The following is a 245,752-nucleotide window of genomic DNA, read 5'->3' as shown; positions in this document are numbered from 1 at the left end:
CATTGGCATGAATGTTCGGTTTTCCTGAAGAAAGTTTGTTTTACATCATTCTATAAGGTAAGAAGATTAAGATAAAGGTTAGTAATAGTAGGAAGTAAATATGTGTTAGTGTTTAACATTAATATTATTTATGAACACAGATACGAAATTACATAAGTGCGTAATTGGGTGGGCAATGTTTTGTTAGGATAAGTTTTATTGTGTGCCGTGTGCATTAGTGTTGATGGATGAGACGAGGGATAGACAATAACTCGGTTCTATGAATGTTAAGCAGGGTCTATGTTCTAGTATGTTATGTTTGAGATGGTGAGAATATTATTGGCTTTGAGATGTAAGTATTAGCACTCGGAAGGGATATGAAAGAACGAGTGGTGCTTGATGCAAGGAGCTTAATAAACAGGAGAGGTATTATCAGTACATTATATTTTGCCATATTTCCATATTTCACTGCATATTTTTGTAACGAAAGCTAAAGCAAACACGGGCGTATTATGGAACACCAGAGAAAACCGGCAATTACTTACAATATTTTCTATAATAAACAATAAATGTTTATAAAGGTTTCGACGGATGATAATATATACTGTGTCCTGGATGGGTTATCTCTGGTGAAAGCGAAGGAAAGCAAGACTCTGCGCAAGTAGTGACGCGAGACGGCTCCACCAATGAACACGTGAGATAGAACGGAACTGCAGTTACCAGCCTTCCCAGGAGCATGTACAGTTGGGAGCAGAGAAGACTGCGAGGCTAAGGAATGCGAAACTGACCTGCCTGTTGTCGCGGTGTGCAGCCAGCTCGTCTTCCTTTCAGGGTGGCAGCGGCATAAATAGAAAAGGCATGGTACGAAAACGCATTGCAAATGAATGGAACATGTTACATAGTAACAAGTGAAGGCAATACTAATAATAGAGTAAAACTTCACAAATCAAAGCAATCTGCTTCCAACGTGACTAAGAAAGTAAGAGTGTGTGCGTGCTTTTTGTGTATTTCCTAGCATCTTGTTAATGCTTCTTTCCTGGACATGGATCAATTAATTTTAACTTATGCAGGGTAGTACATTTTCTCTCTCGTTTGTATTTACATTTTGGTATGTAGCATCGCTTTTCTGCAACTTTCGGATTATGGAACATGAAGTTGTAATGTCTCGGCCCCAGTGATTTATCCACCAACTACACCCTAACACCCCACACAATTTTTAAAAAAGGACAAATTTATGGTCATTTTGGCTCTAAGTATACCTTTTCAAACACATAAACACAAACTTACACCCCTCAAATAAAAAAAAAATCTGAATAAACCTTTGCTCAACCCCCGAGCCGGCTTTCCCGCTTTTCGTTGCATGTTAATTCTATTGATAGTTAACCTTCAGCGACCCAGTTTACTAGATATAGTATGCTCTATACATATACATTTACTTATACACGCACGCCAGAACATTCATTCGATTTTTAAAACAAATTTATTTCCGAAAACACGGAAGAAGTGTGAATTCCTATGCCGTTGCTGGTCTTTGAGGTGTCCCGCGGCTGACGTCATCCGTGGAGGTTCACGAATGGTTCAGAACTTTTCCGAACGCCAGACTGGACCTCACACTGTAAGTCCCGATTCCATTATCAGATTCTCACCCTTTCCTACAGGGACTTCTGCATGTCTGGCAACACTGAAAAATTGAACACCAAGTCGAAGCTCCCCTTCCCACACTTCCTCCCCGTTCACCCCGAACCTCACCCCGCACTCGCAGTCTTCTCAGCTCTCATGTGTACTGCCCACTCAATCCCCCCTTTTGGTGGCGCTATGCGCGGCCTTCCTCCAGAGATAGCCTGGGCAGGGTATACTTATGTCGTCTGATTGCCACGCGTGATACTTGGGTTCGATTCCCGGGATTGGTGTTCTGAGGTGGGAATTTTCCTACGACATTTATTTATTTATTTAAAGACATGACACTACAGGCAATTGCCCACTTACAGTGTCTTGTATTATAACACTGTTTGGTACACAAAATATGCAATCAGCAGAATTCATAAGGTACAATACAATGATAATATGTGTTACAGTATATAAAAATTAATATAAGATTAGATATGAAAAAGAAGTATAAAGTAGTAACCTGACAGATGAGGTTAGAACTTACACATGATAACCAAGAAAATAACCATGGAAAAACATATGAGCTTCACTTTACATATACACGATGATATATAGATGTAATGATAGTAATTATTAAATAACACAAAAAGAAAAAAATAGGATGGACTCTTTCGCCTGTACATAAAGAGACTGAACTACTAAACAAAGTTAAGTCTAGTGTTGGAAGTAAGTTTCAGTTTCCCTTTTGAACCTTCGAAAACTTTGGAAGATGTCTATCTTATCATATAACTTTGCAATTTCGTTATATAACCTACACATTCTCCGAGTGGGTGCCGCATTGGCTGACTTTGTTTGAGCTCTCGGTACTTGAAACAGCTCTTTCCGTGGTCTTATCTTATTATACGGTACATAAAAAAGGATTTCTGAGAACAGCTGAGAGAAGTCTAATGAGTTGTTTAAAAGTTTATGTAAGAATAGTAACTGATGTATGTTTCTTCTATCGCCTACCGAGATATTTATAACTTGAACTCTGTCTAACGTGTGGCCACTCATTGTGTAAGTGTGCGTGTAGGGTTGTTTCTTTCGAGTGAAAGTCATAATTTTGCATTTGTTGAATTGAGTTTTAGTTTGTTTTTAGCGCACCATTCTACAAGATTTTAAAGCCTTTTTGCAGTTCCAAGGTATCATTATCGTTCGTTATAGACTTAAATATTTTCAGGTCATCCGCGTACAAGAGTTTCTTGGAATGTAGCAGGCATTCTTGGAGATGGTTAACAATCACAAGAAATAGCAGTGGTCCAAGGTTCGATCCTTGCGGGACACCCGAGGAGTTCTGAAATACAGTAGACATGCTATTATCATATCTAACATACTGTTTTCGGTCTTTCAGGTAGGAGGAGATAAGTTTAAAACGCGGGCTGAGAGGTTAAGATGGTGAAGCTTTTGGAGAAGTGTATCTTGGTCAACAAGATCGAACGCTTTTGAAAAATAAGTATAAATTACATCAACTTGCCCTTTCCTGTCCAGCATCAAGGTTATAAAGTCGGAGATTTCCAATAAATTTGTTACAATGGACCGTTTAGGTATGGTGAGGGGACAGTATCGGATGAAGGTTCCTGGAAATGTATTTACATAAGATTTGTTCGAAGAGTTTTGCAGTAGTTGAAAAAGAGCGACTGGCCTATAGTTGTTGATATCAGCTTTGTCGGAGGTCTTTGGTACGGGACACACCTCAGAAAGCTTCCATATTTCCGGGAAAACGCAGGTGGAGAGTGAAAGGTTTAATAAGATGTGTAGCGGGTACTTAAGGCTTTCCGAGCGTCCCTTTATTACGTGGGTCGTTCAATATATAAGTTTCCGTATGCTGTAAAATATTTTATTTTTAAGATACATTAGAAAACTATACATACATGTGTAGGAGGATCCTTCCTCACTTCTCCACATAATCCCCATAGAGATTCAGGCATTTGTCCCACCGTTGCACCAATTTGTCCATCCCCTTTGCAAGAAAATCAGGGCTCTGGCTATTGAGCACTATTCTCACATTACGCTTCACTTCTTCATCTGTTTCGAAACGGTAACCTTGCAATTCAGACTTTAACACCGGAAAAAGATGGAAATCACTCGGCGCTAAATCGGGGCTGTATGGAGGGTGGGGCAGCCGTTCCAACCCCAATTCTTCAATTTTGTGTTGTGTTTGCACTGCTGAGTGAAAGGGGGGGGGAGCGTTATCGTCAAGAAGAATGACACCAGCTGGCAGGAGACCTGGTCGCTTATGTCGAATTGCGTTATTCAGTTTATCCAATGTTTGACAATAACGGTCAGCATTAATTGTTCTTCCTCGTTCCAAAGAGTCCATAAGCAGAACGCCCTTAGCATCCATGCTTCTGAATTCCTTATGACGCGAGCCCGCGTTTTCCGAAGAAGCATTTACTTTTCGCCCTTGAGTGCATGCGCCTTCACGTCTGATAACGAATCGATTGTTGTTCCTTGTAGACGAAGGATGGCGCTTGTCAACCATGTGCTTCTTTTTAACGGCATTGCTTGATACAATATTTTATAGCACAGGGAAACTTATATATTGAACGTCCCTAGTACGTACGAGGGGACCATATCGGAACCAACAGATCTTTTCGGTTTTAGTGATTTTATTGCATCTTCCACGTCATTTAGGGAAATTTCACCAATATGGAGCATGTCCAATAGTTCGTTAGTGTTATCCAGGGGGAATGTTGTTTCGTAGCTTGATTTGTCATCGCTATAGACTGACTTGAAATGATGAGCAAATGCATCCATAATCTCTATTCCGCTTCGTAGAGATTTATTTTGGTAGGTGGTGGGGTGGGTAGGAGTTTTCTTTCTTTTGTTTTTTAGCAAAGGACCAAAATCTTTTGGGACCGTATTATATAACTAATTCACAGTTTAGCAGATATTCATCGTACGCCTTGGAGATGAATTTTTTAACATTTTTCCGCAATTCTTTAAATTTACCGGTAGCTTCATGAAAGGCGGCATCTCCGATCTGTCTTTTCCATTTCCGATGATGCATAGCTTTAAGAGCTATATCCTTTTTTATTTCCAAGGTGAACCAGCATGGATATAGTTGCGACTTGAGGTTCGTGTAGGGGACGCATTTATCAAATGCCGAGTTTAAAATGCCATAGAATGTACGGACCGCATCATTTATATCTTTATAATTTCTTAATCGTCGCAATTAGCCAAAAGTGGAAGAAAAGCGACGTAAAATAACTAAATCAATAGAGCTTATTTATTTTCAGTAACTTGTGGAACACTATTGTTAGGGACATTGAATTTTCGCGATGAGCGAAATCGCGAAATGTGAAAAAAAAGATGCAATTTTGAACATTCTGGACGTAACTACACCCCCAATGATGAAATATGCATGAGTTTTATTCGCGAAGTAATGTAAAATGTGTGCTTTTCCACGAAATGAACGCTTTTTCGCGAAATAACCGTGAAATATCATCAAATTAAGTAGAAAACACTCAAAACCGGCAATCGAGGTTGAGCGCGCAAGCTGTCGATTTGTAACGAAACGTTTGCCTAAAGTTTCCTACCACTTCCAGCTGAAGAACGTTTTATCTTCGATCACATCAGGAAGACGCTGCAAATTGGGATTTCCCATGCACAAAATCTCAGTTCGAAAACTTCGCTCCCTGTCAAGCTGCATTCCTTTCTTCCCCCGAATGTCTACTCAACTTCCAGTTTCATTGAACTTGCTAGCTGTAGCAGCGATAAGATTAGTCTGTTATTTTTTTACACCGTTGGTGTATATACCGCTGATCTAACATTTTATTTACCGGTCTCCTCAGTTTTTATTTACCATAAATTTGTCTCCCTAACTATTGTGCATAAAGTGAGCATCCTCCCACTCCACATCGAACAGGGGTACCAATACGTTAACCACGGTTTTCAAATTGTTTCTTGAAACACTTGTTACGTGAATAATCGTAACGACAAGCCGAGCAGGAAGAAGTCCACTAAAAGTCGTCGAGTCCAGCACTTGAATTATGCAATGAGGAAACGTTCATGAAGTGAGAAAAAGGAGAATGAGCTAACAAGTCCATCACAATACGACAAAACCAGCTTGCAAATTTCTGTTACAAGAGACACGTATTTAGTGACCGATTCGGTTGAGAGACGCGAGCTTCCGTGGCGGAGTGGTTAGCACAGCGCGCTACAACGACGGGAGTCCTGGGTTCGAATCCCGGTAAGACATGGATGTTTGTGTAGGTCCGTAAAATGAGAAAATAGAGAAAAACTATAATGACAGGGGAAACTACCATTTAGGAGTTTTCCTTTAGAATAAAAAAAGAGGCGGTAGGTAAGGCGTCTTAATGCCACGCGGAAGACTTGGGTTCGATTCCCATGGTGAGAGATCCAAGGTTGGAATTTTTCCGGTCTTGTCTCCACATAAAGCGGCCCTAGTCTTAAATCAATGGGAGCTAACCTGGGGCGTATATAGCCGGCCGGAGCGTGGTGGTGATCACATCACATCCAAAATGGCCCAGATCGAGAATGTGTGGGACCCTATCCCGACATCCCCTTAACGTGCCTTCATGGCACGGTGCTATATGCACGTGGAACTTGCAAGTAATCAAGAGGTCCCGGGTTCGATACCCGGTGGAGGCACATAATGGTTCGGATCCCACTTTAAACTGTACGTTCAGTCCCGATTAACCTTACTGTGCATAAAGTCGACTTTAAAAAACTCGAACCAATTAATTTAACAACCCTGGGATTGTGAAATATCCAGGAACCAATATATTCTAATAGGTTCTATTGGGTTCTGTAACAGGACCGGATCATTTTTTCTCTCGCATAATTTAAATTCGGTACAAGTTGCGTATTGTTTCATTTCAATACGGGACTTGGTCACTATTTAAACTGATCCGGTAATAAAGGTTCCTGGATCGTATGTAAATTGATCCGGAAAAAAGGTTCGTGGACCGAATCGAAATACTTTACAGACAAAAAGGTTTTTTACGGTCCAGAAGCCATTTACGCTTGCTGATTTTCTCTCCTGGACCGGAATTGAACTTATTTAAAATTCCATACTCATGCATTTCTGCTGGTATTTTTCTATTCTTACTTCAACTGCTTTTTTGTTTTGTTCACAAATCTCCGCCACCGCTTCTATTTTTTCTTCTAAACTTCTATTATTTTCTTTCATTTCTCCTAATTTTCTATTGGTTTCTTTCATCTCTCTGCTGTTATCTTCCAACTTTCTCCTGTTATCTTCCATCTCTATCATCATTTCTCTGTTGCTATCTTCTACCTTATCTTCCATCCGTCTGCTCTTATCTTCCATCTTTATCATCATCTTTTGCAACATCTCCATCATGTTACTTTCTACTTTCTTTGCTTCCTTTTCCTTTGATTTTGCTTTCCTGCATTCATATCCTTCTCCCCTTTCACATATTTTCTCGTATTTCTCCCTTCTGATTTCTTCGCATGCCCAGTGTTTCGTTCCTTCACATACTCTGCATTGTATAATCTCCTCTTTATTTACTTCCTCTTCACAACATTTATATTTTCCTTCTTCCATTTTGGTTTCCTTTCGACCTTCAAATTCTCAATGTTATCTCAGATTTTAGCTTTTGTCGAGCCACACACGTTGGTCGCCATATATTAATGCCACGTCCCTGAGAGGGTGACACCAGTTAGGCTTAGGCCAGGTTAAGGCATGAGATTCTCAGGGCAACTAAAACTGATTGATAACTTATTTTAGAAGGAGAAAAGAACACAATGGAAACACTTGTTTAACCTACTACGGAAGGTACAAAGCACCGTATATTCTTAATTTTCATATTACATTAAATGTATATACAGGATTGTATTTAAAGCTGTCTCTTTGTTTCTTGGTCACATATATCTCTACTAAACATACATGTAATGGACAAAATAATATGAACACCTTGGTTTGCAAAGGCCTATATACGCCATCGTGGAAAAGGAACAACACCCAGCAGAGATTTCAACCATCTAGTGGCGATGAAAGCAAACATATCAGTCTATCAGAAGCTGATGTAAGAGTCGCATGCGAGCAGTCAGCTATCCGTCAAATGCAGGTATGTCCGACCTTTCAGACTTCAAAAGAGGCATGATCATAGGAGCCCGCCTGGCTGGAGCATCTGTGACAAAAACAGCTACACTTGTTGGTGTAGCACGGAGCACAGTGTCAACTGTTCTGACAGCCTACAGACAACATGGAAAGACAACGTCTGCAAAGGAGAATAGTGGGCGAAAAACAAAGTTATCCAACAGGGATCGACGTGTGTTGAAGCGAATAGTGACTCGAAAGCACAAGACAACACTGTCCCAGATAACCGCAGAGATGAACAATCACCTCCAGGACCCTGTATCAACGAAAACCATTCAAAGGGAGCTGCATTCTGTGAACATTCATGGCAGAGTTGCCATCCCCAAACCGTTGGTGACTCCACGTAATGCAGTGACACGAAGAAGGTGGTGCCAAGAGCACAAGAATTGGACACAGCAGCAATGGGAACATGTGATATGGTCAGACGAATCGTCTTTCACGTTATTTCAGACCACAGGACGTGTTTATGTGTGGAGAACTCCTGCTGAAGCATTTGATATTGACTGTTTAGTGCCTTCCGTGAAACATGGTGGGGGTCTGTGATGGTTTTGGGGGCTATATCTTGGAATGGTGTTGGTCCACTTGTCGTCCTGCGTGGGAGAATCAACGCAGAGAAGTACTGCACCATCCTGGGTGACCACCTCCATCCCATGGTTCAGACTTTAGTAGATTTCTTCTTCTACTAGTCGGTAGTCTTCTTCTTCTACTAATCAATATACTTATTCTTCTATAAACTTCTTATTCAATTATTTAATACACTTCTTCTATTTGTTAATAGGCTTCTTCTTCCATTAATTAATATAATTCTTCTTATACTTCTTCAATATAATTACTATCGCCTTGATTACTAGACTTCTTCTTCTACAAGTCGATAATCTTCTTCTTCTGCTAATCAATATACGTATTCTTCTATTCGTTAGTATACTTCTTCTTCTACCAATCAATATACTTATTCTTCTATTCGTTAGTAGACTTCTTCTTCTACTAATCAATATACTTATTCTTCTATTCGTTAGTATACTTCTTCTTCTACCAATCAATATACTTATTCTTCTATTCGTTAGTAGACTTCTATAAACTTCTTCTTCTATTATTTAATATACAGTAGAGCGTCGATTATCCGAAGTAATTGGGGGACATGGGTGTTCGGAAAACTGGTTTGTTCGGATAATCGAACTGTACATGTTTATTTGCCAAAAAGAAGTACTGTACAGTAAATTTATTCATAAAAACAGGCATCTCTTTAAGTATGTATTACAAAGTAACGTACAAAGGCAACTTTGCTAGGAATATATAGTATGTGGTATAGTTTATTAAACAAAAATATGTACATATTACATACGCATGGATGATGGACGGTAGGGTGGGAGAGTAACAGGTGCGAGCGAGTACACAGTTCGGTTAAGCGGTCGTTCGGTTGACCGACGCTCTACTGTACTTCTTCTTATATCGATGAAATCATATGCCTTTCATATATTTATTCTTCTATTAAATATATCCTTTATTTACAAAAGCTCCTATATCCAAATTCCTTCATTTATTAAACATTGGATTGACTCCCGTATCTTCCCAGCTATATTTCCCTTCTTTTTGGGCATTGTCAAAGATACAACAATAATTCAAATCAACATTTTTCTGTACGATGGCCTAATGGAACAGGGCCTAATGGAACAGGAGAAAAAGGGAGATAGAAAATTGTAATAGCTTTTTAACTTCATTAATCTTTACATACAATCACATATGCTGCACGTGTCGATCATTTCTTTATCTCGGCTTTATCCGTCTCCATTGTTTATCTCAGTTCATAAATTTATGTAAGCACAATTAATTTCATTTCTCCCAAACACTTTCATTCAATTCACGTACGCATTGTTACTATAATCTGCGATCCTAATATTTCTTCCGCGTGCTGCCATCTATGATTCCTTATTTCAGTCATTGGCCATATGGTTTGCATGTGCGGGTACGTAACATCAATCAAACGATACGATCCCCCTCATTTTTGCGTGAAGATATATAGAATTGGTACAAAATTTTGTCTCCCCAAAAAATTCCCATGACGCAGGCGCGTCAAGAAACCCCCTTGTGGGCATCCCTACATCTCATTACGTCACGGACGTGACTAGAATATGCTGACTGTTCTCACCAGAGCATACGGAAGTAGCTTCCACACGTGAGCAACGCTCGGGGAGGGGATTATCACGTGTGTCTCTGTTCACGTGATCAACTTTCGATTTCGACCCGGGCCTGGCCGAAACCTTTGTCAAGGTCCTAGTGCGTTGGCAAGAAGAATTTTACCTGGTATAAACAGGAAGGTGTAAATGGTTTTAGCGCTACGTGGATATGCTGGGAATAAAACATTGGCATCACGACTGTCTAAAACTCGTGTCGTAAAAACCAAGGTCCTACTTATTTGTCAATGAGCTAAGTACTCTGTGGTCCTGCTTTCGAATTTCTGACTGTGATCGTCAATGTTTGAAAGTAATGGGTAAGTAACCGTTACTTTTCTCAGGCATGGGCGTCGCCAGAAATTATTGTAGGGGGTTCTGGCCTTTAATAAATCTTGAATAGTTGAAATAATAATTATATCCATTAATAATCTATCTTTATATCTAATATGGATGTATGTACGTGTGTGTGTGTGTGTGTGTGTGTATGTTTGTTCCGGCATAACTCTCAAATGCCTGAAGCAATTTCAACCAAACTTGGTACACGTATCACTTGCAATCTGGAAAGAAATACTGTTGGTGTAAGACACCCCTGGCACCACTAGGGGTGGGGGTGGGATGGGGTGACATGTAAAAATAATCGAAAACGACCGATGTTAGTGTGGAATCCATAGTTTTCGGGGTTGCTAAGATGAATAGTAACACTCCCAATGCCGTTCAACTCCAAGGCACCCCTGGCAGACCTAGGGGTGGGGTGGGAAGGGGGTAAGATGTAAAAATATTCGAAAACGACCGATGTCAATATGGAATCCATAGTTTTCGGGGTCGCTAAGATGAATAGTAACACTGCCAATGCCGTTCAAATTCCAAGACACCCCTGGCACACCTAGGGGGGGGGAAGGGGGTGACATGTAAAAATATTCTAAAACGACCGATGTTAGTATGGAATCCATAGTTTTCGGGGTCGCTAAGATGAATAGTGACACTCCCAATGCCCTTCAACTCCAAGACACCTCAAGCACACCTATGGGTGGTGGTGGGTAAGGGGTGATATGTAAAACGACCGTTATTAGTGTGGAATCCATAGTTTTCGGGGTCGCTAAGATGAATAGTGACACTCCCAATGTAGTTCAACTCAAAGTTCATTTTACACTATAGTTAGAATTCATTATTTGCCTGTCTTATAGAAGATTAGGATAAATAAATCCCCGGGCAACGCCAGGGCAATCAGCTAGTAACTATTATAAATAAGACTCAGAAGTTGATGAAACAATGCTAAACCTGGTGTCAGTTCATTTCACTTCAGTTAGAACCAGAAAATATTTTCATATCTTGCATTTTTACGGTCTTTTTTGGATTTTACGAAATTTTGCAGTATTTTTTTGCAGTTCTCATACCATATTTCATAATTTTTTAGCTATATTTTCATTCTTCCCTGTTGTTTCGTAAATTTTAAATGCGTTTGTTAGCCTAACTTACGTATTTAAAATTCCTGAGATGGCCAGTTTAGCAAATTCGCCATTATTCCAAAATAAGGTCAATGAAAAAGCACAATGTTATTTTTAACTGGAATCTTTGGCAATGGATTACATAATTAATTGTGGTAAATGTATTTTTTCTCCAGCAAACTTAAAATACTTCGAGTGAAGTTTACTGTGATGTTCCCTCGCTGGCCACAATTGTCGCTTTAATTAGTTACAATATAAAGAAATATAACCTGATGTATGCGAAACACAACTGTATTTTCAGATGCCGGCCGACTAAACTCCGTACCAGCTAACTGTAGACCAGGCGAACGAGAACAAGTCGACGCAAGTAGTGACGCGAGACGGCTGAACAGTGAGAGAAACGGGATTGCGTAATGGGCGACGGGAGTTACCCGATTTCATCCTTTGCACTGTAAGCGTTGCAATCTTTTGAAAACGTTAGATACAGAACGCACATGGGAAACGGACCGTATATTTATCTCCAGGTCCGTACGATTGATTTAAGAATTTCTTAGGGAGAATTCACACCGAAGAAACACGCGACACGCAACACGTGTCGCTTGGAAGCCAACACTCAGTAATCAATGCAACCTTTCGAACCGAAGAGACACGGCAAGATGCACGTGTCGCGTGTCGCTTACCTGCCTCTCGGACTGTGCCGTTTTCTCAATACCGTGCATCGTGTTGCTTCAGTTTGTTGTTCGCGCATGCGCAGCGAATGCTTCATTCCAACGAGCTGTATTTAGACTCTAGAAGAGAGCCCAACCTACATTATGTTCGATCCTCTAATTGGTTGATATAATAAAGTATCGGTATGTACAATGTTATCGAACCCGGGATCACTTAATTACAAGGAGGCGACGTTACCACTTTGTCTTCCATATTTTTATATTTGTCAACAATCCTACACACGTAATCAAACTATTATTACTCTTATGATTATGCTAGAATTTATTTATCAATATTTAATTTCATAGGTACTTGTTAATTCATGCATAAAATCTTAAATACTGCAAAGATTTACGAGGAAAATTCTTCGGCTAAGGGCATTGACTTAAAAAAAATACCGTGACATGGTTTCACGAAGGTTGAGAGCCATTTCTCTAGTGTTTAGGTATTCGCTTTATTCAGGCTGAAAAGTGTAGCGTATACAGTTTGAGGTCAGTGCATATTATTTCTCAGTTTTCTCATGCACAACATGCCTCTCCCAAGTTTCAATAACTTGCACAAATTTTACAACGCAGTTTACATGTAACAATGTCTCTTGTTACGTTATTTTCGGGTGACTAATAAACTGATTAATGCAATTATAAACTGAGCAAAGAAACCAGTGTCGCTTGCCGCGTGCATCTTGTCTCTTCGGTGTGAAACACTCGTGTCGTGTGTTGCATGTCGCATGTCGCGTGTTGCGTGTTTCTTCGGTGTGAATTCTCCCTTAGGGAAATATTAGGGATAAAACTGCAAGAGTAAATGTTGACAAGCCGTTCATTTAGCGTACGGACTAAGGTGTGGACCGTACGGTTGGCAACACTGCGCTTTCACCACTCGATTTTCCTCCTCCTCCTCTGCCGATATGCGCGGCCCTGCTCTACAGTTAGCTGGGACAGCGTATACAGTATCGTCGAAGGAACACTCTGAAAGGAGGTGAATGGCTTTACAGAAAAACTTTGTGGTGCATTTTATGTAACCTTGAAGTCAAAATAAGCAAAACTACAGTAGCCCTTAATTGATTTTCCCTTCAGTAGTCTTAACACCAAACAGCAGTTTTATCAAATGATTCAACTACTCACTTGAAATTTATGAAAAAAGTCAAGTTTTCATTCTCAGAGAGAAATTTACTTTTAGGTCATTTTAAAATAATTTTAAGGTCATTCTGTAGGTCATTTTTTTCAATATTTTTTAGCTCATGAACTTCCGATCCCCAATTATAAACTACCCTAATTCACCGCATAATTGTCGCACCCTTTTTTGTTCAGCCTAAAAATTGGTTTAATTGGCCAATGATATTGGCGCAGAATCTTGGCACACAAAAATATTGTGTAAGTCCGTGCACTGTAGGATATTTTCGGAAGTGTAATATTTCGACTGTAATTCACAAATAAAAAACAATTAAAGTGTTATTTTTTTTCTCAGACCGCTAAACTGTTTCGAAGGATTTATGTGCGTCGATTTGGACTATTCACTTTTAACGTATATTCACTGGTATTCCGTGCATCCTAATCTTGCACCAAAGGCAAGTAATAGTAATAGGTGATTTTTAAGTACCGGTAATAAAAAAAAGTAAAGTAAAGTGTTCCCCTGTGCTTAGCACCACGCCATGAAGGCGTATAGGGGGTGTGGGGGTAACGCCCAACACTTTCTTGATCCGGTCGTGAGTGGGGGTGATGTGATCAACATCATGCCCCTGACCGACTTTAGCCCCCAAGGTTTCCCCCAGGTACCCATGTTATTCGACACTGGGTGGGCGCCGGGGCAGCTTCCAACGTTAGAAAAGTTCCCGGATTTGAACCGGCCGGGGATCGAACCCGGGACCTTTAGTATGGTAGTCAGACGCGTTACCGACTGAGCCATCGCGGCCACTTAAGTACCGGTAATACCGGCAATTTTTTTTTTTTTTTAAAAAAAAAAGCACTTCACATAATGGTTGGAACCCACTTTTTTCAAACAAATTTGGCATAAAATCTGCGACCATTATGCGGTGAAAGACGGTAATAAAAACAAAACAATTTTAATCCAAATATAATAATAATTATACTGTGCGACAATGAAAATTGCCGCAGAACAAAAACATGTGATTCCTATGGAGTTGAGTGCCCTGTTGACGATAATGAAAATCGTTTTTCGCTATCACCTAAACTTTTTTCTGGGAACGCAATTTTATCAGCGCACGACTGCATGTTATTGTTGTCACTTATCAGCACAGCCTGTTACTAGGACTCGACAGTGCATAGGGGGGGGGGGGTGGAGAGGGAAGGGATAGATAGCAACTTGGTTGAGGTATAGTAAGGAATCATGAGTTGCAGTTATTGGCATCAGTCAGTTACTAGTGGGATCACGCAGTGTTTGTTCCTGCAGTGTGTGCCATGCAAAACTCCTAGCGTGAAGAATACTGTTTGTGTGTGTTGGCGTGTCTTTTGTGTTCAGCGATGGCTAGGAAGTGTGTTAATTTATCAAACCTTTTCTGTTATGTGTGTGGTGAGTTTACGACGAAGTCCCAAAGACATCCCATTTCCCCGCTTTTCAAAAAGGCGTACGAGTTGTATTTTGAACCAAAGGTAGATGAGGGTAAGTGTTGGGCACCACAGAACTGTTGCTCACGTTGCTCCCGCTATTTAAGGCTGGTTGCATGGATCCAACCCATCTATGTCATTTGCCGTACTACAGTTGTAGAGGGATCCTAGAGACCACATAACAGATTACTTTTGTTTAACGAAAGAAACTGGAATCTCAAGTAAATCAAAACACACAGTTTCATATCCAAATTTGGAATCTGTAATGCCCCCAGTTCCGCATTCTGATTCTCTCCCAGTTCCAAAACCAGCAACGGAACGGACACTATGGACACTGGAAGATGAAACAGACGATGGTAGTGACCAACCAATAGATCACGAAGATCTTTATTACACGCCATCTACATCACAGCCCCAATCACAGCCATTGTCACAGGCAGAATTGGAATTAATCCCTTGTTGACAAAAACAGTGTGCTGTTACCAGCGCTTCATCTGAAATTGGACTTCATGAAGAATTTTGTGAAAGCAATGGACAAAGATGGCGGTTTTTTTTAATTTTTACTGTCCAATTTTTTTGCGATTAGTACTGCAAAAATTAAAGAAGGTATTTTCATTGGGCTTCAGATTCGTGACTTGATGAATGACATAACTTTTGAAGAGTTGCTGACAGCTTGGCTTGCCTTCAAAGATGCATGCAACAATTTCTTGGGTAACGTCAGGTCTGACAACTACAGGGAACTGACGAAATATATGCTGGCCTGTTACAAGGCTATGGAGTGCAACATGTCCTTGAAAATACATTTCCTGCATTCTCGGAGATATGAGTGAAGAACAAGGTGAGCGATTTCACCAAGATATCGCTGCCATGGAAAGACGATATAAGGGAAGACTGTCACCAAACCTTTTGGCAGATTACTGCTGGACACTTCTATATGAAGTTTCACCGTCCACCAACAAACGGAACGTTTCCAGGATATGTTTCTAATGTAAGTACATTTCAAGCTTATTGCAGCTTTCTTTTACCTTTTTTTTATATATTTTGTAATACAAACAATTAATTTTGTTCCGTGATCTCTATTTTATCCAGCTACAGGTTCCTCCTGTGCTGTAATGGAGTCGTTTCCAAGTGTCGCGAAAGTTACTACTTTGTTTCTCCATGTATTACAATATATTGCTTACTATACGAAATATAGGCTAAGTGGTACATGAAGCATATCTTTTCCAGAAAAATTGGTACGTGATGGAACATTTCTGATTTCATTTTCGTAATCAGCGTATTTGATTTAGTAAACAACACCTTGTTTCATCTCGCGGCAAGACACAAAGTTCAAATTTGTTGCACTGTGTTATTATATCGTTGGGGATATTTTTATACCTGATCCACCAGATGAGTAAATATCCAGCCAACTGTTTTTCATAATATTCTTTCATTTCATACAGTTCGTGTACTGAGATGCGCAGTTATTATATTGTCTTATATAACTTTTATACTCCTCGTTCAAGGAAAAACGTCAAAAGTTGGGGGATATTTTAGTCATGAAGTTTATGTTGTTTGACATTTCTAAAAAAACTCTAATTTTAGGAATTTGAAAACTTGACTAAGTGATGGGATATGAAAAAAATATGACCTGGTTCTTGTATTTTTTTTCGATCTAACACAGTGTTTACTTTGGTTATTCTCGAGCTAACTCAACATTATTTCTGTCATTAACAATAAAAAAAAGTTTCGGACCGGTTCGACAACCTTCCCCTTCCCCAACCTCCCTACTACGCCCATGTTCTGAGGTAACGAGTACATTCCTGCACTACACACGCGATCATAGATTGGTGCCCTTAACGTTGCTTCAACATGCTCTAAAATAAATCACCCAATAGCAACAATTTTCATCTCTTATTTATTACAGACATTAAGACTTTTTCCAAGAAAAATTTTGCATTTGTAAGTTCAATGACACAACACGCATGTGTCATATTATGTCATAACTGGCATTGCTATGCAATTTCTTCGGTTGATTTCAAACAACATAAGGAAATGAACTATTAAACTGCCCAAAGATGCTTTACATAAACAGTAAAATGAAATTGGTGCCTTACATTATGTCATAGGCGTATTTAAGGGGGGGGGTCAATGGATCCAAACCCCTCACCTTATGGTTCAGTAAAATTACCAGATTACCTGTTCTATCCGCTTGTTCATAAAAATGTCTTCCTACTTACTTTATTTCTAAATTCGAGACGTATAGGACGGGATACAGATGGGAAGGAAATGATGTAATTCCGCACATCAGATGGGACTGCAGACCAAATCTCTCCAATTTCCTGATAGTTTTGGAATTTCTGTGATAAAAACTGCATTGGGACTGTTGGATCAGTTATAATTTTCCCCCTCGATTCTTCTTAAAGGAATTTGGTTTCTGTGAACGCAGTGCAGGAAAATAGGGGAAACACCGTAACATTCTCAAGTTGTTTGAACAGAAAAGCATCAATACTAAGTAGCGTGACTTGTGGAAATGTATTCACTAATTGTAGATTCCGGGACAATTTCAGTTGCAAATCTCCTCCCTTGCATAGTAAGCTCTTTACCGTAAACAGTCAATGCTTGGGTGCCCGCACTGTTCAGTCCGCAGTTCTCAAATAAAGTTTCGACATTGTGAGGTAGCAGGTTAATTCATTATGGCACGGAAAAGGAATTTCAAGATTAGTGATGTACTTCGAAGTAGATTTCTGTTTCTTTTTAAGAAGTGTAAAGAATATGATAAAGGATATGTAATTACACACAACTTTGTCGGGTCCACCCCCTCCCGCTCCCCAACAAGCTTCCGGTAAGCAGTGTCCAGGATATTCACTTATGAAATATAGCAACCCTAATCATACCAAAAGTTGCCCCCCCCCCCTCCTTACGTGAACTATATATACGCCCTTGCATTATGCGGACGTTAATTTTTACATGAAATATAATTTACGAACTGCAGAACTACCACAAGGTATTTCGGTAAAACCCAACATCCATTAAAACAAACTAGTGTAACAACACTTACTATAACCAACGGTTCTAGAGCAGTTACTTAATATGGGTATAAAGGAAGTTTTCGACAATTCTTCAAAAGTAAGAAATGTCAGGCCAATTAGTTAAGCAAGTTTTGGGACGAAATATTGTGATACAAATGCATACGTTGCACTTCACATGAAATGCACATAAAATTAATCTAAAAGAGTTGACTTTCTACTGAAATGAGATGGTAAAGGTTTGCCTCCAACCAAGTTTGTTTCGATAATAATTAGGATTCTTGTATGCAATTCAATTGTATGCATTCAATTCCATTTTACGAGTATTTGGGAACAGGGATTAAAAGCATTTTCTTCTGCCGGGGATAAATATTTTTGTGGGGAAAATTCCTCGCATCCACCCGTTAATTCGCACACTGCCTAATAATTACAATGTAAGCAATATTACAATTAATTTACTACATATTTCGTATTATTACCTAAGAACAATAAGCAATGGTTAATGGTTAAAACCAAGAATTCTGAGAGTCTAATAAAAGTTTCTAAATAGTGTTCCTCTTCATTTTCGATGAGCTACATGTGCGAGGTTCATTATATTTAATTATAAAACTATGGGTGTCCAATTACAAACTACCATTTTACCTATTAAAATGGCAATTTTTAATCATATCGAATAACATTCTCTGACATAGTTCTTTTTTGTTTACTTTTCATTGAAGTTACATTGTCTCGCATAAAATAATATTTCCACGTCATGATTTCATTCTATAATTAAACGACTAGTGCATATTAACTAACTTCAAATATTTGAACACAATTTTTATGACTTCATATTAGTGTTGCCCACGGGACGAGACGGGACAGGCTTTTAAAAATTCGAGACGAGACGAGATTGACCATGTGTGATAAGACAAACGAATATTTTCGAGACGAGACAGCATTTCCACGACACTCCACGAGACGAGACAGGCCAAAGTCTCATCTCGTGGGCAACACTACTTCATATTATTCTGGTTTATTTTTACTTCGTTTTTCTGCCTTTTAACAATTTGCGAGGTTGAATGATGATATGATGCAAGTGATGAACGGACACTCACAACGAACACCTATACCCAGGACACCTGGCGTCGTAGCGCGCTGTGCAAGATAATTATGTAGTATTTTGTTTATAGTATGATTTCAGTAATTTTGGATATTTTTAAGTGCGTCAAAAGAATATACACTCCTCACAAAAAGTTTGAAATATTGTTTTATTAGGTACGTGATAGGTAAGGCCTTACAATTCAACAACACATGGTATCTGTCTGTCTGCTGGACGTTCTCGTGTTTTCGTCGACATGTGCCAACGTTCCTATCACCTATTGCTTAACACAATATTCCAAACTTTTTGTGCCTAATATAACAATATTTCAATTTTTTTTGTCTAATATAACAATATTCCAAACTTTTGTGTCTAATATAACAATATTCCAAACTTTTTGTGTCTAATATAACAATATTCCAAACTTTTTGTGTCTAATATAACAATATTCCAAACTTTTTGTGTCTAATATAACAATATTCCAAACTTTTTGTGTCTAATATAACAATATTCCAAACTTTTTGTGTCTAATTTAACAATATTCCAAACTTTCGTGCCAAATATAATAATATTCCAAACTGTTTGTGTCTAATATAACAATATTCCAAACTTTTGTGCCAAATATAATAATATTCCAAACTTTTGTGCCTAATATAACAATATTCAAAACTTTTTGTGTCCAATTTAACAATATTCCAAACTTATGTGTCTAATATAATAATATTCCAAACTTTTTGTGTCTAATATAACAATATTCCAAACTTTTTGTGTCTAATTTAACAATATTCCAAACTTTTGTGCCAAATATAATAATATTCCAAACTTTTTGTGTCTAATATAATAATATTCAAAACTTTTTGTGTCTAATATCACAATATGCCAAACTTTTTGTGTCTAATATAACAATATTCCAAACTTTTTGTGTCTAATATAACAATATTCCAAACTTTTTGTGTCTAATTTAACAATATTCCAAACTTTTGTGCCAAATATAATAATATTCCAAACTGTTTGTGTCTAATATAACAATATCCCAAACTTTTGTGCCAAATATAATAATATTCCAAACTTTTGTGCCTAATATAACAATATTCCAAACTTTTGTGTCTAATATAACAATATTCCAAACTTTTTGTGTCTAATATAACAATATTCCAAACTTTATATGTCTAATATAACAATATTCCAAACTTTTTGTGTCTAATATAAAAATATTCCAAACTTTTGTGTCTAATATAACAATATTCCAAACTTTTGTGTCTAATGTAACAACATTCCAATCTTTTTGTGAGGAGTGTATGTTGTGAAAGAAGAAATCACATTAGCTGCTTCATTGGAAGCACCATCCTCCTATAAACTCATAATATACCGTGCACTAACAATTCTTTTTACCTGGCGAGTGGCAGAGTTGCCCTTCGTATGACCGGCTTTGATCTGGCAACAACCCCATTCGTCACAAGGACATCCACATTCTACAGGAAAAGGATATTATTTTACCATATCCCACACTCAAGAAAAGAAAAGAAAGCAAATATTATGTCACAGATGTAACCCATAAGCCTCGCTTGGGCAAGGCCTATGCCCACACCACCTGACAGACACGGACCTCATTCAGGGAAAAACTTCCGGTGTACCAGCGGTCCCATTGTACCAGGAAGCTGCGTTTTCTCCTTCGCTTCCGGCCGTCTTGATGAAAAAGAGAAGAAAAAGAAGAGCCAGACTGTGGTACTTTTACCGGCAACCAGCAGGAGAAAGTTGTTCTAAGTGCTTCGTAATGATATTACACAAACTAGGGGAGTGTATCTTGGAGATATTTTTCCACTGCATCAGTCCTGATCTTGTGGTGTACGCAGACGGTATCGGATACGATGTCGCGGATACTGGTAAGTAAAGGAAAAATCAAAAAACGCGGTTCTTTCATGGAACTAACTTTTGAGAGTTGTCAAGTCATCAGGATCACTTTCATTCCCTCACAACACAACGTAACAAATGGGCACGAAAAACATTTCAACAGATTCCTAATAAAATACGTGCAAACTGGTTAAAGTAACAGCCAGTGGCGGCTCGTGAGAAATATATGTAGTGGTTCTGCACAAAAAAAACAACTTAACGTACGAATTTTGGTTGTAAAGTATATGCATATCCATGGACGTCCGCAGATTTTTTTCCAGCGAGGGGCAAGGAAGGTACTTTTTCCTGGGGGGGGGGCAAACAAGGTACATTTTCCCCATTAATAGTGTTGTTCCCTCAAATAAACATTGCTTAATTTTAATTTATCATGTTCGTGCATTAATTAACACATATTATTGTGGCTGAAATGAAATTATATGTGTGATATATATAATTTTTGGTTGACTTTCATTTTCAAAAGGGGCACAGCCCCCCTTGGTCCCTTCTAGACGCCCATGTGCACATCAGAAGTACGTGATCATGCAGTCAGAGGAAGAAAGAAGCCATTTTGATTAAGACAAAATATTATTTTTAAAAAAGTATCATACAAACATACCTTATCGTTTGTAAATGAACTCCATTCATTAAATATTATCCAAATATTCGCACAGAAAATACACGAAATTCGTAAACACGTTTCACTACCCTCGGCTTCAGACTCACACTCGTGAATACTGTGATAAACGAAAGGATAGTTTTAACTTTTCACAATGAATGACCTTCTACTCAGCAGGAGGAAAGAGGAGCGGGCAGAGGGTTGTAATGGCTCTCGAATCAGTAGTGCCAACCCTAGAATGATATCGTTCTTTCTGTAATTAGTATTGCGTCGCCTGGACAATGACAGAATAAAATGAACAAATCGGCGGTACGTCTAATTTCTAGTTTCGTAATTTTAACTCGCTTTTCTACCTATTGAGTTTATCACGACGATGAATGTGGATAGTAAAAGTAGATGGTAGAAATTATATTATTTCGCACTTAAAATAGAAATTTTCCTTTCTCGGTGTTTGGCAACCCTACTTCGTTCTGCAAACCATGCAGCTCAACGCCTCTCTATGCAAAGCAATGGGAACAGACTATACTGCAAGAGGTTTAACCTGGCACGGCTCCCGCCAAAACCTTCTCCGTCGTCTGCAGGACGTTGTTGCCACTGATTTCGGCGCAAGCGAGCAAACATGGCCGGACTGCGAGCTGTCATTTGCTGGTGCAAGCACAGATGTCTCCGCCACCAGAACATTAACGTCCTTGACAACGTGGCAACAAAGGACACGCGAAGGCAGCGGCGACCCCTGGTAGGCAGAGAACAGAGCACGTGCTGTCTCCAAGGCTTATGCCAATGGTTGAAAACACTCACGTGACGCCCGGGAAAGTCGGCTAGCAGAAGGAAATCTACGATTTGGCGCGAACTGTCCCAGGTTAAACCTTGTGCAGTATAAAGCGCGGGAAGAAAACCTCATATAGGATAGCGACCTGGCGGATCCAGCACACAAAGACGAAAACAAAGCAAGGAAGGCAGCTGGGTAGCGAGGTGCGTACAACCAATGATCGAATATCTAAAGAGCAAAATCTGTTGCTTTGTAAAATACAAAATAACTAATTTCCTAAGTAAATTATTTTGATAAAAAATATGGTGGTTCTGCAGCTCTGCAGTTCTTACTGCAGAGCCGTCCCTGGTAACAGCAACCATTGAGGCCACTGTCAACCAGTCTGCGAATTACAGTCGGGACGCGCTAACAACCGGCGTGGAACCACCCACTCTGGTAGCGACGCACTGTTGCCGGATTGACCTACTTCAGATTATCGCGAGTCCACAGAAACACGTGTAGGTTTAAACATCTGGTTAAACAGTCAACAACGGGACACATCCATTGTTCTCATTCTCAGCAAAAACAACTGATTCTTTAACTACTACTTCTGTTCTTTCATTCATTGTTTATGTTTTTACATACAGGTAGATCGGAGCATTAACTACACATGTACCAAATGTATTATTAATGTTTAGGAAATCGAGCAATTGCCAAGCGTTTCGTTGTAATTCATTGAACTCTGTATTGCCAGAGCCTGTATTATCCTGTATCTTCAGAAAATAATCTCACATCACACACCCACACGTGCCTCCCCGATGGTACAGTGGGAGGGTAAGAGTCGTCGCCTTGTAATCAAGTAGTGCTGGGTTCGATACCCTGTCGATGCACATAGTGGTTCGGATCCCACTTCCAACTGTAGGGCCATTTCATATTAGCCGTAGTGTGCATAAAGTGGACTTTAAAACTCCAACTCAATCAATCAATTGATTTGTTCTTAATAAATTCTTGACCGTAATACAGTAACTCAGTTCTGTGAAATTCTGTATAAGAGGTAAATTTTTGTAGGTTCCGAAAAATATAATTTAAAAACGTGTGAACGAAACCAAGTTTTACGTAATTTGATTATACGTAATTCGCCATAATGTTCAATAAAATGTTTCATGCTTGCCAGAATGTAAAATTCACACGGGAAGTTAACGTTAACCTACAAGAAACTTCAGATTCAAACTTCTAGATTCGTTAATTTATCACTTTACGACGGAAATAACATATATTAGTATACTGATACGTACGTGCTTAATTTCGCGTGACGTTTTATTTTTTCCCAAGCTTGCCAACAGCTGATTAGCCTGTCCGTGTGTTTGTGCGAACGTGGCAACGTAGAAACCCCCCAGCCACATGGCAGCCAACAAGGAGACAGAATTTGGTCACGTTCTGCGTTCTGATTGCACACCGCTTCTTATCGCGGCCAGACTGTAATGGAGGGGGGGGGGGTCCCGGGACATCCTGCCCCACAAAAAATTGTATCCTCGGCAAAGTAAAATTATTTTTATCCCTGCTATGGATGATTTTATTACCCTCAAAGAAAATGGATTTGAAAGCATCATTTTTTAACTGTGTAACAAGCACAATTGAATAATCATTCGTCTCCATTAAGGATCCAGTCATCAAACATTTCTCTATCGAAATGTATGCAGTCTTGTGGATTAAAGAATGGCATCATTTTGCAACTGACCAACCTCACCAAGCCCAGACAGCAAGCAGCAGGCTCTTTTCCACTTAAGTTTTCATCGCATAGTGTTGATATTTTTTTACATGTATTAAAGTGTTCGCAAGAAATTGTTGGCAGGTTAGATGGACTGTAAGTTTGAACTTCGTAATGGAAATTAGGTCAATTGAATTGATTGATTGATTTGTTGTTTTTTAGTCCACTTTATGCACAGAAAGGCTAATCAGGACTGGACTTCAGTTTAAAGTGGGATCCGAACCACTATGTGCCTCCACCAGGTATCGAACCCGGTACTCCTTGATTACAAGGCGATGATGCTCCCAGTGCGGCATCGTTTTCGGTGTTATAAGTTCGAGAGCTCTTGTGTACGAGTTTGGGTATTTTTAGAATGGAAATATACTGTTTCCAAATTACTTCTAAATATGATCATGAGGTTTAATCACCTAGGTTAGAACCGATGTTCTAAGCTATGTGGGTTATTCCTGAGTAAACAAAAAATGATCGATCAGACAATTCGATTATTGATGGTGGGGAAATAACTTCCGGTTTGGCGAATTTTCCAATGTAAACAAGTGAAATATCGATTGTCACCAAGCTTTTTTTTTCTTATAAATGATCGGAAACAAAATGGATCACTTGAAATTTTTAGTGATATAAAGAAACAAAGGTACCTACAAAAGATTAGCAATTTCCCGGATCCTTTGGATGCAGATAAAAGAGACAATATTTATATTTTCCAAGGCAACGTTGATCTTCTACCAACAGTTTCGTTTTTGAAAATACTTCTCCAAGTTGAAATGAAGCTTACATTAATTACAAACATTGAAAAACTTCGATTACAACAGTAAAAGAAATAATAATTACTACGGTTAAAATTATTGTTATACACTAATAATATATACCGAATTAAAAAAAAATTATTCGAATTTTATTATTATCATGCTATTCGATCCACAAGCCGAGTGAATATCCAGCACAAAATTTTCCATTAAAACTTTTACATTTCATAGTTACTATCTGAAATGCACAGTTATTGTATATTGTTATTAAGTTTTGCAAGTTTTGTTCAAGAAAGGACTTTAGAAGTTTGAAAAAAATACTCACAAATTTTATTTTGTGTGACTTCATCTAAAATTATAATTTTTCGAATTCTGAAAACTGTGGAACCATTTATTCTTTGGATTAAATGGTAGAATATGAAACTATAACCTGGTTCCTGTATTTTTCACTCATTTTTTCGCTCTAATGCATAATTTACATTGATTATTCTCTTCGAATACTAACCAACTTTATTTATGTTATTAACAATAAAAATAACAAACTTTCTGCTTTTTTTGCAACTTGAAGGATGGCAATTTCCAGGGGGGAGGGGTCGACTGTCCTACTGACGCCCATGGAGAGAGCGCTTATCAACAACCAAAAGGCAAATGCGTTATAATATGATTATAAATAGTTCAAACTTTTGAATGTAGTCAACACATGTGCGTTAGACAATTATAATTTTCGAAACACGTAAAATATTTTCATTTGATTTGATGAAGTGCCGACTGTAGAGCCTAATACCTCGTGTTTGTGTCCAATCTTTTCGCTTTGCTGCCAAAATCCACTGATTTTTCCGTATCGGGTCTGTCTCAAAACGACGCATAGATACCTGAGAACAATTGCTTGTTCCCTGTCTCATGTTGAAACCAAAAGAAAGACACAAATATTGTCGCCTTTTCCGAAAACACTGCCTTCACACCTTTGAATTCTATGTTATTCTTTTCAAAACCGGAAGTGCAGTCCCCGCCAGTGCCAAGGAAGCACAGAAATGTAAACATCTGGTGAATAGCGCCAATTTAGAACAGCAAGGCAATTGCTTAGTTTACTGACTGGTAACACACATACAAATTTCCATACTAAAAAAAAAAAAAAAACTTCCTCCCAAAATTAAATCACAAATACGCCACTGAGTGGGTGGGTATTCGCCCCAAAGCATGAGGCTTCATCCGCACAGTGCTGTCAACAATGGTAAGCATTTTATGTGTTTAGTGTGTAAAAATATGTCAACAATGGAGTTTCTAAGTGTTGCATGTCTTTGATTGATGGATTTGCATTTTTTTAATACTCTTTTCTGCCACCTTTTATCTAACGACGAAGATGAAGATGAGTAATGATATGAAATTGATGAAGGGATACTTACAAGGAGTCCAGGTGGGGACTCGAACCTGAAACCCCTGACGTCGTAGCGAGCTGTGTTTATCACTCCTCCACAGAGGTTAGCTTTACATGTCTAAAGGCGATCCTAACTTTAAAGAGCTCAGTATGGGGCCTTCTAGGCTTTTACATTTGAGATCACTACCCCCAAATAAAAATGTTTTTGTCAACATTTGAAGAGTAAAGAATGAATATGCACTGATGTAATGAAATGTTCTACCCTTTCTCTTACAATGAATATAATCTTATAAATATATATTCATTTGTTATGTTTTTTCGCGATTTAGGGAGCTAAAAATAACAGTCTTCTAGCCTTCGCTTCAAACATGTGTTGCGAAGAGGGAAGGGGGCGGAAAATATGTAGACAAAAGTTCGTTTACAGCAGTGATTCTCAATTTTCGTGATCTCCCGGTGCGGTAAATTCGTTTGTTAAAAGTAGACGCTCCGATTCCAACAATTTTACTCTTGAATAGCTTTCTAATTTCTTTAAACTTAATTCGTTAATGAAAATATGCAATGAGGCAATGGATTATTCGTCTCCTTTGGAATGAGAATTTAGTAGTATCCTACGCAGGCATATCTTATGATTACTTGTTCCACTAAATTGCTTTTAAAATTAGTGTTTCTTAACGCCATTCACTTGTTATGACATTTTAGCCCTTGTATGAAACAGTAAGAGTGGCTTATTGACTTTTGTTTAGGAGAGTACTACAGCACGATGTAGTACACCATGCACATCATACGTTAACATTGCCTCTAAGGGAGCCGTGTACCCACTGTAACCCCTCGATAATTGTTATTTTTTTCAATCGATAGATTTTGATGTTTTATGTAATATAAAATTGATTCCAGCGCGCGGAAAACACAAATAACGGAGATATTTTATCCCAAATTATGGCCCGCGTAAGTATAAACCTGCCATTTCGGAGTATTTTTGCAGCTTTTTATTAGTAAAAACCGTTTGAATGCACACTCAAATAGTGAATGAAGCCATCGAAAATTTAACAATCCTAATCTAACGACGTAAAATTGTAGCTGCTGTTGTGGAATGTCGTTTTGGGTGCTATATTCACTTGCTTTTTATTAGTAAAAACCGTTTGAATGCACACTCAAATAGTGAAAGAAGGCATCGAAAATTTAACAATCCTAATCTAACGACGTAAAATTGTAGCTGCTGTTGTGGAATGTCGTTTTGGGTGCTATATTCACTTGCGCGAAGTGTCTTCGGGCTGTTCTGCTTCACAGTAAGGTTACACGCTAAGCAAGAGATGTACTTTTCTTCATAATAACACATTTCATCGAGATGAAAAACAACTGAAACTTTCATAAACAACAAAATCTTCATAAACAATGAACGTTTAGAGGAAGTAGATGGTCAAGGGTTGGCGAGTAGTAATGTAAGCTTTAAATCCAGCCCTCGCTTTAACCATAATGAAATTCTACTTTCATTAGTTCATTAGCATTAAAGAAAGTACAGGTTTTATACACAGTAGTTGGTTCTTGATTCAATTTTCGAGACATTGGTTGAATGGTAAACGGCTTTTTTGGTAACTGAAAGTTAGAGGTGAGGTATTACATGAGACCACAAAATGACGCCCTCGGGCGCGTCAAGTACCTGAGCGATGCTCGCTGAACAAGATTTTCGCTCGTTGAGCAGACAGGTCATTTACTTGACGCTGCGTGCTCATTGATTAAAATATCAGTGCATTTGAATAATCTGTGATCAATGTAGCTGCGTCGAGTGGACAAGATTTCAGTTTGAAATGCTGTTAATTATGAAATACTTGATGTGGATATGAACGCACAAAACTGTCGAAATTTTCATTTTCACAACCTTGCACAACTTTGCAAAACTACGGTGTGTATTTGAAATAAACAACACTTTCATTTAAATACAATTACAAAAACTGGAATATTATGTTACATTCTGTTACTTGAACTTCCTCTGTAATTACACTATTACGCAAGCAGTTCATCATAAATATTTCCTCATTGGCCGGCAGCCAACTAACGAGATCGAAATACAAAAACGATATATTCTGTGGCTCAAACCTGTGGCGAGCAAGGTTCAAGTTCGCTCAGTAATCAAGCGAGCAGCGCTCGCCGAGCAAAGCCGTCAAGTACTTGAGCGATCGATCAAGTGTTGCTTGCTGAACGCTCAGATAAAAAAAAAGTACCTGACTCATCCCCGTTATTCCCTGATGGTGAACATTATTATACACATTACAAACCCACGATCTACTAATTGTACTGTAGGATTTAACTGTATGTAGTTCTAGTTTCGTTGAACGACTAAAATTATCACAAAATTCAGGTGATTGTAAGTTTTCATATAAGTAGTGATAAAAAACAGTAAGTCTTATAAAATAATTTCCGAATTATGTATAGGCAATAAAATTGTAGATGGAAATCCGCTATGTCACCATCGTATATAAGTTTTACGTATGAACGCAGTACATTCAGAATCAAAATACAGATTTAGCAAAAACAAAATTAGTATTTCCGGAGTAAATCTTTTGGTATGATTGCACAATAGCTATAGAGAATGTCTACAATTCCTTCCATACTTCTCATACTCACTAAATATGCAGTCCTGGTAACGTATCTAAAGTTCACATGTGGGGGTCACGTGTAAAAATTGCAGACTTAAGTCTATATACGTATGTTGGAAAATTACGACTTTCATTACCGCTATCATTATCCATACATACACATAACGACCATGTTTGATGATATGAACAAGTGACGTTCGGCATTCGTTGCGCTGTATACAGCGTTGCCACGCTGTTCCTTCGTTACTTGCAGAGCTACAAAACTTATATTTTGTGAAAATATGTGCTCATTGGGAAAAGATTTAACTGATATCCCCACGAAACTATTTCCGGTAAGGTTAGGGTAAGAAAGTATCTTGATTTTCGTTAATATTTGGTACATTAACTAATTCTGGTCTTCTGATCGGTACATTATGAACAAGTAGTTGCACGAACCATGCACGGGTGGCTCCACAAACCATTGACGAATAGCCCCACGAACCATTTCCGGTAAGGTTAGGTTAGGTTGGGCAAGCTTAGTTAAAATTTTGTTCGTAAAACAATGCGATTCAGCTTTAAAAAAAAAGGTAAATGTCTGTTATATCGGAGACACATTTCTACAGAAGAAACTACTTACGGAAAAGAGTTTCTGTAGCATTTTGAAAGTTTGTGGAGGCATTTTCTGACCGTAGAATGCTACACAACAAGAAATAAGCACTCTGGATATAATAAAATTGCATTTTGTGCAAAGCGACAACATTATGCCGTTATTTCCATTATGTACCTGCAGATGGAGCGAGCGTCGAAAGTCACGCGGTCTCGCCAGTGTTTCCAAACGTGCCTTTTTTTTACGAGATTTTTTTTTAACTATGCTTACCTAACCTAACCCGACCTAACCTAACCTTGCCGGAAATGGTCTGTGGGGCTATCGTGAATGGTTTTTGGGGCTATCCGTCAATGGTTCGTGGGGCTATCGTGAATAGTTTTTGGGGCTATCCGTCAATGGTTCGTGGGGCTATCGTGAATAGGTTTTGGGGCTATCCGTCAATTGTTTGTGGGGCTATCCGTTAATGGTTTGTGATTTCTTCGGTTAAGAAGGTTGAAACACTGCATACCCCACTCAAAATCGACAAAACACAAGCACGACGCGCGATGATCCACAGCTGTGCACCATATTGTAGCTATGTTCCGCAACGGAAGAAAGAAACCAAATGAATTACTCGTAACGTGAAAAATCGAAGTTATTTTCGTGTAAAAAGCATAATGGCACCTTCAACTATGTTCCGCAATACACAATTGTTAAGTACGAACCATCCGAAACACAAAATATCCGATTTTAATGTGTCTCCGATATTACAGACATTTACCAAAAAAAAATCTCAACTTATATCAGCTTTTTTCGCGATTTCCAGGCGTGATCCCCGAATTTTAACAACAGATTCGTGATTAGAAGGCCATATTTAGTTAGGATACCAAATATTAACGAAATTGGAGACGTTCTCTTTATTCTGCATTCGCTCCAATCTTTGGTAAATGTCTGTTATATCGGAGACACTTTTCTTCAAATTTACAGGAGAAACTACTTACGGAAATGAGTTTCTGTTGCATTTATGTAACTTCGTGGAGGTATTTTGTCACTATGGAATGCTGCACAAAAGAAAATAAGCACTTTTGATGTAATAAAGTAGCCTTTTGTGCGAAGCGACAACATTATGCCGTTGTTTTCATTATGAACCTGCAGATGGCGCTAGTGTCGAAAGTCACGCGGTCTCGCGAGAGGAAGAAGTGTTTCCAAACGTGCCTTTTTTACCAGAATTTTTATTTTTTATTTTTTTAACTATGCTTACCTAACCTAACCCAACCTAACCTAACCTTGCCGGAAATGGTTCGTGGGGCTAACGTGAATGGTTTTTGGGGCTAACGTGAATGGTTTTTGGGGCTATCGTGAATGGTTTTTGGGGCTATCGGGAATGGTTTTTGGAGCTATCCGTCAATGGTTTGCGATGACATAATGAACACGAAAGTAGGTGTTTTTCGGTTAAGAAGGTTGCAACACTGCATGCCCACTCCAAATCGACAAAACACAAGCACAACGCGTGATGATCCACAGCTGTGCGCGAAATATTCTATGTTCCGCAACGGAAGAAAGGACCCAAAAGAATTACTCGTAATGTGAAAAATCGAAGTTATTTTCGTGTAAAAAGCATAATGGCACCTTGAAATAGGTTCCGCAATACACAATTGGTAAGTACGAACCATTTGAAACTGAAAATATCCGTTAGAAATGTGTCTCCGATATAACAGACATTTACCCAATCTTTTGATCGTACTACAATTAATGGGCGATATACTTTTCAAAGCCTGCCGATAGAATCTCAAAATTGTAATGAAATATGAAAATAATATTCTCTCTGCTGTGTTTTCGATTTTTCAAAAAACTTCTGCAAGTCTTGTTGCATAAAAAACAATATTTTAGGCTGATAAAACTTTACATTAAAACTGTAGGTCGAAACCCGACTACTCCCAAACCATACGTTAGGCTCTATATCGTTATCAAAAAATGAATGAGTTTAAACAATATTTTCTTACCCATCATACGAGTGGAAATCCTTAAAATGTTCTCTCTCATTCTTAAACAATCACTTCACGTTCGTTAGATATGGATTCGAACTGTTAGTTCAAAACTCTTCCAACGTGCACAGATTTGCTCCTTATCAATGGATAAAATCACAAGGGGTTTGGTCTGAACCGTTTTTCGATTACAAGCATAAATACCAGTGAATTTTCGTCGAAATCTTTGTTTAACTTGATCTGTTGAATATGTTAGCACAGACGGAAACATACAACAAAGGAAAAAAACATTCTCTGCTAATTGAACTATCTAACCGTAACCATTTTGCACTATTAAACACTGTCACACACTACAAAACACGCGAATGCATGTTCAAACACATCCTTATTCTTGCTGCTATTGCCGTGCTGAGCAGTCAGTGTTGCCAAGCCGGATCCGCATAAAAGAGTTAAGTTTCGCCTTAAATGGAACTAAAATAACTTTCAAGGAGTTAGATTTTCGAAGTTGCGATAAACTGTCTCCTAACAAGAGCGCCAATGGGTGTGTGTGTGGGGGGGGGGCACTTGCCCTCCTCCGAGATATCTTCAAAATATTCATGAATTCGAATGGTGAAATTGTAGCAAAATTCCATTACAAATAATATTGTTTTCTGCTATTTATAGGCTCAGTTACAGTAATGAACTGCCATTTCCAACAAAATAACGAGAGAACGTTTTCACAAGAGACATTAGAATCATCTTGATTGCCGTAACTAGGAGTGTACAGGACGGAAGACTTTTTGGTCGGGACAAGATTGGGAAGGAAATATTAATAATCCTGATGTTCGGGACTGAAAATATTCTCTACTTACCGACCAGGTCGGAAAATTTTTGAAATTTCCTTATGTGGTGAAAATCTCGAATTGTAGACACTATTACCCCTTCAAGTGATATAGTTTTTGCACTTCTGGAATAAAAACTGTTAAATTTCAAGAAATGTCAGATACTTGTAGTGCAGAAAATATCAAGAATTAACCTCTTTCAAATAAGTTCCTTTGAAATTTCTCGGCTGTTCAGGATTACGAAAAGTCGGGAAATCATTTTTCGGGATCTGACCTTGATAATTCACATGCTCATTAAATATTATTATTATTACTATCTTTTTACAGTACCCATCGGCAAGTAAAAACATGGACCAGAGGTACCATGAAAGGCAGTTGATTATGTGGTGTCTGATTCTGATTTATATCTGTGTCCCATCATTGTGAAAATGTAAAAAAAAGGCAAAGAACTGTTCAAATACAAATTGATAGATATTGATAGGAAGCAAGGCGAATCCAGTTTCTATCTAAATAGAAGACTCGAGTCTCAACTTGTATACAACCCCAAGTAAAGTAAAGTAATAATAATAATAATTATTATAATTATAATAATAATAATTATTATTATAACAATTATTATAAGTATAATAATAATAATAATTATTATTATAGTAATAATAATAATAATAATAATAATTGTAATAGAAGTTTCTATGATTTTGCCCCACCTGAGAAAAAATCCCGCTGGCAGCCTTGCCTCCTAACTAACTAACTAACTCCCTAGCCTTCTTAAACCCGAAGGTTCATGGCTGCAGCAACACAGGCCTTCCATCTTTCCCTATCTTGAGCAAGCTCTAGGGTAATTTTAGGTATCGAAGGGGGCGGGGGGGGCTACAATTACAAATCGCTTTTAAGTGCTGACAACTTATTCTTAGTTTTCAATGTATAGATCGGGCAATACCCTCCCCTCAATAATCCACATGGTCGTATGAAATGGAAAATAAAGAATTCTCAGGGATTAATATTATATTATCTTCACATCAACCACGGTCAGTGGCGTTCTAAAATTTGGGGCAAGGTGCCAAAACTTGGGGAGCAAGGACAGTTTACTTTGCCTTGGTATATAAGGTTCAGCATAGTGCGATGCCAAAAGTGGAAAAAAGTGGGGGGGCATCTGCCCCCCTCTAATCACCGCCATTGGCCAAGGTGCTAGAAAATAAATAGCTGGCGAGGCAGAAGGGGAGCCGATAATGTACCTCTGAATACGACGTGTAATATGCACATTCAAGGCAAAAGCTCATCGAATGACCAATTCTTTCTTGGTCTATGGGGGCCGGAGCCAATAATGATGCCATAAGGGGGGCCAGGGGGCGGGCGCCCCAGTTCACAGCTTAATTTTGAAAACCTGCATTTGTGTCGACACGTTCTAAAACTAATAACATGCGTAAATGTCATTAGGAGTGTCGTGGAAAGTTACCCAAGAGGTAGATGAGCGATGTAAAATGACTAAAGTGCCATTATAGTCGAGTAGATGGGAGGGTCGTAGGCTCGCCAAAGCCCTCTCCGCGCCTTTTGTCCATAGCCAAAGTCTGTTACTTAAATACCTTCTCAATAAGCAACATCTTTGTTAGAGCTTACTTCCCTACAACAAAAAGCTACCTCTCTGACGCATAATATGTATGATCCTTATTCGTGAGCTTGCATCTCTGAACGAAGGATGTTAGATGTAATGAAGAACATACTGTCGATAGTTTATAGCCGCTGTAGTGGCGGAGTGGTTAGCACAGCGCGCTCCGAAAATTGTAAAAATCCGAGGAATCTAAAAATTGAGGAAAAAGTGGAAAACGGATAATACTATCGCTTAGGAGTGTTTCTTATATATACGTATATATAAATCGTTTGGGAGTTTGACTGCCATGCTAGAGACCCGGGTTCGATCCCTGCCGGGCGAGAACCGAATTGTTCCCCACCTGTTCAAGCGGCTCCTGTGTCCACCCATCGTTGTATAATGTGGGTACCTGAAGAAAACTCTGGGTGGTAAAGGCGGCTAGGGGCGGGGTGCTGATCACATCACCCCCACCTTCGGCCGTGATCAAGAAAGTGTGGGGCCATAACTCCACCGCCCTATACGCCTTCATGGCGTGGCGCAAAGCACATGGCTGTTGATACGAATTTATTGACAGTATAATAATAAAAGGGTTAGATTTGGAGATAAATTTACCCTCGTGGAGCTAAAAAGCTCCTTGGAGAATTTCGAAATTTTAGGTGCAAGAAGAGCTGAGTTGGCAACAGTGTACGCAATGCAGTCCTAGCATTTCCGAGCGAACAAGAGCTTGAGGGTTCACGATCAACACAACTAAGAAGAGGGAGATATACATTCAGGGTTATGTCCTGGTGCCTTTTAACAATAAACCAGGACGTAGTTTTCTTAGAATCACGGTTTCCCCGTTTTCTGTTCCATTCTATTAGTTTTCTTTACATTTTTAATAACGTTTTACATTATGCTATTTGGTATTTATGACTACACGAATTGTAGTTTATACTTAAGTGCCCAGATTGTTCTGGTTTCCAGAAGAATCAAGGTTTACGTATTTCCAGATAGCACAGTAAGCTTACCTCAAGTTTGAAACAAACTTGCTGCAAGTTGGCAAACTGTAAGTTTGCATCAGGCTTAAATCAAGCCAACTTGTTAGCACATGTCAAACTTACAGCAGAGCTTGACATGACATGACAGCAAGCTTGTCACATAAAGTTGCATACTTGATACAAACTTGGCAAGGCCAACTGTCAGCTTGATTCAAGTTTGGCGTATGAAACTGGTTTTGACAGCTACAAGCAAGCTACCGCAAGCTTGCCAAAGGCTTTTATAATATCTGTGTATAAGTTGTTGGTAACAAAGGTGAGTTAATGTTAGTAACATTAGTACATAACAAGCTACTTATGTTGACCAGAACAAAGATTGGTTTACAGGTTATCGTTTAGTTACTTCGTGTAAATTTGCCGCCCCCCGTGGTGTAGTGGTTAGGACATCACGCTACGACGCCAGGGGTCCCGGATTCAAATCCCGGCCTAGGCATGGATGTTTGTGAGTGTCCATTCATCAATTTCATCATATCATCACTCATCCCTCAGCTTCGGAAATTAGCCAAAAGTGGCATAAAAAGCGAAGTTAAACAAAGCAAATCAATTTTAGTGTAAAGTTTTGACAATGATTATTGGCTGATAAAGGAATTGGTTAGTAAAGGATGGCCAGAGGGTTTTTTCTCAGGGGGGCAGCAGTGTTCAAGGGCGGGCGGAACGTTGGGGGATGCTATCCCCCAGTTAAGAACATTATCAAAGCATCTTCCCACTAGGATAATTTGCATAGGCATTCCCCATCTTTCCTCAAACTGGGGAAAGCAAGCTGCCCCCCGCCCGCGAGGAATTAATCTTTGAGCACTGGGCGTGGGGGTAGAGTAAAATTGTACATCAGCCCTTCAGTCATAAAAAAACTCATATTTAACCATTAATTATTTAGCTATTTTACAAGTCATAAAATTGAAATTAAATTTAAAATACCTTAGCTTTGTTGTCAAGTTCAGACAAGTCAAATGAAGTTATTCCTGATATCTCAGGGGGAAGCGCCCCCTCTGCCTCCCTCTGCGAGCGCCCTTGAAGGTATGTATTGCATAAAGGGCTAGGGAGAGTAGGGACTGGAAAGGGACTTTGATTGGTTTGGTTTATTTTACTAGGCTTTTCTGTTACTTTTGGCTAATTGCGACTATATGGATGAGTGATGAGCGACACTCACAAAGGACATCCATGCCCAGGTCGAGATTCGAACCCGTGTCCCCTGGAGTCGTAGCGTGATGTGCTAATCACTCCGCCACTAAGGTTACCTGGAAAGGGAATTGTCAGCCCTTAAATAGAGGTCTTATGAAAATTGGAAGTAAAAAGATTGGAAAATTTGTTAGGCTCTAGGTGTGAGATAAAACATCATGTCTGAAGGATTTTTTTTCTCGATTCTAGGGAAACATGCTCGCCATATCGTCCACCGCTTGGTTAGCGGGAGTGGCAATCACTGCTTTCCTCCTGTTCTACCTCAAGAGATCGTGGATAAGAAAGATGTGGTTGTTATCCAAGATTCCTGGTCCGTTTCCTCTTCCTATCCTTGGAAACATGTTGCTGTTCCTTGACATAGAAGGTAAGTCTATTGTGGTGCAATCTTAAGTCCATACATAGTCTATGACTTGTTTGAAAAGGTTTCATCAAAGTGTTTGTAAAATGGCAAGGTGAACAGCTAGCACAAGTTGACAAATTTGAATATTTGGGAACTACAATAACAAATAACGGAAAAGTAGAAGTACATAACAGAGATGTAAAAGCAAATGCTTAGAAAAATATTTGGTTATATAATTTAGAACACACACACAAATTATATATATATATATATATATATATATATATATATATATATATTTACATATGTGAAAATTATGATACACCTGTATAATGTTATTAAAAATTAAAGTAAATTACAAAATTAGTTCAATATAATTTTATTATGTACAAGTTGTTAACTTTTACTTTCTATTAATATAAATCAATTGAATTTCATAGTTATATTTGTATTACATTCTCGCTTCACTTTTATTGTGCGTATATTGTTATTGGTATAGATCTGTTAATAATTTCTTGAAAGAGAGAGAAGAAGAAAGTATTCACACTCACAACCACACTACTTTGAGTGTGTTTTCGATATTATCCTTAGTAAGGTATCATGTATTTGAAGACAAAACAAATTGTGTATATTTTGTCTGTATTGTATTGTGTTGTTATTACAAACACTCCCCCTCAGGAAATTGTTGGTGTGTGGGATTTTTAACGCCAAGATTGTTGGTTGGAAAATCCCCCTGTCCCCCCAGGATTTCGCAGCCTGTCATAAACTCTCAATGATATAATTATTTTCCGCTCCAACACGGGCGCGCACTTGAGGGAATTTTTCAGTCGATCTTGTTGCATAAGCGACTCTGGAGCTCTGCATATTGCATCCACTGGCGTACGCAGGGAGGGGCAGAAATTTCGAGAAAATCAAAATTTTCAAATCAAGACAGTAAATTTCGGGAAAACCTAAAGTTGTAAATGCAACGTCCCCTTAAAGTAACCCCGGTTACAATTTTTGTCTTTGTACAACATTTAAAACGAAGGTTACAACAATAATTACGAAATATCTAATTGTGTATCCCCCAACGCAATTATGTAATATCCACCTTTACAATTCCACGCCCCCTCTGAAAAATTCCTTCAGGCTTTTCGTAACCTTGAAATTTATTGGAGCTTGTAGATAGCTTAGTAGAAAACTCTGTTGTACAGGATCCCAGTTCGATTCTCTCTGGAAGCACGTTTGACCAGTGGTAAGGATCCCACTGTAAACTCTATGTAGGACAAGCATTGACTCTTACAGTCTGAGAATTAAGTAACTTGCCCGAAAGATTTTGTCGTCGTAATTGGTGATTATGAGCTCCATGGTATATCGAGGAGGATTTATTTAACGCCCTCATTCTGAACTTGCAAGCAAGTATCCATGAAGTATATATAATTTTTGATAAATGTCCAAAAGATTATAGTTCTGTTTGGTTCACTTAGTTTACAATTATTCCCAGAAGATGGCACTTTCATTTCGAAAAATGCTACTTGATGATATCGTCTGTTATTTGAGATTCTGTGGTAAAATTTGGAATAGAAAAGAGAAATAAAACTCGACCGACAATTTGACTTTCTTTTATCCAGTTAACTGAGCTTATGTTGCACGTGTTAGTGTGTATTATAATTAGTATGTAATTGCATATTACTTTCTAGATACATACCTTGAACACGAAACTGTCTACGAATTATATGTATGACATGATTTTCCATAAGTTTTACATTACATATTTTTACATATTTGCCAAGATGTTGCATGTTTTTCATGTTTGCTAATTTACTTTACATAAAACAACATGTTTCAGAAATCTTTTCCTGTCTTAATCCTTTTTCTTATATATTCGATCTCTGAAACATGATGAAGAAAAGTTGTAGCTCACGTGATGTCATATTTTCTAATCAATGAGATGCATAGTGCTAACGGTCACCTAAAATTGACTGCCAAGTAGAAATACAGGCTGAAGCGGGAATTGTTATATATCGAAAGGTGTTGGAGTCCCCCCTCCTCCCTGACAACGACAGCAGTGTATGATAGCTGAAAACATACTGGTTCACTCTGTAACAAAACATAAATGAGTCCTATATGCATTAATTCTTCTTGAATCTGCCTCTACATTTACTTATTCTAAATAATTTGCGATGTGAAAAGTAGTAAATAGTTGCCAAAATTGGTTTCTTAAATATGTACACATTCCTGTGCTTTTTTGAGTTTATAAATTTGATACACATTTTAATTTGAACGACTTATGTCCTTAAAATTATGTTCAAATAATATAAATATCCAGCAAAATTCTTGAAATTTATTGGATACTTGATCATTATTAATATTACATATTCTTTCATACTAAATATTTAGCTATATATCCTTTTGATAATACATATTTAGGTACATATTTTATCAATTATTGTTACATATTTATGTACATATTTTGTACTTCGATATTACATAAAAATCCTGGGTCTAATTATAATATATAATATCTTTTTCCTACAACGCAAGTATGGCATTATGGGTAGTTGGGTAGTAATGCATTTTCTTTATTTGCAGGCGTTGTCGATCAGATAAAAGCAATGCATAAAAAGTACAAATGGTACTGCAGAGTTTGGTTCTCATTTCATCCAATAGTTGTCATTCAACATCCTGATGATGTTAGGGTAAGTTAAAACTTATTACAAAACGAAATTTACTAATATACAATAGTAGAGGAGAAGGTCTAAATATGGGCGAAGGTTTAAATATGGGTTTTTGGAGTTATCAGCGCTCCCGGGTGCTGCAGCCTGGCAGAGGCTAAGGGAACTGGTTATCTGTCAAGGACAAAGGTTGCGGCGCCAATTCGCAAGAGAAAGTGGTGGTTATAAATGCAGAAGGCCTTAGAAAGTTCGCTTCGCGGGCTTACAGCAGACAACAATATGGGGGTGTGTCTGCGAGAACCAATCAGGTCCGCGAATGAGCGAGCCCGGTTGCCACAGCTAACTCGCTGCACCCTTCTGGAAGGGTGAATGACCTCTGCCTCTTGCTACCTCGGCCTGTTTGTTCGGCTGAGGAGCAGACGACATGAGAGTATCGGCAATAGTGTGCGAGCGACGTCTGCTGTTAGCCCGCGAAACCCTCTTTCTAAGGCCTTCTGCATTATAGTTTCGGCCTTGGACGCTGTTATAGAATTGCGACCTCCGAAAACTTTTTGCAGGAATGTTTTAACTCAGCGTTTTCTGAATTCTCATCTGCTTTGTATAGGTTATGATATTAGCGGTACATAAAACAAATGTGGGCTTTTATAATGCCATGATTTGTTTGTGAAATATATACCACAGAGAGCAAAAATAAATTGAAGAAGAAAAATAGCGTGATGGTCTAAATATGAGCTATGACATGAGGTCTAATGCTGAGATCACATTTCCAACAAATATTTGGATGTTTGTCTTAATTTCGATTTTTCCCATTCCGCGTGATTTTCAAAACAACAGATTATTCATAAATATGAATTTTATAATGTTTTAGCGATAAATGACTGTTTTTTTAAAATTTTAATTGCTTTTTGTGATATTGCCACTAGTAGCCCATATTTAGACCACGATTTTGAAATACATCATTTTACCATTTTTTTGGAAATTGATTTTTTTTTTTAAAAAAAATTGAGACCTTTTATACTTTAGCATGCTATTACATTTAAGTATATATTTCATAGATATGCATTTTAAAGGTAGGTGGTTGATATAATATTTTTTCCCTCCGGAAATTACTACATAAAAGGGTGGGGCCATATTTAGACCTTTTCCTCTAGTAATGTCAGATAATAGTAAGTTTTAAGAAAACTATCATCAATTACATACTCTATATACAAGATGAAGATTCAGTTCTTTAACTTTAATTTACTCTCTCAGTGGTAATTTTTAGAGTTATGCACACACATTCATTTCAAATTAAGCTAGAACAGGATGTCTAGATCTATTTTCCGGCATATGAAACGCTCTTGTAACGAACAGTACAGATATTCACACATGAAAACATTAGCATACACAATAGAGTGGTCTGAATTATTATTGTAAATATCGAAGTCTTTCAAAATTTTGTCTTTAATCGACAACTTCCTTGTGAGTAAAATTTTTAACTCAGTAGGTGTCCGTCGTTCAGATACATAAATTAAGTTTAAGTTTTGCTTTAATTTCACTCTATCCTCATATAGATTAATAGGGACTGATCCTGCAGTTTGAAGTGGAATCTGAACCAGTATGTGTGGTAAAGTCGCCGCCTTGTAATCAAGGGGTCCAGGGTTCGAAACCCGGTGGAGGAACATTGCACAGTGGTTCACATCCCACCGTATACACTGTAGGTCCAGTCCCGATTCGCTTATCTGTGCATAAAGTGGACTTAGAACTAAACTCTACTTTGCGTCGAACCCAAGACCCCTTGATTAGATTCATTGACTTGGTGTTTAAAGTCCACTTTGTGCACAGTAAGGCTAATCGGGACTGGATCTACAGTTTAAAGTGGGATCCGAACCACTATATGTGCCTCCACCGGGTATTGAACCCGGGAACCCTTGATTAGAAGGCGATGACATTACCACTACGCCATGCGAGAAGCGTAGATACATAAGGTAGGTCAATATACCTTGACGTCATCATGAGAATGGTAAATGTACAAATTGTAGAAGTACATACGGGGCGGGGGGTGGCGTGTTGAAGCGGAAAAAGATAAGACGGATGATTTTGCAAATAAATAATTTGGAAGTTTTTAAAATATTAAAGTAATTTTTTTCTCTATGACACGGAAAATTGTGGAGGCTAATGGAAGTTTTCGAAGGGCTCCCCCGGGCTCCTGCTGCATATAATTATTATTTAATTAAATTCAGGCCTTTTTATATATTGCAGGATCTTCTAACTAGCAACATTCATATGGATAAGAGTCTTATGTACAACACGATGCACCCTTTTCTTGGAGATGGACTACTCACAAGTCCAGGTAAGATCTTGTACTTGCATGTGTTTATAAAATAGCTGCATCTAACCGTGATTATCAAAGTATTTTCACTAACCTTATTGAATACTTGCACTGTGACGTCATTGAATTCAGAGGAGTCGCGTTAATTTCTGTCTTCCAATCAAACGAAAGCGCGGGCTCACTGAACGAACTTCTAGCATTAAATTCGTATCACTGACAACGAATTAATCACTGGTAATCGAATAGGGATATTCGAGGAACATTAACGCCAGCAGATTTTTCAAACAGAATCAAAAGCGACAAGCTATCCTAGGATGCATTAACGTTGTGGTTACGTGACGTCAGAGGAAATAATAGTTTAAAATAACTGGAGAAAATGAGTGTATAAGATGCTGTAAAGAATGAGAGAAAGAAAGGGAATTAGAGGTCCAAGCTCCACACACAAAGAGAGGGTGAGAGAGGGGGAGGGGAAGGAAAAGAGAAATAGAATGCAAGAGACAGGACGAAGTGAAAATAGACAAACGAGAGAGGAAAGAAGAGAATTTAAGCAACAGGAAAAAGAGAAAGAGAGATAAAGAAAGAATGAGAAATAAAAACTCAAGAGACAGAGAAAGAAAGGGGAAAAAAAGCAAGTGAGAGAGAAGGAAGAAGAGAAATATAAAGCAATAAGAGAGAGAGAGAGAGAGAGAGAGAGAGAAGAAGAAGAAGAAGAAGAAGTGAAATATAAAGCGACAGAAAAGGGAAGAGATGGAAGCGAGAGACAAACACACAGCAAGAGAGCTAGGTAAAGACGCAAGAAACAGAAAACTAAAGAGGAATAAACAAGCGAAGAGGGGAAGATAAGAAGCATAAAGCGACAAAGAGAGGGAGAGAAACAGAGAAAGAAAGAATGATAGAGAAAAAGACGCAAATGACAGAGAAAGAGAAATGAAGAAGCAAAAGAAGGGAAGAACAGAAGTATAAAGAGACAGAAAAAAGAGGGAGAGAGAGAGAGAGAGAGAGAGAGAGAGAAAAGGGAAGAGCAATAGAAAAACGAGACAAAGATGGAAAGCGAATTACAGGTATACCAGAATAGAAATAACAAGAAGCAGTGTTAGAGAAGGAAAGAAAAGAGATATGGAAGCGAGACATAGAGGAAGAGAAAGAAGAGATAACTGAACACACCCACAGAGAGAGAACGAATAAAGAATACTGGACGTAAAACACAGGAAAAGAAATGATCAAGTATAGAGGAAAGTAGTGACAAACAAAGAGATGCTGTCACGTGCTGCTAATTTAATAAATAACTAATTAACTCAACTAACTCAACTGAGCTGAGCTTAGCAACGCAACAACGAAGAATCTCTCGCCTCACCTGCTGGGCGAATTAAACATTACATGAAATATAATACGGTCAGGATAAGTGCCTAACAGTCGGAGTTACCGAGAATAAACCTAGGAGGATTTGATTTTAAATACCTGAAATGACGTTACATAATACTACGGTGTTTCTGAATATACTCATATATTAAAGCACAGATAAATACACATTACATCTTGCCCTCTTTCACTCGATCTCACATTCATACTCTCATTCCATGGCATATGGCGACAATATGACAATTACAAAGGTTAGATTAATTACTACTTTGACCATACTCTTGCTATGTCTTGGCTACATTGCCTTTTACAATTTATCGTTTAGGATTTTAAGCATAAAGTGAATAATTGTTCCTTGTGCGAACCCCTTCTATCTTTTCTGAAGGTATAAATATATTCAATGAACTATTGTTTGCTGTTAACATAAACTCTCATCTTTAAATTGATTATTCCGCCGGAATACCGATGCCTAGGGAAGCCATAGCACTGATTTAAGTTATGAAATGATTTGATTTACGCAGATTCGCGGTAGATAGTCGTCATCTCTCTCACACACGCACATGGTTGGATCTTACCTTCGCTGCATTCCCTCTGACCTGGGTTGGGTGAAAGTGGTCCTACAGTTCTGGAAGGCCTCCACACTCCCGTGTTGCACTTCACGGTTATCCTGGTTTCACTCGTTCACTTCGCAGGGACGTCCAGGACGGTACACGTACACTGTCGACTCCATACGACAACTTGCACAATAATAGGTCAGTTCTTCGCGGTCACTCGTAAGTACCGATACGCGACTTGGGCGATGAGACGAACATACGCGATGAGCCATTCGCGGTTTCACATGAATATCAAATGTTATTAACTTTCACTACTTTGGACGTTGTTTCGGACGATTGACACAGGTGGACGTGTCTGGCGTTATTCTCACATAACCACACGTATGTGCACGGATGCGTTGACGGCGAGGGGGAGAAGGATCCCCTGGTTCTATTCTGCTCTACTCCATGGCTCTGAAACACTCACTCGAGGAAAACAAATCCAGACCTCGAGTCTGCTTGCAACTCGCAGCTCGGTCGCGCGTAGCTCACACTCCGGTGGCGATTGTAGGCAAAACTGTGCAAAACTGTTTCAAATCATCCCTTTTATTCCAGATTTGAACGTAGTGACGCGCTACCCTCTATGATCAGGTGCTTGTTTATTGTTTCTGGTGCTTTGACCGTTGTCCTCCTATCCTGGTCAATGCTCACTCCGGTCCTTAACCTTTGGTAGCAGCCCCTCGCGCAGAGATTAGGCTAACTCTTTCTCCATTGTAGTCAGTCACGAAAAGCAAGGACCTCTCAGTAGGGTAGCTTCTCCCTTTCAATTCAGCGATGAATCTTTAATAATTCATAACTCCCGTAGTTCTGTTCTGATTAGGCTCAAATCTTGGAATCAGTACTTTCATGATGTGTTCTTCCGCTGGTTAAAATCTCATCCAATTCGGTCCATTGGTTTAGAAGTTGCATTTTTCTTGTTATTCCCATAAGAATGCATGTAAATCCGAATTCGGGCGAAAAACGGTGGTTGAGCAAGCTAGTGTTGGCTAAGGCAGTTCGCTAGACACCTGTATTCGCGACGGATATTAATAATACCAATTGCAATTAATTCCTACTAACGGGCAATTAGATTAATTACTTGTCACTCAATATTTGACCGTTATAACATTCCCCTCCTTTTAATTATGAATTTTTTTCAGAGCGAACTTGCGAGTGACAGGAAAAAATTCATACCACATATTAATGATATTTGTTAGTGACCGCACACTTAGGCGTCTGAATAGGGACTCGAACCCTGGACTGTATAACTTTTAACTCAACATTAGAATGAAGTTATACTTTCTGCAATTGTACTATAATTATGAGAATATAAACAAATATGATAAAGTATACAAGAATACAATATAAAGTACATTTTGACATCGAAATCCCAACGTATTACTACATACATACTAACTTTGGATACACCCTGTAGTTTTATACATATTAATGTGAATACTGAATAATAAGCTAAATAAGATATAAGTAAATATTTGATTTGCAATTTGTTCCCTCTCACACATATGTTTGCATACTTCTTGCATTAATTATAAGAACTGTTTACATTTTTTGCCTTTTAATATATAAAAAATAATCTCTAATTTTCCTATTGTTTACTTTACAATCGGGGTGGCTCTAGTGCAATATATTCTTCAGTGTCTCCTTTGACATGAGCCGGACTGACAAAGGAGTCTTCTAGTCTCCCGTCGGGCCTTGAATATCGGTTATCTGCTCCAGAGATCGCTGTTCTTGCCTCAGTCCACTTCGTCTAGGTTGGTAATCTGGGGAGAGTGGGTCCAAGTTACGGCTAGTAGACGGTCCATTCCAGTTGGGTAAATTAGCAGTAGTCTGTGGGGACACGACTGTTCTAACCGCATTCACAGCACGATTCCTCTCAACTTGACTCGGGTTGTTTTGACCCCGGCAGTGTTGCCATCTCGCGTTTTCTCCATCTCTATCATCTCTGAAGTGTTGTTGTTGTGGGCGGTGATTGCTGTACTGGCCTCGCTGGGGATAAGCTTCTCTATTGTTCCTCCCAGAGTTCTGTCTCCGACTATTGTTTGTCGCCAAGTTTACTTTCGGGAATCCCCCTTGCCTTCCTTCATCAAAATCTCCAAACTTTCTTCTCTGATTCTTGTTTTCCCAGGATGCTCGTTTCTCTTGCTCCAGCGCGTCCAAATCGCAAAGAATCATCGACATCGTGTCCAGGTTGGAAAGTGCGTCTCCGGTTAGCTGACGTTGCACATAATGCGGAAACATTGCGCGTATTGCGGCTAACATTTCAACTGGCTCAATTCCGGGCTTCAGGGCGTGGAAATCACTCACTCGCTGCCAAAAGAACTGTTTATAGGTGATTTTCTGGCTCTCATCAAACCTGCGATTTCTAAGCAAAGTGATTTTGCGTTCTACTAGCTGGCGACCTTGAAATTGTTGCAGAAATGCTTGTTCAAACTCTTCAAAGCTATTAAATAGTGGATTCCGCTGCTCGAGCCAGATCCTTGCACTCCCTTTGAGTAATTTTTGCATTAGCCTCAAGCAGTCTGGGCTATCGACACCGTACAACAAACAATCTCTCTTGAAGTCCCCTATGAAGATTGACGGTAAAGTCTCGTCGTGATCGGGGTTGTACGTTTGAAAATTATCCATGCCGACTTTTGAGAAGATTCCGCGAGTATTCGACTCCGGGTTGGACACACTGCGTGTCTCCTGCTGGGCGAAAGCGTTCAAGCTCGGCGAGCTCCCGCTCCGGCCGATGACGTCACGCGCTGCTTGGCGATCCAAGGAAGTTGGTGCTGATTGACAGGTCAGCTGGTTGGTCACGTCTGCTGCGACGAGCAAAGGAGTTGGGTTCACATCCCTGAACGTTGCCTCCAATCGGCGAATCTCTTCGTCCTCATTTCTTCTCCGTTGCGTGATTTGGAAATCCTTCAATTCACGTGTCTCCGCTTCCAGTCGTTCTAATCGGCTGGTTATGCCCGTCTGATTCTCGGTCGTTCTTGCGTCCAGCGCTCCAATAGTTTCTTGAACCTGACGTAACTCTACACGCAGATCTTTCTCCATTGTGACTACATTAATGTTTGTCTCTTCATGTCTCCTTTCGCATTCCTTCTCCGACTGAAGTACTTTCTCCTTCATTCGGTCATTTTCGGATAGCAGTACTTGGAAACGGCGATCCCATCTTTCTTCCCACTCTTTTCTTCTTCTTTCTTCCATTTCTTCCTTCTGTTTTCGGCGTTCTTCCTTCCTTTCTTCCTGCTCTCTCCTTTCGGCAGCCTCTATCTTCCGCCTTTCTTCTTCTTCTCTCTTCCTCTTCTGTTCTCTTTCTTCATCTCTGGCTTGGATATAGCTGATTAGCTGAGAGAACATGGCCTGCACGTCCATCTTCTCTGGAACTGGCAACCCTGTTACCGACTGATCTTTCCCTAGATCCTTATCAACGTTGCCGGCTGACGAAACGCCTGCATCTGTAGAATTCTCAGCCCCTGGGCGGTCCATGGTATTGTTCGTTAATCTCTGGCGGAGACGAGTAGTTCTTTGCATGCCAATCTTCTTCTTCTTCTTCTCGTGGCTGGCTATCGCCGAAGGAAAAAGATATCGAAATTCTTTTCCTGGTTTCTGGTTTCAGATCCCGGGGATCGCACCCCTCACCTGCTTCCGTGTGTCATAACGCGTGTCCTTTTGTCCTTTATCGTCCGAAGTTAATAACGCCCATTGTTAATAAAATAATAAAATCCTCTAATAATTCTGCTATGGAAAATATGCTATAGTCGCGACAAAGTATTTTCACTATTACACCATAAAAAACACACAAAATGGTTCTAGCTACACATCGATTGTATATTCAGTTAATTAAAATCACCGTACAAATTACACATTAATACTTTAAATGAACACGTCTTTATAGATTCTTATCAGGATTTTCAGTTACAGGTTGCAATTATTTAATTTTCAACAAAAAAATCTTAGTTCCCCCTTAGCGTTAAATTCTGGTACCCTGTCGTAGACATTCGTAGGCTGAAAACTCTCTTTAACAACAAGTATTAAATTCCCTTGGGTAATAGACATAACTGATTGTTAACCATTACAATCAAACTTAATAAAATTCACATTGAGTAGATAAGCAACTAATTAGAATACTCGTGACCTCCAGGTTCCTTACTAGCCTGCCTGTAACATCGTTCTACGAGCCTAATTCCTATTTGCTTCCTATTTGCCTACTCTTCTATTTGCCTATTCGTCGATTATTCGGGCCTACTTTTTACACCCCTACTTGTCTATTCACATACTCGTCGATTATTCGGCGTACTTTTTTACTTGCCTACTTATTTTCCTACTCGTCGAATGTTCGGGCAACCTTTTATATGCCTACATATCTTATTTGCCTACTCGTCGAATGTTCGGGCACCTTTTTATATGCCTACATATCTTATTTGCCTACTCGTCGAATGTTCGGGCAACATTTTATATGCCTACATGTTTATTTGCCTACTCGTCGCTTGTTCGGGCGCCATATTTTGTCACGTGCTGCTAATTTAATAAATAACTAATTAACTCAACTAACTCAACTGAGCTGAGCTTAGCAACGCAACAACGAAGAATCTCTCGCCTCACCTGCTGGGCGAATTAAACATTACATGAAATATAATACGGTCAGGATAAGTGCCTAACAGTCGGAGTTACCGAGAATAAACCTAGGAGGATTTGATTTTAAATACCTGAAATGACGTTACATAATACTACGGTGTTTCTGAATATACTCATATATTAAAGCACAGATAAATACACATTACATCTTGCCCTCTTTCACTCGATCTCACATTCATACTCTCATTCCATGGCATATGGCGACAATATGACAATTACAAAGGTTAGATTAATTACTACTTTGACCATACTCTTGCTATGTCTTGGCTACATTGCCTTTTACAATTTATCGTTTAGGATTTTAAGCATAAAGTGAATAATTGTTCCTTGTGCGAACCCCTTCTATCTTTTCTGAAGGTATAAATATATTCAATGAACTATTGTTTGCTGTTAACATAAACTCTCATCTTTAAATTGATTATTCCGCCGGAATACCGATGCCTAGGGAAGCCATAGCACTGATTTAAGTTATGAAATGATTTGATTTACGCAGATTCGCGGTAGATAGTCGTCATCTCTCTCACACACGCACATGGTTGGATCTTACCTTCGCTGCATTCCCTCTGACCTGGGTTGGGTGAAAGTGGTCCTACAGTTCTGGAAGGCCTCCACACTCCCGTGTTGCACTTCACGGTTATCCTGGTTTCACTCGTTCACTTCGCAGGGACGTCCAGGACGGTACACGTACACTGTCGACTCCATACGACAACTTGCACAATAATAGGTCAGTTCTTCGCGGTCACTCGTAAGTACCGATACGCGACTTGGGCGATGAGACGAACATACGCGATGAGCCATTCGCGGTTTCACATGAATATCAAATGTTATTAACTTTCACTACTTTGGACGTTGTTTCGGACGATTGACACAGGTGGACGTGTCTGGCGTTATTCTCACATAACCACACGTATGTGCACGGATGCGTTGACGGCGAGGGGGAGAAGGATCCCCTGGTTCTATTCTGCTCTACTCCATGGCTCTGAAACACTCACTCGAGGAAAACAAATCCAGACCTCGAGTCTGCTTGCAACTCGCAGCTCGGTCGCGCGTAGCTCACACTCCGGTGGCGATTGTAGGCAAAACTGTGCAAAACTGTTTCAAATCATCCCTTTTATTCCAGATTTGAACGTAGTGACGCGCTACCCTCTATGATCAGGTGCTTGTTTATTGTTTCTGGTGCTTTGACCGTTGTCCTCCTATCCTGGTCAATGCTCACTCCGGTCCTTAACCTTTGGTAGCAGCCCCTCGCGCAGAGATTAGGCTAACTCTTTCTCCATTGTAGTCAGTCACGAAAAGCAAGGACCTCTCAGTAGGGTAGCTTCTCCCTTTCAATTCAGCGATGAATCTTTAATAATTCATAACTCCCGTAGTTCTGTTCTGATTAGGCTCAAATCTTGGAATCAGTACTTTCATGATGTGTTCTTCCGCTGGTTAAAATCTCATCCAATTCGGTCCATTGGTTTAGAAGTTGCATTTTTCTTGTTATTCCCATAAGAATGCATGTAAATCCGAATTCGGGCGAAAAACGGTGGTTGAGCAAGCTAGTGTTGGCTAAGGCAGTTCGCTAGACACCTGTATTCGCGACGGATATTAATAATACCAATTGCAATTAATTCCTACTAACGGGCAATTAGATTAATTACTTGTCACTCAATATTTGACCGTTATAATGCTACCTAACTGAGAAAACAGACAAAGTTACAAACAAAAGAGGGAAGGCAGCATAAGTAGACAATTTTCCCTCATTTCAGGGGCAAGTGCCCCCTTTTCACCCTCCCTGCGGGGGCACATAACAAGGAATTGAGTTCCGTCAACATTTCCACATTACAGACGGGTGTCAGTCGCAATATTTTATCCCATATCGATCTTCGTTCCTGCAAGAGTCTCTAGCGCTAAATATTATCAAATCAGATCCGATCAGGCGATACTGTGACGTAATACCTGCCGGGAAATCTTCCTGTTCCTTGTTGGGCCAGTTTAGGGATCAACGTGGTATTTTTTCATCGAAAACTGCTCCAGTGCCAAGGACGTATTTAAGTGGAGAGACCATGGGGTTCGGACTCCTTGCGCGAAAAACAAGTACTAAAATTAACTAATTAAAATAAACTTTTAATATAATTTGTTGTACATTCGGGGGTTATTTATTTTCGCCGAACTTTCTGGAAGGCCAGGATTATATTGGGATCATATGCTTTGAATGACAGGCTCAAAGAAGATATATGCACACTACTACTGATAATAATATTATGCATAATATATTAATCAGGAACAACTTGATCTAACGTCCTTTTTTGTTATACCATGAAGATTCATTTTTTTTTCATTAATTTCCTTACCAGGACAGTTGTTTTTACAAAATAATTGGCGAACTTCAATACTCGCAAGCTAGACAATGAATAAATGTTGTTACATCACTATTCTTACACCGTTCTTTTACTTGTACATCTAATTATAACAATACAACATTTTTATACATTTGTGTAATAATAATATTATTATTACTAGTATTTCTGAGACGCTTGGTTCGGACCCCCCCCCGAACCAGGGCGCCCGCAAGGGAGGGCAAAGGGGTCTTCCCCCTTAGATTTCTTGAAAGAGTAAATGTAATTCGAATGGTGAATATTGTTTTCTGTGACTTACAGGCCGTAAGTTACAGCAACTATTATTATTATTATTATTATTATTATTATCATTATATCAAAAGTATAGTCGACGCGCTAGCTACGTTAACGACCGGCTGGCTTTGAAGTCCACGGAGCGCGCCCACCAGCTGCAACAATCAAATTCAACGCACAGTGTTGCCACACATCTACTCCCCACATCTACTCTACGCCACCTTGTCCCTCCGCGCACAAGCACCTTCTCACGGTCTCCACATTGAAGTTGCAAAGTACGGCAACAGCGTATCCGCAGTCATGTGACTGAGACTCCACGTGGAGTAGACGAGCAGAATGACAGCTGCGCCCATTGGCTGTAGGTTGAGTGTGATTGGACGAAAACAAGTCGTCCGCTATTTATACCCACCCACGTTCGTGGCGGCGGCATTCTTAAGTTAGCGAAGTAAACGCGTGGACCATAACAGAGTTACAGTTACAATTATTCATTTTAAAAAGTAACTCAGTTACAGTTAGAGTTACTTTTACAGTTACTTTCTACTGGAAATTTTGTTGCAAACAAATTACACAAATCGATCATTAATTGTAATAAAATAATTTGTGAAGACTGGTACATAATATAAGTACATATATTTATATTTATTGTCGTTGCAACAAAGGATGGACATTTTTATCGCAGCAGAAACTAGTAGTTTATCGATGGTTCCGATTCACTTTAAGTCCTAAATCACCAATAATTTACGACACTTATATAACAACTTAAGTGTCATGAAGTAATTCTAAATGTAACTGTTGAAACGTTACTTCTATTGGAAAAAAGTAACTCTGTTACAGTTACAGGTACTTGATTTTAAAAGTAACTAGTTACAGGTATCATTCGTGAAAAAAGTAACTGTTACTTGTAACTGAGTTACTTATAACTAGTTACTTCCAAACACTGGCTACATGCTTATTGGAAGATAGAAAGGTGAATCCGGTATCTATCTAAACAGTAGACTCGAGTCTGAACTTCTGTACAACGTCAAAGTATTTTCAATCCAATTGGAATTTTATGATTTATAAAGTAGTAGTAGTAGTAACTAATAATAATAATAGTAGTAATAATTAAGGCTAGGATTTTTATGACTTAGCATATGTTTTTGGTAAGGGTGATTGTTCTCTAAATATATAGAAATTCATATTGTGAACAAACTAATTGAATTAAGGTGCTTCTTAAGGGCATATTTGGCCATTTCTGCGTGTTAGAGCATATGTTGATTGATTTTCGGTCATATTCAGCATATTTTCGTATCTTCAAAGAAATATACAGTTATTTTCGAAGTGGATTCGTTCTTACTACGATGTTGTTTTTTTTTGACTGCACAAAGATCTTTTTCATTTTTATTTGAAAATTTACAGAAAGTGTTCATTGTGCATTGCATTTCAGGGCCTATTTAGTGAACTAAAAATAGTAGCTAAGTATGTGAAAATAGCATATGTTAGATTTTGATGTTTGAAACAGTCCAGTTATAAGGGCATATTTTTCAGATTATAGTGCATATTTTGTAAAATTTTAGGTCTTTAGAGCATATTTTATTTGGCATATTTTGGTAATTTTTTGGTCATAAAAATCCTAGCACTAGTAATAGTAATAATAATAATAATAATAATAATGATGATGATGATGATGATGATAATAAACGTTTTTGTGACTTTGCCCCCCCCCCCCCCCCGAGAAAAATCCTGCGGGCTTCATTGTTCCCGAATATATTTCTGAATACGTGCCTGCTTAGTGGGGCTTTGAGGGGTAGGGAAAAGGTCTGAGAAATTCCTCAAATGTCACCGCAAGCCCATGCACGATAGTGAATGCGACTGCAGCTTTAACATTCAGCATGTAGTCATTAGCACCCCATAGTGACTCTTCTCTCCTTGCAGGTGATAAGTGGAACAGCCATAGGAAGCTGATCAACCCAACAATGAGTTACAACATCCTGGAGAACTATATGCCTGTGTTCGTAAGCAAGAGCAATGCCCTGGTACAGAAACTGAAGGAGAAAGCCAACGGAGAAACTTTTGACATTTGCCCGTACACGAACATCGCCGCTTTGGACATTATATGCGGTAAGTACTACAGAATGTGCCAAAGAAAAATATACCGAACCTGAATTTGTGCCTTCGATCTTGGTATACTTTTATTTCGGACACCCTGTATAATCTAATTCCCCTGCACGGTAGTGTGACGTCACTGAGCAAGATTGAGTCCAAACAAACTCTTTACTTGGTTTAACCCTATGCGATAGCATTGGAAAATCTTTTAAAATTGTGGCAGCGGACATGAAACAAATTGTGATGTGTGTCTTACATCATGTAAGTAGTTAATATTAAAATATTAACATAAATATCAATCAAATACATTTGACGCGAGTCTTCTGGAATTTTCTTCCCTTTTCAAAATTTAAGCAGACATAAATCGTGGTAGTCAGCTCGCCCAAATGGGGAGTAAAGTAAAGTAAAGTAAAGTGCTCCCCTGTGCATAGCACCACGCCATGAAGGCGTATAGGGGGTGTGGGGGTAACGCCCCACACTTTCTTGATCCGGTCGTGAGTGGGGGTGATGTGATCAGCACCACACCCCTGACCGCCTTTACCCTCTAGGGTTTCCCCCAGGTACCCACCCATGTTATTCGACGCTGGGTGGGCGCCGGGGCCGCTTCCATCGTTAGAAAAGTTCCCGGATTTGAACCGGCAGGGGATCGAACCCGGGACCTTTAGCATGGTAGTCAGACGCGTTACCGACTGAGCCACCGCGGCCACAGCCCAAATTTGGGGGGGGGGGGAATTGAATTAAATGTACAGTCAACGGCAATAAAAATGGGACACGTAGATCCTGAAATCCTCGCTCCCCTGCAAGGCGTTATGCGTGTTGCCTAACTCTACGGCGGTGGTAGACGTTGCCATTGAAACTTTGCTATTAAAATCCACTTGTAGCCGTATAGTTAGACAACACACATGACGCCTTGCAGGAAAGGGAGTATTTCAGGATCTGGGTGTCCCACTTTTATTGCCGATGAGTGTACATATCCTGAATGCTCTGTCTTAATATTAAAGTGGGAAGTAGATGGGAGGAGAGAGAGAGAGAGAGACGCAAGTAAACAGACAGAAAGGGAGAAAGAAAATGGGATAGGGAAGTGGAAACCGACAGAGAGAGAGAGAGAGAGAGAGAGAGAGACGCAAGCAAACTTACAGAAAGGAATAGAAAGCGAGTGAGATAGAGTAGGTGGGGAAAGTTGACAAAGGAATAGAGCACGTTCATCGTTCCAGCCCACCCAATTAACTAGATGAGGATCAGAATAATTTGAAATAAAGCACGAGACACGCTGAGAGGAATAAAAGACAGAACGAAAGACAAGCAAAATATAGCGGCACTGTTCCTTGCGTGTACTACTCGTACCCCAACGGCGAAAGAAACAGTAGGCGAATTGTCCACCACCATTTTTATTCGGTCTGTATTACACATTGTGTTGACAATGAATTGAAATTATGACGTCTATAAGCAGACAACAATGCCTACTTCGAACCAACACAGTTTCATTCCTTAAAACAACACAGGATGTAGAATAAAAATGTAATTAAAACAACGGTGGACAATTTGCCTACCATTATTTTTGCCGTTGACTGTACGCTACAGTACTGCATTGGACCACTTTCGCTCGCTCGAATTCGATCGAATGTGCCACGCTCGAATATATAGAATAACAAATATAATTTCAATATGACAATAATCGTACAAACTCTATATGAGTCATTCCATGCGAAATCAACACAGCCTTTGACCTGACCATCTCCGATTTTCATGAAATTTGGGGAATTGAAACTATGCATGGAACTTAGTAACTATGAAAATTTTTAGTTTCGTGCGTCTTGTAATTGTTAAATTATTCAAGGTCAAAGTTAGCATAAATTGCCCTTTTTGAGCCCGCTTAGCTATACTAAATCTGCTGTAACTCCGCCCCTATTTTGCCTAAAAAGCTCAAATAAAGCTTATTGTACAGGGAATTGAACAAGCTTTCCAGTGATATATAACAAGCCTACCTTTGGATAAAAATATAATTTTGTCACGTGACCTTGACTTTTGACCTTGAATATCTCAAAACATGTCATCACCAAAAATCGTGAAAAAAATATATTTGGTCCCTCATACCATACTCTAAAACATATCAAAAAATCATTCTGGGACTGCAATGGGATCAGAAGATACAAAATAATATGTGTAACTATGTGACTGATAAAAGCCTCATTACATGAACTATGACGAGTCAAAAGTCCTTTAACACCCCATACAAAATGTAAAGGAGTTATCCTGGTCATGAAAGAAATAGGTTAGGCACAGGGAGATCCCTAGCTGTGTGTGTCAAGCGCAAGTCTGGCACATTGTTGACCGCCATATTGAATTCAACGCAAAAATTTCAAAGGAAAGGGGGTGATGTGATATATCAAATGAGGCTAGAATTTCACGAGAAATGAAGTGACGAAGGATTTTCCAACGTATCTTACGCCAGCAAAAAGTTATACACATATCTTTCACTTACGATATATGCACATTATAATGTTGTCAATGTTCCTGTGAGCACACTCGTTGACGTCTCTCACACTCGCATAGAACATTTGGTAATGTAGCATGTGCAACAACATCGCAAGCAGCAACTATGCCTTCTCTCAGATGGTCAATATCAGGGACTTTTAGTGCACGCACCATTCTCTTCAAATGTTTCTGAAGGTAAAAGTCCTCCTAAGATGTTAGATCTGGGGAATGTGCAGGCCTTTTAATAGATCCCCGTGTGCCCATCAATCTACCTAGAAAATTACCATGAAGAAATTGCGAAAATATCTACATAGTGTGGTCACACTCTGTCCTGTTTCAAAACTCTCGAAAAGTGCCAAATTCCGTAAGCAAGGGTGAAAAAACCTGTTCACTTAACAAATCCAAGAAGCCCTCACCATTTAAGGTTCCGTTGTTGAATATGGAAAAACCATTTCCGTTCGCCATACATTATACCACATAATTAGCTTACCAGCAACAACCATTCGACTGAGCAAATCACAGGTATTGCATATTATTTTTATTAACTTCACCGTGAACATAAAAATTTGCCTCGTCACTCAAGAATTTTTCATTCCAAAGGAAGTGTCACGTAATTGTTTGAGATACTTTTCCCAATATTCTTCACTATTCAACTATTTGGTGAATGTAGCTGATTAAAATCATATGCAATGGTGCGTATACTTCTTTCTCTCCAAAGATGTCAGCGTGATCTCGATGAGTTCCTAACACGTTAGGAGCATTCCAATGCTTTGTTTTTAACACCTCGAAAAGGAGAAAATGGTTACAAGCATGCAGTAATAAATTTTTGCTGGTTAAATATATGTTGGATAAACCTTCGTCACTTCATTTCTCGTGAAATTCTAGCCTGATTTGATATATCACATAACCCCCTTTCCTTTGAAATTTTTGCGTTGAATTCAATATGGCGGTCAACAATATGCCGGATCTGCGCTTGACACACATGGCTAGGGATCTCCCTGTGCCTAACCTATTTCTTTTATGACCAATTATACCCAGGATAACTCCTTCACATTTTGTAGGGGGTGTTAAGGGACATTTGACTCTTCATAGTTCATGTAATGGGCTTTTATCAGTCACATAGTTACACATATTATTTTGTATCTTCTGATCCCATTGCAGTCCCAGAATGATTTTTTGATATGTTTTAGAATATGGTATGAGGGACCAAATATATTTTTTTCACGATTTTTGGTGAAGACATGTTTTGAGATATTCAAGGTCAAAAGTCAAGGTCACGTGACAAAATTATATTTTTATCCAAAGGTAGGCTTGTTATATATCACTGGAAAGCTTGTTCAATTCCCTGTACAATAAGCTTTATTTGAGCTTTTTAGGCGAAATAGGGGCGAAGTTACAGCACATTTAGTATAGCTAAGCGGGCTCAAAAAAGGCAATTTCTGCTAACTTTGACCTTGAATAATTTAACAATTACAAGACGCACGAGACTAAAAATTTTCATAGTTACTAAGTTCTATGCATAGTTTCAACTCCCCAAATTTCATGAAAATCGGAGATGGTCAGGTTAAAAATTGCACATATCTGTGTTGATTTGGCATGGAATGACTCATATATGTAAAATTCGTGTTGGTAGTTTCAGCCCATAATCATCTATTCATTTTCATATATTGCTACGTATATGTTCACTTTAGCTTCTATTTCAATGCGTCTTTCACTTCACGGAGCATATTAAAGGACTCACTACTACAGACAAATTACGGTTGTACGTTTAACTATTGGGCTTAGAGCGTTATTAGCTCGATCGAAGAAACTGTCGATTCCGTAAGCCATCTACCGACATCCGTGCGAACTATTAGACGATCGAGCAAAAAAGTCTCGGTGCAGCACACTACTGTACACCAAAATGTTTCATGTGATTTACTCAACCACATGTTTGACAACATACGAGCAACATAACCTGTTAAAATGTACTTAAACCTATATGCATTATTATTATTATTATGGTGGGTAATGTAACAGAATTTAGAATAGTTTTATTGCAGATTATAAATTATATATATATATATATTATTATATATACTGCTGGACAAAAAAAACCGGACACTTGCATTTTTTGTGATAACGCAATGGGTCGATAAAAGCTCTGGTACAAGGGCTAACTAAATGTTGCAGAAACTGAATTAAGTACGAATGCATAAACAAAGTCCGAGCCTATGAATGGTGCATATGGTACACACAAATTCGAAAGAAACGCCCTCCCTTACGGTTATGCAACCCGTAATTTTATATCATCTAGTTTCGCCTGGTAGAGTAGTTCCCGAGAAGAGCAGTGTTTCCAAACCTATAACTGTAGTGTTTCCAACCCTGTATTGCTTGGTTGGTTGTTGATTTGGTGTTTTAAGTCCACAATACACAGTATGACTAATCGGGACTGGACCTACAGTTTAAAGTGGGATCCGAACCCCTTTATGCCTCCACCGGGACTCCTTGATTACAAGGCGACGACGATACCATTGCGCCATCCAAGCCTGTATTGCTTCGTAGAAGACGAAACCTTAACGTAAACTTCTTCATTCGTGAGTTACATTTAGTTTACAGACTCACATTACAGGACACTCTTTTCCTGTATTGCATGTGTTCTGGAGCATTTATTTTTCCTTCTGCGGAGAAAATTCTGTTATTATTTTACATCTTATTTTTCGCAGCTTCTCTACCATTTATTGGCTAATCGCAACAATGAGGATGAATGATGACTCGATGAAATTGATAAGAGGACAGTCATAAAGAAACCATGGGGGCTAGATTCATATTATTATTATTACTAGTATTATCTTTCTTTTTTTACTTTACTTTTGGCTAATCGCAACGATGAGGATTAGTGTATGATAAAATGCATGAAGGAACACTCATAAACAATCATACCCAGGCCGGCACTCCAACCCGAGAATTTTGGCAGCGAGATCAAAAGCCGACGGCTTACCACGCTCGGGCACTGAGGCGGCCAATTATTATTAGTGATATTGTCTTAAGTAGTGTATTTTTCCACCATATTCTTTCATACAATCATGCAACTGATGAAAATTAAAATGTTAAAATACCTGCCTACGTTTTTTTTTTTAAGCTTGCAATATAAAGCCCTACTGCACAAAGCCAAATTGTGGGAATACGAAACAGAACCAAGTTAACATATCTTAATACAAAATCTAGAAAAGAGCCATTTAACAGTTGCCTGATTGCTTTTCCATTTGTTGTATGGGAAGAATTGTCTGAAATGTGTGTGTAGTGGCAGGCAAAGGAGAATACAAAGATCGAATAGAGAGGCAACACTGTCACTGTTCTGCACTGCACAGACAACGCGTCTCGTCGAGTGGGCGGGGCACTGTGGGTGCGAGCGAGCTGCTGTTGCTTCTGCAAAAAAGAACACTGACAGACAACTGAATGACGCTCCGCTTAAAATCTAGTCAATCGAGAAAGGATTTGTTGAGGAAGTGAATTGAAATATAAACGCCAGAATTTGGTCTAAGCCTATAATGGTTACTCGCAATAAGAGCTGATCAATTTTTACATGTGGAATTCCGTAATGAAGGAGGCAACAGGCCGCACTCCACACCTTTAGTCTGGTAACACTAATAAATCATCTCATTATATGCGTTCGGTTATGCTGATAGTCATGTTTAATATATTACCTTCAAACATAAACAATATCATGGACTCACTCAGAGGCAGAATTCAATTTTACGCTTTACTTTCCTGAAGATATTTTAGCAATATAATCATTCCGCTCCATTTTCGTATTCTCAATTGAACTCGCACTATTTTTTCCAGAAGTTGAGTCCCACCTCCCTTCTCCCACCTTAAAAATTCTTGGGTGAGAGGCTACAAACTATACTAAAACTGAATTACAGACAATACTTTACGACTCAAAGTGACGTGACCTAGAACGTAGTGAAAAATCACTGGTGCAAAATTCAACGTAATGATGATAAAATGAAGGTAGGAAAATGGATGTGCTAGAAAGTTTTACATACATACATACACACACATAATTAGTTCCGTGTAGAAGACATTTCTTCACATTTTTCTCACCTTGGTTTCCTTCAATTCACGAAACTGTAAAGCCATGAACTCGTTAACCCCCTATAATCACGGAGTCCCAGGTTCGATTCCTGGTGGAGACACAACTGCCTAGTGGTTCGGATCTCACTTTCAACTGTAGGTCCCACTTCGGGTAGCCTTTCTGAGCATGAAATGGAATTAAAACACGGTAACCCATCACAACACACGCGCAGAGGGCGTTGAACGTCATGACTGACAATTATTACATACATCGAACTTTCAGCGAAGCTGGAATAAGGTCTATTTGCCATGCCAAATAGTGTGAATTTTCAGTCTTCTATACGAAGTGCATGCAAGTTATCTAAAAAAATGCAAATGTGAGGGTGAGTCGAGCTATGTTTCATTCAATAAGATCTTCACTTCAAACATATTTTGCTTTATAGCTGTCGATTTCGAATGGACATCTAAGACTGGTTGCTTAGCGGACCGGATTTGGAGCAAAATCATGGACTGTCATAGTTCCAATCACACTACAGACATAGCAAAAATTGTTCGCCTGAAGATGAGAGAAGAGGTGATCTCTTGAAATGTCTCGAAATATATAGATAGAATATATGTTCAATCAAGAGGAAAAACAATGGATAATGTCCAATTAAGTAGAAACGTTGTTAGAACCGGTGTTCATTCACAGAGCAAAAGGGTTATTGTGACAAAATCCTGTTTCCCTGCTGGCTGCTTCGGAGAAGAGGGCTTTGTGAAGTTATCGTTTCTTGCCAGAGCGGTAGGCCTAATTGGTTGATTGACCACGAGTTCCTTCGTAGGTAAACGCGGCAACAGAGGATCACTGCCATAAAGGTGGTTCCCGCGTCGGCTGAAAGAGCTACAGGAATTTAAAGAACCATTGTCACTAACTTCAGACAAACATCTAATAATTTCCTTAGGTTTCGAAGCTGATCCGAAGGGACAACAAATACCAAAAAAACGTCATGAATTAAATGATCGATTGGTCCGTCCTTCTGTTGATGGATGGCAATTTATATTAACAATAATAATCGTAAGCGTATCATTCAAGAGTCAACAATCAAAGCTAATACGCATCTATAGATCAGAAATTACTAGAGTGATAAAGTTGTTTTTGTACCTTTTGTTATTTTAAGTCGCTCTTCTGCCACTTTCGGCTAATGAGGATGAGTGACGATTAGATTAAATTGATGCCATGATACCAATACTGAAGCCGTGGCTCAAACCCGGAAATTTCGTGGTATCGGAAGTGGACCACTTAACGCGCTTGGCCACCAAAGAGAACCGGCTCTGCGGCCAAGCGGGGTTAGTGGTGGACTAACGATCCAGACACCGAATGTTTCGGGTTCGAGTCCCGCCCGGATCTTTGTCAATTTCTTAATCGTCAGAAATCCCTTCACAATCTAAGACATACCACTTTATCAAAACTTCATTCCCCTCCCCGCCACCTCAAATTTAATACTCAATCTTCCCAACAAAATTTCCATGCCAATTTTAGACTTCCTGCTGATATTGCTCCCTCCAAAAAAGCAATCTAAGACGTAATAGTAATACACAAGACTTGGGATTCCCTGCCCCCCCAAATAATTATCAATCCCGCTACCTTAAAATCTCACTAACTTCATTAATCGCCCACCATAATTTCCCTATCAATCTAAGGCCTAATATGTAAGAGTTGGATATCGCCCCCCCCAACCAATATTACTTATTACCCGTAACAATTCCCCTGACAATTTACAAATGACTATTTGTATAACAGCAATGGCTAATTGATGACGTAATTCAACTTGTGCCCTGTTTACTCAGTCAAATTTCCATCACAGTCTGCGCCATAATGCCCCTCCCCCTGGACACCCCTGATTTAGAACTGTGGCAACGTGATAGGTGTAATGTAACTAACAGTTAAGTGTTAGGAATGGGTGCATGTGTGCTGCGCATTTGAATTTCATGTGAATCAAATCTGTCAATAATGTGAATATTAATATTATAGAATATAATATAATGGTTCAGGTGTGCGAAAAAGTAACCAAGAACACCAAGGTATCAATAAGAAAGAATTGGAAAGATAAGTTGCATATGGAGATGTGTGTAATTATTAGTTTTGTTCTGGGATGTAGCAAAGAACATCGGTTAAACAGTGCGGAGTTTCAATACTGTGTTCACCCGCCGTTGGATTCAAGCACATCATCTAGTCGACGAGGCAAGGATTCCACGAGCAGATGTTTGGTCTTCTCCTTAAACTCTCCCAAACATCAAACACGTGAGCCAGTAGAGCTTCCGTTGTTCTCAGTTGTCTAGGTTCCCACTCTCTCACCATCAACGCCCAAATGTTTTCGATTGGAAGACTTCGCTGGCCAATCTACTCTTGAAAGCAGATCCGCCGCACAAGAACATGCGGACTATCTCCTCTCTTGGAAATTCCGAAGTGTAAGGCATGATGAAATGATACCGTAAAGGAACATTCGGACCGAAGGGACATGCTGCACGTGGCACATGCCTCTTGAAAACAGCTTATCATTGGTGCATGTAGAGTTTCACGCCCATTCCGGTGCAGAAAGTTTCATTTTATTGGTTCCGTTGCAAGTGACATGCTCAAGGCATAGATACGAGTAAAACTGCTGCAGGATCTCGAACGAAGCACCTACCGGGGCTCGAATTAAAGCCAAAGCGTGGTGGCAAAGGCAACCGTGAAGTTACTGCATCTGAGATTTACGTCAAGCAGGGCCTGTGTGGTGTGTGCAAAGAAACTCACGCTTACTTTAGGAAATAAGGATGCTATTTAATCAATGCAATATAAAAGAGTATATACCGTAAAATATACATTATTATTGACTCATGCATTCCATTAAAAAAATGCATTGTTTTCTCGCACATTTCTGCCCGCAATGAATATAAATGTATAATCTATTAAATTAAGCAGGTGCATGCAGATTTAAAAATATTGATAAGATGATTCAATTGAATTGAATTGTTGTTTTTTAAGTCCACTTGTGCACAGAAAGGCTAATTGGGACTGGACCTACAGTTTATAGTGGGTTCCGAACTACTATGTGCCTCCACCGGGTATCGAACTCGGGACCCCTTGATTAAAATGTGACGACTCTACGATTGCGCCATAGGGGAGGCCCTAGTCCTCTTACGGAGATAATTCGTTCGGAGCAATAGAAATGCCCTATCAAAACAATTGGGGAATATTATTTTCAATGTGGATATTCTTCGGAAAATATGTTTCTAACAACAGTTTACCTAAATAGTGGGGACTTGGGGTGAGAGAGAGGGACGGAGTTGGAAGAGAGAGAGAGAGGAAAAGCACACAATTTTCTGTTCAGTGCGAACCTTTGGCATTGCTTTTTCCTAGCGCACCAAAAACAAAATACGTATAACCCAAATACAACCCAAACCTTCAATGGCAAAATTGTGAGTCAATCACTCAACTGGAATAAAAAGTACGGATTTAAATCTAGGCCAGAAGATAGTTATTGCGCTACCATGTGCCAAAAAAATCCACTTTGCCCGCGAGAATTGTCATGCCTGAGTGATATGTAGTTTACGTTAGTTGTGAGAGTTGCTTCAATTCCATTGCCTGCCAAGAATAATGATAGCGCTGAAAGCATAAAATACAGAAATGTGCATGTTTGGCGAGCTATGAGAAAAGCAGATCCTTGTGTTTTCTTTTCAAAATTTACTAATTTTATGTCAACTTTTACATATAGCCAATGGCGACAGAGGATGAATGATGCTTCAGGGAAATTGATGAAGATTGAAGAAACAACGAAAAAGAATGTAATGAATGAACCCCCGCCCCCGCTACGAGAAAAAGAAAGACTATAGGATGTGAAACATTCACAATGTAATTGCATTGCTTTACATCGCTCTTGGCTGTATTCCAAATGTAGTAAGAGATCAGCGATAAGTTAGATTTTTTTTTTGTGCCAAGGTATAAGTGTATTTGAGCGCAAGGGCTACCTATTTCATCATTTATAAAGAGTTAACTTCGTCATTACACTAGCACCAGGCACAAATGCATCAATTTCTATTTCGGTTATTTTACATCACTCTTCTGCGTCTTGAGTTAATCGCGATAATACGGATGAATTATCAATTTATAAAATTGTGACGGGACAAACTCAGTGATACATTCATGCCTGACCAGAGTTCGAATCTGGAACATATGACCTCGCTTCGCTAGAAAGGCTGGCAGAAATGTATCGGAAAAGTGTAGGAGCACCAAGAACCGGTTTCACCCAGCACAGACGATGAAATCATTTACAGCGACTCGCTGTGGCAGTGTGGCTCGTCACCCCCTCCCCCTCACTCGCAGATAGCATAACCTTCTCAGCACCCACCTGCTCCTGGAAGAGTAGAACCACAAGCAAAACAACCTGCGCAGACCCACGACTCCTGTGCACCGTACTCCCGCGAGGAGGGGCGGGGGAGAGTGGACCATGCTTCCTTATGGCCCGAACTGAAGGGAAGAAGGGAGATCTGCGCGGGTACTTTTCGTCCCAAGGATTTTTTTCGTTCTGGTCGATCTGTACTTTTCGTTTCAGGCATATTCCGACTGGAAGGTTTCTGGCACCCCTCCGCCCCCCCCCCCTTCCCACCATGGTTAATAAATGAGACCCTTGCACTTTCAAAACCCTTATCGCAAGAAAAAGCTGGCATCAATTTTACACCACCATACAATAAGATTTACACGGGAAACATTTCCTAACTTATTTTCTTGATTCGGACTAAGGGCAAATTAAAAATAGTCAAAGAATTAAATTACTGAAAATATGGAAAAGCGCGATACCGAAATCTGTAATGAGTGCGAAGGGAAAATCGAGAAAAGGAAAAAAAAAAAGTATAAAAGTATTCGAATAACCAGATTAAGAGAGAAAGTTATCACGGCTCGAACAAATGAAAAAAAAACGGGAATACGAATTGAAATATACGAACGACAATCGGAAGTAGGCTGAAGGAAGCAAATTTTAATAAACGTGGAAAGAAAACATAATGAAAGGAGCGCTGGTTCGATTCGCGACGGAAGCTCATATTTGTTGTTCGAATCCCACTCTACACTGTATGTCCAGATGCATTTACACTTAAAACAAACTTCGTGGAACGTTTTCCAAATCAGATGTCGCCAAAAATTTAAAAAACAAAAAGAATAACTCTGAAGGAAAAATGCCGAAAGCGTTATTGCAAAATGAAAAAAAAAAATCTTCACATATTCGTTCGGAAGTGGTAAAAGAATAATAAAAAACTCAAGCATAAATGTTAATAACACTTGTTATTATTACCAGAGACATTCTCAAAATAAACTTCTTGTCCGTTAAAATCAAATCAAGAGGAAAGCAAGATCTCCACCCGGTCGCGTGAATCTGTGGCTAGATTCAAAAGTTGGAAACACTACGCTTCTCGCGAGCTGCTATTCCTGGCGAAACTAGATGATATAAAATTCCGGGTTGCATAACCGTAAGGGGGGGGGCGTTTCATTCGATTTCGAGTGTACTACATGATCTGCCGAACATTCTGTAATATACCTGCGAGCTGTTATTGCAATTCAGATGTCAAATATTAAAGTGTCCGGTTTTCATTGTCCAGCAGTATATTATAGCCTAGTCATACATCACATTTATATCTTCAAAAAACTCCTGACATAACACTTACTATTATGAAGAATTACTTACTCATCGTTGCTATTAAATGTTAAAGACAGACACTGCCATCTCTTGGTAATATATTGCAACTCCTACTGACAAGCCTGCTGTGCACAGAACGAGATACAAAGCAGTAATTTTATCCGACGCGGAAGCAGCAGATCGTATGATAGTGAAAGTAAAGAAAGTTTGGCCGTGATCTGGTGTCTATGGAGTCACGTATGCACTGGAAAAAGCCGGCTGGAATCTAGGGCAGTGGGACTGGAGCTTTCCAGCAACTTATGCCCTCTAGCGACGGAGAATGCAAGTAAACCACGGTGATGTTTTCTTTGCACGACAGACCTGAACTTGCTTTGTCGTTGCATGATTGCCGTCACCACTGGCGTACGCAGAGGGGAGGGGGGCTAAAGGGGCTACAGCCATCTTCGAAATTTTGAGAAAATGAACACTTTTCAAACAAAAGCAGTCAGTGAAGAACTTGAGAAAAACCAGTGTCAAGTGCAAATTCGCCTTAGAATGACCCCCCATTGCCATTTCTGAGAGTGGAAACTTCTTAATACACGAAATATCTTATTGTGCATGCTCCTTCCCCAACCAGAAAACAGCTACGCACTTTCCACCTTTACAATTCCAGCTCCCCAAGAAAAAAATCCTGTGTACACCGGTCGCTGTCACGATATTAAAATGTAAGTAGAAAAGCGTGGTGATAGTGTATTATTTTGCATGTGCAGGGGCGATGCTAAGAGGGTACGGGGGACCGCAAACTCGTCAGAAATCCGGCTGCCCCTGCCGTCTCACTTAAGTTATTTTGAAAAGTATAAAATGACTTTTTGTTTCAGAAACTGCCATGGGGATTACAGCGGAGAACCAAGATGCCGACAAAATTAAGTTCCTGAAAGCATTTCACGAGTAAGTGTCCATGTTTCTTATTTACTAAGTATAGCATCAAAAGCAACAAACAAAACACACACTGTATCATAAAAAATAAGAAACTCCTAATCAGGCCCGTAGCCAGGCAGGGGCGAGGGGGGCTCAGCCCCCTGGCACTGCCACCAGCCCCCTTGGCATTAGGTAAAACTATTTTGTATTGTAATCTCTTTGAGGTGAAGAGTGAAAATGTAGACAGCATATATAATTTTGTTCAGCTATTAGATTTTTTCATCTTGTTTTTGAGTAGAAATCTAAGTACCGGCAAGTGTTTAGAAGATTATCTAGACTTTAGAAAGTTATTTCATAGGAAAGCTTCTTAATCTGCAACTTCTTTGCCCCTGTTGCAGCTTCTCATTTGACAAATATCTGGGACTTTAACGTCATCATCCACATTCCTTCCACAGCTGCTTCAAATGCCAACAGATCTATAGTTTTGGGAACGAAGAGGAGTTTTACGGTAGGCACTATGATTGAAGCGATATGATATAAATATACGTATATACCTATGATATAAATATCTGTATCATCAAAAATAGTATAGAGTGTGTAGCAGTCAGTTAGCACATTATTTTGGAATATATATATAAACTGTATTATTTGCATGATATTTCTAAATTTTATGTTTTATAATAACATAATGCACTCTCCCATGGGCATGGGTGTTGTTTATGAGTGTACCTTGTTCAATTTCATCACATCATCACTTCTCCTCATCATCGTGATTAGACAAAAGTGGCAGAAAAGTGACTGTAAATATCATTTTTTTTTAAAAAAAAAATAATAAATCATGAAATTGCAAGATCACAAAGCAAATTTTATTGTATGGACACACCTTAACACGATGGGTATAGTTATCAACTTTCAAACCTAATTAGAATAACCTGATATGATAAAAACAAGATACATAGCTTATTTAAAATCAATTTCATTTTTGATTTCTCTTGCTTTCAGTCAAGAAGTGATTGCTTGGTACAGGATACTTCGTCCATGGTATGTTCTTGACTGGACATTTAATTTTTCATCAAAAAAGAAGGAAATGCTAAAAAGTCTTGTTGTTTTAAAGGATTTTACTAATAAGGTAAGATTTGTTATAATGTGTTGCAATGGAAAATAGGATTTCCTGTTTCCGAAATGGTGCCCTAGCTTATATAATGAAATATAAGTACAAATAAGAACCTCATATATAGTTCATCACACTCAAGGGGAGGGAGAACAATGTGTCAGAGATTTAGAAAGGAAGAACTGAAAGATGTTATTAATACAGTATATTTAACTGAATATTTGTCAATTTTTGTTATAGTTGGGTGTAAATAATTTTTCATTTGTCCTGCATGATTACTCAGTTGATAATGTGATAAATATATTTACTGCACGTTTTTTGTAGTACTGCAAATTGAATGTATTTTGATGAACAGGCAATATTAAATAAAAAAATGTAATGATTTATATGGCATCTTTAAGTTAACTGAGTCTATATTCTGACGTAAATGTTTTGCTAGAGTAGATGTTCTATAAAAGGATTCACTATTTCACCATTCTGCACAAAATTTATCTTTATGCAATTATAAAGTCTATTTACATTTTTGATGATCATAAATAATAATCATTCTTAGCAATTTGTTATTACACTTGGCCATGGTGAGTTAAACTGAGGACAACCTACTTCAGGGGTCTTCAACCCATGGCCCGCAAGCTAGAGGTGGCCTGCAGAGCCCTTTGCCATGGCCCATGCCCGTTTGAAAAATTAAGTACTTAACATAAATATGGGATTAAGTAAATGGTAGATGGCAGCCAGTGGCGTGCCAAGGGGGGATTGGTGGGGGTTATAACCCCCCCCCTTTTGGTCCAGTATTCCTAAAAAAAAGAACATCAAAGGTAGGAAAAGGTGGCAAAATGAGAGCTGACTACCAGAAATATTGTATGTAACCCCTCCCTTTCGAAAATCCTGGGCACGCCACTGATGGCAGCATCTTACAGTTTTCAATACCATCATGTAGCTTCGTGGCCCGCGAGTGACATTGAACTTGTTAACGTGACCCGTCTGACCTACTTGTAGTGGCAATCCTCTAAGACAATGCAGTCTTCAAAGAAACCAAAGGGTTAAAACATGTACAAAATCTGTTTGTTACCTTCCGCCCCTTTCCTCCCTTTAACCTGTTATACTTGTTTAATAATTTCTTTTTGACTGTTAACCAAATTTGGTCCTGTAAACCCTGACAGTGATTTATTCTCACATACCCCTACCATCAATAAAAAAATGTTCAGAACCCCTCAATAAAGTGAGACACAAAAGTGTAATTTAATGTTATTTTGGGGCTATATTTATCTTCATATCTACTACAACTTACTTTAGCCAAGTAAAGAGAACCACAACTGTTGTTGCCAACACTTGTCCAACCATGGAAAAGTGAGCCAAATCAGTTTTAAAAAATACTTTCTCCTGTTAAGACCATGAAGTAGTATGAAGTATATGCTGTAAATTCTAGACTGTAAAATAAATAATATATAACAGTGTTTCCTTCCGAATATTTCAGTCGCAGTACATACTGAAAATATAATATTTTTGTTCATGAAAGATATTTCTGTGTTGTTTCTTTTTATTTTATGTTACTTTGTTTTACTTCGCTTTTTGTGCCACTTTTGGCTAATTTGCGAAAATGGAGATGAGTGATGGCATGATGAAATTGATGAATGGACACTCACAGACATCCACGCCCAGGCAGGGATTCGAACCTGGGACCCCTGGCGTTGTGAAAATGAGAATTGCTTATGGTTTGCCTCTTTAGCTGTAGCAGAACAAGAACATTCTTACAGAAATTCTTGTGAAAGCGGTTTATTATTTCTCTCTCTCTCTCTCTCTCTCTCTCTCTATATATATATATATATATATATATATATATATATATATATTACAGTGGCGAAGCGTCCTATGAGGCCCGGAGGCCGGGCCTACCCTAATATATTTGTCTATAACGGATTATTTTATTACTTATAAATTTCATTAAACGACGCTTAATAAAAGAAAACTGAAATTCTTGGTCTTCCGATAATTACCGCAAGTTTGCAACCCTGCCTGGAACCGTATCTGAGCATTCAGCGAGGCCCGCCCGAGAGTGCCTCAGCTGGTCCCATAACAACCTATGTGATTCGTGCGGGAAAGCATAATTTCAGGGGTGCGTTCGCCTGTAATGTAACCTGAGAGGCCGGCCTCTTTTCTCTCTCTCACCCCCTCTCCCTGACTTCCGAAGAGTGCCGATCGTGTACGAGCGCGTGACGAAGCAGGCAGTGGACGTACAGAGCTTGTTGAAGCAGTGTTTCCATGGAAGATTCAGAGCTGTGCCGGGAGCGGAGCACACCCGGCTGCTAACATGTAGCGAAAATGTGTTGCTAACACCTCTAAGCCTGGCCTCCTAACCTATCAAAGTAGGCATTATTAGAATTCTAACTGCAAATAATGCATGCAAGTTGGTTGGTTACCAGTGTTAAGTTTGGTGCTTTCAGCTCTTTTGAGGAACCGCTTTTCGCGAAGTGTTAGCTGCTGGATGTGCCCCACACCAATCTCGATTCAGAGAGGGAAAGTATTTTATTTCTTTGAGGAAAGGGATATTGAGACGAAATTTCCTTTCATGATTAGTGACATAACTGATAAAGCGCTACTTTTAAAATGGGGCAAAGTACGTACAATGCAAACGTATAGAGAAAATCCATGTTACTGAAATTTTCTGGTCGGTGTGTTACACAGTCCGTGTTCTCATTTAGCATTTCATCATTTTCTAAATCATATTATATTTTTTTAAAAAAAAGTCGCCTGTTGAAGAAGAATTATATGCATAAAAAAGTTAAAAAGAAATAATTGATTGATAGATTTAGTTTATTTTACTTGGCTTTCTGCCATTTTTGGCTAATTAGGAAGATGAGAATGAGCGATAATATGATGACATTGACGAAGGGACACTCACGAAGAACACCTATGCCCAGGTGGGAATTCGAACCTGAGGCCCTTGTCGTAGCACGCTGTTATAACCAATCTGCCGCGGAGGTCAGCATTAAAAAGAAATAAACGCTAAGTGACGATCAAGTGAACCAACCATTTCTGTAATGCGAGAAACATTTACAATACTGTTATTGAAGTAGCAAATAATTGTTACGAGCAGCTTTAATCTAACAAATGTAAGATGGCTAGGGCCTGACAGAACGGCTTTTTCATTGGGTGACGCGTGGTCAGAACATCGAGTCTCATTGTCACTGTTTTCTGACCTTCGAGACAGAAGCGCCTTTATTCTCAGATATCTAATCGAGACTAGATTAAAGTAGAATCTGAACCAATGCCTCCAGGAGGAATCGAACCTTCTACTTCTTGATTATAAGGCGAGATTGTTAATCACTACATTATCCTTTACAATCACTATCCCGACTTAAGTAGACGAGATTCAGGCAATAGGTTATCTTTTATTTTCTAGGGGCTATATTTTAACATACTACTGTTAAAAAAAATCACATCTTCCCCTCCCCCAAACCCTGCTCCGTCTTGTGCCTACCCTTCCAGAGACAGCACGCTTCGCCACTGTATATATATATATATATATATATATATATATATATATATATATATATGTGTGTGTGTGTGTGTGTGTGTGTGTGTGTGTGTGTGTGTGTGTGTGTGTATATATATAGAATGAACAATGTTATATGCAGACTAAATTCCTTGAAATGTGCGAAACCAAGTAAACTAGAAACTGTTTGGTGCCACCACTTGAAGGTACCTTGAAAACAATGATACCATGTGAATGAGAAAGTGTTGTATAAAATTTCAATTTTACTCAAATCATTTGTACTATAGTTTATATTTGGCCTTGCAATAAATTATATATATATCACAACACAAACCTATATATATATATATACTTTAGTTTTCAGTATGTTGGCCCAACATAAAAAACACCCGTTGGCCCAACTTTGGAACCATGGCCAAAACCACCATTGCTCAATGGTATGTTCTTACATTTGGCCAACCATTTTTAGTATTGTTGGCCCAACAGCTATTGGTTATTTGGGTACACCCTGCCTCCCCAAGGAAAAAAAAATCTCGATTAGGTACTGAGATTCTGGTCTCATCAGAGGAATGAAATATTGATGTCTGTTAGAAGTTTACCACTACAGGTAACTTCAGTTTTATTCACCACAAAATAACACAACTTGTACACAATACAAACAGGAAATTGACAGTAATAAAATCATATCTGTGTTTTAGTAGCACACAAATGTATTTTATTGAAGAATGACACGTTTATCACAATACATGCCAATGTTTTACCAAATGTTGTTATAATTTCAGTTGGTAAGTGATTTCTCCACATACCCCATCACACCCCTGCGAAATTACATAAACACACCCCTAAAATTTTTCACAAAGGTCCAATTTATGTTAATTTGGCTCTAAGTACGAGTATATACTTTCATCCCTCTAATCATGAACTTACAGCCTCAAGATAGAAAATTCTGGATAAACCTATGCAGTAGGTGTGAGCCATTTATCACAATGTAATTAATATCAATTCCTATGTTGGTTACTATTATTCTGAATATAAACTTCATTAAAACAAACCTTTTCAGGTGATACATGACAGGAGACTACTGAACAGAAAGCGGAAGGAATTGAAATTGCTTAGCAATAACAACGAGCCTGAAGATGGAGATACAGGTGAAAATTAATTATATTAAGTCAAAGAATAGTGAATTTAAAAAGATGCAAAGTATATATCGGTTCATTTAAAATGTATACTGTAATATATTTTTCCAAATATGATAATGACATGTAGTGTATATATATACATTCAAATACATATACATATGCATATGTATATATATACATATGCAGATTATGTATGATGTATAACACAACTTTTAAGGGATGAGGAGACAGGTGAGTGGAGAAGGTTACATAATTTAGAACTGCATAATTTGTATTGATGTTAAGATATTATTAGAATAATTAAATCAAGAAGGAAGAGTAAAGAAGAATTTACAGAATTCTTGTTGGGAAACCTGATGGTAAGAGACCTGTAGGAAGGCAAGGATGAAGATGGAGGGATAACGTTGAGATGGCTGTAAAGGATGGAAAAGATTGGATTGATCTTGCCCAGGATAGGGACAGATGGAAGGCTTGTGTTGCTGCAGTCATCAACCTTCGGGTTCAAGAATGCTAGAGAGTTAGTTAGTAACATAATACAACTGTATCTGTGTATTAGTGTATTATATTTGGTGAATGGCTTTGGTCAGCACAAAAATATGTAAATAAATACAAATAAGATTGATTATAATCAATCCATAATTATCATTATGAGTTATGAAAGCATAGTAATCTAAAAATTCATTTAGGGTGGGGTCTGAACCAAGTATATTGTATACAATAGCAATACAAATAAATGACTCTGGCATGAGGATAATAACATATATATTAATAGTGTTTGTTATTAAAATACATTAACTAATAATAATAAAAATTATTATTACGTGATATGACAAGAATAAAGATACACTTATTTGAATGCAGTTTCTCTTAATCTGAATCAGTTGATAAGTGCTGTTCAAAATTTTAGAAGTTAATTCTCCTCTTAAAATTCATTGTGCAGTTGTTGCGGTTACATGAAAAAATAAATGCAATATGTTGTCTGTATATTTCAGGTATAAAAGATAAATTTTGTTTCCTGGATTTGCTGATTGAAGCTTCTGAACAGAATCCCGGATGGACTGATAAAGACCTGAGGGATGAGGTTTCTACTTTCATGCTAGGGGTTAGTATATTAACTTGACACAATAAGTAATTAGGTTAGTACGGCTATTGTGACATGGAACTTAGTTTAGTTTATGTAAGCCAACCTTTGTGACAGATTGGTAGCACAGTACATGATACAGGGTCCCTGATTTAAATCCCACACTGGGTATGGGTGGGATTTAAATTTATGTGAGTATCGCTTTATCAATTTCATCATATCATCACTCATTCTCATCTTCACATTTAGCAAATCAAGTTTACATAAGTTTCTATATAAGGAACAGTAAAGTTGATATATAGGAGAAATCATTACCAGACTCAGTGTGCTAACCATAGGTTACACAGACCTCACCCTAAGTGCATTTGCACATGCACCGATAAAATCGATGGCATCTTCTACCTCCATATTGTCAGCACCAAAAACCAACAGGAGTTAATTGCACACCCGCACACGTGGTCCTACATGACAAATTTCCTGGAAGGACCACGGAAGGGTCGGTATGCAGCCGGAGCTTCACTAGACAAATCGATTGTTGGACCCACCGCTTCTGTGCCGCAGGTACTGAAAAAGAGGACACAGACCCAAGCCATATATTTTAGCTGGAAGTTGCTTCGAAGCAGGAGCCATCTGCACTTTCAGGCTTTGTCCATCACTCTGTGCGCTCCCCCTCCAAGGTATTGGCGACAATCCCTATTTTGTTGATGCGACTGCAAAACTCATTGCCAGCATTGGTGTTGTCCTGAAAAACTACCCCGACAAAAGAACAGCACGTGCAAAAGTGCACTCATCCTCCGAAGACTTGTGAGGTTGGTTGAATGAAAATGATCACCTCTGGTGCTAACTACATGCCAGCCAGATCTTGGTCGTCAAAGGGCTTCATTTGGTTTACATATATTTCTATATGCATGTATCTTATAAGGAACAGCAGATCAGTATATAAAATTTCCTTCAAGAAAACTACCAGACCGTGAGTGCTGACCATGTGTTCCCAAACTGAGAGTATTTGGCAGGCCTTGGCTCTTAGTGGGCTACTGTGAAATGGAGCTTAGTTTGTTTCTATATAAGGAACAGTAGGTAAAATTTGATATACAGGTAAAATCCTTCAAGAAAAGTACCGGAGATGATTTAAAAGGAGCAACTTTTGAATTTATTGTATTTCTCTAAATCAAGCAATCTGTACTCAAAATAAAGCATGCAATGATGTAGATTCTCTTAAGACCACAAGGATAAGATTATATTATATTTTTCCATCAATGCATAGAGAATGGAGTAATTACTACAGAATGATAAAATATGATGACTAGATCAACGGCTCTTACTACTATACATTTAATTTTCCACATGCTTTTTCTCTCTCAATAACATGTTAACATCCACGAGCCATGTCATGAATACAACTGAGCTCTCTATACATATAGTTAATTTATGTTACTTACTTTTACAATTTATATATTTTGAATGACATATAGGACACAATTTGTCAGTAATTACAAACCTTCTTGAAAAACTGAGTAAGGGTTTCATATTTTTAATAAAAATGTATCTACAGCTAACAATTTTAATCTATTTTCAGGGTCAAAGTACCACTGCAACTGCCATTAACTTTTGTCTTTTCTTGCTCGGAGTTCACCAGGATATACAGGTAATGTAATTGTATTTTCCAGTTTTAAGCCAGGATAGAAATTTTTGACATGGTATAAACTGTGTGATTGTTAGCAAATTTGATTGTGGAGAACTGTCTTATTTAATATTTTTGTTGAATAATGTAGCAGATTAAATTATTCACAGGAATAAAATCTCTGATAAGAATATAAGTAAATAGAACTAAAATGTAAAACAATTTTAAATGCTTATGTTATTTATGAAAAAATAAATAAACTGGTGTGTTCACCTGTTACTTTGTATACCACAAGTAAACTAACTTTTTCATACATATGTAGAAATTGCTAGAAAATTTGAAGTTGTTTGATTTCTGTTTTTGTTTTATTTGCATGCCTGCACAGATGTTTTATTTATATTATATCTAATTAATATATAATAAATATATGCAATAAATAAAAATTGTTGTGGTAAACAAGGTTAGAATATGCCACTGGAAAACAATATCCAAAAAAGAGATATATTATGACTGGCATACATAAATATATATTTAATACTTTATATAATGAACATTAGCACAAAATAAAGGTAGAAAAATACAGGGCACCTGGTCACCATGATGCCTGAATATTGAAATCCAGTTCTAAATTTCTTTTAATAATTAAAGTTTGCTTACAGAAAATTACATTAGCTACTTATTTCTTTTTAGGTTGTTTGATTGAGTTGATGTTTTAAATCCACTTTATGCACAGAAAGGCTAATCGGGACTAGATCTGCAGTTTAAAGTGGGATCCGAACCACTATGTGCCTCCAATGGATACCAAACATTTTTTAAAAAATAACGAGTACCCCCTTTTTTTCATGTTTGTGTGCTTTTTGTATCACGAGTATCATTCAGAATAATAAATATGCCATTATAAATTTTTGCACTATTGGTATACGAATTTTAAAATCTGCAGAAATATGGTAATTCAGCCATATATTGAAATAATATTAAATAGTTATTTTTGCTGTTGTAGACTCTTCTGTAAGGGCACATTTCAAAATGTGCAACTTTATCTTAGTTGAATTTTTGGCTTTCATAGTCCTCATTTGAAACAAAAAGCAGACTCCTGAATTATTTTTAGGTCTGTCTATCCCTGGCATAAAATATGACACAATACGTTTCTTTAGGCATTTTGTAGAATGAAAACTTTGTGAGCTAACTTTTCTTATTTGCAGGACAAAGTAATGGAGGAGCTTGACAGCATATTTGAAGATGAAAATACTCCAATCACAGTAGAGCACCTAAGAGACATGAAATACCTTGAAATGTGCATAAAGGAATCGTTGAGAATGTATCCAAGCATCTACATGATTGGAAGACATATTAAAGCAGACATGCAGTTGAGTAAGTTTTCAGCACTTCTAAAATCTATGAGTACATAATTTGAATTGACAGAACTACCATTTCAGAATAATAATAAAGTATTGAGAGAAAAAGTGTTAAATCATATGAACATTGTGCCAATTCTCCTCTTCGGATTTTTTCAGTCAGTGACGATTTTGATCCAAAGGAGAAATTTTTAAATTATTTTCATTAATTATTTCTATATTATGTATTCAAAATATGTTTCAGTAACTTTTATTACAGTGTTTAACTATTCTTTCAAAAAAAATGTTACACAAAAACATTCATAAATGTGAGAACATGTAAATAAATTGTAAATTGAAAAAATTAAGTTTTGTGGATTTCAGAAACATTTTGAAAATAATAACAAACTTTGCCAACATATTTTCTATGATTTTCAGAAATACAGCAAAAACAGTGTCTGGGGAAAAACATGGTATTTTCAGGCTCATCCGCAAAGGGCTAAATGTGAAAAATTGCTTTAAAAATTAATACTAAAGAGGATTCTTTTGTGCAACTGTTCTAGACTAATTATAATTAAAGATAATGTCAATGGAATTTACATAAACTTCTTTCATTTCTAGGAGACTATCTCGTTCCTGCTGGTTGTGACATTGTTCTTTTGCCATTCATGGTCCACAGAAATGAAGAAGTGTTTCCACAGCCTGAAAAATTTGATCCAGACAATTTTCTACCTGAGAATACCAGGGATCGCCATCCTTATGCATATATTCCCTTCAGTGCAGGTCGTAGAAACTGCATAGGTAAGAATTATTTTTCAAATGCAATAGCATTGTAGCATGTGAAGCTTAGATTTATAATTTTCTTGTTGGTATCAGCCTAAGATGGCAAGATCTTTAATGAACTGTTTAAATACAGTAGTGTGCCCAGAATTTTCTAAAGGGGCGTTACGTATATTCTTGTTAGTAGTAATTCCTTATTTTGACACCTTTTCCTGCCTTTGAATGTTTTGTATAGGAATGCTGGACCAAAGGGTAGGGACAAGAACATATTTAGGGTGGGTTCAAGGAGTCTAGACCTGCCCAAAAAACTTAGTACTAAAATAAAATAAAGAAGATTTATGCACATCTACTTATGAAAATATGAATCGGGAACATCCTTTATTTTGATATTCAATAAATAGTCAATTCTTTAATCATCTGACATTAATTTCCTTGTTTTTATATAAATTTGGCGATCTTAAGTACATGCAAAGTAGATAATACATATATGCCGTTATATTTATATTCTTATACGTACCATCTCTTTAGGTATTCATGTAATAATTAAAATGCAATATTAATAAATTTACTTGTTTTAATTTAAACATTATTATTATTCTGGAACACTTGGTTCAGACCCTCCCCCCCACCCCAAATATATTTCTAGATACGTGCCTGGGAAGGGGGTGTTATGACCCCACCAACTCATCTTTGGACATGCCATTGTTGATATATGACTTCTACATTGTGTAAAAATAACCATGGTTTCAGTGGTGCATCACCAATAAAGACCTGATAGGGTTCAAGTAAATATGTGCAGTTAATGCATCTTCTTCTCTAAAGTTTCTCTAATTTCCTCTTGCCCACACAGCACATTATTTTCTTCCATAACATTATGTTTCTTATCAGTAAGGCTAGGTTTTTGATGCAAACGCATCTTGTTTGGTAAGGCAGAAACATTGCATAAGTAGATAGGAACGTGTTTTATATGTAAGTGAATAAATTGGGATGCTTTTGTTAGGACATTTTTTTTTTTTGCATTTTTTGACCCTTTTTGGAGTAAAGGTCATTTTTTAAACTGTTTAAGTCATTTTTTGGCCTTTTAAAAGTCATATTATGCATTTTTCTACATTTTGGTGAAAGAAGGGGAATTTTACATGCAAATGTAACCCTTTGAAGGAGAGAGGTTCCCGACTCTCATCTCATTGCCTTCACCGCAGTTCTGAATGACTGTGTTTGAGGAAACAAAGAAATTCTGTGCAGTATTGTTGATATAAGCTGTTGTGTAAAAATTCAGCCCAAACAATGTGATTCCTCCCTCTGTCAGTAAATATATTGTCACCAGATGGATTATTGTTAAAAAAAACAAGGGGCACAAAGTTTTGTGCTCTGTATTGGACATGTTGTCAGGGAAATAATTTGCACTCCATGGAATTGAAAGTGACTTAACAGCAAGTGATATTGTTCATTTCAAGTACGCTCCTCTTGTGTCGGTGGAAGTCGAGATAATTTTTTCCATGTACAAGGCTCTCTTGTCCGGCAACCGACATTCACTTTTGAAAATTTGCATATGATTTTCGTTGTGTACTGCAACTCAGTACTTAAAGTGTAAAAGATGACAAAAAGTGAACTTTCTTACTTGTACTACCATACGCAATTAACATGTGATAGATACTGTAACGTTAATTTGTAATTTGAATTTCTCTTGGTAGTTTATAAATTTGTTTTACAAATCTTTTAGAATTTTTAGGTAATTTTTCTAAGTTTATAGGGCATTTTCCTGCATGTATTAGGTCATAAATGCATTTTTTAAAGGTCATTTTTTGGCAATTTTAAGGTCATCAAAATCCTAGCCCTACTTATCAGATAATCTTCTTTTCATTTCCAGGACAGAAATTTGCATACATGGAAGAAAAAGTTATAATTTCCACGGTATTAAGAAATTTCAAGATAACTTCTGTGGACAAACCAGAAGATCTGAAACTTCAGCCAAATCTTGTACTAATGTCCAAACACGGCATCCGGGTGAAGCTCACAGAAAGACAAAGAAGAAGAAGGGAAAGCTGTACAACATAATACAGATCAGGGACTTGTTGTTTTAAATTTAAATTGTTACATATAGTTATTTCAGCTTATTCTTGCAAAGTATGTAGTTGTGAAAAATCTCACTCAGAATACTTCTTTTGCCTGTATTAAGTTCTAGTTTTGTGACAAAACTACTTTTGTAATTTGTGAACTGCACATAGCACATGACAGCAGTGAGACTAGAGTTATGTTTTTGTCATCCAGAACTAACTGGCGTAACTTGTGGGCACGGAATCGAACCTGGGGCAAGAATCAAAAAGTTTCCATCCTAGCTAGGACTATCTTGCTGTATATAATTATTACATTTGCAACGTCATAAAAATTAATTTTTATTTCTTTGCTTCTCAGGCCCCAGGTTAACTTAAGTATCCTTAACTTGTAAAGTTTGTAAAACTTTAAATTTGTGGGGGGAGTGGCCCCTTGCCCTACCAAGTTACGCCTATGTCCAGAAGAAAGACTCAGCCTGGTATTTCCCTCGCTTTTATGTGAACATCACTCAAAGAAAAATATTGTTCTGGCCCCTCAAGAGACCACGTGAGAGGGAAAATTTACCAACAACCCTCTTCTGATTTTGCCACTGCACATGATCATTTTTTTTGTTACTTAAGAAACTACTAAAGAAAACTACTGTTATTATTTAATAAAGTTTATATTAAGGACATGATATTCTGCATAAGTTTCTGGCTTTGTAAAGTTAAAACAATATAAGTAAACACCTTTGCTGCTAAAGTCGCTAATATTTACTTTTATTTCATTTACTGGAATACATATAATGTGCCAATATGGCAATTTTTTTTAATAAAATCTGATTACATGTGTACACAATCAATTCAAAAGACAGGGTTGCAGAAATTAGTCTGTTTCTTATTTATATGTATGTACTTCTTCACGATAACTTTTGTGTTTTCTAGAGAAGAAATTCCTAAAAATCTTACAATTTTTATTCAGAATGAATGTGTAAATGACATTATGATCTACCAATAATAGACGTAGCATTTTTCTTACGTTAACTTATCAATTTTTACATACCATGTTTTTATATTGTTCAAATGTAGTGCATATGTTCAATGTAGCAAAGCAGTATATTTGCCAACTAGTGTCTGTAGTTGACAAACAGTCAAATAGGTTTACATCTGTAAATAACATACTGCCTATGCATATGTAATCATACCTCCAGATATATACTGTATGTATTACTTATTAAAAGTGATGAGATATTTCTATAGGTATATATATAATGGTAATAGTAAAAGTGATTTTATGACCACATACGAGCAAGGTGAAGTTAATATGTTGATTTGTGATCTTGACTTATTAAAGTTTTATGATTAATTACAGTGTTAATTATTTGATCCCTGAGAATGCACTAGATTTATGGAGGGTTAATTGGACTTTATTATATGGTGTAACGGACAAGTTTTTGCATGTTCCTGTCTTCATTTCTACATTGACTTTTGAGTGCGATTTTCAACGGGGAGCACTCGATGAGATGTCTTCACTATCTTCGAGTCATTTAAATCCCTTATTTGGAATAAGAGCAAAACGATTAAGGAACTGTGGATTGTTTACTTCTTAACCATGACCATAAGAAGCATCCCCATATATGGGACTTCCTGTGTTTGACACGAGACAACAAGAATAGTTCTGTCGAAGGCTACCCCCTAAGTATAAAAACCCCAGAAAATGGGTAAAAAGTGTGGCAGATTTGAGATGCAGCCGGAGGCACTGACCATCCTCCGATCCAAGATGACCATCCGCCCATCCGAGTCCAGGCTGTCTCCAGGCACTTAGAAGACGGACAAGAATCTACTCTTGCAGCTTGCTAAGTATCGCTAATCTAACCTTCTTTCCAAGCAGCTCCCTTACCTTAACACTTAGGCTGAGATATACTTCATATATCAAAACCACAATTCATCATAATAAATCTTATTATTGTTAATCATTACTTATGTGCTTGATTGTATCTATTCCCTACAGGTTCTCCCACTCAGTATTAAGACTCTATCAAGATAATAATCATTCTCTTTCAGCTCTAAGCCCAGCCATCCGAGTTACATACCCCTGGCGGTAATACGGGGTCCTTCGACCTCTACCACTACAATGGTGGTAATTATCATTTGTCTAAATGTTAGTGATAATGACTCATTATTATTAGCATGAAGATTTGATTACATGATGATAGCTAAGCGAGTTACTCTTTATACCATTCAGCAGATGTTCCAATGTCTGTCTGTTTCCAATTCTTATCATTATGTTCGGAAGGGAAATACCCATCCCAGGACTCAAAACAATTTCATTCATTCTTTACAAATCAATTGGAGCTGTGGTGGCCTAGTCGGTAGGGTATCTGAGTGCCACGTGTCAGATCCGGATTCAATTCCCAGGGTGGGTGATTTAAGGTTGGAATTTTTACGGTATTGTCCCCACTTAAAGTGGCTCTGGGGCTAATCCAGCCTCAAATAAATGGGTACCTGGGGGCAAAGGTAGATGGAAAATGGTGCTGATCACATCACCTCTAAAATGGCCGAGATCGTAGAATGTGTGGGACTCTACCTCTACATATACCTCAAGGTATGGTGCAAAGTAACATTTTTTATTATAAATCATCATGATTATCCAAAAGTGGCATAAAAGTGACTTACAATAACAAAAATACCAATACAAACCCTTGAATCTGTCCTGTGTGTGTATCCTGTACCCCTGTCCGACATCTATAAAGGCCATTGCATCCACCTGTCACATCTAAAATTAAGCCATCACTGAACCCAAGTCATCTAATGCTAACAACTGAAACAAGTAAAACAGGCATGGGGTTTGTCATGTAATAGTTAACCATGTTAGTGATAATGGCTCACTATTATAAGCATGAACAACTTGAGTATGGTGACATACATGAAAAGCATTCACAAAAATGTTGCAAGGTTTGACTTACTCGTAATTTGTCTGCGAAGCATATAGGCTACAGATGATAGTATGCCTTGTTGGAGAAATATGCAAAGTATATGCATTCACAAACATTTAAACCTTAATGCAATTAAAAACAATAAAATCTTTCAGATAGATTCATTCTGTTATTTGCATGGAGTAGAATGGCGTTTCATGGAAAGTCCCTAATAATAAATTGTCAATTACCATAAGAGCAGAGAGATAGCAGGTAAGATTGGTCATAGCTCATAAGAGCAGTGAATCCTCAGAAGTGTATGGTATTCACTCAGAATATGTAAAATAAACAATATCTTGCTGAGAAAGGGAAACCATGATTGAGCCACAATGGTGCAGATTCACTGTGGGATCTCCCATGGTGAAAGTATTGGTTAGCAGACATTAGATCGGAGTGGACATATTGTCGACTGAGAATGTAAATTTTCTATATCCAGTTTTTTAAATTTTCTCAGGAGAGACCTTTAAAGTTTGACACAATACATTTATTGGACTTTTGTCACCATTGTGCTGGTGATTTTTGTATCATTGAAGCCTATTTAAAAAGAAGTAGTTGTTTGGTTAGGTATTTATGCTGTAATTATTGAAATTTCAGATAGAACAATTGCACACAACAATTGCACACAACACTAACTTTGATTTGAGAGTGCCAGTGTTCTATCTATCAGATAGAACACTGCATTTTAGAAATTAGAAATAATTTGAAAATTTGCCATTTGGTAGCAAAGTAAAATACCGTAATTACTCATGTATGATGCACACTTTTTTCCAAAATTTTTGCCCTCAAAAACTGTGGTGCGTATTATGCACAGAATAATTCAGATAGCCAGGGTCATTCCACGATTTTGTGACACTTGCATTGCACACTTTTTCATGTTTACGGAACCCTATCATGTTATATATCGTTGTACAGCTTAAATTCTGCAGTTTCTGAATATATCAACAGTATTACATTCAAGGTGGCGACACTAATGTTCAGTGCTATTGAAATAAGCTCATTACGAAATGAAGGAACATTCTGATTTTTTTATGGTACTTTGGATGAAAGAAAAGATAAGGAATAAGAAAACAATAATTAAAGATATAAAATGTATTACTGGCCAAACAATATGACATATATGGAGTGTGTAAATGTCTTAATGGGAGAAATCGTGTGCTGCTAACTGTTAGTTTGAGGGTCCTGAATGTGCCTCGTATAGTTGTTACATTAGTCACGGAAAAAAACATATTTTCAAGTTTTTATTAGAAAAAGTGAAGAAGGGATGAGCAAAAGTCTTACACCAAAGTTATTCTAAATATAACCAATAAATGACCTCATAAACTATATTTTGAAATATAGCTCCCAAGCACCAATAAAAGCTGTGACTAACATAACCACATCAATGTGGCTAACATGTAGGCCCTACAACATTGTTATATTACACACATTTGCTGGCCTCTTGATCGGCATAAAATGCAGCTTTAAGATCTACAACCAAGAAAGCCATTTCTTGGACCTGAATTGTACTGCGCATTATGTATGAAATATAATTGCTAGTCAATTTTCCCCATCGAAAACCAGGGTGCGCATTACACATACGTAAATATGATAAATAATTCATATTTTGGGAAATCAATCGAATCTGATTCCACTTATTCAAAATTTTTATCTGTTACCAACAAAAGTAAGAACCGAAGACAACTACTACTTCTAAGCAGCTCCCACAAGTGACTGAGGTTAGAATGCAAGTTGTTTATTTCATACTCAGATGACACTTGTAGTTGCTCGAGAATAAAGTTTCAGTGGCTGTTGGAGTTTGCATTCTTGTGGGTGCTTCCACTTTCTGTAGATGAACCAAAAACACTATAAATATATCAATATTAGTTGTATGTAGGCATCAGAACATAGGCCTCCCCGATGGAGCAGTGGTAGCATCGTTACCTTGTAATCAGGGGGTCCCAGGTTCAATACCCAGTAGAGGAACATGGCACAGTGGTTCGGATCCCACTTTAAACTGTAGGTCCAGTCCCGATTAGTCTTACTGTGCATAAAGTGGACTTAAAGAAACACCAACTCGACCCAACGCATCAGAAGATAGCACAGATGAAACAATTGCACCCTCAATAGACCACAGCTAAAATATCTCTATTTGTTTCAATTTGGAGATAGCATATTTACATCTGAATGGACGATATGGCAAAATACAAACCAACAGATTACAAGTAAATGTGACCTGTTATTTAATTATGAGTAATTCTTTAAGTGACCTCGAGTAAGTAGCATTCTAGCATTGACCCCCTGGTTTCTGGGTGCTGCAGGTTCATTATGAGGATACAATAATACTTTCTACATTTGTAAGTTTGTTAATGTATATTTTTCTTGTAAGACAAATGAATCAACAAATCATAAGCTAAAGTGAACCCAGAAGTTAAACATTAAACTTCATGTAAAATATTTGTTCATGTATGTAAGTAATTTATATTTGCGTAACATTTCAGCTCAAAGAATAAGAATCAAGTTCACAAAATTATGTTCACTTTCAATTATTCAAATATATTGATTTCTTTTTTACACAATGATCTTTTCATTATGATGGCTTCAAGTTGACACAAATCTTGCGATACATAAGTGCATAGGGAATTTCATGAATTCAACACCAGACAAATTTTACACACACACACACACACACACCTTATATTACCTGCCTACGAGATTATGGAGATGCATGGATTAATAAACATATATATTTTCTTTAAGCTTTGACAAGGTTCTGAGATCATCGTTGTGAATTACCATTTTCGCATTAGGTTTTAGCTTACCTTGTTTTGCAAGAAAATACCTTCCTCGGAAAAAATAACATGATGAGATGTTGAAAGCATTTAGAGAAATTATTGTAATGCTAAAAGTGATATACCTGGCCCATTTAACCTAACCATGAAAGCATTTAGACATATTCTTTGAATACGAAGAGCCCGAAACCTAACTTGCCTAACCTAAGTATGAAATCCCATTATACCACACACATGATCTAGATGGCAGCAGCAGTCGGATCTCACTTTTCACACGAAACGCAATCACCTTTTTGTTCAAGCCCCACCCTTCGATTTGTGATGTCCCAAAAATTGCAGCATGTTAATACTGAGAGTCCTAAGCCTATCATGACTAACCTAACAACGAATGCATTTTATCCTGACATGAGAACATGAAGGGTGGGGTTGACCGAAATGGTGATTGTGTTTCATGCGATCAGTTATAACCCCGTAACCAAGACGACAGTAAACAAATGGCTGGTTGTAAGAGAATCATATAGGAGTAAATGGAAGTGAAAAACTACTCTCTAGCAGTAAGTAATCACGTAAACCCCGAAGTATGTGTTAACAGACATAAATAGAAATCGAACCATAAAAAATGCCTGCATACCATGATGAATTCGGAATTATAATCACAAAAATCAGCGAAATTGAATATGCTCGAAATGCAACATGCAAGAGATACAGCAGAGGATAATAACATTATCCCATGATGTCATAACATCTTACCAAGGATAATATGTAATAGATTATCCTTCCTGCCCGCTGTCGGTGTTGAATTCATGTGGGTATTGCACGATAGCATGTGTTTCTTTCATTTTAGTTCTATGAAGATGTGCGCTGTGTGTTTGACATATACTTTTTGAATTTTATGATTAACCATAAAATGATGGCAGTGGCCACAGAAATTAATAGAACAGCAGGAAAAGAAACCTGCTTCTCGGCAAAGTGAGTACATAAATTTCTCTAAGTTTTAATCGACACTAAACATTCCTGAATCAGGATTCCAAAATGCCTTGAGGATTACATCAATCCATGATTTCGTGAATTACATATTGCAACAATAGAGTACATTGCTGAGTGTTACACAGCTTTTGATCCATTTAAAGTTAAAAATATATCTGAACATTACATAAATATTAACTACATATATTCATAACAATGTCAGAAAGGTGCTTTTTAATATCATTCACATAAACTGAGTGAAAGGGTTCATCTCAGGGTTTCATCCTGTTAGCTGACGTCAGTTATCTAACGATAAATTATTATCAGTTCAACAATGAATCTCTAATGCATGGCTACATACAAACATGATAAAATATGTCTTTCGAGCACTTGTAGCACCAAAACAAGCAAAAAAGCAGTATCAACCTTGATGTTCTCTGCATGGTGTCAAGTTTCGTTGGTGGTTAACTGCAAAAACCACAAACAATATGTAATAATTATGCAAGTTGAAATTTTCTATTTTTTTACTTTTCAAAATGTATCCTTGGGGATATAGTTTGCACAGGGTCTCATGTTTTCTAATGGCAGTACATACACACACACATTGATGTAGATATTTGGGGAAAAATAACTCTCTCTCTCTCTCACAAAGGAATAATCATCATGTTAAAATGCTTATTGGTACTTTGAAAAAAGTTTTCGTTACTACTATTTACATTGGCTATAGCTATTTTCTTCCGCCTGGTGATCTACAAGTAGGAATGTACAAAACTTTATTAAATCTAATTGCTTAATATACATGAGAACGATTAAATTGTTGACTATGCTTTCACAATTGATCCAAATGGTGGCATTTCTACATCTTAAAGACTTCACAAAATGTATGATTTCTTCAGTAGATTTGTGACCAAGTAGTAAAATCTAAATTTTTACATGATTTACAGGATTTCTACAAGATATATTCAATTCTTCTTTGTAGCTAATCAGTGCTGATTGATTCATTCTAGTTTTTGGACTTTTAACCACTGTTATTTTTTAAAGATATTTACCTACGTTTCGGAGGCTGAATCTGCCTCCGTCTTCAGGGTAACATGTAGTCTGATAGATCACATAAATGCAATCCGGGGTGGTCCAGCCCCCGGAGATCAAGGTGGAAACCTAACGGTGCCACACGAAGCCTTGATCGTGACCTTGACGTGGTCATCTGACAAAGTGGAGCCTGGGGCACTGATATCTTACCTGGCAATTTTTTGTATATAGAGGTCCTTGTGGCCGACAGACGCAGTGGAGCCTAGGCCACCAAGAATAATCCTCCTAGGCAACCATTTATGTGATCTATCAGACTGCACGCTACCCTGAAGACGGAGGCAGATTCAGCCTCCGAAACGTAGGTAAATATCTTTAAAAAATAACAGTGGTTAAAAGTTCAAAAACTAGAAAGATATATTCATTGCCCAGTCGAAAATAATTTAGCCACATTTTTCAAAAGCAAGCACATCATTCTAAAAGTTTTTACAGTACTGAGTATTCAACGGTAGATTAGAATTTCTATAAATATCACAACCATCATCTATTCATGCAAATAAGGCAAACAGAATGTCCAATTGAATTTAACATTACAATCTTCAATTCCGTAATCCCGCATGGAAATCTGCCCTGGAAAGTTCTTTTTGTAATTTCTTGATGAAAACACTGCTTAGGTAATCAATGTAATAGGTGAAATTTGTCATGTGGGAATGTTAAGACCTCCATTTTGTGACTCAATTCCATGTAATTCTGCAGTCATAATTGTTGAGCCAATGTTAACCTCTGTTTGAAGTTTCTTATTTCTTGGTTCCTTACATCCTGAAAAAAAGCGCATATTTCTCAACAATAATCACTGAGAATGTAGTGTGACAATATGTTAAACAATTGAAAGGCATGCATTGGAAACAAATATAACTAACATGTTATTTGTTTGAACAAAACATAATCAACATCTTGAATAAACCACGAAATTTACTTTATGAGCAACTTTACAAACTAGTCTAAATATAAATAACATTAAAGTTGTATTTAGGTTTCTAGCATGTAGTAATATCTCCCAAGGTCTTATAAAAAGCAGGTTTAATTCAGGAAATGCATGGTACTTTTCTCTTCATAAACTTATGTCTTCTCGTTTAAAATTACTTACGTGAAATTTAAAAGATTTCGTAATTCCGCGTTGCACAATTTAATGGTTCAATCCTATTAATTTCGAAGATCCACTGTCTTCATTCACAAAAGGGTACGGCGTTTGAAGCAACCACCGCCGCCCGGGAACAAGCAATGTACTGACGCGGTACCATCTCCGCTTCAAACGCCGTACCCTTTTGTGAATGAAGACAGTGGATCTTCGAAATTAATAGGATTGAACCATTAAATTGTGCAACGCGGAATTACGAAATCTTTTAAATTTCACGTAAGTAATTTTAAACCGCGTTTACCGCAACCACCATGAATTCTCGTTTAATATCTAAGAAACTAAAAGTTAAAATATACAAAACAGTAAGTTTGCCTGTAGTATTATATGGATGATGTGAAACTTAGTCCCTTACATTGAAAGAGGAACATAAATTGAGAGTATTTGAAAAATAAGATCCTTAAGAAAATATTTGGGCCTAAAAGTGACGAGGAGACAGGTGAGTGAAGAAGGTTACATAATTTAGAACTACTTAATTTGTATTCATGTCCAGATATTATTAGAATAATTAAATTTGAATTTGAATTTGAATTTTATTTTTCTTCCGTTGACCCTTGTTTAAAAGGGCATGGAAAACTAAGAAGACTTAGGTGAGCAGGCCATGTGGCACGAATGGGAGAGGAAAGAAGAGTTTACAGGATTCTTGTTGGGAAACCTGATGGTAAGAGACCTGTTGGAAGGCCAAAATGAAGATAGAGGGATAACGTTGAGATGGACCTAAAGGAAATCGGTAGGGATGGAAAAGAGTATATAGATCTTGCTCAGGTCAGGATAGGGACAGATTGAAGGCCTGTGTTGCTACAGTCATGGACCTTTTGGGCTAGAGAGTTAGTTAGTTAGTTAAGGTCTAAACTACAAACTAAAGAAAAATACAGAATTATTGTGTATGTTTCATATTTAACCTAAAATGAAGAGAACATGTATCCCAGTATTTAAATAAAACAAAGACAAATTCTTGTGGCTAAACACCAACAACAGAAGAAAATACTTAACACTCACCTTGGTGCACAAAATTCTTAAGAACGGCACCCTAAAATACTTATTTGAAAGAATTTATTCTCATAGAACATTGATTGAACACGAAATAAAAAAATACAAGCCTCCACTTACAACAAGTCATTCATTGTTAGAGGGATTAGAGAATGGAACAAACTGCCTGCATCATTGACTAACAGTATTTGCCATCATAGTTTTAAGAAAAATTAAAGAACTTACTATATTCCCAACAACAGCATTAAATCTACATCAATCTTAATAATTGCTTATGCATCATATAACACATACAGATCACCTCCCCCCCAACAAAACACTACTGATGACATCTTTATTTCATAGTATAAATATTATTCAATTCAAGGTACTATATTATCATTGTATGTACTATATTATCATTGTATGTGTGGGTGTCACCAGAAATATTTGGAGGGGGCCTAGGTCTTCGATAAAACTTGAATAGTAGAAATATTAACAATAATTATAATTATGCTTATAATTATTGTTATAATAACTCATAAACTAATAAAAATAAACCAATTTCATTACATCTCATAATAATAATAAAAATTATTATTACATGCTTGGGGAAAGATTTCTACTCGATCCACCAGACAAGTGAATATTCAGTACAAGTGGTTCTTTTTCATTTCATATGGTTAATGTACTGAAATGCAGTTATTCTATTTTGTTATTAACTTTTGCACACCTAGGTTCAATAGTTAGCTTTCACTCTAACTAGCTTAAATGTTAGGGGAAATTTTACTCGTAAAGTTTATGTTGTGTGATCTCTCATGTAAAGAAACTAATCTTTGAAATTTTGAAAATTGAGGAACTATTTATTCTTTGCACTAAATGGTAGAATATTGAATCATAACATAGATGCTGTATTTTACACTCAATGTTTTTGATCTATCGCAATTGTATCTTTGGCTGTTCTGTTTAAATATGATCATTATCCAGTGCACCCTTCTGAAAACCGGGTTTCCTCCCCAATTGTGTATGTTGAGAGGGTGAGTGAGTGGCTATTTAAAATCACGTGGCCTGCCAAGTCAGTTTCACTGCTGCAAATAGTGTTCGCAGGAGAAAACAACTTCTTCCATCCTGCTTCCTGTGCTGTGCTTGGCAGAGGCAGTGTTGATGCAATCTGCATGAAGGGAAATCTAGGTTCAATTATAGTTTCTTTAAAAAAAAAGAAAAAAAAAGGACAAGGAAGGATTTTACGAAAAATATAGAAATTGCCGGAAAGTTTGAAGTTGTCGGACTTCTAGTTTTGTTTTACTTGCATGCCTACTCGCTACGCTACTTCACTACTTTTGTCCTACTTTTGCATTATAGAATAAAGAACTACATGGATGTTCAAAAGAAGCTCCTAGTAGTTGTACTTACTAGAAAACAGATAACAATATTTATTATCATGATTCCCATCATTCAATAATTTGCATAGCAATGCTACCTCTGTTACTAATTTTACTATAGTGTTTGAGAATGATAAGGTACCTATGTAAGTGGCATATCAGTTCAAATTTGATATCTAGGTATTGCAATTAGGGTGGTACCAAAATTATCAAGTATAATGTAAGATTATTAATGTTTATTTATCAATATATTTTCCTTGGAATAAATATTTCATTTTTAATATACGAATATGAATATAACGAAAAATATATGAATGGCAATTTTTTTTTATCACTGACTCTTTCAAGGATGATAATTGTCATGAACATGATGTATATGTAGATTTTCTGAATATGTAGATAACTATTAACTCATATTAGAAAATTATTAACTGATAATTGTAACTAATATCCGAATTGTTAAATATCCGTCATTATATAAAATAATTCTTTATGACATTTTCACTAAAAAATCATGTGCAACAATTAAAAACTACACCATTGGAACATGACTCCTACGCATTCTCATGTTTCAGTGCATTCAATTTAAGGTAAAAAGTGAAACATTCAAAATTGCGAGGCCAGTGGGGCACTCAAAACACAATCCATACTGCTGATACGTCACTGTTTCCTGTCTGTTTTGTCGTCTGCTCTTCCAATGTCCATTTCACTATGCCTACGGAGAGACGACGTGTAGGATAGATGGAAGAAGTAGCAATAGTGGGAGGGTAAACTATCCTTTGTGATGATCATTCTTCTATTAAATATTCCTGCTGCCTGCATCAAACAGAGTCTTACATGTGTGCATGTTCTCATTAAGTCATATGAAAAATATTTTTGTTACTAATTTATCATCTGCATCAGAATTAACTATAATGTGTTGTGTAAAACAGGAACGATAAAAATGTGATATTTAACAATTTTCCCTTGAAGGAAATGTTAGCTCAAATTTTAGAGATGGCTGGGGGATGCTTCTATGGTGTAAATGAGAGACAGGTGGGATGATGCTTTACGTAAGTTTCTCTACTTGAGAATGCATCGCCGATAACATAGTGGAAACTTTCACCATGTGATCAAGGGGTTACAGGTTCAACACCCTGCGGAGACACATAGTTGTTCGCATCCAGTCTCGATTAACTTATCTATGCATAAAGTGGACTTAAAACAAAAAACAAAACACTTAAAACTAAAACCTACTTTGGAAGGGGGCATCCTCTCGCAACCCCATTGCCCACACTGCTCATCCCCATTAATTCTTCTTCATTCTCATGATTAGCTAAAAGTGGCAGAAAGCGACTCTAGATGAGAGAATTACTAAATAAACTTTTCATCGTAATTGTCATGATTAACGAAAGTGTCACTTTTTTACACAAATTAATGACATTTTGCTGTCGCTTAGGCATTGAGCATCTGCTGGCCCAATTAAGGTATGTTTTTCCCATAAAGTGATGCCAAAAAAAACGTAGCTGTTGGCCGGATCATATTGATACATATGTCATTGCATTATCTGGCTATTAGAATTATTCATATACCAACGAAATAAATTACACGGATATTTATAATCTAGATTATCCGTATGTCCATTATCTTGTATTAGCCTTGGTCTTTATAAACCTCCTGCATAGGTAAGTGATATTGTTGAAATTTTTTTGACATTGTTGGCATATACAAAATTTATCTCAAAATGCTGGGAAGAAATGTAGCTGTATGAATTTTGTAGCTTCGCTACAGCTACAGCTACAATTTTTTTAGCTCGATACAGTAGAGCCACTGCAAGTAGCATGCTACTTCTGACCACTGGTGTTTTATTTCTATTACATCTAATTAATATAGATGAGCTGTGTAATAAATATATATGATAAATAAGAATTGTGGTAAACCAGGTCTAATTTTCAGACTACACCACTGCTGACTCCATCAGAAAAACAGATAAGAAAACAAGCAAGGCATATCTGTTCTATTTTCATTATTCACCTTGAACTAGGCAGAAATTTGGAACATAGCAATTAAAAAAATATACGGAAAATGTGTACAATAAATCAAATACATAAGGAAGAACTATAGATAAAACTTACCACCATTCTTGAGAACCTTTTCTAGAGAAGCTATTGGGTACTCAAAAAGAAGGCACAGTGGTATAGCCAAACCAAAGCTTGCAACAATGTCAGCTAAAATGACCCACAACTGAAAAAGGAAAAATACATAAATGTTTCGTTTTGACTGCTGCAGTTTTTCAAAATATTTTTCCAATTCGAAATATACACTTAACTTTGATAAAATAAATGTTAATTAGGGTGATTTAATGAGTTTTCATACTGTATATTTTGTGTGTGTATTTGCATTTGGAGATTAAGAATGCCTTTCAGCAATGAATTATGTGCAGCACAGAGCACTATGATTCCAGCGATCCTGGGTTCAAATCCCAGCCTGTGTATGGGTGTTCTTTGTGAGTGTACCTTCATCAAATTCATCATCATTCATCCTCATCACTGCAATTTGCTAAAAGTGGCAGAAAACTGACGCTAATTAAAAAAAACAACAAATCAATGAATTATGTGTAGAACAGTTAGTTTGATAAGATTACAATTAGCACCACTGTTCATAATTAGACGTCGGATTTTAGGTTTTTAACCTATTTTTTCCTTTAAAGGTATGTAAGGAATAATAAGTTATGTCAGCGTTTCGTTAAAAAATGCAACAACTGATGAAGTTTTATAGAACCTATTTCAGGTTTATGCACCTAAATTAAGCCTTTTTTTAGGTTTTTATATATTTTTAAAGGTTTGACAGGATTTTATGTCACACAGAGGCATTTGCTTTGTTTATTCACGAAAAATTCAATGACGAACGTGTTTGAAACGTACTCTCTGTCGATTTCCCTTTCCTCCAAGTCCTTGGTGATTTTTCAAAGCTCTAAACAAAGCAAAATGTCTGGTGTCACTGTTACCTGTACAATCCAAAGTGGTCTGATCTGTGTGGTTTTGCTCACTTTCACGTCACTTCGGTGCTTTGTGGCATTCACACCTTGCAAACTAACATTTCAGCATTGAAGTTTGCACCACTGACTGTGTTTTTGTTGAAAGTTTATTTTCAGCACAGACAAAATTGCGGAGTTTGACTGTGGATAACACGAAAAAAAAATTGTTGCCTAACCATACGGCGAAGAGTGGATTTTAATAGTAAATAGTAAAATAGTAAGTTCTGCCATCACAGTAGGATTAGGCAACACACATAACATTATGCAAGCAAGTGCGTGTTTCAGGATATAGGTGTTCCATTTCCATAGCTGGTGAGTATACCTAATCAGCATTTTTCAGGAATTTTGAATTATTTTAAGTTTTTTGAACATTTTACAGGTTTTTTCGAGCCTAACTTAAGATTTTTAGGACCTATTTTAGGATTGTTTAGAACCTACTTTAGGGTTTTTCTAACCATTTTTAAGATTTTTTAGAGCCTATTATAGGAACCTAAAAGCACACTTTTTAGAATCTAAAAATCCGAGATCTATTCATAACAAACACGAGTAAAAGCTGCTTCATGTTTTTAATTGCATTACTATATTTTTTGGGATCAATCAATCAAATGATTCAGAGAAATTTTCTTTGGCTTGAGAATAAGTTTCTATTTAAACACACAAGAACAGGCGTGTCAGTAATGATGAGTGTTGTTATTGAGAAAATTATTTTAGTGCTTCCATTACTTTCAATCAGGAAAACATAAAAACTTTATTTATTTCACATCTCTAATGATCAATGTGATTTGAAGTTAAGACTAAAAGTCACAACAACAAGTATCTGAATTTAGGTGTTCAAATTCTCAGATTAAAATTTAGATATTATTTTTAAAATTATATGAAAGTAAATATTTAACCTGTTATAATGTAGTGTTTATTTACTTTCCCTGTTCATAGAGTCTATCCCAGATCAACACAAAAATTGAAATACCTAATGCTACCTATCATGATAATTTTTCTTGTATGTACACATTGCTTGCATTGAAGAATTATTTCTCTTGTAGTCTATGGTTATTACGAGCACAAAAACACAGTTTTTACGCCACAATAAAGAACTGTGTTTTTATGCTTGTAGGACTACAAGAGAAATAATTACCTATCATGAGTTACGAAAATAATACTAAGTTTACAATTGACTAAATTTTTTTGCTTCCTTTTAGACACACATGTGATTTACAAGAGAACATGTTTATTGTTCCATGGCTATGTAGAGTGTAACAAAAATGTACAGCAATGGATTCCTGATCATGTGTAAAAAAAATAGTTTGTATCAACTTGGGTCTGGAAATCTGAGTGATGGAGACCCGCAAGTAACAGGTGGTTATAATTAAAGTTTCCTTATTCAGAGTCTCCTGAAGCTTGTTGGAAGCGTCGATTGTGGTGAAACTTCATATAGAGATTATGGAAATCATTGGGAAGTAAATGCTGATGGGAAAAATATATCAAATTTTCACCACAACGTGGAAATGTGGCAAACAACCACCAAAATTCGAACATGCAGAACTTTAGTTTTAGTTTATATTAGTACAGAAGTGTTCAATATGTGTGCCCTAAACGCAAATGGCCCTTCCCTGCTGGAAATTTCTACTGCTTTCAGTAGACAGAATCTACTGTTATCAACTGTACTCTACTGTGTGTCTCAGAAATCTACAGAAACTCAATGGTTTCCTACTGAACAAGTGCAGTAGGTGTTCAGTAGGCCTACTGTACATGTACAGAAGAAGAAATACAAGTGAAATATTTACAGTGCATGTAACTCAACATGTGGGCTGTAAAGATAACTTTTCATTCCTCCTGATTTACAATTTCTTATTATATCTATTTGAAAATCTAAACACAGTAGATGTTTCAAAACACCTATAGATCTAACACCTATAGATCTACTGAAAACAGTAGACAAAATTTTCAGCAGGCTTTGTAAGCATAAGACAGCATAATCAATTATTAAACAGCAGGACATTGTCCCCTGTGCACCTGATTTTAGTACCACATTTCCACCTGCTGGTGAAAATTTGAACCTTTTTCTTTGTCAACATTCTCTTGCTTCCAACAGGCTCCAGAGAATTCTGAACTTTAATTATAAGCACTTTTTACTTTCAGGTATTATTATTGAAAAATACACATTTCCGGACCCATGTGGATATAAACTTTTATCTTCTCTATGCATGAGGAATCCATTTCTGAAGTATTACTGCATATTTTTGTTACACCCTGTATATGTGGCTATGTAGATGTTCTCAAAGCATTTAAATCTTTACATCTTATAAAGTTAGTAGTCATTCAAAATTTTAAGTTCTCAGAGTTAAAACTATTACCCATAATTAAAAATTGTGTATTGTATTCTCAGTTCTTAAAGTGACATATTATTTTGTAGGAAATATTATACTTGCCAATTTATATACATCCACTATATCAAGAATTCTCATTGATCCAACACTATAAATGTGCAGAGCTCCATGAACCAAGTAGGCAGAATACACCAAGCAACTGATGGGTTTGAAAACTCTCCATGAAAATATAGGCCCAAATGGTCCTGAAATAGTGCACATTTGTACCATAAATATTGTGGTAAAAAAATACAACCAATTCATACTTGCACTTAAAAAAATCTACTTCTTTGATAAGCAAAAGGGGGATTTCTGAAATGGTTAATTTAATAAATTAATGTATTTCTAAGGAGCACGTTTTTCTTGGGTGTTGGAGTTAAATTTAGGTGAGCCTTGAATTCAGGTAGATGTGTGTGTAAATATACCACTGCATTAGTGTAATGTAGAATCAATTATTTGCCAATTTCCTCGACATTTTACTGAAATACTGGTATACTAATACTAATATACGTGATAAAAACACCCTTAATAAAAGTTTCATATGGTAGTATTGTTAATGGTAAATAATAATAATAAAAATATTTATTAAAGCAGGCTCTTACAATTAGCCCTTGTCTGTAAGAAACTGACAAAAAGAACAAAAAAATATGTGAGGAATGATAATACATAAGAAATTATAAAATTAATAAGAGTGACAATGACATAAACGCAAAGAAAGTTACATATAGTGCTAATAGTGACATTATTTTATGGTAAAGAGAAAATACAATGTGAATTAGTAGGTAACATATAATAATTATAATAATAGTGATACTAGTAAAGAGAGGAAAATAATAAAAATGAGTTCAACTCTTTGAAGGCCAAGATTTCTTTCTATCCTCTCGAGTTCCTCAGTCATGGCAAGCAGTGACGTCACAGTTGTCATGGCAAAAAATGTAACCCAGCTACCTTGGGGTGCAAGGATATGGCTTTCCCAGGTAGAGCTCTGCACTTCCAGATGGTTCTGTGAGGTAAAAGCTTTTGTTGAGGGTGCACATCTAACAGACTACAAAGCACAAATACGTTTCTTTTAAGGGGGAGAGGGATAATTTCCTCTAGGTACTTCTCCTTCAGCAGCTGCCAATCACTGTTGCCAGCCTCTTTCTTTTGGAGCTACTCTTTTGTGCAGTCGTTTGGCTGTGAACTGTGGCACCCACACTCTGCTCCACTATGATGCCATCACTGGCTCCAGCATACATAGACAACTTCTGTCATAAGTATACATTTTGCACGTGACGTGATATTGTTATATTGGCTGTGTTGCCCCACCCCCTCTTACATCCCTAGCTACTTTTCTTTATAGCGCCTTGGCTGACGTGAAGAGGACGTAATATTGTTATCCGGGAATACTTTAGTTTCGATTTCATGCGACCATCGGTGGATCATTGAGATGGGTGATGTCGCCGGATGTAGACGGTGAAAACTAAGAATAAATTGCCATCGCTTTAAAGCTAACGGTAATAACAGCACCCCTCACCCACATCCCCACTCATTTGACACCTAAAATTACCCTAGGAGGCACTTTATCCAGTTTCGTAAATCTAGCTCCTTGAAAGTTTTTACTCCTTTTACAATGAAATTTAGCTCTTTTATGTGCATCAGGTATGGCAACACTGCCAGGATGGCCATAGGAGGCACGGAGAAATACATTGCTCTTATGGAAGTATTATTTTATTTGTTCTTTTGGAAATATCAAACTTCCGATGACATAAAAAAATATATCAACGGAAAAAGGACAGACTGAAGTAGTAATTGACAGGCGGAAAAGTCGAAACTTCCATTTGATTAGCCATACCTTTAAGTTGAAGTTGATTCTCCATAAGGAATACATGGGTTTCTGAAAATTCTTATTCATCATATTTTTCAAACATCGTATCTAGCTTAATAATAAACTTCAAAAAACACTTTTACTTGCAACATGTGGAGAAATTCATACTCTATTGATCACCAGCTTATTTCCTCAGTAGCATTGCCCATTCGGACGATATTAAAATATATGCACACCTGGTGCGAAATTGTCCCTCATCCCCTTAATACTAATATACATGATAAGGATAATTTAATAACATATTGCACATGAATATGTGGCACAGGTGCTTGGGGGGTCTCGAGCCACCCCAATGTTATCGATGTGGTGCAGAGCCTTCCAAATAATTTTGCTTAAGAGGATCTAATATATCATTTTGCTTCTTTTGTAAAGTTTACTCTGAATTGTGCCACATGAACTTAACTTTAAATACACATTTGAAATGTTCTAGACCATCAACTTTGGGGGGCTGAGACCGCTAAACCATCAACTTGGGGGGGGGGCTATGACCAGAGACAGCAAAACACATGACTTATTACTATATACTAAGTATATAATTATGAGTATTGTTAACATTTTTACTAAAAAGAGTTTCAAAATAAGATGTGCATGAACTAGGAGAGTGGTTGGGACGTTCGGGCTACAAGTGGCTCTCACATGACATTCAGAATGAGATCATTCATCTATTAGGGAGATCTGTTTTGCTTCCCGTGGTAGAAGATATTAAAAGTAGGGAATATTTTGCTATTATGGTTAACGAAACTTGTGACATATTCATCTGTGAACAATTGACATTTTGCATTCGAACTGTAAATGAAAATTTTAATATTTTTGAGGAATTCATGGGCTTTCACGAGATTCCTAACACTGCGGCCAAAACTTAAAAAAAGGAGGGAGCGAGTCATTCATTAATTTATTTCAGTGATCAGAGCCCCCCCCCAATAATTTTGACAAGTCGGCACCCCTGATATCTGGTGAAGTGCCACTGAACCAACTTCAGCTGAATAGTCAGCCCCCACTAGTTGGAAGTATCAGTTGTCCTTTCTATTTTATTTTTTTTAGTAAAGTTTTTCTTTTCATCTTGTTTTTCCTGGAATTTTAAATTATTGAAAATTTTCTTTCACACTTACCACTTTGCTTTATCACACAGGCAAACACAATCCAAGCAATTCCTAGCGCCCAAACTATTCTGTGCAAGGAAGCGAAAAGGGCAGCATCAAATGCACTGTATTCATAACCAGGTTGATAGAAAACATATGCTGAAAACACACTTGAATTGATGGCTACAGCACACAATATCCACCCCAAGCTGATCCATTTCTGTAAGGAAAAATTAGTTACTTCATTTAATATTTATGAGTACCTTTTGTATAACAAATAATGTGTAATGTACCAAAGTTTGTTTTAAGTTCACTTATGCTCAGATCCCACATGAACTCCTACTGACTGCACATACTCCTAGTAACCAAAACTGGTTGGACAAACACGTTGGGCCAACTGTGCTAAAGTAGTTGAACGAATGTTGGGCCAACTGTACGAAAAGTGGTTGGCTAAATGTAAGAACATACGGTTGGGCAATGGTGATTTTGACCATGGTTCCAAGGTAGGGTAAACAGGTGTTTTCTATGTTGGGCCAGCATACTGAAATCTAAAGTAGAGATGGGTTTGTGTTGTCACATATATATAATTTACTAGCTGATTGGCCAGCGTTGCCCGGGTATTTATTTATCCCAATCTTCTTTTAGACAGGAAAATAATGAATTCTAACTATAGTATAAAATGAACTTGGAGTTGAACGGCATTGGGAGTGTCACTATTCATCTTAGCAACACCGAAAACTATGGATTCCACACTAATATCGGTCGTTTTCGATTATTTTTACATGTCACCCCTTCCCACCCCCACCTGGGGTCCCAGGGGTGTCTTGGAGTTGAATGGGATTGGGAGTGTCACTATTCATCTTAGCGATCCCCAAAACTATGGATTCCACACTAATATCGGTCGTTTTCGATTATTTCTACATGCCACCCCCTTTGCCACCCCCACCTGGGGTGCCAGGGGTGTCTTGGAGTTGAACGGCATTGGAAGTGTCACTATTCATCTTAGCGATCCCGAAAACTATGGATTCCACACTAATATCGGTCGTTTTCGATTATTTCTACATGCCACCCCCTTTCCCAACCCCACCACTAGGGGTGCCAGGGATGTCTTATTCCCACAGAATGTCTTTCCAGATTGCAAGTCATATGTGTACCAAGTTTGGTTGAAATAGCTCCAGGCGTTTGAGAGTTATGCCAGAACAAACATACACACACACACACACACACACATACATCCATTTTTATATATGTATATATATAGATAGATTGTGAAGTAAAATATAAACCTTAGTACAAATTATTTCTGTGTAATAAAAATTTCTGCAACACTTTCTTCATCATATGATATCACTATTTTCAAGGTATCTTCACATGGTAGAACAATACACTTTCTAGGTTTCCTTAGTTTTACACTTTTCAGAGAATTTAGTCTGCACATAGCATTGTTTTCATCCATGCGGCTGACAACTGTCTGGTGAGTGACTCCAAGTGACAAATAGCTTCTACTTTCATTAACAAAAGAATATATTTTCATTATGTGCTCTCACACGTAATTTATTTTGCACTCTAGAATTTACAGCATACTCTTGAATGTGGCCTTCACAGGAGAAAGTATTTTTTAAAACTGATTTTCACTCCATCTTCCATTGTTGAGCAAGCATTGGCAACAACAGTTGGCACAATGTAAAACCAACTTCAATTTGCCAACTTCCGTAAACCAACCTTTCTCACATAAAGACTGTAGTTGGCCCAATGGTTCTTGTTACTTTGAACTGACCCTCTTCCCTGATTTTGTAGAGGTCTGGGATGATACTATAACATTAAAAGTTGTATTCAGCTTAAGAATGAGCTTGCCTGCTTTTGTTCAAGCTACGAACAGAATTTTCAGCTTTTCACAAAACCTAATTTACTGTGAAAGCAAAGATGAAAAATAACCTTTTACAAAATTTTATTTCTGAATTTCTAATTAACAAACAATTATGAGGAGGTCCTTGGTAAGTCTCCTTCACCTGATTTACGTGGAAAGGTCCAGATACAGGGATTCACAGAGAATGCCCTGACTGTCTCGGTGAAGATTCAAAAATGTAACCATACTTAAAAACTAACACAAGATAGATGCTAATATAACACATTGAGAAATATTACTCACGGTTGTATAGTTCAGCGCTGTACTTTTAACTTTGTAATGATCGATGCTAATATGGTCATATATTTGAGAGCTCTCAATACTTAAAAAGACTCACTATCAAAATCACTGAGCACTTATATTCTTCAACTTCTGGTTAGCATTCCTCTTCATTCCTCCTGTCTGTATCCTTAAAAAGTTGCGGTAGAAGCCACCTCTCGCCTATCCATCACGCTACAAGTCCTTTTATCTTTCAAACTATGAGTTCACCATTCATGTTCTCTTTTGGGCTTGAACTATCCACGCCCTTTTGTGTTTCGTGGTGACGACATCTAAAAAATGTCAACAGCTCGAACGACTGCAAACTTTTCGCATTTTTCCAGCAACGTGCATGCGGACATCAACTGCAAAGATGAGATGCTGTAACTCTCTTTCGCCAACTGTTGCAACTTAGCACGCTGAAATTCACAAGCACTTATTTTCCATTGTCTTTGGAACTCAGTCTAATATTTAAGAGGGGAGTGAAGCCTTTTTCATCCTTATTCATTCCGAAGCATAAGTTCTACAACAATCGGTTTTAATACCTGGACATGAAGCACCCTCAACCCCCTCCTTTGTCAAGACATTACACGCATTTGAGCAATGCTGAAATACCTTTTTTTTAAAAAAATTAGAATGTATGATTTTCTTCCATAACATTTTCATTATTATAAATAATTTTGTGCAAGCATAGTTGACAAATGTTTTAACTTCCTGACTTGGTGATATGTAATTTTGTAAATATGCTCACACATTTTCCATTTCCCATTTAATGTACCATACACATTGAGGTAATTTTGCCAAAGATACTGTGTATTATCTTCACCTAATGGGGAAAGAAATCATTTGACAAGATATGAAAATATTACTAACCTGTGAAATTTTTATGGCTTTGTTCTTAATTTTGTGCAATACATAACCCAATAAAATGCCAATGAAATAGGGTCCAGCTCTCCCATAACTTGCTATATACATTTTAAGAAATGTTTCATCTTGCATTACATCATCAAGAACACTGCAAAAAAAAAATATAGGACCTAAGGAAAATACTTTTAAAGCCTAGATTTTATGTTAAAATATCCATTGTGTCATTTACAAAATTATATTACTGTATATGAGTAAGGATGGATTATCTCATAGCATAGCAACGTTTTGAGAAAGTAAATATGACAGTAACAACCATCCCACAATACACTAGAACAAATCTTAATCTCATGCGAAACTAAAGCATGACAAGCATGGAGAAATAAAATTATTAAAGATGGAGCAATAAAATTAAAGAGGTTTTAAAATTGTTAACATGCAGCTTCAAAAGGACATGCAGTTGGGTAAAGTTTTACATCTGCCTCAGTGGCTAGGTTATATCATGGTAGTATCTATGGCATAATTAATTGCCCCTCAACCTATGTGTGACAGGGGGACCTTCATGATACCAGAAAAAATAAAAGGATAAAGGAAAAAAAACAATTCTACAATATTTTTCCAACATTGCTATGAATTTTGAGTGGCAGCATCAATATGATGAGTTGTGATTCAGTTTTTCTAGTTTCTATTGCACTATATATGTTCAGTTTTATCACAGCTGTGACTTCTAAAAGTACCAGAAATTGGCGAGGTGAAGGACAAACTAAACAACAACAACAACAAAATTTAAGTTGTAGAAATTGAAGAGGGAAAAACCCCTTATGCCTGTTTGCGACATCATTGCTAGGGCTGAGCCGATACCGGTGGTATCAGCATCGGTGAGTATCGGTTGATTTTCACTTACCGATACCATCCGATACCAAAGATTTTCAGTGGCTAAAAATGCGGGCAAAGGCAACAGCTCGTCTCGTCTGTCCTTTTTAAAAGTTTGTTCACCCTTCCTTGTGACAGATTGGGAGACCAGCACAGGAAGTTCCATAGATTTTCCTAGAAACACTGGATCATAAACCCCCACCCTCCTGAGAAGTAAATGGCAAGATCAAAGACATGAGTAAGTGAAAGCTGAACCCAAACGTGACCAGGAAGGCATGTATCTGCTTAGTTAATGCTCTGAGATATTCATTGCCAATACTTGCTCGAAGCTCGTGGTGGTAAGATAGGTGGATGTTTTTAACCCCCCACCATGCTATGACTGTTGTTTTTACACACGTTTTAGAGGTCTTAAGTTAATGTAAGCTAGATGATGAATATTTGCTGTTTTATCTCTGATTTTATAGCGTATTTTTACTACTTATGTAATAACAATATTTTTTGTCAAGATAGAAAGAACAAAATAGTAACGTTGTCTTTCCTCCATTTCTTAGTCTGTGGTTACATACAACAATACTACATACGCATCAGAGAAATTAAGTACTAATTAATTAATTTTCATATTATTACAAATAATTATATTAACGTATTAAATAGAAACAATTTTATTATTATATTTCAGACACACTTGGCTCTGACTGGCTCCCCAAATTATATATTTCTAAATACGTGTCTAGTGATGTGTCGAGTTAGTATGACTCGGTAACTAGCCTTTGTTATTTTGTACTGAAATTATACAAGTATCGGTATCGGTGGGTATCGGCCATGGTATCGGTATCGGCATCGGTATCGGCAAATGGTGGTATCGGCTCAGCTCTAATCATTGCATAAACTCACAAGTTTGAAAATTCATGGGTCAGGATAACCCTCGAGTTACAAAACTCCGGCTTTACTCTGGGATAGTTGCTAGCCTCAAAGCAAATGCTTAAATGTCATTCAGATGGAAGCACGTGATTGGTTACCTGTTTCAAGAAGGTGTGGTTCTACTTGTGGTGTGGCTGAATGACAGAAAAAAGGCAAGATGGAGGGAACAGGACATTGGTATCTGTAAACAGCGAAAAAGTAATTGGCATCAAAAAAATTCAAGCACGTGATAAAGATGTGAAGAAATATTTACGTGAATAAGTTGTGATATATTATTGCAGTTTGCAATCATAGTAAGTAGTTTTACAGTGATGTTTGTAGTAGGTTTTGATAATGCATATACCTTCATGCAGTATTCACGATCCTTTCATGACTATACTGTTCCACTTTCTCCAGTTACTGGGTGTATGTTTATGTTTGAACTAGCTGATTACCTGGCATTGCCCAGGTACTTATTTATCCCAATCTTCTATTAGACAGGAAAATAATGAATTGTAACTATAGTGTAAAATGTAACTAATTTTATTTACAGGTATTTAAAAGTATAAGTTATAAGTAAAGTATACAAATTATAAAGTAAAATTTCTTACAAATTCACTATAATATTAACTGAACTCAAGAACTTGATTATAAACAACATTTTTTCCACAACCTCCAGGAGCAAGAATTAATAAATTGAACAGCATTTGGAGTGTCACTATTGATCTCCGACCCCGAAAACTATGGATTCCACACTAATATCGGTCGTTTCCCATTATATTTACATGTCACCCCCTTCCCACCCCCACTCCTAGGGATGCCAGGGGTGTCTTACTCCCACAGTATTTATTTCCAGATTGTAAGTCATATGTGTACCACGTTTGGTTGAAATTGCTCCAGGCGTCCGAGAGTTACGTCATTTTTGACATTTTACTTTTCACCCCCTCTCCCCCCTATGCCGAATAGATGAACTTGGAGTTGAACGGTATTGGGAATGTCACTATTCATCTTAGTGACCCCGAAAACTATGATTCCACACTAATATCGGTTGTTTTTGATGATTTTTACATGTCAACCCCTTCCCAACCCCACCCCTATGGGTGTCAGGGGTGTCTTATGCACACAGTATTTCTTTCCAGATTGTAAGTCATATGTGTACCAAGTTTGGTTGAAGTTGATCCACGCATTCGAGAGTTATGCCGGAACAAACATGCATACATACACACATACATCCATTTTTAGATTGCACCAGCAATTTTACAAAATCTGTCTGCAGAACGTGCACAGTACACATCTATCAAAGTAAATATATTTAATAACAGACGATATATTTTTCACTATTTATACACATAGTTTGAGTCCATTACTTCCCATTTCACATTTATTTAGTTTAAAAATTCTGGAGTGATACATTGCATATGGCCGTCATTTCTCCATTGCACGTGGGTTAACTCCACTTTTACTTGCCATTCTTAGAGGGTCAAGTTGACTCTCCTTTTACTCCCAGGTTAGATTAGATATTTCTGTTGGTCCAACAGATATTCAGCCAATTCTTGGGTTAACTGTGAGTTTATTTTTACTTGCGAGTATATCAACGTTGGTGTAAACAGTACAAACTAAAGGTTAAAAGATTAAAAATCAGCAACTTACGTGTGTGAGTATGAGATTTTTCGTACTACGTTTCGGAGGTTACACTACCTCCTTCTTCAGGTTGAAACGATGTTTTTCAGACACCTGACATGGTGTCTCGTCGTGAAAGTGATGGTTAAGGATTAAGGTTAAAATGTTGCAGGAAGGACACTTTCTAAAAAAGAATGTAAACTCACATCTAAAACCGCGCAATATTCATAAAAAACACAAAGGAACGTCCAAGGTTGACGTCGGCAAACTGCCGACCAGTGCTCGGGGTAGGCGAATGCACGGTGTCAGCCCATGTCTGGAGAAAGAAAACTCCTCCTCCTCGATCCTTCCGAACTGGGGCTCGGGAGTTACCAATCCAAGGTGAAATCGACTTCCACCTCGGCGGCTTTCCTAACCTCGGGAGTAACACGGAAGCCTATCTCGTCCCTATTCTCTGCGGCTTTTTCCCATTTTTTAAAGAAGTTAACCCAGCCGTCTTCTAAATTCCCATCGTCCCTATTAAGTTTGTTCCAATTTTTCGCGCATATATAGGCAGCTTCATATACATTTCTATCCAATTTATTGTTAACCTCCCTAATAACCTCCCTTTTAACAATCTTATGCCGGTTGGCCAATATGTGTTCAGATAATCCAGTTTTGGGTATGCCCTCCTTTACATCCTTATCATGCTCTCCCCACCTAATTAGCATACTCCTCCCGGTCTGTCCCACATATTCCTTTCCGCATTCACACACTATCCTGTATACTCCCTTCTGCTCTTCAGGGTTCTTACGCCTATCCCCCCTCCCTTTCTTATAGGACGTAAACAGGCATTAAAGGTCTCTCTTGGAAGCCTACCCTGAAACATTATTTCACCACTGAGTGATATTGATGCAAACCTTGCAATACGAGATGTATAAAGAATAAAAGTATTTTCAAACTTAAATTGAATTCCACATTAATCTTGGTGCATCAAATAAATTAAGTAGAAAGGCAGAATATATTTATAACTTTGAACTGTATCATTACCATTCTACTATCAGAGCTAACATTATTCGTGTAACAAGGCACTTACTCTCTATGTAGAATCAACACTGTTGGAGATAGCTTCAGTGCATAAGTCACAATAAAAGGTACCATGACTGACAAGATAAATACTGCAGACAAAACCATTCTCCCAACTCTTGGCCACTTCCAGAGGGGATATAAGACTAGAGGAGCAACTGCATACAACTGCATATCACTTGCAACGTACCATGTTTGTATTCCACACTGCATAGAGAGAATATATTTGTTAAAAACAGCTCTAAAGGCAAATTTACATTACATTTAATTTTAATAAAGGTAACTAACTATTCATCATAATTTAGAAGTACATAATTTGTATTCAGGTCCGGATATTATTAGAATGAATAAATCAAGAAGACTTAGGTGGGCAGGCCATGTGGCATGAATGGGAGAGGAAAGAGGAGTTTACAGGGTTCTTGTTGGGAAACCTGATGGTAAGAGACCAGTAGGAAGACGAAGATGGAGGGAAAATGTTGAGATGGACCTAAAGGAAATTGGTAAGGATGGAAAAGAATATATAGATCTTGCTCAGGATAGGGACAGATGGAAGGCCTGTGTTGCTGCAGCCATGAACCTTCGGGTTCGGGAAGGCTAGAGAGTTATTAGTTAGTTAGTTTAATTATTCATCTCATTTAAATGATATTAGGGTCTCCCCTATGTCGCATTGTAATCAAGGAGTTCCAGGTTTGATTCCTGGTGGAGGCACATAGTGAAAGTATTGAAATAAAATGGGATATTTGTTTTTATAAAAGGAAGTCTTAATAGTGGTTGGGATACCACTTTAAACTGTAGGCTCAGTCCCGATTAGCCTATGTGAACTTAAAGCGAACTTAAACAAACAACCATTGCTTTAAGTGATATTTTGCCCATTTAAATTTGTTATCAACACACCTTGCCACCTTGGTGAGCACCCCAATGGCATAGTGGTAACGTTGTCGCCTTGTAATCAAGGGATCTCGGGTTCGATACCTGGTGGTTCCGATCCCACTTTAAACTGTGGGTCCAGTCCCAATTAGCCTATCTGTGCATGAAGTGGACTTAAAACAAATAAAATAAAAACCACTTGAAATAACCATATATTATTTTGCATGTATAAAAAGTGGTTATGCGAACCTTTAAGAAGAATGTAGGTAAAAATGATTAATTTAAGGAAACCACTTACCATATTCTTTAGATCCACATAATTACTTATGTATAATATATTTGTCCACCAACTGTGTGAACATTTTTCTTCAACTTTCCCCACTTCCTTCATCCAAAGTGGACCATCTCCAATCTTAGATAGAAGAGTTACATAGAAGAGAATGACTATAATATAAGGAGGTGTTAACCTAATGTGAGAAGTGAAAAAGGTGAAATTAATATGATACATCCCACACATTGTCACATCATAATTGAATCTGTCACAAGAACAATGTTTTAACAAACATTTTTGACAATGGAGAAGTAAAATATTTTGTTCTTATTGAAAATTGCTCAATTCAAGCCACATGAACCATGGTCTCTTGATGTTGGTGGTAGAAGAAATGTAATTATGTTAATAAACAGACTGAGATCGGGACATTTATGTACTTAACAACATTTATTCAGAATTGAAGTAACGAATAACGAGAGATGTGAATTTGGCAGGGAAAGTGCAGACGTGCACCATATAATACTGGAATGTCCAAAATATAATAGGGAAAGGAATACATTATACAAAACTTAATATAATTTAAAAGTTCAACTTCCAATAAATGTAACAAGTTTGATGGTCAATCCAGATGTTTAACTGGGATATAGTTTATTAACATTCTTAAGAAAATGTAACAATTGTAAAGGGCAATGGTTTCATTTTTGTTCCAAATAGTCTTAAAGTATCTTCTGTGAAACAACGATAGGGTGGGGGGGAGATAAAACAATAATTTAAATGTAAAGCAATTTTGTATATTCTAGAAAGAACTCATGCACAAACAATGACTTAAAAACTGTTACGTCAAAAAATAAAAGATTGATTAACTTTGGGAATATGGTAGTGATATTAGCTGTATACTAGAGTGCTGCACCAAGGATTTTTTGCTCGATCATCTAATACTTCACACGGATGATGCTAGATGGCTTACGGAATGGACAGTTTCTTCACTTGAGTGAATAACGCTCAAAAATTCAAACGACCGGTATATCCTCAAAGCCCAGTAGTTCACGTATAATCGCAGTTTGTCTGTAGCAGTGGGCCCTCAAATATGTATTGTGAAGGGATAGAAGCAGTGAAATTGAAACTAAAGTGAATATAGTCATCATCTACATGTAAAAATGTGATTTTACCTTATCAATACATAGTAATATATGAGGGGCATTCAAATGAAACCCGGACACTAGTGTAATCAGTGTATTAAGTGAAAAATGTAGTTATACACATTACACGTACTCAAAAATGTAGATACATACAGTACACATACTCAAAAATAATCGCCAAAACTGTTTGCACATTTATCCCATTGCGACACAAGCCGGTCGATACCATCCTTGAAGAAGCTAGTAGGCTGCTCTCGGATCCAGGCCTGGACCCATTCACACACTTCGTCGTCTGATGCGAATCGATGTCCGCGAATAACTTGTTTGAGAGGTCCAAAAACCTGGAAATCACACGGAGAAAGGTCTGGACTGTAAAGTGGATGTTCCAGCATTTCCCACCGAAACTGCTGCACTGTCGTCTTCACCGCATTGGCCGTGTGTGGGCGGGCATTATCATGCAGGAGGATAATGCCGTTGGACAACATGCCTGGGCGTTTCGACTTGATGGCTCGTCGAAGGTTCTGTAACGTGGCTTGATAACGCTGGGCATTGATGGTGGTTCCCCGTTCCAGGAACTCGACAAGCAGTAGGCCCTTGTGGTAAAAAAAAAGGACATCATGACCTTACCAGAACTGGTGTGCACGGCCTTTGCTTTCTTTGGAGGTGGTGAATTCGAATTTTTCCACTGCTTGCTCTGACGCTTGCTTTCTGGTTCAAAATGGTGACACCATGTTTCGTCACCTGTGACAATACGTGACAGAAAGCCGTATTCCTCCTCATGATAATGTTGCAGATGACTCAAAGACAGGCCCATTCGATTTTTCTGCTGTTCGGCGGTCAGGTGGTGGGGAACCCACTGCGCACAAATTTTGCGAAAGTTCAGGTGTTGATGCATGATGCTGTGGGCGGTGCCCACGCTAATACCCAGTAACCGATGGATGTCGTCTATGGTGATTCTGCGGTTGTCCAAGACTAAAGCATTCACTTCCGCAATCATTTCCGGTGTGATGACACGATGAGCCTGTCCAGGACGAGCATCGTCTTCCAGTGACTCGTGCCCCTCAAGGTATCGTTTGAGCCATTCCACAACACTTGAATGACTCAGACTGTACTCACCGTACACAGCCTTCATCCATCGATACATTTCACGGCCTCCAACTCCTTCCGCCGCCAAAAAACGAATCACTCCTCGTTGTTCCTGCTTACTCGCCTGCATGTTCTGTACTTGACGATAACTTGTGTGACCACCTTCTCTTCGACATGATACCACACTGGCGCTATGCAACGTCAAATGGTGCGCACGCCTCAGTCTCTCGACCAATAGCTGGTGCTACCATACCCGCAGTTACGTGGTGGCACCGTACATGTACGGCACATTTAGACGCACTGACCGGGTTTTATTTGAATGTCCCTCATATGAAAATGAATAGATGATTATGAGCTGAAACTACCAGGATGGATTTTTACACATATATTTGTACGGTTATTGTCCCATTGAAATGATATTTTAAATTCTATATATTTGAGCGAATTATGCTCGAGCATGGGAGATTCGATCGAGTATTTTCGAGCGAAAGTGGTCCAATGCATTACTCTACTGTATACCTTTTATGGACATATGGAATTAATTTTTAACCACGAAACTTCTGTTTTGAAAAAGCCACATGTATGAGGAGGCAATATGGAAGATTATTTCTGTAAAATCTCATGTTTGTTGGTTACAACATTGTTCATGGGACCACTCACGAAAAGGAGAGGTTTTACATGTAAAATGTTTTTGACATGGCACCAACATAAACCTAAATTCTAATAATAAATCTATCATTTGGGGTTGCCAGGTATAAATATTTTTTAAAAATAAATTTTGCATATAAATGTGCTTATATTGTACTGTATTACATTCATAGGAATAGGAATGACATCAGTTTTGCGAACACAATTTGAAAAGAAGTGAAGAAACATTTCTCTGTTTCTACAAATAATATAGTTTGAAAAGTCTTATGAGTGATAAATCATTTCCCATTTTATTGATTGCATTGGTTTTAGGTACTCCTGGGTAGACACACTACATGAATGAAATAACAAAATAATAATAAAAAAACAACTTATGAATAAACTACTACTACTACTACACAAAGAAATAATAACAGATAAAATACATGCAGTGGGTGTGTGCAAAAAAATGACAGAAATAATAATAATATTATAAATATAATTTACGTCTAGTTTAAAATAATATATTTTCTAATAATTCACAGGAATTTTCAGTTTTAATTGAATGTAGTCTTACTTTGCCTCTGATCATAATCAGTGAATCATGTAGTGTCTTAAGAAAGTGTTTGTACTTCTGTAGTGTTACCTCCTTTGCGTTCATTCTAGATTTTAAGCACCATATAACTAAATTAAGATTGGCAAGCAGAGTGGTATATTAATATCATTGGCATTTCTGGTGGAATATGAATGTGTTTCACTCCTAGATTTAAGCTTTGCTTTATGGGTTGTTATTCATGACATTATGTATCAGTGGCATGGTTATAACCCCTCCCCCTGGGGCCAATATTCCTAAAAAAAAAAGAACATCAATGGCAGAAAAAGATGGCAAAATGAGGACTCACTATTAAAGCAGTACACATAACCCTCAGTCTCAAAAATCCTGGGCACGCCACTGTTACATATAGTGAAGGTCGTTTATAGTTCCTTCCTTATTGCCATGTTGAGAATTTTGTGATGATTAAGTACAGGGAGAACATGTTCGTGATTTTTAAATACATAACACACACACACACCTCATACATGCATATTAGACTTTCTGTATTTTGATTCAAAGCCTTGGTGATTATTGATTCATGTATCAGTTTTACTGTGTGAATGACAGAAATTACAGTTGGGAGGGGGAATGCATAAAAAGTATGTCGAACTAAATAACTCTTGAAGATTTCATGGCGGTGAATGATGAAGAGGTTTTCTCTCATCAAATCAATGAATCTCAAGTAAACCTCTTCAATATATCGTATTGCACACAGGAATCAAGCTGGCTTCGATGTTCTAGAGATTAGAGTATACATATTTTTCAAGAATAGAGTCCAGGGCTGGGATAGATGGTTTATTATTGTATGTCATTACCATAATTCATCCCATTACCACAGTAAACTGAACGATCGTATATGAGGAGTAAAGTAAATAAGAAGGAGACAAAAAACATTCTCTCAAGGGGTCTCCGGTTCGATCCCCTTTTGAGGTTTGGATACAAATTTAAACTGTAGGTCTAATTCCCATCAGAATATCATGAGCATGACTTGGACTTAAATCAAACTTTAAAAAATATTCTCGAGCCTGTTAAACTTGGGAATAAAAACAGAATATTTGAGTATCAGCCATAATAATACATATATCCAAAAGCCTGTCAGTTGGGAGCAGCAATCAACCCTATTGCCCTTCATGATCTTCCTGCATGAAACAGTATAAAGTTTTAATGTATTTTATATTCATTTTACTCCATGTTTTAACATTGCCAGTGTACACATTTTTCTTATTCTAAATTCATAAATATATTTGTTAACTCACCTCAAAATCCTATGAAGATAATATTCAATGACATTGAATTTCCTTGTCTTATCCATACCCTTAAAAAACAAATATGCAAGTAACGTTCCACTCAGGACAAAAAATGTGTCCACAATCACACTTCCATTTGCCAGAGTCATTCTATCAATCCCTCGATGAGACTGAAATGCATTTTTAGTGATTAGTACAGCATAGTATGTATAATTCATTATGAAACATAATAAATAATCTAGACAAGTTAGTTGTACGGACGTCTGTCCATCTGGACACTGAGACACATTTTTTCCCCATAATATTAAGGCTGGGACATAAGTCAAGGCGACTATTATTTTTCGCCAGAATGCGGGACCAGCATCAAAATCCAAAATACAAATGGAAGGAAACAGTGTTTAGTACTGTGAAATGTATGAAGAATGCAGATCATGTGTACCAGGTGTAGGAAATTGGGGAGCTTCGAATGAATAAGCGTAATCCGGTCGCGTAGACCTAGTACAACGGCTGGGGATACGTTGGGCTGACCCCCGACTATTCCAATCCTGGTTGAAGATTTCCATGCTTAGAAGTGATGAAGAAAGCGTGGGAGGGAGACCGGCAGTCGGTAGGTAAGCCAAGGCCCTTCATGGCCTGTTACGCATAGGATTATTATTGATGGTGAATATTTCCTTTAAAATAGTTAATTATATCTATTACCAATCCATACATCTGCACGATGTTGAAGAATTACCATTACACAGCTATGCAAAATTACCACACAAAGTAAAACATATGAACACATAAGATTTTATTTAGTGTATATTTAAGTGCATACTTACATCTTCTACAAATTTTGCATTGGCTAATGGAGAGCTAAAGGATACCAAGCATCTGTGGCCAATGATAACACAGAACATAGTGCAAACTCTTATTCCATGAATACAATCTATGGATCCCGGAACAGGCTTGACATCCAGTATGGTTCGTCCATTACTGATGGCAGAAAAGCAAAGTATGGCCCTATCTCGTGTTGCTGAAATTAAAAAAAAAGGAATTAGAATTGTTATTGATTGATTATGAATAAATATTCACAGATTGTTCAGAAAGTAATTCCCCTCTTTTTTTTTCTCACTCACTCACTCACTCACTCCCGAAGTAAGATATCAAGGGAGGAATTTGTATCCATAAAGTTGGACATCTTGTGCATGTATGTGCATAATTTCATGGTTGTCTGACAGGGGTGCCATTGTAGCAGTCAGCTAAAATGCTAGAAGTAAGATACACATGTCACAGGTAGCTAGCCATCATTGACTTTTTAATTGTGGGAAATGAAAGTGTGGTAAACATTCACAATCAATTGTGTTCTGTTTAGGAAAGTGATGCACTAGATAGGAGTACAGTTGGATGCTGGGCTTAGCAAATCAAATGTCAAAATGGGGAGAAGCAAAGCTGGATGATCTGCTGCGATTGGAGCAACCATATTTGGGAATATCCTTGGAGTTGTTCTTGTGGACAAGCCTCAACAAACTCCAGAAGCAATTTCGACGAGTGCAGCTTAATAGAAATCCAGAAGACATCTTGCTTCTCCACGATAACACTCGATCTCACACAAACCTGAGGACAATGGAGGCAATCGCTAAACTTGATTGGTTTGTGCTTCCCAATCTACCCTACAGCCTGAATCTTGCACCATCAGATTTCTTGTTCAGGCCCAATGAAGGATGCAATGCACAGAACAAGGTTTGAAGATGAAAGTATTGTTGTGGAGATATGGTTATGGGGGATGGCATACATGCCCTCATTCCGCAATGGCTCAAGGAATTGAATGGAGAGTTTGTACAATAGAAAAATAACACATATACCTTTGCTGAGTTTCATTCATGTTGAATAAATAATTCTCAATAAAAAAAGTGTGGGGCATTACTTTTTGAACTTATAGTTTATTCCAACAATTAGAAACACATGAAATGTTTATAATTTCAAGTGGTAAGAATGAATTATCTTTCCTATCATTATCGGCAACCTGCTTCAGGAGGAGAATACAAGCAGGTCACAGGGAGACCACGACAAGTTCTCTGAAGTGGAAGCTCAGAGAGGGGCTGATTTCGCTGCAGGACCACCAGAAGCCATGGGGTCCAAGCCAGAGTCTATCAAGAGGAATAATACTCTGACGAGTCAGCAGGACCGGCACTCACCTGCTCGACCCAACACTGAGGTTGGACCTGAAATAATAGCCTGCTCCCTCCCATTAGTTTGTTCATCCACCCACCCTTACTTACCTCTTCTCATAAATTGCATCATAAGCAGGGTACTTACTGTAATCGGAACTCGTCATAATTTGCTCTAGCACTGACTCATTGTCCATTGGTTAATGAAACCTACCCTCCAGGACAGAGGGCGGAATCTGGTATGTATAAGGTGCCCATTTAGGTCTCTGAGGACCACCCTGGAACAACAAATTGGTGGAGATGCCAGTTAGAACGTGCATTGTAGAATGTATGGCAGATATGTGAAGGCTGTAGGAAAAGTTAGAATGTATATGGAATTCTATGTTGTCCACATGACAAGAGTTTGAAAGTAGCAGAATACATCAAACTAGTATGTAACAAAGTGAATGTATTTTTAAACATACTATCTGATAATTTTTGCCCTAGAATAAAATACTTGTTTAGAACACGTTACTTACAAGGTGACAGCTTCTCATTGGCCGGTCGTTTGCTAAAGAAGTATACATCGTATAATGAGGCCAGTCCTACTATAATGCCAACAAAACACATGACACATCTAGAAAAAAAATAATAATGTAAATGTAGAATTATTTATACAAAACACAATGATAGCTTTTGGTATATCTAAAACTGTAGAATGCAGTTGAAATGTTGATGGTTTTAAGAAGCTATCCAGAATTAAAGCACAATATTGATTTGTCTACACCTTTAACATAATTACTGCCCAGCTGGAATTTTCTATTGGTTCCAATTGAAATTTCAATTGGGTTGAATTGGTTTAAATTGGAATGTATTGGTTTCAATTTGAATCTCAACTGAAACCAATTGGAAAATCAAGACAATTTCCAATTGGTGAATTGTATCCAATTATAAGTTTGTATGTATTGGAGAATCAATATGTTATAAATTCATTTATTGACTCAAAGCATAGGTAGTTTAATTCTTGACACCACATTTCCTGTCATTTAGAAGTTCATTGGAAAAAACAGCACATTTGAACTGAATTTCTTCTGAATTCTAATGCATACTACTGGAGTCAGATTTATCTTAATAAATATCTAAGAACTATTTCTTAAGAACCAACTCAATCTTAAAGCAGCTAGTAGTTGGAATAAATGTTCATATTAATTCTTGATTATTTGCAATATGGAATGTCCATGGTACACCAATGAATCAATATATTCAATATGTTATTCATTGCATCAGTACCTGAACAATTGCAAAGTAATAAATCTTCTTGCCATCCTGATGACTGAATATGTTGAGTACTGAGCTCAGAAACGTAGGCCTATCATCAAATGTTTTGAGTTTGTCATCAAGCTTCATCTAATCATCATTTTTTCATTATTCTGATTAATCTAAGAAGTTAGAAAGCGATATTACATAATCTAATACTATCAGAGAATAGAGAAATGGGTGCAACTCTTCAATCCCTTCCTATTTCACTTATTCAACACTACAACCAGCAGTAAATGTTAATGATATTTTTATTTTATTTTGAATTTTATTATTTGACATCACTTTTCTGCCACTTTTGGCTAATTATGATGATTAGATCAGATTTATTTCATCCATGTTTGAATTTACATGCTGTGATATCGAACATGTCAATTTGTGTTCACATTACAATATACTAATACAATGGAATACAGTAGTGAGTTGATACAATGAAATGATACTTTAGGCTATTACAGTTTTATACTGGATGGAGTGTACTTGCATTAGTGGTACAGTCTATTATGTAAAAGTAACACCAGTAAAGCATGTTGAAGTTACAATATATAAATAACATTTGTGTTCTGTAATGGATTAAAGAATTAAAGATTAAATATTGTGAGATAATACCTAGGTATAAAGGTAAGACTCATAACATCATACAATAATACTGAAAATTGCACTCGCGAGATGGCATCCAGCATATTGTAGGTCTATGTTGGAACTATTGATTACATTTTCAATTGGACTCTTGTGGATGGATCCATGAACCTCTAATCCATCAACCCACAAGTGGTTGATGATGAGGACGAGTGATGATATGATGAATTGATGAAGGGACACACACAAAGAACACCCATGTCCAGGCTAGAATTGGAACCTGGAACCCATGGCATTGTAGTATGCTGCCATGGATGTCAACCTCGTGTATTTTTAAAAGGAAGGAAATGTACTGATCTTGGAACAAGTGTAGTTCTGCTAAGTTTATGTTTTTCTTCAGTTCTAGAACCTTTATAGCATAAACAAAGTGAATATATTTGTATTTTTCTTAAATAAATAACAGCCCGTGACGACCAGTGCCTGTCTACTGACTGCTGGCCTCACTCCCACATGTCTCAGCAAAGGTGGGCAACCATCCAAACAGTTATGAGGTGCAGTCATTGTTGTACCTTTTCCATGACCAGGTTACGTTACTCATTCGTAGCTCTCCAATTTCATCATGATGATGGGTGGTCACCAGTCCCATACACTGACCGAAATCTCAGGAAAAGTTGTTTCATTTCCCCCAGGATACTCGGAGCTGCGCATATCCTGTAGCCTGGGCCCAAAGCCTTAGACCGTAAGGCCATGGTGTGTAACTCTTCACCAGATATACCATAACTTATAAATATATAAGTACTTCCACATCATATCCTTAAATGCTTAATAACTTAATAAAAGATTATCTCACATCAAGGCTATTCCTCCTGTAGTGAATGTTGTTTCTTTCTTCACCTGGCACATTTTGTCCTGGACATCTGCCTTCAGGTGAAGACCAAATGCAGAACCAAGTGGCTTCAGTGCCTCATTCAGAGACACATTGAAGTCTTCTGTTGTGCAAGAAGAGGGTATGCAAAAGGCCCAATGTAAAACGTCTCTTCGTAGTTTCAATTTATTGTTGGCAAACTGTAAGGATATAGAGAAGCAATAGTTAATATGCAAGGCACAATTTACACTGCATAAATATATTTTTCAATTTGTAGAAAACTTTATTTAGTGAAGAAACTAAACAGCACAGCATACTAAAATTTGCCTATCCAGGCATGAATTCTCCATCTCCATTGGTTGAGATGACCACAGTCTCCGCCTAGTTCCTCTGTATGTCTGAGCTTAGTAGGCTGTTTGTATCTGTGAGATAGAGGGGGCCACGGGGCCGATTGTGTAAAACAGTTCATCCTCGATTAGCCAGTGAAATTGACCTGAAGTCATGCTGAACTCTGATTTTGCATACAAAAGTTGACCTGAGATTAAGTCCCAGTGATCTGAGGTCAAAGTTAACCTGCAAATTTTCTCTGATCAGCAGATTTTGATCATAGTTCAGCTGTTGTACTATGGTTGTACTAACAAATATTTGCTTAAAAAATGGGTTGCAAGTGAACGTATGAGGCAAGATTCAAAGACGGGAGGAAATCAATTCATAAATCCTGTTTCCATAATAAGAGTAAAGAAGCAGTAAGAATGCACAACGATGTGAAAGACGATAAATATTTCTTTCCATATTTATCGTGTGTCATTGCTATTTACTGTTTGGAATGTTGTGTAACTTTTTTCCTTGAAATTTACCTTAAATGACTGCTAGAGTATATTGTTTAATTCAGCGAGAGGTAAATTGAGAGCAATCAAGTGTTGATGCAAACAGAAAATATGACCCGCTTAGTTTTTCTTTTGTCGATATTATTGTGAAACTTGCGTTGGGATGGGGAGTATAAAAATATTACCACTTTGCTTTACTCCATCCAGCCTAATGCCACTGCAATTCAATTTTGTCCGCAGAATGGAACAGAGCATATAACTTGGGGGCGGTAATGTATATTAACTACTGCTTTATGAACTAAGCACATTGCATTTTAGTTGGTAAAGCTTCCTCTCCTCCTGATATGCAAACTACATAAATTCTTGGTAAGAGTCTATATTAGATGCTTTTCCTAAGAAATACGCGTCGTTGGAAAGCTTATTGTATAAGGAATTTAAAAAACGTCAGTCCTGATGCGAGGAAAAACAACGTGTAGGAGGAAATCGAGGAAAACCGTTGTTATCCGGATATGCGGAATTGAACGTACGGAGGGAATTTTTCGATGAATAGAGTGCTAATGGAACCTAACCTAACCTCGTAGGCATACCTCTCGTTTCCATGAATGGTTCGTGCGGCTATCGTGAATGGTTCGTGGGGCTACCCGTGCATAGTTTTTTGGGGCTAACGTGAGTGGTTCGTGGGGCCATCGTGAACACAAACCGGAAAGAAGGGGGGAAAGAAAAAGTACTTGTCCTTCTTCAACAATCCCTTTTCCTCGCACCATGCCAAACACTTGCCTTTGGTCCCGAAAGTAATTGCCAAGCTCTTCCTGATGTTCCTGACAACCGATGTTGTCCGTATATGCTAAATTGAACGAAATGAGTGCTAATGGAACCTAACCTCGTAGGCATACCTCGTCCCCGTGATGGTTCGTGGGACTATCGTGAATTTTTGGGGCTAACGTCAATGATTTTGGGGAATACACGTGGATGGTTTTTGGTACTAACGTCAATGGTTTGTGGGGCTACCCGTGGATGGTTTTTGGGGCTAACGTCAATGGTTTGTGGGGCTAACGTCAATGGTTTTTGGAGCTAACGTCAATGGTTTAATAATTACTCTTTATGTCAAAAATTGAACTTTTTTTCGTGAAAAAAGCAAAATAGCACCTTGAAGAATCTTTCGCAATGCAGAATAGGTAAGTACGAATGTTAAAAATTACGAAATAAACGAGTGAGAGGTGTTGGGACGCTATCGAAGTTTTACCTTCCGTGGGTAAAAATGTCATAGCTGGGAAATGGATTTCTTCAAATTTACAGGAGAAAGTACTTACGGAATTGAGTTTCTGTGTAATTTCGGAAGGTCGTAGAAGTGTTTTTCTCGCATTTTTCAATGTATTTGGCCTCTAAATCATGTATTTTTCTATAATAATGTCCGTCCGATGCACGAAAGCTGTTGCTTGCATTTCCATCCATGTACTTGAACTGGATGTTGCGAGCATCTGATGACGTAATCCCCGGTAACTGTTTCCAAACACACAGTTTTTTCACTATATTGCCCAACCTAAAGCAGCCTAACCTAACCTTACCGTGATGGTGCGTGGGGCTATCATGAATGGTTTTTGGGGCTATTCGTGGATGGTTATACGATCCAGAATGGTTTTTGGGGCTATGCGGGAATTTTTCTGTTAAGAAGGTTGAAACACTGCTTTGCCGTTTGAAACACAACGCTAGTCAAGATTTGCCCGCCATTTTGCGTCTTCAGGAAGCGAGAAAAGAACGAACAATAATTACTCGATATGTCGACAATAGATACTAATTTCGTTTAAACAATCTTTCGCAATGCAGAATAGGTAACTACGAATGTCAACAATTACAGAATAAACGAGTTACAGACGTTTCCCGGCTTTGACAGTTTTACCCTTTTTTGAGCATTAAAAAGAAACACAGTTCAAAAAAATATATTTGTGTTAGCATATTTTATCCCTTTGGATAGCGATAGTTGCTTTCGTCACTAATGACAAATCATCCACGTGGAACTCGTACCAGCAATAAATGAAAGTATGATATCTAATTTACGTGATTTTATTAAATTTCCAGTATGCGTGAATATTTACTACATCCAGCACCTCAGATTTTATTCTTTATTCAAATATTAAATATATGTATTTTTCTGAAACCGACTTCAAAGCATTTGCTGTTCAGTTTTGGACAATTGGTAACATCAATGGCGTACTAGCGAATCGCTAGTAGCGATCAAGATTTAAAGATGTTTATGAATATTGATGGCAAAAATTTGAGTGGGAATGAGATTACGAGGAGGAATATATATATATATATACCTAGGTGTAGAATATTGTGATCTACATATTTTCTAATTATACGTTTTTTAAAGCGAAATATTCTTTCTCTTAAGTTTAGGAAAGTTTGAAATAAATTTCTTTAGTCCGGCATTGAAATGAAATAACAAATAAATGGATAAAATACATTCAAGGCCTGGGATTATTTTCCCGGAAGTATGCCCCCCCCCTCCGGTCTCCTAACTCAGTGTGCCGCGGCACACTAGTGTGCCGTCACAAGGTGAAAGGTGTGACGCGAACTTTTACCTACTATTGTAATATTGTAAGAAATTAATTATCGCTTTTAAGTAAGAAGGTGCTTGTTTATTCTTGCTGATAACTGTCACATTTTCATAGAAATTAAATGTAATTTATTTACTCAATATTGTTATAGTTTGCTCATCTTATATGTATTCTCGCCTGTAATATTGGGCCGGTTTGATGGGTTACAGGCGGCAAGCTTTGTGTTCACCGCAAAGAAAGCCGCGTAAGACTTTTAGCAAGTCTTTTAGCGGCCCGCACCAATCATACAATAGAGCTATTCAAGTGAGTTATTTGTTTGTAACACTGCATCTTTTGTGTACGTCTGGCTCTTTTGTGCCTGTTTGTTGGCGCTTCTTAAACTTTGTTGCTCTTTTCCTTCGCCGAAGGACCCACACATTGTCAGACAACAATTACAGTATTTCAGATCAGTTCTATCACATCTGTGCTCTGCAGTAGTGCGAGTATTGGATTGCTACACCAGTCTTACTATTTTCTTTCTTCGATATGGATAAGTTCCTTGTACGGAGTGGTTCGTCCTCGAGTGCAAGTAGTGAAACCATCGAGCCCGAAAAAAAGAAACAGAAAGTAGTTCACCGGAAAATATAGTGATAACTATTTATCTTACGGGTTTTTTTGGTGTGGTGACAAAACATGCCCAATCCCTGAGTGTGTTGTGTGTGGTGAAAAACTCAGTAATGCTGCTATGGTTCCCAGTAAATTAAAACGACAATTGTCAACAAAACATTCCTCTCTGTTAAGTAAAGATGTGAATTATTTTCGTCGGTTGTTGGAACAAAATAAAAAAACAAGTGACGCTCGTGACTACGTCGGTACGTGATTCGCAAAAAGTACAGGAAGCTAGCTATAAGGTAGCCTAACTTATCGTAAAGGCCAAAAAAACACACACAATAGCAGAAACGTTGTTAATGCCCGCGTGTAAAGAAATGGTAAAAATAGTCCTGGGTTCAGAAGCTGCTACTGAAATTTAAAAAAAATCCTCTCTGCTGACACAATCAGCCTCCGAGTTAGTGACATGTCCAGTGACATCGAAGACATTGTGAAGGAGAAAATAAAGAGCAGTCGAAAGTTCTCACTTCAGATCGACGAGTCCACCGATATTGGAGGTCACGCACAACTTCTTTCCTACATAAGGTATGTTGATGGGGATGTAATTGCAAGTAATTTCTTTTTTTTTTTACAAAGAACTACCCGAGCGAGCAACCGGTGAAGAAATATTTCGTAGGACTAATGAATATGTGGTCCGTAATGAATTAACATGGGAGGACTGCGTTAGTGTTTGTACAGACGGAGCCGCTTCTATGACAGGCCGAGTGAAAGGATTCGTGGGTAAAGTACGCGAAGTAAATCCTAACTTACGAACCGACCATTGTCTCGTTCACCGCGAAGCCATTGTTGCTAAGTCTTTGCCATCTCCTCTGAAAATTGTGATGGACGAAGTAGTAAAAGTCGTGAACTTCATCATGCGGCTTTTTAACGTTTTGTGTCAAGAAATGGGATCAGAGCACACTGCACTTCTGCTACATACAGAAGTACGATGGTTATCTCAAGGTAAAGTGTTAACGCGAATGTTTGAACTTAAAGAGGAGGTACTTTCATTTTTTACTATTGAGGGGCATGAGTATGCGGATTTATTTGCAGATGATGAATGGGTATCTAGAAGTTGACAACTTAGAAGTTGGCATATCTTTCCGATATTTTCGTACACTTGAATGAACTAAGCAGAAAAATGCAAGGTAGAAACGAAAATATTCTGACTAGTATGGATAAGATTCGAGGATTTATTAATAAGTTGAACTTGTGGATACAGACAATTGAAAATGGATCGTGTGAGATGTTCCAAACTGTATGGCCCCTTGTTGACGACAACAAGGTGTTGATGGACTTAATTAAAGAACATTTAGTACTCTTGCAGCAGACTTTCAAAAAATATTTTGGAGAGAGCGTTGAAGATTTTGACTGGGTTCGTGATCCATTCAGTATGGATTCGAAATATCTTCCGAAAAATTTACGCTTACAAGAGGAACTGGCAGATTTGAAAGCAGACAGAACATTGAAATTAAAATTTTTGGAAGTTAGTGAATATCCGGCTATCTCCGAGATGGCAGTTAATGTGTTATTACCATTTTCAACTACTTATTTGTGTGAACTGGGCTTCTCGACGTTGACTGCAATTAAAACATCAAAGAGAGAGAGACTCAAATCCATCGATGAAGAAATGAGGCTTGCTTTGTCAACGATTCCGCCACGAATCAGCCGTCTGTGTGCAGCTAAGCAGGCTCAAGTATGGGTCATTCCATGTCAAATCATCCAGAATTTTGTGAAAATGTCACCCACCATCTCCGATTTTGATGAAATTCAGTATACTTATGGAACTTTTCATGCTGATTACAAAAATGACAACTTTTTTGAGATTGGTCAAGGGGTTCAGATATTACGCGATTTTAAAAATCTCCCTGTACGCCACATGCGGCTCCACTTTGAATGACACGCATTAGGCTATACATTATAGTATCTTCTCTCAGGTTTGCCGTAGAAACTTCAAGTTTGATTTCTTTTGCTCAAGATAGTGTAAGCTTTCATTTAAATGAGGTTTCTGATCCGTGTATCAATAATCATGTATTTTATGTATAGTTTCATGTATTTTTTTAGAAAAATAAATGACTAACTTCAAGAGCGAATTTCGTGCAATACCCCCCTTCAATTTCACCCAAATTTTATATACAGGTAGCTGACAATGGGTACTAATGCTTTATGGAAAAATTGGGATGGGCGGTTCAGAGACAGGGTAATAAAAAAAATGCGTTAAAAGTTAATCTTATGACAATCAGTTTTTGTCACCTACTTTTTTTTATCCTAGGTTTTCGTTATTTTATATTTTTCTGTGACTTCGTATCCGCTTGAAGCTTCGGTAGAAAAACACCACGTTTCGGAACCTTTTGTGTTTTTCTGCTTTTGTCAACTTTTCCCCCTTTCGGTCGTACGAGCTCGGAACCAACAATGTGCTGTGATAAATCTTTCACTGTTTTTGAGCGACTTTTGTGCATTTGGCGACAGGAAAGTCAACGTGGGAGGCCAATTACTGGAGGAACATGTTACGTACCGGATGAGGGTAGAACTATTATTTTCACCCCATTCTAACGCAACACGTGTGCTTGAAGAAGCTGGATCAAGCAAAGAGGGACGCTTGACCACCAACGTCGTAACTTCAGATTTCCGCGCCTAAAAGTCAGTCCGTTGTATTCGAAGTTTCAAGCTGTCTTTATATAGTGGCAGAACGAACAAACAAGTACAGTCTACCGCCAGTTTTCGAACCGACAACACCTCTCGACAGTCGGAGTAAAGATTCGGGACTTTGTCTTTTTTCTACCGCGCCGTGTATTTTATCCTGCGTGAGTGAAGGACAGTGACTAGTTGTACGAATACGCAGTGTTAATTTGTGACCTGTGCACTGGATTCGGGTTATTCGTTTTGTGACGAGGAACATTAATACCACAATGGCGGGCTAATCACGAGAGAAGGAGGGCCTTGGGTCTTCCTAGCCTGCATGAAGCCGACAACGCAGCAGATCATCGCTCAGCGTCGCGACGCCACACCACTAAAACGCCGCATCGCCACAAATGACGCCCACAGCCCGATCAGAAGCCATGAAATGATACCGCCGAAAGCCGCCAGTCGAAACAGCATTCCTAGAGTACTTCGACGCCGACACCGACGCCCGACGAGAATTCTACGGAGAGAGAGAGAGAGAGAGAAATTGGAAGATGAAGCGACACCTGCCCACACTTAGATCTACCGTCCAGAAGAGAAGATTGAGATAATGAAGCGACACCTACTGCGTCTTGAGACGACGCCGACGTCCCGCGTGAGATTAGCAGCGAGAATCCACGAGTACCCCCGGTAAAGGAACTTCGCCCGTTTTTTCGCCGTCCCCCCAGAAAGAGAGAGAGAGAGACGATGCGAATCAATTAATCGCTCCATTACGAGGCCGACAAGATGATCGCCGTGATGCCGAAGCGTAAAAGGAAGGTGTGTCCCAGAAGATTGCGAAGTGCCGCTACAAAGAAGTAGCGTGGGGAAGTGTTAGTGTCGCAAAAAGGACCGCGGATTGACGTCCCGCCGCCGTTTCGAGGACTACGGTAAACGTCGCTGAAACGTCTAGAACGCCGAGATGGTATAGTATACTACTGTTAATTTTCTATATGTGTGAGTGATCATCTACCCAAGCCTCCAAAGATCGGCCGTCGGAAGAAAAGATACCAGTACTTAAAATTAAAAGTCGCGAAGGTATTGATTATAATTATTTCTCGCCAGCATCATCTAAATTTCACGACAATTGCTAATTCGGAAGATATATTCACAGCATACTGTTGTTTTTCCACGCTCTGCGCCGAACTGTTGAGTAATAATTTTTATTTATGTCACCTTATATGCTTTACTCGGTAAAATATTTGATTAAAAACAGCATAAACCGTGTATCTCTTGCATAGATCACCTCTCAAGTTTGCTAGGTGAGGAAGTAAGTTAACTTCGTGCTATTTTTAATGTATTCATACATCAGAGTCTTAATTTTTATTCTGTAAACATGTGTGCCTTGCAGTTGATATCTAAGCCTAATGTTATTGAAGTTCCAAGGCGCATTAGTGATAATTCTACAATAATTATTTAAATGTCTAAATAAATTGCAAGAATAAAAAGTTTACGTGTCATGCCCGTTGGCAGAATGTAACGAGCACGCGCAGATGAAAGTTTAGTATCTTTAATTCTAAGCAAATTAACGTCTTCGGGCGCAGTTTAATATTCATAAGAAAAACTAAATATCGCATGGTGTCTAAAAAAGGGCCAATGTACTTATCTTAATGTAATTGTTCCCCTGAAGTTGAATGAGTGTGTGAATGCTGAATGATAGCGAGGGGTTTTGTAAAAGGTATTATTTTTGTGTGTTATATAATATACATTTTTGTTATTTATGATTTGGCTATGATTTGTGTTCATACAAATAGTATACTAATCCTCATAACTGGTGGTATTTATATTTTAGTTCAACGTTAAGTCAGCAAAGCATTTCTGCTGGCTAACATCAATTATTATTATTATTGATTATTATTATTATTACTATTCAACGTCACTTTATGCACGAGTCGGCTATTCGTCGGGGGTAAAAACCGATCCGGTCACACGTACCCTGGAATCAAAACCGTTAGCTGGGCCCGACACCTAGGAAGGGGACTTCGGTCTCCGGACTAAGTGTCAAACAGAGGTCATGTACTAAAGGTCCCGGTGAGAATCTTATTACAAATGCTTATGTATCAGCACAAAGTCTGAAGTACAATATGTTTTGAGGTATAACATTCAAAATTTCTGTTCACTATGTGTGAAGGTATGCATAGGCGTAACCTGGTGGGGGCAAAGGGAATCATTTTCCCTATCCAAAATTTATATATTAATTAAAACCTACAAGTTATATATATTTTGTGAACCTCCTGGCACTTTAGGAACAAACAAAAAAGAGTAATTATTGTGATTTTTCAAATGTATTTAGCAAATAATCTTTGACACTATTTTTATGGGACTGAAAACTTTGATTCTCTCAACCAAAGATAGTTCCCAAGTTCCCAAGTTACGCCCATGAAGATAGTACCGAAAAATACTTACTCGATTGTATACTGTGCATTGCCAAAATTTCATGCACTACAAATTGTGCCGTTCACATTTTCTTTTCCCAACTGTAAAGAAAATATATCTGTACCTTCTCTGGATGCTACGTAAAAGGATTTTCTTGGAATTGCTGGCCTGTCAAGGAAGCTATGCTTTGTTGCATGCTAACATCATCCACGCTTTACTTCAATTCATATCTACTTGTATGTGAAAACTTAAGTGTTTTAGGTGGACTGTCGAGCTAGGAAACAGTCATCGTTGAAGGAGTGGATCTTCGGATTTTGTTGAACTTAGAATGGAGGAGAAAGAAATAGGTGCAAGTGGAATCAATGACACCATATTCAAAATACCGTGGTCAGCATTCAAATGATTTCTTAATTAAAATCGTTCAAGCAAAGTTGATTCTGTGTTTCATCATTTATTTGCAGTAGTAATGTAGATTTATGAAGACATACGAATTATGTACTAGAAACACAATTTGTAATTTTTACACAAATCAATGATCATTAACTGTAAGTTTCTTTTACAGTAACTGTAAAGTAACTCAGCTTACAGAGTTACTTTTTAAATGAGTAACTGAAACTCGGTTACTTGTAAAAAGTAACTTACCGAACACTGCAAATAACCTGTAGCCTAAGTTCAAAACAGTGCATACTTAATCTTCCTGGTGCTGTTGTATACTTTGCAATCGCTGACACATTGTACTGCAGGTTGTTATCATTTCACCTTACGTGATTAATAAGAAATTTATGCCTCTAATACTATTTCTATGGAATTGGTACTTCATTGCTGAACTTGTTACTTGATACTGTTGATGTCTATACAAGTCTTCTAAGTGTTCCAACCACCCCATCACAAAGAGATTTTCTCTGGTATGTGGCAAGAAAAGCTCCATTTGGAAAAACTTCAATCAGCACAAATGTGTATTATTAATTCTCCGTGAAGAGCATAAAAAAATCCATATTGAGATAAAATGCACAAAAAGAAGAAAGTTCTCGAAGAAAATTTGCTAAGCTTGGGAATGCTAATGACTATGATTATAATATTTTTAAAAAATTGAAGACAGTTGAAACTTACTTAGATAGAGTGGAACTTCGATTTTAGGTTATTCAGGGGACAAAGCTGAAAAAAACTTAGAATGCGAGAAAAAATATATAACCGAGGAAAATTTGCTATGTTGGGACCACCAATATTGAATGTAAAATGCAGGGAAATGTAAAATCGAGGAACTTGAAATCGGGGTTCCACTGCAATTATTATTTGTAGGTTTTAATTAATATATAAATTTTGGATAGGGAAAATGATTCCCTTTGCCCCCACCAGGTTACACCCTATGCTTACCTTCACACATAGTGAACAGAAATTTTGAATATTATACCTCAAAACATATTGTACTTCAGACTTTGTGCTACATACATAAGTATTTTTAATAAGATTAACTTTTAATGCAAATGATTTTTTTATCACACTGTCTCTGAACCGCCCATCCCAATTTTTCCATGAAGCATTAGTACCCACTGTCAGCTACCTGTATATAAAATTTGGGTGAAATTGAAGGGGGGGCATTGCACGAAATTCGCTCTTGAAGTTAGTCATTTATTTTTCTAAAAAAATACATGAAACTATACATAAAATACATGATTATTGATACACTGATCAGAAACCTTATTTAAATGAAAGCTTACACTATCCTGAGCAAAACAAATCAAACTTGAAGTTTCTACGGCAAACCTGAGAGAAGATACTATAATGTATAGCCTAATGCGTGTCATTCAAAGTGGAGCCGCATGTGGCGTACAGGGAGATTTTTAAAATCGTGTAATATCTGAACCCCTTGACCAATCTCAAAAAAGTTGTCATTTTTGTAATTAGCATCAAAAGTTCTATAAGTATACTGAATTACATTAAAATCGGAGATGGTGGGTGACATGGCCTGGATGATTTGACGTGGAATGACCCGTATCACATTGAAGGTATGAGTAGAGTTATTTACTTTAAAATTCGTATTAAAAATGTGTATTTTCTACAGTGAATTAAAGTTAATAAATTTTTAATAAATGCATAAGTCTATTCATGTTTTATAATAATAATAATAACAACAACAATGATAATAATAATTGATTACATAACGACGTAATATTTCGTAATTATATTAAGATTCATATGATTTTGAGGGGACAGACATTTTGGTGTGCCGTGTTGAGTCTAGGCCCGTCTGGGGTGAGTGCCGTGAGTAAAAAAAGGTTGCGGAACACTGCCCTATCGGACTGCCTTTCCCTACTTTCCTTGCTCCTTTGACATGAACTTAAACTTTGAAAACCGCCGGACAGGTGTCACCACTAGGCACGTAATCTGTTATATCGTTTGATAACTATCCTTTTCCTTTCCAGTTCTAAACACGCGAGAACGAAAGAACAAGTTACCCCGATGCGCTTGCCGTACACTGACCTTCTCCCACGGGTCAAAATCAAATTAGCAAAACAATGGGACGATTGGTGCATCTCACAACTACATACCACTAAATATAAGGATATAAGTGGCATGCACAAGTGTCAAGCAAACGTCCGTTTCAAAATATGAAATTACCCCGTGCAGTATTAGTGTTTACCATGCGAATGCTTACCGGTCACGTCGTAATACACCCCAATTCATATACCGTGCCTGCAACTTCCTGTCAGTGTGGAGAACCTTCACAATCACTCACCCATTTGTTTCTCCAATGCCCACTTCGGCAACAACATCGCCATACTTTTTACAAACAATTACAACGTGTGGATATCCCATTTCCGATGTCCCTTTCGACTCTCCTTTACGAACTACGGACTGACGACATGTGGATCTTGTACAGCTTTGCACGGAAACACAAAATCGTAACGTAAACAAACACAGACTTGAAATGTAAACAAACTTTCACATAACATAACACGCACGTGTTTAGACTTTCGAGACATGGTCTCAGCAAAAGAAGAGTGCTAATAAAGTGTAGTTGTCTTTTGAGAAAAATGAACTGCTACCAACTAGGACCTCTGGCAGGAAATCGCTAATAGGCGGTGTGTGCCAAACCAAAAAGACGACGACGACCTTTCGAGTTCATGCGGGACGCTGCGAAAAGTTCAACTTGAAAAAGGACGAATGGTAGATGCATTATTGTATGCATATTTTCTTAATGTACGTGATAACTATTTAAGTTATTACTTGTGTGTTGTGCAGCTTCCTTGTGATTTTTGTGTTAAATATTTCTTAACAGTGTAATTATTATATTTGAACATTGAAACGGAGAGTCTCTGATTGAAATCAATGTGCATTTAACTTCACTAGTCATCGTTTAAAGAAGGGTTATCTAGACGAATGAAAGGAATTTCTTTTACTCTGTGAATTCTGAGTCACAGTCCGGAATCCGTTTGAAGGTAAGAATAGCTATAATTCAGATTTTCCTTTTACATTATTACGATTGACAAAAATATTATCAGATGTATAGTTGCACAATTTTCTTGTGTTTGAATATAAGTATGTTATATGTGTGTGCGGGAATCAGCCTGTCTACACTATGTAATATGGTCGGGTCGCAGATTATGATTTGGACACGGGTGTTAGGAAGAGATATCAGTAAGTCGCTAGAGGAAAGTGTTGTTACCTGTCTTGCTATTTTCTTGCCCTACTTTCAGTGAGATGAGAGTGGTAGGGCGGGAGATGAGGTGTACATAAAGATTATCTTGTGAGAAATTATTCAATAGCACATGCACTGACTTCGTCACCAGTGACTATTTAATATTGCCCATAATTTTTGTGTAAATCGAAGAGCTGAGGGCATTTTTACTGACTTCCCTATCGTTTTTGCATGGGATAATCATGCACATATTCCTTACTAGAATACTGCATTGGACCTCTTCCGCTCAAATCTCCCACGTTCAAGCGTGATACGCTCGAATATAGGTAAACCGACATAATATCGGATACTTTTTGAACTCGACATAATTAACCCACTAAAATTTTTAACAGAAATGCATAATTTTTGGTAATATGAACTATTGGTACCTTACCTTTTGCCTTGTGATGTGTTTATCTCCCTTATTGTTAAATTATTTGTTGTACAGTACAAAATAAAAAAACAATGCAAATTTGAGGAATCGAAAAAAGCCGTCCGAATATCGGATAGTAATTTAACATTATATAATATATATATATTAACATTATATTTGAAATAAAATTACATCTCATGATAGAAGCAACCTATTATTTATTTTCAAACTAGTGTCAGATTCTTCTGAGTCAGATTACTCTTGACATGTTTTGTGCCGCAATATGGGATTGGGGAATGTCAATTAGACCAATTTGATATCCGATATTTGGCAGGCCTCCCTATCCGATATTAGGCCGAACGCGACCTCGTGGGAAATATAACCTTAATATCAAACAAAGACATTTACCCGAATAGGACTAGCATATCAACATACTCTAATATTCCATCTTTCTATGAAATATAAGTAAGCTATAGTTTCTCCTTACCTTCAATGTGAAAACCTTTGATCATGAAATGCTTCCAAAAACTCAGAAACTGAAAATTTGTTTTCGTCGATCGTGCACGCGCAATGTGCTCAACAGCGTTCCCACTCACAATGAAGTATTGGCGGCAATCGACGAACGTAGTTCAGTGGATTGCTGCAGATGGCAGCACCCACGAGCCGATAAATTTTGGTATCCGATATTATGGCAGTTTACCTTAATACAATATCAAATATCATTTCAATGGAACAATAATCGTACAAATATATGCGTAAAAATTCGTCCTGGTAGTTTCAGCCCATAATAATCTATTTATTGTATATATTGCTATGTATTGGTAAGATAGACTAAATTACATTTTAACATAGAGACGATGACTATGTTAATTTAAATTTAAATTTCTTTCACCACACGATCCATATTTGAAGGCCCACTGTTACAGAAAAATTACGGTTACACGTGAAGTACTGGGCTTGGAGCGTATAGGCCTACCGATCGTTTGGATGCTCTAGCGAAGAAACTCCATTCCGTAAGCCATCTAGCGTTATCATTGAGAACTATTAGACCGTCGAGCAAAAAGGGCTCGATGCAGTACTCTATTCCTTACCTTTATAGCCTCCCATGTAGAACCTTGCGGATCATATTTGTGAGGGAAGAGATGCGTTCCATTGCCAATGTGAAACGATGGATAGGTCTCTCTAGATGGTTCGATCTTGATATCTGCCAAGCAATATTTGCCTTGGATAGCGTAGCGCCCAACAACAGATGTCTCCACATGCAAACATTCATCAAAGTCTCCAAAATGATAGACTGCACCAGAAAGAATGCCTCCTGGGAATTTTGCTGTGGCGTCAAACACTGAAAGTCAATATACTAAGATTATTACACAAATAAATTTTATTAAATACACGAATTTATTACCGATCTGTACTATTTCTTCAAGACAGAACGATGGTTATTTGCCTTATGTAGAGTATAACACATAAATTTGCCGTTGCGTAGATACAAATTTTCGTTTCGTCTCCCTCTCTGTTAGTATCACGTGTTCTACCCTGCTCGAAAACCTTCGCTATTGTTGCCATATTGTCATTCCATTCCTGGACACACTCGCGCAAACATCATTGAAAACAATTGAATAACGCTCCAGCTCGCGGTTCACACCATTCGGCAGGGACGGTAATGTGGCAATATAGCACGGCGTAGTGCTTGCTTCTTTTATGCAGTGCATGTTCATTGGCTAGCTAGTAACTAGTGTTGCCAACTGTAATAATGAAGCACTATTTCTGTCACGGAAGGGGAAAGGCAGGTAAAATGACGGTGAGTTTTGTTGGATTGGAAGCACCATATTTTTATTTTATACTAAGTATTTTACCGGTTTGACGTTGTGTGCTTGTATTGCGTGTGTGTATGTGAAAGTGTGTGTTTGTTAATGAACGTTAAATTCCATAATGCCTCCAGTTCTGTCAGAGTTGAAATCAAAAACCTTGCATAGCCAAGCTCGGGAAATTCTAAGCAACGTGCACGAGTTCATGAAGGAGGAAGCCAGTGAAGGTGTTAGCATCCCAATACAGTATTTTTGCAAGAGAGCAGCAGCTGCGACTGGAGTTCCTGAACGAACAATCAGGGCTATCATGAACGAAAGACAATCTCTTGAGATGTCAGAAGGCCCCTCCACATCATTCCACACTCCCGGGAAAAAATGACAAAGACCAGCGATCAAATCGTCAGTGGACGCTTTCGATGAAAACGTTATCCGTAGGCGCATATACGACTACGCTCTGCGTGAAAATGAAGTGCCGACATTGAAAAAATTGCATGTCAAATTACAGGCGGACATACATTTTGCGGGAAGTCAAGAGAGTTTGCGACGTTTGCTGCGAAAGATGGGATTTAGGTGGAGGAAGAGGAGGCTGTCATTTTGCTGCTTAATGCGATGCATATTGTTTTCTGTGTTAAAATTGCCATGCTTGGATGGGTGACCAAGTTCATAGCAAGGCCGGCGTAAGGGGAGGGCGAACCGTGCCACCGGCCAGGGCGGCAAAATTTGAAGAGAAGAAAAAAATAAGCCTATTGAAAACTGTGGTCGAGCGAGATATTCTTTCGCGCTTAATTGTATTGAAATAGCATAAGAAGTCTCATTATTTATTTTATATTTTGATGTTTTACTTAGGAATATATTGATTTTCAATTTCCCGTTGCTGCGTAATGGCCGGGGGGGGGGGGGTTCGAAATGGAGCGGAATCTACCACCCCGCCCAGTGAGGCAAAATGACTAGCGCCAGCCCTAGTTCATAGCAAAAGAAAAAGCCGCGCAGCTTATCGTCTAGTGGCAGTATATGTACTTGTTATTGTTGTGGAAGCCGGCATCGTTTGTAAATGTAGAACAAAGTCAACCGACTTTCGCCGATCACAGAGAGGAAATAATAATACTGCTTGAGGAGGAGTGTTGTGGTCCAATTGTCGCGGTTTAACACGTTGGCATGTTGTTATCTGCCGTTGCAGTTCCGTACCAGTGTATACGGGTTTTGGGAGTGAACAGTTAGAACGCCACCAGTGCATTAATGCAATGAAAAATAATATTTTATTTTTATTTTGTTTGAAATCACTCAAATAAGGAATCGTATGAAGAAGTCTTCTTTGCAGCATTTTTGGTAATTTTACGTATGTGTTAGTTCATATTTTGCGAATTTTTAGTCCATATCTATGTAGCTACATACAAAACCACTTGTTAGTACATATTAATCCTAGTCCTGGTATAATGCATGACGTTTAAAACTCAACGTTAGATAGACCTGAATTCTCTAATTTCCTTGTTGTACGTAACAGCTGTGAATCGGCGCACTGCAGCGAGGATGCTTCTTTAGTTCTGTCGCGCATCGCACGGCAGAAATATCTGTGCTGGACTCTAGCACACGTGTAAGTAAGAAAAGATAAGTATTAATCGCAATCGGTTACTTCGTATGAACTTTCCAGCCTGATCATTACCATTGCGTAGTTAGAGATCGGTTAGTTCATTGAACTCTCCAGCCTAATTATTGCCTATTTTTGTGGGAGCAGGAAAATGTTTTTTTTATCCATTTTTATCCAAGAAAAGATAATAAAGCTACCTTAATTGAAAGTTCAGCGCAGGCTAATAAATACTATAAAGGGCTCAAATATTATTTATTCATGTATTACACTTAGCTTGGATACAGATTATACCACGGTAGACATTGGAGCAAGAAAGTTCCTGATTTGGGGGTTTACAAAGTTGATCATGTGTGTGCATGTTATACGTTCTTCATACGCAGCCCCCTGCTTATTAAATTTTATAAAATTGTATATTAAGATAGACATCAATTTATGGTCATTTTCAAGATACTGTCTATGTGAAGGACGTTTTAAGAAATTTTTTTTTGGAACAGATAAAGCTGAAGCTTTGCTAAATTGTGTCAAATTATGTTTATTATATTAGTATACAATAAGCACTATAAATTAACTGACCAGGGCAGTTTCATTTACGTAAAGAAACGCTGTACACGATCCTTCACCAATGCCTTGTTCAGACTAAGAAACAAATTCAATTATTTGTTGGAACATAGAAACAAGGGTTAATTGTGTTACCATATTTTTTACAATGTCTAAAAACACCTCTACCCCAGGAACCTTCTCATATAACTTATATATGGGGTGTAAGGAGTGCTCCTTCCACGTAGTGCACCCAATAGTCAACCTCACTTCCACGTAGTACACCCTGGACTGAAGACTAACGAGGCTCTGGCGACTGGCCCCATGGCCAGTATAATTTTGTTTGTGTTGTCCTGTGTTTTGTCCTTATTTGTGCTGAGCCTTTACAGCCTCAGATTTTAACGAAAGTCAGAAGATTTTAATATTTTATGATTTTAGTTCTGTAACGTTAGAGTTGTTATGTGTAACGATAAGGGGCTGGACCCCGTATAATGTAACGGGTGCAAAATAGTCTTAGTGCTGAGGCACCCAAAATTTTAACTTCAATTCAATTCAATATAACTTATATATGACTAAGTATAAATGTGTGAACACTCCTTGTATTGTCAAAGTTATGAAGAAAGTTGATCATTACCTTGTGTTTCCGGAAAATAGCGCCGTCTTTTATTAATGAATTTATAGACACTCTTAGTGACACTTTATGAACCCGAAGGAAGAGGGTGGCATACCAACATTTTAATTTTCATTATTCCAAGATAAAAATGAAGTTAATTGTAGAGGATAATAGGCATGCACATGCTAATCAATTATATGATAAAAATAATTAATTTATGTAACCATATTGATAAAATAGATAACATTACAATTTAAATCCTTTACATGACATTAAAAATTATTAAAATGCTAATGCCAGTGCTCGAAGTAAAGGGGGATGCAGGTGCATGATATCCCCCAACTAGCAAAATTTTCGCAAAATTCTCTGTCTCATTATCAGCATGTTAAACCATAGGAGGATCCCCCATCTAACTCAAAGAGCGACCAAACATTTCCCCAGCTAACATTTTCCACTTCAGGCGCTGGCAACGATATTTATTAACGATAAGGCCAGGCACGTATCTACAAATATATCTTTGCATGAACAAGTAAAAATACGATATAACAGCAGAAATATATAACAGCACATACCCATTATCGCCAAAATTTGTGTAAAAACGACTCCAAAGAAATTTACGTATTTTTTTTCCTTTGAAAATCTACGTATTTATTGAATAACAAGAAAGGATGTTATGCCCAGTTGATGAAAAGTAAAGTTCCTGATTAATATTTTATGCATTTTATTGTAAACCGTAGTGTGCATAAATCTTTGGAACTGTCAATCCAAAGACATCCCAATACCTAAATTTCGGTGGAAATAAATAACCCTCGATTATTCAACAGGCACTAAGAGTATTATTTGATTATTTAACTTATTTGCTTGGCAAGTCTTTCGGGGATGCAGGACCCCCCTGAACCCCCTTTAAATAAAAAAGGTAAAGTGTTCCCCTGTGCATAGCACCACGCCATGAAGGCGTATAGGGGGTGTGGGGGTAACGCCCCACACTTTCTTGATCCGGTCGTGAGTGGGGGTGATGTGATCAGCATCACGCCCCTGACCGCCTTTACCCCCCAGGGTTTCCCCCAGGTACCCATGTTATTCGACGCTGGGTAGGCGCCGGGGCCGCTTCCACCGTTAGAAAAGTTCCCGGATTTGAACCGGCCGGGGATCGAACCCGGGACCTTGAGCATGGTAGTCAGACGCGTTACCGACTTTTTTTTTTTTTTTTTTTAACAAAATTTTATTTTATCAGCATATATACAAAATATGTCTGTTTTCTTACATAAATTCTGTTAAAGTATTGTATAGAATTTTTAACATAGTAAGTATTATAGTAAGAGTCCCATTTTGGCTATCTGATACAATATTTTTGGCGTAAACATGCATTTGTACCTGTAATATAAATATACATTTCTTCATATATTTAATACCTGTTTACACTTTCACACCACAAGTACATAATTATTGTTTTCTAAACAACACTGAGGTAGTTTCCAAAATACTCATACATTTTTGGATATTGTAACATTTTCCATCTAGTTCTTTTTAAATACTGTGTGAACAAAATGCTATTGCTCTCATACTTTTTACAAAATACATAGTATATTGTATTAGCTATTAACCAAATTACTGCATTGTTTTTCTTTTCTGGAAAATATTTGAAATCTGGTCTTGTACACATCGACGGTTGAAAGTATTGGGGTGATGTTCGACATATTTGTCCTAGATATGTCGTTAGGCATTTCCAAATTTCCTGTACTCCATTACATGTTACTATTCTATGCTCAATGGTGTCTATCTCTCCACATATGTTGCATTTATCAGTTGTTAGTCTATTGATATTATGTAAGCGTTCATTAGTTGGTATAATATCATGTATTACATTGTACCAAACACTATACACTGATGTATCCAGAAATTTCTTATTTAAATTTTTCCAAATATTTTGCCATCTGTTATTGGGAAAATGTTTTTCAATGCGGTGTGTTGGTATCTGCAACTGTTTGTGAAACAGTGTATACAAGTATTGAGAGAGTTTTACATCTTCACCTTTTGGCGGAAGCACCACATAACTGAATTCTTGCATCAAACTTCGGAGATATAACGGTCCTTTTTTCAATCTCCGTAGATCTGGCGGATTTTGGGGTGGAAATTCCTCCGTCCATAACTGTATCCATAATGATGTAATGGAATCTTCGATGCCATAGAGTGTATAGGATCTTGCCAGGAATAGGGATTTGCATTTGATCTCAATATTTGTGAGCTCCAATCCTCCTTTTAGTTTCATTTGCCATAGATTGGATAGTGGTATTCGAAAAAAATGGCCATACCACATAAACCAACCAATTGCTGAATTCATTATTCTGAGGTATTTTTGATTGATTGGGATCACTTGGGCCGTATAGTTTAATTTACTAAACATATATGTTTGCAAAAACCACACTCGTTGTATCATGTTCAACTGTCTGCTTCGCATTTTATAACATTGTATGCGAATGTCTCTCGCTATCTTTTGCCAATTGGATTCTAACATTTGTTCCTCGTCCCTGTGAAAAATTATTCCTAATATTTTAATTTCCTGTACATATGGGATCCCTATATCTGGATATTTTTGATCCCATGTGCCGAAGGGTAGCACCTTTGATTTTTCCATATTTATTTTGGCCCCACTAGCACGGCAGTATATATGTATCGCTGCCATCATTTTTTCCATTTGCTCGTTTGTGGTGATACAAGCGGATAAATCATCTGCAAAAGCAAACACTTGGTTTTCCTTAAAGTCGTGTATCTCGTCGGGAGTAGTTTTCCTGGTATATTGCAGGAAAGGATCCAGGGTTAAAGCAAACAAGAGCATACTTAGTGGACATCCTTGCCGAATTGATCTTGTTATATTTATTGGGGACGACAGGAATCCATTGACCATTATCCGAGATGTTGCCTGTTGATAGAAACCTTTCAAAATATGAATAAATTTATCACTGAATCTATATGCCTTTAGCACCTCAAACAGGTAGTCATGCGACACTAAATCAAACGCTTTTTTGAAATCAAAAGCAAGCACACATGCATCAAGTTTCTGCACCAGATAATAGGATATCAGATCGCGAATCCCTCCAACTGCACTGAATATGTTATGCTTTTTGCCAATGCATGTTTGTTTCTCGCTGAGTATCCGTGGTAAAATTAACTTTAAACTATTTGCTAAGATCTTTGCCATTATTTTATAGTCACAATTTAGTAATGTTATTGGTCTGTAGTCGTCTACTTGTTTTGCGTGTGTTTTTTTCGGTATCAATATGATGATGCCTTCATTTTGTAAAACTTTTCCATTTTTAAAGGCATCTTGTATGATTTTGATTAGTTCATATTTTATAATCTCAAAAAACTGCAAATAAAACTTGTAACCAATACCATCTTTTCCTGGTGCTCCTTTAAGATTGCATGTTTGTAACGCTTCATATACTTCTTCTATTGTTACTTCAGTATCTAAAAGTTGTCTATCCTCTTCTTGCAAACCATTAGTTAAAGAATTCAGTATTGTCTCTCTTGCTTCTGATTCCCTCTCCCCGGTTTGATAAAGCTCCCCATAATAGTCATAAAATATTTGCATGATTCCTGGCTGACTCGCATGCGATTCTCCACCTGAATCCACAAGATTGTTTATCATGAGTGTTTTTTGTTGTTGTTGCATCTGTACATAGTGATACATCGAAGTTCTTTCATCTTGAATTAAATTCTTGGAATTGGTTCTTATTGTTATGCCTTCCATTTGTTGCCTCTGGAGTGTTAAGATTTTGGCTTTATACTGCTGTATGGCTTGGTAATTTTTGGTGACATCTCTCCCTTGACATGCCTCGTGTAAACACTGGTAATAAAAGTTGATCAATCCGTTTCTGTCTTTTGCATTTTCTTTTCCATACCAGCAGAAAAATGTTTTTAATTTTGGTTTTACATATCGAACCCACCAGTCATTATGATTACTGTAATACTTTTGTTGTTTACACCAGTCGGCCCATTTTTGTGCAAATATTTCATTGATATGTGGATGCTCTAATAACTGTATATTTAGCTTCCAATATGAAGGACCCCTGACTAGTTTTGTTTCTTCCAGGTTAATTGCCATTTTTACTGCCATATGATCAGTAAAGGGCGCTGGCAATGCTTCTATGGATGTTATATTTTTTATTTGATCTGTATTTGTATATAACCTATCGATTCTCGATCCAGATTTATTATTAAAATATGTAAATATTATATCCTGTCTCTTCTGTAACCAAATATCTTTCAAATGCAATTCTTCAATTAATGTTGCAAGGGCTGGACTCTTTTGATAAGCTCCTAAACAATCGCTGGGATTTAATACCTGATTAAAATCACCCCCAAATATTATTTTAGATTCATTTAACGGTAGCAAATATAAAATGTCCTGATTATAAAATTGTTCACGTAACTGTCTATTTTGATTGCCTGATGGGGCATAAATATTCACAAAAGTATAGTTCTTACTTTGAAAGCTAATGCCTCTCCCATCTACTAACTTTTTTACATTAGTAATGGTTAGGCCTTTTCTAACAAGTGTTGCTGTCCCACGGCCATTGATACCAGTATTAACTATCGCTTCGTAACCATATATTGATGGAAAGTCACACATACAAACTTCCTGCAAAAACAATACGTCTATGGAGTGTACCCGTACAAATTCTTCTAACATTTTACATTTTACAGGCGAAAAGATTCCATTAATATTAATAGTACATATTCTAGTGGTATATACCATTAATAAATGAATAATATAGCACACAGTTAATAGTACTTTCCGATCGTCCCTCATAACGTTGAAAAAAAAATGCAAACAACAAATGAAATATCAAATTAAATTTCCCTTTTTAGGGTTTACTTCTTCTGTTCATTACTCTATTCATACCTCCTACCTCTCTCACTGATCTCCTCTTCGCTACTGTGTTCTCGCTACCTTTCGAAGTATTTTTCGTCCGTTTTTTTTGCACCCACCTGCTGAGATTTTTTCCACTTTGACACTGAAGTGGCACTTTCGTCACTTTCTTCTTCTGTATTCAATTCACTTTCCAGCTCACAGTCTTTCGATGGTCCCTTGTCCTCCTCTTTTGGGACGTTGTCCTTTGCAGCTGGGATGGGAGGAAGATCAACTGAGTTTCCTTCGTCCTGCATCTGGTCATCCTGCATTTCTTCACTTCCTTTTTCCTCTTGTTTGTCTAGGTGGGAAGTTCCCGGTTGTTTTGTGTCCATCGATAAGCTTTTCTGGTTGTGTTCTTCCTTTGTGGTCTCCGTATTTACCGGTGGGAATATTTCCACCGGGCGGGTGTCACTTGGCACATTCTTTATCCCCTTATCTTTCATTTGTTCTTTTATCACATTTTGTAAACCTTCCGACCTGTTTTGATTATTATCTGGTTGGAACTGATTTTTCACGTTCGAGGAACTCCCCCTTTCCACTACTATATCGCTATAATTTCTCTCTCGGTTTTTATTCACACGAAGCGTTGTTATCTGACGACTATCACATTGCCAGCTATCGTGTCCTTCTTTTCCACACACCCTGCACGTTCTCGGCTGTCCGTCGTATATCACATGGCATTGATGAGATTTTACTGTAATGAACGACGGAATCGGTTTTTTCAGTTCCATTTTTACTATTCTCACCCCGTTGTAAACTTGATATTTAAAGTTTTCAGACCACGTTTCTTTGTCTATACATTCCACCTTCCCAAATTCCGTCATTTTTTCTTTTACACAGTCATCATCTAGTTCTAGTGGTAAGTTCAACACTCTTACCGCTTTTCTTTCCCTCCCCGCATCACTCAAAAGCACTTTTACAGTTTCACCATTATCGTAACAAAAGTTTGTTTCCGGACCACATTTCTCTAATATTCGCGTCATTATAACTTCTCTGATACATTTTACGAAAACACATCGAAAATGCGTAGGTATTTGTATTCCCAAGATCTCATCTACGTGTAGTTGAAATTGTCCATGTATAAAGTCATGAATTTCTCTCGCCGACGGCCTCGGTGCCCCGAACGGAAAACGTATCTGGATGGTATTTTGTCTAATAATATTCATCTTTTTACTATTCTAAAGTACTTTTCCAATTCTACTTACTCGCCAGCCAACTGCACCAAACACCACAAGCAACACGCACACGGCACTCCCGCTCGTTGTTTCCTGAAGGCAACTTTTCACTGACCTTCACGGAGCAACTAGTTTCCGCGTCCGCTCTCTCTGAAGGCTTCCACGGAACTCTGACTGAGCCACCGCGGCCACACCTTTAAATACGTGCTGTTAGTAAGGGCTCTACGAACAGATCGGCTACGATAATTAGAACCCACACGTAGTTCATACTTTTGCCTCAGATGTCTCTGTTCACTAGCGCTCGGTAGTGTCCTCTAGCGTGATCTCTTGTAACTACTAGCAGGTAGACGTGACCTTCGTGAAACAGCGGAAGTAAGTCAGTCCATCCATATCCTACCTCATACCAAGTGATCTAAGTCTAAATCACCAACCCTGAGACCTTCTGTAAACAAACGGTCTCACCGATTCGATGTATCACTCCGCGTCAGCTGATCCATGACCGCAATCATCTGCTGTTACATTCATAGTTCGCCGCACCTATCCATTTTATATAAGAGCCTCTGAATGTGAGAACCCGCTCTCAAAACATCAGACGAATATGCAGCCGCATACATTGTTACTCTCCCGGTCATTCTCTCTTTCATAACCCTTAAAACTGCAGACACTGACACACCACTGCACTGGGATACCAACTTAACCACTTCATTTACTGGTTTCTCAGGATACCACTGACAGAACGTTACATAAATATTGAGTAGAATCTGTTTCTCACCCCTTTTCAAAAGCTGTCCTTGCTGGTGTTTTGAAAACAAGCTCGGAGAACACGGAGACCTTCCCGCACGCATAGAACTCGGCATGTTATTTTTCTAAGGCTAAGTCAGGCAATATTACTAAGTTGCACTACTTCCCTGCTGTTCACATGATTATTTTTAGGAAATAACCAATGTTATAAATTATCATTATGTACACAAATCTCTAAGCTCATTGAAAGTTACAATGCATATTACTACAAAATGTTCACACTTATCTTGCCTTGCCATGTCACCAAGTTATTTTACGAAGTGCACTATATTTGGCGGAACAAATCGTTATTAGGATGCTTGTCAAAGTTTCCAACAGCAATAAATTTACGAACTTTCTTTGTCTTGTTTTCATCATCATCATCAATATATTTATTGGACTTACAGCAATGCATATGGCTGTTTATGCCCATTATATATTTTATTTACATAAGATACAATTTACATAAAATCTACAAAAAAATTTCAAATACACTCCTATCTATATCATCCTTAGAAATATACATTACCATGTTATATCATTTTGTCTAAAAAAATGCAAGTAAAATATATTCAATTCGCATGCAAGAAAGAAGCCAAATTTATGGGAAATGAAGTTACCTTGGGAAATGATTACTGCTGCAAAGAGTTAACCATAAAGGTGAAGCAATAAGTAAAAAAAGAAAGAGCATTTGGTTTAAAGTGAGACGTCATTTGCAGCAGCGTATCCCATACTACAAATTTGCCATTGTTTTACCTTACGTAATGAATCCTGTAACAACGCTGGATTTTTTTGTGGATTATTTTACTTCTATGAGTTTGCAATGCTTTCTGCATGCAGGTGGTTTTGTTTACAGAAGGTGTCAGGGTTTGTGATTTGAACTTTACATGGGAACGGTTGAATAGGGAATAGTCACAGAAACAACTTTGCAGAACAGTAAAACTTTCCCCAGTTATGTTGTTTGTTCCTTATTTTACGCCGCTTTTATGCCTATTTCGATTAAACCGCGCTGATGAACGTGAATTAGATTAAATTGTGGAAGGGTATTTACATAGCAATGCTCATTCCAGGACTCGAACATAAGACTCAACGCGCTTGGTTGTCGAGGTGATCCCAAACTATGAGTTATTTGCTTTGTTACGTTCTACTGATATATTACTCATCATACACAGAAAAACTGATTTCTTTCAATAATAAAAAAAAAAAAAAACACTTTGATTAAGTTTTTTCACCTACTAAATTTGGTAATTTTGACGAAAGGAGTCCAGGGTTCGAATCCCGACCTGGGCATGGGTGCATTTGCGAGCATCCCTTCATTGATTTCATCATATCATTACTCATCATCATCATCTTCGCAATTAACCAAAAGTGGCAGAAAAGCGAAGTAAAATAACCCGAATCAATCAATTTTCACCAAAGTGCACGATTACTACAATAAGCTGGTTCTGAAAATTCCAAGCAGGTATGTGACGCAGTGTAGAGAGATTGCGTGTACCACAAACATGTACCCTGTAGATGCACATAGTGGTTCGACTCAGTCCCGATTAGTTTCTCTGTGCATAAAATGGACCTAAAACAAAAGAACGTAAACTCAAATAAGCATGTCCCCATGAAAAGAACATGCCTCCTCTTTCAGGCATTTGGAGTTCAGAAAGTTGGCGCCCATGGTTTTAAGTCAAGTGTGTGCTCAGAGGCTAATAGTGACTGGTACTACAGTTTAAAATGGGATCCAATGTGCAATGTACCTTCGAAACCAGAACCCCTTGATTACAAGACCCGTTACACTGTTGGGGAACTTTTACGTTATGAAAGAATTAAATGCTGGTGAAGTTATCCACCGTGTTATGAAGGCGCATAGGGGAAGGGGTTGGGGGGGGGGGTTTGGAGGCAAGACCCAACACATTTTCGATATCGGCCGTAGTGGAGGTGAATGTGTCAGCACCACGCTCCAGTCGCCTTAACCCCTTTCCAGGGTTACCCAAAGTAGCCATTGGTTAGAGTCTGGGTGAGATGAGTTGCTCCATAACCGGCCGCATGAACTGTCATGCGTAGTAAACTGCTGTCTTGCAGGTCAACGAGACTCTGGCGTTTATACGATCCGCCAAGGGGCGGTAAAGGAAGGAAAAGAAAGCAAACTCAGGGTTGACTACTAAAAAAAAAGTACACGTACCCCCTCCCTCAACCCATCCTTTCGAAAATCCTTGGCACTCCACCAATAACATGTGAGATGGAATGGGATTGAGTGAAGGGGAAAAAGCGACTTCTGTTACCAGCCTTTGCAGCAGCGTGTACTCCTTCGCTCTGCCAACTCGATCCTCCACCCCCTTCTCTTCCGCTATGCGCGGCCTTGCTTCACAAATTCCGAGGATATAGTTAAGGCATGTTCTACTTCGCAGACAAGTAGCGTTTCGCTACTGGAAGGTGCTGGACACCTTATAATGCAACGGGTGCATACAAAAGTGCTGGCAAACACAAAAGTTTTATTTCAGTCAATCGAAATAAATGGCCTACCACGTGCCAGTCAGAAGCTTGAGTTTGAATTGATGTTTTAAGTCCACTTTATGCACAGATAGGCTAATCAGGACTGGACCTACAGTTTAAAGTGGAATCCGAACCACGGTGCGTGACGTCGTCGCCTTGTAATCAAGGCGATACCCGGTGGGAGCACATGGTTCGGATCCTACTTTGAACTGCAGGCCCAGTCCCGATTAACCTACCTGTGCATTAAATGGACTTAAAACAAAACAATTCAACCGAACGGTGCAATGTGCCTCCACCAGGTATCGAACCCCGGACCCCTTGATTACAAGGCAACGACGTTACCACTATGTCATCAGCTAGCCAGAACCTCTGCGGATGAAAACACACTTACTTTTAGTCGCCCATAACTTGAAGTTCCTCAGATCCGCCAAGAACTGGCGGCTGTGATTTCGGCACAGCAAATTGTCCATCTTTGGAGTCTGCGTGAAAAGAGCCGAGTGCATGGTGAACCCAACCGCTGACCAGAAACGAAGCACTTCATCTTGCAGATCGACACTTAACTCCTTCACTTCAACCCTTTCCGGCAACTTGGCTTCAACTTTTGCACTTTCGGTACCGTTCACGTTCTGCGAGGCGTCCCCACCCTTGAAATTCACCGCCTGCACCATGATGGTGAGCAGACCGAACACGAAGCACAGCCATTTCATACCCCACATCTTCCAGAACTTGTTGACAAGCCGACTGAGCGTCAAATGCCTCCCAATCGTCCGGCCACTGCCCTCAGAACACAATCGTCCGCTTATCTTCCTCTTCAAGGTCAGAGGTTAGTGTTATTTCTCGTTATTAACCGATATTAACATGTCAACGGAACGCTTCCGAGGTCTTTTTGTGGTCGTTTACAAATGGAGTGCGATGAACCAGGAATTTTGAGATCAATGTTGTCATTTGTTCCACTTTTGCAGAGGTCTATGCACTGTTTCTAATCTCTGTCACAAGATGGTGCCAAGTTCGTCGTTGTTTAGAACCGAGGTTAAATATGTTATTAATTACGATAACTGGTTAAATATATTCACTAAAGTAGAGGATTAGTTAAATGGTGTTAGCAACAAGTTCTTGGACATAACGAGCGAAGTTCACTTTAAGCAGAGATAGGTTAATTGGGACTGAACCTGATTTAAATTATAAACAAATGTGCTCAATAGCTAAAAAAAAATGATTAACTAGTTAGGGCTACATTTTTACATCTTTTCAAGCATCGTAAATCATTTTTATAAAAAGTAGGGCCGAACATAAGGATGATATGACTAAGTAACAATAAAAATACATTTTAAATTTTATTTCAAAGATGTATGTATTTACAGTATATATACAATATTTACAAATATATATATTCCATACTTACAAGTGAATCACAATTATTTACAGTATCATTGTAACTAAATGCAATAAATAGCACAGAGAATTTGATTCAGAAACACAAAATAACAATATTGAATATCATCTTTACAGTAAACATAAGTCTACCAGAGTTCTTTTAACGCAGGAAGTGTTCTACTGTGTAGAGTGTAGAGTGAGGGCAGGCACGTAGTCAGGGCAAGGGCTCGGGGGCTGAAGCCCCCTTGATATCCTACAAATATCTAATTTAAAGTGTATAGTTGGTAATTAATTTTACTTCCTTAGCAGGATTAAACATTTTGTATAATTCATTGTAATATACTGAGAAATTAATCTACCGTTTCACTTTTTCGCCTTTAGATGGCCGCTGTTGATAAACGATGATTTCAAATTCTAGCTACGGATCTGAGTGAGGAAATACTTTAAGACTAGGAGAAACCGAAATATTTAACGAGAATTGTAAAGTACATTTAGTCGTTGTAACGGATTTACTATTTCTCTCAGGGTGACAAACATTTTTGTTTTTAGCTGTCTTGCACTCAGCTTGTATTCGCTAATTGTAGTTATGATTTTAAAATATGTGTCGTCTCATCTCAACTATAAGCAGAGCCGCGGCGAAGTTGACTTGTGGGGGCCAGGTATAACTTTGCTGAACCTTGTATGACAATATTATTAATTTCCTCCATTTTATAATTCGTGATTTCATTCACCTTTGTTTTCATTAGTTGTATCCTTCCCATCAAGAACGTTCATGCACCTATGCTTACAACTTACGTTATGTAATGGTAGGATTTTATTAACGTTCATATAAGTTTAGACATCTAGAGGAGGAGGCAGTATATTCTGAGAGTTGCTATTGAGACCGTTTCAATGTTGAACGTTTGTCATGTTAATATTATTTACAATTTCCAAGCTCTGGTTCACATTTGGCATTGAACGTACATCTAAACAAAATATATTGGGAAGGTTTAATACAGAATCAAGAAGACTTAGATGGACAGGCCATGTGACACAAATGGGACAGGAAAGATGAATTTACAGGATTCTTGTTGGGAAACCTGATGGTAAGAGACCTGTAGGAATGGCAAGACAAAGATAAGACCATAACGTTGAGATGGGCTTAAAGGAAATCGGAAAGAATGGAAAAAATTGGATTGATCTTGCCCAGGATAGGGACAGATGGAAGGCTTGTGTTGCTGCAGCCACAAACCTTCGGGTTTAACAAGGCTAGAGAGTTAGTTAGTTAGGTCTAATACAGGCTTTCGAAATTAAAATACAGAAGATTCAAAGCGATAATATTCAAGACAATGGTTATTTTATTAGCCCATCCGTAAAAAGCACTTCTTTAGTTTGAAGTTGATTGCATTAATGATCTGCTCTGCAAGTTAGTCCTTATTACTATAACAGTAGTAGCGTACACAGAGGGGTTAGTGGGGAAAGAAACAACCTGCTTTGGCTTAGCTTTCCTTAAAAATAACTCGAATTGCAGCAAAAATGGCAAAGTTAGAACTCTGACTGCTAAAAAGTAGGAGACATAACTCCCTTCTACAAAATTTCTGACCATGCTCCTACATAAAAAAAGTGTAGACATAGGTAGTATTTCGGAAGTTTTAATGAAGCAGGAAGAGAGTTAGTTTTAGTTGTGAGTTGTCACACTAGAAATACCACGGGTTTGGAAATTGTTTCAGTAATCTTTCTCATACTTTTTTTTAGGGCGCAGTGCCCCTTTCCTACTACAGCAGAAGTGCCATACACAGAACGAATTATAGAGATTAGAATTATATAAAGAAATAATACAGAATTGTAGTAAATAATAAGAGAAATATGCATAAATAAATACAGTATTATAAATAAGTATCTAACAACCGTACAAACATCATTAACTATTTAACACATTTGTCTTAGCTAATGCATATACGTAAAATTTTAAACATACACTTTCACAATAACTGAACAGCACAATAAGACATTTCTAATTCATATATATCGAAAACTGTTCTGTCTGTGTGGTGGCGTGCTGTTTGCGAACACAGTTACGGAAGGATTTGCAGGTGCGTGCTGTTAGCGAACACGCAAACTTGTCATGTCTTTTTTGTCCTTGAAATTGGCCAACATGCAAGTGTTGCTAGTGATAAACCAACTTGCGTGGAGAAACACCTCATTGGCTGGTGCCTCTTGACCTGACCTGACTCGGGTCTTCCTTGTCGCACAACAGTTTTGCTACCTTGTGTTCTGACGTCAGACGAGGAATGCCTACGAGGTTAGGTTAGGCCTGTTAGGTTAGGTTCCATTAGCATAAATACAATGAAAAATTATTATTTAGGCTAAGAGAACTAAACTTAGCTAGCCTAACCTAACAACGTAGGCCTTTAGCCTAAAATTAAAAAGCTTTCTTCCGTGACGTCAGAACACTAGGTTGCTCAAGTGTTGTGCGATAAGTCAGACCCTTTGCCTCACCCCTGATCATTCTTCAATCGACTGTGAAACCAGCAAGATGAGTGAAATAGAATTCATTAAAACGAAGTACGGGAATTTGTGTTTGTCCGAATATATTCCATTTAATAATAAAACTAAAAGAGGAAGCGGTACATGCCATGTTCCAAATTAGGCAGGGAGAACTTAGAGTCTCTAGCGGTAAAAGGAAGACGACTTACGTGAAAATCGACACCCGGGTAAAAGAGCTTTGGAACAACTGAAAATTAATAATAACATTTACAAATGTCTTAGGATGTTGTATTTTGTACGAAAAGTAACCTAGGTTGAATAACATTTATATTTCCTATGTAAAATTTGATTTTAAGGAAGATGAAATATATCAATATTATAACAAAAACTTTCATGTTGTTAACCTAAATTGTTGAGGATCCTTTATTTAGGTAATTTCAAACACAAAATGATTATAAGGTATCACTGGCAACACTTGCATGTTGGCCACTTTCAAGGACAAACAAGACAGAGCAAGTTTGTATGTTCGCTAACAGCACGCACCTGCAAATCCTTTCCTTCCGGTGTTCGCTAAGAGCACGTGTTCGCTACGAGCACGGAATCGTTCTGTCAGTAATTGATATTAACAACATGATCAAGAACGAACTATTTGCAAGTTGATTATACAAGTACCTAAGTTTTCGTGTTGTAAACATTTGGATCAACATTTTATTGATATTAAATTACATTCCTTTCAGTCTGTTTACATAGTAGAAATTCGCAGTTCACACTTGTATCTTATACTTACAAGAGTGTTAACATATAAAACAAACTGAAATCCTTTTATTTCTAAACTCGCTATTTTGTGACAACGTGATTCATTTCTGCAAAATATGTAACTTTTTAATATCAAGGTGCATCAACAAATTTCTTAAGAAAATAGACACACAGTACTTCGTATGACCGTGAGAAATGTTCCCATAATACTCAGTGTAGGGAAAGTTTCGTTGTAGAGAGGCAACCGTGTGATTAGGCCTAAATAAATATTCCTACCTCCTTTGATTGGCCAAAATTGCCAAGTGATGCTGCAATCCATTGCAGCTCTACGAATAAGAACTTTTGTGCTCTAATTGACGTACAATTAGTTATTAACTGGTTCACTGTCGCTTCTCCATGGCGCCTGCTCTCGATCTGCCTGCTGTAAATAGGAAATACATGTTAGTACACGAAGTGAGATATCTACGTGTGTGTGTGTGTTGTATTCCACCTAACCTAACGTAACCTAGCCTGCCAAGACGTCTTCCCATTTTGACCAAATTTGCAGCATTTGTTCTCTCATGTATCTGGAACATACATGTACAGTCACAGACACTTCTGGCTCGTAACAATTTCACTGAAAGCCAATTTGTTCGCTACAACCCAGATGTATCCATGACTGTACTTGTTACCGACTTACTCTATTTCGAAAACGACTTATATTTTTTAATCGACTGTCGCCGCTTCTAAATGACATACAGAAATAAGGAAGCAAGTGTGAGAGGAAAGGTAAATACTAAATAAACCAACTGATTAGGAGACAGGAAAGGAAATAAGGATAGGTTGGGGAAAAGAAAGACAAAGAAAGGTGGCTGAGAGAGAGAGAGAGAGAGAGAGAGACAGAGAGAGAGAGAGAGAGAGGAGATAAAGATACGAGAGAGATGAAATGAATAAAGAAGAGAGAGAGAGGGGATAAAAAGCGAGAGAGAGAGAGAGAGAGAGAGAGAGAGAGAGAGAAGGAAAGAGGAATTATAGGTACTAGGTACGAGACACAGAGAAAGAGAGAGAGAGAGGGGGGGGAAATAAGAAAGCGAGAGATATAGTAAAACAAGAAAACGTGGATATAGAATGGAAGATAAAATGCAGTAAAAGAAATAATCAAGAAGAAATTAAGTAGCCGAGAAGAAATACAGTAGAGTCTCGTTTATCTGACCTTCGCTTATCCGACATTCCGTATTATCCGACATACCAACGGAGTAATTTCTTTCAATCATCACAGGACTGAACTTTTGACGTAGGTACTGTGTTTAACTTTAAACAATTCTGTAACTGTATGTTCATTTTTCCAGTTATTTTTTCTGTATTGTTGTAAAACATGATTACTGTACCAGGTTCGTAATGTGTAAAATTATAACATTAGTTTGACGAAATAAAGAGTAGGCTTAATTCAGGAAATGCATGATACTTCTCTCTTCATAAACTTTTGTCTTCTCGTATAATATCTAAGAAACAAAACAGTAATTTTGCCTGTAGTATTATATGGATGCGAAACTTGGTCCCTTACATTGAAAGAGGAACATAAATTGAGAGTATTTGAAAATAAGATCCTTAGGAAAATATTTGGACCTAAAAGGGATGAGGAGACAGGTGAGTGGAGAAGGTTACATAATTTAGAACTACATAATTTGTACTCATGTCCAGGTATTATTAGAATAATTAAATCAAGAAGACTTAGGTGGGCAGGCCATGTGGCACGAATGGGAGAGGAAAGAGGAGTTTACAGGATTCTTGTTGGGAAACCTGATGGTAAGAGACCTGTAGGAAGGCCAAGACGAAGATGGAGGGATAACGTTGAGATGGACCTAAAGGAAATCGGTAGGGATGGAAAAGAGTATATAGATCTTGCTCACGATAGGGACAGATGGAAGGCCTGTGTTGATGCAGCCATGAACCTTTGGGTTTAAGAAGCCCGTTTATGTCAGATAAGCGAGACTCTACTGTACACATATTAAAGAGAGAGGAACAAAGGCGCAAACCTAGCATAAAGATACAAGGACAGAAAAACAAAAGGTGTCAAGGGAAGGAAGGAAAACAAACAATCTCTCCTTACTCCATGGGGAGCAAGTGCCTCCCCTTACCCTCCCTGTGAAGATGGATTCCCCATTATACGATCTTGAGTTATTGGCACTGAGATGGACGTCTCACTTAGTCACAGGCTAAACTTGCGAAGTCACCGCTGGAGGTTAACAACCCGAATATCTAAATAGGAAAACTGTTCTAGGAGTCACGTGGTCTATTAGATAACCTCTTCGCGTGATGCTTACCATCGAGTATTATGCTCTTGACGTCTTGCATAGGAAGGTCAAAGAGGAGGGTCATCAACACGGAGGCGACGATGACGATCGGAAACTCGATGATGTATACCTGGAAGAAGAGAAGAGAAGGTTTGCTCAGATCGAAGTTGGAGCTGTGGTTACGCCGCGTCATCATACATAGGGTTGAGTTGGTGTTTAAAGTTCACTTTATGCACATTAAGGCTAATCGGGACTGGACCTACAGTGCAAAGTGGGATCGAACCACTTGTGCCTCCGCCGGGTGTCGAACCCGGGACCCCTTGATTACAAGGCGACGACGCAACCACTGTCGGGGAGGCCCTATCATATTTGATCATCTATGTGCGAGCCGTTGGCTGTACGCACTACAGGTTGATTCACATTGGTTATTCTTTTGACAAATGTTTGAAAATATGATACAAAAACAAACACACATACACACACACACACACACACACCATACGTATATAGCACAGTGCTGGTTACACAGTCCATGTATTATAAGCTAAGGTTACTTTGTGCGGTTTCATCGCTCTTATCGGAATCCGCTATCGCCTTTCCTCGTCGTTCTCTCACTTCCCACAAATATCTCCCCACTCGTTGCACTCTCTCACTTATGATTCCTCTTCTATCTTCTATCACTTCCATTATTTCCCTCCCTGTTACGTTCTTAACCCACTTGTCTCGCAAATCACGCGTAGAGAGGCAGGCAGATAGCAGATGCTTCCGTCTTTCCCTCACCGCACAAAGAGCATATCGTCTCCCCTGCTTCATTTTTACTTGTTTCCAACCCCCCAGTCTGAACCATGCCAACCCTTCCCTTTCTTTTTGCCTACTAAATTTATGTATCTTGCTTTGCCCCATTCCCTTGATTTCAGTTGGTTCCTTAGTGAAGTCTTCGTCTGGCAGTCGGCTAGTATTTCTTGTCTGTCTATGTCCAGCAGTCTCTCTCTGCTTTGGTTTTCTACTGATGTATCTACCCTACCTCCCGTTTCCCACACCCACCCCATCCTAATAGAGTACAACATGTTTTTTATATCCCTCGCCCAGTTCCGTGTATTTTCTTCTCTTACTTGCATTATCAGACAATGACCCTTCAGTGTCGTGTTACCCTGCCTTGCCAGAAGAAGCCAATACTTTAAAGCTCTCACCCGAGCTTGTACTGTCTCTCTGTTTAGACCTAGTTATTTAAATACTCCCCAAATTGGCAGTGCTTCTGCTTACACACATCACTTTTTTATAGTAACAGGATTCATGAACTATGGGGTTCAATTGTGGGAGACTTGGGGGGGGAGCATAGTCACAAGCATCCAAACAGGCCCTATCATATTTAGGAGGTAGTACGGAGAGGGGCTGCAGTTCCCAGAGAACGAGAATGAAACGAGACTTGTCGACACGAGACCGAGATTTTCCACCAGCATGTCTAGTTTCGTTCGAGAATTAAATAAGAGGGAAAGTCAAATTATAGCCTTAAAATTCAACACGTTTTTCGGTTGTACCAAATTTTATCCTTGCAGCTCAAATATTTATCCGTTGTTAACACGGATGAACAGAAATATAAGAAAAACTAATAAATTCGTCACCGAAAGAAACTAATCTTTAGTAGAGAACACCGGGGCATAAGGGGTGACCTTCCACGTAGTACACCCAATTGTCAACCTCACTTCCACGTGGTACACCCTGTACTGCATTTTGCAGACAAACGAGGCTCTGGTGCTGGACCTAAGGTCCGTATACTCTTCGTAGGACAGTGTGTGTTGTCCTGTGTTTTGTTCTTATGTGTGCTGAGTGCCCTTTTGCAGCCTCAGCTTTTAACCGAAGTCAGAATATTTTAGGATTTTAGTTATGCGGCATTACAGTTATATCATTTTAGGTATGTTAAAGGGGGACCCCGCATAACGTGACGGGTGCAAAAAATAGCCTAAGTGCTGACGCACCCAAAATTTTAAATTCAAATTCAAATAGAGAACACCTCTATTAACCAATGACGTACCCAGGGGGCGCATGGTGTTACAGCCTCTCCGTAATTTCGAGAAAATCGATATTTTCAAATAAAAGCAGTGAATAATTCTGAGGAAAAACAGAGTGGTGAATGAAATTCCCGATTAAAATCGCCGCCTATTGCCATTTTCGAGAGTGAAAATATCTTATTGCATATACAGCCGCCTAGAAAGGAGCTTGTTCTACTATCCATTTTTACAATTCCAGCCCCTCGCGAAAAGAAAATGCTGCGTAATCCAGTGCTATTAACATAGAAATGAATATGTGTATATAACGCACAATTTTCCAGAGCAGATTCGTTGACTAGAATGTGACCCACATTCTGTAAGCTTATGAAAACCGTTTCGAAAGTTTCTTGTAGCCCATGCATCCAGCCATGTACAGTTAAATACCTCACCATTGACCTTGAATGCCTGAACACCCGAAAGTCTTTCAATTGCACAATGGAGTCAAGTCTGGACTACATGGGGGATGAAGCATACTACTTTGTGGGGATGCGCGTCACCATGGAAGAAACAAATTTCTCTGCTTTTATTCAGTTGTAGTGGTTTTCTGGCTTTATATTTTCTGTGGAAAGTGTTTAATGATTCTGTGCGCTTATGGTTTATAGGTCGGTGTAATCTCCACACCCAGTATATCCTTTGAAAAAGGAAATTGGTGCTCGTAAAATTATTAGGAGTCCCAAACGTTGTTTACCGATGAGCATAATGCTAGTTCTCGGTTTCCTACAACCATTTTCGCCCACGTAATCTACTTTGTCTGGGATCAATATTTATCCCGGAACTGTACCTTAATGACGCTAAATATCTTCGACCAAATAACATTTGAAAGTTATGCCATGGTTATGCAATCGTAGTTGTTAGTTAACATAAATATTATTAAATTATTTTAGAAAAACGTACCATTTCAAACGCGGTGAATTCTGATGGCGTCCTCTTGCTCCCAATGATGTAGAAAAACACTGGGAACTGTGTTAGGTACATGGCGTATGAGATCCGACTTAGGAGAACCATATTCCGTCCGGAGAGAAACCTGTCCACCCATCCTGGAGAGAAAAATACTGCTGTGAACGTTGGGATTTTGTATCAATAGTATTTACACAATTTTGTTTTTGCAAGTTTCCAAAGCTGTCATGCTTGAAGTTACACACATATTTGCACTATAAAAAAGGACCCCTATGTATTTTCACGTTTCAGCACATTACACCACAAAAATTGCAGTGAAAGTACATAGTGTTCTCAAAGTACACCAAGTTATCTGAAATACACCTTCACACAGGTGGCGCTATGGAATTTAGGGGCTGTATATGGGGAGGGGCACAGGCCCACTTTTTTTAATCACTAAAATTCAAGAAACCATTTTGTTCTCCCTTTGTTGAGTTATTTATTAATTATAATAATTACAAAAATTGCCACCATTACCAACCAATTGCACACTGTCACTTGCATGAGTGTCTCAAATAACACACATTCAAAGATGGCGCCTGATAGGTCCACCAATTGAATTTTTTCTCCTGTTTACATTACAGTTAAGTTTGTATGAATAAAAGTAATGCAGATATATTGAGAACACCCTAGGGAACAATGTAATTTATATTCAATGTTTTGTAATAAAAATCACAGTTGAAAAATCCAAAAAATAGAGGCGGTGAGGCTACAGCTCCCCCCTCCCCTTGGGTCAGCCAGAGTTAATATTATTTCTTTGTAATAAGTTTAGGGATCTTAAGGTTGATTTTCTCCGAAGGCACTCAATTGCTAATTGTGCACTCTGAGCTGAATTTCTGTAAGCTAACGAAGCTCTGGCGCACAGCCAGGATATTCCCCCCTTGTCCCGAACCCGGGACCCCTTGATTACAAGGCGACGACGGTACCTTTACGTCATCGGGGAAGGCGTACTAACTATTGTGCAACACGCTTCTACTAGGAATCGAAGACATCAAATTGACTGAACTAGTAGTGACATACCGATATAATAACTGTACTCGTGATGGACGACTACAAGTTGTATCTGAGATATTGTCCCCCTAAACTACAAAAAGACTAGTAATCAGACACTTTAGGTATACAGGGTGTTTCCTGGCTGATGATACAAACTTTCAGGGATGATGGAGAAGGGCACATGTATCAATTTGAGATAAGGAACCCTGGTCCTGAAACGACTTAGTCGAAAGTCATAAGCGAAAATCGGTGGATGAAGATGTAATACTTTTATTACCTGCACAAGTTTCACAAGCTGTTCCGTGGCCAGCTCGGTCACCTGATCTGACACCACTTGATTTCTTCTTGTTGGATCATGTGAAAAGTCTTGTGTATGAGACACCTGTCGAGCGAGACTGAAGAGGATTTCCTGGCAAGAATTCTCGCTGCGTGTGACATTGTTCGTACGACCTCGGGGTTGTTCCAACGGGTACGACAGAACTTTGTGCGACGATGTCCTGCCTGCAGCGAAGCTGGAGGACGCCACTTTGAACAACTGTTGTGAATGTAGCAGCTTGTGAAACTTGTGCAAGTAATAAAAGTATTCCATCTTTATACACCGATTTTCGCTTATAACTTTCGACTAAGTCGTTTCCGGACCAGGGTTCCTTATCTCAAATTGATACATGTGCCCTTCTCTATCATCCCTGAAAGTTTGTATCATCAGCCCGAAAACACCCTGTAGATAGAAACTTTGAAATGAGTTCCTGTGGGTTATGATTTTCATTTTTGGAAAAATGCCGTCATGCATCCGCAACAGTGGCGGCGATTAGGGGCTGAAGGTGGCATTTGCCCCCCCCCTCCCCGCAGCTTCGCCCTCGCTAAGCCTTGCCTACCAAGAGAAAGCAAACTGTCCTTGACCCTTACTTTTGGCACCCAATTGCCGTCACTGATCCGCAACTTAGACAACATAATATCAAATAAAAGATGACGCATAAATTGATTGATTTGCTTTATTTTACTTCGCTTTCTGTGTCACTTTCGGCTAATTTGCGAAGATGGGGATGAGTGATGACTAGGGAACGGAACTTTAGGTAAATATATGTTTTTTCTGCGATAAGATAGACCCCCTCGTTTTTGCCAAAATTCTGATCATAGCCTTATATGTCAACACAGCAAATTTTATTTTACATAAAAACACATATTTTCCAGTTTTCCGTATGTAAATACATATTTTGCGAATTTTCATTTTAAATACATAAAATCGCTCATTGACTTCAGCTACCTCGAAATCCTCGAAGGAAAAATGTTTATTCTCCGCACCTCTTTCATATCGAGAGTGTTAGGTTTGTTTTGTCTTTGAACGCGCTCGCTGGCAGACTTCTGGCGCCTCGCCTACGATCTTATTGGGGGAAAATATTACCCCCACTGGATCTAACGCACAAGTGCTAATGTCTAAATGTACAGAATTTTTTTTTGGAAAAACCAAGGTTTTCAAACTTTGTGCCAAATTGCACGTGTTTTGGAAGGTGAAGTAGAGGAAGCTTTGGAAAACTTCAGCGTTAGTGGCATTTCGTGCTTCAAATGTGCAAGAATTGTTTCTTGTGACGTGGAGCGATCTTTCTGACAATAAGATGCTTTTTAGAGATAATCGTCACAAATTTACAATGGAGAATTTGGAAAAAAAAAAGCTATGGTGATCCACTGCAACTCTTCCAAAAAATAGCTCACTAAGAGGTAAGCATTTAGAAACTTTTTCAGGTGTTTCAAATGCATGTAATATTTTGTTTTTGTTACCAAATGGTTTTTTTTTATTATTTTTGTCACATATTTTCCTGTTTTTATCACATATTTTCAAGATTTATGACACATAAAAAAAAAAATTCTGAGATTTTTAGCACATAAAGTTCCGTTCCCTAGTGATGACATGATGAAACTGATGAATGGACACTCGCAAACATCCATGCCCAGGCTGGGATTCGAACCCGGGACCACTGGCGTCGCAACGCGATGTGCTAACCACTCCGCCACGGGGTCGGCTTCGCATAAGTTGAATAGGTGGATTACACCTACATTTTATTTTGCACATTTAATTCCTTCCCTGACGCGATGAACCAGCTGATTACGTGGAACTCTTGCTTTCTAAGTTCCTGTTCTCTTTTCCGGGAATCTCTGGAGCAACGCCGAGCATTCCTGTAGAGCGGAGAGAAGCAGTATACTGTCTGGCTGCCTTAGCTGAGACCATGGACGGAAGTGCGCATGCGCCAACTGGTCGTGATCATTGGCAAAATAGGAGTGACGTCACTCTGGTTAAGAAGTGCGTTCCGTGAAAATGGTCTGCTGTGGAAACAACAATGAAGTTTCAAACGTAGTAACATCGCCGCCAAAATACGTAGAGATGTTTACGAATTATGTAAGGGTACAGAATGAAAAAGATAACCATCCATATACTATATAAGCAAATAGTATATATCAGGAAAGTATTCTTTACGTCACATTAGTAGATAAACTTGTTTGTAAACTAGTAACTTTATTTTGGATCATTCAATTAAATTGATCTCCTTAGTAAATCTTATAATTAGCACAAATGTACACAGCAGTAATCAGGATACTATTCACTAATAATAGTGAGCCGACTGACACATTTGAAAGTTGAATATATTACGCATGCGCGATAGTTTGAAGTGGATTGCGGGGGAAATGAGAAGAGGATAGGATGCCATTTCATATGAAGACAGGAACAGTCATAATGGACCGTTGGAGCGTTGAACATCGCATTTTCTGTGTTCGTAGTTATTATGAAACGAAGTCAGTGGTTAGAGTGCAGCGATTGTTCAGAAAACAATTCATTGTTAGCCGACATTGTAACGTACAGTCTCTGAATATCATATTGGCTTGGGCGAAGAAATTTGAAGAAACTGGCAGTGTATTGGATGTGAAACATGGAGCTCCAACAACAGTGCGTACGTCCGAGAACTTGCAGAGAGTGAACGTAGCCCACAATGCTCGGCACGCCAGCAGTCTCTGGGGATTCATGAAAGACCGTGTTCAGAAGGCATATCACGACTCTTCAACAATTGAAAGAAGCCATTGTTGAGGAAGTAACGGCTATTGATGAGGAACTACGGAGATAACTTCCAGAGACGTATGCAACAATGCATTGATGCCAAAGGAGGCCTCCTGTCTAATGTAATTTTCAAAAAATGAACTTGTGTAAGTTGTTAGTAATAAAATTGCATACTTCAATGTACAATTACATACGAGTTTCCTTATTGTCCTTCCTTTCTTTAATCATGCATGAGCATATCAAATGTGTCAGTCGGCTCCGCGCCACCTTGCACATAGTATTATAAATATAATAAAGAAAATGTAGTAACTGAATGATTTGTGGCATTGTGCATTATATCGAAGGCGTTTTGTAGAATGTGCAACAGGGACCAAAACGTCACACTTTTCTTTGTTCCACTTGGAAACAGATTGTACCGAATTGTAAGAGACGTCACGAACACACAGCAAGCAGTAATAAATACAACAAGCGAACCAATACAAGCAAAATGCCACAGGGTGGTTTGATGAGTGTTCTACCTGCTTCCCCTCTCGCGTTTGTAATCGTACTTCCCAGCTAGTTTCGTTTCCCTTGGCCGGACTTGTACACTGCTGTAAAGGCTGATAGCTGCAGTCGCCGTCCCCCTCCACGCAATCCTGTTCCCTCGCACGTGTTCATTGGTCGAGCATTCTCGACTCACTACTCGCGCAGAGACTTGCTTTCGTTCGCTTGCTCCTGATGTGCTGACGATGCTGACCAAGTAGGTGGTGGATTTATTTTACCACCGTCGCAAGGGTGAATAAAGATGTAAAAGGAGCTTTCTTGCAGATGCGTGCACAAGGGGGGGATTGGTGGGGGGAAACCTATCCTTTTTAGCCCAGTATTCCTAAAAAAACCGTTAAAGGTAGGAAATGAGGGCTTACTACCAGAAACAGTGTATCTAACCCCTCCCTTTCGAAAATCCCTGGCACGCCACTGCCTTCTTGCTGACAGGTTTTATGCAAAAGAGTACGGTTACAATACAACCATTTGTACACTTTCCAAAAATAGTATAAAAATACTACGTGAATATGTAATAATAAGTTTATCAGAATATGATCAATATATTTAAAAGATTGACTTAAAACTTTAGTCGAAGTTTGCAGAAAATAAACTTCAATTACATTAACAGACTTAAACAGTACCTTTCTTTCACTTTTCAAGAAACTTATCAGGATACTTACCGCCATGTCCCACATGACAAGCAAATATTATCCAGCTGAGAGCAAGGGAGGTCAACCAAGGTGAATACGCGGCAAAGAGCGCCGCCTCTTGGGCATCGTATTGGTAGTTCCTGTACGCCAAGTGAGCTGGTTGGCTGAAGGCAAGATACAAGAACAAACCACTCACAGTCCACCCAAGGTTTGATACTGCCTGTAAAAATAATATACCTGAAGTACATATGATGGAAAAGAAATAGCTAATAGCTAGACTTATTGACACAATGCAAAGCGTGTCTATAAAGTTTTTGGACTTGCAACTGCGTCATCAAGCGGCCGAACGTGTAATGCCAAGCAGTGGCAAACAAATTAATAATTTTAAAGCATTGACTTTGGGGGTAAACACCTTTGTCCTCCTCACAAATTCCACAATGGGGCTTAATACCATTCTGCCTCCATCTGAAAGGTACATAGGTTGGATTCTTATTCGTTTAGTAGATTATGGCAATGGATTTCCACCTTGAGTTGTAATCGGTTGGTTACAAGAGAATAAACACTAAATCCGTCGCGATCAAGAATATTATCCTACCACGGTTTCAAGAATATTATATTGTTATTTCTTTATGGATAATAAATAACGAGGTATGAATAAAAATATGTAAATGTTCCAAAAATGAAACAATCTTAATTTACGGAATTTAACATAATAATAACATATAATAAAATGTACATATTTCTAATAATACAAAATAATAAAATGCATAAAAATGTTCTGATAGTATTGAGCAATTGGCAAATCTAGTCAACTCCGACATCTGGTAGCAACTAGAACAAGGAATTATGGGTAACTGGTTTGTGTTCTTTTAAAAACAAACTTCTAATTATTTTTGTATTGAAATAGTGACAGCGAAAGTGTATGTGTGTGTGTGTGTGTGAGAGAGAGAGAGAGAGAAAAAAAGAGAGAGAGAGAGAGAGAGAGAGAGAGAGAATAGGCTCGAGTGCGCGTCAAATCTCCTGCATATGGCGATAGCCAATAGCAGCGTACTGCAGCGGTGCCATGTCGAAATCTCACATGGAAAAGAGACAGCGTGGTTGAGCGAAACGCCTTGTCACGGAGAGCACGGCAACGCCGCACGTCTGTGATTCGCTGGTGCTGTTCAGCCGTTCAAGGCCATATGCAGGAGATTTGACGCGCACTATAGTAGTCAACTGAACTAAATGCTCTAAAGGCCAGGCTTCATAACTACAACTACAGCATAATAATGATATTCCTAAACACGCAGTACCTCATAATTTCACTTGTCCATTCTATAGTCTAGTTTATCTCATCTGATATCCCATATTCTTGTTTTTGCCATTCCTCAGGCAATTTCCCATACACTCGCCCAGTTCCAAATACATTAATTCCAACATATAATATAGTTACGAATATTTGATGTAATAAGTTAAGGGCTATAATATAGTTAACATTTATAAATTCAATATGCTTATATTGTACCTTGGATATCTTCATGCTTCTATCGGCGTGGTTCAAGCAGTACCCTAGACCCATACCAATCAAATATGGAGTCGCTCTGTGGGATGCAACGCCGTAAGTCAAATTAGCTGTCCTGTAGAGCTTCTTCCCTCTGTCGATGGGGAGAAGAACTATTGTACATTACCTATGCATTTAGAGAAATATATTAAAAAGTAAAACATACTATAGCCAGATACAAAGAAAAAGTTATCTTTCATTGCAAAAATTTATCGATTCTTTAGATACTACTGCTAATACAATCGTAACAGATTGGTGATTTAAATACCTCTAAAAGGTCTGGTAGATATTGTTACTAAATGTATATTATAAAATTCAATGATGAAAACTTTTAGTTTACTGGTAACACTGTTAAGCCTTGTTTCCATTTTAATGAAACATTAAAATGCTGACCAAAGCAAACTTTTATAGTATAAAAATATACATAAAAATGTAACGTTTCCACCCTCTAACCGGGTCTTCTTCACACGAATATTCACAACAAATTTTAATGTTTTTTAGTTAACTAAATCTCCAAATCTAAGAACGTTTTCAAATCTCCAAAGTGTACACCTACGAGAAACTTATATACGAGGTTCAAACTTTTTTTAATTCTAAAACTGTATTTTGTAATAACTAGGTCTCGGAAGTTGAAGACCTATAAATTGCCAAAAAAAAAAACCTATAAAAAGACCAAAAAATATCAAAAAAGGACCTAGAAACGGAAAAAAGGACATATAAATGTGATCCAAATTAATTAATAACTTCAGTTTTAATTACATATTTAATGAATAAAAAAATAAAAAATTCTGGTGGCATGGAACTCACAGTACGAAGAAACTATCTGAATGCAATGCATCTTCTTTCAGTCCAAAAATGTTTTTCTCTCGTTTCAGGGATGGTTCAAATATATATTTCTTTCTTTCATTTTTTTTTATTTCTTTACTACAGAAAGGATATTTAAGAGGTAATGAACTGGTGATTATTCGAATTAAGAATGGGCAGTAAAAACGAAGTCGAAAGAAGGTGAAGTTGCAAAAACAAAAGCCGTTAAGACCCCCCAAAAAAAGGCTAAAAAAGGACGAATAAGCCAAAAAACGCCGAAAAAGGCAAAAAAGAACAAATAAAACCCACCTTTTTCTGGCCTACAATGACCCAAAATGAACATATATTTATGTTGGGCCTCGTCTTCGGACACTAGGAAGAAAAATGTTTTTTCCTCATCTTCCGAGACCTACTAATAACACAGTAACCCTACATAGGAATTAAGTTAATTAACACTTTCTTAAAAAGAAATACCCGCTGGGGGGCATAAATCAAACAATCTGACATGATGTAGGAAAGCAGAGAAACGTTTTACAATATGTTTCCAATATGGCTGCTAATTTTTAAAGTCGACCATCTTGGTGTCAACTATTGTTTTTAATGGAAAGTTGGTCATGTGAAATATCAAAATGGGATAGAATTGCGCAAACGTCTTCCTTTAGTTCAACATACGAGTATGGGCCTCCCCGATGGCGCAGTGGTAGCGTCGTCGCCTTGTAATCAAGGGGTCACGGGTTCGATACTCGGTTGAGGCACATAGTGGTTCGGATCCCACTTTAAACTGTAGGTCCAGTCAGCCTATCTGTACAAAAAGTGGACTTAAAACACCAACTCAATCAATCAATCAAACATGCTGGTATTTGGAACACTTATTTAAAATTGTGCAGAGTGAACTTTTCAGAAGACGCCAAAATGTCTACCTCTCTTCCGCGTGGCACATCCTGGACTGCTAACGAGGATCTGGCGTCTGAACTCCCAGCTAGTACAATCCTCTGCGGGACTTGTGTGATATGCATGTGTGCTTGTGATTGCCCTATCATCAATTTCGTCTTATCATCATTCATCCTCATCGTCGCGATTATCCGAAAGTGGCAGAGATAACCGAATCAACCAAATAACCTACTAGAATTGAGCAGACCCCTTCTATTATATTTCTGTAAGAATGGAATGTGTGCAACGACCATCCAGATTGTATTATTTCGGGGGTCCCATATTTATTTATTTATTCCAAGTTTCAGATACAGCACCTGTAAGGCCATTTTACTCTGAAAACTCTAATAAATCAAGAAGAACAAGTCAAGATGGTTTTAGGTAAAAACAAAAAAGGTAAATATAAACATGATAAGACATAAACAAAGAAAAAACATAAGATTTACATATTCATTCTTAGAGAAGATCGGAAAATACTTTCAGCGGCAAAAATGTCTATGTTTTTGCGGGTAGTTTATTGAACAGCGAGTGCTGTATAAGGGAAAACCTAGCGGTAGAGTTGTGGAAGAATTCAGTGTTTCTGGTCGATCAAGAGGGAACTTGAAGTTGAATTCTGTAAGTAGAAATTCAGATCATAATTTTGATGAGTTTATAGAAAAATTTCATATCGGCCATATCGAGTCTGCAGTAACTGGATGTTCAAAGTAGTCAGGATGTCAGGTTTCTGAAAATGCCGCAGAGAAGGAATTCTATGACGAACAATGGAGGTAAAGAAGCTGAGGACGGAATCCATGCTAGAAAGATTTGTTTGGCCCAGACTGGAGAGCAGTATTCGAGAATTGGAGAAATGAATGACTTGAAAAATAGGCTAAGAGAAGTTGGAGTATCAATTTCAGTGAATCTGTAGACGAGGCCTAAGAGGCGCATTGCACTTTTAGTTGCAGCTGCGATGTGTTCCTTAAAGTTCAGTTTTTCATCTATGATAACACCTCGATATTTTTGGGTCGCAACTGTAGTAATATAATTGTTTTCAATCACAGCATCTTGTGGGGTTGAGATTTCTTTGAAAAGTGTACAGTCGTCAGCAAACATGAGTATATTGACAGGAAGTAAGGAAAGTCTTTGAGGAAGATCGTCCATGTGTAGGATGGATAAGATAGGGCCCAAGACGCTCCCTTGTGGCACCCCAGACAAGACAGGAAGAAATCAGAAGAGGCGCCTGAAAGGACGACAAGCTGTGTCCGTGAGTGTAGATAATCCTGGATGAAGGAGAGAAATTTGCCTGGCCTGAGCATGGGTGTTCTTTGTGAGCTCCCCTTCATCAATTTCATCGTGTCATCACTCATCCTCATCGTCGCGATTAGATAAAAGTGGCACCAAAGCGACGCTAAATAACAAATCAAATCAGATTATACCTAGGTAGATACCTATCATACTAATATAATTGACGTTCGTTCACATAGAGGTGCTGACTGTGCCAGTGACCATTATTTAGTAATTTCTAAATTAAGAAGAAAGACTCTCAGTGATAAATCATAAGCAACAAAATGTAAAAGGTTCAAACATTTAATACAGGAAAATTTGCTGATGATAGAATTAAGAAAGATTAGCAAATTAAACTGTCAAATTGATTCGATATTTTGCAGGATTTTAATGATGATGATAATATAATTGAAACAGACGTAAATAAGAATTGGGAGCACATACGCAATGTAATAGAATCAGCAGCTAAAGAAACTATAGGATACCATAAACCAAGGAAAATTAAGCAGTGGTTTCATGAATGTCATAACCTAATAGAAGTAAGAAATCAGGCTAGACTTGGATGGTTAAATAACTCTGATGATACAAATTTAAGCAATTATAATAGAATAAAGCGAGAAGTTAAACTAACCGCACGTTTAGAAATAAAAAAAGAGATTACTTGAAAAGCAAAATTAACGAAATTGAAACATAGCTACAGCAAAAATTAAAATATCAGAGATTTATATAAAGGTGTAAATGAATTTAGAAAGGGGTGGCAACCTAAAGTAAACTTGATAAAAGATAAAGACGGTGATTTTCTAGCTGACCCAAGCGATATTTTATATAGATGGAAGAACTGCTTTAATGACCTTTTAAATGTTCATGTAGCAGATAAATCGGAAATAAATGAAGTACACACAGCAGGACCTTTAGTTCCAGAACTTAACTTGACTAAAGTTAAAGATGATATTAAAAGGCCAAAGAATAACAAAGCACCTGGCATTTATTTAATAGAAGCTGAGTTAATTAAATATGGTGGAAATTCGTTAATATGTCAAATTCATAAATTAATTTGTTTAATATGGAATAAAGAAGAAATCCCTCAACAATGGAAAGAATCCATAATTGTTCTTCTGTTTAAAAAAGGTGATAAAATGAACTGCAATAATTACCGTGGAATTTCTCTACTCCCAACAACATTCTCTTAACAAGACTAACCCCATATGCTAATGAAATTATAGATTATTATCAATGTGGATTTAAACGTATCAGATCAACAACAGATCAAATTTTTCACATCAGACAGACACTTGAGAAAATATAATCAAAATGTCCATCAGCTGTTCATTGATTTCAAAAAAGCATATGATTCAGTTAAAAGAGATAAATTATATAATATATTAGTAGAGTTTGGAATACCTAATAAGCTTGTTAATATGATAAAAGTATGCACCAGTGAAACAGAAAGTAAAATTCGTGTGGGTATTAATGTGTCTGCCAAATTTACAATTCATGATGGGTTAAAACAAGGAGATGCATTATCTCCATTGCTCTTTAATTTTGCCTCAGAATATGCTGTTAGGAAGGAAAAAGAAACTAACGAAGGACTAAAATTAAATTGTATGACTCAGTTGTTAGCACATGCAGATGATATAGACTTATTAGGGGATGATATAAATACAATTAAGAATAATGCTAAAATATTTTTCAAAACTGCTAAAGAGATAGGTTTGGAAGTTAACAAAGAGAAAAGTAAATATATGCTTACAGGCCGAAACTAAGTGTTAGGTAATAATCAAAATCTAATTATTGATAACAACTAGTTTAAACCAGTTTCCAAATTCAAATTCATTAAAAAATGACAATTATATTAAAGAGGAAATAAAAAGTAGGCTTAATTCAGGAAATGCATGTTACTTTTCTATTCATAAACTTTTGTCTTCTCGTTTAATATCTAAGAAAGTAAAAGTTAAAATATGGAAAACAGTAATTTTGCCTGTATTATTATATGGATGCGAAACTTGGTCCCTTACATTGAAAGAGGAACATAAATTGAGAGTATTTGAAAATAAGATCCTTAGGAAAATCTTTGGACCTAAAAGGGATGAGGAGACAGGTGAGTGGAGAAGGTTACATAATTTAGAACTACATAATTTGTATTCATGTTCAGATATTATTAGAATGATTAAATCAAGAAGACTTATGTGTACAGGCCATGTAGCACGAATGGGAGAGGAAAGAAGAGTTCACAGGATTCTTGTTGGGAAACCTGATGGTAAGAGACCTGTAGGAAGGCCAAGACGAAGATGGAGGGACAACGTTGAGATGGACCTAAAGGAAATCGGTAAGGATGGAAAAGAGTATATAGATCTTGCTCAGGATAGGGACTGATGGTGGAAGGCCTGTGTTGCTGCAGCCATGAACCTATTATTTTTTTCCTGAGACTGAGCCGATACCGTTACTTTTACCGATACCCACCGATACCGATGCTTGGAAATTGTAAAAATTAAAAGTTGTTTAAATTTTAATTAATGTTAGTGCCTGACTATTCCACTCCAATTACTCATGAGCGGAAAGCTAGCCGAGCTTTGTTTCAAGTTATCCAAGAAGTGCATCTGAATATCGTGTACTGCGCACCTTTGTTTTGTTATTATTAGTAGTGTTATGCTTTTAATTTTTCATATTTTCTTTCCTCTTTGGCAAGCCCATCATTTTTTTTCTTCGTTTTTCTTAGTCGACCGTTTCTTGTCTTTTTCTTTGTCACTCCAGAAGACAGAGAGGCTGTATGGCTACCCCAACTCCTGCATTCCAGCGACACCCCAGGATCCAGTATAACCAAACCCCTATATAAGTAACAAAACTTTACATTTTCATCATTTGGACAATTAATTAATAATAGAATCCTCTATACCTTGCATAGGAATGAAGGGTGGTTATACATGTAATAATAGAGTACTAAAGCTACAACAAAGAATTTGTACAGGAACTAAGTTAGGGGTAAATAAGGACACGAGTTGGCAGTTGTGTGTGTTATGTGAAAGGGGCTCTTCAAGAAGGGACTCTTTTTCTTTCTTGTGCAAAACCCGGTAAATGGAGAGGAACCATGAAAGACGGTTGACCATTGGTCCAAGGGAGAACAGAGGAGCCAAAGGGCGATAGAACTGACGGACTGATTGGCTTTTCTTTTCTTTTTAAGAAATTTTGTTGGAAGAGAGAAACGTACGTTTTCCAAGAGAGTGTGTTTGAGAATCTGACGAGAGGTGGAGTGCAACTGTGTTAAGTGTGGAAAGGAGAAGAACGTTCGTTGTCCTCGAGCTCCTTTGTGTCTTTTGGTGAGGTGGACGACACAAGAATACAGTGGATGGGAGGATTTATCTTCCACTGAGTTGTGCTACAATACGAGAAGATGAACTCATATCACCAGAACAATTTAGTGCTCTGTAGGCAAGGATAGCTGATCCAGACACGTAAGTCAAGCCCCACTGCAGTAGTGGCAGTGGAACTTCCTACTATCGCCCCGAGTCTCCTAGACCCTCACGGACAGAGGAAATGTGGAAGCTTAGCGTGTGGACCTCCAATTTATCAAGTTGAATTTTTAACGTGCACGAACTGAACTAAACTCACAATTCAAATATTTTCTTTTCTTTGGCCAACGGGGTTTCATCGTATGTAAAACAAATGGGTGGGAGTGTTGTGATTCTTAATTTTGTTTATGTCATTCTATAGAATAGATTCTAGTCTAAATTGACAGCTATTTATTTTCATTGTCGACCAAGAATAGCAATAGTAAATGGCAGCAACCCTTTCCCAGTGCCTGGTTGGAGTGGTAACGGAGGAGAATTAACCCTGGCAGTCTCATGCTATGAAAATTCTTCACTCCTTCGCTACCGCTCTGCCCAGCACAATCGTAACGTTCCGTAGTATGTTTTAATTATTATGTACAACGAACTCCAACTTCCAGTCATTCAACCATCGTTTTCCAATCAGGAAATATTCAGAAACATCAGAGGAATGCAGTGTCAGACAGCACTGAAGTTCTTCCTGGTCATCAGAGGTATAAACATGTAAACAAGCAAAATCCAGGAAGAGGCTACAGGCCTGAGTGTGCATTTGTTTAGTAAATTGAATTGCAATAAATGTCTGAAAGGCAGGGAGAAAGAGGTCAGTTCTAATTCAGTGATTGAGGAGCAATACACGACTGAATAAAGAGAGAGGAGGAGGTTCTAGGGAGAACGTGTTAACGCTAGTCGCAAGTCAGACTCTACGTACAGTCACAAGCATAACCTCTCCCAGCAGATCTTCAGTTGCAGTACAGAGACAGGTATATCCTTACATTAGCCATGGTGATACAGTCTTTAGGGGTGTGAAACTCAAGTGTCATGTGTTGCCATTCAAGTGTGTAAATTTAGTACCTCTTGAGCCTTACCACCAAGATCACCACGAGCAGAGAGTGCTTTACCATCAAGGATGAATGATGATTAGTGAGCTACATTCCCAAAATGTACCTAAGGGTATGAGTCGATATTAAAATACCTGTTATGGAATCACAGAGTACAGTTTTTCACACAGTATTTGTGCAACGTAAATGGAAACTTTCAATTGTGCATAAGTTTTAGGATAATTATACTCCGCGTGGCAATTTTGCGGACCCTGCAAACCAGCAAACCGTCAGAGAAGTATCGGTTGGTATCGTTATATAAAATCCAACCTATAATTTCCTATACCGATACCGTCCGGTCCTATTTATTTCATACTATTCAAATTACAGAATCGAAAACGATAATAGTAGATGGAAAAGTGGGAGGGCAAAAACGTTTTATAGTACTTACTTGACGCCATGATAGAACACTAATGATAGTTCGTTGAGGAGAGTGACGAAATATCTCAGAGAAGTGGAAATGACATTCAGACTGAAGAGAAGCAATATGCCCCAAACAGGCCACCTCCAAAGCGCGTACGACAGAACAGGAGCTGCTAGGAAGAGCTGGGTGTCCAGGGCAAGTTGATGCGTATGGACTGCACACTGAAAAGAGAACATGAAAATATAAATAATATCTGACATAATGTATGACCACTCCATGTTTTTGTTAAGTAGCCGGAAAATACTTGTGTTCACTAGCGAGCTCTAGGGTTAAAAATAAGAAGTAGATATGACGTCAGGCGTGATCTGATTGGTGCTGCGCAATACGAGCTCGAGTGTTCAAGAGCAACCAGGAAGGCTGGGGGACACTCCTGACTCGAGTTCTGGGTAGCACGCCGATCAGATACACTGCACGTACACTAACGCTATTTATGTAAAGGTAGAGTTCGTTAGATCTAATTTGTAAAACAGTAGAGTTAGTGTGTGTATTCAAGTTAACCTGCGTGTTTAATGGAACGGGAGAAGGGTTCCAAAGGATTTCTGTTACCATTAGTATATTTTGCAATTTGTTTTCACAAGACGTGTAATAAAAGCCATGTTAATATATATATTTATCAGTTTTCCTTGAAGCATTCTGGTAATAATTTTAACATCTTTATTTTCAATGAACATTCTCTAGACGCATAGGACTCTCTACGTAATACGTTCCACTGGCGGTCACATCAGCCTCGATTCCTCCAGGGAGTTTTCCTCAAAGGAATTGAGGGTGGTGATAAATGTAAAATAGTTTATTAAATGCTTCATCCAGGATTATCTATTCTCATCAGATACAACTCTCAATTAGTGTCCAGAAGTCACTAGTTACAAGTAACAGTTACTTTCTTTAGCAATTCTAAGTGGCTACTATAGCTGGTAATTAGATACTTTTAAAAGTAAGCGGCTGTTACTTTTTGCAATATAAGTGACGTTACCAACAGTTACTTCACGACACTTAAATTAACTTGAAAATTTGTAACTTGTGGTAAGAGCTAAACTTGACAACTTTCTATCCAACTGTATGTCTTCTCTGGATGCTAAGGCGAAAGGATTTTCGTGGAAACGTTCAAAGCAAGGAAGCTAGGCTAATTTAGAACATCCACGCTTGGTTGCAATTCGTAATTTCTAATTGCGGGTGAACATTTCAATGTTATTTCTGGATTTCTACATTCTTTATTTGAATCATGCTAGTTGAGCTAGAAGGAAGTTAGCTATTATCGAGATCTTGTTGAGCTTGAAATGGAAGAGAAAGAGTGCAAGTGGAATTGATGCCACCACATGCAAAGTAGTGGCATTATTCAAGTACCATTATTCGAATTAAAATCATTCAAGCAAACCTGATTCCTTCTTCTATTATTTTTAATTTGTTGACTAATGTAAATATAGGAAGACTTAAGTGTATATTAGTTCCTTTCCAGTAGCGGCAATTGGGCAAAGGCAGTACTTTCTCTTGGTAGACAAGAATTAGCATTAAAAGGCCATATTGCGGGAATAAAAAAGTGGGGGGACAATTGCCAACCCAGGCCCCCCATCTAATTGCCGCCAGTGTTCCTTTCCAATACCAGTAACTGGAACAGAGTTATTTCTTTAATTGAGTAACTGTGACTCATTTGCTTGAACCAAGTAACTGTAAGTGCAATTGCGCTACTTTTAAAAAGTAAATTTCCAAAAACTGTTTCAAATTTAATTTTCGAGAGCTTTGTTCCTTCTCCAAAGCGTGCATGTTCGCTTAAATTTAATGTTAAATTATATTACCAGACTTCCTAAGTTATTTCTTTTACCCTAGAATTTTAAGTGCATTGCATTTGTGCTGGTAAAATTAATTTTCAAGTTTGAGTGAAGGGGCCCCGTATCGTGAGCGATTCACAGTGGGGGCCACAGTGCAGTAGTTAATCCCACCCTTTCAAAACTACCTTTCTACTAATTTTTATACTCATAAGCTAATTCTTCACTTTATTTACTGGCCTCAAACGAAAGCATGCTTTGGTACAACAGCTTTCACTTCTTCTCGCTAGATGGCAGAAGTGTACCACTTCTTACTAGACACAATAGCCGCAACAGACCAATTCAAACTACCATACTCTAGCATCGATTTTCTTCTCTTCTTTTTCAAAATTCGTACGTACTGATAATATTTCAATACTTTCAAAATGGATGTCGAAAGATTCAGATAAAAAAGAAATCACCATAGTATTTATTTCAGTATCCTTTTACAAAATAAATAAGGTTAACACGACATCGAGATGTACGCATATTATCGAGGTAATAGCCAGACTTGAAATTTGTTATCTAAAATAGAAGCATTAAACTATTCTATTGGGAATAAATCAAAGTCTATGTGAGTACTGTGCATGGTCAATAACACGATGTTGGGACGCATTTTCCAGTGGCGCAACCACAGGGGGTGCTAGGGGGTACAGAGGAGCAATTACCCCCCTCGATTTCTAACTTTATGCAAATAGAAATAAATCTCGTAAAATTGTCTTTCTCGCTTCGCTCTCAATTCCTGCATTTCTCAGTTTCGTCAAGTTCAGACCCGTAGCTAGGGGGCGGCGGTAGTCAGTCATGGATGCTGAATAATCTAAATGGAAAAAAGTTGTAAAAGAGAGGATGCCATGGCTTCCAATGAAATTATTTGCGCCCTATTAAATTAATATTCTTTTCAATTGCAAAAATTGGATTCAAAAATTTTCTTGCTCCCAATAGTTGTTTTCTGTGATGTGATGTATTAAAACAAATATGTGTTGTTTAAATGTATTTGTAGTGCCACCCTAATTTTTTTTTTAATATGTATATATTTTGGCTTTTTGTTATCTTTTATCACCTATAAGTTTGTATGATTTCCATTTTCTGCAATGTCGCACCCAGTCCCTTGCTTGGCATGGCGAGAGGGAGAACCGCGCCTCGGGGCAAGTCACACTGGCTGGTGTGTTCTTTTTGTTGTTTTTCTTTTTTTGTGTGTATTAGTGTGTGTGTGTGTGTGTTAGAGCCACTGGACAAGGCTACAAAAACCGGCAACATTGCAAGGACACGGGGGAAGTTTTGGCGTCTTTGGGAAAGACAGGACACAAGGAGATATAGGTGACAGCAGTGAGGATGTATGTGAGAAGGTGTGGAAAAATTCTGTGTATGTCCGTACAGGGATGCAGGGAGGTGCTTTCGAGGAGACAATTAGGTGAAGTGCGATTGGTGGACAGATGGCAGCACCGTGCAGAGAGAGGAACTGTGTTTTGATCTTGTGTAAATTGAACTACTTCCGTGTGTTTACTGAACAATACTTAAAACAAATCACGTCATGTCGCAGGAACATCAGCCAGCCTAGGGGAAGGTAAAAGGAATCTGGGACCTGGAGCCGTGACCAGTCTCCCCCTATAACCCCTTCCAACAACGGATCACAACCACCCCCTGAATCTAAAGGAAGAACAGTGCATGAGTGAGGAAGTGATTCTAGTAGGCACGGTGCACCGCATAATTGACAAAAGGTAAGGGATCCCGATAAACATTTACTTATGGCCATAAGTTACATAAGGATTTATTATTATTTACCTTGTGTTGTATGTGCTATGCCGGGTTATTGTATATTTTTTATTATCAATAATAATCTATTTACAACATGTTCAGAGCAAAATTCATGTTCTTTACATATTGCCCTCACATAAAAGTTGAATACGCATACAATTTAGTGTTAGCATGTTGCATATGTATTTTCTTTTTTTATGTCGCTTCATGTTGCATACGTGTAACACATATCTTGTACATGAAAGTTATACAAGTGATAAGTACAAAAATAATTGTCTTGGGAATGCATTTATCATTCATTTTCTGCCATTCAAAAATACAGTTTGTGTGCTTGTTTTACATTATTAGCTAATGTGCAATTGACGGTGTTAAAATAATATTTCAAATAGTTTGTTCCAAACAAATGCTTTAGCACTGTTCTTTACAAAACAGTAAATGATATTCTGGATAATAGTAACTTTCTTCTTCAGTTTAAATTTAATACTAGAAAATCTAATCTTCGCATGCGACACCTTTTACTGTGATAACCCGAGGACAGAAAAATACAAATCATCACCTATATTCAGACTCTGTTCTGCATATAATAATATTTCTACAACGCCTGAAAATCTAGATTTTAGTCTGCCACTTTCCTTGTATCTAAAAACATTAAAACCAATTTTTGAAAAAGACTAGATATACATATGTGAATCCATTCTACTGGGCATTATTTTCTACTGTACTGTGCATTATTTTCCATTATTCTGAAAGTATTTTACCATCTATGCTATTTTTTTCTTTTTTTTATTATTTTTTGCCGTTCATTACTATTTAAAGGATATGTTCTGAACTATGAATATACGTATGTGTTGGATATATGTCCCGTAGTACTTCACTCATTATCTTGTGTGTATAAATGCGTTTGTGTGTGTATGTGTTTATATGTAATCTACACTCTTATATGTTTATTATTTGAATTTATGTAAGCTTTCCTGTAATTGGAGATTCTCTCTGTAGGAAGCAAACGAATAAATAAATAAATAAATCTACCCCCTTTTTGGGTATTTTATGAGGAACGTCTTTGATGCTACTACTAATTCTACCACTAGTAATAATAATAATAATATTGTCATTATTATTATTATTATTACTAATAATATAATAATAATAATTGTTATTATTATTATTATTATAATTATTACCATTATTATTCGTGGTACGTTTATCCTGGTAGTTGTCCCCACCCAGACAAAAAATCGTGGTTTCGCCTCTGGCATTTTCCGAATAAGAACGATTCGTCTGGAAGGAAACAATTCAATTAGTTGATCGTGTGGAGGCGGGTGAAATATATACAAGCAGCTGATACCCAGTTGGATCGACGGATATTTTGTCTATGGTTACTGAGGATGGGTAGGTCTGTTGTGGTGGCAAACACTTGACCAAATCGCAAAGTTATGTATTTTATATGACAATGTGTTTTGCAATTTCATATGAACAGCAGAGAATCCGTTGATACAATCTAATGGAGGGCCATAAGCGGGATTTCAATAAGTCCTAATATTTATGATTCAGTAGAAATAATAGCAGCAATTCTGATTGATTGGTATGGCTCATTTTACTTCGCTTTTGTGCTGCTTTTGGCTATTCACGAAGATGAGGATGAGTAATGATATGATGAAATTGATGAAGAACAGCCATACCCAGACCAAACCGGGATCCCTGGCGTCGTAGCGCGTTGTGCTAACCACTACGCCACGAAGGTAGGTAGTAACAATCCTGCGACTACAATTAATAATAGCAATAATGGGATACGTTTTGTTGTGATTAGAAAGTTTCTTGCATGAAGGGAAAATTTAGACGAGACTTTAAAATGCGAGATATTTTTGTGAAATGTTCCTCTTTCTATCTAAAAATTCAGCTTGAATTTCCCTCCACAAAGGAAAATTTCCCTTCAAGCGGCTCCCCGGTAGCGTAGTGGTAACGTCGTCGCCTTGTAATCAAAAGCTGCCTGGTGGAGACACATAGTAGTTCAGATCACACTTTAAACTATAGGTCTAGTCCTGATAAGCCTACCTGTGCATAAAATGGACCCACAACTCGAATTCCGTCATGTGGCAAAACTATATTAGCCGTTATTGTATCAAGGAGGTTCACACATAAACGCAGGGGACAAGCAAAGCGAGAACGTGACAAAAGTCGCTGGTTCCCGTGCACTGTGTGGCAACGTCAACCGGGCTGCGTTGCCTAGTTCGAGCGTATCGACCTCTCCCTGGGGCACTTTTGTGTCATCCCTGACCTTTCGAGCAAATGCTATCAGTTTGTATCACATGGCTTACAAAAACCAAGCCTACAACGAGAACTTCATTCCCTTAAACCTCCGAAGACAAGGGGTTGCGCACCGACGTGGCAACAGCGCGAACTTCAGCCACCCGCCTAATTTCATGACCGTGCGTATAGTGAAAACATTTTGCATAGACTTACCATTGTCTCATATCCGAAGTAATTCTGCACGTACAGTAGATTCTTCCATAGGCCTTCCTTGCAAACGTCAGCATTTTGCTTCACGATGTTGTTCCATAGTGGTCCCGAACCCAGGTGCTCCATGATGTACGCATAGAACAATACTAAGCTCAAAAGGGGCGGAGTCAATCTGAAATTAGTACAAACAAAATAGTTAGTTCAAGGGTTCCCAAACTGTTTCGTTTCACGGCGCCTGGAGTCTTTCAAGATCTTTCCGCTGCGCCCAAGTCAGAATGAAGGCCTGCCTATCTAAGATTTGCAACGCTCATTTAGTAATGTTAGGTTGCTTGCCTTAAGTTAAAAAATGAACACATATTTTAAATTCAGAAACATTTTATATGTAAAAGGTACTAAATAAGCGCATATTTGGAACATTCATATGATTGACTGACAAATAAGTGTCATTTCTGGAAACAGTCGTCCGATGCAAGCAAATACACACTAGGGTGTTTCATTTTGTAAGGCAAAAAATAAAATGTAAAATTTTTGCAGACTTTGCTTACGCCCCGAGTCTCAGTGATGTAAAAGATATATATGCCAAATTGCAAGAAGATTGGATAATATTTAGAGGTTGCACACTTTGATCAGTTTTGTAAAAGTAGGCAAAAAGTACGATTTTTCAATGTTAATTACTTTTATTGGGAAAACTAGAAATCACAAACTTAAAATAATATTAAAACTAGACACTAAGATTAATAGGTAATATGATAGGCAAAACATGTGTTATATTAATCAACTTTGAACAATGCAATCCCTTCTTTTGTTCGCTTGGCGACGACTTTTCTGTGATGCTCGACTACCCTCAACAAGAATTGTTTTTCTTGTTTGTCCATGACCGATTCGTTAAACTTTTTTATCAGAGCAATTCCTCTTTCTGTGGTATCATTGACCACCTTAAGAGCGTTCACATGGCTTCTTAGAGAATCACTGCAGTATTCTACTTCTTTGTTTTATTAGTAACGAAATGGCTCAGGTCTTTTCCTTCAAAAACTAGGTTTTTACCCTCTAATCGTTTCATTTCCTTTTTCTTTGCAGGTTTGGTTTCTAAATATTTAGTCATATTTTCCTCATCAGCCTGAGTACTACGCTCGTCCAAAAAAGCCAATCCTACGTTTGTTTCTGACAGATACCAAAGGTGTCTCTTAGCAACTGTGAGAGCATTTTTTTGACGTCTGCATCTGGGTAAGTGCTCAGAAGCTGTAGCATATCCAAATCATTCTTTGGAGCCCATCGACTTACAATTGCCTCGTGCCAAAAGCGAACATATATGAGGCTGACAAAATGTGCAACCCGTTTCATTCCTTTCAATTCTAGTTGAGGAATATTCAACTGTTTAGTGAAGAGGACAATTTTAAGTGCATATATTGCCTTTGCCATCTACCTTGCTTGATGCAGAGCCCCTGGGATCCTGAAACTGAGGTCGTTTTGAGACCAACCTCCTAGGTACAGGAGTGAGAGTTGTAATTACTCTTTGTAGTCTTTTCTTGGATGACTTCCATCTTTTAGGACATTTTGGATGTAGTTAACCATTTTCACTCGTTCTTCTAGAAAGCCTTGAACGGGACTTTCTTCATCCAGCATTGTCTTATATGACTTCTTATCAAGTGAAGCCCACAGACTTTGGAACTTCCGAAAAATCTGGATGTCAGGACCACTTGATGGTACGCCACAACACTTCTCAAACACTCCTTTCAATATTAGTTCATGGGTGTGATGACGGCAAGCCAACTACAGCAATGTTCGTTCGAATTCCCTTTCAATTCTGGTACATGCCCCTTGGATCAGTCCTGTATTAGATGCTGTAGTATCAAAACGCATACCGATGATATTGTCACGTAGCCCAAATGAGTCCACTTCCCGAATAACTACTTCAGCCATCTGCTCACCAGTGCTTTTCAGGGCAACAGGTACGCCAAGAAAATGCAAAAAATCTTTGCTAGTCACTAGAACTGCAACTCTATCTTCCAAAGTTTTGACACTCCCATGGGCAACTGAGGGAAACAGTTTACTATCCCAATGCAACACCAAATGAGGAGGATTTTCAAAGAGTAACTCTTCGATTTTCTTTGCCATTTTACTTCTTTTGATCGCCCGAGCTCTGTAAACGGTAGCTGGAGATACGGAAATTTTTGAAACATCGTGGCTAAGGCTCTTTGCAGTTGCTATAAATGAAGTACTTGCTTGTCGAATAGAAAGCTGTTCTCGATCCCAAGTAGACGTGAGTGTCTGATCAAGAGGTTTTAATCTAGGACTTGAACGTAATTTTTTCGTTGATGGAGGCGAAAACTCGGCCTCTTCGTCTCTAGGTGCTGATGATGGAGATGAGTCTTCCAGTATAACTGTCTTATTGATTTCAGCGATAGCTTTGAAATGTTTATTCTTATATGAATCATTTTTGTCTTCTTTTGTAGCTACTATTAGTTCTTATTTTCGAGGCGAAAACCTTCTCTACTCCACTCATTGGCGAACTCATACGATCTTCTCTTTGTGACCTAAGAAATTCTTTATCTTCTTGTGATACTCTAGTCATGTCCATCACATATTGCCGGGAAATGTCAAATAACTCGACGAGATCACCTTTCCAAATCTGCCGTTTCACATTTGCTTTATCCGTGTTTCTCGATTTCTCTTTACCCAGATTTTGGTATTCTTTGTACAGCTTCTGTATACCAGCACGGATATTCTCCTCCGTCTTAACAGGGATATTTGCTTTCCTCCACACTTCCTGTAGTTTAGTACTGGTAGATTTAGCAGCATCCGAAAATGTTTATTTCATTTCCTTGTGATGGTAAATATAAACAAAACGTACTTGTTCCTTTGAAGGGATCCGAGCTCCTAAAAACTCACCACGAGGCACCTTTTCCAGCAGCCAAATTCCTCTTTTGTTCCCATTTTAAAGTTCAATTACCTGCAAAAGATGAAAGAAATACATGAGAAGCCCATTAGTACAAAGCACTTCAATATTAGAAATTTCACTAGTTTGAGATAAAAGTGATCAAAGTGTGCAACCCCTAAATATTATCCAATCTTTTTGAAATTTGGCATATATATCTTTTACATCACTGAGACTCGGGGCGTAAGCAAAGTCATATGAAAATCACATCGTTGAAAAAATGAAACACCCTAATACACACTGTAAAGATTAACCATAATTTTGCAATGAAATCATGGGTAGCTAGGACGCCAGTGATGTCACAGTAAAAATACAGTAGTTTCACCGTAAATTATACATTGTTTCATCATTAACAACACTAAATGCTGAAACAAGGAACGACATCTTAAACGCATGGAAAGCAATGGCTCAGTGTTTATCACCTTTCATTTGTTTGCATGTGCTGCCCTCCAGTGGTAGTAGTGTAAACCCTTTGTTACTTGAACGTCAACTTTTATGACGTTTATTTTACTATTGATTTGCACTCCTCATGATCAGGGCCGTAGACAGAATTTATTTCGGGGAGAGGAGCTAATCCGTTATTAGCACCCGCCAACAAAGGGCGATAAAGTTGGGGGGTGGGGACAGAAGCCCTGAATATGAATTTCTCAGTGTATTACAACTTATACAAGATGTTTTATCCTGTTAAGGAAGTAAAATTAATTTCCACTACACACTACTTAAATTAAATATTTTTTTGGATTTTGTGGGGGGAGGCTTCAGCCCCCTGACCCCTCCCACTGGCTAAGTGCCTGCTCAAGATAACAATGAACTTCCTACAACACTTATACAAGACATTTTAAATTATTTTTCGTTATGTACGGTATTTGAAATTCAGAAGTTCATCTTTTTAAACTTCTACGGTGAAAACACTATTTACGGTAAACCATTAGTAGATTAAGGAAACTGTTTACAGTTCATACTTTCAAGCTATTTGTGAAGCGGAGTTATTAAATGCATATTAATATTAAATAAAATTAGTATTTATGAGGAGAAGTGCACTGCAATAATATTCTATTCCACTACAACTAATAACACAATCTAATTGACACAGCTTCTGGAAATCACGGGTTGACACTTCATGGATGCTGGTTTTTCAATAGTTATAATTTTCGTGGAAGTAGGGCGCAATGATCCATTGGGTAAGGGTGCATTTGCGTCCTAAGACCCAATCAACGGTAATATTTTTGATCCGTCCTCAAGCTTCACAAAGAAAATATAAAACGGGTGAGTTCCCAAACGTACTCATATAAATATGTCCAATTTTGTATAAAGCGCAGAATATGAAAACTGTCTTCCAGAAATCTCTAACGGAAAAAAAGGCTAAGGACTTAACAGAGCGGCAAATTAAACTAAACATAGGGAAGAAACATAAACGTAATCACTACTATATATATATTTACTTGTTTGTTTACTGCAAGTAATGTTCTTGCAACTTCAAGACTACACAAGCAAATGGTTATATTTTGCATGCATACAGCGCCATCTATTGAGAACTTTTGTCTATAATATAAACATTTTTATTTTTCTAGGTCCAGGACATTGTGCTTTAATGTATCAGATATTAATAATTATTATAATAAATTAACACCCTTTTTACAGTCCTTAGGGGTTGAATTTCAGATAGTGTTGCCCACGAGACGAGACATGTCCCGCCTCGTCTCGTTGACAGGCTTTTTAAAATTCGAGACGGGACGAGTCTGACTACCTGTCTCGTTTCGTTTTCGAGACGGGACGAGACGGCTCCTGAAAAGTCTCGTCTCGTCTCGAAAGTCTCGAAAAAATATAAACAAAATAACTAATCAATTGCAAATATTTATTTATTCGGAATAAAGCATTTTCTTTGGAAACCCAAAACAGCTTCTATTACAGGAATAGAGAGAGATCTAAGATTCCCCCTCGAAAAATCCTAATTCGTCACACGTTGTCCGTAACGAATTTGCCCAGACTTTAGTCTCGTGTCCCTGTATCTTCCTACTGAAATTTCCTCAGAATACCTTAAATCTGGCAACTATCTGCTGCCCCAAGAGCTCTCTTCCATTCATCCTTGCGCAAAACGATCCGGAGGTAGTCACTGCCATTGTTTTCTACGGTCCCGTTCCAGCCATACTGGCGACAATCGTCATAAAATTTCTCGCCCAAACAGACCCTTCTTTCATTTGCGACCCTCTTCTCAAAATCCACAGCAGCCTCGAGTGCTGGTTGCAAACTTCAAAGATTTCGCACTAAAAACCTAGGTAAAGGTAAAGTTCCAAGTGCATATAATACAGTGCCATGAAGGCACATCTACGGGATGTGGGGGAAAGGTCATTTTGGAGGCGAAGTGATCAGCATCACACTCCGGCCGCTTTTGCCCTCCAGGATTGTCCCCATGCACCCATTCATATGAGGCTGTTGAGCCCCGGAGCTGCTTTATGCGGGGACAATGCGGAACAATTCCGACCTTTATTCACCCACTCCGGGATTCGAACCCGGGTCTCCCGCCTGGCAGTTAGACCCCCTAAGAACTACACCACCGCGGCTCTAAAAAGCTTGTGCAATTAGATACTCTGCTTTGACGTAACGAACATATAATTGCCTGAAGTCATAGGAGTAATAAGCGACATGCGACAGCAACAAGTGTTGCTTGGAAATGAACCCACAGTAATAAATGCAACCTTCCGAACGGAAGCGACTAGATCGGCAAGCGGCACGTGTTGCTTTGTCGCTTGCGTGTCGTTCGGACTGGGCCGTTTTTTAATAGTTTGCATTGTGTCGCCTCTGTCTGTTGGTAGAGAATTCACAGTGAAAGCTTGCTTATAGACTAAGAGAGATTTCACATCGAAGCGACACGCGACCCGTAACACGTTTCGCTTCAGGATTTCACCAATCGAACGCAGGTTTGTGCTGCCTGTCATGCTCCTACGCTGTGAAACGTTGCTGTTGATTGGCTCGTTCCAAAGCAACATGTGTCGCTTGTCGCTCCGGTCTGAAATATCCCTAAAGGAGCGTGTCGCTTCTGGCTTTGGTGTGAAAACCCTGTGTCGCTTGTCGCCTGTAACTTTGGTGTGAAGAAATCTTCCTCAGAGCAAACTCTTGGAACCGAAGCTGCACGTCTCGCTTGTCGCTTACTTGTTGTTCTGCTTAGGCCGTTTTCTGGATACCGTATAGACAGTATAGTGGCGAGGGTTGTTATCCGCGCATGCGCGATGAATGCTTACTTATAAACTGAAGTGTCCCTGTCGTTCGTTGCTTCAGTCTGATACTTCCGTGTCGCTTGTCACATTGAACAAGTCACAGGAGAGAAGCGACAAGCAACATGTTTCGCTTGGATTCGAACCCTCAGTAAACGTAACCTTCCGAACCGAAGCACCACGTGTCTCTTGTCGCTTGCGTGTCGCTCAAATTGGGTCGTTTTTTTAATATCGAGCGTAGAATCGCCTCGATCTGTTGGTACTGCCCATGCGGTGAATACTTTTATCATAGACGGAACGGAAGGGGATCCTGTCGCTTGTCACTTCAGTGTAAACCCCCGTGTGGCTTGTTGCCTGTCGCGTGTTCCTTCTGTCTGAAAGCTCCCTGCGTGTACGATGGATAAAGAGTGGATGGGAGCTAGAAAAGCAAGGCAGATTCTATACATTATCTAGTTATTGATAATCAACAAACTTTATTTCATATACTCATGTTCTTATGATTAAGGAATCATATTTATTCTCACTATAGCTACAGTGAGCAAAGTGATTACAGGTTTAACCAATTTTCGAGAATAATATTTGTGATGTCTCCCAGTTATAACTTTTGTTGGCATAATATCCTGCATTACTTTCACGAGACGAGACGAGACAAAACGAGATGGGACGAGACGAGACGGGACAAACGAATATTTTAGAGACGAGACACGAGACGAGACAGACCAAAGTCTCGTCTCGTCTCGTCTCGTGGGCAACACTAATTTCAGAAAATTACTTTCTATTAGGTACTTGCGACATAGGTCCATAGGTTTGGGCTGTGCGCTGATGGGTCAGTACTAATGTTTGGCGATATATCGAGATATTGAAAAAATATCGTCCAGGCGATATCAACTAGACGATATATCGTCACGATATTTTGGCGATATATATCGTGTCGGTGATATATCGTCACGATACCTTGGTGATATATCGTCACGACACCTTGGCGATGTACATATATCGTGTCGGCGATATATCGTCACGATATTTAGCGATATATAACGTGGAGACGATATATCGCCGATATCGCGATACAGAAAAAAATATCGTATCGTATCGTCTGTGAGGACAAGCCACATGGAGCAGTCTGGAATTCACGTAGCGTCTGATAAAATGGGAGGCGTTTGTGGGTGGGGGTAAAGGCAGCCGTAGCGTGGTGCTGATCACATCACCGCCAGAAATTGCCAAGGTTGCATGTGTGGGGACCTACCTTCACATGAACCTTTATGGTATGTCACAAAGCACAGTAGGGGGTTAGCTGTAACTTTCTGTGCCTTAGTTAATAAATCTTCAAATGGCAACACTGTTTATCACAAACATTGATTATCTAGTAATATGTAGAAATGAAAGTCGCTCACCTGATGTATCTAGCCAGATATTTTTTGAATATATTTATTTCTCCTTTCCTCTCCAGTTCCTTTGTGAAGTTGTATGACGTCAGAACGCCACTGAACATGAGGAAAGCATCTGTATACACAACTGATGTCCTCAGCAAAGTACTTCCCGGGTCATTAGCCAACTGAAAGAAAAAAAAATCCCCATATTATTAGAAGTTTTGAGTACAATATGTTGGAACAAACTAGAATTTACAAGATTTAATTGCTTCCCAAATCGGCATTAAAAATAACTTTATACTGATCGATAAAATGGCTAGCGTTCCATGCCTTTGGTGCGAGGGGTCCCGGGTTCGATACCCGGTGGAGGATCATAGTGGTTCGGATCCCACTTTAAACTGTAGGTCCAGTCCCGATTAGCCTTTCTGTGCATAAAGTGGACTTAAAAACAACAAATCACGCAATCAATCAAACCAGCGCCATGGGGACACAACTGGGGAGCTTTGATTGGTTGATTTTGTTTATTTTATTTCTCTTTGGCTATTCGCGAAGGTGAGGGTGAGTGATGATATGATGAAATTGTGATGAAAGGATAATCACAAAGAACAACCTTGCCCAGACCGTGATTCCCGTATCTACGTAAAGAACAGGATGGATTTTTTCACCACAGACCTTCTGTGTCCTTCGACCCCATGGTGGTATCTCGTCCCCTTTAATCAAGGGCTATCGGGTTCAATACCCGGGGGAGGCATAGTGGATCGGATCCAGTCCCGATTACCCCATCTGTGCATAAATGTGGACTTGAAACAAAGTTTCACTTATACTGCAGGAGGCCTTAGAAAGAGCGTTTCGCAGGCTACCAGCAGACGTCGCTCGCACACTATTGCCGACACTCTCGTGTCGTCTGCTCCTCAGCCGAACAAACAGGCCGAGGTAGCAAGAGGCAGAGGTCACTCACCCTTCCAGAAGGGTGCAGCGAGCTAGCTGTGGGAACCGGGCTCGCTCCTTCGCGGACCTGATTGGTTCTCGAAGACACACCCCCATATTGTCGTCTGCTGCGAGCCCGCGAAGCGATCTTTCTAAGGCCTCATGGAGTATAATTGCATTGGTTTTGAAACCCTTCACGTAGTCCTAATTAGATACCACAGGAGGGTGATTAGTGACCATTGACTGAGAACTGATGTCCCTAGAGGGGGCGGGGGGGGAGGGCAACACCCTAGGTTGACCCGCCCGGCCCCAATCAAGCACGAGAAACACAAAAAAACAAAACAAAAAACAACAACATTATTTAAGTTTAAACATGCATTTATATATGGTACTTAAAATACCTATTAAATGTGACCACGCCCAAGAAAATATTCCCGCGACCCCCCTGCCACCCACTTATTTTCAGTTATATCACCTTTACCGGAAATGCTGTACTGAGTTTTCTGTACATCCCCCTGTAATTTTTGTCCATGGTAGCTCAACTGACATTATTCATTTGTTTTTAAGTAGAATTTTCTATGATTTCCTGTAATTAGCCTTTAATTCTTCTTAGTCAAAGTGAAAAAAATTCTAATTAATTTCGCAAAACGTTAAAAAAGTGTGCATCAAATTTTGCGCTGTATAAAATGCGCAGTACAACTACATTCGTGACTGTACCCAATAAACTCTTCAGTAGATTTTTTACCTTTCATGAATTCAGAGTTAAATTAATGCTTTGAATCTTATGTAACTGAGAAGCAAGTTCTGTATTTCTGTTTTTGCTGTCCCCCCCCCCCCTCACAAAAAAACAACAACACTGGTTTGCGATAAATCATAATGTTAAATTATAAGACATCACAAGCCAAACCAGAGCAGAATGCATAATTCGCATTTCTTTTTCTCACGAGTTATGTAAACCCACAAAAAGTTTTAATAATGAATGTCCCAGATCCTTTAGAATGCAGTTTCTTTTTATTTTTGTATATCTTGAATACCATTCGAAGGTCGCAGTGCTAATTTGCAGTAGATCCATATTATTATTATTATTATATTTGAGAGCTATGCATTTTTAAAGCAAGAAAGGGTAATAATTTATACTCTTTTTGTTTCTAATTCCTCGATATGATTGGAATGCGAGAAGCTAATCTCATTTTTTTCTGTATAAAACGTCAGAAGTTTATTAACCATACTTTATTGATTGCTTGTAATTGCCTTCGCTTGTTGGCTGTTGCATAAGACTATTGTTGCTTTTTAAGCTCGCATTCAACTAATTTTAATGGGAACAACCTCCAGGCGTAATTCTTGTACAGCATCCAATTATACGTCAACGAGAATTCTTTTGTGACCCAAAATGTGTCAATTGGTACAAATGCATCTACTGAAAAATCACTGTTGTTAACACAGACAATGGTTGCAGGACATCCACACCACATTTTGGTCAACATTTCTTAGTGGTGCTAAAATAGTGTTGATTACAGCTAAATTTTAACACTACCGATGTTGAACATTGACTGAAATGTAGTGTGGACCAACTTAAGATACATTTTGGGGGCCAAGGTAATTTTTTTTGGGGGGGGCAAGATTGGCATAAATAATACTTTATACATGTAAATATACATAAAATGTGTCCTACGTGAATTATGGGGAGAGGGCAGAATGTGCCTTGCCCCCGCCAAAGTCCTGGACCTGCTCGAAACACTATCTCTGTTCTTTTAACACCAATGATTTTTCGGTGTTTTAGTGTCATTTTTAACACCACCTTTTTAACGATGTATTTCTTTTGACTCCGATAATACATTCAAGTGCACCAACTGCTAAGGATGCACCACAGAAATGCATGTAAAGGTACTTTCGAAGGCATCTATGATGCACTAAAATGAATCTAAGGCTGCTTTCGAAGGCATCTATGGTGCACTAAAATGCATCTAAGGGTGCTTTCGAAGGCATCTATGATGCACTAAATTGTAATCTAAGGGTGCTTTCGAAGGCATCTATGATGCACTAAAATGCATCTAAGGGTGCTTTCGAAGGCATCTATGATGCACTAAAATGCCTTAAAGGTTCTTTCGAAGGCATCTATGGTGCACTAAAATGCATCTAAGGGTGCTTTCGAAGGCATCTATGGTGCACTAAAATGCATCTAAGGGTGCTTTCGAAGGCATTATATGATGCACTAAAATGCATCAACACAAGCACACACTGCTTCAGTAACTTTGAAAGGCGTAAAGTACCTTGATCCTTATCCCAACAATTGGAGGCATATGATCTTGTTTATTCTGATGTGTTTACGTGTTAGTCGCTTGTACGTAAGAATTTTTTATTCTATAAATCAATCAATAATACAAATGCACTATTTTTATTATATCGAAGTATTTATAATATGTTTTTTATGTAGTACCTAGTATGGTATCAGTAATCTCAGGATTTTTCAAAACATATGTCATTCGTAAAATTTGAAAAATATGGCGTTGTGAGTTAAGTATACTCCAGTTGTTTTTTGCAGCGATCTGGGGCAAATGCCCCTTTGTTCCCTCTCCATTAGGAACGCCTCCTCTGAAGGTACACATGGTAACGACAACTGCGCCATCATACCTATCCTTTTTTAATGCATACTTTAAGGTCTGCCCACTTGTTTTTAGAACATGTGCAATTAACATACATCACCATACACTACCATGTAATTTCTAACGATTACCATGCAATTAATTGACACGTTTTTACAAGCTCGAAGATTATATATTGGCATGCTAATCGTTTTGAATGAGACTACATTCCTCAGGTGGTAGTTCTAAAATAATACTATTGCAATTACAATGTGCATTTTAGACGGAAATTGTTATATTCCAATGCGATTTCTCTCCATACTTTTCTTATGCACTTTTATGGTACCATGCAGTTGCTTGACCTTTTCTGTAAAATAATGTTAAACATGTCGGAAAGTGGAGCACAGCGCTGAATATTATCAATTTTCTGCATTGTTTCTGTAAAAAACGATTACGTCATTTCCACTTTTTTCAAGATATTTTTAATTCGATGATTATGTAAGCGTTTTTTTTCAGTAATTCTACCATGGGAGGCAATGAAGCAATCATATTTGATTGTATGCAGATCGCTTTCGTGCAAGCTGAAGTGTATTGGACGACAAACTGGAAAAGAAACAGTAATTTGTTTCTTCATACAGGGTGTCCCAGATGAAAATAGCCCTGCTCCTGTCAACAGTTACATGCCAAGGATCATGAAAAATATGTGAAATTTGTGTATTTGTGTAGGAGTCCTCGGAATGAATGGTGGAGTGTACTGGGGTTACATATGTAAATGGCGGTAGTTTGAAAGGGTTGCATTCTTTGTTGTTATATACCGTCGCTTTCCTTCCGGTTATGAGTAATCGCGACGAGCCTTGAAAACATGTGATCTACACTATAGTGGCGGCGATTGGGTGCTAAAACTGGGAGTGCAGAGGAAGTTTATTAGTAGACAGGGCCATAGAGGTCAAAAGTTGAAAGATTTGGGGGGCAACTGCCACCTTGCCAGCTCTAATCGACGCTACTGGTCACAAGAAAAGAGAATAATGAGCAGAATCTCACCTCCGTAAGCTCGATCCTGTTGGTGTAGGGCATGAACAGCAGTGGTATGATGGTATGGGCCTGGTAGAGCGCTAGGGTGCACAGGACGCGAAGCCCATGGATGCACGTGATGTCATCAACGGAGACGTCAGCGCTCAGAAGACTTCCCATGTTTTTCCTGATGGAGAAGGCCCGCAGGAGTTGCCATCCCCTACCTGGAAAAAGAGAGAGACGATGAGGAAGAAAAGTGGAAAGTCGAGGAATTATATAAGAAAACAAATATGCAATTTGGGAAGTCGTATATTGCGTGTCACGCAGCACGCATAGAAGGACAACCCAAATAAAATGGTCCACCTGAAGTGGATTTAATTACATAACATATATCACCTTATATTTTTGAGGTAGTTATCTCAGGCAAGAACTCCTCAATAAAGCAGGATGGTAGCGTCGTCGCCTTGTAATCAAGGAGTCCTGGGTTCGATACCCGGTGCAGGCACAAGTGGTTCGCATCCCACTTTAAACTGTAGGCCCAGTCCCCATTAGCCTTACTGTGCATAAAGTGGACTTAAAACACCAAATCAATCAATCAATCAATCAATAAAGCAGGATAAGAATTTATCAAAATCTGATTTTATAATTTTTGTATAATTACATAGGCTTGCGCAGAACTTCTGATTAGAGGGGGGGGCAAAAGCCTGATGAAAGTTCAATCAGAGAAAGAAAAACCACATTTAATCTCGCTGTTTTATATAATTGATGGGAATTGAACAGTGGAATATACAGAATTTTTCGGGACCAGCCGAAAATCACTGTATTAGACGAATTCAAAATTCAAATTCCGTGGCACCATTGTTCTTTGTCCCCTCCTTTATTTCCCCTCTCTGTGGTTCAGAGACTATTTTATATATAAACATGGTTTCTTACAGTAGATTCAAGCAAACTACACATAATTTATTCATTTCGAAAAGGGACGGTAATTGGAGGGGGGGGGCAGTTGCCCTCCAATTTTGACCGCTTTTTGTTCCCGCACAATTGCCTCGTAATTTCTAAACCTTGTCTGGAACGAAAAAGTAAACTGTCCTTGCCCCCCCTCCACTTTTGTTATCCTCGCCGCTACTGATTTCCAATATAGGATTCTGCAAACCATAGACGTAACAATTAACGAATAAAGTGCGTGGGAGTGTTAATAACAATACATTTCCCGTAGAACGACGTTGGTATTTGGGACTTTCGCCGGCTTGAAAATACTAATTTTTAGAATAGTATAATATTGCTTATTAACGGTGATAAGATTCCCCTACACTAAATTTCTAGGTGATAGTATTACGGGGACAACTGTCCCTCTCTTGCCCCCTCTGTGCACGGCCATGTATAATTACATAAGTATCCTGACATATATTTCTTACCTTTACCGCACTTGTAACCACAATTGATATCCCACACTGTTGCAATCACAGCAAAGCTGCCGACTAACACGAAGAAACATCTGAAATAATAAGATATAAACTATAATATATTTCCTATTGCAGCTAGTAAATAATATAATTGTTATGTAAAACTTACTCATGTATCAATACTGATTGTTGCTGCTATGACGGCAACTCTTTCTTGATTTTGTGATGGCACTAAAGATCTCTAAGGTAAGTAAACAATGGACTATACATAATCAAAACCAAGGACAGGCAGATATGGAACACGAATCTCACTTTTTCATTAGTAAATTGTACACTTAAGTATTCGTGTGCACTTTGAAATGGATTACTAGAATTTTCTGTTTTTGCTATAGTTAGTATTGTTCTAGTGACTGGTAAAATGAAATATATGGTGAAAATTTATTACCACTTCACAAGAACCAAACAACTTAGGGTACAGTTTCCTTTACGAAGCGAGAAGAGGTAAAGAAGACAGTGCCATCTGGTGTTGGATGGGAAGATATACTTTTGTATGGTCGCTTATGGAAGTATGGTTCATTTTGATAGTCCATGAACATACTCCGTCTGCCGCGACTATGGACGTGCTTATTAGAAGTGTTTTAATAGAAATAAAGAGAGAGGGGTGGAATAACGTAAAAACAATAGAGAATTAAAAAGAAACATAAAAATCAAGTTAATAAGATATAAAAAGAAAACACGACACAATCATCAATAGAGATGGTAAACAATATATTTGCTGCTGCTCCAAAGTCACAAATGTAAACGGAAGTGAGTTAAAATGTTAAATGGGGCATTTTTAGGCACAATTATGGTTACAAATATTCAAAACAAGTATTTGTAAACACTGTAGAAACTTATCAGTTTCAAGATGAGCTGAAACAATTTTCAAGCATTACAGGCCATGGAATAAAATGGGAAAACAGGTAACAATTCCCGCCCCCTAGTCATTCAATTCCGGTCCAGGAGAGAATATCAGCAAGCGTAAATGAGTTCTAGACCGTATAGATCCCTTTTATTTGTAAAGTATTTCAATTCGGTCCAGGAACCTTTTCTCCGGATCAATTTGAATACGGCCCGGGAACATTTTTTTCCGGCTGAATTTAAATTCGGTCCAGGAACCTTTTTTCCGGATCAATTTAAATACTGTCCAGGTACCATTTTTCAATGAAACAATATGCAACTTGGACCGAATTTAAATTGCGCGAGGAAAAAAGGTTCCCGTCCGGCAGCGGAACACTAATAGAACCCATTAGAATTTATCGGTTCCTGGACATATAACAATCCTGATTGGTTAGCGTTCTCGCTTTTGCTGCGACGAATCTCGGGTTTGATACTCGTTGGGATTTACAAAGTTGTGTAGTGATGGCAATTTGGGAAGCTACAGTTGAAAAAAAGTAGCGAGCTCTGGTCTCTAAACCGCCAGAAGACAGCGGCGATGGGACTCGATGCGCTGTTCACGCGTCACCCATTGATAAAGCTGTATGGCAGGCCCAGACCCTCACACGGCTGTTCCATCATGGAGTTTAGTTATTACCAGACAACGGATTTATACGTAGTAAAAATGTGCTAAATATGTAAATATACCAGGTGGTTATAATTAAAGTGACGGTGTTCAGAGTGGTATAGCACGGGCTGTAATGAGAGTAGCAGTCTGAAACTTCGTAGATATGCTAATGAAGCAATGCGTTCGCGAATTATGCAAAAAAAAAAAAAATCCAATTCTCGCCACCAGGGTAAAAAATGGCGCTGTAAGCAGTCAAAACGTGGAATTTTCCGTAACTCTGACGTCAAAGTCGGTGACATTGACTAACCATTGTGTGAGCTCCCTGGTTGTGGTTGGTGACGCTTGTTGCCTTTTCCTTTAGTAATGTTCATGTAATTCGAATAGTGAAATTGTAGCGATATTTTATTACAAAGAGTATTGTTTTCTGCGATTTATAGTGTTTTTCCTGTAACTATACCAAGTTTTGACTGCTTACAGCGCCATTTTTTACCCTGGTGGCGAGAATTGGAACTATTTATTTTTTTTTTGCATAATTCGCGAGCGCATTGCTTCATTAGCATATCTACGAAGTTTCAGACTGCTACTCTCATTACAGCCCGTGCTATACCACTCTGAACACCGTCACTTTAATTATAACCACCTGCTATATTTACATATTTAGCACATTTTTACTATATTTAGTTATATCCACCAAAATATGGAGTAAAATAAGACTTAAAACTGTAAAAATTTATCATTTTAATAATATAAGACACTACACGAGCTACATAAAATACAGTACGCTTACATTGACATTAATTGTGAACAACAGAAAATGTAGTTTTATTTTCTGTTTCACATTCAAATTTGTCAATTATTGGCAAGAAATTCATCCAACTCTTTCGGTCACACGGGGACATGTAGTTATTGCGCGAATATGGAGTATATGTTGATAATTAGGGCTCGGATACTTATGCACTAAAAAAACGCAAAATATGATTGCAAATATGCACTAAAAAGTGTAAAATATGCACTTACATATGCACTTTAAAAACCCATTCAATTTATAAATGCTGTATATTACAAACTATGAAAGATTACATGCCAGGCAATGAATATGCATTATTCTGAATGCTCATTCGCTACACAGATTTTTTTCAATTAATAGAGGAGAAGGTCTAAATATGGGCGAAGGTTTAAATATGGGTTTTGGAGTTATCAGCGCTCCCGAGTGCTGCAGCCTGGCAGAGGCTATTGGAACTGGTTATCTGTCAAGGACAAAGGTTGCGGCGCCAATTCGCAAGATAAAGTGGTCTTGGACGCTGTTATAGAATTGCGACCTCCGAAAACTTTTTGCAGGTATGTTTTAACTCAGCGTTTTCTGAATTCTCATCTGCTTTGTATAGGTTAAGATATTAGCGGTACATAAAACATACAGATCAAGGTCATGATTGCAGTTGAAAACAACAACATGATGTCTGAAATTTTCGAAATTTAAACTCGTTTTCAGCTAGAATAGGCTTATATTCAGAAAACACACGTTCCACTTCGCAAGATACAAGTGGACTGTATAGTAGGGCAACGAAGTCAGACACATTAAGTTCCAGATCATCCACACGTTGTCCATTTGTATGCAGAATATTGCAAACTTTCACCATTGTTGCATACCCATGTTCTTTTTCAATACTGCATCCAATTTCTGTACATACACAGGATCTTCAACCTATGCGAGGGCCTCTTTAACGTCTTCTATAATTTTGATGCTTGTTTGAAGTTGTTGAAAGAAGAAAGACAGAGAAAAGATAAAGAAAAGATAAGAGAAGCGAGGAGAAGAAAAATAAATACAGTATATGCTCGGTGTTGGTTGTGGGTACAAAAATATGCACATCAACTTATTTTCATACAAATATGCACCTGCATATGAAATATGCATTTTTAGTTAAAAATCTTTAAATATGCAATATGCAAAATGCATAATTATCCGAGCCCTATTGATAATTGTTTAGGAATATGGAAACAATATGTAAAAATATGTAAAATATGATATATGTACAAATATGGAAAATAAAACCAGAATGTTTCGAGTCTACACGTGATGGTGCGGAAGGATGATACAAAATATATATTTCAGCGTCATACATAAATGTGTATTTGCATATAAATGCGTTCCATACTTTACTTTGCTTAAAAATATGAAGATGATGTGAGACTTTCCCTTTCAAAAAGTCACGTGTACATATGTTCTCCAGTTTCCATGCATACGCATGCTAGATTTTTTTTCTTGCATATAGCTTCCTTATTATTCGTCCCCATAAATTGCACAATTGAAATGTACGCCTGAAGACGAAGCCATAAAGTTCATTTATGCACTAAAATATTTAGAAAGTAAGTGCTTGGTTCATGACGGAAGTTGATGAACGAAGTTTTCAGTAATGAAAATGTTTAAGAGACGCTATGGAGCGATGCCCATAAAAATAAACATAACGTTTTGTAGCTTCCTAGTATATAACATTATAACACACCAGCTACTTGGAGCTGAGAATGTGAGAAAGAACAGGGACTATCACAACAGGCTAATGCTTGTTTTATTGTCCTAAATTCAGGAGATACACAACTGGACGTACACGTATGAAAGAAAATGCATCAAATTTAACTTATGCATTTCAAATGCATCGATTGGTGTAATCGTGCGCTGAAAAACAGCACTGGAGGTCCACAATACATTTTGATTGATTGATTGACTGATTTTATTTCGCTTTTGTGCCTCCTTGGGCTAATGAAGATGATGATGAGTGATGATATGATGAAACTGATGAAGGGACACTTACTACCTCCTCGATGGCGTAGTGGTTGCGTCGTCGCATTGTAATCAAGTGGTGCTGGGGTTGATACCCCGTGGAGGCACATAGTGGTTTGGATTCCATTTCAAACTGTAGATCCAGTCTCGATTAGCCTTACCGTGCATAAATTGGACTTAAAACACCAACTCAATCAATAAATGAATCGACTTACTAAGAAATCCCATGTCTAGACCGGGATTCGCACCAGGCACCGCTTGGTTCGACACAGCATATTTTGGTCAAGGTTCAAATTCAGTTGGGTTGAAGTAACATTGATTAATATACACACACATATATATGTGTGTGTGTGTGTGTGTGTGTGTGTGTGTGTGTGTGTGTGTGTGTGTGTATATATATATATATATATATATATATATATATATATATTGATTGAATTGTTGTTTTAAGTCCACTTTATGCACAAAAAGGCTAATCAGGACTGGACCTACAGTTCAAAGTGGGATCCGAACCACTGTGCCATGTACCTCCACCGGGTATCGAACCCGGTATGTGTATATATATATAAACATATGTATTATAAAGGGTCTTTGTGATTGTCCCTTGATCAATTTCATCATTCATCCACATCTTCGCGATGAGTTAAAAGCAGTAGAAATGCGAATAAAATAAACCAAATCAATGAATCAATCGGCCATTTGTGAAGATTGTGGGTGAATCAGCACCACGCTCCAGCCGCTTTCATACCCCTTCCCCAAGCACACGGTTATTAGGGGCTGTGCGAACATCAGACCCTCTCCAGATATATATCTTTTTCCCTCATATAAATGTAGTACCCCACAGTGTGACACACTACGAAGGCAGAGGTCCCAGTTTCGAAACCTGGTCAAGTCATGGATGTACAGTGGGATCCATGAGTATTACCGTGCAAATTGTCCATGACTATTATCAATAATGTTTCTCTTACATCCTATGTGTTTTTAAGCGATGGATTTTCATGTATGCTGGTGCAGAAGTTGTCAACAGCTTGTTTTGAGTTTTCTTTTAATTCTTGAAGCTATCATTGAGTCAAATAAAGTGCACGAATACGCTGATGGACAATTTGCAAGGTAGTACTCATGAATCCCACTGTACCATTCTCTTTGTCCTTTCATTATTTTGATCATCATTCATCCTCATCGTCACACTTAACGCAAGAGGTAGAAAAGTGGCGTAAAATATCCGAATTGAGAAGAGAGGAAGTTCCAAATGTTGCTTTATTTTAATAAATTTTGCGGAAAAGTTCCCGGATAGGGATATTCATATCCAGTGAAGCAGTTCTGCTGTTGGGCTGTGTTCGATAGCATAACGCGTTTCATTTCAGAGAGCCCATCCCCCCTCTGTTTATTGACTCCATCCCTAACATACCTGTCTCACTCTCACACAACGGAATATTTTTGCAAGGAAACTTCCGACGATGTGAGAATGAAACTTATTTACGACTTATTGGCGACATTTTATGGGAAAACCCCGCTGTCGGTGGTCTCACCAGCATTGGAAACTCCCTGCCGGAAAAATAAATCATTTTTCTTTCTCTTCAGTTCTGTAGGGACTCAATGGAAACATGTTATTGATTGGAATCTTGATTTTTCGGTATTTTCTCCCCTATTCAGTTCATTTCCCCAAAATTGGCGTTTTTTTTACTTTATCACATTTTTCTGCAAAATGTGCCTTTAAGCTAGAACAAATACAAACTTGTATTTTAAATTGCTGGTCACAAAACCTCCGCGCCGGTCCCCGTGGCGAAGTGGCTAGCACATCGCGCTACGACGCCAGGGGTCCCTGGTTCGAATCCTGGCCTGGGCATGGATGTTTGTGAGTGTCCATTCATCTATTTCATCACATCATCCCCATCTTCGCAAATTAGCCAAAAGTGTCACAAAAGGCGAAGTAAAATAAAGCAAATCAATCAATCAGTCAATCAATCAACATAGCCTACGCCTGTGCGACACTTGGAACTAAAATTTTTAGAAGCGATTTCCCGTTATTTCTCGCGAGATAAACAGCGATGTTACGGCTCCCGTCTGGTGGTAGGTGCGCACTTGATCTCCCGTCAGAACCTAACCACTTTCCTTGGTGATCCAGAGCGTTCAGATGGAAGGTGAAAAACCGTAGCAAACATTCATTTCCAAGCGTCAGGCTAAGTTTGCAGCAGGTTTTATGTATCAATCCGCGCGAGAACTGAGCTCAGAATCTTCCGTGCCAGTCTTTCCTCAACCGCCGAGCTGCTTACATCGCAGACACTGAGAAAATCCACAGTATTGCCAACCGCACAACACACCAAAACCCGCATGCATGTCAAGCGAAATGTATTTTTGTTTTTTTTGTCTAATGAAACATGACATTTTAGAAGTACTTTCGGCGCATAAATTATTTAAAAAATGTGTCATTACTTAATATAAATGCGAAAAATCTTCGAAACATAAAATCATGTGCATGGAGTTTTTCAGGGAGGGGCAAGGAAGGTATTTTTTTTCCAGGGGCGCAAACAAGTCACATTTTCCACCAAAAGAGTGTAGTTCCCTAAAAAAAAACATTGCTTAAATTTGAATTTATTGTGTTAATGAAATAATTAACACATATTATTGTGGCTAAAATGAAATTATATGTGTGAAATACATAATTTTTGGTTGACTTTCATTTTCCAGGGGGGCCACGGCCCCCTTGCCGCCCATGAGCATGTGTGTATATTTCGAGCACGCAAAGATAAAAATAAACAAAGATATATATATATATATATATATATATATATATATATATATATATATATATATATATATATATATAAGTATACAACGATAGGCCCTCTTGAATTTAATGACAAATTATTGTTTTTGGTTTATAAAAAAATACATTTATGAAAAACTTGGTTACTGTAAGACACACGCACTTCAAGTTATACCAGCAAAAAAAAGCATGATTTGATATTGGTGATATATACAATCATGTGCATTGTCTGCTGCTATTACTCTGGTTTCAATTTATGAATCACTTCACTAAACCAGGATTCAAATCTTGTTCTGTCCATTTCTTGCTAATCATCCTTCCCTTTCTTTGCACGGAACAGTAAATATGCGCGTTCAACAAAGACTTCATTGTTGCCAGTGGGTGATACAATAAGCCTCCCCCTTCCCCTCTCCCTTTCTCGTTGGTTTCTTAAGCCCTGGCGGTGGTTGCGCACGGTGGTATATAAAAAAAAATCCATGTACGCCCCCGCCCCTCCCCTCACCGAGTTAAAGCACGTCTGGTCCAAATAATAAACATGTTTCTTCTCACTGGGTTATCTTTTAATACCGCGGACATTCTTTTGTCGTCAAACAGCAAACAATCGTTTCCCCTTCCTAAACTTAAACCGCAAATCATTCAACACCAGGGATACAGTTCGTGCGCACATTGACGGCAAATCACCTCACGCCCTGTTTTACTTTGATCTTGTTTCCGTAAGGAGGATTATGCATTTTAAACAACTTGCTTGATTTGAAGAGCTTTTTCCTTCGGATGAAGCCCACAATAACACTCGCTGAACAGGAGACCTCCATTCAGCCATTCTCGCCGCTGTATAGCACGATTATTAATCACAATAAACATAGGGTTAAAATAGTGGGATGTGCAACACTGGTATCACGGATTCCACGAGCTCTGTAACGTATTCAGTCTTACTCGACTCGCACTTGGGCTTCAGCGATTCCTCAGCGCAATACAAACTCCAGTTGTCGAATCTGTGGATCCAAGTTCGTCTGCATAGTGATTCCAACTGATCAAGTCCACACCTGCTAATGGATGTATTATTTTGTCTGTATTTTACAAAATTAAATAACTGTTTTCTTGCAAGTATGAAGTTGTGTCGGAATATAACCCGTCTCAGTGGAACTATATTCTGCGCGCACGTTTGGATCTACATTTGCGAAAACCTGCTGCAAGGTTAACCTGACGCTTTTGATGTAGCTGTGGGATTTGTTCCATGCATAACATGCATTATAGTTTCTCTTGGATTTTTTTGTGGAAAAACGTACTCGTTATACATGAACAAATATGGTACATTTTGTTTTTTAAAGCCTAAAACTGAAGAATGGTTTTTCGAGGCATTTTTCGTTGTCTGAGTTGGAGTTTTGTCTTAAGTCTACTTTTATACACAATAGAGACTGGACCCAAACCACTGTGCAATATGTCTCCACCGGGTATCGAACCCAGGACCATTTGATTACAAGGCGACGAAATTATATTTTTCGTTGCTAAGAACAAAATGTGTTCATAGCATGTCCTAAACACTTTTTTGCAGCGATTAACAGTTTTCGGTCGTATTGCGTTTGCGAAAAATGAAGTATCCTTATCGGATATTGCAATTGTGGGTCATGAGGCGCAAACAGAGCTCCATCGTAATTTACAGGCTCTATTCATTACATAGCTGAAGAAATCAACGAAGAAAATGAAAGGACCAAGTTACTTAACTCCTATAGAGGACATGCCATCTCTTAGCCATTTATTCTTTAGATATAAGGTGGTAGCACACTCCTTTCGATAAAATCAACAAAGACTCCAATTACTGCTGTGCAGTGCACAACAAAAGACCTATAACCTGCTCCGCAGCAGAAAAACGCCAGTGAAAGCTGTGTTTTGATTAATTGATCTACTAATGGCCTCAACCTTCAGTGAAAGTTTAATAAACTAGATGGACAAGAAGTGGAACGTATAGGGCGATAAATAGCCTATAGGCAGGGTTGCCAGTACGAAGCATATTATGATAGTAGAGCAGATTGATATGATGGCAGTTTTCAGTTCCTCTCTGAGCTTCAACTCGGAGTATTTTCACAAGTCTCGGGCCCAGGACAGCAAGTAACGATTTCCCTTCTTTAATCGAGAAGCGGTCAGTGTTGAATGCAGCCAGTATCCTCCGGGCAGGCATCAAACTTCACGGGGGATATCATAGGTTAGGTAAGGTAACGTTCCCCGTGCATATAGCACCATGCCATGAAGGTATATTTGAGGCTGTAGAGCTAGGGCCCCATACATTCTCGATTTCGGCAATTTTGGAGGTGTCAGCACCACGCTTCGGTCGCCTTTACCCCCCAGGGTTTCCCCCCACGTACCCTTGAGGCTGGGTGAGCCCCAGAGCCGCTTTATGCGGGGAGAAGGCCGAAAAAATTCCGACCTCAGATCACCAACCCCGAGAATTGAACCCGGGTCTCCCGCATGGCAGCCAGATGCCTTACCGACTAGATGCTCATAGGCAGCAAATTATATTGCCAATAAAACAATACCTTAATATTTTGAAATTGCCCACTTGCTTATGATATGTAATTAAATTATGTATAATTAGTAGAGGCATACATATTTTTGACGAAAACACAAAATATGAAATAACATGCTGTAATGTTCATTTTTCATGTTTCTGAAAGGTCTGAGGTGCATTTTTCTACCCTGTTTTGTCACGAAATAATGCGAAATGAACTGCAAAATGCGAAATTGACTCTTAAACACGAAATTTACCGTTTATATACCGACGCGACATTTTCTGAAGTCTGAAGTATCATGTGAGTTATGCAATTCACGGAAAATTGATTAATTCTGCTGTAAATATTTGAGAAGCAAAAATGGACCCCTTTACACAGGAATAAACTTAATACTCTGGTAACTACATAAATATGCTATTGGAAGGAATAAGTTTATTTTGTGTAATAAGTGCAGTTTTTAAATCAAATTTAGGATTATATTCACAATTTTAAAACCAAATTGTCATCTTATACAGCACTTTTGATGTGATTATTCACCGCTATAACACCGAAATTTTATTTTATTTACCGCGCTTTTGAACACGAAATCGACTCTATTTTTGTACCGAAATTTTGCTATTTTATTTACCAAAAATATGTGCCTCTAATAATTAGATAAAATTAACTATCATTTTAAGAATGAAATTATGAGAATCATTAAAATATTATAGCACTCAATAACTTACATTTACAACTCTCCACTTTCTACAGCATATCTGTGGATGACATCATCAATGAAACTCTCTGTGGGTTCCTTTGCCCCCCACAGTCGACACCTTCACATAAGCTTGAAGTGTATCCCGATCCATCCTATTTCTTAATTAAGCAGTTATCAAAACGGACGATAATTTAAATTCCTTCATTATTTTGACTTTAATTTTTAAAGGGGACTGAATCAGTGCTTATTACTACGAAAAAACAGAAAAAATAAGTTCTATGTTAAAGTGAATTAAAGAAAGCAAAAGTGATGCTTGCCAAATTTCTTAGATATTGTCCTAATGCTCTGCCAGATTACTGAAATTTTCGGGGGAAGGGGACTTCTTAATTTCCGGTGGGCATTGCCCCCCGGACCGCCCTCTGAATTCATCATTCGCCGAGGTGGTCCAGTCTGTACTGGGTTCGATTCCTGGGGTGGGATTTTTCCAACCTTGTCCATGCATGAAACTGCTCAGTTCAGAATAGTTTAGTTTCAACCTACAACAAAAGCTAACATATCCCAAAGGTTAACGATTAGGGATGGACGATATAGGAAATTTAATATCGCGATATATCGTCAAGAAAATATCGTCACAGTCACTATACTTTTTCAGTATAATGATATCGACGATATATCTTGTCCACGATATATAGCGCCAAAATATCGTGACGATATATCGCCTATAAATCTTCTAGTTGATATCGCCTGGACTATATTTTTCCAATATCGTCTGGACGATATTTCGCATGGACAAAGAAAATACAAAATATTATCTCCACCGACTGTTCACAACAATATACATGTATCTTCCTCTCAGGTATCAACAATGAATCCGATTCCATCATGAGAAACAGTAGTTCGTACAATGCCCAATGGACAGGCTACCACACTTTCCTCCACCAACAATATAAAGTGAAAGTTATTTTGCCACGTTTTGACATAGCAGGCTTTTGTGGTCAAACAATGGCTGTCACTTGAAATACGTTGAGAATAATTGGACTGCTTACGTCAGTGCTAAAAACCTTATGGAAAGATAATCATAACAGCCTACGCCGGTTTGTATTCTGTGAATTGTTATGCCTGACAAGGAAATTCACATTGAGACACCGTTTCAGCCACCGGAGAAGAAAGAGCCAATCAGAGAGCAGAATAAGGATACGGCCGCCAACAGCGATGTAATGGTACTACGTGCAATACAACGACGAGGTGCTGGGTTAGGAGAATTTAAACGTTTAATGGAACGAAAGGCCATCTTTTCAGATGGCTGCCATTTCGGGCTGCAAGTCGCTTCACTCTTCCGGCTATTACTGGAGAATGGCCCAAACGTCAAATTTCAAATTAAGAGGCTGCACGGGCATGGACGTCCGCAGAATTTTTCCAGGGAGAAGCAAGCAAGATAATTTTTTCCAGGGGGCAAAGGAGCCATATTTTCCCCCATAATAGTGATGCCCCCTGAAAAAACACTGCTTCAGCCTGAAATTGCCATGTTCCTTCAACACCCTTGTAATAATTAACATAAACTACTATGACTGAAATGAAATTATGTGTGAAATATATACTTTTTAGGTGGCCATTCATTTTCCAGGGGGGCAGTGGCCCCCTATTTCCACCCTTCCGGACGTTCATGTGCACGGGTGATAATCCCCTATCAGCGGCTTTGAATTCTCAGCATCACTGGCGAGGAATAATGACCTATTACCGCTGGTGAACCCCGAACGAAAGGTCATCTTTCCAGGTGGTTGCCAGCTCGGGCTGCAAGTTGCAAAATTCAGGAGAACCTCTCGCGGCCCGGTAGAAACTGAGGCCAGGGCCGGGCGGTTGAGGAGGCGCTAAAGGTCATGGTAAATGAACATTTCAATCTTCAAGAACAGCAGCTGGATCGTCAGTATATTCAAAAGACTAGCATGACAGTGTTGTGCTAAGTACTTTTAATAATGGATAAATTACTTGAAATAATATATGGTATCTATCGATTCCGCATAACAAACCCTTAAGAAGACATCTAAAGCCGGTTTTAGACGGAAGCATTTCCTTTAACATTTTTGCTAGCATAAATGCTATGTAAATGCTTCCAAAAATCTTATAGCAGACTGTACTTTAAACGTAAGCATTTCATGGAACATTTCGGTTAGCTGTTGAGATTACATTGTATAATACCCACAGCACATCGAGTTACATCATATATGGCGAGTGCACTGTGTTTACAATTGAAAAAACTAAAATATTTTTCCATACGTGTACAGTAAACGTTGTAAAGTATATATTTAATCAGCGCCATGCTTCTCTACCTAAAACCATTTCATACAAAGCGTAATTCCTCTCGGTTCAATAATTATCGTGTTTTAAAAATGTGAAGTGATACGTTGTTTACATCTCATGCGGCCGCCATTACAACTGCGCTCGTGACCTAGAGGCAGTGATGTGCGTCTACGCGTAAACAACGATAGTCTACATTCTACACGTAGACTATTTTATACACGTCGATTACGTAATCTATGTAAACAACATGGCGAAAGGTGATAACTTAGCAAAGGGCGCCGTGGAATTAAAATAAATTTATACTGCGTATCAGTTGCTGGTGTGTGAGAACTTTTCATACTCTTTCTTCCAAATTCGAACAATTTCTCACGTAGGAAGAAACCTAATATAGGAAATATTCTAGTGTTTTATGGGAAAAGACCACTCTTGCCTCACGACTGCCATCTGTTGTTGTTTTTTGCATACTACTTGTCTTCCTCCATAGTTGATAATAGAAGAGAAGAGAAATTTTGTTGTAAATATGATTCTTTTCATTTCGTTAGGAACAAATACAGTTGAAAATGTCACTTTCCTTTCATGAATCCCTTGAAAATTAATTTTAATGCACTTTTGATTGTCTACGTAGTCTATGTAAACTACAACCTAATGTAATCTACGCGTAGATTACGTGTAGACAACGCATGTAGACGTAAACTTATAGTCTACGGCACATCACTGCCTAGAGGTCGCTTCTGATTGGTTATGATACGAAAAATGCTACGGAAATAGGACGGGTTCTAGCCTTGAGAAATGCCATGAAATATGCAGATTTCTCACATTACACGGTAGCTTTTTGGTCATGGCATAAATGTTAAGAAAAATGTTAAGAAAAATGCTAAGTAGAATGCTTTCATCTAGAGCGGGATTAATTCTTCACTTGGACAGGAGGAACTAATCGCAAAAGTGGCTCCATCTTTCGTGGCTGATCAGCACTGAAACGACCGTTCCAGTCTAACTTATAGTTCAACGGCGTCAATGGTCTCGATAAACACAAATGGTATACTCTGTTCCGGGAATCTATGGAGCAAGCGAGAGAAAGCAAGTCTCTGCGCAAGTAATGGCTTTAGAGGGCTCAACCAATGAGCACGTGCAATGTACTACTGCTTCGCTCCGCCCACTCGCTTTCTCCCCTTCTCTACCATTATGCGCAGCCTTGCTCCACGGATTCCCGGGATAGAGTATAGTACGGTTGTTTAGTGTGTCTGAGTTTGATATTGACAAGAGCGATCAATCCAGCAAATGAATTACCAGCTCCACTGAAGTTGGAAAATTTGGTAGGTTTTTGCTATTATTTTATAATTAACGGGCTCGTTATCTTGTTGGCTAACGTTAGGTTTTACATGTTTCGGTTCTAACATTAGGTATACGGTCAAGGACTGTTTGGGGGGTCAAGGGGTTTCGGACCTCCCTGAAACACATACCAAGTACTAAAATTACATACTAAATGTTGTAGAATCAGTGGTCTATTTATTTCCACAGAGCATATTGGAAGGCAAGGATTTTATTGCGGCTTTCAAGGAATTTATGCACACTACTAGTTATGATAATATGCTTTAAATATTAATGAAGATCTTTACTTTTCGTCAACTGAATCTCTCATCCTCTTTTGCTATTCAATAAATATTAAATTCTTTATCAATTTAACATTAATTTCCTTGCGAGGACAGTTGTTTTATACAAATTGTGGCTATCTTAGCTACACTAGGTAATGGATACATGCTGTTATATCTATATTCTTACACCGTCTTTTTACGTATTCATGTAATAATTACAGTACAATATTATTTAATAGGGCTATGATTTTGATGCAAATGCATATGTTTTTTGATAAGGCAGAAACATTGCATAAGTAGAAAGGAACGTGTTTTACACGTAAGTGAATATATTGTCTTTGTTAGGGCATTGTTTTTGCATTTTTTGACCTTTTCTGGAGTAAAGGTCAATTTTTAACTTTTTAAACCATTTAAGTCATTTCTCGACCTTTTAAAAGTCATATTATGCATTTTTCTACATTTTGGTGGAAGAAGGGGCATTTTACATGCAAATGTAACCCTTTGAAGGAGAGAGGTTCCAGACTTTAGTATTGCCTGTCTTCAGCGCAGTTCTGAACGACTGTGTTTGAAGAGACAAATAAATACTGCTCCTCTTGTGTCGGTGGAAGTCGACAACCAACAATCATTCACTTTTGAAAATTTGCATAGGTTTTCCGTTGTGTACTGCAACTCAGTACTTAAAGTGTAAAAGATGACAAAAAGTGAACTTGCTTACTTGTACTCATAGGCGCCGACTCCATGTGGATTGGGGGGGGGGGCTCGAGCCCTCCAATGTTAACGATATGGGGGCAGAGGCCCCCTAATAATTTTGCTTAAGAGGATCTAATATATTATTTTGCTTCTCTTGTAAAGTTTACTCTGAATTGTGCCATACGAACTTAACTTTAAATACATATTTGAAATGTTCTAGATCATCAACTTTGGGGGCTGAGACTGCTAAACCATCAACTTTGGGGGGGGGGGGGCTATGACCAGAGACAGCAAAACACATTTACTATGTACTAAGTATGTAATTATGAGTATTGTTAAATTTTTTACTAGAAGAGTTTCAAAAAACGATGTGCACGAACTAGGGTAGTGGATGGGACGTTCGGGCTGCAAATGGCTCTCACAAAACATTCAGAACGAGATCACTGATAGCTATATTAGTGAGATCTGTTTTGAGCTCCGTGGTAGCAGATATTAAATGTCGGGAATATTTTGTTATTATGGTTGACGAAACTTGTGACATATCCATCCGTGGACAATTAATTTTTTGCATTCGAACTGTGAATAAAAATTTTGATATTTTTGAGGAATTCATGGACTTTTATGAGATTCCGAAGACTGAGGCCAAAACTTAAAAATGGGGAGAGAGTGAGTCATTCATTAATTTATTTCAATGATCAGAGCCCCCCCCCCAATAATTTTGACAAGTCGGCGCCCCTGCTTGTACTGCCAAACACAATGAACATGTGATAGATACTGTAACGTTAATTTGTAATTTGAATTTCTCTTGGTAGTTTATAAATTTGTTTTACAAATCTTTCAGAATTTGTAGGTCATTTTTTCTAAGTTTATAGGGCATTTTCTTGCATGTATTAGGTCATAAATGCATTTATTAAAGGTAATATTTTTGACAATTATAAGGTCATCAAAATCCTAGCCCTGTTAATTAAATTACTTATTATAATTAAATTTTGTAAAATAATGACATAATTATTTTAATTTAGACATTTAGGTTATTATCATTTCTGAGACACTTGTTTTGCAACCTCCCGAAATATGTTTCTAGATATGTGCCTCTACATGGTTACAAACTTCGTACTTTTCCGATAAAGATTACGATACTGGCAACCCTTGTTAGAATCGCTCCGGTTTCTAGAACTGTGAAGCTTCCAACGTGATATCTACCATACTCTGAAAGTTTTGAGAATGGAAGCCTTAAAATTAAGAAAAGAATATTATTTCCACTACATCTTCTCAAAGTACTCTCCACCACACTCTATACAACGTGTCATCCGTTCAAACCACTTTTTGAATGCTGAACGCCATGCGTCATGCGGCATGCTACAAAGACACTGTTCATATGCAGCCACCACAGCTTCAGGTGAGTCAAATCGACGACCACGAATGTTTTCTTTCATTTCAGGAAAAAGAGAAAAAATCACATGGGGCCAGATCTGGGCTGTAAGGGGGATGGTGTAATGTTTTGACTCGTGACTCGTTCAGAAAATCTGTTGTCTCCCTTGCGGTGTGAGCAGAGGCATTGTCATGATTCCGTGCAGGCCTGGACGGTTCCTCCTCAACGCATCGAACACTTTGGGCAGACATTTTGTCGTGTACCATCTGGCAGTGACTGTCTTTTGTTCTTCAAGTGAAACTGTCACAATGTGCCCACCAGCAGAGAAAAGAACAGATCATCATTTTGCCAACACTTCTTGATCTCTTCACTTTTGTTGGAGGATCCTCCCCAGGGAAGACCCAGACTGATGACTGCCGCTTCGTTTCAGGATCATATTGGTATATCCAGCTTTCGTCACCTGTTATGATGTTAAAAATGTTTTTGATCTTCCTCCACTGAATTTGTCCAACATTTCCTGGCACCAATCCACTCGTGTTCTTTTCTGCTCAATTGTTAGGTTGTTGGGGATCCAGCGATGAAGTTTTTCATCCAGGATCTGTCTAACTGCTGCCGATCCAATATTTAGGCTTGTCTGAATCTGCACATATGTACATCGTTGAACTTCTCTCAACATTTGTTCAACTTTCGCCACATTTTCATCTGTTGTGGCTGTTGCAGGCCGCCATGAACGATCTTCATCTTCAAGGGAGTCCCTTCCTCTCTTAAATTCTGCAAACCATCGATAGATGGTGGCTTGCGAAGGGCAAAGATTCCCAAATGCACGGTGCAATCTTTCACGACACTCACTCTTGTCTAAACCAACTTTGAAGTCATAAAAAATCATAGCGCGGAAATGCCTTCGTTTCAGATCCATCCTTGCTCGAAATGAAACCTCAACTGCCGCTGTGTAAACTATCATGCTGAGTCAGCCCATTGTTGGAGCAAGTTGAAACTTGCAGAGTTTGCTATTGAAATGGCAATCTAAATATAGAAACACCAGCAGCATGTTGCGTTGGCTTATTGTTGTTGATTCTCAAAATGTTCAGAGTGACCTCGTACCTTGAGCAATCCTTGCACTGAAAGGGATCTGTCCTTCCTGATCCGAACTTTGCGCTCGAAAGTTGACGGGCTGTTCATATTGACGAATTAACACAGAAGACACCATTTTTTTCCAGTTCTGTCTGGTGAAGCCGAAGAGGTGACTTCGATAGAAAAAAAAAGTGGGTCAGCATTTTTCGTGCACCTCGATCTAATTCTTGTCCTTACGTAACTCTTTCTCCTTCTTTATTTTCTTCCTTCCATTCATAGCTGGAAGGACTGGTGGAAATGAATTTTTTAAAAAAGAAAATATTGCTCATACACACGTGACTTTGTTCTTATATAATAATATAATCGCAAGAAAAGTTGAAAAGTTGAAATGAATAACTGACGACCATTCTTTCCAATTTTACAACCACTTCAGTTTAATTTGCAGTAGAGGCGTGTCCAGCAATTTTGTAAAGGGGTTATTACGTCGTGTTGAGTAGTCAGTTCCTTTATACATCCGAGGATGTTTTTTCTTTAGCAAAGCTGGGGCTATAGATGGAATTTATCCATTAAACTTGTTCTGTTAGGATTTGCCGTTTGAATTCACTCTGTATCCATGATTAATTTATCCACCCCTCGAACTTCTTCGTGATACCTCCCATATTGTTTTTTACAATATTGCTACCTTCTTGGCCTAGGACATCGGCACAGCATGCAATACCTCAGGGTAAGGTTCTTTATGAAGAAACCTCGGATTTTTAGATTCTAAAAAATGTGCTTTTAGGTTACTGAAATAGGCTCTAAAAATCCGAAAATAGGTTCTAAAAATCCTAAAATAAAACCTTAAATTAGGCTCGAAAAATCCTGAAATAGGTTGCAAAAAGACTTAATTTGGTATACAAAATTCCTGAAAAATACAATCGTTAAAAACAAAATTTCACAAGAACCGTAATAACCAAAAATATTAATTTTCTAAACAAAGTTTCATTTCTTTATATCATTTTCAAAATTATCTACAAATTATTATAATAATACACTTGTGCTGTTAGAAAAACTTACTTGTTGATATCAAAAAATGAATTACGTATGTATAATTTGCTGCACAATATCAGGGTGACTACTCACTTGGAATTCCTTGAATTCCGGGAATTACATGTGAATTATTGGCACCGGAAATTATGCCGTGAATTATCGGCTCTGGAAGTTATTCATGAATTTTGGCAAGACATGAAATAAGGTACAAGCGGATGTTCTCTCTATTCCATTTTTTCTCCGTAGACGTGAAAAATTGCAACTTTTCTATTGCATATTCCATTAAATTTATACATGTTTATAAAATGCCCTGAGGCAAGTTTCTCTCAGTTTAGCTTTTATTTCATTCAATTTTTTCAGGATGAAAAAGAAAGCTACACAGAAAAAAACAACAAAATTTTCTCAATCCTTTTACTTTGTTAGTATCTTTTACAGAGCAATATATCTGACAAACGGAAGATTATTACAAAATAATTTATCTTGAAGTTGATTAGGTAAATTTTTTGTTACATTGGAATCATACAAACCCTTTGCATTGTTAATAGTTTTGTGTATGGAAGGGAGGGTGAGATTCGGTAATACGTAAGGTTAGAATAGATAAAACATCTGCTTGTATCCTTGAATTTTTGGAAAGTTCACCTTCAAAACCAGGAATTATACTTGAATGTTATCATGGTCCCAGTGACCACCATGAATCTTTTTGCGTTATCCACACTCAAACTCCACCTTTTGTCTGTGAGGATCATTTCATGTGCTGAAAATTATCTTCCAACAGAAACATAGTCAGTGGTGCTAATTTGAATGCTGAAATATTACTTCGCAAGGCGTGAATGCCAAAAAGGACCAAACTGACGCGAAAGTGAGCAAGGCCACACAGATCAGAAGTTTGCACTTGGGACTGTGCAGGCCAGGGGCGCCGACTTGTCAAAATTATTGGGGGGGGAGCTCTGATCACTGAAAAAATGAATGAATGACTTACTCCCTCCTTTTTTAAAAAAATAAAAATTACGTCTTCGTATAGCAGTTTTTAAGCAGCTATTATATTCCTCATGCAAATTAAATGTAACATGAAAAACTTTTAGAAAATGTTTCAAAGTCTCTTAATGTCTTTTGTGTCTGCTCATTTGTTTTTTTCTTAGATAACAATTAACATTTTTATTTAAAAGTAAGCTATGTATTTACATTAAGAGGCCAACCTAACAGTTTGATGCTGGCCTCGGTAGCCGAGCGTGTTGGGTGGTCGACTCAACTCGCTTTGATCTGGAGGTCTCGGGTTCGAGTCCCAGCGAGGGCATGGGTGTGTTTTAATGTCCGCAACAGACTTGTAAAGAAAATACATGTGACAGGTGCAAATAACCTTAGTGTTGACGTACCCATAAAAATAACGAATATTTACAATATTTAACAGTTTTATTTAATTATTTACATAAATGCTAACACAAATCGCAGGAAAATAGTTTTACTTTTTTGTTCTTACTACAATATTTTACTTTTTAAATTTAATTTTGCAATAATAAAAAAACACATAGCACGCTGTGCTTTAGCAATAATGCCTTTGATCATAGCCGTTCCCGCTTTCGCAATAGTCTACAGACTTTTCATAAGCTTTCCTTGCGTACTTTACCGCAAGCCAGTGTTAAATAAACTCAAAGACTTTAGAATTATTTTCCCCTTATTTTTTGGACTAGAGGAAGAGATTTAGAGGATAACTAAATATCGTACATATCAATATTGCCTGAAAGTTGTGTTTACAACCTCAAATTCCTCAGAATTCACTAAACAACATACTGATATAATTGTCATATCACCTTGTTATTTTGAAACTCTTTTTAGTAAAAAATTTTAACAATACTCATAATTATATACTTAGTAAATAGTAATAAGTCATGTATTTTGCTGTCTCCGGTCATAGACCCCCCCAAAGTTGATGGTTTAGCGTTCTCAGTCCCCCAAAGTTGATGGTCTGGAACATTTCAAATGTGTATTTAAAGTTAAGTTCATGTGGCACAATTCAGATTAAACTTCACAAGAAAAGCAAAATAATACATTAGATCCTCTTAACCAAAATTATTTGAGGGGCTCTGATTTTTTTTCGTAAGTGTACTTGTCAACTATCTTTCAATTTTCCTCTTTTCTTATAATTCATTGTTGCACATTCGACTTGATTCAATCACTGATTATAATTATCAAGCTTTCCATCTTCGTTTCAATTATTCTTTACACCTTTCTACTTTGTTAAAATTTATTTTATCCTTTATCACTGGTGCTGCCATCTGTTACTGTCTAAGTCAAACATTTTCCTTTTATCGTTCCTATGGACACAACGCAATCCTTAAAATGTACTTACACCACGAAATTGAAAATTCGGAAATCCCACTCTCTATCTATGACACACACATACACACACACATTCACACACACACAATTACACACAAGACTCCCTGGCGGAACAACAGTGTGTTGACTATCATCCGTTTTAAAAATATTAAAATCGTTGCTGATTTTGAAATAACCTTATTATACATTGATTTATTTTGTGTACTTTTCTTCGCATTTCTGCAACATTTCACTAATCGCGAAGATGAGGATGAGCGAGGATATGATGGAATTGATGAAGGGACAGTCACAAGAACACCCATGACCAGACCATACCACTCCGCAACGGAGGTCGACCTATTATACATGTATACCTATGTAATATATAGGAAGAAATGTACTTACATTGCCAGGACCGTATTCGTCGTTACTTTTTCCTTTCCTGAGACATAACACATGTCCCTCTCCACCTTGGCCTTAATGATGAGTCCGGAAGTGACGTTGAATGGTTGGATGGTGTCAACCAGGCTGGTCTCCAGATCGGAGGCCGTGCAAGAGGCTGGGATACAGAAAGCCCAGGTGATGGTTGTGAACCGTGGAATAAAATAACCAGGCTGAAAGAATGGTATAAAAGTTTTATCCCTTGCGGCTGAAAACTATTAGTAATATAAGCATATGAAGAGCGTGTTCTTGTTGCTTGTTGCATTGACACACAAAACACGAGCGTGTTGAATAGTTGACAGAGTTTTTTCTTGTCTCGATACCAATCCTAATCTATAGTAATATCTGATCATTAAAATTACCCGTAATGTTACCCATAAAACCGATATACCGATAAGGATTACCATGTCGATTAGGTTTATATGTCTCAATCTTAGTTAACACTTAACTAAAGCAGTGCTCGGAAATTTGTCTTTTAATATGTTACTGCGTTACCATTACAGTAACTCGGATACATTAACTGGTATTTGAAAAGTAACTATGCTTTTACTTTTACAGTTACAGCTGGGAGGGCCTTCCCGATGGCGTAGTGGTAACGTCGTTGCCTTGTAATCAAGGGGTCCCGGATTCGATACCCGGTGGAGGCACAGTGGTTCGGAACCTTATTTAAACCGTAGGTCCAGTCCCTTTCTGTGCATAAAGTGGCTTTCAAACAACAATTCAACATCTACTCCTGGTATCGGCTGGATATTTTATTGCAAAGAATACAATAAATATATGGAGAAATATGAAATACGTATATGAAGACACACACACGCACCGCTTATGGGGGAACACTCGCTTGTGTGGTGGTAACGTCGTTAGTAGTGTAATTGGATTGTTTCAAAATAATACTTAGTAGGTATTGTTTTTTTTACCAATTGAATATCATTTTTTTGACATATTTTGACAATTTTTTGTCGATGTTTTAGCGTTTGACGATTTTTCAGTGCAATTTTCACCGTATCTCATTTGTTTCCCACTCGTACTTGGTAGGTATGCATTTGTAGCCTCTTTTTTATCAATTGAAAATCAGTTTTTGACATATTTTGACAAATTTTTGTCGATGTTTTAGTGTTTAGCGATGTTTTTGTAAAATTTCCTATTTTTCCCTTTTTTCCCACTCGTACTTGGTACGAATGCCACGATCTTACGTGATATAACTTAACCTATTCATTTTTTTTTCGTGCTAAACTACACGAGAGCCTCTACGTGCTTTGACCTACTTTAGAGTAGAACCATAAAGACAGAGCTGCAACCGAAAGTGAGGCTCGAAGTGAGGCTCGGTGAGGCTCGCCTTAATGGTTTGCTCTTGTAAGGCATGAGCCCTATTTTCTGGCAGTGTTGCCAGCTTCTTACTCGAAAAAATCACCAAGGTTTTTTTCTTGGTCTAACCTATGTTATTGAACTGCGTCGTCACGTCCAAACCTGCATGATTTCCGAACACTATTGGTTTTATTCATATTTTTTCTTACGTATAGGTGTATATGATGAAACCCCAAACAGATTTTTCCTAAGTCTTACTGTTTCCAAGATAACCCCACTTCCGGTTGCTATTTTGGATTTCTGAACATAGGTTCTACTCATACTTTTTCTCACGTATAGGTGTACCTGATGAATCTGCAAACAGATTTTTCCTAAGTTTTACAGTTTCCAAGATAACCCCACTTCCGGTCGCCATTTTGGATTTCCGAACATAGGTTCTATTCATATTTTACTTACATATAGGCGTACGTGACGAATCCGCAAACAGATTTTTTCTAAGTCTTACCGTTTCAAAGATAACCCCACTTCCGGTCGCCATTTTGGATTTCCAAGCATAGGTTCTATTCATATTTTACTTACATATAGGCGTACATGACGAATCCGCAAACAGATTTTTCCTAAGTCTCACCGTTTCCAAGATAACTAGTAGAGGAAGTTAGGGCATTCAACGTCCTCTTGTGGTGAGCTGAAGTGGTGAGCTCGCCTTAATGGATTTCTATCGTAAGGCATGAGCTCTATTTGATAGCGCAGTGTTGCTAGCTCCTTACTCGAAAAAATCACCAAGGTTTTTGGGGTAACCTAACCTAAAACAAGGAGTTGGCAAGTTTTTTCTTGCAGTGTTGCCAACATCTTACTCGAAAAAATCACCAAGGTTTTTGGTTTAACCTAACCTAAAGCAAGGGGCTGGCAATTTTGGCCATTTTGGATTTCCGAGCATAGGTTCTATTCATATTTTACTTACATATAGGCGTACATGACGAATCCGCAAACAGATTTTTCCTAAGTCTCACCGTTTCCAAGATAACTAGTAGTGCAATTAAGCCGGTTCTAAGCCCGAAAATGAGGCTCGGTGAGGCTCGGTGAGGCTTGCCAAACCTCAAGAACTTATTTTTTCTCCATGTTTCGCGTCTTATTTATTGCGCTGACGATGTTTCACAGCGTAGAAAACAGCACCAAAACATCAAAAACTTATTTTGATTATTTGGAGCTCACTAAAACCTCAAAAACTTATTTTTATTAATTGAGGTTCACCAAACCTCAAAAATTTTTATTTTTTCTCTATGTTCAGCGCCTTATTTATTGCGCTGACACAACGTGATGAGTAAATAATGCAGTCTCTTATTCTTGAAGGATGAATGCATCTTATCGTAATTTTCCAAGCCCCGGTCAAATGTTTGTATATCGTGACTTTTGTAAACCTCTCTCTCGGGAACGATGTGCCATACACACGCGCGTGCACGCCTATATTGTGACGCAAACAAACAAACAAATAATATTTTTTTTAAGATTCTTGCCCCCTAACCCCACTTCCGGTCGCTATTTTGGATTTCCGAGCATAGGTTCTATTCATATTTTACTTACATATAGGCGTACGTGATGAATCAGCAAACAGATTTTTCCTAAGTTTTACTGTTTCCAAGATAACCCCACTTCCGGTCGCCATTTTGGATTTCCGATCATAGCTTCTATTCATATTTTTTCTCACATATATGTGTACACGATGAATCACCAAACAGATTTTTCCTAAGTCTTACCGTTTCCAAGATAACCCCACTTCCGGTCGCTATTTTGAATTTCCGAACATAGGTTCTATTCATATTTTACTTACATATAGGCGTTCGTGGTGAATCAGCAAACAGATTTTTCCTAAGTCTTACTGTTTCTAAGATAATCCTACTGCCGGTTGCTATTTTGGATTTCCGAACATAGGTTCTATTCATATTTTACTCACGTATAGGCGTACGTGATGAATCCGCAAACAGATTTTTCCTAAGTCATGAATTGGAGGGTTCTATGGCAACTTATATTAATTCTCGTAAGAGAACAGAAAACACAAAAAAAAAACAAAAAAAACAATACTGTGGTCACTACAACAAATAGTCTTCTTCAACCCCTATCCAACAAACCAAAAAAATCATCATCCTAACTAGAACCATGTAACTAATATTGTGATGACTCATATTAAACACCTCTTAATTGTATTACTTATAAGGGTATACTATTGCACAATGTTTTTGCAACAAGTTATTACGTAATATTGTGATGACTCATATCTAATGCTTTTTGTTGTATTAACTATAAGGGGGTAAACTATTACACAACATATTGCAACAAGTTATGACGTAATGTGATGAGTCATATCTAACGTGGCGTCTTCTGATTGGTTAATTATTACAAATGTTTTCAATACGGTCCATATTTTTATTATATGAAACGGCATACACTACAGATCAGTCAGTCTCGTGAGAGCAGCCGAAGAGTACGGACGTCCTGTTGCAGTGCTCCTTGTTTTTTGTAAAAAAATAGGTATTTAATTTTCTTTGAAGCTACATACCATCTATTATTTCAAGTTCAAAGGTGTTTCACGTGGTTTTTCATAGTAATTTCGACCAGATTGAATTTTGACGTGATCGTGCATTTTCTATTTCACCTCAAGAAATTATATATAAATAACATACCTGAAAATTGTATCGCTATATACTAGATTTTTTTGATTTCTGTGATTTTCGAAAAAGCAATGGCATCCACCACCAGTTTCAATTGTAAAAATGATAAAACTGAATGTGTTACTTGTGGGAAGCTAATCTCAAGGAACAATTTATCGGTACACAGGGCAAGATGTAGCGAAACAGGTTCGAGAATTAATCGTTCGTTACCTTCTAAGCCTTGTGCTCGATGCGGAAAAATGATCAGCATTGCAAATTTAAGTAAACACCTCAAAATTTGCAAACCATCGACCGGACAAGCATCGAAAAGAAAAATCGATAATGCAGATACGGAAGCTTCCACTTCCAAGCAAATTAAATTATCCAATGAACGCAAACCAATTAGATCTGCATTTAACGACCAACTCCAGGATTTTTCAATTAAGTCAGAACCAGGCCGTGACATCCTTAGTTTCTTGGACGAAACGAAAACACCTGTACTAAATATTTTGAAAGATAAACTTGAAAACAACTCTATAAAAGTATATGTTGTTCTGTTTTCCGAATACGAGAAAGTCGATGGCACAACGAGTATTTTTTATTATTGTACAAAAAACCAGACTCTTTATTTTGCCGACGTCGAAAATTTGGACAACTTCTATTATAAAGTTTCCAACGAGCTGGTTAAGAAACACGACGATTTCGAGGCTAAAGGGTCGGGATGGTCTCTGTGTGGAAGTCCTCACACGTTAACCGTTTACGTGAACCGATTCTCGCCTCTTCGAGCTTCCAGCTACATTCCTCTTCCACCGAACATTCAACACAAGAGGGCCGTGTTAAATATACAGAACAGCGATAACAAGTGTTTTCTCTGGTGTGTGTTGGCTGTACTGCATCCTGTTCATTGCAAAAATAATCCACAGTGGGTTGGACATTACAAACAATACGAGACCGACTTTCAAAGTGTAATGTCTGGCATTGAATACCCGGTGACATTGTCGGATATAACAAAGTTCGAAAATCGTACAGGAAAACGCATCGCTATTAATGTGTATTCCTTCACGTCAGATAAATATCTCGTGCATCCCGTCAGGATAAGCGATATCGACGATGACGATGCTTGTGTAATAAATCTTCTTCTTATTTCCAACGAGGATGTTCATCATTACACGCTAATTCGTTCTCTATCACGTTTGGTCAGAAGTCAAACTACCAAGTATGCAAACAACATCGAAGTTTGCCCGAGATGCCTAACCACGTTCGACGATCGTGACCGACGTGATCATCAAAATCTTCATAGTCGTCAAATTGCTCTGGAGAAACTTGCCGAACATAAAATTTATTGCGGTGACAACAGACCGGCTAGAATGTTGATGCCCGAAACGAACGAAGTCGAAGAATTCAAAATGCACAAGGCATTGTTGGAACATCCCGCAATCATCGTCGCAGATTTCGAGGCGTTCCTCAAACCACTCTCCTATTGCGAACCGGATCCTGAAATTTCCTCCACAACGCCGTACCAGCTTCATCAACCTAATAGTTTCGGCTATGTTGTTGTGCGACGTGATAAAATAAATGAAGCATATATATACCGCGGGCCAAATGTAATCGAACACTTCCTGGAAAAAATGGTGGAGGAGGTTGAGGTAATTGGTAGCGTACTGCTTACATCAAAACCGATGGCACCTTTAACTGAAAATGAACTTCAAAATTACAATTCCACTGAGGTGTGTCCGGTATGTGATCAAAGTTTTACTGATGAGAACAAAAAAATATTCCACCACGATCATTTCAGCGGAAACTACATAGGTGGAATTTGCAACACGTGCAATCTTAAAATCCAGAAACCTAAATTCATCCCCATATTCTTTCACAACGGAAGCGGATATGATTTTCACCACCTGGTGAGACATCTTGGCTACGATCCGAAACGTATAGGTGTCTTGGCCGAGAATGAAGAACGCTACATTAGTCTCAGCAAGCAAGTGTCGATTCCGGGAACGAAAAATACAATCGAGATGCGCTTCCTGGATTCGTATAGATTTCTCTCTGCAAGTCTGGATGCTTTAGCGAACAAACTCACCGACGATCAATTTAAAATAACTGGAGCTAGTTTTCCCAACGTAGACATAGAACTCGTTAGACGTAAAGGGATTTATCCTTACGAATACGTTAGTGATAATTCTAAATTTAACGACGACGCTCTTCCACTTCCAAGAGAATTTTACAGCAGACTCAGAGAGAAAGGAATCACGGACGAAGAATACCAACACGCGCAACTCATGTGGGAGAAATTAGGATGTAGGACACTCGGAGACTACCACGATGCCTACTTAAAATTAGACGTGACGATACTCGCGGATGTTTTTCAAGCGTTCAGGAAAACGGCAACGAATATTTATAAATTAGATCCAGCGTATTTCTACAGTCTACCGGGATTAGCGTGGTCGGCAATGTTATTCCAGACAAAGGTCAAGCTGGAACTGATATCGGACGTTGACATGTTGCTATTTATCGAAAGAGGGATACGAGGTGGAATGGTGCAATGCGTACAGAGACATGCAAAAGCTAATAACGTACACATGAAAGAAGATTACGATTCAAATCGAGCATCGAATTACATCTTCTACTCTGACGTTAATAATCTCTACGGACATGCCATGGTACAGAAACTTCCTTACGGGGGATTCGAATGGTTAGATCCCACTTCGATAGACATTATTCATTTCGACGATAGCGAGTGTGGTTTCTTCGCAGAGGTAGATCTCCAATTCTCCGACCACCTGCACGACACGTTTTCGGATTTGCCTCCGACTCCCGAAATCAAATGTCCACCCGACTCGGTTCAAGACAAGCTTTTGTTAACATTGGACCCTAAACAGAGATACGTCGTCCACTACAAGAATCTCCGGTTTTTGATTGGGAAGGGTGTTCAGATAGTGAATGTTAGACGAATACTAAAGTTTAAACATTCCACGTGGTTAAGACCTTACATAGAAACTAACACACAACATAGAACAGCTGCCACTTCCGATTTAGACAAGGACTTCTTTAAATTAATGAACAATGCGGTGTACGGAAAGACCATGGAGAATGTTAGAAAGCACGTAGACGTGAAATTAATTTCCGATAAGAATAAATGTCGGAAGTGGATAGCCGATCCTAGATTCAAGTCGAGAAAAATTTACAACGAGAATTTGGTACTTTTCAACCTAGATATAAAATTGATGAAATTTAGAAAACCAATTTACGTTGGTGCAACGGTTCTTGACTTGTCGAAACTTTACATGTTCGAATTTCATTACGACGTGATGAAACCCTTCTACAATGATAAGATATCACTTTTGTACACGGACACCGACAGCTTCATTTACAGCATACAAACACCTAACCTATACGAAGACATAAAAAATCCTTCCATGCTCGAGTATTTCGATACTTCTGCGTATCCTCAACCCAACAGATTTGGAATTCCATCTCGTAACAAAAAAGTCCTAGGTAAACTGAAAGATGAATGTAACGGTGATATTATTGTCGAGTTCGCGGGTTTGCGTTCGAAGATGTATGCCATGAGAACAGAGAGTAGCGTCACGAAGAAAGCAAAAGGTGTGGGCAAGAATACGGTGGAGAACAAACTCACCTTCTACGATTACATCGATTGCCTTTACTCACAATCGACGATACTAAGTATAGAACAAAGAATCCAAAGTGTAGACCATGTGATTACAACAAACGAAGTTAGGAAAGTAGCATTAGATCCGCATGACGATAAAAGATGTATTTTGTCTTGTGGAATCCACACGTTGCCTTGGGGACACTATTGTTTAGAAATCAGTAAAAATTGTAGGCAATGCAAATGAAAAAAAACTTTAACTGTCTCACATACACAATAAATAACTAGCAAGGACAATGAATTTCTTTGGTTTCCGAAAGCAAACAATGGAGACTGTACACCGCACGGTAGATCATGAATTTCTACCTTCCATGTTATCTAAACTCAACGGCCTGTTGATCAATCAATTTTTGGAACGCTGCTCTTCTTGCTGGAACAGTGACGATTTCGGATTCGCGACGATCGACATGACGAGGAAACCCAACGACGGAAAATACAGAAACAAAATCAACGACTTTCTAAACGTTGCAACGTTGTGAGAAACATTCCGTACACCGTCGTTGGGTTTCCTCGTCATGTCGATCGTCGCGAATCCGAAATCGTCACTGTTCCAGCAAGAAGAGCAGCGTTCCAAAAATTGATTGATCAACAGGCCGTTGAGTTTAGATAACATGGAAGGTAGAAATTCATGATCTACCGTGCGGTGTACAGTCTCCATTGTTTGCTTTCGGAAACCAAAGAAATTCATTGTCCTTGCTAGTTATTTATTGTGTATGTGAGACAGTTAAAGTTTTTTTTCATTTGCATTGCCTACAATTTTTACTGATTTCTAAACAATAGTGTCCCCAAGGCAACGTGTGGATTCCACAAGACAAAATACATCTTTTATCGTCATGCGGATCTAATGCTACTTTCCTAACTTCGTTTGTTGTAATCACATGGTCTACACTTTGGATTCTTTGTTCTATACTTAGTATCGTCGATTGTGAGTAAAGGCAATCGATGTAATCGTAGAAGGTGAGTTTGTTCTCCACCGTATTCTTGCCCACACCTTTTGCTTTCTTCGTGACGCTACTCTCTGTTCTCATGGCATACATCTTCGAACGCAAACCCGCGAACTCGACAATAATATCACCGTTACATTCATCTTTCAGTTTACCTAGGACTTTTTTGTTACGAGATGGAATTCCAAATCTGTTGGGTTGAGGATACGCAGAAGTATCGAAATACTCGAGCATGGAAGGATTTTTTATGTCTTCGTATAGGTTAGGTGTTTGTATGCTGTAAATGAAGCTGTCGGTGTCCGTGTACAAAAGTGATATCTTATCATTGTAGAAGGGTTTCATCACGTCGTAATGAAATTCGAACATGTAAAGTTTCGACAAGTCAAGAACCGTTGCACCAACGTAAATTGGTTTTCTAAATTTCATCAATTTTATATCTAGGTTGAAAAGTACCAAATTCTCGTTGTAAATTTTTCTCGACTTGAATCTAGGATCGGCTATCCACTTCCGACATTTATTCTTATCGGAAATTAATTTCACGTCTACGTGCTTTCTAACATTCTCCATGGTCTTTCCGTACACCGCATTGTTCATTAATTTAAAGAAGTCCTTGTCTAAATCGGAAGTGGCAGCTGTTCTATGTTGTGTGTTAGTTTCTATGTAAGGTCTTAACCACGTGGAATGTTTAAACTTTAGTATTCGTCTAACATTCACTATCTGAACACCCTTCCCAATCAAAAACCGGAGATTCTTGTAGTGGACGACGTATCTCTGTTTAGGGTCCAATGTTAACAAAAGCTTGTCTTGAACCGAGTCGGGTGGACATTTGATTTCGGGAGTCGGAGGCAAATCCGAAAACGTGTCGTGCAGGTGGTCGGAGAATTGGAGATCTACCTCTGCGAAGAAACCACACTCGCTATCGTCGAAATGAATAATGTCTATCGAAGTGGGATCTAACCATTCGAATCCCCCGTAAGGAAGTTTCTGTACCATGGCATGTCCGTAGAGATTATTAACGTCAGAGTAGAAGATGTAATTCGATGCTCGATTTGAATCGTAATCTTCTTTCATGTGTACGTTATTAGCTTTTGCATGTCTCTGTACGCATTGCACCATTCCACCTCGTATCCCTCTTTCGATAAATAGCAACATGTCAACGTCCGATATCAGTTCCAGCTTGACCTTTGTCTGGAATAACATTGCCGACCACGCTAATCCCGGTAGACTGTAGAAATACGCTGGATCTAATTTATAAATATTCGTTGCCGTTTTCCTGAACGCTTGAAAAACATCCGCGAGTATCGTCACGTCTAATTTTAAGTAGGCATCGTGGTAGTCTCCGAGTGTCCTACATCCTAATTTCTCCCACATGAGTTGCGCGTGTTGGTATTCTTCGTCCGTGATTCCTTTCTCTCTGAGTCTGCTGTAAAATTCTCTTGGAAGTGGAAGAGCGTCGTCGTTAAATTTAGAATTATCACTAACGTATTCGTAAGGATAAATCCCTTTACGTCTAACGAGTTCTATGTCTACGTTGGGAAAACTAGCTCCAGTTATTTTAAATTGATCGTCGGTGAGTTTGTTCGCTAAAGCATCCAGACTTGCAGAGAGAAATCTATACGAATCCAGGAAGCGCATCTCGATTGTATTTTTCGTTCCCGGAATCGACACTTGCTTGCTGAGACTAATGTAGCGTTCTTCATTCTCGGCCAAGACACCTATACGTTTCGGATCGTAGCCAAGATGTCTCACCAGGTGGTGAAAATCATATCCGCTTCCGTTGTGAAAGAATATGGGGATGAATTTAGGTTTCTGGATTTTAAGATTGCACGTGTTGCAAATTCCACCTATGTAGTTTCCGCTGAAATGATCGTGGTGGAATATTTTTTTGTTCTCATCAGTAAAACTTTGATCACATACCGGACACACCTCAGTGGAATTGTAATTTTGAAGTTCATTTTCAGTTAAAGGTGCCATCGGTTTTGATGTAAGCAGTACGCTACCAATTACCTCAACCTCCTCCACCATTTTTTCCAGGAAGTGTTCGATTACATTTGGCCCGCGGTATATATATGCTTCATTTATTTTATCACGTCGCACAACAACATAGCCGAAACTATTAGGTTGATGAAGCTGGTACGGCGTTGTGGAGGAAATTTCAGGATCCGGTTCGCAATAGGAGAGTGGTTTGAGGAACGCCTCGAAATCTGCGACGATGATTGCGGGATGTTCCAACAATGCCTTGTGCATTTTGAATTCTTCGACTTCGTTCGTTTCGGGCATCAACATTCTAGCCGGTCTGTTGTCACCGCAATAAATTTTATGTTCGGCAAGTTTCTCCAGAGCAATTTGACGACTATGAAGATTTTGATGATCACGTCGGTCACGATCGTCGAACGTGGTTAGGCATCTCGGGCAAACTTCGATGTTGTTTGCATACTTGGTAGTTTGACTTCTGACCAAACGTGATAGAGAACGAATTAGCGTGTAATGATGAACATCCTCGTTGGAAATAAGAAGAAGATTTATTACACAAGCATCGTCATCGTCGATATCGCTTATCCTGACGGGATGCACGAGATATTTATCTGACGTGAAGGAATACACATTAATAGCGATGCGTTTTCCTGTACGATTTTCGAACTTTGTTATATCCGACAATGTCACCGGGTATTCAATGCCAGACATTACACTTTGAAAGTCGGTCTCGTATTGTTTGTAATGTCCAACCCACTGTGGATTATTTTTGCAATGAACAGGATGCAGTACAGCCAACACACACCAGAGAAAACACTTGTTATCGCTGTTCTGTATATTTAACACGGCCCTCTTGTGTTGAATGTTCGGTGGAAGAGGAATGTAGCTGGAAGCTCGAAGAGGCGAGAATCGGTTCACGTAAACGGTTAACGTGTGAGGACTTCCACACAGAGACCATCCCGACCCTTTAGCCTCGAAATCGTCGTGTTTCTTAACCAGCTCGTTGGAAACTTTATAATAGAAGTTGTCCAAATTTTCGACGTCGGCAAAATAAAGAGTCTGGTTTTTTGTACAATAATAAAAAATACTCGTTGTGCCATCGACTTTCTCGTATTCGGAAAACAGAACAACATATACTTTTATAGAGTTGTTTTCAAGTTTATCTTTCAAAATATTTAGTACAGGTGTTTTCGTTTCGTCCAAGAAACTAAGGATGTCACGGCCTGGTTCTGACTTAATTGAAAAATCCTGGAGTTGGTCGTTAAATGCAGATCTAATTGGTTTGCGTTCATTGGATAATTTAATTTGCTTGGAAGTGGAAGCTTCCGTATCTGCATTATCGATTTTTCTTTTCGATGCTTGTCCGGTCGATGGTTTGCAAATTTTGAGGTGTTTACTTAAATTTGCAATGCTGATCATTTTTCCGCATCGAGCACAAGGCTTAGAAGGTAACGAACGATTAATTCTCGAACCTGTTTCGCTACATCTTGCCCTGTGTACCGATAAATTGTTCCTTGAGATTAGCTTCCCACAAGTAACACATTCAGTTTTATCATTTTTACAATTGAAACTGGTGGTGGATGCCATTGCTTTTTCGAAAATCACAGAAATCAAAAAAATCTAGTATATAGCGATACAATTTTCAGGTATGTTATTTATATATAATTTCTTGAGGTGAAATAGAAAATGCACGATCACGTCAAAATTCAATCTGGTCGAAATTACTATGAAAAACCACGTGAAACACCTTTGAACTTGAAATAATAGATGGTATGTAGCTTCAAAGAAAATTAAATACCTATTTTTTTACAAAAAACAAGGAGCACTGCAACAGGACGTCCGTACTCTTCGGCTGCTCTCACGAGACTGACTGATCTGTAGTGTATGCCGTTTCATATAATAAAAATATGGACCGTATTGAAAACATTTGTAATAATTAACCAATCAGAAGACGCCACGTTAGATATGACTCATCACATTACGTCATAACTTGTTGCAATATGTTGTGTAATAGTTTACCCCCTTATAGTTAATACAACAAAAAGCATTAGATATGAGTCATCACAATATTACGTAATAACTTGTTGCAAAAACATTGTGCAATAGTATACCCTTATAAGTAATACAATTAAGAGGTGTTTAATATGAGTCATCACAATATTAGTTACATGGTTCTAGTTAGGATGATGATTTTTTTGGTTTGTTGGATAGGGGTTGAAGAAGACTATTTGTTGTAGTGACCACAGTATTGTTTTTTTTTGTTTTTTTTGTGTTTTCTGTTCTCTTACGAGAATTAATATAAGTTGCCATAGAACCCTCCAATTCATGACTTAGGAAAAATCTGTTTGCGGATTCATCACGTACGCCTATACGTGAGTAAAATATGAATAGAACCTATGTTCGGAAATCCAAAATAGCAACCGGCAGTAGGATTATCTTAGAAACAGTAAGACTTAGGAAAAATCTGTTTGCTGATTCACCACGAACGCCTATATGTAAGTAAAATATGAATAGAACCTATGTTCGGAAATTCAAAATAGCGACCGGAAGTGGGGTTATCTTGGAAACGGTAAGACTTAGGAAAAATCTGTTTGGTGATTCATCGTGTACACATATATGTGAGAAAAAATATGAATAGAAGCTATGATCGGAAATCCAAAATGGCGACCGGAAGTGGGGTTATCTTGGAAACAGTAAAACTTAGGAAAAATCTGTTTGCTGATTCATCACGTACGCCTATATGTAAGTAAAATATGAATAGAACCTATGCTCGGAAATCCAAAATAGCGACCGGAAGTGGGGTTAGGGGGCAAGAATCTTAAAAAAAATATTATTTGTTTGTTTGTTTGCGTCACAATATAGGCGTGCACGCGCGTGTGTATGGCACATCGTTCCCGAGAGAGAGGTTTACAAAAGTCACGATATACAAACATTTGACCGGGGCTTGGAAAATTACGATAAGATGCATTCATCCTTCAAGAATAAGAGACTGCATTATTTACTCATCACGTTGTGTCAGCGCAATAAATAAGGCGCTGAACATAGAGAAAAAATAAAAATTTTTGAGGTTTGGTGAACCTCAATTAATAAAAATAAGTTTTTGAGGTTTTAGTGAGCTCCAAATAATCAAAATAAGTTTTTGATGTTTTGGTGCTGTTTTCTACGCTGTGAAACATCGTCAGCGCAATAAATAAGACGCGAAACATGGAGAAAAAATAAGTTCTTGAGGTTTGGCAAGCCTCACCGAGCCTCACCGAGCCTCATTTTCGGGCTTAGAACCGGCTTAATTGCACTACTAGTTATCTTGGAAACGGTGAGACTTAGGAAAAATCTGTTTGCGGATTCGTCATGTACGCCTATATGTAAGTAAAATATGAATAGAACCTATGCTCGGAAATCCAAAATGGCCAAAATTGCCAGCCCCTTGCTTTAGGTTAGGTTAAACCAAAAACCTTGGTGATTTTTTCGAGTAAGATGTTGGCAACACTGCAAGAAAAAACTTGCCAACTCCTTGTTTTAGGTTAGGTTACCCCAAAAACCTTGGTGATTTTTTCGAGTAAGGAGCTAGCAACACTGCGCTATCAAATAGAGCTCATGCCTTACGATAGAAATCCATTAAGGCGAGCTCACCACTTCAGCTCACCACAAGAGGACGTTGAATGCCCTAACTTCCTCTACTAGTTATCTTGGAAACGGTGAGACTTAGGAAAAATCTGTTTGCGGATTCGTCATGTACGCCTATATGTAAGTAAAATATGAATAGAACCTATGCTTGGAAATCCAAAATGGCGACCGGAAGTGGGGTTATCTTTGAAACGGTAAGACTTAGAAAAAATCTGTTTGCGGATTCGTCACGTACGCCTATATGTAAGTAAAATATGAATAGAACCTATGTTCGGAAATCCAAAATGGCGACCGGAAGTGGGGTTATCTTGGAAACTGTAAAACTTAGGAAAAATCTGTTTGCAGATTCATCAGGTACACCTATACGTGAGAAAAAGTATGAGTAGAACCTATGTTCAGAAATCCAAAATAGCAACCGGAAGTGGGGTTATCTTGGAAACAGTAAGACTTAGGAAAAATCTGTTTGGGGTTTCATCATATACACCTATACGTAAGAAAAAATATGAATAAAACCAATAGTGTTCGGAAATCATGCAGGTTTGGACGTGACGACGCAGTTCAATAACATAGGTTAGACCAAGAAAAAAACCTTGGTGATTTTTTCGAGTAAGAAGCTGGCAACACTGCCAGAAAATAGGGCTCATGCCTTACAAGAGCAAACCATTAAGGCGAGCCTCACCGAGCCTCACTTCGAGCCTCACTTTCGGTTGCAGCTCTGTCTTTATGGTTCTACTCTAAAGTAGGTCAAAGCACGTAGAGGCTCTCGTGTAGTTTAGCACGAAAAAAAAATGAATAGGTTAAGTTATATCACGTAAGATCGTGGCATTCGTACCAAGTACGAGTGGGAAAAAAGGGAAAAATAGGAAATTTTACAAAAACATCGCTAAACACTAAAACATCGACAAAAATTTGTCAAAATATGTCAAAAACTGATTTTCAATTGATAAAAAAGAGGCTACAAATGCATACCTACCAAGTACGAGTGGGAAACAAATGAGATACGGTGAAAATTGCACTGAAAAATCGTCAAACGCTAAAACATCGACAAAAAATTGTCAAAATATGTCAAAAAAATGATATTCAATTGGTAAAAAAAACAATACCTACTAAGTATTATTTTGAAACAATCCAATTACACTACTGTCGTTGCTATGTTATCAAGGTGTCCCGGGTTCTATATATATACTGTGCGTCTATTTCCTTGCGAGGCCGAGAGATCGGGAGAAGTGTCGCGGACGGCGCTAGCGGAGATTCCAAGATTTTCGACCAGTAACGTCCCGCTTAAGTTAACTCTCGAAAGCGTTTTGCTTCGCTCGGAATCGTTTGGAGGTTTCTAATGTGCAACACTGCATCAAGATTACTTTGCTGACCAAACCGTTAAAGTTCAATGGTTTTCGTGAGCATTGTTTGCAATCTGAAAGCTCCGAGCTTGAGTTGTTCTTTCCTTCGCGACTACAGGTGCCCTGGACAGAGCTGCGAATGAAGTGAGGAACAGACCTTGAACCAAGAGCGTGTTAATTTCGTACTGTGTGAAGGAGTGTGGTTTTTTGTTACTCGCCGTGCTACTTCATTGTGTAATTGCAGTGCGTGTGTGTTGTGTGTAAGTGAGGCGATTGAAATGCCAGCCTCAAAGTTCACGTTAGAACAAAGAATTTTTATGTATGACACTTACGTGAAAACAGACTAGTGCCTAGACATGTGTAGGCAATTTTCACAGAAATTACCTGGCGTTTCACCTCCAGGTAGAGAGACGGTTAGACGTCTTGCCCTTAAATTACGAGAAACTGGATCGTTAAATTTTAGAACCCCTAAGCAAAAACGACGGATTCTAACCGAAGAAAAGCTCGACGAAATTGGGGCAGTGTTAGAACACAGGTTAATGCTCGTTTTGCAATATTAATATAAATATCTGCATGCTAAAAATACGTTCATACAAATAAGCGGGATGTTACTGGTCGAAAATGTCGGTATCTCCGCTAGCGCCGCCCGCCACACTTCTCCCGATCTCTCGGCCTCGCAAGGAAATGGACGCACGGTATCTCACTGATCATTCATCCTCGTTTATTGAGCAACTTGCTATTCATGGTAAGCTTGATGGTAAGGTGCGAAAGGTACTAACTACACACATATGAATGGAAATACACAACACTTGAGTTAAAACCCCTACAGACTGGATCAACATGGCTTAGTGGAAAATGGTATACCTGTCTCTGCACAGCAGCTGAAGATTTTCGATGAAAGGTTATGGTCGCGACTGTACAAAGAGTCTGACTTGCGACTCGCATTAACACGTTCTTCCTCCAATCCTATTTCTCCCTCTCTCTCCATCTCAAGCTCGTAAATGACTGACCTCTCAATGTTCGCTCTCGAAACTGACTGACCACTGACCCCAGTGATCCCAGACATTTATTCCCATCGAATTTACTCAGTTACCTGTAGACTCTTCCTTGATTGCGATCGTTTACACCTATAAGTAGGGACATTGAATTTTCACGATGCGCGAAATCGCGAAATCTGAAAACAAGATGCAATTTTGAACATTCTGGACGTAACTACACCCCCAGTGATGAAATATGCATGAGTTTTATTCGCGAAGTAATGCGAAATGTGTGCTTTTACACGAAATGGACGCTTTTTCGTGAAATAACCGTGAAATATCATCAAATTAAGTAGAAAACACGCAAAAACAGGCAATCGAGGTTGTGCGCGCAAACTGTCGATTTGTAACTAAACGTTTGCCTAAAGTTTCCTACCACTTGCAGCTGAAGAACGTTTTATCTTCGATCACATCAGGAAGACGCTACAAATTGGGATTTCCCATGCACATAATCTCATTTCGAAAACTTTGCTCCCTGTCAAGCTGCATTCCTTTCTTCCCCCGAATGTCTACTCAACTTCCAGTTTCATTGAACTTTCTAGCTGTAGCAGCGATAAGATTAGTCTGTTTTTTTCCCACCGCTGGTATATACAGCTGATCTAACATTTTATTTACCGCTCTACTCAGTTTTTATTTTTCATAAATTTGTCTCCCTACCTATAAGGTATGCCCAAATGAAAAGGAGACCTTTGCTGTAGCGACGTTGTATCTAATAGAAGAAGGTAAATATGATTGCCGATAGATGGGGCGGTTTTTGTCCCAGTTTGCAGGCGTAGCGAACGACTTCGCCTGCTGTTTCCTCAGTTGGCGAGAGTGGTTTTGCGCGGACGGGTGCATTATGGATTCCTCCAGATCAGTGCAGAGAGCTGTAATCCAATTTCTTCGCGCAGAAGGCGAGCATGCTTCACAAATTTATCGCAGGCGGTACTGCAACACGTTGCTGAGGCATAAACAGGCCATCAAAAACAAGCACAGAGGTAAGCTCTCGAAGGGGATAGTGCTGTTCCAGGACAACGCTAGGCCACATTTCAATGGAAAGTCCTCACACATCTTCCATACAGCCCCGATATTTCCCCATGTGACTCCCATACCTTCGGCCCCTTAAAACAATCACTGAAAGGTCAACGGTTCAGCTGTGACAAGGAAGTGCAGAACACTGTGGAAAACTGGATCCGTCAGCAACCATGGGTTTCTACACTGAAGCGATCCACTACCTTCCTACGCGCTGGGATCAGTGCAACAATATGAATGGCAATTATGTGAAGGTATCATGTTACACACTAATTGTAATTCACTTATTATGTAATGCAAATATTCTGTAATATAATACTCTTTAGATACGTAGGTCGTTCAATATATAAGTTTCCGTATGCTGTAAAAATTTTTATTTTTAAGATACTTTAGAAAACTATACAGACATAGAGATTCAGGCATTTGTCCCACCGTTGCACCAATTTGTCCATACCCTTTGCAAGAACATCAGGGCTCTGGCTATTGAGCACTATTCTTACATTCCGCTTCACTTCTTCATCTGTTTCGAAACGATAACCTTGCAATTCAGACATTAACACCGGAAAAAAATGGAAATCACTCGGTGCTAAATCGGGGCTGTATGGAGGGTGGGGCAGCCGTTCCCACCCCAATTCTTCAATTTTGTGTTGTGTTTACACTGCTGAATGGGGGCGAGCGTCATCGTCAAGAAGAATGACACCAGCTGACAGGAGACCTGGCCGCTTATGTCGAATTGCGTTTTTCAGTTTATCCAATGTTTGACAATAACGGTCAGCATTAATTGTTCTTCCTCGTTCCAAAGAGTCCATAAGCAGAACGCCCTTAGCATCCATGCTTCTGAATTCCTTATGACGCGAGCCCGCGTTTTCCGAAGAAGCATTTACTTTTCGCCCTTGAGCGCATGCGCCTTCACGTCTGATAACGAATCGATTGTTGTTCCTTGTAGACGAAGGATGGCGCTTGTCAACCATGTGCTTCTTTTTAATGGCATTGCTTTATACAATATTTCATAGCACAGGGAAACTTATATATTGAACGTCCCTAGTATAACCGTAGTCTCCTTTTCATTTGGGCGTACCTTTTATTTGCAATGATGGCGATCAAGGAAGCTCGGCAATGTCTGACAAGACATTCCGTAGATGTTTCTAGCTATTTCCTGTCTGGAAAGGTGATGGCTAAACATCTGCGATTTGGAGTTCTTTGTACTTTACATTTTCAAAGATTCTACAGATCGTTACGATATAGTGGTTCGGATCCCACATTAAACTGTAGGTCCATTCCCAATACCCTCGGCTTAAAAACTCGAAACTCAGATACCGTTTATGAAAATTGTGGCCTTGTCAAAAAAAAACTCCCAATTTTTTTCAGGGCACGCCCATGCTCTGATTAGCAGCTTTCTTTGCAGTTGCTGAACTAATGTCTAAAAGCAAATTACACAGGAACTGAGAGCAGTATATCCCACTATGCTCAGAGCGCCCAACCACACAATTTACTAAAGTGATGAATAAACAAAAGAAAGGAACACCTTCGGTACTTACGTCATCAATTTCTCCTCTTACGAACCCATAGGAATGAGCCAGTTCCACCACGTGACCAAGAGGTTCCTTTCCTTCCGCCGGCGTGGAGGTAGTGGCTACGTCCACATAACCCAGGCAGTACTTTCCCCGGATTATATAATCGTCGACATAATTTGAGAATCTGATGCGAGAGCTCACCCGGAGGCACTGGTCGAATTCTCCCAATTGATTCACATTTCCCCTCAGGATGCCCGAAGGAAGCTTGGCTGAGGAGTCGAACACTGGAAACAGAAAAGAAAGGTTACTGTTAAGCGTCGGCCACTACGGCGTTTCGAACTGCGTCACCCCGAACATATTATCACGTACAGATTGGTTTCCTCGTGCAAAGGCTTTTAAAATTATTAACAAGTATTAGTAGTTAACCTAGTTGATACAAATTTTAATGATTCACTTTTTAAAAATATATTTATTGTTCACACAACTGCGATTTGTAATCTATCTATCTTTATGCATGATAAAATATTCAACTGTAAATTTGAAAGTTTATTCCTTTGTGTCAGTGCTGTACCGTAGGCTGTATGTGTGCGTGCGTGCGTGTGTGTGTAGTACCATGGACGTCCGGAGGATTTTTCCCAGGGAGGGGCAAGGAAGGTATTCTTTTCCAGTGGGGCAAACAAGGCACTTTTTCTCCAAAAATAGTGTTGTTCCCTAAAAAAACATTGTTTAATTTGAATTTATGATGTTCACGCAACAATTAACACATATTATTGTGGTTAAAATGAAATTATATGTGTGAAATAAATACATAATTTTTGGTTGACTTTCATTTTCCAGGGGGATAATGAGAAAAGGAAAGAAAGAGAATTGAAGAGCCAGAGAGATAGAGAGAGAGAGAGAGAGAGAGAGAGAGAGGGAGGGGGAAAGAGAATTGAAGAGCCAAACAGAGAGAGGGAGAGACAGTGAGAAAAGGAAAGCAAGAGAATTGAAGAGCCAAACAGAAAGATGGATAAACAATGAGAAAAAGAAAGAAAGAGAATTGAAGAGCCAACCAGAGAGAGGGAGAGACAGTGAGAAAAGGAAAGAAAGAGAATTGAGGAGCGAAACAGAGAGAGGGAGAGACAATGAGAAATGGAAAGATAAGAGAAACAGGTTAGAGACAGATAAAGAAAGAGGAATAAAGAAATGAGACACACGACCACAGGTACAAATACACACATACACAGCGAGAGAGAGAGAGAGAGAGAGAGAGAGAGAGAGAGAGAGAGAGAGAGAGAAGAGGAACGAAGTAGTGAAGCGAGAGAGAAATCAAGAGAAAGAAAGAAATGTAGAAAAGAGACAGAAAGAAATAGTAAAAGATCGATAGAGCGAACACTTGAGAAGAAACAAACAGATAATGGGATGGAAAACGTAAGAAATAGAAGGTCAAGAAGAGATGAAGTAAACCCGAATAGATAGGTACTAAAACTGACAAAAGGTCCATAGCTAGAAAGAAGATACTGGGAAAGGAATGGACAAAAGAGTGACAATTAAAAAATATTCATTTAGTTTATTTCACTTCTCTTTGCCACTTTTGACTAACCTCGAAGATGATGATGAATGATGATAAGATGAAATGGACGCCAGAGCCTCGCTAGTCTGCAAAATGCAGTCCAGGCTGTACTATGGGGAAGGGAGGTTGACATTTAGGTCCAAAGGGCGAGTGTCCCCACATGACCAATCAATATGGCACCCATATGAATGCGCCTGTCCTCACGAAAAACATGGTTGTTTCCCGTTTTTGTAAATTTTAAAGGTAATATTCTGAATTTGACGGTAACTTCTAACAGTACCGAGGCCTTTACTAAGCGTAGAAAATGGTTATGAAACTCCACTTGCGGGCAGAAGCGTCCGTCGTGCCCCATTACCGACTCTAACTTGTTTGTCAGTTACACCATCTTCCCGGCAGATGGCCAAGGTATTTTCGTCCCTTCCCAGCTGATGGCTTGTGGAAGCTTTTGCCAAATTACGTGCATTGTCAGACGTTACAATATTGGGGGAAGATGTCACGTGAACATCGCAACAGGATGTTTCTGCAAATGGCGCCTTCGCTTTAGTGGCGGTTCTAGGACATCATAGCTTGTAGTTTCAAAGACATGGATATAGCCAAAAATCCAATATGCTGGTTTTTCTTGTATGTACGCATTGCTTGCATTGTAGAATTATTTTCCTGTAGTTTACGGTTATTACAAGCATAAGAAAACAGTTTTTTGTTGTGACGTTTCAGGAGAACACACGCTCCCTATATTACAACATTGTAACATTGACAACATCCATTATATAACGGATTATTTTTGTTTAAAAAAATGCTAACCATTGTTATAACTGTATCTTTAAACAAAATGAAACTAAATGTCTGATAAAGGGAGCGTGTGTATGCTTGTAATAACCGTAAACTACAGGAAAATAGTCCAATATGCTGACCAAGGCAGAATTTAAGGCCTTGGTCAGCATATTGGATTTTCGGTTAATGGTGTTAATCAATGGATATAGCATACGGTCATCATGAATGAAAATGGCAAAGAATTGAATCAAGTTGACGAAAGAAATGTGAATGAGAATCGGAGGCTTATTATGAAAATTTCACCTGGTTTACAGAAACAATTACATTTTTATAAATCTCCCGACCCTGTGGCCGAGTGGTTAGCACATCGCGCTGCGACGCCAAGGGTCCCGGGTTCGAATCCCGGTCGGACTTGGTTGTTTGTGAATGTCCATTCATCAATTTCATCATTTCATCACTCATCCCCATCTTCGCAAACTAAATCAATCAATCAATCAATTTTTATAAATCGATCTAGATCAATTAGATATATAATGGAAATGTAACATTAATACAGGCATGCGAGTAAACAAAATAAGAATTCCAGCAACTTCAAATTTTCTGCAAATTTCTATATCCATAACACAATTTTCCTTCTTATCTAAAATTTGGCCTGAATTTTCCTTTACCTACTGAATTGTTGATAAAATTGTTTAAATCAGCACGCGAGAAGGTAACTTCAATTATACTGAAACTGTATTAAATAATTTTAACATTTCGAACAGGACTCATTCTCCGAGGAACCATCAACACTATGCAAGCCCGGGTACCTGGTGAGCCGTAATCGTCCATTTTCATGCGTCTTACATAGCTTGAATTTCCGGAGAAATTGTATTTGTATCAACGTATCCAAGTAATTAATGAATTGCACTCACGAATGAAAACCCTTTCTACTTAAGTTACGAAAATTAAGGTATTAAGTTTCAATTCATTGTTACAATTCGTTAATTTCTTGAATGTATAATATGCATCCGATTCTATTGTTTTTATTCTTTGTAGAATTCATACGACTTTATGTGTCATATTATTCTTCTTGTCTCAAGAATTCAAACCTGATAAGCCTCCTGCGATATGGAAACTCCTCTAATGGATACAATAAATACGTGTGTGAATAAATACTAATATATTGTAAATTATACCACATGTCAGCATCTTTACAGAAGTAGTAAGATTCACTTCAGTTCATGATTTAGTACATACATGCTATTATTGCCCTCTAGAATGCACCACATCATGTTGTTTCATCAGGATATTTATTTATTTATTTATATCGTCTTTGTATACATGGCGAAGTTAAGGGTTTAATTAATACATTTTCTTACACTAAACCATCTTCTTACCTCTGTTGACAAATAAAATGTAAAAGAAATAAATAAATGAATTTAAAAGGAATACAACAAAAAAATATACTGTTTATAAACGTAAAGACAGGCACATCCCCACCTTTTCACACACGTAAACAAAAAGTCAGTACAGTAAAACCTCGTTAATCCGGACTAATGGGGGATAAGTTGACCGGTTTGACGAAAGTCCGGATTAATTGAAATAACCAAGAACAATAGAAAGTGCATTGAAACTCCGTTTATAGCAACAAAACATGTTTATTATGGTGTATTTAAAGAGCATAGGCCTAAACACACTATACAGTACAGTACAAAGTCTGCGGGAAACAGAATTTCATCAGTGGTTGACTGCCTTTTCTTTGGGAAGTTCTCTTGTTGACTTCTAGCCACATTTAAAACCTTGCTTTTTAAGTCCGGCTTATCGGGGTCCGCATTAACGAGGTTTTACTGTACAGTTTATATTACACACACCTTCTCGTTCTTCCGCATACACACACACACCCACAGGCACAGACACAGACACAGACACACATGATATTGGACACGACTATTAAAATAAAGCTTTAAAAATAAGATTTATTTCTCACTTTTCCTTTTTAACATTTCAAATTTGGATGTTTTAAAATTTAATACTCTTTTCCATTTTGGTCACACGATATGGTGAGAGCTAGAGGGAGCAACAATAGTTAAGTACTAAATCCAAAGGCGTAACTTGGCAGGGTCAAGGGGGTCACTTGCTCCCACCCCCAAAATTTTCAGGTTTATTACTTTTATTAATTTTTGTGATTTTGCAAATGTAACAGTTATTTATTTTTTTTAAAAAAATCATGGATGCTATTTTTTGGGTGGATGGGAAGCTTGAAGTTTGAAGCTGCCCCCAAAAGTTAAGCCCCAAGTTCGATTTTGCTCCTCCAAAATTAGGTCCCAAGTTACGCCCATGACTAAATCCAGTTAGTATCTTTAGTAATTCTTTAAAATCATCATCACAACACCACACCGTGAAAAACACAATAAAGTATAAGATAGCCTAAAGTTTGGTCAAACTTACTTTGCACAGCCCAGAACTTATAGTTCTTAAGGTCATGCATAAATAGTTCGTAGTCTCTCCGGCAGATAGCGTTGGAAGACTTGTGTAACGAAGGAATGAAGTTTTGAAATATGGTAAATATATCTTCATATCTTCTGGTGTCGTCCTGTGTCTCTTTGTCCAGATTACGAGTTGAATTCAAGTCTTCATCTGGATTGGAGTGGATATCATTTTCAGCTTCTGCAAATGAAAAAGATAAAAGGTGTGCCAAACGTGTTGATTGCAGTGGATTCGTAATCTCGTCACCAAACGTTCCGGGTTCAAATACCGACTTGGTCAGGCCGTTCCGTTCTGTGTGCATGTTCATTTATAAAATACAACTGACTATCACAAAATTCTCATCACCGCGTTTAGCTGAAAGAGACAGAAATATGGAAATAAGATTACCTGCAGGGTATTTGTGTTTGAGTTTTTGTTTTAAGGCCACTTTATGCACAACCAGGGTAATCGGGACTGGACCTCAGTTTAAAGTGAGATCAGAAGTACTATGTCGCTTCATCGGGTATCGAACCCAGGACTTGTTGATTAAAGGGCAACGACGTTACTACTACGTTAGTGTGTGGGGGGTGGTTTGGGAGTCTGCCTGTATGTGTGTGTACCTATCTTCAACCTTTTGCCGGCCCCCGTGGTGTAGTGGTTAACACATCGCGCTACGACGCCAGGGGTTCCGGGTTCGAATCCCGGCAAGTGGCACAAGAGGCGAAGTAAAATAAAGCAAATCAATCGGTTAATCAACTTTGTTTGATCGCATGGTGCTAGGTATTTCACTGGATATTTCAAGAAGGTTTGTTGAATGTCCAGTAATACATAAATTCTAATGTTTGGTTGATTTGGTGTTTTAAGTCCTCTTTATGAACAGTAAGGCTAATCTGGACTGGACCTACAGTTTTAAGTGGAATCCGAACCACTATGTGCCTCCACCGGGTATCGAACCCGGGACCCCTTCATTACAAGGCGACTACGCTGCGCCATCGGGGATTAAATTCTGATGGATTCTATTATGTAACGTAACAGGATCGGAATCCTTTCTCTCGAACAATTTAAATTCGATCCAAGTTACGTATTCTTTCCATTTCAATACCGAACTTGGACCGTATATAAATGGAGATAACTTAAAGATAGAAAATGTTCTTTAATGTCCTGAACCCTCATTTTCTCTCATGAGGCGGGATTGAATTTATTTACAATTCCAACACGAGAACGAGTCTCGAGATTTTACACCGACCGAGAACGAGACATGATTCCCCATTCACGAGACGAGACGGTGCCAAACTTTGTCCACCCAAATGTAAACCCCTTCAGTGGGACAGCCGTAACAAGGCGTGTGATTTCAGGCAAGGCAGCCTTATCACAATCTTTGCAAATGGTGCTACCACGCTGGGCATTCCGCTTTACACCATAGCAATGGGATAATGCCCACAGGAACCATGTAATTACATCGTATTAGGGCTTACATAACGGATAGAAAGTTCTCGAAGTGTCTTGATTAGTGTGAAACTTGACAGCGACTTAACGAACTCATTTTTTTGACAATGGTAATCTTCATTTGCCATTGCCATTTCAGATTGAAGGAGGTGTTAGTTCTACTGTCTTGAACCTCTGTGCACATCGCTTCGGTAATCAAGATGTATTTTTGTTGATCTAAATTTGTCGAGCTTGTAAATTACAAATTGGAATGAATTTGAGGAGACTAGTAGCCAGTGGCGAACAGTTCTATCAAAAGGAGGGCTGAAAAACACCCAACAAACACCCACCCTTCATATTTCAAGTATATATGAGGCGTTGCGGTTACGAAGGGCGAACTCAACAAACGAACATTGTGAGGGAAATGCGTTTCAAATTGTCAAGCACAGTTCGAACTCCACAAAAACTTGGTAACAGTAGATCGGAATGTTTAATGCGTGATTTCCAAAGTTTTTTGTGGAGTTCGCACTGTGCCTGACAACTTGAAACGCATTTCCCTCACAATGTTCGTTTGTCGAGTTCGCCCTTGGTATCCGCAACGCGTCATATGTATGATACTTTATCCTTCTTTTCATTCGCATTATGTTGACAGATGTGTTCAATATCAGCTGATCACCCACCCTTAGGCAGAGGTAGTGCTATACCTGTGTATATGAAATGTTCGCCACTGCGAGCAGCAATTGAACCCAGAGGGTTTATTCATCTGGGGTTTAGGGGTGTAAGGTCGTATTTTGGGTGTGTAACGGCAAATGTAGACCCAAAATTACTACAACTTTGACCTTTGTGAAATTTTAATGCGGGGGGAGGGGTGTTAGGGGGTGTTGGGATGTGTGGATAAATCACTCGATTCAAATGGTCTGTGGATATTTCGCATATTTAGTGGTCCATCCTGCATACAGTAGAGATATGTATGGGTCATTCCATGGTCAAGTCAAGTAGGAGTTGACCCTCATAGTCACCGATTTTGATGATATTTTATACAGAGCTTCGTTTTGCTCCAAACCCGACACCTGTGAAAGGATTTTCCTCTACTCTGATTATTACGTATTATATTATGAGGGTTGTTCAAAAAGTAATTTTTCCGAAACAGGCATTTTCAATCACGTATATCTCTGGAACGAATGAAGATGCAGAAGCGTGCTTGAGCTTGTTGTCAAGAGGAAAGACGGTAGCACATTATGAGATGATTAAATGTTGAAACTTAGTAAAATTTAAACACTTCGTTCAAATTTCAAGTTTGAACAGCTCAAAACAACCCCCCCCCCACAATCGATTTTTCTCATTTTTGGATATTTTTAAACTTCCATGCTTCCTTTCTATACTGATAAAGTCTTATCGTTGTGTTTTTCGATATAAGGAAGAAAAATGAAATTTGTCCTGCACAAGCAACGAACTGAACCGCAATGCTGAGACTTTTTATTCGTGTCGCGCTAAATAATGTATGTACTTACTGTGCAGGGACAAGACGATATTCCATTTGATTGTTGACTTATTTATATCCTGTTATTACTATTATGTAAGTTTATACGGTATTCAAACCAGGGTCTTCTGCATTGTAGCCAAATGCTCTGCTCTACCAACTTTTTTATTTTTTAAAGGAAAACCCCTATGTGGTAGTATCTCCCGACAAACACAAACATCCATGTCCTAGCCGGGATTCGAACCCGGAACCCCTGACTTTGTAGCGCGCTGTGCTAACCACTCCACCACGGAGGCCGACATCAACTGAGCTACCGCGGCTCTTTATAGGTTCCGGATGGAATATTCGTCAACTCAAAATATGTGGGATCCCACTTTAAACTGTAGGTCCAGTCCCAATTAGCCTTACTGTGCATAAAGTGAACTTGAAACACAAAATCAATTAATCAATCAATCGAAATGTGTGGATCTAATTAAGACAAGCTTTGCAATAGCCCTTCAGGCAAATCTCCCCCCCCCCCAGCAAAAATGAAATAAAGTGAACAGAGGAATAGTCCATAACAACTGTCATTATTCCAAAACAGAAGGAACTACTAATCCGAGAATAAACTACAACGACGTTACATAACGGAAGGGAAAAAAAACAGAAATGATTAATTCTAAATATGTTAAATGCACGATCGTAGTTTTAAGCACACATATTTCGCATGATTGCGAAGAAGAAGGCGTATCAGAGTTGCATAACGATAATTTCCAGAACGATACAAAGTGCGTTCCAGATTCTCGCACCACCAACACACACTCTTTCATGCCGGATTAGCACAGTTTTCATGCATACTGGTTCGATTCATGCTGTCCACATTTTCCACAGTACAGATTCGGACGGTAACTTCCATAGCATTTTTTGCATGCTAGAAGTACACTCACGATCAAAAGTGGGTTGCAGCTTAGATATGAAATATTTACGCTCAACCTTTAGGGTTAGGCAACCGGAAATACAGATATCAATGAGACCGCAAGGGAATACAGTCGTAAACAGCATTCATTCCCACGAGATTCGGACGCAGGACTACTGGCGTCGTAACGCGCTGTGCTAACCACTTCTCCACGGAGGTCGGCTGCAATGCATTATACAGGGTGGTGCAAAAAAGGTAACCGAAATTCCGAAACATGTACTAACTTCGGTTACCTTTCCTTGCACCACTCTGTATCTTGAGGCATGGATATTTCGTTTTTGACGGAAAATGGAAATGTGAAATACCCACTGTAGTAATGGTTGATTTTTCATGTTTCTGTAATGTGTGAGGTTCATTTTCTTGTCACGAAATTATGCGAAATGAACTGCTAGATTTAGAGTTTATTTACCGACGCGATTTTTTTTGAAGTCTTGTCCTGTGACATGCAAATCACGGGCAATTGATTAATATTGCTGTAAATATTTGAGATGTAAAAAATGACTCCTTTACACGGGAATAATCTCTGACAACAAACGGAGAAGCGAAATTTGTGTAAATACGAACGTTTGTAGTTCAAAATCAAATTTAAGCTTATGTTCTCTATTTCTAGCACCGAAATACCATTGTATGTACCACTTTTGATTCAGAAATATGCCAAGTTCTTGTATTGAAATCTTGATATTTTATTTACAATAAATACGTGGCTCTAATTATATAAAACCAATATGGTATGCTTAAAACAAAACACTGCCACATCCAAGGAGCAAAAGCGTTACCGCTACGCCATCTGTTGAACCACAGACAAATGAATTCTAGTTCTAATACTCTCTGGTTGAACTCAACCTGTATTCTGGCATCTAAATTTAGCCGTGACAGAACCTGAACACGTATATCTTTATCTGTGCTCTGAATAATTGGAAAATTCCCGATCGCATCCAAGTTGTGTAAGTGGTCTCGGGTGACATAGAGCAACTTGTTGTAGGTCCACGGAAAGCACAAAGCTCCAGAAGCTTCTTACGTCACGGACTTCCAGTGGCACCCGAAGGCAGGCAAACCTTGAAAAGCGGGTTCCGCATTCATGCTTTCCAGGGGTGTCGAAACACACAGTATAATAACACGAGCAGAAAAATATCCTGTAAGCAAGCGGCCAAATATTATGGCCAACTTTCACGTATCGCCAGAGAATTACTTACATAATGCGGTGTTTACGGTTTCAGTGGCGGCAAGTTATTTTATTTTCTTATTTTGAGTTTTTCGCAGGAAAGTGGCCTTAATGGCATATACTTGTCGCTTTTCAATGTGGGTGCGTGCAGCCGACCTCTCTGTCGGAGTGGTTAGCACACGCTACGACGCCAATTGAGCTTTCGTCAGTTTCATGTTATCAGCACTCATCTTCATCAGTAGCATCTGTCATCATTTTCGTGGACATGCTTCTTATTAATAACCAGTGTTCGAATTATCGGGGGGGGGGGGGAGTCGGCCCCCCCAAAAAATATCTCCGGCAAAATAAAATTATTTTTATCCCTACCATGAATGTTTCTATCCCCCTCAACGAAAATGGATTTGAAAGCATATAGAATACCATTTCTTAACCATATAACAATCACAATTGAAAAATCATTCGCGTCCATTACTGGCCCAGTCATCAAGGATATCCCTGCCGAAAAGTATGGAGCCTTGTGGAAACACTTTTAAGCCTTGTATCCATGTTAATAAAACTATAAATGCTTTCCAAGGCAAAATTTATTGTATACAAATTATACACTAACACGTAACGTTTCCACCCTCAAACAGGGTCTTCTGCAGACGAAGATTCCCAATGAGTTTGTGAATCTTCTTCTGAATACCCTGTTAGAGGGTGGAAACGGTACGTTTTTAGTGAGTATTTTTTATACAATAAATTTTGCCTTGGCCAGCATTTTAATGTTTTATTAGCCTTGTGGACTAAATTAAGACACCATTCTGTAAGTTAACAACTCATAGAGCCGAGACAACAGCAGGCTGTTTTCCACTAGAGTTTTAATGGCATAGTGCTGATATATTACAGGTATTAAAGTGTTCACAAGAAACGTGTAGGTAGGTTTGATGGACGTTAAGTTAACAGAAATTTGGTCAAATGAATTGATTGATTGCTTGAACTGTCGTATTGACTTCACGTTATGCACAGAAAGGCTAATCGGGACTGGACCTACAGTTTAAAGTGGGATCCGAACCACTATGTGCCTCCACCGGGAATCGAACCCGAGACCCCTTGATTACAAGGCGATGACACTACCACTGCGGCATCGTTTCCGGTGTTATAAGTTCGATAGCTTGTGTAGGAGTTTGTGCTTTCTTAGAATGTAAATAAACTGTTTCTAAATTACTTCTAAATGTTATCATGAGATTTAATGACCTAACCAATGTTCTAAGCTACTTGAACAGCAAGGCAATAGTTTAATTTACTGACTGGTAACATATATACACATTTCCATACCCAAAAGAACCTCCTTCTCAAAATAAAATCACAAATACGTCACTGAATGGGCAAAGCAAAAAGCTTAATTCGCAAAGTGTCAATAACTGTACAAATCACTAACAACTGTTAATATATTCAGGGCCAAACCTCTTATGGGTAATTCCATTTTGACACTTGTGACATTCAGACAAATTTACATTATTCTTTAATTATTTTCTTAGCACCTTGCCTAACTCTATCAATTCATGTAATTTCATTTTCCTTGATGAAAGTTATTTAATTTAAGAAGATTTCTCCCCCATGTCAATCCTCAGCTGCAGAAAATATTCTTTTTTAATTGTGACGGGTGTGGCACTTATGAGACTTGACTTTCTGACCTTCCTCAGTCTTTCAGGAAACTCTGTGAAATATATGGGTTTACTGAAACAATTTCATTTTATTTTCACAAAGCAAACTTTACTCGACATTTAGATGCTTTTACTACATACTTTCTTTGTAAACATTTTTTGCCTGTGACACCATCACATTATTTACTTTGTAGGATTACGGAACAATGCAATGGGTATGAAAATTATCATAGATAGATTCTTCAAATTAAGTAAGTAATATTTCAGAGCTTAATATATAGAAATAATAAATGAGACAATTAATACGAAATTAGAATTAATTTAGCCGGCCACCGTGGCTGAGTGGTTAGCACATCGCGCTACAACGCCAGGAGTCCCGGGTTCGAATCCTGGCCTGGGCATGGATGTTTGTGAGTGTCCATTCATCAATTTAATCATATCATCACTCATCCTCATCTTCGCAAATTAGCCAAAAAGTAGCAGAAGAAGCGAAGTAAAATAAAGCAAAAAAATCAATTAGAATTAATTTAGTTTTCTTATGGTAAAGAAACTAAATTAAGTGGAAACATCACAAGTAAAGTTCCACTTCTACCATAAAAAGTAATAGGTTTGAAACAATATGTTATTTAAAAGCCATGAAACTCATGTTTGTATTAATAATTTCGAATTCTGCATACTTTTCCCTTAAATTTCACATATAATAAGTGATACTTTCAATGAAAATAAAATTAACCATGTTTGTCCACTTTCACATGGAATGGCTCTTATCAATGACTATATGAATCGATAGCAACCGTTATATTCATCTAATACTCATCACCGCCGCGAGTAGCCAGTTGTGGTAGAAAACCGACGTAAAATAAACCAAGTGTTAACACATTAATATATCTAGGCAAATGCTACTCACTGCATCCATATCCGCTGTTCTCGCAGCCAAGTTCTTCGCTCATCATCGCATCATCCTGCATCTCGACAGTCGACGATGCATCACAGTCACCCTCTCTAACCTTCTGATGTTGAACGCGACGGTCTGCATCCTGACCGTCCACTCTGACCACGAAAAATATAGCATAGCATGCAATGATCTGCCCGGGTTTCAAACCGGCAACCTTAAAGGCGATCTTCATCCCGACCACTCGACGCACCAAGTGCACTATAGTAGGTGGCGCCGTCCGACATGATGTCTGCGTGTCACCTGGGATGAATCGCGAAGAATTTGGCACTCGGTCCTGTTTATATTTGGAAGAGGACGGACGAGCTTCTTAGAAGCAACGGGTCGGACTGTTGTGCGTGTCATAGCCGCGAATAGGTGCCAAGTTTTTGTTGCAAGCGGTGGAAATGGCCAAAAGTTAATGCCCAGGCAGGTGCGGTTGCGAAAGATCATTGCTCCACAGGGTCCAAATAGATTTCTTAGAATATTAGTAATGTATGAATGCAGCGGCAGCTCAAAGGGTAGAGCCGCCGTGTCATGTCACTACCCTCAGAAGAAACGCATACCTCGCCAAGTATTGTTAAATGAATACAGTTTACAGACAAGGAGATTCGAACCTTGCAATCGGTCAAGTTGCCGTGACGTGACGACCGCCCCAACCTTCTCACTGCAACACCAGCTGTTTCGTTCGTACCCTCGCGAAGCAACAGTCCGTGCCGCCGAAGAGCTGGCCTAACCCATGGACCTAACCAAGTTGACACACGTGCAGAGGATTGAAGAAGGAACATTTCCACCATGAACCGAGAACAAAGTGGCAGGGGGGGGGGGTTTAGCTCATAAGAAACCGTGCCCGTTTTCGCCTGGCACGGCGAGGGAACTGTCGCAGTGTTGACACAGTTGCCACCTTCAGAGAAAAGTCGCTAAATACGACTGATTTGTAAGACGGGAAGTAATTTCTGCCTACTTTTGGAGAAACGAACCTTCTATTTTTCAAAAGTTAAATGAACATTTTTTTATAATAGATAGATGCACCAAGAGGGTTCCAGACTTTTTTTAAAATATAAAAGTAAAAAATCCTATGATGATGCGAGTTTCCTTTGGCATTTCGACAATTTCGTTTCATAACAAAGATATTTTCGACATCCAGTTAGAATACATGTGCATGGGGGAGGAGAAGGTGATAGGATTTGTTTTTCCTTTCCTCTTGTAATTGTTATATTTTTAGGGAAGTGTCCTGTAGTGTATAAACATAGGTTAGTGAGTGAAGATGAATCGGATTAGTACGTTATTACTTAAACACACGTTGTATTCCACGTTACCAAACGAGGATAAACATCTTGGCCAATGACGCAACCTCAAGGAGGGGGCGGGAGGAGGGACATTGCGGAGTTTTCTTTTTTTCGATTTCTTGATCACGTTGGCACTACCCATCATAGTTAGTTGCCGCCGGTCGCCACTGTATGAATGTATTCATTAATTTGACTACATATAGCATTAGCAAAATGTAATACCCCAAGATGGATTTAAGATTTATATGGCCTATAAATTTGTCCAATTATTCTGCCCTCAAAATATTCAGATATTTTAAAAAGAATATGAACTAAAGTTATTAATAAGCTATAGCATTATAGTACTCCAGTTGTGGAAAGAAAAAGTTATTCTGGTTCAAGAGGGGATGCGATGTTCTCTCTGTTTCAATGGTCGTGGCTGCTAAGATTATATTCTCACTTTCTTCCTTTCTATCTTTCACTGCTTCTACCTTTCTTCTCCTTCCTATGTTCTTTCTTCTTCTGTTCTTCCTTTCTTATTCTGTTCTCCATAGAAATCTTACATTCTATCACTCTTTCTTTGTCTATTTCTCTGTTGCTTTCTTCGTCTATGTCTCTTGTTAAACCATTCTTACTTTTCTCCTCTGGTAATTTGTTTTTCTTTCTCTCTGTTTCTCTCTCTTTATGTTGTTGTCCCACTCTTTCCTATTCTATTTCTCTATGTATTTCTGTCTTTTTCTATCTCACTCTTTCTTCACCAATTTCACTGATTTTCTATCTCTTTCTCTCTTTCCCTGTTTCTTCCTTGCACAAATGTATTTTCCTTTCTCTTTAACTCTCTTTCTCTAAACTTTTCTTAAAATATTTATCTATCGGATTCTTTCTGTCTTCCCTGTTTCTTCACCTATCAAAGATCTTTCTGGCTCCTTTCTATTTTTGTTTTTCCTCTTCTTCTCTCTTCCTCCCTTTCTCAGTGTGTGTAATTAACCCCTTTATAATATATTGTGAAAGCTTCAGTAGCTTATTCGGTTGGGGTACAAAAACAATAATTTTGAATCCTAGCAAAATATTGTTTGTTTGAATAGTTTTAAGCACACTTTATGCACAGATAGGCTAATCGGGACTGGGCCTACAGTTTAAAGTGGGATCGGAACCACACCAGCTATCGAAACCGGGACACCTTGATTACAAGGCGGCAACTTTACCACTATGCTTATCGGGGAGGCCCCTTAGCAAAATATTGATTGACTAAAATGGAAAAGGGGCCTCCCCGATGACGCAGTGGTAGCGTCGTCGTCTGGTAATCAAGGGGTCCCGGGTTCGATGTCCGGTTCTCTAGGGTTCGGATTCCACTTTAAACTGTAGGTCCAGTCCCGATTAGACTTACTGTGTGAACCTAAAACACCAAGTCAATCAATAAAATGGACAGGTTGGGTGACTCAACACTAAGGCCATTGGGATCCGTCAATATATTCGGGGACAAGCCCCTTATCACATGCACACACAGTCCCACAGAAGGGTATACTGATCCTTATTTATCTGCAACATTGTATTTACCGGAGTGGTGTTGACTTTCGGTCGCTTTCTCAAAAGGCCACTCTTCTCACCCCGCGAGCAAAATGTGAATTTATTACGAGATAGTTTAACATGAAAATTTTTAAATGAGATTGAAATATAGAAAATAAAGCAATATTCAAATCAAAAAATAAACTGCAGTCTTCTTTCAACCACACTTAATTTCTTTTTTGTTTCTTTGAATAGTCTCAATTGAAACAACACACACCACTTACAACCATCTCACTCAATAACAATAAACCCCATTACCTTTCGAGGTAAGTGAAACTTAACAGCATATTTATATAACAAAATACGACAATAAAAAGGCAATTGGGTTCTCTCCAAGCTAAACAGAAAGAAACAAGCATTAAGGATGTAAGCTGGCACCCTGGCAGGTGCAGCGACACCCAACACTTCCTTATTTCTCGACGTCGAACTTTCACGCTACACAATACCGAATGCAAGTTCACCGCCAAACTCCCTTTCTCCCGTTTTACGATCCTTTTTGCATCACCTACTTGCTAGTGCAATTGAGAGCGGCCTTCGGGGCAGGACATGCGAGAGGACGACAGCAGACAACGGGACGTTATGAGAAGAATGGATGCTAGTTCCTCAGTGTTGCCATCCGCAGTAAAAATGCGCAGAATGTAAAGTTCTGTGAGACGGAGCTGAAGATGGTACCGAGACTATAACAATTGAGGGGTCTAGTGAGAGAGGGAGCTATGCCACAAATCTTGAAAATTTTATTTTTTGCCATTTTCAGTCTTCTCCAACCATCTGTCATCTATCATGTGAACTACAACCATGTTGAATAGCACCCGCTTGTTCTGCAGCAGATTTTCTGAGTTCCTGAATACGTCCTCATCAGCATTTTGAGTGAGAGAAGCAGCTATGCCACTTACTGATGGTGTCTGCAATAGGAGTGGCAGAGGTTGTGTTGCAGTAACCGGTGCTAGATTTAATATCAGCCCTGAAGTTAAAAGATCTCATGGCAATAATGCCTTATATTCCTCCAGTTTTTCTTGGTGTTTACCAAAAACTAAAATCCACAGAAACAATGGACAGTGAAGATCCTCCAGAAGACATATGAAGCTGTCTTTATGTAGATCATATGTAACCCTGTGAGCATGATTTACACTGAGGCAAAAGTATTTAAGCCTTGTTCAAAGTATTTGATGTGCTAGATTGATTTTTCCACATGAGTATACTACAACAATATACCATACATGTTCATAATAAATGGTATTTATATTGAAATTCATATTTCTCCTTTTGAATAATTTACATAACAATATGTTCAGCAAAAAAAAAATACCCTTTGTTATACAAATTATGACTCAACGCAATGCTTTAGAAAACTCAATTTATTTCCATTTCTTGTCAAAGTGGCATAGCTCCCTCTCTCACTAGACCCCTCAATTGTTGTCTAAGACTTTCGACTTGATATGATTAATGCTATTTAGCGTCGCTTTTATTCCACTTTTGCCTAATAGCGACGCGATGATGAAATTTAATGGACACTCACAAAGAGTACCCATGCCCAGGCTGTTATTCGAACCCGCGACCCCTGGCGATTCAAAAGTCCCTTAACATTTGCAATGACACGTGAACTTTTCTCCCCAGATAGCAGTACGATTTCGAACGTTCCTCATGCGTTAGGAACATTCTGGCACTGTTTTCCCTACAAGGAAAAGAGACAGTTACAGTCATAACCTTTTCCTGATTAAGTAAAGGTTGAAAAAAACCTTCACCATTGCACTTCTCGTGAAATTCTAGCCTGAAATGATATATCACATAACCTACTTCCCTTTTTAAAATTTTGAGTTAAATTCAGTATGGCGGCCATCGATATGGCTGACGTCAGTTTGGAATAATATGGTTCCCCTTAGGCCTTATCATGATCATTTATACCCAGACTGACTTCTCTTCATTTTATAGGGCGTGTTAAGAGACTTTTGACTCACCCTATAGGTTGTAAGATAAATGAGGATTTCAGCTAAATGATTTATTTGTGACTTATTCAGACAGATAAAATTAACATTGTTTTCTACATAGGTTTGAGACGTTACTTTGAAAAGAAACTCATCTCATCATGGAGTGACATTTTAAAAACCTCACTTTTACGTAGTACAGCCCGGTTACTGCAGTCTTACAGGCCAACGAGGCTCTGGCGTCTTGACTTACGGCCAGGTAGTGCGTTGTTCTGCGTTTATCCTTGTGTGTGCTGAGCGCTCCTTTCCAACCTCAGCTTTTAACCAAGGAGATTTTGGTCCTCAGAGACATAGTTTTAGTTCTTGTTAAGTAATGAATGAATTAGTAAGTTCTAAAAATTGAGTTAGGAACTTTCTAACGGACATATTTTATATTCTTGCCAGAGGCCTGTCCTCAACTTTATTTTAGTTAAGGGGCTTATCCCCGCATTGCGTGACGGGCAAAAATAGCCCATGTGCTGAAATGACCACATTGTAAAAATCAATCCATTAATTAATGAATCGAAACGTTCTTACCTTTGTTGGAGAAATATGTCTAGAATCGGTCTCACTTTCGGTGGAGAAATAAGTCTAGAAACGGTCTCACTTTTGGTGGAGAAATATGTCTAGAATCCATCTCACTTTTGGTGGAGAAATACGTCTAGAATCGGTCTCACTTTCGGTGGAGAAATAAATCTACAACCGGTCTCACTTTTGGTGGAGAAATATGTCTAGAAACGGTCTCACTTTTGGTGGAGAAATATGTCTAGAATCCGTCTCACTTTTGGTGGAGAAATACGTCTAGAAACGGTCTCACTTTTGGTGGAGAAATATGTCTAAAATCCGTCTCACCTTTGGTGGAGAAATACGTCTAGAATCGGTCTCACTTTCGGTGGAGAAATAAATCTACACCGGTCTCACTTTTGGTGGAGAAATATGTCTAGAAACGGTCTTACTTTTGGTGGAGAAATAAGTCTACAACTGATCTCACTTTTGCTGGAGAAATATGTATTAAAACGGTCTCACTTTTGGTGGAGAAATACGTCTAGAATCGTTCTCTCTTTCGGTGGAGAAATAAGTCTAGCAACTGTCTCACTTTTGGTGGAGAAATAAGTCAGCAACCTGTCTCACTTTTGGTGGGGAAATTAGTCTGAACGGTCTCACTTTTGGTGGAGAAATAAGTCTCCAACCGGTCTCACTTTTGGTGGAGAAATTAGTCTAGAAACGGTCTCACTTTAGGTGGAGAAATATGTCTAGAAACGGTCTCACTTTCGGTGGAGAAATAAGTCTAGAAACGGTCTCACTTTTGGTGGAGAAATATGTCTAGAAACGGTCTCACTTTTGGTGGAGAAATAAGTCTAGAAACGGTCTCACTTTTGGTGGAGAAATATGTCTAGAAACGGTCTCACTTTTGGTGGAGAAATAAGTCTACAACCGGTCTCACTTTTGGTGGAGAAATATGTCTAAACGGTCTCACTTTTGGTGGAGAAATAAGTCTCCAACCGGTCTCACTTTTGGTTTAGGAATATGTGTAGAAACGGTCTCACTTTTGGTGGAGAAATAAGTCTCCAACCGATCTCACTTTTGGTTTAGAAATATGTCTAGAAACGGTCTCACTAACTTCTCTCTTCCTTTATATAATTTTCTTTCACTCTCACTACCTCTCTCTTTCAAGTTCTTCCTCTTTTCATCATCCATTTTCTTCTCTCTCCATTTCTTTCTCTCCTTTTCTTTCTATCACCCTCTTTCTCTCAAGTTCTTTCCTTTTTCTTTTTCTCTTCCTATTTTCTCTATCTCTCTTTCTTTCTCATTCTTTCTCTCCTATTCTCTCTGTCACTCCCTCTATCTTTCAATTCTTCCCTTTTTCTCTTTCTCTCTCTTCTTTTCTC

At 38.3% G+C, this 245,752-nt stretch overlaps 3 protein-coding genes across 4 annotated transcripts; 1 reads left to right on the top strand and 2 right to left on the bottom strand.

Annotated features, from left to right (window-relative positions):
- Positions 1–15,514: 15,514 nt before the first annotated feature.
- On the top strand, positions 15,515–78,662 carry LOC145993747 (cytochrome P450 4C1-like). Of its 2 annotated transcripts, none has more exons than XM_083129499.1 (13): positions 15,515–15,584; positions 35,778–35,952; positions 38,500–38,606; positions 40,824–40,914; positions 51,998–52,183; positions 65,205–65,274; positions 66,247–66,373; positions 70,909–70,996; positions 71,980–72,089; positions 73,645–73,713; positions 74,892–75,060; positions 75,645–75,824; positions 77,671–78,662. In XM_083129499.1, exons 1-13 carry the CDS (start codon positions 15,531–15,533, stop codon positions 77,856–77,858), a joined length of 1,614 nt encoding a protein of 537 aa, XP_082985625.1. In that variant the 5' UTR covers positions 15,515–15,530; the 3' UTR covers positions 77,859–78,662. The 2 variants fall into 2 exon arrangements, with proteins under 2 accessions (XP_082985625.1, XP_082985626.1); XM_083129500.1 differs by lacking the exon at positions 15,515–15,584 and adding an exon at positions 20,522–20,568.
- A 7,238-nt stretch (positions 78,663–85,900) lies between these two features.
- LOC145994194 (nose resistant to fluoxetine protein 6-like) lies at positions 85,901–143,341 on the bottom strand. The gene is made up of 13 exons (XM_083130292.1): positions 143,034–143,341; positions 129,840–130,090; positions 115,633–115,847; positions 113,426–113,523; positions 111,579–111,772; positions 110,767–110,927; positions 106,091–106,259; positions 104,936–105,132; positions 100,477–100,618; positions 97,470–97,659; positions 94,557–94,699; positions 91,229–91,337; positions 85,901–86,387 (listed from the first exon to the last, which is right to left on the bottom strand). Exons 1-13 carry the CDS (start codon positions 143,308–143,310, stop codon positions 86,269–86,271), a joined length of 2,265 nt encoding a protein of 754 aa, XP_082986418.1. The 5' UTR covers positions 143,311–143,341; the 3' UTR covers positions 85,901–86,268.
- Positions 143,342–144,045: 704 nt separating this feature from the next.
- Positions 144,046–239,264, bottom strand: LOC145993743 (O-acyltransferase like protein-like). Its single transcript, XM_083129494.1, has 14 exons — positions 239,045–239,264; positions 231,455–231,673; positions 226,726–226,985; positions 207,599–207,807; positions 186,551–186,630; positions 185,166–185,359; positions 180,640–180,800; positions 173,102–173,270; positions 167,055–167,248; positions 159,211–159,340; positions 157,737–157,926; positions 152,454–152,596; positions 149,542–149,641; positions 144,046–147,659 (listed from the first exon to the last, which is right to left on the bottom strand). The coding sequence occupies exons 1-14, from the start codon at positions 239,262–239,264 to the stop codon at positions 147,619–147,621; spliced, it is 2,310 nt and encodes a 769-aa protein (XP_082985620.1). The 3' UTR covers positions 144,046–147,618.
- Between the last annotated feature and the right edge of the window lie 6,488 nt (positions 239,265–245,752).

Source organism: Lepisma saccharinum, chromosome 10 (genome assembly GCF_977018435.1).
Source record: "Lepisma saccharinum chromosome 10, izLepSacc3.1, whole genome shotgun sequence".
In the NCBI taxonomy this organism is placed as follows: Eukaryota; Metazoa; Arthropoda; class Insecta; order Zygentoma; family Lepismatidae; genus Lepisma; species Lepisma saccharinum.
This window is presented reverse-complemented; position numbering and strand designations above follow the sequence as displayed.

What these genes read in the sequence shown, in the direction of transcription:
- LOC145993743 (XM_083129494.1), bottom strand. Translation starts at nt 239,264, where the DNA reads ATGAAGATCGCCTTTAAGGTTGCCGGTTTGAAACCCGGGCAGATCATT. An exon ending in TAAGTTCTGGGCTGTGCAAA is followed by an intron (nt 226,986 to 231,454) that starts GTAAGTTTGACC and finishes TTCTGTTTCCAG; the next exon opens with TGTTCGACTCCTCAGCCAAG. An exon ending in AATTCACCGCGTTTGAAATG is followed by an intron (nt 149,642 to 152,453) that starts GTACGTTTTTCT and finishes CTCTTCTTCCAG; the next exon opens with GTATACATCATCGAGTTTCC.
- LOC145994194 (XM_083130292.1), bottom strand. Translation starts at nt 143,310, where the DNA reads ATGGTGCAGGCGGTGAATTTCAAGGGTGGGGACGCCTCGCAGAACGTG. An exon ending in TATCTTCATAGGATTTTGAG is followed by an intron (nt 106,260 to 110,766) that starts GTGAGTTAACAA and finishes TTCTCACATTAG; the next exon opens with GTTAACACCTCCTTATATTA. An exon ending in TAGTGGATGTATATAAATTG is followed by an intron (nt 91,338 to 94,556) that starts GCAAGTATAATA and finishes TTCCTTTTTCAG; the next exon opens with TTGTGGGTCATTTTAGCTGA.
- LOC145993747 (XM_083129499.1), top strand. Translation starts at nt 15,531, where the DNA reads ATGAAGTTTCACCGTCCACCAACAAACGGAACGTTTCCAGGATATGTT. An exon ending in TAAAGGATTTTACTAATAAG is followed by an intron (nt 66,374 to 70,908) that starts GTAAGATTTGTT and finishes AAACCTTTTCAG; the next exon opens with GTGATACATGACAGGAGACT. An exon ending in AGGTCGTAGAAACTGCATAG is followed by an intron (nt 75,825 to 77,670) that starts GTAAGAATTATT and finishes TTTCATTTCCAG; the next exon opens with GACAGAAATTTGCATACATG.